Consider the following 251,366-nt stretch of genomic DNA (forward strand, 5'->3'; position numbering starts at 1 on the left):
TTCAAGAGTGGGCTGAGGCCGCTCTTTCTACTCGGGCTTCTTTTCCCCTTTCTACAAGTCGGCAGGGGCCGCTCCTTTCTCTGCTTCACTAGCAGCAATTATTCTGGGCTACTTTCGCCCTTTCCAAGAGTGGGCTGAGGCCGCTCTTTCTACTCGGGCTACCTTGCCCTTTCTACAAGTCGGCTGAGGCCGCTCCTTTCTCTGCTTCTCTAGCAGCAATTATTCTGGGCTACTTTCGCTCCTCTCTCCTGCCTCTCGGCAGCCATTTGAGCATTCCTGCCCCTCTCTACCTGCTTCACACAGAGCAGGGCTTTGGAATTCTGGCGGCGTGGGCATATCGTTCCCAAAGCGTTCCGACGCAGCTCGACGTTCCCGAAGGGGAATGCCTCGGGTTTCGTATGAAACCCTAGTTACTCGAGGGAACGAGACGCTGCGTCGCCTACCACAATTCCGGCATCCCTGCAGCGCTCCTTTTGGCAGAAGCTGCCAGCTGCATTCACCGCATGTGCTTTATAGCTTCCTGGTTCCTGACATCACCCCGTCTGTGACGTCACACGCGCTTCTCTATTGCACTGATTACACACGTGATTCAGAGCGTGGTCACGCTGGAGGCGTTCCCAAAGCATGGCGTTCCGACGCAGCGTCTCGTTCCCTCGAGGAACTAGGGTTTCATACGAAACCCGAGGCATTTCTGTATGGATGAAAAGTAAAAACATGTCTGTAAAGAAAAAAAAGAATACCAAATAAAACAATATTCAGTGTTTCCCCTTTTGTTTCCAGCTTTTGATAATCAAATGAAAGCATAAACATTTATTTATTTTTAATCAAATGAAAAATAAACCCTTTTCATTTTTGGCAAACAAACAGAGGTTTACTGTTAAAATCAATACATGGAAGAAAAATTATATTCAGTTTAAAACGTTTAAATAATAATTGTAGTATTTTTTTCTACAATTAAGTGGTTAATCTTGTTGTAATATTTATTTTTTATCATATATATTGTTTTATGTCAATTATTTAATTAGGAATATATAAACAGCTACATTATACTGTACAAAAGTAATACAAGACTAATATTGTTCTGTTAAACCGTACTTTTATTTTGACAGGTTGCCGTGAAGTTTCTGTGTGTACAGTATGATATGATGCTAGTTTTCTCAAATGAAACGGTAAAAGTGACACTCACAGCAGCTTTGGAGATTGAGTTTATCTGTTCATGTGAGATGCAAAGGCCAAAAATTAGCGGGAGCATCACGCGTGCTTCACTATGCCTGTAGTAAAAAAAAAAAAACGCGTCTCCGCCATTCATACATACAGAGGCAAACGGAACATGCAAGATTCATATTAAAACGGTCTTTTGCATTTCAGTTTTCACAGACACTAGTCCATATCGCGATTTGAATTAAGTGACAGACCAACTTTTGATTTATTAATCCAAAAATCGACGAATTACGTGGCATTTCGCGCTATAGTAAATTCCGTTTTTATGAATGGAGTCCGCTAGACGTAAACGCGTGACCATGTAGTGACAGAAATGACATGCCTTCGTGTAAATAAGATAAATAACATAAGGCAATTTAGTTTGTTTAATAAAAGAACAATGACCTGTTCTATAGGAAAGATAACCTTAAATGACTTCTATTGTGATCTGGCGCTATATCGAAAATAAAATGAACATGACGTTCAAGGGGGGCGGGAGGTGCCGTTGGGGGGGTGGGCCGCCCCCCTAAAATAATGGTAGGGGAAACACTGAATATTCAATATTCATTTGATTTATCTGAAATATTGCATAAGAAATTGCTTAATTTTCATGTTAGAGATTAGTGCAGCACCCAAGGACATGGCCAAAATGCCATTGTAATAATAGAAAACTAACTACAATTATATCCATTGTAGGTTTAAAATTTAATCCAATATATTAAGACATAAAACAGGGTCATTAAAATGTACTAGAATGAGGAATAACCCTTCTAAACCGGGATTATCCATCAGTCTGTGCCAGCATGACTCATTTAAGGAATGTAAGTCACAGCTGCATCTGCTGTAAGTAACCCATGTGTTCTCTGCGTCTAACTCCCTCTCGCTCAACGTTTGATGTTTTATGATTTTGGACAGTCAGTTAAACTATAATCCCATGATGAAAAGGCTTCTGGATGGCATATGGAATGTGAGGTCATAGTACACCAATAAGGGCATCATCATTAGTCTATAATTAGCTCATCTTGAAAAGTCGTGTGGGATTTATTTTTCTCTCTGTGCCTCATGTTGCAACAAGACGTTCAGACAAGCTTTAGGCAATTAACTATGTTTCTATTCATTATGTTCAACATGATAAAGAGCATGTTACACAACTGCTTTCCCAAAGCAACAGATTACGAGCTGCTTATTATGTTTTGCATGCCATGCATCGATATGCTAATAATATACGGCCTGAAAGGTTTCCTTTCCTTCATTTTGTTCCAAACCCATATGACCTTCATTTATCTTCAGAATACAAATTAAGATATTTTTGATGAAATCCGAGAGCTTTCTGAACCTGCATAGACAGCAACGTAGCTATCACGTTCACGGTCTAGGACATTGTTAAAATAGTCCATGTGACATCGGTGGTTCAACCGTAAGTTTATGAAGCTACGCCGGAAATAATTTTTACATGCAAAGAACAAAAATGCAGATGAAAAGTATTCTCATAGCTTCATAACATTATGGTTGAACCACAGATGTCACATGGACTATTTTAACAATGTCCTTAGTACCTTTCTGGGCATTTCTGTCTACACAGGGTCAGAAACCTCTCAGATTTAATAAAAAATGAAGTTGTTGATATATTAACGTTAACTTTAATATCAATTAACATTACAGTTCAAGCGACAAGAAGCTAGGTTTGACAATGTATCTAGTCTGTGATGTTCAGAATAGGCAGAAATGCATGGAGAAGGACCCTCATTACACCATTCCTGTGCTTCCACAAATACACAACATCTGTAAATCCTTAAATGATCCGCCAACCAGAGATACATATATTCCCTTTCATGTGGCCCAACCCTGAAAAAGGATTGTTCATAAAAACCCCTCCGGTTCCTTTGAGAAACTGGAAAACAAGTAGGAAGATTTCCTCACAGGCTTCGAACTGTTTGTTTGAGAAGGTTGCTCTCTTACCTGCTTGTGAAATTCAGGTCCAAAGTGATTCTTCTGCTTTTAAACAGTGTTGTAAACTCCAGTTCAGTGGAGTAGATGTCTCTTTGCTGGAGGTTTGACCATCTTTGGAGTTTCCTTGGAAACTTGCAGCTTTGGTCTGTGGTTTGTTTAGAGTCTGGTGGCAAAGGTGAATGAGCAAGACCTATTATGTAGTCAATGGATACAACAACAAAACCTCATATGAGCGCTATGTAATTATGTGTTTCGGTGTTAAACCGGGGCGCCGTTTCCAATAAGAATACTCAGCGTTTCCATGATTTCTTTTTTGATTTCGATCCAGGCAAATGTGTTCACATGTGCAGCGTGATTGATCTATGCATCTGTAATCCACATTCTGCTCATTTTGTCATTTGAAAAGCTGTAGGAACTGCAAAAACACCATCTAAAGATTGTGAAACACATCACAGATGGATTAACATTCTCGTTCCCGTTCCCCTCCCCAGCCTCCCGCCCATTGTTAAACTGTCAGGGTATGATGATGGCTGCTAGCTAAAGAAAAGCATGTTTTAGATTTATAAGCATGTGTATTCATTCCAACAGCATGTACCTTTGTTTCCAGTAACAATAATGCTTTGTCAATCTATTACAACTATGCAAAAGTGGCCTGATATTCAGAATTTTGAATGCTATCACAAATCTCATTCTTAAATCTCATTACCTTGCCAAATGTGCCCAGTTTGTCTGTCAGCACATTGGCCAATGCAAGCCCCTATGCTCCTTTAGTGCCGCTGACCTGTTTCAGTTCTACAAATGTACTTTACCTTGCAGTACAGGTGATGTAATGTCCACTGAGAGTATGCTTGCAAAACAGGTTCAAATAGTTGAACTGGAATATGATTTTAAATTTTGGCATTTCAGCTAGCAAGCATAATAAAATTGCTCTGTCTGATGGGTTTTACAATGAGGGAAATGTGGTTTAATCATTTTAAGTTCTTCAGAAATAGCTGGTTTTGTTCTTTCAACACCCTAGAAAATATATATACACTACACTAGGGCTATTCATTTAGATTGATTTGAGGGCCGGATTATCTAACTAAAGGATTTGAAAAGGGCCAAGGGGGTGGGGGCCATCCCGATCTCTTTTTAGAGGGGCCTATACAATTAAATTGAAATGCATATTCAGTAAAATGAAGTAATATTTATTTTACTGAATATCTATAAAACACCACCAACAACATTTTTTAAGCCTAATATTAGTGCTGCCTGTCAATCAATTTTTAAAAAATTATCACACATTTTTCTGTAATTAATCATAATTAATCACATATTTATATTGCCATAATTTCAAACTGAACCTCAAAGTAATGTAGAAACAACATAAAGTATATTTTAAGTAAGGGATAATGTACAGGCAGCCGGTAGTTACTGGTGTCTCTAAATGCATTTTCCCTCAGTTTTTACCGGTTAATTATAGCCGTTTAACATTACAGTATAATTGAAAGCCATTATTTTCAACATTTAATCTCTGAAATATTATGCAATTTTTAACTTAAGTGATTTTAAAACAATCTTCAAATAAACTATTAATTAAACTATACAGATTATTATTATATAGGCTACTGGTTATATGACTAAACTATCAGAAAAAGAAAAAATATATATATGTAATTAATATTCTTTTTATTAAAGCCAAGTATGAATCCCATCAAGTTAGTGTTTATATGCATTTTACATTTATTCCAAAATAATAACTCAAGGCATTAACAATTTAAACAATATATTTTATTTGTGAACTTATGTCCAGCAATTTTTTTTAATAGTTAACTTTTAACTATTTTTGAATTTAAACCACAAAAAAAAAAACTTAAGGTGGAAAATTATTTCAACATAACTAATTTTTCCAACATAATGTCTCATTACTTCGACATAACTCGTTATTTCAAAATAATATATCTTGTTATTTCAACATAATAACTCCTTATTTTGAGATATTATGTTGAAATAACAAGTAATATTGAAATACCGATGTCGAATGTAACTTAATATCTCAAAATAATAATTTTTATTTGTATATATTATTTTGAAATAACAACTTGATATCTAGAAATACGTTATGTCGAAACAACAATTTAATATCTCGAAATAACGAGTTATGTTGAAATAACTTATCTTGAAATAACGTTGTCGAAATAACTTAATATCTCGAAATAAGTTATGTTGAAATAATGAGTTATGTCGAAATAACGACTTAATCTCTTAAGATGAGTTATTATGTAGAAATAATGACTTAATATTTAAATTAACGAATAATGTCGAAAAAAGTACTTAATCTCTCTAAATAACGAGTTGTGTCGAAATAGCAAGATATTATGTTGAAATAACTACATATTATGTTAAAATAACAAGTTATGTTGAAATAACGTCTTTATATCTCAAAACAACGAGTTATGTCGGAATAACTTAATATCTCAAAGAAACAAGTTATGTTACAATAAGTTATGTTGAAATAACTTAATATCTCGAAATAACAAGTTATGTCGAAACAAAGAGTTATTATTGTCAAAATTTCTCAAAATAGTGAGTTATGTCAAAATAAAGACTCAATCTCTTCAAATAATGAGTTATGTTGAAATAACAAGATATTATGTTAAAATAACTAGATATATTATGTCAAAATAACAAGATATTATGTCCAAATAATGACTTAATATCTTGAAATAATGAGTTTTTATGAAAATAGAAAAAAGAATTCTGATGTCGAAATAATGAAATAATAAGTTTTCTTCTGATTTGTGAACGTGGAACTCGCAAACGAACACATGAGGCGGGATTTATTGCATAAACCAATTAAAGCCGAACATAACCAGTCATATGCAATCATATCATGATGGAGGCATTGCCTCCTCTCACGTAAAATGATATTCCCTAAATAAAAGAGAAATGTTGTAAATTTTTCTCTCAAATGTCTCTCTCGCTGTGCTCTTTGTATAATGACAACCTTCCCAACATTAGCCAACTATAACATTAACATTATAAAGTGAATGTCTCTGCTTTTTATGGATTTATACTTTATCCGGCGACAGGCGGGGGTCCAGTTTTTGCTTTACATCCAAAAGCTATTTTTTCTCTCCATGCGTCTATTGATTTTCACATATGGATCTAAGCTTGCTGGTATATAAACATTCTATCATGTGTATTAGCAGAACCACATTGCCTTAAAATTGCCCACTAGCAGTAAAAACAGATATGAACCACTCCAACCAAGCTTTTCAGTGATGATCTTTATTATTTTAGCAGTAAAGCGTGATAACACACATTCTTTTTTAATGCGATTTGCTTGGCGCTGTGCTTGTGTTGGATAATATCAATGACAACCCAGTGTTGTACAATTTATGCTGACTGTGTCAGCTGCTCACTCAATCTTCCTCTACATTTCAGATGGACCAGAAAAGACAGTTGGTGATGGATTCGCTGAGGGAAGTCTTGGGGTAAGGAATGCAACGAACACTCGCTTTTTTATCGACTTCAATATCATCTCAAACAAACATTGCAGTGCTGTAGAAACTCAAGCAGCACATATTACAGCCCGAGGGTTGAGATAGATTGCTTATGAGTGTGCATTTCAGTTTTCAACACTCGGTTTGAGGTCTAAAACATCAGGATTCCTTGACTTGAGTTTCTTGGATAGATTGAATAGACTCAGAAAGGAGCTCATAAACTTGTGTATCATAACAGTGTTTCCTATTTCTGCTCTGGAGGTTCTCAACCTCGGAGCCTCATGAGACATGAATGGGAAACACTCAATTAAAAGATTTAAAACATACTTATTAAAGGATTAGTTCACGTCCAGAATAAAAATGTCCTGATAATTTACTCACTCCCGTGTCATCCAAGATGTTCATGTATTTTTTTCTTCAGAAAAGAAATAAAGGTTTTTGAGGAAAACATTTTAGGATTTTTCTCCACATCTTCAGTAACGATCAATGGGTTGAAGGTCCAAATTACAGTTTCAATGCAGCTTCAAAGGGTTCTACACAATCCCAGCCGAAGAATAAGTGTCTTATCTAGCAAAATAATCTGCCATTTTTTACTAAAAAATACTATAAATAATACTATATTCCACTATATGAAGAAAAAACCTGGAATGTTTTCTTTAAAAACTTTTCTTTTCGACTGAAGAAAGAAAGACAGAAGTCATTTCTTAACAAAATGTCAGAAATTTGTCATCCTCTGAGAAAACATTTTCTATTCAGCAGACGTCACAATTTGTAAACATTTTTCAATTCGTAATCAGTAGAGTCAAGTGTTAACCTGCCCTTTTCCAGTGATTGCTATTTCAATCTGCAAGAACATAACATTTTGAAAGTAATACGAATATGCTGAAAATGTTTTGAAAAGAAAATGCTCTCATCATTTACTCACCCCAGTGCCATTTCACTGTGGAACACAAACAAATTTGACTAATTTAGTAATTTCCGTGAGTACAAATCTTGTTTAAACAAATGTTTAAGCATATAATGATATTCTAGGGGACTGTGTCCTTCTAATTTTACAGCAACAGTTTTGACAGGACCCTCTTTAATTCTAACATGACAATGCCTTTGTGAATAAGGCAAGGTTCAAAAGGTAATGATTGATTCAGTCAGTGTGAAAGAACTTGGCTGGTCTGCAGAAAGCAAAGTCCTAATATCAGCTAAACACCTTGACTTTAAATGCAGACCTTGAGCCAAAAACTCATCGTTTTTGGAAGTGTCAACTCCAGAGATGTTCAGCTGGGATTAGGACTTTGCTTTCTGCAGACCACTCAAGTTCTTCCACACTGACTGACTGACTGAATCATTCATTTCTTTTTGAACCTTGCCTTACACACAGAGGCATTGTCATGTTAGAACAGAAAAGGGTCCTGTCAAAACTGTTGCTATCAAATTAGAAGAACACAATCCCCTAGAATAACATTATATGCTTAAACATTAGGATTTGTACCCATGGAAATTACTACAGTAGTCAAACCTGTTCATTAGAACGGGGTGTCCCAATACTTTTGGCAATATAGTGTACATGTCTGACAGCATGAGGGTGAAGAATGATAAAAGAGTTTTCAATTTTTGTGTGGAATATCGCTTTAATCCTACAGATGCACTGTTATTGGGCCTTAGAAAGTCAAAGGTAAATTCAAGTTTCTCTCACATTCAGAAGTTCATCTTGTATATTTAACAACCTTTGAATCACTAGACACAGGTCCTGCTTTCAAACATATGAAGTTTATTATGACAGCAGCATTTTAACATTGTTTGAAGCTGGATTTTGAGTAGCGCGGAAGATAAAGTAGCCGTCTTTGGCTAAGTGGAACATATTTAATAAACAGCACAGGAACAGCACATAGTTCAAGCTGTCACATTGTTTTAAGGTTATGCTTGTTCACATTCATCTTCTCAGCAAACTCGGGCACTGACTCCGTAAAAAAAAAATCAATTCATATTTGCTACAATTGGCAGCCCTAAAGTAATAAAAAACAGATGTTTTGAAAGAACACTTTATAGCTCTTCCATGGCTCTTCCATTAAAAGAATGCATGGTATTAATACTTGTATGGCTTAATATAACATAAATGATGTCTCTTACTTAAAATATGTATAAAAAAATCAATTAAAGATTTACGTTTTTTAACCAAATGTAAACCAAATGTACCATAGATTTATTTTTTTCCTCAAGGAGTCTAAATTACCTCAGATATCGAGTGAAATCTGCACTTAGAAACTCCTTCTGTGGCTGCAGCATCATGATAAGTGTGGCCATGTTTACATCTTGCCAGGATGGCATCTAGCATTTCTTGTCTCTGCCGTTTGTAAGCTCTTTTAGTGGCTGTGGTCTACTAAAAGCCTCAAAGGCATCAGGGCTAAAGTAGAGAGAACAAAGACGCAGGTCTTTAGAAAGTTTTATTCATCTACAGGCATCTTCCCAATCATTTCTCCTCTTCGCTAAGAAAGCAGAGAAGACTTACATTGCTTCTCTTGTTGCCTTTCAGCTGAAAATATCAACCAAAAGCAGCACAATGTGGCATTATATCAGGGTTTTATTTTCTCAGTTGTGTATTCCGAGTTGTGCCGTGGTTAAAATAGCAACAGGTAGCGCCATATGTGACAACTTCACGCCATCGAAATAATGGCGCCCCCCATAGTCAAAAATATGTATAAAAAATGTGGGTTTTCTACTACATATTTCAATAAAAGACATCACTTGTTATATTAAGCAATATAAGTCTTAATACCCGGGGTTCCCTTTAAGACAAACAATGGAAAGGCAATGAACTGAAGGCCTGTGTAGCACTCTCCAGTGCTGCTGGATTCAGAGATGCTGCTATTTCCTTCATAAAAACCCAACAGGCAATTCCATGGAATGAGCGTCTAGGAATTTGCACCAGATCCTTGCCTTCCCTTTCGACTTTTACAAGTCAAATGGAGTCGTGCCCTGCCAACATCTGCTCTGTGGAAGACACTAGTAAATCCACTTTTATATTGGCTCTGTATCTTTCTTTCCAACACATGCAGATACTGCAGTCCACCTCAGCCACTGGAGGAGATGTGTGGGTGAAATAGAGATACTAGAGTTTCAGAATTGTACATGACTTTGTGTGTTTGCAAATGAGCCGGACAAGCTATCAATTCCATTGTTTTTTGTCATTTTGGCCTTTTATATGATTGTTAAAAGAATAGTTCACCCACCTTCAGTGTGTCATTAAAGTCATCCATAAGACTTGTCTGCTATATTGCAAGTCTTGTGAAATCATACAATAGTTTTATGGAAGGAACAAAATGAAATTCAAGTCTTCATCCATCATCATTTCACTTTTCCACTCCAGTGGCTCACCAGGGATCTCTTGGGCTTTTTTTCTCAACCTCGATTTCAGAAGTAGCCCATCTTTTTGCAATTTTCCTCAAGGTCTCTGTGTCAGGTGTTTCTTGACCTTCGTCTTTTCCTTTTTCCAGAGGGTTCCAGGTCAAGGCTTGCTTGGTGATGTTTGATGTAGGCTTCCAGAGAGTGTAGCCTATCCAACACTAGCCTTCAGAACTGATTTTAGAAGACTTGAAATTGTGCAAAAATCATGTGGAGCACTTGCAAATACATATGGTGTGTCCCTTTGAAGCTTAAAACTTAATTCCAACCTGATTCCAAAGTGACCTTATTGTTTCTCATAGTGTGAAGAAAAGTCAAGTAACATTTATTTTTGTGTGAACTTTGCTTTTGACATGAGTTTTGGCATAATAGATAGCTATTGTTTCCTTATCCACTCTCTCCAGACACCAACGCTCACAAACTTCAACCTTCTCAGATTCAGTTCTGGGTGATAGCACAGTTTACTTTTCAAAACCTTCCTTTTCACCCCTTGTTTGCATTGGCTCAGCATCTGAATCTTATTGGCTTCAAAGTCAGTTGCAGAACGAGGCATAACAATCGGTTCCGATATGAGCCACAACCATCGGAGATGCAGGGCGATCTGATTTCACAACATGTGGCATCACCTGTTCTCAAGCATATCGCTCATCCCAGCGTCTCCCACTCAAACATCTGTGGCCAATTTATCATTCTCAGATTAAACAGGGGATTTTTCAGATGCCTGACTGAATCTGCTCTCAAAGCCGTAATGCACTAAATCCTGTTATATCACTCGCAGCATCTCTCATATCTCAGCATGTCATAGAGAGATATGTAATATTACACCCTATTTTTGACCCAGTTTATCGAGGGTGGGTTGGTTAAACTATTAATTAAATGTGTATTTGATTTTCTCAAGGCTTTGGACCTGTGGATCAGATTTTATTGGTACAAGATCTCACACAAGGAAGCTGTTACAAGGAAGTTGGGAATTGTTACAAAATGCTATATGCAACAAAACCATACTAGCATATGCAGTTCCAATCGAAAATATTCAACCCCCTTGACCTGCAAGACATTTTGCTGCAGAGAACAAATTTTGTGAAAACAATTCAACAAAGGGATCAGTTAACTATTAGAGAAAGTTTATTAATACACATTGAGTAATTCTGAGAACATAAGTTGATAAATAAATACAAATTGGCTCTAAACATTCATGTTCAAAATTATTCAACCCCCAAAACTCAAACTTGGTGCAGAATCTTTTATTCCTTAAACCCACCAATAAACGCTGCTTGGAAGTGCTAAGACGCTTCTGTCACCTCTGTACTGCAGTCTTGCCTGAAAAAGCTTTCAGATCACTTATAATCTTTGGTTTTCACATTTTCACTGCTTTCTTTCAAAATTCAACCAAAAAATTCAACCAAATTTTTTCAATAAGAATTTAATTTGAAGACTGAACAGGCCACTCAAGAATATTCTATAACTGATCCCTGAACCAAGCATAAGTAGATTTGGATGAAAACTTTGGGATGATTGTCCTGAAGGAAAGTACATTCATCATCAGCTTCAGTTTTTGCACCAAAGGCATCACAATTCTTGCCAAAATAGCCTGATACTTCAAAGAATCCATGATGTCCTTCATAAAGTCATGATTTCCACTTCCTGCTACAGTAAAACATCTCTGTAACAGGACTAGTTCACCTCAACGTTTGACTATGGAGATGGTGTTCTTCTGCTTATAAGCTTTACATTCTTTAACATACTGCTGATCCATGGGTCCAAAAAGTTCCAGTTTGGTCGAATCACTCGATAAAACATTCTTCCAGAAGTCCACAAGTCTATCCAAATGTATTTTTAACATGTTATGTCGTGTTTTATGTTCTTCTTGGTCAAGAGTGGTATTCTGCAAGATGCCTCAACTTGAAGGCCATACTTGTCTTATACTCTGCATTGAAATGTTTTTCCTCCCTCATCGGGTCATCTTGCAAGTCTTTGGCTGTACATTGCAGGTTTTTCTCAGTTGCGCTGATCAAATGTATTATGATTTTGTGCTTTTTCCTCAAGACCCTCAAAGGTTTTGTGGTACAACACATTTTAAGCTAAGAAATAAGGCTGGCAGCTGTGTCTCTATGAACTTTTAATGTCTTGGAAATCTTCATGTAGCCTTAGACTTTCTAATGTAATAAAACTAATCTTCTTTATAGCTTTTATGAGAGCTCTGTTGACTTTGCCATATTTGCTACTCAACTTCAGCACATACGTGGATTAAATTTATGTATGGGTAACCGTTCAAGCTAATTCTGTTTTCTAAAAGAGTTTCTAAAGGTTTAATTGTGTTTTACGACAATTTTGTTCCCCACCATACAATTAAGTGACTAAAAACAGCAATGTTGAATAGGGGTTGAATAATTATGACACAGCTGTGTTATAAAAAAATCCTGGAAATCAAAAATATTACATTATATATTGAGATTATCACATTTAATATGCCAGTAATCTGTTATAGATGCAAGTCCTGGGTCTCCAGAAAAGCTTGTATTTGTAAAGTACTGTAGTCTCTGGGGGATTGAATAATTTTACAACAGTTAACGCAGGCGATTAATTTTTCCAATTTAACGGCCTAATGGTGCGTTCACACCAGACACGACTTGCGCGGAAAAAACGCGCTATTCGCGCGTAGTTGAACGCTTGAACATTTGAGTTTACTCACGCCATTCGCGCGGTAAAATTCGCGTCATTCGCGCGTGACATTTTCTTCACAACAGACGCGAATTCGCGTCATGGGAGGGGCTTCTGCCACTCGTCAGCGGGAAAGTAGTTGTAAAATAGGTGAATGAGCTCAATTTGCCAGCTTTAGCTTGCTTGTAGTCTCAATATGTATGTATATGTAGGTCAAATTGAGTAAAGAGCATTTTTTAAAACTAACCAGATTGTCCAACCTCTTCACTCACTTTCTTCCTAGCAAGATCCTTTTTATTCCTGTTTCTACAAAAGTCCAAAGATGTATCGTACAGCTCCGAGTAAACACAGACAGCAACGGTGATTTTGTCCTCCATTGTTGTTTCGGATTTCTGCCTCCGTCACTACTAGAGCAAGCTCCTGATTGGTTAACGCGGCGCGGATTTTCGCCAAAGTTCAGATTTTTGAACTCGCGCGAATGGCGCGGCAATCGCTTGAAACGCTCAATGCGCGCCGCTTCATTCGCGCTATTCGCGCGTTTCGCGCCGCAGGATTATGGCGTACGGAATATACATAATACACTGCACTGAGCCGTGTGAGCACCGTGTTATGATACGTGTTAGCGAAAAAATAAATAAATAACTTCACTGCTACACGTGAATCACGCGTGACGTCTGGCTCGACACTTCACTGCCACACGTGATTTACGTGACGTCTGCGTGACGTCTACGTCTCGTCTGCGTCTTAAATTTAATGGATTTAATAGCAAAAAAAATAAATAAATAAGACGTCAGTGAGACGTTCAGTGAGACGAGTGCACGTTGCAGCGTCATGTTTTTGACCCTGGATGAACGCCATACAGGATGGCTATTCGCGTCTTTGCATTGACTTAACATGTAAATCACTCGCGCTTGCCGCTTCATTCGCGTCCGGTGTGAACGCACCTTAAGAAGTGTGACAGCTAGCCCTGTATAAAAATAAAATTTAAAATGCACACCCAGAAAATTCAACTCTAAGCTGAACTGAGCAATGCATCAAACACATAAAAATAAATAAAAGCTGAAGTAAGAAAATAGTTGCTCATGTGTGTCATTTGTAAAACACTGGGCCAGATGAAGGTTTTTTTATTTACGCAAGGCCTCCGCTTTTTATGGCTTGTATCAGCATCACCTGGGGCTTTGGGTGATGTCATCAGGCCTTTTTCTGAGTCTCTTAAAGGCATTAGTTAGAATAACAAATGTAAGTGCATGTTATGGGTTCAAGTTACCGGGTTGTTTCCTCATGTTGGGTCTGGGCAGGAACAGGGCCAGAACAGGAAACAAATGATTCGTTTTTTGGTCAGATATTGTACACGAACTCTGACCTTGCACGGGAAATTAGTATGTAGTGATAGAATGTGTGAATTTTTATGTGTGAAAAAGCTAAAATTGACGCAGTAATAATTTTGCAGTATTGGGTGCAATAAAACTCTACTGAGTAATATTTATCGCTAGAGATTAAATGTCGTCTGTCCAGAAACACAAATTAACTTACAGCATGAATGAAATAAAGATTTTTATTAGAAATTTGTGATGCACAAGAGAATAAAAGAATGATTCGAGCGAATGATTTGAGTGTTATGGCAGAGCACATGCCCTTGGGGACGGCTGTTGTTGACAACAGCCTTTTCATTAGTATTTTCCCAATGTTTAGAGCAGGGAAACGTTTCGATATGATTCCGATTACTCATGGCTTCCAGGCAACTGGAATCTCCTTCATCTAGAGAGAGAGAGCAAGAAACAGTGAAAACATTTCAACAGTCCATTGCTTTCCAAACAAATGAAAGTACATTTCTGCAGAGGAATAACACGCATTTCAGCAGGGCTGCTGAGAGCAACACATTCTGTCTTTCTTGTCTGTGATGTTAAACAAACAGTCCAAAGCTGCATCAATAATACATGCCTGCATCTATTATTGTTTTCTATAATGTTTCAGTTCTTTCCAGTTCTCACAAGATTTTTTTTTCTCAGTTGTTTTGCATTTAAGTATCAACTTTGTTTCAGACATTTCTAATTTAAAGGATGAGTTCACAAAAGAAATTAAGGTTCCCTTCCGGGAACTCTACACTGCGTCCTGAGACACTTTGGGGAACGCCATTGGCGGGCCGCACTCTGAGTCATGTCCAACGTCCAATGAGAAACGGGAGTGACGTCACAGGCGCGGTGACGTCATCGACCAGGAAGTATATAAGCACGTGCGTTTGAAGCTGGCGTCAGCTTTTGTCATTCAGCGAGAGCGCTCTGTGTCTTTGTCTGTCTGGTTATACTGCTGTTTTTTCGTGCCAATTTGCACCACTTTTATTTGAGCAGTATGCCAAAAGGGGGAAAACGATCTTTTAAAGCAAAAAGAGCGGTTGAGCAGCCACATAGAAAGTGTGTCCCTCCCTGCCAACGTTTCATTGTTGGTGGGGATACACACGATCTATGTGTGGTCTGCTTGGGAGCGGAGCATGCTAGGTCAGCCCTTGAGGGGGTTGGCTGCCCGCAGTGCGAGCGAATGCCGCTGCGGTTGCTCTGTTCCCGGAAAGCCCTCTTTGAGGAGGGGGCTTTCACTAGCGTTCCCCGTGGGTCTGGCCCCGCTTCCGCTGAGGCGGAGCGGCAGCTGCACTCATGGGGTTCGCAGGTAGATCTGCTGGAGGGAGTTGAGACGGGTGATCCCCTATCTCTCTCCTCACCCAGCGGATCGTATGACCTCCTCTTGGATGAGGAGCAGGCTCGATGAGCGCTTCCTGCGGGCAAAGCCAGCACCTCCCAAACGGAGCCTTCCTTTTTTCCCCGATCTCCACAAAGAGATCAGGAGATCGTGGGAAAAACCGTATTCCTCGCGTCTCTTCTCCCCCACCTCTGATTACTACGGTAATGTGGGGGGGATGGAGGAATACGGCTACAGGGCGATGCCCCAGGTCGAGCAGACACTAGCGAGCTATCTGTCTCCCGGCCTGGCATCGTCCTTGAAGGCTCCGTCCTTGCCCACCAGGCCACTAAAGATCACGTCTGGTCTAATGGGTAAGGCATATGCGGCAGCAGGTCAGGCTGGTGGTTGCCTACACACCATGTCTGTGCTCCAGGCATACCAGGCCGACCTGCTGAAGGAGTTTAGTGACGGTGAGGAAGTGAGCGTCACAGAGATGCGCAGGACCGCAGACCTGGCGCTCCGCGCCACCAAGGAGACCGCCCGTGCCATTGGGCGGTCTATGGCAGCCTTGGTGGCCGCGGAGAGGCATCTCTGGTTGACCCTGTCCGACATGAAGGAGAAGGACAGGGTCACGCTCCTGGACGCCCCCCTGCAGCCCTTTGGCCTCTTTGGTGACTCTGTTGACACTGTTGTCAGCAGACACCAGGAGGGCCGCAGGCAGGCAGCGGCGTTCCAGCGGTTTCTTCCTCGCCGCGCTTACTCCTCTGGGGCTGCTGGACGGGAGCAGCCCCAGTCGCAAGCTAGCTCCTCGCACCGGGGTGCACAGAAAAGGAGTGTTGCTACCCGCACCCCTCCGGCTAAGCCTAGAGGGCGGGTTCAGCAACACTCCAAGCCGGGGTCCTCTAAGACTAGGCCGGACCTGAGGGTCGTCCTTCAGTCAAAGAGGACCTCAGCTAAACGGCCCTGACGGTTGTGGCTCAGGGCCGATGAGGGCAGCCCCTCTCGAAGACTTAGGTGCTTCACCGCCTCTGAGGAGTACGGTGACCACCTCTCTTCGGGGCCCTCAGGAGATTCGTCAGCTAACCCTGCCGGTGTTACAGGGCGCGGCAGTCTCCCGCGAACATCTTTCTCCGGTCTTTCCGCCCGGAAACGTAGCGGAACCAGAGAGTTCGCCACCCCCACGGGGGTTTCCAGAGCGCTTACTTCAGGTGCATCCTGCCAGTTCGCTGTTACAGGCCACCGAGGTAGCTCTCCAAATAAATCCAGAAACCAGCCTCGAGAGGTTGGTTCCCTTAGTAGAATTTCTGGCAGCGTGGAAACTACTGCCAAATATTTCTATGTGGGTCCTGCGTACTGTAGAGAAAGGCTATCGCATTCAATTCGGCGCCAAGCCGCCACCTTTCAGCGGGGTATTTCCTACTCTGGTAGGCCCCGAGCAGGCTCTGGTATTGGAACAGGAAGTGAATACTCTCCTGAGGAAGGAGGCCATCGAGGTGGTCCCTCCTCAACACAGAGAATCCGGGTTCTACAGCCGGTACTTCATTGTTCCCAAGAAGGATGGGGGCCTGCGGCCCATTTTAGATCTCAGACAGCTAAACCTCTCAGTAAGAAAACTGAAGTTCAAAATGTTGACTGTCAGACAGGTCGTGTCTCAAATCAGGTCCGAGGACTGGTTTGTCACGATAGATCTGAAAGACGCATACTTTCACGTCTCCATCCTTCCTCAACACCGGAAGTTTCTCAGGTTCGCTTTCAGGGGCAAAGCTTACCAATACAGAGTTCTTCCGTTCGGCCTAGCGCTCTCTCCCCGAACTTTCACGAAGTGTGTGGATGCTGCTCTGGCTCCATTGCGACTCCAGGGCATCCGCATACTCAACTACATAGACGACTGGCTCATCCTAGCCAGTTCGGAACAGTTAGCAGCTCAACATCGAGATGTTGTTCTTGCTCACATGAAAGAGCTGGGGTTGAGACTCAATGCCAAGAAAAGTGTGCTGTCTCCATTACAGAGAACCACTTATCTAGGTGTAATCTGGGATTCGACCACCATGCAGGCACGTTTGTCACCTGCTCGGATCGAGTCGATCCTTACTGCAGCAAATGCGGTCAAGCTAGGCCTGCTACTCACTGTCAAACAGTTCCAAGTACTGTTAGGTCTTATGGCAGCTGCATCCAACGTGATACCTCTTGGACTGCTGCACATGAGACCACTGCAGTGGTGGCTCAAAACCAAAGGGTTTTCCCCGAGGGGGAACCCATTCCGCAAGATCAAGGTCACGCGGCGCTGCCTACGTGCCTTAGTCATGTGGAAAAAGCCCTGGTTCCTATTACAAGGTCCAGCGCTGGGAGCTCCTTGCCGCCGCGTCACGCTAGCGACAGATGCATCCCTCACCGGGTGGGGAGCGGTCATGAGTGGCCACTCCGCCCAAGGCCTATGGAACGACCGGCATCACTCTTGGCACATAAATTGCCTAGAAATGTTGGCAGTGTTCCTGGCTCTGAAGCATTTCCTTCCAGACCTGAGAAACCGTCACGTGCTGGTCCGCACAGACAACACGGCGGTGGTCTACTATATAAACCACCAGGGAGGTCTGCGTTCACGCCCCTTATACAAGCTGGCGTGCCAGATCATCCTGTGGTCACAAGGGAAGCTTCTCTCATTGAGAGCAGTTCACATTCCTGGACGTCTCAATGTGGGAGCAGACGTCCTGTCGAGGCAGGGGCTGAGGCCCGGGGAATGGATGCTTCACCCTCAGGTGGTGAAGCAGATATGGAGAGTCTTTGGTCAAGCCCAGGTGGACCTCTTTGCGACTCAGGAGACATCGCAATGTCCCCTTTGGTACTCTCTAGTTCCTCCAGCTCCTCTCGGACTGGATGCCATGGTACAGACGTGGCCGAGGCTTCGTCTGTACGCTTTTCCCCCGATCGCTCTGCTCCCGGGAGTTCTGGAAAGAGTGCGCCGGTACGGAGTAAGGCTGCTGCTAGTAGCCCCGTACTGGCCGGCCCGAGTATGGTTCTCGGATATAATCATGGTCATGGTGTCATGAACGCCGCTTCGGATGCTTACCCTAAGACAGCACTGCTGCTGGCGCTAACGTCTCTCAAGAGAGTCGGGGACCTGCAGGCCCTTTCAGTGGCCCCTTCTTACATTGACTTTGCCCCTGGGTTGGCCAAAGCATTCCTTTACCCACGAGCTGGGTACGTACCCAAGGTCCCATCAGCGACACCACAGCCAATAACGCTCCAAGCGTTTTACCCTCCTCCATTCGTGGAGCACGACCAGAGGAAGTATAACTTAATGTGTCCAGTAAGAGCACTGGACACTTATGTCCACAGAGCTGCCCTGTGGCGTAAATCAGAGCAACTTTTTGTCTGTTACGGCCCCCCTAAGAGGGGGTGCCCGGCTTCCAAGCCTACTATCAGTAAGTGGATCATTGATGCCATCTCTACTGCCTACGAGTCCTCTGGTCTCCCATCCCCGATGGGAGTCAAGGCTCACTCAACTAGAGGCATTGCAGCCTCTAAAGCTCTGATGGCAGGTGTCCCGATCCAGGACATCTGCAGTGCGGCGGGTTGGTCCTCACCTCTAACGTTCGTCAGATTCTACGAACTAGACCTCAGAGTCACTCCTGGCTCAGTCGTCCTTCAGCCCTAGCATTGCTAGGCCTAGAGGTGCTTAGGCGCTTTCCTCTATGGAGGAAAAGGATTTCTACCCTCTCGACCTGGCAGTCCTCCAGGCGAGAGGTGTGATATCCTGCCTCGCGTGCCCGAGGGCTGAGGCCTGTGTTCCTCTTGTCTGGTGGTTGATCACAGACAGAGATGTTTTCTAGTGTCCTGGCGGGTCCACCAGGCACTTCTTGTGTCCCTCTTGTTCTGGCCGTAGCACAGACAAAGGACTACCACTTCTCCTCGTGTGCCCAAGGGCCGAGGAGCCTTTCTCCCCCTGCACTGGTCTTGTGACAGGCAGCGGTTGAGAACCCTAGCCTCGTGTGCCTGAGGGCCGAGGCTCATTTATCCCTCTTGTCTGGTGGTTGATCACAGACAGAGATGTATTCCAGTGTCCTGGCACTTTCACCAGGCACTTCTTGCGTCCCTCTTGTTCTGGCCGTAGCGCAGACAAAGGACTACCACTTCTCCTCGTGTGCCTAAGGGCCGAGGAGCATTTCTCCCCCTGCGCTGGTCTTATGACAGGCAGCGGTTGAGAACCCTAGCCTCGTGTGCCCGAGGGCCGAGGTTTATTTATCCCTCTTGTCTGGTGGTTGATCACAGACAGAGATGAATTCCAGTGCCCTGGCAAGATCACCAGGCACTTCTTGTGTCCCTCTTGGTCTGGCCGTAGCGCAGACAAAGGACTACCACTTCTCCTCGTGTGCCCAAGGGCCGAGGAGCCTTTCTCCCCCTGCACTGGTCTTGTGACAGGCAGCGGTTGAGAACCCTAGCCTCGTGTGCCTGAGGGCCGAGGCTCATTTATCCCTCTTGTCTGGTGGTTGATCACAGACAGAGATGCATTATCACTCGCGTCCTGGCAAGATCACCAGGCGGAGTTTCCATAGTGTCTCATCAGGTAAGTATTACCAGACACTGGATTATGCTAACCTCGTGTGCCCGAGGGCCGAGGTACATTCTCTCCCTCTTGTCTGGTGGGCTCCACAGACAGAGATGTATTATCACTCATGTCCTGGCAAGTTTCCCAGGCTGAAGTGTACCAAGACACAACTTTTCCACCCTTGGCCTAGCAGACAAAAACTGGGCAGGGCCTTGGAAATTATGGGGGCGTTGATACCTCGTTCCCCAAAGTGTCTCAGGACGCAGTGTAGAGTTCCCGGAAGGGAACGTCTCAGGTTACGTATGTAACCCTGGTTCCCTGAGGGAACGAGACACTGCGTCTCGGACCATAATTCCCGCATCCCTGCTGCGCTCGCTTCATTCCTATAAGCCGACGCCAGCTTCAAACGCACGTGCTTATATACTTCCTGGTCGATGACGTCACCGCGCCTGTGACGTCACTCCCGTTTCTCATTGGACGTTGGACATGACTCAGAGTGCGGCCCGCCAATGGCGTTCCCCAAAGTGTCTCAGGACGCAGTGTCTCGTTCCCTCAGGGAACCAGGGTTACATACGTAACCTGAGACGTTCTCCATATAGTGGACTTCAATGGGAGCCAATGGGTTGAAGGTCCAGACTGCAGTTTCAATGTAGCTTCAAAGGGCTCTACACGATCCCAGCCGGAAAACAAGATTATTTCTTCATGCATTACGTAATCACATTGGAAAGGTCACACGTAATAAGTTCTTCATTTGACTTTCTTTGTGCATTCGCTTTGTAAACTGGGTCGGTTCTTCCACCGACATCATGCGAGACCTTTCCAACGTGATGCCGTAATAAAGTCGTAAAGCTAGTGTAAGATGAGCATTTGTGGTTAAAAAGTATCTACATTGTATTTTTTTTTAGAAAATGACCGGTGGTTTCACTAGATAAGACCCTTATTCCTCAGCTGGGATCATTTGAAGCCCTTTGAAGCTGCACTGAAACTGCAGTTTAGGCCTTCAACCTGTTGGCCACCATTGAAGTCCACTATATAAAATAAAATCCTGGAATGTTTTCCTCAAAAACCTTAATTTCTTTTTGACTAAAAAAAGAAAGACATGAACATCATGGATGACATGGGGGTGAATAAATTATCAGGAAATTTTAAATCTGGAGTGAACTAATCTTTAAAAACATCAACCTGGGCTTACTTTAAAAAAAAAAAGAATTTTTACAAAACTAAAAAAAAAAAATATACGTCCAATTCACTGCAGTTTCCTGCTGAAATTAATGCTAGTGGCAGTAAAAAACCAACAACCTTTTATAATTTTTTTACACAAATAATGATTATAATGGCAGTTTCTCGCATTGCATGTTGTGGAGCATGTCTCGTGACTTTGATTTTTTTCCCCCCATTCTACTGCCCGCATCTCAGGTTTTTCAAAGCAAAAACGTGTTCTGTATGAATGTTGATAGAATAAAGTTGATAAAATAGCTTGCATAATTTGCTAAGAAATGTTTTTGATGAAATATCTGATTTGAATGAAAAATCAAAACACACTTGTTGAGACCTTCTCTTGATGAGACTTTATCATCATGCAATTTTTTGTTCCCCTGGTACAGTTGTGTTTGGTGCAATTTGTTGTGAGGATATTTGTCAGTCAAAATATATTTGTATATTTTAGACAGAGAGTCTGACTGTAGCCAGTCCTTAAAAGTGACAATTTCAAAATATTAAAATACTTTAATATTTAATATGTGGAGAAAAACGTAAGTAAACCATTTGTAATGTACACACTGTCTCATGGCGCTATCAAAACATCTGTTTGTTTAAGAATTCCAACTAGCTCGACCTAGTAACAGCTCAACCAATGGTGTGAGTTTGAGGCGGGGCTATCTCTTTGACTGAACAATGACAGCCTGTAGAAGTGTTCAGGGAAACCGTTTGAAAACAGTCAGTATTTTCACAATTAACAGCCCCTTAACAACATTTACACCCCCTTGTTATCCAAGATGTTCATGTCTTTCTTTCTTCAGTCATCAAATGCTTGTCTTGTCTGGTCTCTGTGATGTAGGATGATTTTGAAGTTGAAAATAACCGATTGTTTTGCTAGGTAAGACCCTTCTTCCTTGGCTGAAATCATTTAGAGCCATTTGAAGCTGCATTTAAACTGCATTTTCGACGTACAAAATTGGGGGCACCATACATTTCCATTATATGGAGAGAAATCCTGAAATGTTTTCCTCAAAAAACATAATTTCTTTACGACTGAAGAAAGAAAGACATGAACAACTTGGATGACAAGAGGGTAACTACATTAACTGGCAATTTTTATTCTGGAAGTGAACTAATCTTTTAAAGGTGTCATTGGATGCCGATTTTCCACAAGTTGATATGATTCTTTAGGGTCTTATTGAAAAGTGTATAACATACTTTGATTAAAATTTCTCACTGGTAGTGTAATGCTGTGTTCCAGGCAGGTTTTTGAGCCCGTAAGTCACAACTCCAAACCTTGATTCAAGACTTTGTAGCGTTCCAGGCAAGTTACGCCAACCTGCCTGATCACAAGGAATTATGGTAGCTAGATGTAAACAAACCAGCATGGTGGACTGTACGGGGCTTATGCTTATTTACAATCATTTAAAAAAACATGAGCATAAAACACCCCATTTACCTCAAAAACAGCTCTGTTCACAGCAAGCCATTTCGGCGCATGGCCCTTTTAATGCTGATGAGCTCTGATCACCCCGACCTTTTTTTCCGTGGGGTGACGAGCAGTTTTCTGAGACTGTAAACTTTAGCAGCATTTAATCACAGAACATTATGAAAGGCGATTTGCAAAGATTCAAAAAAATGAAATTTATACTCACTTCTTCTGTAGGTGAAGCTGGATCATGAATTATTTGTGTGAACAAAGACGCATTTAGGAAGATTCCTAAATGTAATCCTCTGCATCTTCAGTGGCTCGGTAAAAGTAATCCTCTGCATCTTCAGTGGCTCGGATGTCGGGAGTAAATGACGACTCTGATATGTTCATTATTACATCCAACAACAGAACACCTCGAATTGTTAAGGAGACATTCTTGTCCACCCCGCATGCAGCATTGAAATTATGGTGGATTGTTTACATATCTCTCAGGGCGGGTCTTTGCAAAAACGCCAGTGTCAGTCAACAGTTGTGGGAGGGGCCTTGGCCTGTGGTCAGTTATCTGAGAATGGCTTGATCTAAGAAAAGGGTTATGATTATAGGGATTTAAATAATAATAAAAAAAAAACACTGGGTGGATTTTTATCATTATATGGTGGTTGTGTACACAGACTGCCAACACACATTTATGTTCATACAACATGTTAAAGTGAATTTTGCATCCGATGACCCCTTTAATTACATTTGGTGACAATAGTGGCATGAAACTTACACACTTCACCTTGGATCAACGTTTCATGCACATTGCTTATTGAATTAGCCATCTCTGGGACATTGATTAAAATATATTACCTCTTTACCTTGTGTTTATTGTGCTTGTTTGACCCAGTCACTCCCAGCATGCTGAAAGAGATACTTTCACAGCTGACTGACTTGACTCAAACAAGGTTTATTTACAGCATTACGTTGTCTTCAGTGGTGCTGAACTCAGTCTGGACAGCACGCGAGAGTTGATTATTCTGGCATTTGACAGCATGCTTCATGTGTGCATGTGTTTGTGTGGATGGATGGGTGATTGAGCATGTGTTTGTGTGTGCTGAGTATGTATTTTTCTTGGCCATTTACCTCACCATTGTGTTAAGGCGAGCAGCTGGGTAACCCCGTCGCCACATTTTGTTACATATTTTTGTTCTTTCAAGCGCCATTGCTCGCACTGCTGAAACAATAAAAATGTTTTTTTGCATCATTAAATTTTATGTGTTTTGTCTTTTGTGTTTCTCCTTGTGTCATCTATCAATGTGTCTGGAAGTAATCTGTTCTGCTTGTGTTTGTAGGTTTGTTACACTTTACAGTACATGGCAAATGTGGCATTTTTCTTTGGAAAGTACCAATTAGTTTTATTTGTGAAAACTTCCCTTGTGAAAAATAAGTGTGCTCTATTTGTATTGAAATAAAAGGCCACTATGACTGTTTCTTAACACATTTAAAGGGATATTTCACCATCAAATGAAATTCTGTCATTAATTATTCACCCTCATATTGTTTTGATCAAATCTGAGAGCTTACTGACCTTGCATAAACAGCAATGCAACTGACACATTCAAGGCCCAAGAATCAAGAACAGTGTTAAAATGGTCTATGTCATCATGAATCAATTCACTAAAATTGTTTAGATTTTCTAATGCTACATTAAAGAATCATTTAGAATGAATCAATTCATTAGAATGATTCAGATTTTCCAATGCTACACATTTAAAATAATTATTTAGAAAGAATTAGTAGAATAATTCAAATATTCCAATGGTCCAAAATAAAGAAATAATTATTTAGAATGAATCAGTTGACTAGAATTATTCTAATCTTCCAATACTACATAATAAATAATTATTTAGAATAAATCAATTCACTTGAATGACTCTACCCCACTTTTTAATGCTACATATAAAAGAAAAAACTTGTTCAGAATGATTCAGTTGATTAGAATGAATCATTTAGAATGAATCAATTAACTAAAGGAATCAGATTTTCCAACGCTACACATTAAAAAAAGTAATGGTTTAGAATGAATCAGTTTACTTGAATGATTCAGACTTTGCAATGCAGCATATTAAAGAACAAATTGTTTCGAATGAATCAATTCACCGGAAAAAAAATCAGATTTTCCAGTGTTACATATAAAAGAAAAAATCATTTAGAATTAATCAATTGACTAGAATGAATCAGATTTTCCAAAGCTACATATAAAATAAAGAATTATTTAGAATGAATCAGAAGGAATCAGATTTTCAAATGCGATATATAAAAGAAATATTTTTTTTAATTAATCAATTGATTAGAATGAATCAGATTTTCCAATGCTACATATAAAAGAAAGAATTGTTTAGAATTAAAGAAACACTCCACTTTTTTTGGAAATAGGCTCATTCTCCAACTCCCCCCGAGTTAATAAGTTGAGTTTTACCGTTTTGAAATCCATTCAGCCGTTCTCCTGTTCTGGCGATATCACTTTTAGCATAGCTTAGCATAGATCATTGAATCCTATTAGACCAATAGCATCACGTTCAAAAATGACCAACGAGTTTCCATATTTGTCCTATTTAAAACTTGACTCTTCTGTAGTTATATCGTGTACTAAGACCGGTGGAAATGCAAAGCTGCGAGTTTCTAGGCTGATAAGATTAGGAACTACACTCCCATTCTGGCGTAATAGTCAAGGAAGTTTGCTGCCGTAATAAGGCTGAAGCAGGAGCAGTAATACCACGCAGCACATGTGCAAATGCTAAACTAGCTGGGAACTCATTTCTGATAATACTCCGCCTGCTTCGGCCATATTACGGCAGCAAACTTCCTTGACTATTACGCCGGAATGGGAGTGTAGTTCCTAATCTTATCAGCCTAGAAACTCGCAGCTTTGCATTTCCACCGGTCTTAGTACACGATATAACTACAGAAGAGTCAAGTTTTAAATAGGACAAATATCGAAACTCGTTGGTCATTTTTGAACGCGATGCTATTGGTCTAATAGGATTCAATGATCTATGCTAAGCTATGCTAAAAGTGATATCGCCAGAACAGGAGAACGGCTGAATGGATTTCAAAATGGTAAAAATCAACTTATTAACTCGGGGGGAGTTGGAGAATGAGCCTATTTCCAAAAAAAGTGGAGTGTTCCTTTAATCGATTGACTATAATGAATCAGTTCACTAGAATGAATCAGATTTTCTAACACTACATATAAAATAATTATTTAGAATGAATCAGTTCACTAGAATGATTCAGATTTTCCAGTGCAACATATAAAGAATAGTTTAGAATGAATAAGTTCACTAGAATGAATCTGACGCTACATTTAAAATAAATAATTCTTTAGAATGAATTACTCATGAATGAACTCATGAATTACTCAAATTACTGGAATTACTCATATTTTACATTGCTACATATAAAAGAAAGAACCGTTTAGAATGAATTAATTCACTAGAATGAATCAGAATTTCCAATGCTACATAAAAAATAAAGAATTGTTTAAAATGAATCAATTCACTAGAATGAATCAGATTTTGCAATGTTACATATAAAAGAATCGTTTAGAATGAATCAGATTTTCCAATGCTACATATAAAAGAAAGAATTGTTTAGAATGAATCAGAATTTCCAACGCTACCCAAAAACTAACTAAATAAATTTTGACGATCTGAACTCTGTATAAAAATACATATCGCCCACTGATCTATAATAGAGAACTGGATTGCTCATGACGTCATAAAAGTGAAGCCACTGCGCCGCCATCTTAGTATTCCCTAGTATTCGCATACATTCTATTGAGTAAATAGGAAATTATAATATTTTATTGAGAAAACATCGCATAACAAGTCAACGTTTTTATATCTGAAGTCTCACTGTACATTTTCACAATGCAAACGTCCTAAGCATGTAAACGGTTATTTGTTTACAGTTGGGAATTCCCTATGCTTATTAAAAATGCACGTTCATAGCCTACATTACAGTCATGTAGGCTACATAAGATAAACAAACATCGGACGATCTTAGTACAGTTATTCACGGTTTATGTCGTTTTGTTGTTTATATTCGTACAGTAGACTAACTGCATGTTTCAACAATACTTAACAGTAACGTTATTCATTTCGAAGCAGGTAACGTTAATGATTTGTTCGTTAAATTAATAATTAATTCAACATACACAGCATTTTACTCAGATGGAAACGGTAATGTTAGTAAATCATTACAGAATTTGCTTATCTGAAGAGTCTGAAATAGATGTTGCTCAATCAGGCACATTAAAAATACACACCATGACTCGGAGAACACCGCTGACTACAAATGGTACGGACTTAAAGACATAAGCTTTATTTCAAAGATTTGAATTTCAATACAACGAGCAATATAGTAACAGAGACTTGTATTGTATTATTTACTGTATAACCAAATCAATTTCAGATACTAATACCAGATATATGGTACTGTGTATTATTTCCTGCATAATTAGGTACATAAAGAAATATATTTAGTGTTGGATCAGTTACGTTACCCGTCTCTGTAAGTGCGCAGCTGACACACCCACCTGAACGATTTCAATATATCGCTTATCCAGCCCGAAAAGACCATAAACATTCCATAAAACATCTTAAGTAAAAATTAATTTACATACACATATCCTAAAAACTGATCCTGTGTGAAAGATACGCTTCAAATTGGGTGATTTTAGGTCAGCAATTTACATGTGACTCAATGGCGCTCTCTGCAGGTAGGGAATAGTAAGATGGCGGATCGAACACTTCCGGCGGCTTCACTGCCTAACGGCAGTTTAGAACGCAATGAGCAATCCAGTCATTATATAGATCAGTGATATCGCCACATACTTACCATGGGAAAGATTTCTATTGCTTTCTATCATAGATTTATTAAGTGGTGTAATGCTGCTATGTGGCAAATGTGCCCCTTGTGGTTTGGCATATTGAGATTTATGTCCTTAGCTTCCTATACATGACCCTTTTTGTCGTTTCTGTTTCCTCTCAGTTTGAGACTTTGAGCGCAGTAATTTAGCCCTTGTGACTTCAGTTTACCTCACAGTCTGAATATGCTGAGCTTTTTCTGTCACAACACGGGTCATTATTCTCTCTCTGGACTCTCTTCCCATGGATGACATTCACTGTAAATGAAGACAAGCGGCATTAATTCAGCTTCTGTTGCAGCTGAAACTCTCAGCAGTGTGGTTGATGAGTGTTGCACCAAGGCCTACTCAAATAAAGTGCACTTTATATCTGAACAGTATAGCTACAATTCCCAGACATTTTCTGAGCCCATAAAGATAAGCATGACTTGGGTTAGTCGTATTTCGTCAGGGTCAGAGTAAGGAACAGTTTCTTCATCAATATTTCTGCTTTTTATTTCAGGCAGTGATGTATAAAAGTGAAGTGCGACAGTATTCAAGAATTTATCCGAACATAAATCTCTCTTTTGTCATCATGAGTGGGACCTCTGAATTCCTCTGATTCTTCACATTTGACTCCATTGGTCCTAAAGACTGCATTGTGTTTTTTACAATGGCTTCCTACAGTGCCCGTTCACTGTATGTGTGTGTGTGTGTGTGTGTGTGTGTGTGTAAGTCACGAGGGCTACTTCTTTGCTGATTAGAGCTGTTCATACAGTACCCCTCACATCCTGTTAGCAAATGCTTGCACACACGACAGGACCGAATACTTACCATCTGTTACTGAAAGTGTCTAGTCTCACTGACTCCTTTTTTTGAGCATAGACTTCAATCAGTGTTGCGGAATCTGTTTTGAAACTGTGTCTTGAGTTAGACTGGGTCATGTTTTTCAAGTTTGTTTTTTTTTACTTTAAAAAAAGCCACATTAATAGAATCATGGTTTTCTTTACACGTTTGCAATAAGATAATTTATTTTTAATATGAACCAATTTTATTATTTTTCTAAACAATGATAATAGTACAGCTTACATTTACACTAAATTTAAATTTGAAAAATAGAGAAAGAATCATTTAGAATTAATTGGAATGGAATCAATTCATTAGAATGAATCAGACGCTATAGATAAAAGAAAGAATTGATTAAAATGAATCAATTCACTGGAATGAATCAGATTTTCCAACGCTACATATAAAAGAAAGAAAAAATTAAAATGAATCAATTCCATGGAATGAATCAGATTTTCAATGTTACGTGTTAAAGAAAGAATTGTTTAGAATGAATCAATTCACTGGAATGAATCAGATTTTCCAACACTACATATAAAAGAAATAATTGTTTAAAATGAATCAATTCCATGGAATAAATCAGATTTTTCAATGCTGCATATTAAAGAAAGAATTGTTTAGAATGAATCAATTCACTGGAATGAATCAGATTTTCCAACACTACATATAAAAAAGAGAATTGTTTAAAATGAATCAATTCCATGAAATGAATCAGATTTTTCAATGCTACATATTAAAGAAAGAATTTTTTAGAATGAATCAATTCACTGGAATGAATCAGATTTTCCAACACTACATATAAAATAAATAATTGTTTAGAATTAATCGATTGACTATAATGAATCAGTTCACTAGAATGAATCAGATTTTCTAACACTACATATAAAATAATTATTTAGAATGAATCAGTTCACTAGAATGATTCAGATTTTCCAGTGCAACATATTATATAAAGAATAGTTTAGAATGAATAAGTTCACTAGAATGAATCTGACGCTACATTCAAAATAAATAATTCTTTAGAATGAATTACTCATGAATGAACTCATGAATTACTCAAATTACTGGAATTACTCATATTTTACAATGCTACATATTAAAGAAAGAATTTTTTAGAATGGATCAATTCACTGGAATTAATCAGATTTTCCAACACTACATATAAAAGAAGTAATTGTTTAAAATGAATCAATTCCATGGAATGAATCAGATTTTTCAATGCTGCATATTAAAGAAAGAATTGTTTAGAATGAATCAATTCACTGCAATGAATCTGATTTTCCAATGCTACATATTAAAGAAAGAATTATTTAGCATGAATCAATTCACCAGAATTAATCAGATTTTCCAATAAAAAAATAATAGTTTAATATGAATCAATTCACTAGAATGAATCAGATTTTCCAACACTACATATTAAAGAAAGAGTTATTTAGAATGAATGATTTCACTAGAATGAATCAGATTTTTATAACGCTACATATAAAAAAAATATTATTTAGCATGAATCAGTTCACTAAAATGATTCAGACTTTCTAACGCTACATATTAATGAAATAATTTTTTTACCATGAATCAAATTTTCCAACGTTACATGTAAAAAAAAAATGTTTAGAATAAAAAAATTACTAGAATGAATCAGATTTTCCAATGCTAAATATAAAAGAATATTTTAGAATGAATCTTTTCACCAGAATAAATCAGATTTTCCAATGCTAAATATAAAAGAATCATTTAGAATGAATCAATTCACTAGAATAAATCAGATTTTCCAACGCTAAATATAAAAGAATCTTTTAGAATGAATCTTTTCACCAGAATAAATCAGATTGTCCAATGCTAAATATAAAAGAATCTTTTAGAATGAATCTTTTCACCAGAATGAATCAGATTTTCCAATTCTAAATATAAAAGAATCTTTTAGAATGAATCAATTCACCAGAATAAATCAGATTTTCCAATGCTAAATATAAAAGAATCTTTTAGAATGAATCTTTTCACCAGAATGAATCAGATTTTCCAATTCTAAATATAAAAGAATCATTTAGAATGAATCTTTTCACCAGAATAAATCAGATTTTCCAATGCTAAATATAAAAGAATCTTTTAGAATGAATCTTTTCACCAGAATGAATCAGATTTTCCAATTCTAAATATAAAAGAATCATTTAGAATGAATCTTTTCACCAGAATAAATCAGATTTTCCAATGCTAAATATAAAAGAATCTTTTAGAATGAATCTTTTCACCAGAATGAATCAGATTTTCCAATGCTAAATATAAAAGAATCTTTTAGAATGAATCTTTTCACCAGAATGAATCAGATTTTCCAATTCTAAATATAAAAGAATCATTTAGAATGAATCAATTCACCAGAATGAATCAGATTTTCCAATGCTAAATATAAAAGAATCATTTAGAATGAATCAATTCACTAGAATAAATCAGATTTTACAACACATTAAAGAAAGCATTATTTAGAAAGAATCAATTCACTAAAATGAATCAGTTTTTCTAACGCTACATATGAAAGAAATAATTATTTAGAATGAATCAGTTCATAGAACGATTGAGATTTTTAACGCTACATATAAAAAAATTGTTTATACTGAATCATTTCACTGGAATGATTTGGAATTTTGCAAAAAGCTTCATGTTAGATTGAGGTTGTTAGGCAAATGTTTGACAGCCAGTCCTAAACTATTCTCAAGCTACTGAGAAATGTCAAGTTTGAGTTAGTTGCTCCCCAACGTGGCTTTTAATTAACTGATAAAGCCTGTTGCAGACTTCACACGTTTGCTTGTTTCGTTTTGATGAGTTTCCATAGAAAAATCAAACCTTAAACAAGTTCACAGTATTGTAATGAATAAAATATGATTTGAGTCACAGCCAGACAAATGCGAACGCAATTGCCAAATCAACACTTATTTGCTGAGCATCTTGTGCAAGTAAAGGACTTCTGGGGGCTTCTTGCAGTGTATTGTCATAATGAGTTTCAATCCCCTTGTGGTCAGGCTTCAAATTTTGTTTTGTATGCCTTAATTGCATTCAGAGAGCACTGAATTAAGCACCGCTGTGGAAAATAACCTCAATAGGCTCCAATGAAATTAACAAAATCAAGTTATGACTGTGGTGAAAGTCAAAACCTCTGATGGGCAGAAATGGAAATCCCCTTTTTGAGTGAACAGTCATGTACAAAGAACTTGTCGATCATTTTGACATTTAGTTTTAGTACCTCTGGGACTAAATGTTCGGTGGCTTCAGAATCTGTTTGTTTAATGTTTTGATGAAGAAATAGATGACTCGTGGTCCCAGCGTAGTATTTTGGATTAGGGTGTGTGCTGGAAAGGGTGACTAGACTCTCAGACACTCAAAGCGACTTGTAGGAAAGCCAAGAGGAACTTTAGGGGGGTCCTGGACGCTGGAATTGCACAATACTAACCCGCCACGGCTCATTTGTCTTCTCAGTTTAATCATATTAATGACATCCTGCACCAAATATGACAACCTGCAGCTTTTATTAGGGTCACGAGTGAGGTCTTGATTTCTTGATGCCCATATTAACAAAGAGTGTGACTTGCACATAAAACAAATCCTTTTCATCGTTGATGGAGTACTGATGTTGGCTGGGAATTCTGCTGTGCAAGACTTTGGCTCGTGATTAAGTGTCTTGTGGGTTAATTTAGATGCGAACCCTCCACGCATTAAAGCCCAACCTCCGCCCTGTTCCTCCAACAATATACTATACCTCTCCTGAGTTCCTCCACACACCCTGTTGTGTCAGTCAATCATCACCACACCCAGACCTCCCAAATGAAACAATGACCTCATGAAAACACATATCTGGGTTTCCTCTTTCCTGCTCAGACAGAATGAATGTGACCTCAGACCTGGAAGACCAGAAATCTGCATGCCATTTATGCATAAACACCCACTGATTTGCTTACAGGAATAAGTGTTATTAATGGATTGGAGCATGTAACTTTACGGTTACTAGGGTGTGCTGTGTGGTTTGTACTGTTTTTGTCCATAAACTGAAAGTCAATGAGGTTGAAAACAAAACTGGACCCCACAGATTTTCATTGGGGATGGAAGACATTTCTGAAAACATTCTCTTTTAAACTGTTAATGATGGGCAAACTATCAGTTTAATTCTTGGTATAGCCTATCGCAGGGTGCGATTTGCCGGAGGGGATGGGGGGGGGGATTTCCCCTCTCTGATCTATGCATCCCTACCTCTGCTGAATAATTTTTTACCCCCGGTGGGGATAAAAAAATCCTGTGAAGGCAATCCTACGTCCCAATCTAAATTAAATTATTCGCCATACGCGTTTTAAAGTCCTGTTCCTAATCACATGATTTGCGATACGTGTTTTAAAGTCCTGTTCTGAATCAAATGATTCAATGAATGAAAACATTTTATGACGTGACACTATCTGGTACTTGTCTAAAAAGACGGGTATGTGCGTTGTTAACAGATTACACTAACAGTTTGGTCAACCTTTGCCCCCAACCATAGGTGTATATGACTTTTTTTCTTTCAGACGAATACAATCTGAGTTATTTAAAAATGTACTGCCTCTTCTAAGCTTTAAAATGGCAGTGAATGGGTGTTGAGATTTTGAAGTCCAATAAAGTGCATCCATCCATCATGAAAAGTGCTCCACATGGCATAATCTAGCGTAATCTTTAACTTTTGCTCACATGTTCTTGAGAGAGTGCCGTTCCAATGGATGTCATAGGACATAGGAGTAGCGAAAGTGCAGAACTACAACACAAGGATTTGTAAAGAAAATTGTTGGAGGATTAAGATATAAGCCAAGAGGAGACTGGTTTTTATTTGTTGTAAACAAAACTTGGTTTTTGCAAGACTAGTATATTCTTAACTGTGCTTACGTTACGCCTACATCCTACGTCATTCCCTGGAATGCCGCTCTCTCGTGAATGTGTGTACAACAGTTAGCGGAAGTTAGTGATTACAGTTTATAAAGAGCATATGGGTTTTCGCAAATGATCTGTTTGTCAGATGAAGACGTTAAGACGTCAAGAATCAGTGGTTCAAATTAAATTTTCCCATGAAACCACAGAAATACAATTCAAACCTTTTGTTGAGTGCTCATTATTTTACAGAGAACTTCTTCTCTAATCTTGGTTTTTATCTTTGCTGGCTTCTAATCTTCTTTATTTAGATCCACAAGCGCACCTGAACCGCAACCTGTAAGTACAATTAATAAGTTAAGTGTACATTTTCAAATGAGTGCCCAAAATATGTTTTTTGTGTTAATATGTGTTGCACTATACCTAGTGCAGCTTTTAGGTTTCCAAATAAAGCACAATGTTACTGTCTCAATTTACAATTAATTCTAAAAAAAATTTGTTTTGTAACCCACTATTTTCTAAGAATGTATCAATTCATGTAGACTGTCGTCATTCTAAATATTTTGTGTAATAATAATGTAGACATATTTTGGTTTACAATATTATTGTTTTGTTAAGTGTTTACAGTTTTGCAGCTAAATGATTGGCTTGCATAAATGTTAAACAAAATGTTTTATGTCATTATTTTAAGAATGAATTAGAGCACGATATTATTGTTTTGGTGCATGCTTTGTCAATGGTAGCACAACAAAACCTGCCCAATTGCTAATGATGTTATTGGGGTCGCTTCAACCTGCAACATCAAAAACAACCGTGGACTTGGCAACACAGATGGTAGAACTCACTAACTTGCTCAAGTGCTCTCTGTGCCAATCACAACAGACTTGGCCAGCTGATCAATTAGAGCAAAGTAGGCTTATGGAAGGGAGAACTGATCAAATGAATCATTTTGAAATCATTGAGAAATAACTCTATGTACACTGCCCTCCAAAAGTTTGTAAACACCCCTGGCAAAGTGTGGTTTTGGACGAAATCAGCATAGTGTGAATCATCTTTGGGCAATCCTTCAGGAGGCTTGGAGTAATTTATCAAGTCAACGTTCAAGTCAGATTATGCAGAGCTGTAATAGCTGCAAATGGTGGATATTTTGATGAATCGATAATGTTTTTGAATTTAATAAACTGTTTATGTAATAAAATGTTTTTGTAGTTTGTGTTGTCCCTTATCAGTGCAAAATTATCACAAATTAAAAAGGGTTCATGCAAATATTGTAGAAAACAATATTTCTAGGGCATTTTCAAACTTTTGGAGGGCAGTGTATAAATGTATGTTCTGAGAAAATTACAAGTTTTTTACTTGAGATGCATTTAAACGTGTTGTAGGGGACTCCAGCACAATATTAGGACATTTTAAAATACAATATGCCATATCTGCTCTTTAAATATGGATATTTTTCTTACAAAAATGCATTGATTCACCTCAAAAGGCATCTATTAACCACATTGGAGCCACGTGGAGCACTTTTTATGATGGATGGATGCACTTTATTGGAGTTCAAAATCTCAACAGCCATTCACTTCCATTATAAAGCTTGGAAGAGCCAGGAATTTTATATATATATATATATATATATATATATATATAAAACTCTGATTGTATTGGAAAGAATAAAGTCATATACACCTAGGATGGCTTGAGGGTGAGTAAATCATCAGGGTAGTTTTCATTTTTGCGTGAACTATCCTTTTAAGTGGTACACTTTCATGAATGCGTTTCAAAGTACACTTTGTATTAATGTCAAATTAATAGTTCTGCTTTAAAGAACATGTAAAATCAATAAAAAATGAGTATAATAAGCATTCTAATAATAAGACTAAATCTAAATTTACTGTACACTCTGACCTAGAGTTATTTTCCCACTATGTAAAACATGTCTTCAATTATATATTGCAACATTTTATGAAACGTCAGACATCTGGAGACAGGGAGTTGTATGTCAAGTGAAAATGATTCATTGTATCCATTATATACCACATAGTGAAGTGCAGAATGTAAACCATTATGTCGTGCATTAGCAAATTATTACACAGTGAATGATTTTAGAGTAAGTTTATTTGAACTATTTTACACGAAATGTGAAATTTTACACGTAAATGCAACATACAAAACGCTGTAACTCATCCAGGAGTAATCATAAGTAACCACTTATGTTGAGTGACTATAACATTAAATATCTGGGGATGATAAATCTGAGGTTTATAATAGGAATATTGTAACACAACTTATTCTTGGAAATATTTACAATGAGAATGTAGTATTTTACAAAATGAATAGCTAGAAATAATGAAATTTACATAATGTTCAAAATCCCATCCCCTAAATTGATATTTTGTTGCTGTTAAATGATATTACTACACACTTTGCAAATCTTGAATGTAAGAACAAACATTACTGCATAAAAAGCTGTGCAAAACCATTCAGGTTACACTTTACATTTGTTTAAGATCCTTAACTGTACCTTTCTAAACTTGAGGCCTGATTATGAACTATATAAAAATAAGACATAAATCGCCTTAAAGTCCTCAGACTGTTTAGTTGAGGGTAAAAATATATTCATAAATCATGTGGATGCATTTTTATGGAAGCATATTTCTGCCACGCAATAAAAATCTAAAAGATAATTGCAACCTTTTATATCACAATTATGATTTTTTTTTTGCAGTACTGTCTTTTTGTCCCTCAGAATTCTGAGTTTACATCTTGCAATTTTGACTTTTTTGGGGGAATTTTTTTCTTTGAATTTCTTAGGATTCTATTTTCTGAATATTCCAACGATTCTGAATTAACATTTAGAATTTTTATTTATTTGGTTTATTTATTCATTCATTGTGTGATGTGAACTCAGATTTCTGAGGAAAAAAAAAAAGCAAGATAAAAGATCTAAATAACCTATTTATATTTTTGACACTGAGTTTAACACTTTATCTTAATCACCATACTACTAAAGAAAGCAATGTGCTCCCATAAATGGTGTACTTCCTTATGCACCAGGCCAAATTAAAGACGCCCACTGCATCAGATTCTCAAAACTTCACTGGCCCACAAAGTGAATATTGTAGGTCATCTGATGGCCATTGTCCCATGCATACAGCACCTTATCTTTGGGATTGTAGTCCACTTGGGTCACAAAGGCGTACTCATTAGTGAATGGCAAACGTGGAGTGGCCTCTGTGTTTGTGTGCGTATCGTACGCATACGAAATCTCGCCCTCTTTCTGGTTGTAGACGTCAATGGTGTACAGCACGCCGCACACGATGAAGCAGTTTCCGTACGAGTTGCGCTTCAGCCCAGTCCTCCATGTCGTCTCTTTCTTCATGGACAGGTCGCTTGGGTCCAGCTTGCTGATGACGATGACTTCATGTTGCGAATAGTCATAATCCAGCGCCGGGTAGATCACCCAGAGGCCGCTCTCGTCTACGGCGAAATCGATGTCGGAATGTCCTCGCCATTTCCAGGGTGTGGTGTCCTCATAGACTGCATCATGAAGCTGAGTCCAAGCTGCCACGAAGCGCATACGCAGGTCATATTTAATGATGTTTTTGGTGAAGGCTCTGTTGTAATAGAAAGCACCGTTGTAGACCACATGACCGGTTCCTATCCAGTTGTATGGAAGCTTGTAGAGGTTACTCCAGCGACCTATTATTGATGAAGATATTCAAAACAGCTTGATTATGATTCAGTTTGTTACTGTTGAATTTGTATAAGCAACACAGGCCATCATGGAGCAATATTCTCAACTCCATAGTAGGGGTGTGCAATATACAGTGCAATAATACATCAATTTACCCTCCATACACCATAATAATGACAAAGCAAAAACCAGATTTGCAAATTTTACAAATTTATTCAAAATAAAACACTGAGATAAGTACATTGCATAAGTATTCATACCCTTAACTCAGTACATAGTTGAAGCACCTTTACAGCCTCAAGTCTTTTTGGGTCTGATGTGACCATCTTTGCACATCTGCATTTGGCAATTATCTGCCATTCTTTGCCTCACCTTTTCACCTCTCAAGCTCTGTCAGCTTGGATGGGGGCTGGCAGACATTTTCTAGAGTCCTAGTTGTTCCAATCATCTTCCATTATGGATAATGGAGGCTACATGCTTCTGTGAACCTTCAATGCAGCAGATTTTTTTTTTAACTCTTCCCTAGATCATTGCCTTAACGCAAGTCTGTCACTGAGCTCTACAGGCAGTTATCTTGACCTCAGGACTTGGTTTTTGCTCTGATATGCATTTTCAGCTGTTAGACCTTTTCTGAGAGGTGTGTGCCTTTCTAAATCATACTCATTCAAATGAATTTGCCACAGTTTAACTCCACTCCAAGTGTAGTAACATCTAGAAGCAATATGAATGCTCCTGAGCTAAATTTCGAGTGTCCCAGAAAAGTGTATGAATACTTATGCAACGAGATCTTTTCAGTTTTTTATTTCTAATAAATTTGCAAAGTTGTTACAAACCTGTTTTGTGCTTTGTCATTATGGTGTATGAGATGTAGATTGATGTGGAAAAAAAGTAATTTAAAGCAGTTTAACATAATGCTGCAACAAAACAAAATGTGAAAAAAATGAAGGGGTATGAATACTTTTGCAAGGCACTGTACATAATCTACGATACTATTTGAATTGAATTTATCGAATACATCGAAAAAAGCAAACAAAAACAAGCCCAGAGAGTGCACGCATACACTAGGTTAAAGTTGACGCTTTCACTGTGTGATTTAGAATTTTAAAATACATTTCGAATTTCCCCAAAATTCAACATGAGGGGCAAATATGGCCTCGTATGACTTTTATATGTTGTTTATAGTTATATCATCTCATATAGTTAATATCACACAGAGTAGTTTTTTTTTCTCCAAATATCAGCACGATTGCAAATGTGATATTGGTTTTATAAGACCGTCTAATAAACATTTTAGACACAACAGTTTTTGTTTTTACTGTATTTCATCAACAAAAAATAGCTTCAAACAAAGCCACAACAGAACTGTTTTGCATTTTGCATTTCTGAGCAACACACAATGGTGTTTCGTTACTGAATCAATCAGCTGTTTGAACAAATCGGTTGAATGAATGACTCAATCATGCAGTGATTTGCCACCACCTACTGGCGATTTTAGGTTATATTTAAAGTATATTTTCACTTTTTTTCCCCCAAATCATTTCAAATATCAGTATTCAATGTTTTTTAAACATCAAAACATACAAAAAAACATAACTATGCATTTATAACTGCAGGTTAACTGCATTCATGACCTGCATTAAATAGTCTGCGTGAATACATCTAAACGCCACTTCAGAGGCAGTTTCTATGCCAATTCTGCATTGCAAACACAATTTTTGCTGATACTCTAATTTCATTTGATTGGTAAGAGCCCTATAGTGTCTCACTATTTAAGACAAAAGATGATGCATACATTTAAGTATGGCCTTATAAAGGTAAATATGCCCATAAAAGGTAAAAATCTATTTAAACTTAGTGGAAAAGGTAATTTCTGTTACTCCTGCAAACTAATCACCGCACAGACTATGATGAATATCAAAAGCTGTCCACGGCAGTCCTAAACCTGCCAAATTACCAGCACAATAACATGCTCAGCAAAATATTATCGAACACCTGGTTTACAAAAAAAATGAGAAATAAAATTAGCTCTGAATGCCATTTTTGCATTGCAGTTCTTCATCATGGAGGTTAATTTGCAGGTCAATTTCGAATGCTGGGTTTTGAAAAATCCAAATCTGCGATCCAGGCTGATTATAGTGCTCTTCTCCATTTTATTATCATTTGATTAATTACTGTTGCCACTATCAATAAAAATCATGATCAATAAATGAAAATAATAAAACGAGATATTTAAAAATAAATACAATTATAATAAATAAAAAATAAAATAAAATGTACATTTTAGCTTGAAAAGTGGATATTTTAGGCATAATCTGTAGTCTATGGAATATGTTAGCCTGTTTTTGCCACTGAATAAAAAATAAAAAAGAGTAATTGTAATCTAGCAATTCTGCCTTTTCTCTAAATTGCATGATACAAACTCGCAGAATTGTAAGATATAAACTCTCAAATCAGTCTTTTTTTCTCAGAATTGCGCGATATAAACTTGCAATTATTTTCAGTTTATATGTCACAATTCTGGCTTAACTCACAATTGTGTTATGAAGTCAGAATTGTGAGACATGAACTCACAATTCTGACCTTTTTCTTGCAAATGCAAGTTTGTATTTTGCAATTCTGACTTTTTTCTTGCAATTGCAAGTTTATATCACAATTTAAACTTGAGACTTGAAAAAAATACTTTTTTCTCAGATTTGAGTTTATAAGTCAGAATTCTGAGAACATCAGTCTTTTTTTACTCTCAAAACTGTACTTTAAAAAGGTCAGAAACGTGAAATACAAACTTGCATTTGCGAGAAAAAAAGTCAAGAGTTTTTATCTCACAATTCTCAGTTTTTATCATGTAATTCTGAGGGAAAAAGTCAGAATTCTGAGAACATATTAGTTTTTTTTTACTCTCAAAAATGGACTTTAAAAAAGTGAAAAATGTGAGATACAAATTTACATTTGCGAGAAAAAAAAGTCAAGAGTTGCGAGTTTTTATCTCACAATTCTGCCTTTATTTCTCGCAATTGTGAGTTTATATACTGTAATGCAATTCTGAGTTTATATCACGTAATTCTGAGGAAAAAAGTCGAAATTCTTAGAACACATCAGTCTTTTTTACTCTCAAAACTGGACTTTATAACTCGCAACTGCAAGTTTATATCACAATTCTAAGAAAAAAGTCAGAATTGTGAGATACAAAGTCGCAATAACATTTTTTTTTATTCAGTGGCGAAAACTGACTTCCCTAGTAGTCTAATAAAAAAAAAAAAAGATAATTCAACATCTCAAATCATGGTACAGTGCTTTTTCAATGCCTTTAGAGCCTTAAACTGGATTGTGCAAGGTTAGTAAACAAGAACCATGCAGAAATGTCTTTGTTTTACTGTTTTTACCTTGTTTGAAATTCTCCAGGTTGCGGAACTCCACCAGATTATTGCCGTAGTAGTAGTTTGTAACATAGATCTTGTTGTCTTTGGCCACTGGGTCTTTCATCCAGGCTCCTTCATTCCGTCCATAACTGTGATGCTTCTCTGGCATCTCCACTGACGCCAGCGTGCCCTCACAGTCTAGAGATTTACCTATTCAGAGAAATAAATATAAATTTCCATACATCTCAACACATGTACAGTACATGCATTAAATATGCAAATAAGGTGTCCAAAAGTCATTGTACCTGCTTTTTGCAAGTGCGTCTTTCCTCCACTGCCTATTGGTTTCTCTGGTGCTGGTGTGGACAGGGTTGTATTCATGATGGGCACTTGACTGGTGGTTGCTAGTGTGGTGCTTGTTGTTGTCACAGCAGCAAGCGTAGTGGTTGTTTTTGGCGGTTCGGTCGGCGTTATTTCAGACTCTTCCAAAACGATCTCGGAGCCCTTTTTGTCCTCGGTTAGGTGCCCAGTGTGGGTTTTGGCTTGGTTTTCTGAAAAGAGCATATAAGGAGAAATCCAGGGAGGGTTTGAAAGGCAGATTACAACTGTTGGCCTGCAGTTTTACCCTGAGCATTTGAGATTCCTCACATCAAAAGAATTATTAATGAGATGTTGCACTCGAAGAAACTTCCTGCATTGTAACCCAGTCTCTGCCTGCGACGCTTGGATTCGACATTCCTACACTGAGCCCATTTCATCTCATGCCATGTACAACAGATCTCCGTAAGACAATGTCAGCGGAGAGACCCTAATCTGAGCCTCCTCTTCCTGCACTGTGGGAGCGTCTGGAACATTAAACATGTGGACATGAGCACAGGACACAAGTACATCAGATATTCATACACACTCCATCACTGCTATCTGTCATTCAAGGACACAGGGCCAGTACTGTAATAGTTTTGGACAGCTCAGCAAATTATGATTGTTTTCTCTTCCCTGCATGTTACCGTTTTATATTTGGTTCTGGAAAGCAATAAGAATGATTTCATCCCAGAGGAAAATTCTTGCTGATACTGCTGATGAAATAAAGAAATACAGAACAGCATTTCACTAAAATAACTCAAGTTTCTTGCTGCCTCTCAAGAGATGCATTTATAACTGGAGAGGAACTTAAAGATTCACTACACTGTAGATTTCATGTCCAGATTCATGAGAAGGGAACCCCCTTTTCCTAACCGTGGGCTATTCTGGTGTTCACAGTTAAGGATTTTAATGAGAAATAAAATTTAAGAGGAATTGGATTATGGAGGAATTTTATAGAGGATATGTTGGAGATCCAGTCTCGCTCACAAGAGGCTCATGAAATATAAACAATAAAACGCTTCTCTGGACTTTCTCTTGTACCTCCTGTAAGGTTTTATAGTCATGAGGTGAAATGGAGCGTCTGAAAGCCTGGGGTCATAACTACAAACTACAGGTGCACACAACCTGTCCTCAAAAACTTTACACAAATATCAATGGTACAAATAAATAAATATTTAAAAAAAAAAAATTCCAAAAATTGCTGCCACACTGTTTTGGGTGGTTGTCTGGGTTTTACTAGGTGGTAAAAAGGTGTTTGGGGTGGTTAATAAGACAATGCAAGGAGGTTTCTAGAATGTTCTAGGGCCAGTTGCATAAATTTAGCTTCTATGTTAAAGGGATAGTTCACCCAAGAATAAAAATTCTGCCAATAATTACTCATTCTCATGTGGTTTCAAACCCATAAGACCTTTGTTCATCTTCAGCACACAAATTAGAAAAAATTTTGATGAAAGCTCAGAAAGGTAGTAAGGACATCGTTAAAATAGTCCATGTGACATCAGTTCTAATTAATCAACCGTAATTTTATGAAAACAAAATGTATTCTCGTAGCTTCGTAATAGGATGGATGATTAATCGAAAAGTAATCCAAACTGACATTCAGAATCTGTAATTTTCCGATGTCGGTTATTTTGTTTTTTGTTATTTTGTTTGTCTTTTGCACGTTAGAAAAAGCAGGTCATATGGGTTTTTGAAAAATATATTTTTTGAAGTTTGTAACGTAGCTATCATTCAATGTAAACAGTCTGAAAAGTTGTTAATCAAAAACGTGCATTATACATAAAGATATTGTCTCTCAAAAGAAAGAGTCAACTCAATCGCCTTAGCGAGTCGTCATATTTCGAATCTTCTGCCTGTTACAGATCTACGTCACTGGGTAGAACATTAGCATAATCCCTACCTGCCCACAAACACTTCTGCTAGTTAGTGTGTTTACATCATGTTGAGAAGACTCTGTGTTCTGTGCTGTGAAAGAAAGTTTGTTTTGTTTTCATTGGAGAAAGATGATGATGTGAAGAATCAGTAGTTAAAATTAAATTTTTCCACGATACCTCAGCAATACAATTCGAACCTTTTGTTTTGTGCTCATCATTTTACAGAGGACTGCTTCTCTAATCTTGGCTTTTGTCTTCTTTGGCTTCTAATAGTCTTTATTTGGACGAACAAGTGTCTCCGAACCACAACCTGTAAGTACGATTTATACGTTAAGTGCTCAAAATATCAAGTTTTTTGTGCTAGTATGTGATGTATACCTAGTTCAGCTTTAGTTTTCCAGGTAAACCACAATATTACTGTCTTACTGAAATAGTTCTGATAATTTGCTGTGAAATTTCTTAAGAATGTGTCGATTAATGTAGACTGTCGTTGTTCTAATTACTTCGTTTCATAATAAAGAATGTAACTTAGACATATTTTGGTTTACAAACTGTGTTGTTTCATCAGTTAGTCACGTTAGTCAACGTATTCCCCATTATTGTTTTGTTATGTGTTTACGGTTTAGCAGCTAAACTTTAGCTGTGGGCACGATTCGTTTGCATAAGGGTTAAACAAAATGTTTTCATGTCATTATTTTAAGAACCGATTGGAGCACTATATTTTTGTTTTATGCAAAGGTATATCAGGGTTGCCAGATTTTTACAACAAAACCTGCCCAATTGCTACTCAAAACTAGCCCAATCGCAAAAAAACGCATTCCAGGGTGTAAAATACACACTTTTTGTCTGTGTTCCCCTGGTATATTGCTAAATATGACGTTATTTGGGTCGCTTCAACCCGCAGACATCAAAAACAACCATGGACTTGGCAAAACAGTGGACCAATCAGAAGACCACAGAGGCGGGGCAAGCGTTGCAAGCTTTTGTTTAGAGTAGCAGGTTGGCATGGCAACTTTTGTATTTGACGTACAGTTAATCGAGATTTTGATTTTAGGTCATATAGTCCAGCCTTACTTCATAAAATTACGGCTGAACCACTGATGTCGCATGGACTATTTTAATGATGTTCTTACTACCTTACTGGGCCTTGAATGTGTCAGTTACATTGCTGTCTAAGCAGGGTCAGAAAGCTCTCAGATTTCATCAAAAATATCTTAATTTGTGTTTTGAAGATGAACGAATGACATTAGGGAGAGTAATTAATGACAGAATTTTCATTTTTGGGTGAACTATCCCTATAAGACGAGTCTGTCTATTTAGCAGTTAGTTGAGTGTGCCTTGTTGCTCGTAAATGTGTGACAAATGAAAACAATTTGTGACCCTGGACAACAAAACTAGTTATTAGGGTCAATTTGAAGTTGATGTTTGGTTTGTTGGGACAGGACAATATTTGGCGAAGATACAACTATTTGAAAATCTGGAATCTGAGGGTGAAAAAAAATATAAATATTGAGAAAATCACCTTTAAAGTTGTCCAAATAAAGTTCTTAGCAATGCATATACAAAAAAATTAAGTTTAATATATTTACTGGAGAAAATTGACAAAATATCTTCATGTAACACAATCTTTACTTAATATTCTATTAATTTTCAGCATTAAAAAGAAAAATCAATAATTTTGACCCATACAGTGTATGGGCTATTGCTACAAATATACCTGTGCTACGACTGGTTTTGTAGTCCAGGGTCACATATGTATTCTAAAATTGGCTCAAAATATCAAACACGTTTGATATCCTCTGACTGTATGGAATCAAAGTCTGAAGCTAAAAAAACGAAGTCTGTGACCATCATACACTACGCGATTTTCCATTAAATCTATCAACTCTGATCTGCAGATTGGTTCTGATTTTCAGCAACTAGCGTCAACTTCTTCATGCAGACTGTAAATCAGAACACAAATATGGGCAAAATTCACTTTAATGTGTTCTGAGTATTTGCCTTAATCTCTATGATGTTCAAGAATATAGAAGTGTTTCACCCATTTTATCACCCACAGTTAAACCAATTGCTTTTGGCTCTACACTGAGGTGGTTTTCAGAAAACATTAATTGAACACAGATGTGATGTGCACGGTTTCCATACCTCTCTCTCCTCTCCCCGCTGAATGTGACTCAGAGTCGTCTGTCTTGGACGCTTTGTAGTATGTGATCCCCCTGATGACTCCCGCCTGGTGCACTAAGGTCTTGGTTTTGCTGGTGGGGTCTGGCTTCGTAGGTTTCGATGCTTTGGCAGGAGCCTCTTTCTTGGGCTTGATAGGTTTCTCTTTAGGCTGTTTGGCTGGAGGTTTGACAGCTGGGGGTTTCTTGTTGGGTGGTTTTATGACCTCCTTGGACTTTTTATTTTCTGTGCCCTGGAATCATACAGTTTTGAATTACAAGGCTGATCTTGTGCATTTGTGTGTGTGTCGTTGTGTTGGAGAAAGTGTGTGTTACCTGCGCTTTACTGTCAGAGGCGGCGTCTTTCTGCAACAGCTGGAGTCCCAGGCTGGAGATCTCTTTCTTGATGCTCACCATGATGTCAGAGTAGTTCTCATAGCGTTTCAGCTGATTGGACAGATTTACTACGCTGTCCCTCACAAAGTCATTCTCCCTGGTAAGGTTTGTCTTTATGGTCTATGAAGAGATAATGTCATACTTTTGTCAGTTCCTTTAAGCATAATTGATGTTTCGCATTCAAGTCTGATCAGTTTAATAGTTACCTCTTCTAGTGTGTTCATCTGAGCCACAACTTTGTTCATGTAGGCATGGACCTTCATCAGATCCATACTGTACAATGTTCCTTCCAGCAGATCCACCATGGAATGAAGCTAGACACAAACACAGAATAATGAAGAATGTTTGATATGAAAACTAATATTAACTGATGCCTATTGGACAATGCACCTGAATTTAGCTTTGGATAAAAGGATTAGACTTCTTGCCATCAGTAGGCAAAATGAACACTATATAATCTTTGATACTCTTTTTTAGCTATCATATATATAACCCTGGACCACAAAATCAGTCATACGGGGCAATTTTCGAAATTGAGATATATATATATATATATATAATCTGAAAGCTAAACACATAAGCTTTCCATTGATGTTTGTAAGGATACGACAATACTTGGCCGAGATACAACTATTTGATAATCTGGAATCTGAGGGTGCAAAAATAAAATATTGAGAAAATCACCTTTAAAGTTGTCCAAATGAAGTTTTTATATTACTAATCAAAACTAAAGTTTTTATGTATTTATGGTGGGAAACTTACAAAACATCTTTATGGAACATGAACTTTACTTAAAAGAAAAGAAAAGAAAAATCTATAATTTTGACCCATACAATGTATTTTTGACCATTGCCACAAAGTAGCTTTGTGCTACTTAAGACTAGTTTTGTTGTCCAGGGTCACATATGTGTGTTTTGGGTTATGCTCTGTGACAGCATCTGCTGCATGCTACTGATTAGCAAAGAAAATAAGTTTGACTTTTTCAGTTCGGAAAACTAAACAAAGAACTGTGTCTGTGTTTTTTGTTGGTTTTTACCAGTTAGGGGCAAAATGGTTTTCTGTTATAATCAACTGCATCTGTGGCGTGCTTTCTGTTGAGAGAAAGCTTATCATGTGCAAATTAAGGGGCTGAACATCTTAAAGGGAACACCAGGTATTAAGACTTCCATGGCTTAACATAACATAAACAATGTCTCTTACTGAAATATGTAGTAGAAAACCCATGAAAAATGCATGTTATTTAAAAATAACCACATTGTTTTATTCATATTGTACTGTTTACTATGGAGGCAGCATTATTTTAATGACGCGAAGTGGTTGCACTTAGTGAGCTACTGGCGCTAACTATTGCTATTTTTACCACAACACAAGTCAGAAAATAAGTGATGTTTTATTAACAAATTTTGGGAGGAGCTCGCACAGATAAGTAACACGGCCAATTCACCATCAGCAATCACACTCCCTATCCAAGCACTGCAAGAGAATCCCTTTAAATAGCCAAGCAGTCTTACCTTCATTATCTCTGGTTTTCAGCATCCCTCCACCTCCCCGTCTCCTCTCCTTCAGCCAGGGGGGGGGGGGGGCGCTATTGGGTTCGGGCCAAATGCCAAGCTCGGACCCCTCTCCCGGACAGCACGCCAAACACGCTTAACTTTTACGCTGTTTATTGTATGTAAGCGCGAACTCGTGAAAATAGTGATACGATCATCACAGCTACTAAAAGAGCTTACAGGTGGCGATGGATATAAGCGTAGGCTTAAACCAAATGCCATACCATTGATTTTCCCCCACAAGGAGTCTAAACGCCCCTGGATATTGAGTGAAATCCACGCTGAGAAACTCCTTTAGTGGCTGCGGTGTCATGATGAGCGTCGGCATGTTTTACATCCTGCCAGGATGGCATCTAGCATTTCTTGTCTCTGCCATTTGTAAGCTCTTTCAGTTGCTGTGGTCTACTAAAAGCCTCAAAGGCATCAGGGCTAAAGTGGAGAGAACAAAGACGCAGGTCTTTAGGAAGTTTTATTCGCCCACAGGCATCTTCCCATTCTTTTCTCCTCTTCTTATCACTAGGAAAGCAGTGAGGACTTACTTCGCTTCTCTTGTTGCCCTTCGACTGAAAATTACAATCAAAAGCTGCACAATGTGGCATCATATCAGTATTTTATTTTCTGAGTTGTGTTGCGGTAAAAATAGCAACAGGTAGCGCCAATAGCTCGCCGAGTGCAATCATTTTTTGTCGTTGAAATAATGGCACCCCCCATATTCCAAAATATGTATAAAACAATGTGGATTTTTTTAAATAATGCAAGCCCTTTATGGGTTTTCTACTACATTTTTCAGTAAGAAACATCATTTAAATTATATTAAGCCATGCAAGTCTTAATACCTGGGGTTCCCTTTCAAAAAAAAATCAAAGTAAAGTTCAAACATCTAAAAAATGTCAAATTAAGACATGAACATCTTTAAAAAGCCTAATTCATGCTTGAGTTTGTGTACACTAACATGTCAAAGTGAGCGTTCAAAATCCAGTCTAAAATCTAGTTATATATTTTACAGATTTGTTGATGTGAACTCATTTTAGTGCTTTCAGGACCTCAATTAATATTCTATTGGCGTCACTTAATTGGATCATTCTTTTCTCTTAAAGTCCAAAGTTCCTGACCTGAGGAACATGGCAGTGTTTACCTTGAGTAGTTCAGGAGCTTGTTTCCTGAGTTTTTCCGTTCTCCATTCATTCTCACATGGGTTGAGTGAGGAGGGAGGAGCCGTGCAGGAACATTTACAATCAGAGCCTGAGCTCACCGTCTCCACGGTGTAAAAATCATCCACTCGTAAGCTTCCGTCACGGAGCCTGCTGCAAGCCTCAATGCTCAACGGCCTCATCACACACTTACAGCGGCAGTCTGAACCCTCAGATACCATCTTGACTGGCTCCGGCTCACCAAAAATCTGAGACAGAGAATGTGTGAAAGACAAAAGAATATATAAGAAAATATATAAAATATGTTTTCGGTGAGTAAAACAGTTAAAATGGTATTATTGTGCATAGGGGTGTCGCGATATACCCGCATTGACGATAATCATGACATTTAAAGTCCCCCTTGAAATCTGCCATATTGGCGGCAAATAACGTAAACAATGCCACTGAACCGAACGAAACTTGCATATTCTGCTGACTATTGCTGCTGAAAATGGTCAATTATTGTCATGTTTTGGGCTGTACTAATCGGTCGGAATGAGAAAAACATTTGGAGTACTATAGACTGCCAAAAGTTATAACAAATCAACGAGAAGAGTGTAAAAAACTGAGAAAAGAACGCATTTGTGGTTGGCCAAACTAAACTAGGATTTCCAGGGCAAGAATCTTGACAACATTTGTGTTTGTTCTTATCATTTCCAGTCAGGTAGGTGAAATATTAGGCTAATATCTTAATTAATACCGCTTGTACGTATCTTTACCACCTATTAACTTTAGTTTGTCAAAAGATTGCACCCTTTCCTGCTTGCTAAGTCCTTCTCTATTTGATTTAGCAGCTTCCACACGTTTTTCCATGGTTTAGACAGCGTAAATAAGTAGAACAATGTATTCAGTAGTACATTAACTGTGCAATCCATGCTGTTGTTTACATCCGAGTATCTCCAATATGGCTGTGCATCCGGGTAACTGACCAAATTGTGACGTAAGTGCAAACCCTCAGTTGTGTAGTGAAAAATCTGATATTGTGAAATCTTATTACAATTTAAAATAACAGTTTTTCTATTGTAATATAATTTCTTTCTTTTTTTTCAGAAATTTCACATTAACATTAAAAAATCAAGAAAGATTTTTTATGATTATCAATGTCAAAAACAGTTGTTCTTCTTTATTAATTTCAGGATTCTTTTATGAATAGAAATGCCAAAAGAAAAGCATTTATTTGCATATACTTTTTAATCAAAGTATGAATTTCTTTAAAAAAAAAATGCTGTCCTTACTACCTTTCTGGGCCTTGAACATGTCAGTTGTGTTGCTGTCCATGCAGAGTCAGAAAGCTTTTAGATTTTGTAAAAATTTTCTTAATTTGTGTTCTGAAGATAAACAAAAGTCTTAGGGGTTTGGAACGACATAAGGGTGAGTAATTTATAACAAAATTTTAATTTTTACAAGAACTATCCCTTTAACACTATAGCAAACTATGCTTTTGGGAAGCACAACCCTTAACATAAAGATCAAACTAAATCCTTCAAGTGCCAGGGGAATGACATGAGGTGCAATTGGGAACAAAACTAGAGTTTAACCCATTCACATCCCTCTTAAATCATCAGTTTAAAGCCTTTCAGCGCTTTAGCCAAGAAAAAAGCTGCTAATTTACCTTGAAGAGCGTAACAGACTTTGCCTGTCGGCCTGAGCCCTGATGCTCTGGAAGCGATCAAACGTTACACTGTGGCCCATGAGGATACCACTGCAGTGAAACTTTACCAGGCCCTATAACATTTGTCCACAATTTGACCTCCCAACCATACCATCACACACCACACACATACTTTTACTTGAAGGATCTGTGTCACTTTACATGCATTTCAAATCTTATCTCCACTTCCAAGTTACACAAAACACATCTAGTATCTGCATTTTATGAATCAAGACCACTACCTTTAGAGAAGACACAGAAAAAGACTCTTCTCTGTCTCTCTCACGCACGCATCTGTTGTCAGTTAGCGCTAGCTTTCACCATGGCACTGGCTTTGAAGACAGCCCGGGGCTTCAGATTCCCATAAATTCAGCCCAGCGATGGGTCCTGAGTGGATTTGCACCTTCTCCCATAAACAACTTGTTTTTTAAAACCACATCCTGCAGCACCTCACAGTTTGACAGAACATCTCTCATTTCTCAATAACAGCCTTGCATGACATCCAGTGGGTTACATGCGAATATCATTTACAGAGTATGCACTTGAGCCATAAAGCAATAATTGGACTGATATGAGGCTTCATAAAAGCCAGGTGTTGTCGAATACAGAGGTTGTCCATATATGGTGCCGTGCTCTCGGCGATGCCGGCCACATGTACTTCAAAAAGCTGCTTTCGTAATACCTACCTGACGCTGACAGCACTAATAAATCCAGCTTCATGCACAGTAGCAGTAAAAGCGAAAAGACTATGTGGAGCAATGGGGGCAGAAACCACAGAATGGACAAATGCGCAATGACGGCATACAATTGAGGAAGAAGCAGTAAATGATGCACAGATGTGCTGCTTTTTTTTTTTCTCGGACTGCCAAAACAACTTGCTGCTGTTCAGTATGAACTGAAGACAGGAAAAAGCTATGAAATGTTATGTACTTGGCTCATGAATATGAATTAGGTGGAATAACACTCTACTGTATCTATTGACAGAAGCTCTGCTTTGTCTTAAAGGAGAACTCCGGTGTGATTTTGACCTAAAGTGTATTGAATCATGATACCAAGTGTGAACGTACCTTGCATATCTCATCTCGGTTTGTGTCCTGCAGTCCGAAATCTGGGGTCAGTTAGCCGATGCTCACAACAGGTTGTCAATGAGAGTCAACAGGGCATCGGAATAGCCATGTAAATAAATCACTGTTTTACGCCATTTACGAGGCACAAAGTAGCTCCACACTTCATTGGTAGACTTCCAAGGACCCTGACATTTAAAACGAGACATTGAGAACTCAGAAAAAGCACCGGTAGTTTATTTACAAGTAGAAATTGGTTTGGAATGACATGAGGGTGAGTAAACAATGACAGAATTATCATTTTTGGATTAACTGTCCCTTTAAAAACACTAAAATCTCAAGGATTGCTTCAGTGCATCAATTTTACTGTGCTTTCTCTTTGACATTAAAGGGATAGTTCATCAAAAAGTGAAAATCCTGTAATTAATTCCTCAAATTTTGGGTGAACTATCTACTAACTAACCACACAAAGACCGTATGAACCCTCATACAAATTAAAACACTATGTTGCCTACTGTATTTGATTGACATTGGGCTCCGCCTCTATCTAACAGTGGCCCGTTTGCTCTCTGACTGTTTGCCCGAAGAGCTCAGGCCCTGTCATCTGTCTGTACTGAGATTTAGAGGTCTCTATAAATGCCCAGCCACGCCGCATGTGGAACTGCTTACAGGCAGTGAAATATTTCAGCATTTCAGAAATTCTTCATTATAAGATCCGCTTCATCTTTAAGACATCCTTTTGTCTGATCTCGCAACTGCCACGTTGTCGGGTACAGCAGGCCTAAAGGCTTCCCAGGGTAAAAAGGACCTTTCGGGTTTTTTCCACTCTCAAAACAGCAAATAAAGACACCACAGTGCTTTCCTAAACACCTGTTTGATGTTATGTGCTGCAACACTGTCCTGAACTATGAGGTCAACATGTGCAAAGGTTGCTAATGAGGTCATTTGAATTTCTTTTTTTTTTTTAAATGTTAACTTATATGAATTCCTGAAATTATAACATATGTGACCCTGGACCACAAAACTAGTCATAAGAGTCTTTTTTTTTTTATTATTGAAATTTATGCATATTTGAATATCTAGAATCTGAGGGTGCAAAAAAAATCTAAATATTTAGAAAATCGCCTTTAAAGTTGTCCAAATGAAGTTCTTAGAAATGCCTATTACTAATCAAATATTAAGTTTTGATATATTTAGAGTAGAAAATGTACAAAATAGCTTAATGGAACATTATCTATACTTAATATTCTAATGATTTTTAGCATAAAAGAAAAATTGATCATTTTGACCCATGCAATGTATTTTTGGCTATTGCTACAAATATACCAGTGTGACTTAAAACTGGATTTGTGGTCCAGGGTCACTTAACACTTTACTTGAAGTCTTTATGTAAAATGCATTATAAAAGTAGTTTTAATGCATTAATTATGTCTTGTACAATCTCATGAATAATTGTAACCACAGTTAAGACATTATAACACATCAATTCATTGTTACACAATGCATTTTAAATTCTGTTATAATTATTCACAACAAGATACAATGTATTACAACACACATTATGATTAATTATATTGCATTATGCCCTTTAATAAGCATTTATAATGCATTATACATAAAGGCTTTAAGAAAAGTGTTACCAAGTTTTCGTTAATTAATTTTATTAGTAATTGTCAAATGAATGAAAAGATATCCGTGGAAAAACGCCCTTGTTAAAATAGAAGCAAATTGTTAAAACACCATCAAAAACACTAAAAGGAGGAATAATACAGAAACCCCACTAAAAGTTAAGTACATTAAGAGTACGTAAAAAGGTGGTAAACCATTTTGCTGACATTATTTAGTTTAGTATTTAATTACACACAAAATAAAGTAAAATAAAAACCAAAGAATTTGTGGGACCTGAAGGAATTGTCCTGTGGATCATTAGTATTAAGAATCAAGTGTATGTAAACTTTTGAATGTAGTCATTTATATAAATTCAACTATTATTTTCTCATGCAGACTATATGTAAACATCTTTTATGTGAAATATCTTATTCAGGTCAGTAATAAATAAAAAATGCGTTTTGTATTTTGGTAAAATAATTAACATTTAGCAGATTCTGCAAGGTGTATGTAAACTTCTGACCTCAACTGTAGCTGTAAATAGCTTTTAAGCTGAAACCATCTGTCAAATAAATAAATGTAGTTCTGAATCTCAATATCAGACTCAATAAAGTTAAAATGCAAAGGCAAAACCAGTTAATTAACTGGACTGATGGATCAAGGGCTTAAAGTCCAAGTCCCTCTGAAAACTTTAATCATGTAGTTCCATGACAACCACACAATAATGCACATGGGGTGCCACACAAAAACTGAGCCACTGTCAGCTTGAAGTGGAAGGATTTAATAAAGCTTTGCTGTTCTTTTGTGTAAGCACAGACTGATAGGGGACATTAAAAAGATTTAGTCTGACAGTAATTTGCCCAACTTCTCAAAAACACATTTCATCCTCTGTTGAAATTATACCAGAATGGCTTTCATTGTTCAAGCAGAGTTAATTAGGTGAAAAGTCCTGTTACACTTGCAAACATATTCACACACACACACACACACACACACACACACACACTGGCCTTTGACAATAAGAGCCCTTGTTAACCATAATGAAAGAGTGTGTTATGGTCATTTTGGTGTGTGTGCATCAGGCATCAAGGCATACTCAGTTCTTTGTATGCTCTCTATAAGCTTTTTAAATATAGGAAATAGCATTCTAACACATGCATATATGCATTATATCTATTTCTGCACCAGGTTTTATCATATAGACTAAGGTCTAATCAACTAAATAAACGGCATTCCAACAGTTACAGGTCATGCAAACAAACACATTTGTTATCTAAACCTGCTACATGAACATTTGGTCTAACTGTAGCAGTGTACCTCACAACTGACCAAACAGGGAATGAGCTGCTATCCTGAGATAAGATAGTTGTTTTTTCCAAAAATACTTGGCAGGAGCAGTTGTCAACATTGGCTGCTTTCCTGAAAAGCCTCTTACCCCAATAACCTCATGACTGGTGAAGCAGTCTGATCTCTCTTTCAATGAGGTGTTGTCCATGGCTGACTCATCTTCTTCCTTTAATCTAAGGCTTTGAAACAACACTAAAGCAAGTTTATGGCTAGAATTCAAGATGATCCCACACTAAAAGAAACATGCGAAACTGTCTAGAGCATTCTGAAATTACAAAGATACATCTCTTTGATGTTCACCAGGGTCACGGTTCATATCAAGAGTTCTTCAGTTATTTTATCTATCTATCTATCTATCTATCTATCTATCTATCTATCTATAGTTGAGGTCAGAAGTATACATACACCTTGCAGAATCTGACATTTACATATAGTCCACAAGAGAAAATAATTTCAAAGGTTTATACACTTGATTCTTAATAGTGTGTTGTTACCTGAATGATCCACAGCTGTCTTTTTTTGTTTAGTGATAGTTGTTTATGAGTCCATTGTTTGTCCTCAACAGTTAAACGGCCCGCTGTTCTTCAGAAAAATCGTTCAAAATTCGTCAGTTTTTCAGCTTTTTTGTGTATTTGAACTCTTTCCAAAAATGACTGTATGATTTTGAGATCCATCTTTTCATACTGAGGACAACTGAGTCAATGACTCAAATGCAACTATAACAGAGGGTTCAAACGCTGACTGATGCTTCAGAAGGAAGCATGATGCATTAAGAGCCGGGGGTGAAAACTTTTGAGCAAAATGAAGATTTTGCCTAAATATCTTTTTTTTTTTCATTAAGTACTGCTTTTCAGAAGCTACAGAAAATAGTTGTATATGAGTCCCTCAGTTCTCCTCAATGTGAAAAGATGGATCTCAAAATCATACAGTCATTGACGAGAAGGGTTCAAATACACAAAAATGCTGAGAAACCAAAGAACGCGCGGGACCTGAACAGCGGGCAGTTTTTCATTGTTCAGGACAAACAAGGGATTAATGAACAAAAATCACACAAAAAAAAAAAAATCAGTTGTGGATCATTCAGGTAACAACCCAGTATTACGTATCAAGTGTATGTAAACTTTTGAACAGGCCAGTTTTTATAAATTCAACTATTATTTTCTCTTGTGGACTAAATAAAGAATAGCATGCATTTTGTATGATCCCTCTTATTTTGGTAAAAAAAATTACATTTTGCAGATTCTGCAAGGTGTGTGTAAACAGTAATAAAAACAGCATTACTGTCAAATAATATTGCATAATGCTGTGATAATACAGCCTTGACGACACTTTTTCATTCAGACTGAGACAAAGTAATGGATCTAGATCTGAAGACTCAGCTAGACTCTCTATCACTCTATTCCAGCAGGACACACACAGACAGACAGACGCATGTCATTAGGACAGATGTGTCAATTAGGCCCAAACTAGCTTAGCAAGCACTTGTGGATTTTGGGGACACACAGCTACATTCCAGCTGAGTCTGTTTATGTCACAGCTCTCTCTGAACCTCTAACTCTTCACGCTCACAGTCTCAGCCCAGCCAAGAGATGCGAGACGTCCTGGCTGAGGAAGTCAAACAGATGGTTCACACTCAAGAGAATCAGACTCTGAATCTCACATACTGTGATTTCATAAAATGCTACCCGATCTTAACACAAGCTTTTCACCCTTTTTTATTCTTTTAAGGTTTTAGAACATGAAAACACTGAATGTTTATATTCTCCTGTAAAAAGGAAGTACACTTATATTTACACAGCATATTTTCAAAGAGAATACGTATTATGGAAATAATAATATACTTAAAGGATTAGTTCACATCCAGAATAAAAATTTCCTGATAATTTACTCAGCCCTCCAAGATGTTCATGTCTTTCTTTTCTTTGTTCGGCCACCACTGCATTTTCACTGCAGCTTTAAAGGGCTCTACATGATCCAAGCCGAGGAATAAGGGTCATATTAGCGAAACGATTGGTGATTTTCTATGCCTTTTAACAACAAATGCTCATCTTGCACTAGCTCGGCCTCTATGCACTATATAATCACACACATGTGACATAGGCGGAAGTACCAGTGTTTACAAAGCGAACGTGCAAAGAAAGTCAAACACCCTTTACAAAATAGGTAAAACAGCAATGTTGGATGATTTTTAAGTTGGAGGAGATTTTTCATCCTATCCTCTCTTTTTTAACCAATGTATGAATGAAGATTCACACTTGACATTTCCAACATGATTATGTAATGTGTGAAGACGCAGATGCACATCGCAAAGCTAGTGCAAGGTGAACATTTGTGGTTAAAAGGTATATCAATTTTAATTTCTTTTAGAAAATGACAACTCGTTTTGCTAGATAAGATGTGTATTTCTTGGCTGGGATTGTGTAGAGCCCTTTAAAAGCTGCATTGAAACTGCTATTTGGACCTTCAACCCGTTGATCCCCACTGAAGTTCACTATATGAAATAAAATCCTAGAATGTTTTCCTGAAAAACCTTTATTTCTTTTTGACTAAAGAAAGAAAGACATGACCATCTTGAATTACATAGAGGTGAGTAAATTATTATTATTTTTTTTTATTCTGGAAGTGAACTAATCCTTTAAATGTGAACTCAAATATAGCGTCAATTTAAGATTTTTGCTTTTATAAGATGAGAGCAACAACAATATCATAAAAACCACCAATGTTCAGTAATGACTTTATAATTTATTACTAATCGTTCAGCATAACCAGTTCTTTTTGTGAAGTAAAACAGCCATTCCTCCACCCAGTATGATATGAACATGAATTCAGGCACCAGAAATAATTTCATCCACTAGTCATTGAACACTGATTCTGACTCATTTTCCAAAACGATTACATGTTTGTGCATTAAAACATCACTTTTATTTATTATCAACAATGCTGTAAACATAGGGACACGTGTTTTGTTTTAATATATTTGTATGATTTGTATTTTGTTTATCATGCATCATGAGTATGATGATTACTAGATTTTATAGTGCATTGTGGGAATTGTGGAACGATTTTGTGACCTCGAAATATCTGACTCACCGGATAGTGTGCTGAGTAACTAGGGAGCTGATTGAGACACACCCATAGTTGATGGTAAATCTAAGTGGATGCTGTTTATAGGGATGTAACGATGCCCAAGTCAGTTGAAGAAATCAATATAAATATGTGACAACTCAAATCAGTTAAGATGTTAAACAAATCACGATACAGTTGGGGGCTGGGAGTTTATGTGAATGTATCTCTGAGGCAAACTAACTGTCTTTAAGTTTAGATGGTATTTTCTTTTTATTTAGTCTCTGTATAATTCATATTAAAGGAGTGTTTATAAGCACAAAGGTAATCAGGAAAATCCTGTATTGCGCTGTTCCATAAGTGCCACCTGCTGGCTATTTATGGTCACATTAATATATAATGGCTTTGAACATGGCTTATCCAATCAGAATGTACCGTCAAATCTATTAGTTTTATCCACCTTATTTTTGCCGTAAGAGTGGGCGTGGCCATTTGTACATTTTATAGATCTGGCTTCTGGTCTCATCTGCATCCAGCTATTTTCAGCTGTACAAAACAGCTTGTTTTGCTGCTTGATATTGTCTTACCATATTATTTTATTGTATTATCTTAATTATGAACATAATGGTTTGTAGTGCAAACAGTTTTACCGTTTACTGCACGTTGTTATTCTTCTTGTTATTTCCCTATATCGGCTAATGAACTGGAAGTCTCGCCCATAGTTGAAGAATAAGGTGGCTGACTAAAAAAAAGGTTCAAAATGTCAAAAAAAAAACAACAACGATAATTTGTTGATTTAGCAGAGAGTGCAGAAAGCACTTAAAAACGAATGCCGAGAAACCAAATGTTTTACGCAAAGCTGCTGCAAATAGCCCAAGTTAATGCTGCCAAATAAACATTAACCAAACTTCATCTGCTGTGGTAGGCCGCCATGAGTTATAATAGTGCTGGATGGACAGTAGCTGCCAACAGAAGGGCCACTAAAAGTCCAGATTTTACTCACCACACAACCAGCGTATTTCCTGAACACAGCGAGGTCAGAGATCAGGTCTTATGTAAAGGTCTATATAAAGGAAAAACTGGCGTTGTTGCCGCATTCTGAGGTTCACTGTCTGGTCTGGATGAAAATATGACAGCCCTTCAGCTATGATGGCCATCATTACCGTGACGGCTCAGTAAAAGATGTGACGCACTAAATGGGACACAGATGTTCCCGGTTACTCCTAGTTTAAATCTTGTGGTAGAAGTGTTACGACACTTTCATAAACAGAACTGATTCAGTCTTTGATTGGCATTGTGTGAGGTAATGTCCCATGAAAATACAACCAATAGAGTTTGATATTAACAAAACACAGCGGCTGACCTTTCCAGACCTCTGTTCTCTTTTAGCATCAACCCTATAATTCTTCATCCCTCCATCTTTCTCTCTCTCTATTCTCCTTATGATCTCTCATGGGTAACTCTGAGATTGTTTATGCATGCCTCTGTATTAAACGTACCTAGCTGGCACCACTTCCACAATCCTCGTTTTTGGCATGTTGTGCTAATAATAGTATATATATATATAGGTTTTGAAACAGAATTTTAAAGATCTATCTATCATCTATGATATCCATCCATCCATCCATCCATCCATCCATCCATCCATCCATCTATCTATCTATCTATCTATCTATCTATCTATCTATCTATCTATCTATCTATCTATCTATCTATCTATCTATCTATCTATCTATCTATCTATCTACATAGTCTATATCTATCTATCTATCTATCTATCTATCTATCTATCTATCTATCTATCTATCTATCTATCTATCTATCTATCGATCTATCTCTATATATATCTACACAGAGATGGGCATAAATACATAGAAATGTATTTAAAATAAAAATACAAAATACTGAGTGGAAAAATGTATCTAAATACAAATACAAAATACTGTGTCAAAAAATGTATTTAAATATATATGGACATATTCTGAATGCAAAACAAAAACATTTAGATGTGTACTACTGATTAGAAATGATCTTCCCTTCCCCTGCCCTCTAGGAAAAACAAAACTACATTTTTTCCCCCCCAAACATCTTTTATTATGTTTTATCACCATTATGACTTCAACTCAGTCACAAGAACTCAATAACACAAAGTTGATAGATTAAAAAAAAACTATCAAAACTGATTGGCTAACAGGCAGCTAACGCTATTTTTCTCCTACACGTGTCAGTGCTTTTTTATTCTTTCATGTTTTCTGAAGGCAAATCTGAATGATGCACCATTTTAACTTTAATCAACAAGGAATTGATCATGATGACACCCTTACCTTAATGCAGAAAACTGAGAAAAGTCGCTGATCCAATGCTGACTGCTGCAGGCAGCTCACGTGCATGAGTGTTAAAGGGATAGTTCACCCAAAAATGAAAATGTGATGTTTATCTGCTTACCCCCAGGGCATCTATGATGTAGGTGACTTTGTTTTTTCACCAGAACACAAACAAAGATTTTTGGCTAAAACTGGTGCAGTCTGTCAGCCATATAATGGGAGTGGATGGGCACCAGACCTTTAAAAGTAAAAAAAACCATGCACAGACAAATTCAAATTACACCCTGTGGCTCGTGACGATACATTGATGTCCTAAGACACGAAACGATGTAAATACAAATTACATTAGATTTTTCCCAAAGGCTTTACAATACAAAATACAAAATAGTATTTTGTATTTCAAATACGTATTTTAAATACATTTATCTAAAATACTGCCCATCCCTGTATCTACATAATCTATCTATCTATCTATCTATCTATCTATCTATCTATCTATCTATCTATCTATCTATCTATCTATCTATCTATCTATCTCTATATATCTACATAATCTATATCTATCTATCTATCTATCTATCTATCTATCTCTATATATCTACATAATCTATATCTATCTATCTATCTATCTATAAAATCCATCTATCCCTCTATATACAATCTATATCTATCTATCTCTCTATCAATCTGTCTATATAATCTATATCTATCTATCCTCTATCTATCTCTATTGATCTATCTATCTTTTATATTTATATTTAATCTATCTATAATCTCTCTATCTACAAAATCTATGTATCTACATAATCTATATCTATATATCCTCTATCTATCTATCAATATATATATATATATATATATATATATATATATATATTGTCACTATTATTAGTTTTATATATAGTGTAATGAAAAAATGCTAAACAGCAGATAAATGCACAAAGAACAAATGTATGTCACTTTTTTCATTTGTGATTTTTTTTAAACAAATTTTTTTTCGGCTTCACTAAATTTTCAGTTAATTATCCCACATTAGTAACAGGTTTTGTTATCACAGCCCTGCCACTGCTGTTTTAACCTCTTCACCTCTTCACACATTTAACCAACAACAAAGATATTCTAAAAATTTCACAACATTACACAATTAGTTAGGGTTACTGAGTTGGTGACTATCATTTACAATGAGTCAAGACCCCCTCTCTCTATGTCTCTCTCTCTCTCTCTCTCTCTCTCTCTCTCTCTCTCTCTCACACACACACACAGACACCCTCACACCCAGCCATAAGAGGGTAGGGCATGTTTCTGCGGGACCGACAGGGCTGCTCTTAAGTGCTACAGCTGTGTAAGCAGACATATATTGTTTTTAACCCCAGCAGAACTCGACTCCAATTACCATACTAGGCATCGAGCCCAAAACACACTCACACACCCTATCAGGGTCAGTTTTGAAACAAAGGTCACAGTTTTCAGAGGAAATGACGGGTGTGCTGTCTGTCCAAAAACGTATTGAAGGACATCTGTCTCTGCTTGTATCAGCAACATCAGATGCACTGTTAACACAGAGTCTAAAACAAGGTCAAAAAGAACAAAATCAGCAGCCTGTTCAGCTACTTCACAATTCAGTATGGTGTTTTATAGTGTATCGTGCATGTAAACTATTAAAGCATGCTGCTTAGCATTGTGGCCAGTTCTCACAGTGTTAGCCCAAAAAAGCTGGACTGGAATTACAGTAAGGTCAGGGGTCTAAAATGCCAATTAAATTATATTGCCATGCCATCTCAAGGATTAAAGATTGGAATGTTCTGGTAGTGCCAGGAGTCATTTAGGCCAGGGCATATGTGCCAAAATATGCTGCCTGCAGCCCAGGGAGGGGAGATTGTGTGAGAAAGCTGATTTGTTAAGTGTTGTTTGACTTATTCTGAGTGATCTGTCTGTGAAACTGACTGTGGAAACCCCCATTCTCCCATATGGGCTTTTCTGTCCAGTTGCACCACTCACATACTCTGATTTGGAACACTGTGAACATGTACAAGTCAAGTGACACAAATCCCAGTGCTGTTCAACTAAATATTTTGGCCAATTAAATTTTAAGGACCAGAATTAACTGTTGTATTTTCACTATATCCACCTTTTTCTTCACATAAAAATGGGCCATTTGTAAATTTTATGTGTCTGGCTTCCGGTCTCATCCACGTCCAGCTATTTTTAGCTGTACAAAACAGCTGGCTTTGCTGTTTGATATTGCAAATTGGTGTGTTTTACCATATTATTTTAGTGTATTATTTTAAATATGAGCACAATGTAGTGCAAACAGTTTTACTGTCTACTGCACACTGTTATTCTTCTCGTTATTTCCCTATAATGGATAATAAACCGAATGTCGCCCATAGGCTTACTTCCGCATTGAAGAAAAAGGAGTATAATATAATACATAGTATACCATTAAAAAGTTTGGGTTTGGTAACATTTTATTTTATTTTGCCCTGTTTTTATGTCATTTATTTGATCAAAATACAGTAAAACAGCAATATTGCTTATTTAAAATAATCATTCTGTTTTTTACATTTACCATTTTATTATATTTTGCAATTTAATTTATTCCTGTGACAGCAAAGCTAACAGTCGTGCTGTTTTTTTATTTTTAATGTCATTTATTTGATCAAAATACAGTAAAACAGCGGTATTTAAAAAAAATAGGTTTTGTTTACTATTTTATCCTATTTTAACATTTAATATATTCCTGTGACACAAAGCTAACAGTCGTGCTGTTTTTTTGTTTTTGTGTCATTTACTTGATCAAAATACAGTAAAACAGCAATATTGTTTATTTAAAATAACCTTTCTGTTTTTCATGTTTACTGTTTTATTATGTTTTAACATTTCATTTATTCCTGTGATGGCAAAGCAAACAGTCATGCTGTTTTTTATGTCATTTGATAAAAATACAGTAAAACAGCGATATTAAAAACAAAACAAAAAACGTTCTGTTTACTATGTTTACTATTTTATCATATTTTAACATTTAAAATATTCCTGTGACGGAAAAGTTAACCGTCGTGCTGTTTTTTTATGTCATTTATTTCATCAAAATACAGTAAAACAGAGATATTAAAAAAAAAAAAAAAAAAAAAAAAAACTTTGTTATGTTTACTATTGTATCATATTTTAACATTTAATTTATTCCTGTGATGCAAAGCTAACAGTCGTGCTGCTTTTTTTTTGTCATTTACTTGATCAAAATACAGTAAAACAGCAATATTGTTTATTTAAAATAACCTTTCTGTTTTTCATGTTTACTATTTTATTATATTTAACATTTAATTTATTCCTGTGATGGCAAAGCAAACAGTCATGCTGTTTTTTTTTTCATGTTTTAGGTCATTTACTTGATCAAAATACAGTAAAACAGCAAAATTGTATATTTAAAATAACCTTTCTGTTTCCTGTGTTTACTATTTTAATATATTTTTATTTTGCTTTTTATTATGCTTTTCTTTTCTTTTTTATGATGCTTTGCTAGAGGTCAGAAGAACTGCAATTATTTAAAAAAAGACAAACGTACAACAAAAAACGTATTGATCTAAAACTTTTTAACGTAAGTGTATAATGATTTGACACAGGTTTCATGTTCCCGGATATTAAGACAAATTAACATTAAACATCTGATCTCGTGGAATTTCACGTTCCATTAACGCTGATTACAGAATACGTCATTACACAATCCCCAGATGAACTTTATTTCAAAATCTCACGAATTCTGCAAATACAGGCACTCCCGTTTATTGCCATTACAAAATCAAGAAAATGCTGTCTGCTCTTAATCATTTGGCTGGAGATTTGAAGTCCAGGCTTCAACTCTTCCAAAAACACCATGCGCAACAACGAATGGCATGCCAATGCTAAACACAAATGAATCTGGTAATCACAAGATAAATGCACTTGTCAAGTAATAGAAACGAGACCGAACCAAAACCAAATGAAATCATACGCTGGTAATCAAGTTTAACTATTGCAAAACCGTATTTAGTATTCCAAACCGTGCGTAAAATGTGTGTTCAAAATAAAAACACATCTTAAACGCATCTTACCTTGCTCATAGCTCTTGCATCTTCGGCCAAAAGAAGCACAAATGTTAAAATACTTGCGTAGATCCACATTTTTTCATTAACTAAACCAAGTTCTTTTTTGCACAGCTTCCACCTGATGATATGATTTGGCGTCTCTGAAAGCACCTGTATCCTCAGCCTGGAATTATGAGTCTAGATCCACCAGAATACAGGTTTACAGCTCCATGATTACAGGTCGGTGCCATGCAGAGTTGTGTATGTTGTGACGCGCAGCTCGAGCTTTGCTCCGCGCAGATCTGTGATGAACACGCGCGCGCACACACCCACCATCAACATCTCCGACACTCTGTCTGTGCCGATGCGAGGCGGGGAACCGCTGGCTGCACTCCTGTGCCACAGTGACATTAATGTTTTGTGGGGCTGTGTAACTTTCCAAGAATATTCAAAAGTGACCGCTGACCACTGTAGTTATATTTCTATAACAATAAAAAATAATATTAGATTGCCTACATAATATTAAAACAGAGGCATTTATTTATCATTAATGTTATTCTTATTATTAAAGATAATCGTATCGGAATTATTAATGTTAGAAAAATCTGTGTATGTAGTCTATAGTCTATAGGCTATTTTCACATGATGCGCAACCTAAAACAACCTTGAGGTTAACTTTTCGCTGTTGTATAGCGCCCTCTTCAGTTAATAACGATTGTGACCATATGTCTAGGGGAGTAAATTGATGGGATAGTTCACCCAAAAATGAAAATTCTGTCAACTAGAAGTTGCTCTAAACTTTTTTTTTTTTTTTTTTTTTTTTGGTTGGGCACAGTCTGACAAAGCCTATAACCACACAGTTGATGATGACCATTGATTTCCATTGTAATTTTTCTGTACTATGGAAGTCAATAAAATACCCTCAACTCTTTGGTCACCAACAATCTTCAAAATATCTTTATTTGAGAGCAGCAGAACAGTGCTTAATTCTGCTTAACAGTGCTTAATTAATTCTGATGATTAAAAATGCAATAATTAATATTCACCTTCCAGTGAATTTTGAACATAAGATTTTTAATGTTTTTTAAAGAAGTCTCTTCTGCTCAATAAGTGTTTATTTGATCCATAGTACAGAAAAAAAAACAGTAAAATATTTGTAATATTTAAAATGACCGTTTTCTATTAGCATATATTTTAAAAAAAAAACCTGAATTTCTAGCATCATTACTCCAGTCACACAATCCTTCAGAAATCATACTAATATTCTGATTTGCTGCTCAAAATGTATTTATTATGTTGAAAACAGCGGAGTAGAATTTTTTCAGGTTTCTTTGAAGAGAAAGTTCAGCAGAACAGCATTTATCTAAAAATAGAAGTCTTATAAATAGAAATCTGCATTATACATGTCTTTATCTTCAATTTAAAGCATCCTTGCTAAATAAAAGTAATAATTTCTATAATTATATATATATATATATATATATATATATATATATATATATATATATATATATATATATATATATATTCGGTTTTTTTTTATTATACCGCCTTTTTTCTGATAAATGCTGATCTTTGGATCTTTCTATTCATCAAAGAATCCTGAAAAAAAAATACTCAACTGTTTTAAATACTGATGATAATAAAATTAATAAAAGCTTTCTTGAACAGCAAATATTTTAATGATTTCTGAAGACTGGAGTAATGATGCTGATTTTGATCACATGAATAAATTACATTTTAAAATATATTCAAATAGAAAGCAGTTATTTTAAACAGTAAATATATTCCACAATAGTACTGTTTTTGCTCTATTTTGACTTTTATTTTTTAAAAAACAATACAAATCTCACTGTTCAAAAACTTTTGACTGGTAGTGTTGTTTCAGTGTGTTCAAAAACAGACCACCTATAATATTCAACAGGTCCATTTTGCTTTACAAATTCACTTCCATAAATTTAGTGGTTTAAATTAGGCAGATTATTCAATATTGCCCATCCAGGAACTACAGGAATAACAATAATACCAATTTCTGTTGTTAGTCGTTCACCAGCAGGTGGAGCAAGCAAGAGTTTGACAAATACGGAGATATTTTAGTTGCATTATTCCTACTGAATAAATTGTGATCCACGAATAAATGAGATTAACAAAAAGTAAACATATTCACAAATAGATAGAATAAGATCCACAAATAAATCTTGGGAGTTTCACAAAAAAAAAAAAAAGATTTGCAAATAAAAAACATAATCACAAATATATTTTTATGTCACAAACACAACTTTGCCTGGAAATAATTTGTGAATTGCGTACTGTGCATTTGTGGATCGCTGAACACATTTGGGAATTTTGAAACATTTCTACCATCAAGATGTGCTGACAATCCACAAATATGTGGACTCCCCACAATCTGCTCAAGCCAATCAGATAACAGCCACACTTCACTAACCAAATGTAGCACATTCTCACTCCAGCCAATCACGTTTTGCTAGAGCAAGTTTACTCATTCATATGCATTAGCTCAAATAGGAAATACAAAGGCCATATTTGTGTTGCAGGTGTGCTGAATATAAATACATATAAATGTAATACAAGAGATATTGGTTAAAACGCTTGATGACAGATATGAATCACACTTACTAGTTTTGATTGTAAACGTTTCTTAACAACACAAAAACGTGTGCCAAAACATGAAATTGCAAAAACATGAAATTGATTAATTTAAATGCAAATTGACTAGACAATAATCTGTTAACTACATTAAAACCTCAAATTGATAAGAACGTCAGGCTGTCTAATAGGTGTCTCGTCTTATAGTAGAATAGTATGTATTGAGGTCTATATATCATCACCACAATTAAATTATGGTTAAGTGATATATACTTAGCAACATATACACTCCTGAACAAAATCTTAAGACCGGGGGAAACATTGCAAGTATTCGCATTTTGCGCTGATGGATCATAACCGGGTAGTAAGTACTGCTTCAGAATGCCAAAAGAAGAAACAGGAGCAAGAGACAAAAAATAGAAAGTAGGCAATTTATTGAAAACGGCATTTAAACTCAAACAGGCTGTTCATCAGTTGATCAAAAGTTTAAGACCATGGCCCAAAAATAAACCCACAACAGAACTAAAAGTGTCAAAAAGGACTCAGTAGTGAGTAGCCCCACCGTTCTTGTTGATCACTTCAAACACTCGCTTCAGCATGCTTGATCTGACTGTTTTCTGGAGGCTGCTGGGAACGTTGCTCCATGTGGTGAAGATGGCTTCACGAAGGACATCCACGTCATTACCCCACAGACGGGGACCCTCAGGCAAGAGGGATGCCCTCTGCAACAGATCCACATAGCCAGCTGCCATTTGACGCCCCTGCACAACCTGAAGCTCCATTTTCCCATTGAAGGAAAAGCATCCCAGATCATGATGGAGCATTCTCCACTGTGCCGCGTAGAAAACATCTCCGATGGGATCTCCTTGTCATGCCAGTAATGTTGGAAGCCTTCAGGACCATCCAGATTAAATTTTTTCTCATCAGAGAATAAAACTTTCTTCAATCTTTCAATGTCCCATGTTTGGTGCTCCCTTGCAAATTCCAAACGGGCAAGTTTGTGGCGTTGGAGGAGAAGTGGCCTTTGAAGACGTTTTTGTTCTTGAAGCCCTTCTCTCGCAGATGACGTCTTATGGTTATTGGGCTGCAGTCAGCATCAGTAAGGGCCTTAATTTGGGTCGAGGATCGACCTGTGTCTTCACGGACAACCCGTCGGATCCTGCGGCTCTGTGCAGGTGAAATTTTTTGGGTCTACCACTTGACTTTTTTGTCCCATAACTCTCAGGATCTTTTAAGAAGTGTAAAATGACTGTCTTACTGCGTCCAAACTCGGAAGAGATGGCAAGCTGCGAGAGGCCTTGCTTGTGCAGCTTAACAATTCTGCCACTTTCAAAGAGAGAAAACCTTTTTGCCTTTGCCATCAGGAGATCATGACAGTGTGACTGCCTGAAGAACAATGACATGAAAGCCATATTTTTGTGCAGATTTTACCTTTCTATGGCTATGGTCTTAAACTTTTGATCAGCCAATGAACAGCCTGTTTGAGTTTAAATGCCGTTTTTAATAAATTGCCTACTTTCTATTTTTTGTATCTTGCTCCTGTTTCTTCTTTTGGCATTCTGAAGCAGTACTTACAACCCTGTTATGATCCACCAGCCCGAAATGCGTAAAATTTGCAATGCTTCCCCCGGTCTTAAGATTTTGTTCAGGAGTGTACATTCTTTATTACTTGACAGCTAAATCAGAGCATTGTCTCTCGACTAGTCGTACCAGTTTTACCTGTCCATACTCTTGTGAATGCTACCAAAATGGGACAGGGGAGTGATTTACATGTCCTATAGTGTCAACCTGCTTAACCACAAGGATGGGCATTCAGAACCTGTTTTTAACTGTTATTTGTGCACAGACAATGAACATGCATTCGCACCAATGCCTTTGGTGTGTTCTTAAAATAAAAGGTCTTTAATGGTTTCGAGGTTCAGCAAAGAAGTCTTTTCTAAAGAACCAAAAACAAAAACGTTTTTGTAAAATGAAAAGTTCTCTTATAGAATTAGCTTTTAAAATCTAAGTTAAAATACTTTATATTTATTCTGATAGGGTACTGTAAAAATAATTCAGAAAAGTCTATTACTGCGCCTGCTTCATCCATATTACGGCAGCAAACTTCTTGACTATTACACCGGAATGGGAGCTTAGTTCCTAATCTTATCGGCCTACAAAATCACAGCTTTACATTTTCTGTCGGTATTAGTACACGATATAACTGCAGAAGAGTCAAGTTTTCAATAGAAAAAAATATCGAAACTTGTTGGTCATTTTTGAACGCGATGCTATTGGTCTAATAGGATTCAATGATCTATGCTAAGCTATGCTAAAAGTGATATTGCCAGAAAAAGAGAACGGCTGAATGGATTTCAAAACGGTAAAAATCAATTTATTAACTCGAGGGGAGTTGGAGAATGAGCCTATTTCCAAAAAAAGTGGAGTGTTTAACGTGTTACATTGACAGCCCTAATGCGAAGATATATTAAACATTAAACATTTAAAAGGTTTAGCCATCACTTTCAGGGAGAGAGAAAAAAAAATAGTTGGATTATTTAATTAAGCAAAAACACAATAATCAATAATCACTACTACACACCATGTCTTGTTTTAAACTATTGTTTAATAATTACAGATAATCAGAGCACATTTAACCATCATAAGGAGCATTAAGTGAGACTGAATTATCCTACACTGTTAGATTAATATGTAAGATGTATAACTCAGATTTTATGTTTATTAAAGCATCAAATAACATGACTTCAACAAAATATTCGATTTTAAAAACGTGCATTTTATTTTTACAGACATTAAAAACGAATAACATTTATTTGACTTTAACTAGGATAACATTACATTCGTTTCTTACCACTGAATTAACCATGATGTGCTTCCCTCTTTTGGTCAGTAAACGAAAACGTCTCGGTTAACATCATGTTTTCAGCAATAATTTCAGAAATAATCAACAAAATTTGGGAGTTCCGTTCAGTTCAATGGAATTGTTTATTAATTGTTCAGCGCTATTTATGGCCGGTTAATAATGACGCGTCGTGAAAACACTGCACGGCATCTTCAAAGCGAAGCGTTTCTGAAATGCCGAATTAAACCGATAAGACACGATGCAGCATCACTTAAAGTGCCCCTATTATGCCATGTTAAAGGTAGTTAATATTGTTGTAATAGTCTCTTAAAACAGGTTTACATGTATGCAAGTTCAAAAAACACTTCAGTTTTCTCAAAAATTAGATTTAATTTTACCCCGTTTCTAAATGATTCGTAAACGACTCGTGTGAAGCAGTTCGAAGAATCAGTCTCTCTAAACCCCTCCTTTCAGTGAGCCCTCACCGCTGTGATTGGTCAGATGGTGCAGTCCTTTTGGATTGGTCTACCGCTTCAGCGCAAAACGAAACGCCCATTGGCATAACTGAATGACAGCTGTGGAGACCTGTTAATGCATAGAAAAGATAGCCTCGATTTTACCCTATCAATTCGAGCCGGAGTCTGACGATGAAACGGTTGAAGTGGCACATCGACAAGAAACTGTTTTGCAAGCACGACTGGAGCAGGACGTTTCTCAGTGGGTGTCATATTATAACTGTGGAAAGTGCTTGCAATTTGCTTTTGTAAGCGAACCGGGCACACCTCTACGTTGTGAACTTCAACACTGTAATGTACAACCCATAACACTGCGTTAAGCCATCGTTTATCATTATCATTACTTAAACTAATAAGGCAGACAGACAGTCAAGCTGCATCAATCACAATTTTTAGACTACATTGCACTCACAGCTGATCAACAGAACTACAGAAACGCAAGTTAGCCGCTTACCAAGACATGTGCGGGGTTGTTACACACCATAACGTACACAAAGACGTATTTTGAACGATCGCTAGAAAATACAATCATCAATTATTAATCATACTTACAGGTAGAAGTTCAGAGGAGCAAGCCGGTCCAAATAAACTGGGCACTGATCCATTTTTTAAATCAAGTGTTTGGTGAATCTCGCGTTGTAACGTTACTCCCCAAGATTGGAAAAACAGTCATCAGTAAAATGACGCGAACACAACACAAGATTGGCATTGGACTGCTGAGGTGTTGAAAAAATTAATGTTAACCACTCATTCTTGGTAGTTTCATCTTTCGGAAGGGCATAAAACAAATTCACTCTCACAGCGCAGGGCGTCTTCTTGACATGATGTAACGTTAATCCATGTGAAAATGGTAGGCCTACTGTTTGTGGGCGGGCAAGTTGTTTGCGAAATTGAACGTGGGCGGACATTACGCAAATGTGTAGCTCGTGACGTGTGGCCGTTACAGAAAAAAGATTCGAATTGCTGACGACTCGTTTAGGCGAATGTGAGCCGACTCTTTTTTTTGTTAGACAAAAACTTCATTTATAGTGCACTGTCGGCGTCACAACTTTGCAGATAGTTTATGTTCACATACAGCTACATGACACACTACATGAAATATCATATTTGAAAAGGCATAATAGGGGCACTTTAAAATACATCACTTTATCTTGCCCAGTTTCTTTCCTGTTCTGTGCACCATTTTAATAGTACTGCCTCTTCATTTTTTAACACTAACGCACACGACTGACTATAAAACATTTACCAAATGTTGTCACAACGCATTGTCAGAACCCCGACGTATGGCCCTATGCAATCGATTATAAGATAAGATAAGGGTATGTACTGTACACAAGGAAAGATGACGGCACTATAAAGGAACACCTGGAACAATCAAAGTCCAAGGGTGGGTGGGTAGTGTTACCATAGAAATGCATAATTCCGAGTCCAGGAACGTGACCAGCACCTAGTAGAACGTTACATGTTGTCGTCATCTCGAAATTACGGTAATTGCAACCTAGCATGAAAGTTGCTTGAAGGCAGATAAAAATCTAAATAACATACAGGAACCACAAACACTCAACATACGTCTAGAGATGACACAGGCGATCTGTAACACCCACATTGTATGTCATTAATTTTAGTGACTGAGCGATTTGTTTGACAAGACTAACAAGTTGTACACCCTTTTACACAATCCTGACAATGCGACCAAGGTTCACAGACATCGCTGGATTCAAAGCTAGACAGTAAATGTGAGTAAATGTGTGGTTTTTGTCTATTTTTTTTAGTAATTCGAAATTCTTAGTCCCTTTTTACTGTTGCTTATGAGTTTGATGGTTACAATGAATCTGATAGGCCTGCTTAAATGAACTTAACGTCTTAATTCAGCCTTGAAAATGGTATGTCATAAAATTCGTCTCTTGATTGTTAATGTATTAGTGTTGTCACGGTACCAAAATTTCAGTATTCGGTACCAATACCAGTGAAAATCCACGGTTCTCGGTACCAATTTCGGTACCAAAGTAAAACGCAATAACATTAATTGAACAACACACTATTTTTTTATTAATAAAGTTAAAGAAAAATAAAATGTGCAAAAACCAATGTCATTCGTTATACTTATCTAAATTTAGTTTCAGCTTTTCCAAGTAATAAACGTATTTCAAGGATTGTAAACATTTTAATAATTAAATAACAACTAAATAAATTACAGGCATTCAAAAATGCACACAAGCTTCATCCAAAAGTTTGTTTCTGCTGCTTCTAAAAACATCTGTACTGTTGTCTGTTTTAGAGTTTGCTGGGGTGTTTCATGATCTTCCTCAATCTGCAGCTGTAAAAAGAAAATATAATACATTTAAGTAAAGCAGTGGGCTAAGTCTGACCAGATGCAACATTAGATCATTGACACCAGCAAAAATATTAATTTTCAGTAAATAACAAACCTCAGCTTTTATAATAAATTTAGATAAGATTACATATATTAAGTTAACTGTCTATCACAGATAGAAACTGCAGTACTGAAAACTCTTTACAATACGATTTCATTTGTTAGACAACATGACCTTACAAAAAAAAAAACAGTAGTTATATGGCAATTCTTCTTCTTAAGGTTAGGCTAATTTCAACATTTACTAATCCATAAAATCGTGTTAAACATGAACAAACATGAATGATCATGTGTTTGTATTGAATAACATTTTGAATTAATATTGTAAAAATATATTGTTCACTTAAGTTTGTTAGATAATGCATGAATTTGATCTTATTGTAAAGTATGACAAAACTAAACTGGAGATCAAACGTGTTTTATTTGACTGTACTTTTATTTCATCCAAACTGCGTTCATATTTAATAATAAAAAGCTTTATAAACCTGCTAGAGTTATCCAGCCAAGAATAAGGACGTTTTCTGACAGACTGATATTAAGGACATAAACATTGTTAACGATACATTTGTACATTCTTTAACACGCATATTTTGGATAAACAGGTCATTTGTGTGTATAAATAGTACATATATCATGTCTTTCTTTTTTCTTTTACCCTAATAAAAATTATGGGAGCGTTAAATAGCTCAAAATCGTTCTAAGGCACAGCATATTAGCGTTAGCCGCTTATGCTAATGATTAACTACATTACAATCCGACATTCAAATTAAAATATGCAATAACTTTCTTAACAGAAGCTCTAAATATGAAATTAAATTGAAACATACCGTACTTGAACTCATTAATTTGATCCTGCAGTCAGCCTTCACTGTGTTTTGTTCAGTTTGATGCGTTTCCTTATTTTGAGAGAACCTAGACGATCTATGATGTTCGCATTCTTCAGCCGAAAATCAAAAATGTTTGGAGCATGCCTGGCTCTTCCTTGTAAAAAAGTGGATTCAGAGCGACCGCATCAGCAGCAGCGCCAAAGAGAGCGCAACTGCGCACTGCGCACCTTTTAGATAGCGCGTCAAGTACCGGGTCGACCGGATAGTCGGTACCACCGGTACTAAAAAAAACCTGGAAACATAACATTTTAATTTTTTTAGTACCGACTTGGTACCGAAGTACCGGGACTTTTGACAACACTATAATGTATATATTTTTTCATTATTCATATTTTTTAAGTTTCATTATTAATATTATAATGTGTAATACAAATGTAACATTAAAGCACTGTTACTGTTAATGCACTTCTGGGCCAAATCCTGACTGATAGCAACCCATTCTTTCATAATCACTTCTTGGAGTTTGTCAGAATTAGTGGGTTTTTGTTTGTCCACCCGCCTCTTGAGGATTGACCACAAGTTCTCAATGGGATTAAGATCTGGGGAGTTTCCAGGCCATGGACCCAAAATTTAAACGTTTTGGTCCCCGAGCCACTTAGTTATCACTTTTGCCTTATGGCACGGTGCTCCATCGTGCTGGAAAATGCATTGTTCTTCACCAAACTGTTGTTGGATTGTTGGAAGAAGTTGCTGTTGGAGGGTGTTTTGGTACCATTCTTTATTCATGGCTGTGTTTTTGGGCAAAATTGTGAGTGAGCCCACTCCCTTGGATGAGAAGCAACCCCACACATGAATGGTCTCAGGATGCTTTACTGTTGGCATGACACAGGACTGATGGTAGCGCTCACCTTTTCTTCTCCGGACAAGCCTTTTTCCAGATGCCCCAAACAATCGGAAAGAGGCTTCATCGGAGAATATGACTTTGCCCCAGTCCTCAGCAGTCCATTCGCCATACTTTTTGCAGAAGATCAATCTGTCCCTGATGTTTCTTTTGGAGAGAAGTGGCTTCTTTGCTGCCCTTCTTGACACCAGGCCATCTTCCAAAAGTCTTGGCCTCACTGTGCGTTCAGATGCGCACACACCTGCCTGCTGCCATTCCTGAGCAAGCTCTGCACTGGTGGACACTCCGATCCCGCAGCCGAATCCTCTTTAGGAGACCATCCTGGCGCTTACTGGACTTTCTTGGACGCCCTGAAGCCTTCTTAACAAGAATTGAACCTCTTTCCTTGAAGTTCTTGATGATCCTATAAATTGTTGATTTAGGTGCAATCTTAGTAGCCACAATATCCTTGCCTGTGAAGCCATTTTTATGCAACGCAATGATGGCTGCACGCGTTTCTTTGCACGTCACCACGGTTAACAATGGAAGAACAATGATTTCAAGCATCACCCTCCTTTTAACATGTCAAGTCTGCCATTCTAACCCAATCAGCCTGACATAATGATCTCCAGCCTTGTGCTCGTCAACATTCTCACCTGAGTTAACAAGACGATTACTGAAATGATCTCAGCAGGTCCTTTAATGACAGCAATGAAATGCGGTGGAAAGTTTTTTTTCGGGATTAAGTTAATTTTCATGGCAAAGAAGGACTATGCAATTCATCTGATCACTCTTCATAACATTCTGGAGTATATGCAAATTGCTATTATAAAAACTTAAGCAGCAACTTTTCCAATTTCCAATATTTATGTAATTCTCAAAACTTTTGGCCACGACTGTAATTTTACGAAGCTACAAGAAAAAACTACTTTATACCACATTTTCGTCTCTACTGGGCACTTGTGGACGTGCCGACCCAGATCAATAGATTTTAATAGCTTTCATACAGCATGCGTCTTTCTCTGCGTGTAAACAAGGCACGGCACATGTTCAACTTCAAAACGCCGGATCTGGGTCAGCGCCACCACACGGATGCGTTGTGGTATTCTCGTAAACGCATGAAATAAAGTCTTTTTTTTTTCTTTGCGCAAAAAAAAATACTCTCGTAGCTTGGTAAAAATTACAGTTGAACCACTGATGTCACATGGACTACTTTGTTGATTATCTTGGTACTTTTCTGGGCCTTGAACATTGTAGTACCCTTGCTGTCTATGGGAGGATTTTATCAAAAATATCTAAATTTGTGTTTTCGGAGAAGAACAAAGATCTTATGAGTTTGGAACAACATGAGGGTGAGTAATTACTGACAATTTTTAGTTTTGGGTGAACTATCCCTTTAAGTACTATGGCAAATGAAGATAATTGACGACACACCTGAACATAATGACACAATAAAACAGAATCAATCATGAGGGAAAACTAGGTCAGGGAGAAACAGTCCATAAGTGTACCACTATTATGCTGCTCGATATTGCAAATATGTGCGTGTTACCATAATCATGAACACTAGTTTGTAACCCAGTCAGTTTTACTGTTTACTGCACTTTGTTACTCTTTTAGTTATTTACCGATAGCAGCTAATAAAACAAAAGTCTGAAACATTCAAAGAAAATAGATTACCTCCTCATTGCGAAATAAGATAAATAGCTGTGGATGAATCAACTGAAAAATGCTGAATTACAAGTCTGACAGAGCTGAACTTACACACCCCTTTTTTAATCCTTTATTCCCATAAATAATGCCTTTTATTTATTATTGCTCTTCATTGTCATGTTTTTTTTTAGGTTTCTGCAAGTCTCATGCAAAAAGGTGCCAGAGGAATCACCTAAACTAGCCCAAAATCAGAGTGTGGAATCTCCTCAGTATTCAAAATGGGGTATTGTAAACGCAAAAAGGTCATCTTTATCGTTCTGTTGAGTGCTGCCATCTTCACTGTGACCATGCTGAAAGTTCCTTATAGTCATTTTAAACATTTGATGAACAATAGCTTGGTGGACAATCTCCTTCATGAAGAACCATGTGCCTGTGCGGAGCGCTGTTTGGCCGCTAGTGACGATGATTGGTTTTCTGAACGCTTCAGAGATGACGTTCATCCTCTGCTCTCCCTCAGTAACAGCGAGCTCTCTGACAGCATCTTTAAATGGTGGCAGGTATTCAGTTCATTGACTTTTTTGTGTTAAAACTGTCTCTCATTTGTTACCTCAGCCTAAAATATACAGTAAGCTTGAGTGTCTGTCTTTCAGAATTTAAGAGAATTTAAGCATTGAGAATGCTTTCAAATTATACAGTAGAGACCAAATGATTGGACACACAGTTATTTGTAGTTTTTTTTACTTTTAAAACTGGATTTTCCAAAAGATGGGCAAAAATCTTACACTAAACCATGAATGAGAAGGTGTGTCCAAACTTTTGGTCTGTACTGTATATATGAGAGATTTGTCATTGATCTTATGTTGTGGTAGCACCCAACAGTTTTAAAATGTCAAGCAATATGAATAACCGGTTCTGGTTTGTTTTGTTGTTGTACTAAATTCCTTTGCCTGACATTTTACTTTGTCCGTGGGGTGTGGCCAATTCCATTTATATGCACAATGTATAGGAGTTAGTTCTTTGAATTCTTGCTTGTCAAAGAAGAGTATTAGATGCCATCTTTCCAGTTATAAAATGTAGATATGTAAGGAAGTGTGTGTGTGTGTGTGTGTGTGTGTGTGTGTGTGTGTGTGTTTGTTTTTGTGACATATCAGGACACAAATTGGTGTAATAACATGGGTATGACATAGGTATTACAAGGAGAGGGTGACTTATGAGGACATTGCCCATGTCCCCACTTTTCAAAAGGCTTATAAATCATACAGAATACGTTTTTTTGAGAATGTAAAGATATGCACAGTCTCCTGTGAGGGCTAGGTTTAGGTGTAGGGAAGGTGTAGGGTGATAGCAAATATCGTTTGTACAGTATAAAAACCATTACGTCTATGGAATGTCCCCACAATTCACAAAAACAAACGTGTGTGTGTGTGTGTGTGTGTGTGTGTGTATACACTACTATTTAGAAGTTTGGAATCTGTAAGATGTTTGTTAGTTACTTTGCTTTCCTATTTTGAAAAATTATGATTCAAAATAAGTAGTGTTCAAAATAAATAATGTTCTGTTTGAATATACACTACTAGTCAAAATTTTATACACTTTATACACTATACCAAAATATTTTTTATTAATAATAAATGTTTTTTTTTTTTTGATCAGCAAATCAGAATATTAGAATGATTTCTGAAGGATCACGTGACTGAAGTAATGAAGCTAAAAATTCAACTTTGAAATCACAAGAATAAATTACATTTTAAAATATATTAAAATAGAAAACAGTTATTTTAAATGGTAAAAAGTAAATGTTACTGTTTTTGCTGTACTTAGGATATTTAATTTTTTTTTTTTTAAATATTACTGTTCAAAAACTTTTGAAAAAGTTAAGGGAGCACTTAAAATCACACATTGGATTTCATTTAAACAAAATCTTCAAATTTAAAATCTTTAATCATTGTGTCATTCGTTGAAAACAAAGTGATGTGACAAGTGAACCTCAGAGAACATTATAAAATAATTTAAAAATGCAGTTCATGAGCCCTTTAATTGACTTGGTGTTATACTGTGATGATTAAGTGTTCCTTATTATGATCAATATTAAAAACGGCTGTGCTGCTTAATATTGTTATGAAAACTGTGATTGTTTTAAAAAAAATTCAAGATTCTTTGATGAATGGAAAGTTCAAAAGAACTGCATTTATTTTAAAGAAATATTTTGCAACATTATAAATGTCTTTACTGTCATTTTCGATCAATTAAATGTCGCCTTGCTAAATATTGTGTGTGTGTGTGTGTGTGTGTGTGTGTGTGTGTGTGTGTGTGTGTGTGTGTGTGTGTGTGTGTGTGTGTGTGTGTATGTGTGTGTGTGTGTGTACCTGGTATTCATCACGTTGTGGGGACCAAATGTCCCCACAAGGATAGGAATACCAGTAGATTTTGACCTTGTGGGGACATTTCTTAGGTCCCCATGAGGAAACAAGCTTATAAATCATGCACAATGAGTTTTTTTGATGAAGTAAAAGTATGCACAATCTCCTGTGAGGGCTAGGTTTAGGTGTAGGGTAGGTGTAGGGCCATAGAAAGTATGGTTTGTACAGTATGAAAACCATTACGCCTATGGAATGTCCCCATAAAACATGTAAACCCAACATGTGTGTGTGTGTGTGTGTGTGTGTGTGTGTGTGTGTGTGTGTGTGTGTGTGTGTGTGTGTGTGTTTGTTTTTGTGACATATCAGGACACAAATTTGTGTAATAACATGGGTATGACATAGGTATTACAAGGAGAGGGTGACTTATGAGGACATTGCCCATGTCCCCACTTTTCAAAAGGCTTATAAATCATACAGAATACCCTTTTTTGAGAATGTAAAGATATGCACAGTCTCCTGTGAGGGCTAGGTTTAGGTGTAGGGAAGGTGTAGGGTGATAGCAAATATCGTTTGTACAGTATAAAAACCATTACGTCTATGGAATGTCCCCACAATTCACAAAAACAAACGTGTGTGTGTGTGTGTGTGTGTGTGTGTGTGTGTGTGTGTTTTAATGTCTTTTAATTAACAGGTTTTTGTTTTGTCATTTTTGTTTGATTATGATTTCATGTTGATGGTAGAAGTGTACTTTTCTGACAACTGACGACATATTTGTTTTTAATCTATCCACAGACTCTACAATCTACTAGGAGCAAAGCTAATTACACCGAAGTGATTCAGAAGCTGTTTTCTGTCATTCCCGGAGAGGATCGATACAGAGATGCCGACTCGTCACGCTGCCGAACCTGTGCTGTGGTGGGGAACTCCGGGAACCTTCTAGGATCCTTCTATGGTCCTCTTATAGACAACCACGATTTTGTAATGAGGTAAACTAATATTTTAGTAATCAAGAAGCTAATTATGATGAAGATTGAAATATTTAAATTCTGCTTTTCACAGGATGAATAAGGCACCAGTTGAAGGCTTTGAGAAAGATGTGGGTTACAAGACAACCCACCGTATCATGTACCCAGAAAGTGCCATCCATCTAGATAGTGACACACACCTGGTGCTGTTGCCCTTCAAACTACTGGATATCCAGTGGGTCACCAGTGCTCTAAGTGATGGATCTATCAAACGGTGAGAGAACGGAAATGGTCACATCTGACCACATATTAACCAGAGAAAAGAAAGGATTTTATTTTTCATATTATATTTATATTATATACAGCTGAGGTCAAAAGTTTACATACACCTTGCGGAATCTGCAAAATGTTAATTATTTGACCAAAATAAGAGGGATCATAAAAAATGCATGTTTTTTTAATTTAGTACTGACCTGAATAAGATATTTACATATAGTCCACAAGAGAAAATAATAGTTGAATTTATAAAAGTTACCCCATTCAAAAGTTTACATACACTTGATTCTTAATACTGTGTTGTTACCTGAATGATCCACAGCTGTGTTTTTTGATTTAGTGGTAGTTGTTCATAAATCCATTGTGTGTCCTGAACAGTTAAACTGTCTGCTGTTCTTCAGAAAAATCCTTCAGGTCCCACAAATTCATTGGTTTTCCAGAATTTATGAGCATTTTAACTCTTTCCAACAATGGCTGTTTTATTTTGAGATCCGTCTCTTCACACTGAGGACAATATGCAACTGTTGAATCCTTCAGTAGTTGCTCCAGAAGGAAAAACAATGCAAGAGCTGGTGGTGAAAAATTTTGAACAGAATGGAGATATATAAATTATTCTTATTTTATTCAAATATAAATATAAAAAAAAAATCAGTTAGTATTGCTCTTAAGAGGCTACAAAGGACACTTATGTTTCTCATATGACAAAATAAGTTAAATTTACCCTGATCTTCAAATTCAAAAGTTTTCACCCCCCAGCTCTTAATGCATTGTGTTTCCTTCTGGAGCATCAGTGAGTGTTTGAACCTTCAGTAACAGTTGAATATGAGTCCCTCAGTTGTCCTCAGTTTGAAAAGATGGATCTCAAAATCATACAGTCATTGGTGGACAGGGTGTAAATACACAAATTGCTGGAAAACCAAAGAATTTGTGGGGCCTGAAGGATTTTTCTGAAGAACAGCGGGCAGTTTAACTGTTTAGGATGAACAAGAGACTCATGAATAACTATCATTAAAAAAGCGGGGTAATTTGATAAATTCAACTATTATTTTCTCTTGTGGGCTATATGTAAATGTCTTTTATGTGAAATATCTTATTTAGGTCAGTACTAAATAAAAACAACAAAAAAACCCATGCATTTTGTATGATCCCTTTTATTTTGGTAAAATTAACATTTTGCAGATTCTCCAACTAAACTTTGTTTAGTCATTCATTTAAGTAAAATATGTTTTTATGTCTTTCTGTTAACCTTTTTTTCTCTTAATGTATTACAGAACACGGTTTAAGGTTATAGACAAGCTACAAGCCAACAAAGACAAAGTAAGACCAGTAACCTTTTAACAATAAAAATTAGAGACATTTGATCTGACAAAATCGGGTGTAGGGAAGCACACCTTCTCTCTACAAACTGCACCAAGGAGACTAATGTTATGATACACAGACTTGGCTTGGGATAATTATACATTACATGTAATGTGAACCTTTTAGCATCACCACAATACTTAATACTTCAAACACTCATGCAGATATTTTTTATATACTTGTTCATCTGAATCAGCTTTAGAATCAAGTTCAGAGTCCCAGATTTTCTCAGCCTCTTCAATCTCATTGTAGTTTCTGAAGTGGCTTATAATCATCTTCTCGTTCATCCAGGCAATGGTTTTGCACCCTGCTTTCATCTATTATGTGCGCGCTACATGGCTGCATCTTAGGCGATCTTATCCATCCACGGGTTTCCTCGTTCTAATGTTCGCCCTGCACATCTGCGATGAGGTAAAGCTTTTAACAGTCACTGATCGTGTGGCTTCACTGTCTGGGGTTTGTGTTCTGTGCACTAATCTCAGCTACTTTTGCTGATGTGTTTTCCTGTGCTTAGGTCAGTGTGTTTGGCTTTGGTGCGAACGGTAAAGGCACTTGGCACCACTATTTCGAAGAAATGCCCAAGAAATTCAAACGCACCGGTCAACACCCTGGAGGGCTTGAACACCAGATCATCTCAGAACTTCACCAAAGGAATTTAATTGATCTATACACAGGGTGGTGAGAAGGACAATGGGTTTAAGTAATGGGATTATTTATTGATAATAATACATGATACTTGTACTGATACTGGCTACCATTCAAGTGTGTTGGCTCTATAATGTACTGATTAAAAGTGACAGACTTTTATGTTAAAAAAAAAAAATTCTATCTCCAATAAATGCTGTTGCATTTATAAATTGAGTGTGTTTGTGTGTGCAAGTAAAATAATATTTACATTAAGCAACATTTGTATATGTTTAAAGCCAGCCACATTCAAGGCAATCATTTTTTTTATCATTGTACATTTTGGTGTTTCACTTGCACATGATCATTAAGAGAACTGCACTATTAAACTAGTTTTGAAGTTTTGACACATTCTTCATTTCTGTTCAATCCTTAAACTGGATCTGCAACCCTTGTCACTTTACAAGAGACATTATTTTGATATCTGCATGACAACAAATGTAAGTTATTTATGAAGATGTGTTTTGGATAATAAATATCTACTATCTTGATATTTAAAATCTCAGTTGATGGAAATGATGGTGGAATTTTCATTTTGATTGAACTATTCACTCAATAAAGGTTCCAAAGGGCGTTTCAGTGAACAGTTACATTTTGAAGAACATTTTAAAAATCTAAAGAACCTTTTTCCACTATAAAGAACCTTTTCTGCATTTGAAAGTTTCCATGGATGTTCAAAGTCGCTCTTAGAACCGTTGATGCCAATAAATAACCTTTATTTTTTAAGTGTATTAAAGGAGCTACTTCTACCTGATGTGTGTGTGTCACCAGGAGAATGTGTTGTTGTGGTCTAGTCCACAACAAATTTCGAGGACAATAAAGTATACTACTACTAAAACAAAAATATATATCTCTGGGATCAGGAGCACAAGATTCAGGACCACCAGACTTTACACAAACATTCTTTTCTCTTCTAACAACCTGTCTACAAATATGCTGGCCCTGAAAATCAACATTTACTTACTGCTTGCTCCATTTCTGCAAATCAATTTTTAAGAATGAATGAGTTGCTTAGGTCTTCGTCAACGACACGCTTGCTCCACCTGCTGGTAAACATAATAACAGCAGAAAGAGCAACTGCTATTCCTGCAGTTCCCGGATGTGCAATGTTGAATATTCTTCCGAATTTAACGCGAAATAAAATAGGGCGCAAATTGACTGTCGAAATATTATAGGTGGTATTTTTAAACCGACTTAATAAGTTCTGAATATGTTCTACAGTTTACAATACAGTTAACAAAAATAAAATAATAAAATATATAATAAATAATAAAAAACTAACAGAAAAATTTTGAATTCAGATTCCCTTTATTTTCCTATTACAGTGCTGGGCAATGATTAATCGTGATTAATCGTATTCAAAATAAAAGTTTTTGTTTATATAAAGCTATTTGTTATACTGTGTATAATTATTATGTGTATATATAAGACACATATACAGTTTATATATATATATATATATATATATATATATATATATATATATATATATATATATATTACTTGTCTAGAAAATCCTTCTTGATTTAAGAATTTTTAGATATTTTGGCTGGAAACAAGACAAAAAGTCTAAGTAAGAAAAGCATTTTTTTGCAGTGTACATATTTCTATTCATATAATTTATGTTATATAAAAATATATTTAATATACAAACATGACATATTTCTCTCTATGTATATACACATGCATGTGTGTGTATTTATATATACATAATAAATATACACAGTACACAAACATATATTATGTACACAAAAACTGTTATTTACCTTATAAAGGATATTAATTATTATTCATAGGAAAAGTTCAAAATATTCACTATCAGCATGATAATAAATGAATGACAATTAATAATAAATGTATACATGTTATTCAAACAAAAAAAATGATTGAATAGAATAAACAAGAAAATTAAAACTAAGAAATAGGATGTCAGCATACATCCATTAATAAATACTATTATGTAACCAAATCTCAGCCTGGTCTCATAACCAGTCCATCTCTCTTAAAATGTCATTTAAAATAACAGGATGAGAAAAACTGAAGACCAAACTGACAGTGCTGTAAATAAGTCACTGATCTATAATATATTCATATAGAGTTAAAGTCAAAAGCTTACACACACCTTGCAGAATCTGCAAAATGTTAATTATTTTATCATTTATTTATTCATTTATTTATTTTATTATTTTTACTTAGTACTTACCTGAATAAAATGTTTTCATATAGTCCACAAGAGAAAATAGTTGGTAATAGTTTACATACGCTTGATTCTTAATACTGTGGTGTTACCTGAATGATCCACCGCTGTTTTTTTTTTTTTTTTTTTTTTTAGTGATAGTTGTTCATGAGTCCCTTGTTCGTGTGTTTCCTGAACAGTTTAACTGTTTTCTTCAGAAAAAATCCTTCAGGTCCCACAAATTCTTTGGTTTTTCAGCATTTTTGTGTATTTGTACCCTTTCCAGCAATGAATGTAAGATTTTGAGATCCATCTTTTCACACTGAGGACAACTGTGTCCACTTATGTGCAACTATTACAGAAGGTTCAAATGTTCACTGATGCTTCAAAAGGAAAAACTATGCATTAGGGGGTTTAAACTTTTGAACAGAATGAAGATTTTTCTTATTTTGTCTGAATATTATATTTTTTTTTTCATTCAGTACTGCCCTTCAGAAGCTACAGAAGATACTAACATGTTTCTCAGAAGTCAAAATAAGTAAAATGTACCCTTACCTGACCTTATCATCATTCAGGTTACAACACAGTATTAAGAATCAAGTGTATGTGAACTTTTAAACGGGGCCATTTTTATAAATTCAACTATTATTTTCTCTTGTGGACTATATGTAAACTTCTTTTATGTGAAATATATGTTTTCCTTCAGTAAGTTCCCTTTCACACAATGTAAACAATGCTCAATATTCTTCTGTTTTCATTGTGGTTAAGTGGTTACGAAGTACGATATTGCAACTGTGAATGTTGTGATAGTGACAAAAATGACTTATTAAAAAATACATCAGTGATTTTGCTGTCAAACCATCTCCCCGCCCCCTTTGGCCACGATGAATACTATTGGCCCAAAGGAAACCGGAAGTAAAGCGCCGTGTTTTCACAGCCAGTTATGCACGTGTTGGAAATATGGTCCGATTCAAGTCGAGGTAATAAAGGAAAAAGGTTACTTTGCACTTTTTCTTTAACTTCTGAACGATACTGACCTTTCGTTATTCTGTGACCTGTCCAGGTATTTGCTCTGTGAAGTTTGCGTCCGTGATCGGAGCGGTCTTCAGCTGTTGGAGGACAGAACCGTCTACAACGCACTCAGAGCTTCCGTAAACCGAATGCACGGCGATTACGGAGCAGCGGTCTGTAACATAGGGTTGACAGGTAAACACTGTACTTGTTACTAGCTTGAGTTCATTAAGATCTCAACGATATAAGAAATAATCAGACTGCTGCTCATTTTACATTACCGTTACCTTGCAATTATGTAGCGTAAGATTTTGTTTGTGTAGCTCAGTTCAGTGTCTCAGTGCAGAAAGGTAAACATTTGTCCAATGTTCATAGTGAAATACCTGAACGCCCACACTGGAGTGGTCCTGATACGCTCCAGGAAAAAATACTATCAACTCATCTGGTCTGCCCTTCCTTTCATCACCTGCCTTGAGAACAAGGGCCAGAAGGTGCAGTGCTTCCTCAACTGCTTACATGTTGGAGGTAAGAGAGGTTCTGTCAAGTTTAGCCCCCATCTGACATCAAAGTCAACACAATGTTTTAACATGTGCTCCTACAGCCATCCATGCCTTACTCTGATCTCTTCCACAGGAACGATTAGAACCTGTCAGAAGTTTCTTGTTAAATATAACAAACAACAGCTCCACAGAATGCTGCTAGACTGCAAAACAGATGGTAAGTTCTTTGTTACATTACAGGCTATTCTTATTTTTGACCCTGGACCCCAAAACCAGTCTTGAGTAGCAATAGCCAAAAATATAGATTTTTATTTTATGCCAAAAATCATTAGAATATTAAATAATGATCATGTTCCATGAATATATTTTGTAAATTTCCAACTGTTATCATAACTTATTTTTTTTTATTAGTAATATTCATTGCTAAGAACTTCATTTGGACAACTTTAAAGGTGATTTTCTCAGTATTTTAATTTTTTTGCACCCTCGGATTCCAGATTTTAAATAGTTGTATCTCAGCCAGACGTTGTCCTATCCTAACAAACCATACATCAATGGAAAGCTTATTTAAAAATATTACTGGTTTTGTGGTCCAGGGTCACATTTACATACAGAAACCCTAAGAGGCAGTGCATTGTTATTATTTTTCTTTTCTTCTGATCTCAACATAAAAAAACTTCTCATGATGACAACATAATTTTTTCTGTGTTATTGTCAAATAGTATATATGTTTTTTTTTTCCACTCTGTCTATTAGGAGCTTTGGCTGTAGACTAAAAACATGAAAATTAAAATACAAGTGTGTAACGGTCAGCAGTTATCCGACATGACAAATAAAAATCACAAACATGCCACTTGAAAATAAAATATGAATAAGCTGTATGAACTAAGATTCAGAACTTGGAACACAAAAATTACTAGGCAAATCTGAGCAAAAACAACTAAAAATAATTGTTTTCTCATGACTACAATTAAAATGCCGAATAATAATAAAATAACAAATAAACAAACAAACAAACATGTAGACCAGTTTGGAGTAGACGTCACAGTTACGTCACCTGCAGCTTGTAGTCATGTGAAAACAATTGTTTTATGTTGACATCACAAGAAAACAAACTTTTAATGTCGAGATTGTGAGAAAATTAAGGTCCAGATTGCAAAATATGAAAACAAACCTGTTTATGTTGAGATAACACAAAAAAACATCTATTTTATGTCAACATAACAAAAAACTTTAGTATCAGAAGAACGATTTTGTTATATCTAGTTCACAAAGCCACTATTTTGTTATGTCGAGATCACATTAATGATTGTTAATGTTTTTTTTTTTAAAGAAGTCCAAAGTACAGCAAAGACAGTCAAATTTAAAAATATTTTTACTATTTAAAATAACTTTTATTTATTTATTTTAATGCATTTTAAAATGTAATTTATTGTGATTTTAATCACTCCAGTCACATGATCCTTCAGAAATCATTGTAATATTCTGATTTGCTGCTTAAAAACATTAATTGTTATAATTATGTTGAAAACAGCTGAGCAGATTTTTTTTTCATGTTTCTTTGATGAATACAAACTTCAGAAGAACAGCATTTATCTGAAATAGAAAACTTTTATAAATGCCCCCCGAAAGCTGTTTATTTCAGATAAATGCTGATCTTTTAATCTTTCTGTTCATCAAAGAACCCTGAAAAAACTACTCAACTGTTTTAAATAATAATAAATGTTGCTTGAGCAGTAAATCAGCATATTAGAATGATTTTTTTTAAGGATCATGTGACACTGAAGAGTAGAGTAATGATGCTGAAAATTAAGCTTTGATCACAGGAATAAAAAAATATTTAAATAGAAAACAGTTATTTTAAATAGTAAAAAAATATTTCACAATATAACTGCTTTTGCTGTAATTTGGATCAAATAAATGCAAGCTTGATGAGCAGAAGAGACTTCTTTAAAAAAAAAATTACTGTCCAAAAACTATTTGGTAGTGCATAATGCATGCAGCCTTTAAGGGCTCCTGTAATTTTAATCACAAGCCATGCATTTCTGAAAGTGCAATACCATAAACCTGTATGAGTTTCTTTCTTCCGCTAAAACCTCTGTTGTGTTCACCAGAAGAAATTCATACAGGTTTGGAATAATTGCAGGGTGAGTAATTAACAGTGTTGGGGGAAATGCATTACAAGTAACTCGAGTTACGTAATAATATAAATTTTTCCAAGTAACTAGTGAAGTAACGCATTACTTTTTAATAGACAAGAAAATATTTAAGTTACTTTTTCAAATAAATAATGCCAGTTACTTTTTTTTCCCATAAATTTAATCAGTTCATTGATTAAAAAGCTCTACTGTCCCCTAGGGGTGTAACGATACACCAAAGGCACGATTCGGTTCACGGTTTTGGAGCCACGGTTCGGTTCGGTTTCTGTTTGCTGTGGGGTTAGGGTTGATGTCATCTTAACAGCAATGCTAAGGAACAATAGATTCACTTAATAACAAGAACAACTAAACTTTTTCTTTATTAACTTTGCCAACCCATTTTAGTACAGTCAGGATACCCGAGTAAGTTAGACATTTAGACATTTACTTGTCCGAGTTAAAAATTTACTTGTCCGGGGCAAAAAAATGCCTTTTTTGCTGTAAATTAATCCATTCTGAAGCAACAGTCTCATCACTACTCTATAAGGTCTTACTTTAATCTGAATATTTGTGATATTTGCCTTAAATTGATTTCTAGGACACTTTTTAACTTTATTTTCCTAACCTTACTAACTGTATGTGTCATCATTCACATCAAATTCTTAAATTTTATCAATACATCAAATTAGAATAATTAGACTCTGTATGGTTGCACAAATTAAATCAGTATCAACAAACTCCATCTTTCTATTGCACAGGAAAAACCGGGCCTGCAATGAAATTGACATTTAACTGTATTTACTTAGACTGTTTAATGAAGATAAGAGGTTCCAAAAAATGCATTTACACAGTAAAATTGCAAATACATAAATAATGTAATAAGATTAATGTTATACTTTTTTTTAAAACATAAATCTAAAATATTGGAAAAATGCAATACCTTTAAATATAAAATCGAACCACCAATAGGTGGCAGTAGTCACTGTCTTAATGAGCGAGTCACGGATTCAACCATAGATGGATTCAACCAGTTCTTTCACTGACTCGATTCATTAAAAAAAATGCTAAATCATTCAGTACTGAAACACCGCTGTGTTGCTCGGAGATTCACGGAGGTTCTGCTGTTGCTTAGAACTATTTTCGTTTGCAAAAATGGTTAATGATGTGTCTAAAATGTAAGTCAGTTAATATTAACTACTAGTTTATTGAACTACTGTTGTATAAAATCAATGTCACTCACGTTTGCAATCGTAATGGTGCTTTTCTACCGCAGTATGTCTGTTCATGCTTGTTTCTTTGTGTAGCTGTTGAGCCTGTGAGTGTTGATTTTCTGTGAGTCAGATAGCCTGCACGAGCTTGATACTGTCCGTTTTCAGTTATCTTAAGTAATAAAATCAGAATTATGCTCACCAAAGTTTCGTTGCTGCGCTAGTTATTGTTTGTAATTGATGTTTTAATCAGGTTACTTGTCCGGTCGGGCAAGTAAAATCCCCTTTCCCTTGCCCTTTCACAAAATCCACTTGTCCAGGACAAGCGTTAATGTCGAGCCCTGAGTAGTAACCCAGTGTGATCGCTCACTCAAGTCACATGACATGACATGCACTTGGAAAATACTAACTTTAGAATATAATATTTAGAACAAAAGCTCATCATTACTAATACAATTTAATAAAATGTGATAAAATAAAGATGTGTTTAAATTGGTTAAATTAGTTAGAGACAAGTGACGTCAACCTCAACAATGGGCAGCAGGGGGCGTGAGAGTACCGCGATACGCCACGAGAGTTTCGCGATACCTATCGTGGTTGGTGTATCGCGATATTTCGGTTCGGTTTGTAATATCGTTACACCCCTACTGTCCCCATGTTGAGAGAAATCAGAAGTAAGATGTTACTTCAGTTCTAGAATAAATGTGAACATTAATTCATCTCACTCACTAAAAACAGATACAGTATTTCTCAAAATGAGTAAAACCAGTGAAATTCAACGCAAACCTGCAATAATTAAATATGTTAAATAATACAAATATCCTTTCTGATTTTAATTCCATTTTATTAACCGATGTCTATGCTGGCAACCTTCGATGATCCAATTCATCCATACTAATAAGCAAAAATTACTCAAGATAATCTAACATTTGTTTTCCTTTTTTATTGCTGAAGAGTTGACATTTTTTTCTTCTGCAGTCTATTGTACAGACGTCAATTTACTTTTCTCTAAGCCTGAGGCTTTTGGTGTAAAAAGGCTTTTACATTTGCCAAAAATATAACTTTTTACATTAACAACAAACAAACAAGCCCTGCCCAGATTTAAAAAGTAATGCGAAAGTAACGTAACGCATTACTTTCCATAAAAAGTAACTAACGTAATTAGTTACTTTTTTAGGGAGTAACTCAATATTGTAATGCATTACTTTTAAAAGTAACTTTGCCCAACACTGGTAATTAATGCAATGTTCAATTTTGGGTGAACTATTCTTTTAATCTTTTAAGATTCACATACAGTATACTGTATACACATTCTTAACCTCTTTTTCTCTCCCCGTCCACAACACAGCCGAGAAACAAGAGATTAGGAAATCGATCCTGAGCTGTTCCCTGACTACCGTCAGAGAGGAAGAAACTGATGAAGATGGAAGTGATGAAGATGATGAGAAAGAGTCTTAAAAAGTTTTGTTAAATGTGTAGTTCTTGAAGGCATCATGTAACCATGCAGTGATCAGGAAGATCTACTGATACTTTATGTTCTTTATAAAACTGATAGTAAAGAGTTGACGTGGAGCCCTAACATTTTTGATAACAAAAGAAACATTTATGTTTTTGTTTTCTGGAGGATTTTGTTACTTGTAAATGAAGTAAGTCGTTCACATTACTGCTATTGCTATGTGAACTTTGGCCATATGCTGTGTCACGTGTATATTTTTTTCTGTACAGATTAAAATATCTACTGCTGCTTCTGTATGTTATTTTTTAAACGTCTGTTTCAAATAAACCAAATATAAACAGCAATAAATGCTTTGATAGCAAAAACAGGACTATCCGTCTATAAAAAGTATGCGAGTGCGAGATTACACCTACATTACATCACATCTTGCAGTCAAGTGCTCCAATCAGACTGGCTGAATACGCGCATGCGCACTTCGTAAACCCAGAGAGCCTTATAACCCTCATCCGGGTGTTTACGGTTCCCGTTTGGCGACCTGTCGCCATATGCCTGATATTATTTAGCTGAACTGAAATTTGGGTTAAAACCCATTTATCCATCCGTTTTCCTCTTTTGGAGAGCGGCTAACGCCTTGTGGGGCGTAACACTTCCCACGCCGAGGAAAAAAGGCGCTTTTCAAGGGGCGAGGCCCCGTTTTTTGGGCACTTGTTTTTTTTGTGTTAGCACACAGCCTTTTTTACTGAGACATTTGGATTGTGTCTCTTTGTTTTTCTCGGTTTGTTTGTGGTCAAGATGTCGCCGTAATGGGGTCTCCGCGTGTGACAGAAATGAATAAGGGCCTTTGTCGCCTGACCTGCATTCGCAACAACCCGTTGTTCTCCCCGTTTACCCCGTTTAATGCTAAAGAGCTCGGAGGCTCTCACACCGGAGTTCGGCCTCAATATGGAGAAAAACCCAAACGCCAACAACAGCAGCAGCACGAAGATCCCGCCCCGTTCCAGCTCTACAGGCCCGACTCCTACAGACTCTAAAGCCAAAACAGGTACAGAATAGGCGTCTAAAACACACAAACACAGCTTGTCATGGTTAACTTTGAGGGAAAAGTGTATGTGTTTTGGGCTTACGGCATGGTTTTGTTTGTGTCTGTCGAGATGACGTAGCCACGGCCAGCGACTGGCCTGTTTTCTGAATAAACAATAGAGGAATTCAAATAACATCAACACATATTGTTATTAAACCGTGTCAGAGATTAACTTTTGTTAAGAGTCAGTATTATATCTGAAATGTGTTTTTTAATGTTTTAATTAGCTTATAAATCCATAATAAACTAACGTTAGATAACCTGTCAAATAATATATAAATAAGTGTATCAGTTAGAAATGAATATATACATCGCCATACATTTATTTGGCCCAAGTTACAGCAAAAACAATAAAATAAAATAAAACATTTACCCTTTAAAAACAGTTTTCTGTTTGAATATGTTTTAAAATGTAATTTATTCCTGTTATCAAAGCTGTATTTTTAGCATCATTACTCCAGTCACATGATCCTTCAGAAATCATTCTAATAGAATTGGATGAAAAAAAACTTTTATTATGTAAAAAAAAAAAAAAAAGTTGAGTAGAATTTCTTCAGGTTTCTTTGCATAGAAAGTTCAGAAGAACAGCATATATCTGAAATAGAAATATTTCTCACCATTATAAATGTCTTTATATAATAAAAGTGTTAATTTCTATAATTTCTTTCCCCCCCCAAAAATTAACTGGCCCCAAGCTTTTGTGTGGTATGGTGTATAATATTACAAAAGCTTTTAATTTCAGATAAATGCTGATCTTCCTATTTATCAAAGAATCCTGAAAAAAAAATGTACTCCACTGTTTTTTATTGATGATAATAATAAAATGTTTCTTGAACAGCAAATCAGCATAGTAGAATGATTTCTGAAGGATCATGTGACACTGAAGACTGGAGTAATGATGCTGAAAATTTAGATTTGATCACAGGAATAAATAAAATGTTATGTAATGTATTATTTCACTATTACTGCTTTTGCTATATTTTGGATCAAATCAATGCAGGCTTAGTGAGCAGAAAATACTTAAAAAAAACAACAACAACTAAATCTTACTGTTCAAAAACTTTTGACTGGTAGCGTATAGAATTCATTAAACATAACTTTCAGAATTCAAAAATACTCACAATGCAATTTAATTTCAATTAAACCTGTTTATTTATTTCTAATTTGATCAGACTGGGTTTACAGATATCAGCCCATGTGTTTATGTAATTTATTCTGGATCCACCTGATATGAACTCACTTTCTGATAACAAACAAATGGGTGGTGTGTGTGTCACTCTTTTATACACAAACCAAAAGCAATTAAATTCTGCTAAACTAGCAACCGAACACAACTCCCCTGAATTTCTTGATCCACCCAAGGGGAAACTATATTTGGGTTTTTTCCCCCTCTTCCTAGTAGCAGATCAGCTGCATGAGGATCATGGTCAGGTTCTATTCTTGTCAGCAGCCTGCCATGTGACCAGAAGAAAAGCTTCAGTGCTATAATGCCCTCTATCTTTTCGATGGACTCCAGAAAGCCTCCAGTATATCAGAATCAAATCACTGTAGAGATAACAACTAAAACAATGTCATCTATGTTGTAGTTTTGGTAGTGTTTTGATGTGGGCTTGTGAACCGTACGGGACGGCGAACTCTGCTGCCGGATGATAAGCTGTCTGTTTACACCCCTCTGCTCTTATCATGCTGTCCTCTCTGAAATACTTTAGGTGCAGCGCGTGACTGGATTGATTAGCCAAGACTGTGCAAATGTTGTCATAAATAATTATAAGTAAACAGGGGTTTCATTCCCAAAAAATTGTCGATATTGCAGTCAAGAAAATGTAATTTTCCTGAAGTTGCAGGGGCAGCCTCTTGTCAAATAAAATGTTATTCATGAGAAGCACAGGTATATTTGTAGCAATAGCCAACAAAACGTTGTATGGGTCAAAATTATCGATTTTTCTTTTATGCCAAAAGTCATTAGGATATTAAGTGAAGATCATGTTCCATGAAGATATTTTGTAAATTTCCTACCGTAAATGTATATCAACTTAATTTTTAATTAGTAATATGCATTTCTAAGAACTTAATTTGGACATTTTTAAAGGTGATTTTTCTCAATATTTTGATCAGAATCCAGATTTTAAAATAGTTGTATCTCGGCTAAATATTGTCCTATACTAACGAACCATACATCAATAGAAAGCGTATGTATTCGTCTGACTGGGTGATGTATAAAAATCAACATTTTTTTTGTGGTCCAGGGTCACATATACTGATGTATTTTGACATTTTCTCTTTTTTGTTCCCTGTTCTTTTAGATGGTAAGAATAATGGGGGCTCAAAGCGCTATAGCCGCAAACGTGAGCCCACTTTTGCCAAGGCTGAGAGCTTTCCGGGCCCACGTCGCTCCCAGCCACATAAAAGCAAGAATTTTGACAAGAGACCCCCTCAGAGAGGTGGCGCAGGGGGCCGACAGTATGGACTCTCTGGTGGTGGGAGAAGAGAAGAGGTACTTTCAAATAAGCCTTTGAATTAAGATTAATTTGTACTTACATGAAAGGCTGTTTGTTTGCCTCCTAAGTTAATTAACTTCTAGCAAATAGCCTGTCATGCAAAGTAAACAGACCTGCTTGGCATGGTTTAACCAGGATTAACTGTTGGATTCTGTCATTAGGTAGCAGAGAACCGCCGGGCAGAGTTTAGCCCGGCTCAATTTGCTGGACCCAAAAAGATAAGTCTGAACCACCTGCTCAACTTCACGTTTGAGCCACGAGGAGGCCATTTTGGCTCCGGAGGTGATGGCCACTCCTGCTGGGGTCGCCGCAACAAGTGGGGTCACAAACACAAGCCCTTCAACAAGGAGCTTTTCTTGCAGGCTAAGTGAGTATTGCTGAACTTTTATATGTATTTATATTAAATCACATTCAACAATACTCCATGTGTTGCGTAAGCTGATAAAATGAGAAAAATGCTAAGCGGATGAATGTACCTTTCTTTTGTACACCAGTTGCCAGTTTGTGGTAATTGATGATCAGGACTATCAAGCCCACTTCACTGATCCGGACACTTTGGTTGACTGGGACTGTGTCCAACAAGTGGTCAGTTGCACAAAATTATTAGTGGTGGCCAAAATTATGACACTAGTATTTTCACAAACTAAAAATTGGTTTTAAGTCTGTTATTTCTATCTTTTGCTGTAGTGTGTCAGTAGGAAATATGAGTTTACATTTCCAAACATTCATTTTGCCATTAATTGTAATAATCCAGTGAGATTTTGGTTTCACAAGGAATCTGACAACAGCCAGTGCTCCACACAGAGATCTGATCTCCTCAAGCAGTCTGTTTAGAATGACATGAAGAAAGCGAACAAAGTCAGACAAATCCAGAAGAATTGAGACAACGTCTCCAATGTGCTTCAAGAGACCTACCTGCAAGGCAACCTGAAAAACTGTGCAAGTGCACCTAGGGAGAAAGCTGCTTTAAACGCAAAGGATAATCACACCAAATGTTGGTTTAATTTAGTTAATAGAAGTTAATTGATAAACTTTTGACAGCATCCTCATTTTACAGCATTTTTCACAAGTGCCTAAAACTTTTAACCGTATTGTAGCTTTGCAGGTAGGTTTCTTGATGTATCTTGAAGACGTTGCCTCTGACGTTGTTCTTCTAGATTTAGTCTGTCTCATTTTGTTCAGTTTCTTCATGTCATTCCAGACAGACTGGATGATGATGAGATCAGATCTTTGTGTGGAGCACTGGCTGTTATCAGAATCCTTGTGCAAACAAAAATCTCATTGGATTATTACGATTAATGGCAAAATGAATGTTTGGAAACTGATATTTCCTACTGACTCACTACAGCAAAAGATAGAAATAACTGACTTTAGCTGGTAAAAATACTAGTGTTCTAATAATTTTGGCCATCACAGTATATCCTGTTGGTTACTTTTCTACAAATCTAAATGTTCATCATGGTGGTTTTTTTCTCATTCCACACAGCGCATCTACAGTCATGAGGTGCCATCATGTCCGATCTGCCTGTATCCCCCTGTGGTGGCCCACATCACGCGCTGCGGCCACATCTATTGTTGGCCGTGCATGCTGCACTACCTCTCTCTGAGCGAGAAGAGTTGGTCCAAGTGCCCCATTTGCTATGAGGCCGTGCACAGCGCTGATCTCAAGAGGTATGTACAGAAAACACCTGATTATAATAATTGTTTGGATTTCAAATTAAAGGGATAATTCACCTAAAAATTAAAGTTCTGTAATTATTTTCTCACCCTCATGTCCTTCCAAATCTGTAATGGTGCGTTCACACCAGACGCAACTTGCGTGAATAAATTGCACTGTTCGCGCGTAGTTGGACGCTTGAACATTTAAGTTTACTCGCTTCATTCGCGCGTGACATTTACTTCACAACAGACGTGAATTCGCGTCATGGGAGGGGCGTCTGCCACTTGTCAGCGGGAAAGCAGTTGTAAAATAGGTGAATGAGCTCAATTTGCCAGCTTTAGCTTGCTTGTAGTCTCAATATGTGTATATATAAGTAGGTCAGATTGAGTAAAGAGCGTTTTTTTTTTTAAAACTTACCAGATTGTCTGACCTCTTCACTCACTTTCTTCCAAGCAAGTTCCTTTTTATTCCTGTTTCTATAAAAGTCCAAAGATGTATCGTACAGCTCCGAGTAACCACAGACAGCAACGGTGATTTTGTCCTCCATTGTTGTTTAGGATTTCTGCCTCCGTCACTACTAGAGTAAGCTCCTGATTGGTTAACGCGGTGCGAATTTTCACCAAAGTTCAGATTTTTGAACTCGCGCGGTAAACTCTTGAAACGCTCAATTCGCGCCGCTTCATTCGCGCTATTCGCGCCTTTCGCGCCGCCTCATTCGCGCATTTCGCGCCGCAGGATGGCTATTCGCGTCTTTGCATTGACTTAACATGCAAATCACTCGCACTTACCGCTTCATTCGCGTCCGGTGTGAACTCAAATTGAGATATTTTTAATGAAATCGCATCCACAGCACAATCACACCCACAACACAACCAAAATACACATTTTGTTTGGGAAAAAGCTTTTAAGAATTAAAATCTTAGATGTTTACTATGATCCTTCTATTATCTGTTGAAATTTACAATGATATTTAAAATATCAGTAAGCTATATATATATATATATATACTTATATATATAACATCATTAATTGGGTACTTTCAATTGGGAGGTGGGTGTCTCGGACCCTAACCCCTAAATTTCAATTTGTAAAAATTCATATTCCATAACATTTAGTTTTTATGTGTACAACTGTTCAGAACTGTGCTAGCTCTAGGTAGGCTCAAAACTATCTAAAGTTGTCACTACCGAAACAGCCACTAAACATTTTTGGCAAGTCTTACAGTCATGACTGAAATATGTCATCATTGTTTTGGTAGTGACAAAAGGGAACACATAATCTATTTCAATGGGAAAATATTTGGGGGAAGTAAACACAATTTTTAGTACAGTTATTTAAATTTTTAGTATGTGTTAGTAGTGTTTTAGTATGCAAGTAAAAATTCTGTAATGGTCGCTATCAAAACATTTGTCACTACCGAAAATTTGCTGTCCCTGCCAAACATGGGATGTTTTGTCAAAAATAAAGTATACTGAATTATCAACTAAGATGTTTTGATAGTTTTTGGTTCAATGTATATTCAAACTAATGAATCTAACCTTTACAAAGTAAAATTGTATTCAAAATACAACAATCTCTCAAATCACTTTAAATATTGTTAAAACTAATTACAGATTTACCTCTGAAAATATATCCCTTCTTATTAAATTATATATTACTGTATTTCGGTAGTGACACATTTGGGAAGAGGACAAATATTTCTGAACTTTCTGAAAGTAAAATATGAGATTTAACTGCACAATTACTAGAAATGTGTACCTTGCATATTATACAGTTTGCATGCATACATTTTTTGGGAAAAAATGTATATATTTTTTTCAAGACATTTCCAACTCTGACTTTGAACCAATTCTGTAGAGTGGCCCATATAGAAGTGCCGTAATTTAGTCAAGGCATTGCAGTTTGTTCATTGTTGTCACTGAAGCCTGTCTTGTCAACTTTCAGTGTGGTTGCAATGGAGACGCGTCAGTACGTGTCTGGTAACGTCATCACTATGCGTCTGATGCGGAGAGAGAAAGGATCGCTGGTGGCTCTTCCCAGCTGTCAGTGGGTGAAGGTGGAAGAGCCCATTCAATTTGGAGGTGAGACATTCTGCTGTTTGCGTGAGACTTTTGTGGTGTTCACTTGAGTACGTCTTATTTGATGCTTTCCCCCGTTTGCCACAGATGTGCATTTGCGTGCATATTCGAAGCTGCTGCTGGCGTCTCAGGAGCAGGTTTTGGGTTTGCTGGCTGAAGAGAGGGCAGCTCTCCAAACTCAGCTCAGCCAAGAGAAAGACGACCCGCAGGCCTGTTTCATACAGAGCGCTTTACTGCTGCTGCAGGTACACAAGCATTCACACTGGCATTTAAAGTTGGGTTAGACACGCTGCTTTGAATCTTTTCCAAGTTACAGATCACTCACACCTAAATCTAGCTAAACAAGTCACACTACTGTTGTGGAGAAGTAGTTTGTATGGGTTGATTTTAAATAGTTCAGACATTGACAGTAAGAGTGCAAAGAGTTTACACTGAATTGCGTAACTGATCTTACGTAATTTATTGTATAATTCATAATTTATGACCTCCCCAAACCATTTACATGCAACAAAGTTGCACTGTTTTATAAAACATACAATGTCTGACATTAAAAAATAGCTGAAAAAATAACTGGAAAAGCTGCATGACTTTGGGTGGCATTGGATCGAAGTTGCTTTGGTTAAAAGTGTCTGCCAAATGCACAAATATAAATGAAAAAGTAGTTGCTGTAAGTTACTTAATTACTTACAGCTATTTCAATAACTTTAAGTTTTGTAACTCAAGTTGATGTAATTTATTACATACGAATGGTGACAATTTGGGTTGACAGCTTGAACAAATAACTTTAATGTTTTAAAAAAGTTCTGCTTTAAAAACCATTTTATAAATATGAAAATATATAATGTGACATTTAAAAAAATGCTACATGACATGGAACCACTGAGCTATGTTACAGTATTAATGCTTTATTTATTTATTTTTATTTACTCCCAAAAACTGTACACTAACATGTAACCCTCATATTTTATCTCTGAATGAACAGGAGCGAGAGGAGCGTCTTTTGAAGGGAGGATGTAAAGATGGTGGTTCTGTTGATGGGGCGGACATGAGGAAACTGTCTCTGTCTGATCACCCCACTCCGGAGGTGATTGTGGTCAAGAGCATCACAAACTCAAAGGTCAGTAGAGACCATGCTTTAGTAATCTTTCACCGCAATAGTGAATTTTTACATATGAAAATAAGTTTTAGTAAAGTACTTTGTGGCAAATTTATAGCTTTGAATTGTATGAGAGAAATGGTGAGATGTTGTGATCTGGTCACCTGATTAAGTAAACAATATTTAACAAATTTTTTCACTGCAATCTGTGTAGTATTTCACTCTCCAGAAACTCCCATCATGTTAATTTTTTTTTTCCCCTGCAGAGACCCTTTAAATGTTTTTGAAGTTGAGAAATGTCATGAACCATATTTATCTGTTAAAATTAATAAAAACATTTTTCTGAAAAATCACTGAACGTTTCTAGTAACACAAGCTCTTGTTTTATTTCATGATATTTTATCCTGTGTTTCACCACAGCCCATCCTGCAGTATGCCTCAGCGTTTGATGATGAGCTTCAGGAGGCTCATGAGGAGCTGGTGGAAGAGATGGCGGCTCAAAGTGTTCCTGAGGTGGCCGAAGAGATGCCTGAAGGAGATATGGAGGAGAAACCTGCTGAAGAGGCTCCTCAAAACAGTCAGGGCGCTCATCATGGCCCATATTACTACTTCTATCAAGGTATGTTTATGTTGGTCTATTTGTAATATTGCTTAAAAAGGCAGTTTATGACTCCTTTATGATTTTGTACGGTTCTCTGAGATCCTCTTTTAATCAATCTTAAATCAAAAACATCCTAATTTAGAAGTAATGGGCTGTTTTCTGTCCTGTTTTGACCCCCTCATCAAAACGCTTGAATAGACATGGTGGATTGTAAACTCTGAAGTAAACATATGCTGCTATGATTTGCTAACAGTTGAGTATTTTTAACAGCCTACATCCTTTACACAAATGCTGATGTGATTTAAGTTAACAGCGCATAAATACTCTGTATCAAGTGATCTATAATAACAGACAAAGCAATAGTGACCATGTAATGAATGTTGTAGTTTTAATCTTTCGGAAATTCCTGCATGTAAAAATGTACAGATAATGTACTCACCCCCTTGTCATCCTTTTTTTTTTTTTTTTGAGGAAACCATTTCTGGATTTTTCTCCCTGGAAGAAGGGTCTTATTTAGCAAAACAATCGGTTGTTTATTTTAAAATTTACAATTTATATACTTTTTAACCTCAAACAATAAAAAAAAAAAAAGTAGTTTGATTTCTGCACAGACCTGCGTTTACCTCTCATTATTTACACTATGTATGAAAATCGGTGGTCAGGACTAAACAGGCAGTGGTGCTTCTGCTGAGGAGGTAGTGTTTAGCCACAGTATTGCGTCATAAAGTGGGACATTTCACAAGCTGTCATTTTGGCAGATTGGCTTTAATATAAGCTGTTTTTGCACTGAGAAAGGTTTCATTTCAACTTACAGGATTTTTTTTATAGCACAATGACCTCTTATATGTCAGGAGATCAAAGACATTTTGATTTCTCCGTTCGTGATACGTTTAAGGCTATTTTCTGGCTGGTTTTTTTTGTTTTGTTTTTTTTCACACAGTTACTTTTTGAGTGGAATTGGAGAGTAAATATGACTCTTATTTTTCTCTTTTGTATCTGTAGCTGAGGATGGTCAGCAGATGTTTCTGCACCCAGTGAACGTGCGCTGTCTGCAGAGAGAGTACGGAAGCCTAGAGAACAGCCCTCAGTCCATCAGCGCTACCGTGGTGGAGATTGATGGACAGACTGTCACCGAGGTACAACCAATCTCTTATTCTCGCACATCCATGTCACAGAATAGCAGTAGCTAACGTCAGGATGGAATACTAGTTTACTGCTTACTGAATACTTTATATTGTAATGTAAGAACAGTGTGGTTTGATGCTATCATGCCTAGTGTTTGAAGTCACATACATTTTCTTTTTTGCTGGTGAACATTTATATCACAATTACAGGATCTGGTTTTGAACGGATTCAGTAATGTCTACCATGAAACTAATTGAGACGCTTTTCATTTGCAGGATATTCGCCGTCGGCATCGTTATCTCTCTCACCTGCCCCTCACCTGTGAGTTCAGCCTGTGTGAACTCAACCTTCAGCCACCCGTTCTCTCCAAAGAGACCCTGGACAGCTTTGCAGGTACGTAAACATTAAAGGGCTAGTTCACCCAAAAATTAAAAATTCTGTCAGTAATTACTTCTTGTCGTTCCAAACGTGTAAGACCTTCGTTCATCTTCAGAACACAAATTAAGATATTTTTGATGGAATCTGAGAGCTTTTTCACCCTGCGTAGACAGTAACACAACTACCACGTTTGAGGCCCAGAAAGGTAGTAGGGACATGAATAAAATAGTCCATCTGTGCTTTATGTTATGAAGCTATGAGAATTTTTTTTTTTTTTTTTGCCAAGTAAACAAAACTACTTCAAAACGAATTCAACAATTTCTTCCACAACCATTCACAAGAGTACCACAACACACAACTTATCTCTGTGGAAACTGGAACTGCTTAATATTTTTCTGAAAACTGTGATACAAGATTCTTTGATAAATACAAAGATCAAAACAAATATTTGAAGCAATACTGTTTTTTTTTTTCTCAATATGTATTTATTTTTTTTGTAACAATTTGTAAATCAATTAAATTGTGATGCATAATGGTATCATAATTGTGGTTTTATTAATTGACTGGAAATTGACAACTGTGAGAGAAATGAGGAAACAGGGTATCCGCGCCTTAAAAAGACTTAGTCTTAAATTCAGTTTCGATAGGTCTTAAATAGTTTTGGCCACATTTCCGCTAAAATATATTCAGCCTTCATTACTTAATTTAGGTCCTGATGGAAAATATCAGGGAAAGCATAACGAAAACGCCGTTGTAACAGCGTCTTTACATCCATTTTGACCGCTCCCAGCACCCATACCGTTAAGTGCATGATTAGACGCACATGCAAAAGAAGGTGCGGCTGGCGTGTTTTTCAGGACGTCACTGGCATGACTGCATTGTCTAACGGACTGAAGATTTTTTTCTCTCCTCCTGCGGTAGTTACTGCGTCTTCAGACAGAATCGAAGGAGCAGAATACAGGTCAAACAAGCTTTTTTTTCTGTATATAATGGTCTCAGTAGTAATAATAATAATAATAATAATAATAATAATAATAATAATAATAATAAATATAGGTCGAGCTAGCTGACCGCCAGCCTTAGATACTTTCAAAATGTTTTTTTCTTGCCCGACCGAACAAACAGCCTGATTAAAACTGAAGTGACAAAAATAACCAGCAAAGCATCGAAAGGCAAGAAAGATTCCTATTTTAATACATTCAACTTAAACAGCAATTGATAATGGATAGTGTATTTCTGGTCTCTTTGTGACATACTTTAATACAAATGAGCGTAACAGCACACATAAAGAAACTCTAAAGTAACACACTGAGGGAACAATTGAAAATGTATAGTTTATTTATAACATGATATAGTTCAGTAATACACCAAGGGAGCTTTTTGCTGAATATTCTCACGATTACAAATGTTACATTAATTTTAGTTTTATAAACTAGTTAGTCAAGTAATGTTAGTTACTTACATTTTAGACAAAGTATTTACTGTTTTGTTCTGTTTCACCAACAACAATAGTTCCAAACAAGGATGACAGCAGAAGTATAGCACATTCTCCAAGCAACGTTTTACCACCAACTTAAATGATTCAGCGTTTTGCTGAACTCGCTTGAAATAACTCGCTCATTCAGTGACTTACCGCCACCTGCTGGTAGTTTAGTATGTTTAAAGTATGCATCCTAGAGGTCTTCACGGATCCAAAAATTCGTACCCGAACCCGAAGAGACCCATAAATGTGCTGGACGGAACCGACCCGGACCCGTATTTTATTTTAAAGTGGGACCCGAACCCGTGAAGACTCGAGAAATACCTTAAATGTACTAGTTGGACCCGAACCCGGCTGGAAAGACAGACCCGACTGTACCCGATCGGCTCATATTGCACAGCAAACTGCTATTAACTATAAAAAAATAGCGAAGGAAAAAAAACTTTTTGGTGTAACTACTGTTAGTAGCGTTGCATACAAACTTCCTTGCCAGTACATTTACACGTTAGGCTGTTCTTCTCTCTCGCCGACAGAAAGACCCTTTTTAATCCACTATTCCAGCTTTAATAGTTTAGGCTACTCGCGGTCACGGTCGGTGACGAATGTGTTTACCCTTTTAAACTACAATAACGATACTTTTTGCAGATTGTAATAAAGACTCGGCGCAATTGTTGTAATTTATTTATTAATTATTATTATTATTATTTTTTAAAAATGCACAGAACAATGAATGCGGTAAACTTTACTGCGTGAGTCTTCAATAACAGTATCTTCTTCAGAAAGATAAAGCAATACAAAACATCTGTTTAGAGCTCCACCTACGGCACCTAGTGGTCATCTTATGAAACTTAAAGGAGGAATTTGCACGTATACTGTAGCACAAGACAGCTTGATAACGTAAATAGCTTCTGAAAAGAGTATATTTTTTCCACCATATTTTCTATCATCACTGTGCTTTCTGAACCGAGCCTGACCAAAAAAAAATAAATATAACAAGATGGTTCTTCCATATTATTCTAAACGTAAGAAAGAATGCAATGTGTACTATGGCAGAGTAACAGTCGCCAGCTCTGGTTGCCATAGAAACATTTCATGCGCGTAAGATTGCACATGCGCATTATTTTAATGCAGTGTAAACATCACAGACAACAGTAATGTGACTGTTCATTTTCGATTTCATATTTTGTTGCTGATGTGAAATAATTGTACAAGGCTATCAGATTTGACGTTTGTTTGCTTTTACTGTTGTACAGTAGGAACTCCTCCCGCGCTCTGCTTCTCGCGGCTGCGGTCACGCCAGACGCTGTTTTTATTTATTTCTTCTTTTTATTTCCCTCTCACACTTTTCTTATCATAATTTTACAAGTTGCAAGTTTGCAAAAGACGTGCAAAGTGGTGACTGACACTGGCAGGTGCGATGTTCTCCGATCGACTCGGGTATTACACACAAGTTAAACATACCCGGGACCCGAAGTAATAGATTTGGACCCGACCCGGCTGACCATTTCAAATATAGACCCGAACCCGCACGGGTCCCGGGTCCTCTGTGAAGAGCTCTAATGCATCCCCACCCCAACATTTCTAATTTGTACATTCATAAATTTATTTAAAACATTAATCTCATAACATATTTTATTGCACTTTTAATTTGTAGTGTAAATTGTGTAATCTGACTGCTAACAGTCATATAGAATGTAATGAATTGCAGTAATTTCAAAGGTGATGCATACATTTCAAAAGTAGAAAAAGGCCTTTATAAAGGTAAATCAAATATGCAGATTTAAGATGTAAAAGCTAATGGAGCACTGATGAAAATATTGCTTTAGAATAAATTGTTTACATCACCAGATATCTCTAAGTGGTACTTTTAAAGGGACATTTGTGTGGAATAGTATCTGCTGATATGAAAAGTTCACTGTATATCGTAGTAATAAATATAATTTATTACAGGCATGAAATTTTGTTTACTTTTTACATTAAACACATTAAATATTACATACATGCATGTAATATAATGTGTATTTCCATTACAGGTTTAGGTCTTAAATTTCATATAAGGTGGTATTAAAAAGGTCTTAAAAAGTCTTAAATTTCACTTGTTCATATCTGCAGATACCCTGGGAAAAATGTATCTGTAAATGGTTGTGTTAGTTCAGTCCTCCAAATAAAATAAATCCTCTTTTTCTGGCAGATGACTTGGAAAAGCGCAAGCGCCTGAGGCAGAAGAAAGTGAGGGATGAAAAGAGAAGGGAGAAGAGAATTGAAATCGAGGAAAACAGGAAACACGGGAAATGTGAGAAGTTTTTTTTCCCTCTTATTGTTTCTGAGCTCAAATTTTTATAAAAAAGTGTCTGATTGTAAAACATTTAGCTTAATTCAGGGTGTTGTAATTGGTTTGATTATTACATTTATTTTGTGTGTACTTTAGATCCAGAGGTGCACATTGGGCTGGAGAACCTCCAGCATTTTCCTGCTTTTGGATCTCCTCCTCAATGCGGCTCGCAGATGCAGCTCCCAGAGTTCCTACTGGGACCCCCGTCTCCTCTGAGCAGCAGCCCTTCAGGTAACACTCACCCCTCTTGCGGTGCCCTTCAGTTGTTAGTCTTTTGTGCTTACATCCTGTTTTTATTTCAGATGGAGTGATGTTTCCTAGTCTGAGTGAGCACAGTCCATCTCTGAGCGTAGCCAGTGTAGAAGAAGACTCTCACTGCATGTCATTCGCTCAGGTTTGCCTAAAGCACTTTCTTTCATGTTTGTTACACCAATATAGTCAACTTTATAGTCTTAATGTGGTGGTAAAATCATCACTAAAATTAAATCAAAGCGAAATTTGAATAGAGTAATAAAAACAATGCTGTCTTGAGAGTTTACCGTATTTATGTGTGCAGATGCTGAAAGATGGAAAAGCCCGTGTGGATGCCGGGCCTAAAGCCACCCCAAAGAAAGGTAAGCATCCTGTCATCACTTAACTTGACCATTACACTTGTTTCTTGTTGGTTCACTAGCTGAACTAACTAGTTTTGTAGTGATTTTTAGTGATGCCAGTGTTTTCCTCCACAGCAGACATGTTCCTGGCCCCTCCTCTGGCAGACAGTGATGGAGAGAGTGATGGCTCTGATCGGGTCCCAGTACCCAGTTTCCAAAACTCCTTCAGTCAGGCCTTTGAACAGGCTTTGTCACAGCTGGACCACGGAAATCAAACCCCAGCGCAGGCTTTACCCATCCCTGGTGAGAAAATGACACATTTTAAAGGGATGGTTCACCAAAATATTTAAATTCTGTCATTATTTACTCACCCTTATATCGTTTCAAACCCGTAACCCCCAATTTCCACCAGATGCGTAACGGCTGCGTTACGGCTCCGGCACGGCGGCGGAGTCAATAGGTTTCCATTAAAATCAATGAGTGTATTTTCACTGAATGCGGTACAGCTGCGTTCCGACTCCGGCAATCCGCAGCCCTCCGGAGCAGATACGCAGAGCTTCTATTTTTGCCGGATGCCGGAGCGCTCCGCAGCACTACAGGGCACAGTACGCAGGACAGGAAGTCGAGTGACGAAACAGAACAGCCAGAAACAAAAAGATCCGTTTAATCTTCAAATTCACTAGTTCGCTTTTGCATATAATGAACAGCGTAAAGTTAAGCGTGTTTGGCATGCTGTCCGGGAGAGGGCTCCGAGCTCGGTAGTCATTCCCGAGCCCGGGGCACTCCCCCTGCCCAGGGAGAGGGGTCCGAGCTCGGCCTTTGGCCCGAACCCAATGGCGCTCCCCCCTTTTCTGCGGAGAAAAAGAAAAAGGGGAGGGTGGGAGGGATGCTGGAATCAGAGATAGCTGAAGGTAGGACTGCTTGGTTATTTAAAGGAACTGTAGTAATTGGATAGGGAGAGTGGCTGGTTAGGTAGTGATTGCTGATGATGAATTGGCCGTGTTAATTATCTGCGCGAGCTCCTCCTGAAATTTGTTAATGAAACATCACATAAAATACACCGCGCTCATATTTCCCTACACTACACCTTGAAAACGTCATAATGGGCTGGAAAACTGTCCATGGTTTGGTAGTTCTGTTTATAGAAACTACTTATCGCGCGATCACACAAGAATTCGCGAGATTACATAGGGCCTCGTGACGTCAGCTGTCAGTCATGACTGCAGCCGTTCCGCAACAAATCCGGACCTGGTGGGTATTGACGGACGACGGAACACGGAGCTGTTACGCAGCGGAGCCGTAACGCAGCCGTTACGCATCTGGTGGAAATTAGGGGTAAGACTTTGGTCATCTTCAGAACACAAATTAAGATTTTTTTGATAATCCAAAAGCTGTCTGACCCTGCATAGACCACAATGCAACTGACACGTATAAGGCCCAAAAAAGTAGTGAGGACATCGATTAAATAGTCCATGTGACGTCAGTGGTTCAAACGTAATGTTATGAAGCTACGAGAATGCTTTGTGTGCACAAAGAGAACAAAAAGATGACTTTATTGAACAACTGATGTCACATTGACTATATTATCCAAGGATAATACAAGGTGCTTGAAGTACTTGAGTTTGTCTTTTATGAAATTGAAGGCCTGGAAAATCTTTTGAACAGGTACTTAAATTGAAGTGCTTGAATTATTAAAACACCATGTATCTATGAAATAAGTGTTTAATTTTTTCAGAAAGAACATATATTTTCACGTAGTTACATTAATTATCCTTTTTTTTTTTTTTTTTTTTTTTTTTTTTTTTAGCCTGTTTCAGTTAATGTCGTAAAACTATCAGAATCAGTTAAACCATTACATCGCGAAAAGATTCCACGAACTGAATGATTTGCTATCTGCACTCCGAGTCCTGAAATAATGGTTTGTGAGCGGACTTTGGAGCAGATTGGCAAATCTTTTGCTTTAGATCGGAACCTAGGATCGCTGATCGCGATTCATGTGATTCAGAGCGGGAGATCTGTGCGGGTTTGTGAATAATTTGATTCAGATCAGGACTTCGCTACATGTATCGCAAATCATTTGATTTCAACCGGAACTTCGCGTATTGTATATCATTTCATTCAGATCGGGACTTTTGGAGCACGTAGCACAAATCATTTGATTTACATTGGGACTTCGGAGTGTTCGTGAATAATTTGACTTAGATTGTAATTTTGCATATTGTGAATCATTTGATTCAGATCTGAACTTGAGCGCAATACATTTGATTTAGATCGGAACTTCGTGTTTCGCGATTCAGGTCGGGAACTTTGAGGGAGTTCGGTGCGGGTTCGCAAATCACTTGATTTTGGGACTTTGCATATCTTAAATAATTTGATTCAGTTCGGTTGGGGTTCATGAATCATTTGATTAAATTTGTGACTTCAGAGCTCCTACCATGAATCATTCGTTTTTAAATGGGATTCTGGGGTAGTTTCACAAATCTTTTTTTCTGATATTTTTCTTAAACAGGAAAACAAACCATAAGTTAGATCTCTAATTGAAGTCCTTGAAAATCAGCAGGGTCAGAAAGCACTGATTACATCAAAAATATCTTGATTTGAATTCTGAAGATGAACGAAGGTCTTATGGGTTTGTAACGACATGAGGGTGACTAATTAATGACAATTTTCATTTTTGTCCTTTAAATGGACCCCATTGACAATTTTACTCATGTTCTATTTCTTTCTATTTTCTAGATGAGAAAGGGGGTAAGAAGAAGAAGAAAAAGCAGAAGCTTCTGTTCAGCACCTCTATGGTTCACACCAAGTAAACACTGAAGTCCACCCTTCTCCCCCGTTTCTACCTTCTGCCTTATTCCTCCCAAATGCTTAGGTTTCATTATGTCCCTCACCAGCAGTTTCTCTCCTTTTTTCATGCACCTGTTAAATGAGACCCTCTTCAGACGTTCAGTGACCTGCAGGAAGTTAAATAGCAGCAGCGATTGTACACACCATAGACTCAGTATTATAAATCACTCCCATAGTTGTCCAGTGTTTCTTGCAGAAAGGACATATTCTGAAATTAAAAACTAGATGAGATACATTTGACATGGCACTGTAGTTTAGTGCCAATGCTCCATTTTTGTCCCATATGTGAATAGAGAAAAATGACATGGTTGTTGGTAATGGGTTGCAGTTCTATATTTCGGGGGGTCCTGAGATAGCAGTCAGCCAGCTGCATAAACGTCCTTCCCTCCATCATATGTGTGATACCTTTATACTTCAACCATGGTGCTTTGAGTCTGGGAATAATATTTAGCAACAAAGTGAAAAACCTATGCTGAGGTATATATGCGTTTTGAGTTCTTCCTGTCAGGCACATGCGCACAAAACTATGCTGATTGTAACACGTTCTTGCTTGTTTGTTTACATGCCACCACATGTTTTTCTTCTTCCAGCTTATTAACGAGTTCTGAGCTCTAGGTGTGGACTTCAGTCTGTATTCAACTCTTACCAGCTGTTATTATCATCTGTCCAGCCTGAGAACTGCCTTTTACAGTCAGACACATTATAATACGTAAAAGAAATCATTGTTCTGCTGAGAATTTAGTGGGTCTTTTAAGCACTTAACGTTTCTAGCCAGGATTCAGAGCTGCTCATGTTCAATAGTGTTCAGATGTCAGAGGCATCAGAAACCAGCCGACTCCACTGCTTGCTATGTATTCGGTGAAGAAAATATGTAAAGACAAAGAAAGGCTATATAAAATGTTGTAGAGGGTTTAATTTTTCTCTATTTTTCTTTCTTTTTTTTTCTGATGAAACCTGTGATTCAGAACCTGCATATATAGATTAAGTTGGAATGAATAAAGAATTCTTATGCACTGGCATTGTGTTTGTCTTATTTTTAAGTGATTTTATTTCACTCTTTACAGGAGACACTGCAGGCAAAAAGTTTTTTTTTCATGCACTTGTCAAGTTTGAGATGTTGGGGGTTTTAGTGTTTCATAGTGTTTTTTCAGACTAGTGGAAAGAAAACATCCAAAAGACAAGTGTTTTTTATAGAACTTTATCTGTTTGTGTCAGTAGATTTCAATTACAATACATATTTTTAATGGCTGTTTTCTTAAAATGAGTTTTTTCTCCTGCACTGAGCCATAAATCTCCACTTCAGTAGCATTTACACACACCAGACTTTACATTTTTATTCTTGTCTATATCCTGAAGATTTCTACTGAGGCATTTGTTCATATGTAATTTGCTTGATTTTATACAAGTTTATTCCCCAAAAATATGTAAAAAAATGTTTTCTGCCTGTTCTAAAGTTTTTTTTTTTTCTGAATTGTGGAGTGACAATATGACATACCCAAAATCCCCTCTGTAAAAACATTTGACTGTCAAAAAGATTAAACAAGAATTTTGAAACTGACTTCATCCAGTGTTTAGATTGTTGTACTAGAAATGTATGCATATTAGCGCATGTTACATTAATTAATACCTCTTTGCATATTTAAACCTTACATTTTAGAAAACTAATGCAATTATCAAAGTAATAAGTCAACTGATTAAGTAAGGTGATAACTATTAGTTAATTTTTTTTTACCTTATTCATCTACAGTGTCTCGCCTTAAAAGACATTAACATTTTTGTGATTATTTACGTAGAAGTATCTTCATTCTTAATATTTTTTTATTTTCTAGATGGCATTGCAATATTATTAATAATTGCTATCGATTTTAAGGAATGTTAAACAAATAGTGTTTTCACGACGCCTCGATCATCAATCGACCATGATTATTGACGGCACTGGATGTAAACAATGCCACTGAACCGAACGAAACTCGCATATTTTGCTGAAAATGCTCAGTTATTGTCCTGTTTTGGGCTGTACTAATCTGTCAGACCAAGAAAAACATTTGGAGTACTATAGACTGCCAAAATGAAGGATAAGACTGCAAAAAAAAAAAAAAAAAAAACTGTCTTGAAGTTTGTCTGAGTTTGTGGTTGGCAACGTTCGTGTTTATTCTTATTTCCGGTCAGGTAGGTGAAATTTTAGGCTAATATCTTTATCAATACTGCTCGTGCTTATTTTTACCACCTATTATTATATTTAGATGGTCAAAACAAAGAACTTATACTGACAAGAAGTGAAAGTCAATAGAACGTTCCATTGCAACAGCGCCGCCCAGTAGCAGCCCTACGCTTCCGCCATTTTGGAGTGAAAGCCACTCGGCAGTCCACTACCTCCATGCTGTCGCTATGGCAAATATCAACTGCTTTGTTTAAAAAAAAAAAAGTACTTTAAAGCTAAAATACACTACCTGAATCATGACAACATTTTTAAATATATATTTTTTTACTCCTTTCCTTTTATTTCTTAAGAATTTTTGTATTATATTAGGCTACTTCTGTTAATTATTAAACCATAACTCGTTTGTTATTAAAATGATTTTTGTATGTTTTGTACGTACCCTAACCTTTGTTATTAATGCAATTAAAAAATATGACAACACAAAATAACGTATATTATCAAAAACAGACTTTGTCTTGCATTTATTTTTCGCAAACTCTTTGCTCTCTAGCATTATAAACTGAATACCAACATATATAAATAATTTAAGGACATGCATCAGAAAATTGGGAATGTTAGACAATAAATATATAACAGGAATATAACAGCTTAACAGTAAACTGTTTTTGCAGTATTATCTTGTATTAATGTCCGTTAAAGCATGACTAAAAACTCCAAAATTATTTAATTATTTAGTTATGAAAGACACAGCAATACATCATGTTCTGTAAGATCATCGATATTTGTAGTGTGACTCGTACAATATAATGTATAAATACAATATATTTCAGACCTATAATAGTAAATAATAATAGTAATAGTAAATGCATTAAGTTGCATAAAATAAAAATACAGCAGGCTGCCTCAAATGTAATGGTTGGATTCCACAGTTGATAACATAAAACATATATAATAATACAATACAACTTTTACTGTAGTAGTCATAATAACATTTACTGATGACTTAATTTGAGAAATTGTCTATTGCACTTCTGAATTGGCTGTGAAAATTTTGGGTGCGTAAGATATGATGAATTCTGATCCGTAAAATAAATCTAACAGTGTAGAGTGACTTTTTGCACTTTTTAAGTTCACACACTACCTCCCTGCAGTCATTGCGTTCTTTTATTTCCACTTTGACTTCTATTTCGTTGTCATTCTGTCTGCTTCTGTGCTGTTGTCCAGTTGGAATTTTCACTCCAGAATGGCGGCCGCGCTACCGAAGCGCCACCTAGTGGCTGTTACCAAAACAGCAACAGAGTTTCGCTTCTTGGCATTCTATACCCTTTGCTCAAAATCAAGGATTAAAATTCTCCGTCGCTACGACGGATTTCCGTTAATTGCAGCGAGTTCACAACGGATTTCCGTCAATTTAATAAAAATGAGGGGAAAAGAAACACGGATGCAGCTTCTAACATAGTGACGCAGCAGAAGTTTAATTTTGGCGCAGGTATTAATAACACTCATTTGAATGTATCTTTTCCACATGCTTTTAAGTCTTGCTTATTTAAAGTGAAGAGAGGCTCACTTGCGCGCTCTTTTAGATCATTGTCTGTGAGCCCACAGACGCAATAGGGAGAGTGACAGATTTTAATAATTCTTAAAGGGATAGTTCACCCAAAAATGAACATTTGATGTTCATCTGCTTACCCCCAGGGCATCCAAGATGTAGGTGACTTTGTTTCCTCAGAAAAACACAAACAAAGATTTTTAACGAAAACCGGTGCAGTCTGCCAGCCATATAATGGATGTGGATGGGCACCAAACCTTTAAAAGTAAAGACAAATCCAAATTACACCCTGCGACTCGTGACAATACATTGATGTCCTAAGACACGAAACGATCATTTTTTTGCGAGAAACTGAACAGTATTTATATCATTTTTTACCTTTGATACACAGCCACGTCCATCTGTCCTGAGCACGAGCTTATCGCCGCAAACGCCGTAAGGGGAAATCAGTGAAAAGTCCCGGATGAGTTTGCGCAAGCAAACGTAATCTTTTAGCTTTAAATCGGTTTGAACAATCAGGATAAGCGCAAGTAATTGCCATTTTGAATAGCCGCTATACCCACAATCTCTGTGCTCTATGTTAACAGTGAGTGTTGTATTCACGCGACAGATCTCTTCCGTGTTTGCGTATTCTTCGCCAGAGCGTGTACACATGTCACGAGCCGGATGCTAAACTCGTGCTCAGGACAGATGGACGTGGCTGTGTATCAAAGGTAAAAAATGATATAAATACTGTTCAGTTTCTCACAAAAACCAATCGTTTCGTGTCTCAGGACATCAATGTATCGTCACGAGCCGTAGGGTGTAATTTGGATTTGTCTGTGCATGTTTTTGTTTACTTTTAAAGGTCTGGTGCCCATCCACTCATACTATTTGGATGGCAGACTGCAGAAGTTTTCGTTAAAAATCTTTGTTTGTGTTCTGCTGAGGAATCAAAGTCACATACATCTTGGATGCCATGGTGATAAGCAGATACACATCAAATTTTCATTTTTGGGTGAACTATCCCTTTAAGTGAGTTTGCAAACGTAATATTGATTTAATACAACAGTTCAATAAACAAGAAGTTAATATTAAGTGACTTACGTTGTCTAACTATAACACTACTGCCTGATTTTACTCTATTTCATCAACAAAATCTAAAAGCAAACACAGCGGTGTTGCATTCATGAATGTAAGTGCGTGACAACTCTATTGAGTCAGTGATTCATAATTAGTGATAAAATCAGTGACTTGCCGCCACCTACTGGTGGATTTAGTTTTATTTTACCGTATAATTTCAGTTATTTAAATCATTTAATATTTTATAATTTAAAACATCAATCTCAACATGAATGTATTATTTTTATTTGCACTAATGCCACCTCTGAGCCTCATTAAATGTCTGAAAATACCAATGCACCTAACAGCCACGTTTGTGTTCTTCTGTGCCACATCTGTAGTACAAATTGTTTTTTAATAATACTAATTTCATATGCTTAGTAACTAATTTGTTTTATTCTGCTTATTATTATATTGCTTTAATTAGAAATTTTAAAAAGCTTATACATTTTTTTTCATATACATTTTTGAATTTGACAATGATTACATAGCATTTTCAAATTTTATTAAAACTATTACAAAGGTAAAAAGAAAATGCCCCTGTAAACTTCACTTTAAGGAGTCGACTATCACCTCATATTAGGAAGGCATTTTTTTAATCAATATTTTTGATTATTGATCAGAAGATGCTCCTAAAAATTTTTAATTAGAAGGAAAATCGCTCCTAATTATAAGAAAAAAAAACTGCTCTTAAACTGGGGGTGTGACACGTATGTCTAGAATTGTGTTTGGCAGAGGAAAAATTTTCAGTCACAAGATTTTTTTTTTTTGCTTAAATCCTTGAAAAATATTGCGCCATTTCCTTCTTACTAAGTCCTTCTCTATATGATTTAGCAGCTTCCACACGTTCTTTTGAGGTTTAAACAGCATAAATTAGCAGAACAACATATTCAGTTGTACATTAACCATGCAGCCAATGCTGACGGAAAAAAAAATCTGTTTTTCTTTGTCCTTCTGTCAGTGAAACATTACTGTGCCATTTCATAAACATTTACATCATATTCTATTCAGTATTCACAGCTGGACTTGCAGTTAAACACAGAAGACTTCAATCTTCTTTCAGTTTGCCAAAATTTTATTGAGCTTTGATTACACATAAAACTACACTTGTACAAAATGGGCAGTTATACAATATGCATTATTGTTTTCTCAGTATTGCTAAACAAAGTCACAGATGCAAATTCACTTATCAATTACTGGCTCAACCCCACCTCCTCCTCTTTCATGTTAGATCAACTGAGACGCTGTAAGGCTACAGGGCAAGAACGGAACTAAAACACTTTGGTTTGGTTAATTCACATTAGGCTTGATAAATGCTTATTATAAATGGAAAACCTTCACAGTACTAGAGAAAAATCCGATAAGATGATTTCATGTGTGACTAAGAGGAGCGCAGAGGTTTACAAGGACGCGAAGAGATGCATTTATGTAAATATGGAGCAGCAACAAAAGGATAAAATGGACAGTGTTCAGGATGGAAGGATAAAAGGAGCAAATGTCATGATTGCCCCAGTTTTACAAGAACACAGCATGTCAGATAAAGCATGAAGCCATTAATCGAGAAATGGCACTGGACGGAAATAATCGAAATAATGACAGAATCAGAAATATCATTGGACGATGTGTATTTAAAGCTCCAGGTACTTTGTCGCCATGGCAACAATTGGAGCACCAGTTGGGACACCGGGGAAGGGGCCACTGGATCCAGCAATGTCGATATGGGAGTAAGGCAGCGGTTTGTCCGAGTCCACTCCATGCTGTGGGACAAACATGTAGATGGTTAATATACATAGTTTTAAAATTTTACATTTCTAAAGGATTAGTTAACTCCTGAATTAAAATTTCCATAATGTTTAAATCACTCTAGTCATCCAAAATGGTTATGTCTTTCTTTCTTCAGTTGAAAAGAAATTGAGTTTTTGAGGATAACATATCAGGATTTTTCTCCATATACTGGACTTCAATGGGGATCAATGAGTTGAAGGTCCAACTTGCAGTTTCAATGCCACTTCAAAGGGCTCTACATGATCCCAGCTGAGGAAAAAGGGTCTTATCTAGTGAAAGCATGGTAATATTCTAAAAAAAAAAAAAAAAGTATATACTTTTTAACCACAAATGCTTGTCTTCACACATTACATAATTCCATTGGAAAGGTCACGTGTGGTTAGTTCTTAAACTGTGTACTTCGCTTCAGAAAGGTAGAGTAGGGTAGAAGAAAAAACTCCATCTCATTTTGTCCTCCAACTTCAAAAATGGTCCAAAATCATTGTTTTACCTTTTTGTAAATGACGCCTGACGGTCTTTGCTTGTTCACTTTGTAAACACTGGGTCGATATTTCCACCTACCTACCTTTTCAACATGATTGATCCATTAATGTGTTAATTAATGCGTTAGATCCAGCTAGTGCAAGACGAGCATTTGCAAATTAAAAATATATACATTTTTATTTTTTGTTTATTTAAAAAATAAAAAATAAAAAAAATTACACACCGTTTCGCTAGATAAGACCTTGGCTGGGATCGTGTAGAGCCCTTTAGGGCTGCCACTAATGACTATTTTTATATTAATTAATTTATCGACTAATGTATCAATTAATCAATTAAACTATACAAATAATTTCCCCACACACAAAAAAATTAATAAAAAATAATCAACTATTTTACTTAAGAACATGTTATTTTTTGATAAAATAAATTAATTGGAGATGTTTTTGATCATTAAATTTTAATGGAACCATTAAAATGGAATTCAGAGAAGTAATGGAAAAGAATTTGGTAAAAAATAAAACTGTAAAACTCAATTAATTAGACAGGCTTTTTGATTAAAAAACAAAAATCAATTTAACTATTAAAACAGAGTATAGAAAATTTTAAACGGAAAAAAATGAATTTGGAATTCCTTATAATTATGATTAGGCGATTATTATTATTATTATTATTATTATATATTTTTTGTGGTAATAAAAATAATAGATAGATATAAGTGATAGATATAAGTGAAAAATAGCCTTCAAAATGACTTATATATATATATATAAAATATAGCAATTAGGCAATAATAAATATCAAATAAAGTATCAAAAGCAAGAAATCATATGGGTCTATTGCACAAAACTGTTGAAATGCATACTGTATTATAAACAATAAAGTTAATGTTCATTGCACATTACTACAAAGGCCTGCAGAGGGCGCCAACGGCCTGACGATTGTTTTTACACTTTACTGCGCGATCTAATCCTTTTTAATATTGACTAAACATTTAAGTCAAATGTCCACTTTATCTTTAATATTTGGCCATATCTTTACCACAGAAATGCTATAGCCACAGTAATTTAATGAATATGTGGACATCAAAACATGTAAACTCAGAGTGAGGGTTTCCACTTTTGTTTTGAAATAGCGATGAACACTTAGCATAATGAGAAAGACCTTGATATATATAGTTTGCACAGGTTTATAAATGATTCACCTTATAAATCTGATGAAATGTTGCGTTTCCATATGAACATTATAATAAACCCAAACTCACAACAATATGTAGATGATAAATGATAACAGTTCCTGTGAACGGAGCTGCTGTGAGATGCACATATGTAACCTACACAAATGTACATAATTGACGCACATATAATAAACCTGCATATTTATTTAACTACATCGCATTGTTTGTAAATGAACAATTATGCTTAATTAGGATTTTTAAGTGGGTTTAATATATAATGCAGCCCTGAAAAACAATCTAATAATGCGATGAAATCAAGGATTTTTAAAAACCAGATAGTCGATTAGAATCAACAAATCGCGACAGCCCTTTTTGAAGCTGCATTGAAACTGCAATTTGGACCCTCAACCCATTGATCCCCATTGAAGTACACTATATGGAGAAAAATCCTGGAATGTTTTCCTCAAAAACCTTAATTTCTTCTCTGAAGAAAGAAAGACATGAACATTTTAAATGACATAATTACCAGGAAATTTTTATTCTGGAGTGAACTAATACTTTAATAAATCCTAAAATGATAATACACCCATTTTGTGTTCGTCTACCTTATCCAGTCCCGAAGCCATAATGAGGAAGGCGGCGGGCGTCTGGTGTCCACGTGGTGTGGCGGATGAGGGCAGGTTATTACACTGCAGGATCTCCTCATACTCAGACTTCCCTTTGTGGAACTCGTAATCCTCCCGACGAATGGTGGACACCTCAAACAGATCTCCCAGCACCTCTCCCGCTGCCACACAAACAGACTTCAGACAAATGAAGCTATGTTTATGAAAGGAAAAACAAACGCTTCTTAGCTGTTCTTACCTTTCTGCCACTGCAGAGCATTTCCTGAGCGTTGAGCAGCACCGTTATCCATTATGATCTATAGTGACATGGAGAAGGTCATAATGGAAACAGTCAAAGTAACACTGACGTGTGATAAACAGTGTTTTTTTGCAGCTCTCAGAAGACGTAGGAGTATGCCAATGAAGTACTCACAGAGTAATGCGGTCCCATGGCTCTGATAGCATGTCCTGTCAGAGTGGCAATAGTGAAGAGCTGAGGAGACACTTCCTGCAGAGCCTAGAGGAATACACAAGAGCTTCAGACCACCAAAAACGATAATGTAGATCTAGACAGGTGGAGCTGGGGGAGGTGGAAGGTTTCAGAGGAACTCCATTGTTTTAGCATCTTAGTTTTTTTTTTTTTAGTTCTGCCAGAGTATATTTTCATATAACAATCTGATTCTGATCTTATAATAAGAAGGTTTAAACGCTCACTAGTGCTTCAGATATATATATATATATATATATATATATATATATATAAAAAAAAAACTTGATTAACAGCTGGGGGTGAAAACTTTTGAACAGAATGAAGATGTGTACATTGTTCTTATTTTGCCTAAATATCATTTTTTTTTTTAAATTTGGTACTGCCTTTCAGAAGCTACAAAAGATTTCCCCGAAGACAAAAGTTCAATTTATTCCGATCTTCAAATTCAAAACGTTTTTCACCCCCAGTTCTTAATGCATCGTTTTTCCTTCTGAAGCATTAAGCCAACATTTGAACCTTCTGTAATAGTTGCATGTGAGTCCCTCAGTTGCCCCCATTGTGACAAGATGAATCTGAAAATCATAGAGTCATTGTTGGAAAGGGTTAAATACACAAAAATGCTGAAGAACCAAATAATTTGTGGGACCTGAAGGATTTTTCTGAAGAACAGCGGGCAGTTTGTTCAGGACAGACAAGGAACTCATTGCCTTGACTTGGCTATTTTAGAGTGTATGTACCTGCTCCCTCATCTCACATAGCAAGTCCACCATGACCATTCTTCCTTCAGCATCAGTGTTTCCAACTCGGATTCGACGACCAGCACGAGACACCACCAACTCGTCCGCTACATAACAATCTGCCAAAAAATAGTTAAGTTAAAAGTGACCCATATTTAGCAAAGGACACTCAAACTGGACAACATATGCGCACAAAATTTCTTACCAGATCCGACACTGTTTCGCACCATTGCCATTGCACCCACAACCTTCAGGTTTTTGGGTTTTAGTTTGGCTAGGATCTAAAAAAAACCCCAAAGATACATTGAAATTAGACTCTAAAATTCTCATAAGTAATATGCCACGGTGCATAGGTAACCAGTACCTGGAAGAAGCCAGCAACAGCTGCAGATCCACATTTATCTCTGTGCATTCCAGCCATGATGCCTCCGGCCTTGATGTCAGCTCCGCCGGTGTCATATGTAATGCCCTGCCACAACATTCAATGTTCATATGTACTGGAAATTCTCCTATCCTAGGTGTACAAATAAAGTTAACCTAAAATTCACCTTGCCAACCACCATGAGGGTCTGTTGAATGGGTCCTTCTCCACAGTACAGCAGCTTGATCACTCGGGCCTGATGGCGCGGCACAGCTGAAGCACAAACATGAGCCTTAATTATATTTTACATATCTATCACATACTAATGATATCCAGAGGCATCAACAACAGCCATGTTTACTTTGATTACTTGTAATGAAAATATTTTGTAAAAAAAAAAAAAAAAAAAAAATGCTGTAAAAATGTACATTATTTTATCTGGTTTATTTTATCTTAAAAAAAATTAAGTAATACTGTAAAATATTATTACAATTTAAAAGAACTATTTTCTGTTTTAATATATTTTAAAATAATTTATTCCTGTGATGCAAAGCAGAATATTCAGCATCATTATTCCAGTCTTCAATGTCACATGATCCTTCAGAAATCATTCATATATGCTGATTTATTATTACTATCAATATTAAAAATAGATGATCTGTATTTTTTGTAATACTGTATATATTTTTTCTGTTTTTGGAAAAATGGCAGCATTGTATCGTTTTTGCCACTGAATAACTCATTTAAAAAGATAACTCTGACTTTTTAATCTCACAATTCAGACTTTTTTGCCTCATAGTTGTGAGTTTACATCGCACAATTCTTTTCAATAATGAGTAAAAAAGTCAGAATTGAGATATAAACTTGCAATTCTCAGAACATATCAGTCTTTTTTTTATATATCTTGCTAGCCTAGAATCTAGACGCGCCCTAGCGGCAGCAAATTACATTTGCTTCCAAGGGCAGTCTAGTTACTCTCCGTTCACTTGAGATTTCTAAAAATCCAAAATCGACCGGGCCAATCACGAGTCGGTGGGTGGGTTTAACATGATGACGACTGACGTGCGACCATAAGTTCTGTCAGACATTCTCTGGTTCAGTGAGAGATAGAGCGATGGCTGCTGCTAGCGAAAAACTTTCTTTCGAATCGGCTTTGGACGCCACTCTGAAAGACTTGAAGTTAATCTTTTCTCTGAGAAAAGAACAAGAAACTGCACTGAGGTCATTCTTACAAAAGAAGGATGTATTTGGTGTTTTGCCAACTGGATACGGCAAAAGTTTGATCTACCAGCTAGCTCCGCTGGTGGGAAAACCCATGGGACTCTGACTACGTCACCTTCTTCGTTGCTCTGATTGGTTGTAGCGCTATCCTATTGTGTGGAGAGGAAGTTTGAAAGACAACCATTTATCCCACCCCTCCGGTTGAGCCCTGTCTATGGAGAGTGCCCAGACCCTACATTTATGTGGGTCTGGCTCGTCAGGCTAATATCTTGCCAGTTTATATCTCTCAATTCTGACTTTGAACTCTAAATTGCATAAGAGCTCCCAATTATGTGCAAAACAAGTTAGAATTGTGTTTGTATCACATAATTGTGAGAAAAAGTCAGAATTGCACATCTATATCACACAATTTTGAGAAGTCACAATTGCGAGTTTGTATCACAATTGGGAGAAAAAAAGTCACAATTGCATGTTTTTGTCACGCAATTGTGAGAAAAGAGTCAGAACTGTGAGTTTGTATCACACAATCGCGAGAAGTCACAACTGTGAGTTTGTATTGGACAAAGAAAAAAAAAAGTTTGAGAAAAAAGTCAGAACTGTGAGTTTGTGTCGAACAATTGTGAGAAAAAAGTCACAATTATGAGTTTGTGTCGCACAGTTGTGAGAAAAAAAAGTCAGAACTGAGTTTGTTGGGACAGTTGTGAGAAAAAAAGTCAGAACTGAGTTTGTTGGGACAGTTGTGAGAAAAAAGTCACAATTATGAGTTTGTGTCGCACAGTTGTGAGAAAAAAAGTCAGAATTGTGAGTTTGTTGGACAGTTGTGAGTAAAAAGTCACAATTATGAGTTTGTGTCGCACAGTTGTGAGAAAAAAAGTCAGAACTGAGTTTGTTGGGACAGTTGTGAGAAAAAAAGTCAGAACTGAGTTTGTTGGGACAGTTGTGAGAAAAAAAAAGTCAGAACTGTGAGTTTGTTGGACAGTTGTGAGAAAAAAGTCACAATTATGAGTTTGTGTCGCACAATTGTGAGAAAAAAGTCAGAACTGTGAGTTTGTTGGACAGTTGTGAGAAAAAGTCACAATTATGAGTTTGTGTCGCACAATTGTGAGAAAAAAGTCAGAACTGTGAGTTTGTTGGACAGTTGTGAGAAAAAGTCACAATTATGAGTTTGTGTCACAATTGTGAGAAAAAAGTCAGAACTGAGTTTGTTGGACAGTTGTGAGTAAAAAGTCACAATTATGAGTTTGTGTCGCACAGTTGTGAGAAAAAAAGTCAGAATTGTGAGTTTGTTGGACAGTTGTGAGTAAAAAGTCACAATTATGAGTTTGTGTCGCACAGTTGTGAGAAAAAAAGTCAGAACTGAGTTTGTTGGGACAGTTGTGAGAAAAAAAGTCAGAACTGAGTTTGTTGGGACAGTTGTGAGAAAAAAAAAGTCAGAACTGTGAGTTTGTTGGACAGTTGTGAGAAAAAAGTCACAATTATGAGTTTGTGTCGCACAATTGTGAGAAAAAAGTCAGAACTGTGAGTTTGTTGGACAGTTGTGAGAAAAAGTCACAATTATGAGTTTGTGTCGCACAATTGTGAGAAAAAAGTCAGAACTGTGAGTTTGTTGGACAGTTGTGAGAAAAAGTCACAATTATGAGTTTGTGTCACAATTGTGAGAAAAAAGTCAGAACTGAGTTTGTTGGACAGTTGTGAGTAAAAAGTCACAATTATGAGTTTGTGTCGCACAGTTGTGAGAAAAAGGTCAGAACTGAGTTTGTTGGACAGTTGTGAGAAAAAAGTCACAATTATGAGTTTGTGTCACACAATTGTGAGAAAAAAAAAGTCAGAACTGTGAGTTTGTTGGACAGTTGTGAGAAAAAAGCCACAATTACGAGTGTCGCATAGTTGTGAGAAAAAGTCAGAATAACGAGTGTCACACAGTTGAGAGAAAAAAATTATGAGTTTGTTGGACAGTTGTGAGAAAAGTCACAATAACAAGTTTGTGTCGCACAGTTTTTAGAAAAAAGTCAGAATTGCGAGTGTCGCACAGTTGTGTGAAAAAATGTGAGAACTGAGATTATCGCATAGTTGTGAAAAAGTCACAACTGCAAGTTTGTGTCGCAACATTGAGAAAAAAGTGAGAACTGAGTTTGTGTCGCCCAATTGTGAGAAAAAAGTCAGAACTGTGAGTTTGTATCACAATTGAGAAAAATGTCTTAATTTTGAGTGTATCGCACAATAGTGAGAAAAAGTCACAATTGCGAGTTTGTTGCACAATTGTGAGAAAGAAATTCATAATTGCGAGTTTGTCTCAGTTGGGAGAAAAAAGTCAGAATTGCGTATTTGTATCACTGAGAATAAATTGTGAGATAAAGTGAGATAAAGTCACAATAAGCTTTTTTTTTTATTCAGCAGTGGAAACAGGCTTTCATAGCATTGAAATGAAAGTTGAAATTAAAATAAAATGTCTTACTGTTAGCACAGCGGTTGACCGCAGCCAAACAGGGATACTCCTTCTCCAGGGTACTCAAATTACTCACGACCGTCACCTAGCAAAGACACTGAGATGAATGAAGCATGTCAATTCTTGAGATGAGCTACAGCTCCAAATGCTCACATAGAGACTCACCGTTACAGGACTATCCTTGAAAACTCCTTGCACATACTCAGCTACACGTGGGGCAGCCATTCGCTCCGGGTCAGAGCCACCGATGTCACGATAGACAAACCTACACCATACACAATGATCTTTTTTTATTGCTTTTTGTACACAATGGATTCTCACAAACACAAGATAATTCTTAAAAATAATAATAATTTTTAATTTTTCCACACAGATTCATACCTGCCGCTCTCCAGAGCAGTGGCCAGCTCAGTAATGGCTTCTCCCTGCGCCTTGTCCTTTGCCCAGATGCCTAGCACAGCCACCTTATGAGGGGTCTTCTTGTGCTCCCTCACCTCTAAAGGCTGAAGACATACAGAAATAACACTGGTTAGTTACGCTGGTACTGACAAGCAGAAATTCAAATGTTTTAATTAAAAAAAAAAAAAAAAAGTAAATTCCAAAAAAGGTAACAAAATGTTTTTCACCGTGTAGAGAACTTGCAGGGCTCCTAGAATAGCCACTAAGGTATTCTTTGCATAGCTGCTGTGTGGAGGACAAACCAGCAGAGGGCGCTGCATGCCAGCTTTTAGAGCCCTATAACAAAATAACATTCAGATCAACACAATAAAACCTCTAGATGACTAAAACTCCTATTTAAAAAAAGTACATCAGGCCAAAGAGACGCAAAGAAAAGACGCAATGTTGTTTTGACAGGATGTCCGTTGATCATTACAAATCACACACATCATGTTTGCATAGGCACCTCTTAATGCCATTAGCAGCAGCATCACTGAACCGCCGGACATCATCGTAGTCCCGATTCACTGGACCGGTGCAAGCAAACACCAATCTGTTTCCAGAGAGACCAGGAACCTTGACCACCACGACCTCTTCGCCAAGGCAACAGTCCACCTGAATGTCAAAGAGTGACAGATGTGTGCAATAAATTCATATAAATATAAACAGCAGTACTGGTCAGATGCATGTGGTGTTGAACTCACTGCGCTGTAGTCCTGTAATGGTGCTTTCAAACACTCCAGCTCATCAGGGAGCTGCTCATAACTTTGGCATATCAAGATAATGCCATCAAAACTGCAAAAGAGAAGAAAAATTCAAATGAAACCTCACAATAGAAACTGGAGAATAGCTATATAGCTAATATATATAACTATAATCACAGATCGGTGATTTTATGGTTGAGTTATAACAACTTCTATGTCTATGCAGAAACATCAAACTTTGTCAGGCCGCCACGGACACACCCTTTAACGATAACTCAAGATCTTCACAATTTAACATCTCTAAGGCCTTTAGATCAGACTGACCAAATATAATGTTGATATCATTAAATCTCTAGGTCGTTTGCTATAAACCTAACCCCCTGCAAGGACTTCAGATAATGCCAACTGTGAACCTGATGATGATGATAAGAACATGATTCATGATGATAACAAAATATTATTATTGCTTGCATTACATCCACATCCTGCTTAAATGTCATCGTTACTTATCTGTTCAATTTGTGTGTGGATATTGCTTTGCAGGTGACTCCTGTTATAAGACATCACTCTTAAGTGCTACATAACTAAGAATCAATTAGGAAAACGGTGCCCAGTTGGCACATGCATTCACAGTAACCCTCAGCCAGTTTGGATTTAAAGTTTACTGCATTGAAAGGGTTAAAATCAACACACAGACACATACACACAATATATACAATTTTGCCATCCAGTTCCATTTGTTAACATTAACTATATTAGTTAACATGAACAATAATTAAACAGCATTTATTAATGTTAATTAATATTAAGCTAAAAAAAGTATTCATATATTGTTTAAAGGTAAATTAGTATCTTTTAACATTAGTTTATGTACTGTGAATTAACATGAACATGTACACAGTTCATGTGGGTGTACAGCAATACACAATAAAGTGCTCAATAAACGCTTCATTCTTTCAAAATATCTTTAAAAATCAAGTTGAGTATTGTAATGGGGCAAGATATATATATATATATATATATATATATATATATATATATAACTCATCTTAAAATGGTAAAATTTTCAGATGTTTTGAACAGATAACAGCAAAGTTTGTTTTGTTGTCAAAGTTTGTCTTGAAATTTTTAATTATTATAATTTTGTATTCAATAAATAACACTGTGAAAATATTGTCTATCAATGATGATAAATCACTCATGCTTAATAGTTGTATTTTTCTTAATCTTTTGCTATGTGACTGAATAGGACAAGTTCATGGTACAGTTCAGTAAAAAATAAATAAAAAACAACAACTGCAAAATACAAACAATGAAAGACTTAGTGACCCTTTATATTTTCTCAAAATATCAGACTCTCAAAGATCAGACATATTTATGTAATTACACTACATATATGTGCATTTCTTCCTCAAAGATGATCTGCAGCATGGGTCACAGCTCTCTCTCCCTCTCACCCCTCCCCCCTGCAATGAGCTTCTCTCACCCTGACTGAACACACACACATAGAGACATTCAGCCAGAGTGACAGCAGGTTTCTGATTTCTTTTTTTAATTTTCTTTAATTCATTGAAGCTTGTATAAAATTTATATTAATAGCACTTGCTCAGAATGATTAGATCTCTGTGTGAAAAAAGTTGTAAAGAGTTTGGATGCTGCACTTTAAAGATACAGAAAAATTACGGTTATGTTTTTTACTACATCTTTAAAAAATCACCACGTCAACACCGTTCAAGATATCCCAAATCCGCTCGCAATTTAACATCTTCAGAATCTTCTCTTCATGTTAAAAAAGTTTGGTGTGAATACCTTGTTGTTCTTAGTAGGAGTGTGAATTTGTTTACAGCCTGATTTTTCCAAAAATCCACATTTAAATCAAAATAGCCAGCTTCCTGTTGGTCTTAGCTAATGAGTTTAATTTAGAAAGCTGTCCAGATTGATGAGAACAATATATGTACAGAGTTTGGTGACTGTAGGAAAAACTAACCCCCCAACTTTTGTCAAAAGATGGCGCTATAGAGTGCCTGTTCCACGCCCATTTATGACCTTTCGCCAGTGTCTAACTATCATTAATATTGATGTGTGTGTTGAGTTTCATGAAATTCTAAGCATGTTATCTGCCTCGAAAAGACAGGAATCTAATTTTAAAGTTTGAGACGTTGCCATGGCAACAGCATTTGATTTATCATCGACCCCTTTACATATTCTCATCGGCCGTGTTTTTACATGATTTTGATGAAGTTTAAAGAAAATCAAGTAAAATTAAGAGGCTGATTTCAAAACATTTTGAAAATGACACGCTTCCTGCTGCCAGTTGGTGGCGCTATAACTTTGACTCATAATAGTCACATTTATGGAATCGGCATCATACAAGGAACAAACTGGTGAAGTTTCATCAGAATCAGGCAATGTGTGCAACAGTTATTAGACACTTCCTCTTTCTCATTTCTCGCCATAACTTTGTCGCCTTGCCAAGGCCAAACCGTTCGAGATATCAAAAATCCCCTCGCAATTTAGCGTCCCCAATGTCTTGAGATCATGCTGACCGAGTTTGGTGACAATCCTATGGAAATCCTGGGAGGAGTACATTAAATTCCAGAGCATGCGCTTTTTACACAGCCCTAAATATCTCACTTCCTGTTGCGTGGAGCCCATGACATAGAGTACAAAAGTTGTTCAGCTTGATGAGTTCTATATGTGTACCGAGTTTCATATGTGTACGTTCAAGTATGTGTGCTATATGGCCCTCAAAATTCCAGGGAGTGCTGTAGAGTCCCCTTGCCACGCCCCGGTACCAGCCTCTGTGGCGTCCTGATGGCCGCAGATTCCGACGTGTGTGCAAATTTTCAAGAGTTTTTGAGCATGTTAAGACCCCCTTAAGTGCCCGGAAGGTTAACAAAAAAAAAAAAAAAAAAGAATCCTTAGGAAAACAAGAGGTCCTTCGCCCTTTTGGGCTCGGGCCCTAATAAACACTAAAACAGTATATAAACAGTATATAAATAATACTTAAATAGACAAAAAATAAAAGTTATTTTAAAACAGTAATAGACATTAAATAGTATATAATTAATACTAAAATAACATTGTCACTGGCCAATTGTTGCTGTTCTTATTTTTTTTTATCTCTATCTCTCTCTCTCTCTGGTTAATTTTATGCAAAGAATTAACATGATTTTATGTTTAAAACTAAAAAAAAAAATGACTTGCCAATGGGGTGAGGGGTGTATGCATGGTTTTACATAATTTCACTAGACAATCATGGCAATATACAGATCTAAATGTGTAGTTCAGTTTACAAAGGGCCACACTTGAGGCAATAAAGACAATAAACTACACTTTTCAGTTATCAGAAAGCAGTCTAAAGTCTAAAGTCTGAGTGTTGTTGATTGTGAAGCAGCCAGTTGAAGTAACAACTGTGATGACCGATTCATTAAAAGCCACAGTTTCTGTAATGGTAATGTTGCCAAGTAGTCTATCAAGCTTGCAAACACACATCAGACTTAGAGTTTGAGACAGAGATTTACTAACTTCTGGTCCTTGCAGTCAGTGGTATACTGGAGAGGCTGGACGCTGGATTGAAGGAAACACAGAGATAAGATTAAAACCTTTACAAAGTGATCTTGCTTAGTTATTACATTCACAGACATGAACGACTCTTCAAGCTTGAAACTAATAATAAGTTGATGTTTAGCTTGACTCACTCCAGCCGCTTTCACGATTTTTGATAATGTTTGATTAACATTTGAGTGCCATTTGGCACCTATGAATAGTTGGGTCCAAAGGACTGAATGGACTGTGGGTACGCTTCCGTTTTCTAACATTTTTTTTTGTTTTGTGGTGCACACTTAAACCGTTAGGATGAACAAATTACTTGCAGTATCAGCAACTACAGTTCCTCACTGCTGACATGGCAAATTGAAACAGTGCTTAAATATTTGTCATTTAAGCAAAGAGGAACTATTTTGCTGAAATTGTCATTGCTTCATGAATTTATGAACTCTTGAATGGGGGCTGCAACAGGGTGATAAGGAGTCTTTAACAATACATCATCATTATCATCATAATAATAAACAAGGTAAAAACGATCAAATTAGACTTAATTACAGTTTCATTCTGCTTTCTAAACACTGATAAGAAATAGTGAGAAATTATTAATCACAACGATTAGTATAATCGTAACCAGTAACAGATTTAAAAACAAATCTCCACAGAACAAGATTTTAATACCGTTACATCTATTTTAACATTGACCCCTCCTGATGGCCAGCACAGCATAACTTAGCTTTTATTATTTAATCATTAAAATTATTGCAGTCGCGCAGAGACTCAGATAATGAAGTGACCGCAGAAAGCTCAATATACCACTCTAAAACAATAATAAAACGTGTTTTACACTTTACAAATCCTAAATAAGCACCCTACCTTACAGACATCGTCACTTATCCTTCTCTCGCTTTGCAGAAGTGGAGTCGTGTTGTCAGCTGACAGATTTCAAAGCCAAGTCACATGACCGCTTAAGTCACGTGATTAACGAAACGTTAGGTGCGTTCGAGATGCACTACACTAGCCTGCAGCCGGCTGGCGAGAGAGCAGCCGCTTGCAGTGGGGGGAGGAGTAAAGAGGCGGCCGTCAGGTCGGACACTTACAGAGGATGAAACTGTATTCCAAACATACAAAATATCGTTTATTCTATACAATCGTTTTGCTTTTTTATTGATCATATCAATGTGAGTTACTTTTATGTAATGCAATATGACGTTTATTATGTGTATCTTGGTATTGTAGTTAGCTATAGGACATTTTTCAAATATAAGCAGTTTATTCAGTGTAGTGAAGCCTCTCACAACATCCATTAAAAAAACGGCCTCTGGTTGACCAGTTTTTTTCCAAACTTTAACTCTTATACAATAAGAATATATTTTTACCATATCGTCTAATCTTCATTTTCATCATTATTGTTTTGTTTGAATATCAGATATTCGATATAAAGATTGATTACATACAGGAAGTATTTTAAGAAAAAACACGCAGCACACCTCGTGCTTATCGTCACATAATCTGACCAACGAGGATAAAGTGTGTCGTCATCAAGGCTTTCGCAGCCGAATTTGAGCAACTGCAGCGCCTGACCTCTGCGGCTGGTCTCGTTTTGCTCTCACGGTACTTTGATGGAACACGTGATCGAAAGGCGGCTGCAGCGCCGATCAAAGTCGGACAAAAGATCTTACCAGAATGCATTGTTTTGTAAGGCCCTGATCACACCGAACGCGTCTTTTCGTTCTAAAAACGCGAGGAGCACAACACTGCCTTTTTTTGGTGACTTTTAAAAAAGAGCAGTGTGCTGCCGTTGTTTTATGTTGCTAGGCAACGACCAAAACAGCTGTCCTGTCAGTCAAATCAAAGGATTATAGCGCCAGCGCTCTAAAATCTTTGGTTTTTGCTGTTAATTAAACTGTCATATTAGCAGAAACCCTAAAAAATACAGCTCCGGGTTACCCACGACAGACACCAAAAGTTTCTCCTCCATTTCTTGCAGTCTCCGGACTTTTTAAGCAACCGTAAACTTTCGTCACCACAACAGAAGGCCCGCCTCTCCATTCATTCGATTGGACAATGGAAAAAACGCGAATGACGTCGGGCGTTTTTCCGCTCAGAGTTGCTTTTTTTTTCAACTTCAAGCGCTCAGAGCGCTTCTGCAAAAACGCAAGGCGCAGCAGGCGGCAAAAAGGCGAGGCGCCCGGGGCGCATAAGCAGCGCGCAGAACGCTCACTGCCAACAGAAAACCATTCAAAAAAGGCGCCTCTCACTGCTAAAACGCGTTCGGTGTGATCGCGGCCTAATGGTGCGTTCACACTACAGCGTTAAATATGCGCTCAGTGCCGCTGGCAACGCTACAACGCCACTGCTTTGGGGTGTGTCAAATTTAGGGTAGAGCATGCCTCTGAAAAACAATGTTCACACCCTATTTACGTTCCATTGTCTTCTTTTAACGGCGGTTCGCAAACTAAACTGTAGCGTATACTAACAACATGCAAAGTACATTTATTTTTGCGTGACTTTTTCAATAATATGTGATTTCAGCTCAGTAATCCACCAGTTTCGGAAACACGCGTCATAGTCTTTCCTTGCCAACTTCTCACACCTATTGGTTGTCGCCGGTGTTCTGAAATATTCGGTGTCTGAGATTTTCTGTGACACTGGGCGGAGCTAGCATGCATATTCATGAGTTTCCCGTTCATGAGTTTCGTCTTAAAGTTGCACTCAAGTATTAGTGCTCCTGATTAAAAAAATACAGCTTTCTGTAACGGAATTTAATTTCAGTTTCGAGCTAATATATGTACATATTTATTGTGCACAGACATTTATTAATTACATAAGAAATCCAGTTTATTGTTAGAATATGCATCATATAGGCTAATCAAGCCAACAACTCTCGTCTTTTTGTCATTTACTTATCGGTTTTACATTTGAGTGCGTTTTAAAAGTTGTACAGAATATACTTATGCATTTGATTTGGCATAATAAAGTTTGATTTGTGATCATGTACAACATTCAACCTTATTATTGCTGGTTCAGCTGTTAAATAAATTAAGATATTTTACTTGCTGATTTTTACTTTATTCACAGATGAAAATTAACTAAAATGTTGCATGGGCTATATTAATTTCCACTTTAAAAAGTTGGCATTTAATACAATCAAGAAATCAAATGATTATCATCCTCCATATATATATGAGGTTACTTTGAAGTAACGTTAGCTTGTACTGTAGAATAGGACTAAAACATTGTGAAATAAAGGCTTGGATTCTGACTTCACCATTAATGAATTCATTTAATATTAAAGTCTGGATGAAGTTATGTGTGCTACCAACTAAGCCAAAAATAAGGAACGACAGAAATATCACAGCGGAAATTTTATTTCGCCATCAAAGATGCATTTACCAGCAATCAACAGTTTTACAGACTCTCAAAGTAAAACATCAGCACAAAACAAAATGACTTAAATATACCACAGCATTTTTTTTTTACAATGGCGTTTTGGTGCCACATGAAAAAAAAAATCTAAGATTACGAGATTAATATGTCGATAATATAGTCGAAATATTATGAGAATAAAGACGAAATATTACGATAATAATGTCAAAATATTACAAGAATAAAGTCAAAATATTATTTAATTTAATAAAAAATGTGGGGAATAAAAGATTGGACGCCACAGACATTTTTGCAGAGCAGGTGAATTTTCACAAAGAATTTTGATAAGAATTGTCAAAGATTTTGAAAGATGAGACGTTTATATTATAAATGTTTTATATTACAAACAACGAATGCAATCGAAGCATACTGTCCCCGTGAGTATGACACAAGGTATTATTTCTTTAAATAATCCCACATACACTGCACAAAAAAAAAAAAAAAAAAAAAAAAAAAAAGGTTTTCTTACTTTTTTGTGTCTTGTTTATTTGCTTACCCCAATGGCAGATTATTTAGCTTTTTCTAAGCAAAAACTTAATTTCGACTTGTTCTTACTAAAAAAAGACAGGTTTTTTACAATTTATTTTAAATTTTGGCTGAAAACAAGACAAAGTCTAAGTAAGAAAAGCATTTTTTGTAGTGTATATATTTGTAGTGTATTAAAAATAGTCAAATAAGAGAGCTAGCGCCCCCCAAAGGAATGTCCATTGGGTGTATGACCTGAATAAGTTGGTCCTGTTCAGTCTGTTAATAAATATCATATATTTTTGATATTAAGCTGTTTTCGCAAGTCAGCAAAACTGGCTCTTCCTCATCCCAGTAAAATGATGCGGCCGCTCGGAGGCAACAATCCGGGCCTTTACATGCGCAAAATAGGCTACCCTCAATATATTATATTTATAACTTTAATTTGTACGATTTAAATTCTCGAAACATTTCGACTTTATTCTCGTAATATTTCGACTTTATTTTTGTAGTAGGGCTTTATTCTCGTAGTATTTCGACTTTATTCTCGTAATATTTAGACTTTATTCTCGTAGTATTTCGACTTTATTCTCGTAGTATTTCGACTTTATTCTCGTAATATTTAGACTTTATTCTCGTAGTATTTCGACTTTATCCTCGTAGTATTTCAACTTTATTCTCGTAGTATTTCGACTTTATTCTCATAATATTTTTGACTTTATTCTCGTAGTATTTCTTTAGTATTTATTTATTTATTTATTTTTTGCGTGGCACTAAAACGCTGTCCTATAAATGCCTATTGGCTCATTAGTTAGAACATGTCCTTAAATTAAATCATAATAAATTATATTAAATCAAACTTACAGCACACAATCTACAAATTAAATCAACAATCTAAAGGAATAAAAAAATCCATCTCATGAACACTTGATTGTGGAACACAACACTATTTATTTTTCACTTATTTATTTAATGCACATACTTCCATTCAAATGTCTTTGCTATTTTTGCACATTGTCTGTCTTGTATACTTGTATCAAGTTCTTTTTATAATATGTATCGTCTTGTCACTGTCATTCTGTAGCACTGTGGAGCTCTGTCACTTAAACAAATTCCTAGTATGTGTAAACATACCTGGCAAGAAAGCTTATTCTGATTCTGATTCTGATTCTGAAAACTTAAGTTAGTTCGACGCTGAAATCAAATTAATTTATGTTAACGAAAACAGTTTATATGGTCCAAGGAGCACAAACATTTATTGTGGCGCTTTAACATGAAACATGAAACTCATGAATATTCATGTTAGCTCCGCCCAGTGTCACAGAAAATCTCAGGCACCGAATATTTCAGAACACCGGCGTTTTGCGCTCGAAATTTGCATAAAGTTGAGGAATGCCCAACCTTTTGACGCTGTCAGCTGCTCTCAACGCTTTCTCCGCGCCGCTTCCAATCACAAAATGCACCACGCGACTGTTAACGCGCAACTTCCATGAGAATGAATTGAAAACGCTCGCTTCGCCCCGCTCGCTACGTGCCTGTGTGAACGCACCGTAAGGCGGCAGCCGATTTCTGGCGGCGCCGCATGAATAGGTGCGTTCGACTTCATGCGGCGCTGCGCAGACCGATCGGCGGCTGACTTGAAGCAGTGCATGCCGGTTAGAAATTTTGTCCGACTTGAACCGGTGCCGACGCCACGTGACGTTCACGTGTGGCATCAAAGTAACGCAAGAGTGTTTCGAGAACAGCCGGCTTGCTCAGCCAGCGCAGCATTTCAGGAGGGACTGCGCTAGACTGTGATGACGTCACAGCTTCTCATGATTGGCCACATTCACCACATGACGATGATCACGCGTTTCGTGCTTCAATCCATATAATTGCATAACAAATCAATTTGCATGCCATTTCGTATATAGTTTACGATCTTTTAACTGCAGTACATTTTTCCCTTAAATTCTTTATATTGGATTTGTGTATAAGTTTATAATTGTATTCAGCTGCATATTTAAGTAATATTTTTTATGGAATAACTAAAATGTCAGACATTTAATGTAATGTGGTCAACATTGGTTGATGCTGAAATCTGTAGTTGCTGCTTCACTTGCATGTGCTGCATTTCTTCCAACAAAAAAGGTATTTCTATAGCTTCCAGTTAATCTGCAATAAAGTAGGCAAACGCCACGTGATCTGCCATGTTTGAGGAAGCAACGAGATCCCCAACGTGTCCGACTTGACGGCTCCGTTTTCAGCTCCTCCCCGACTGCTTTCGGCTAATCTCGCCGATCGGTCTGCGCAGGGCAGCATGAGCTCGAACACACCTTGTAGTTTCGAGCCCTGAAATTAAATAAAATGCAAATTGAGGAATTCATATGTTCATGTAAATCAAACGTGCCTTTTTAATACGCATTTCAATGTTTTGAAACAAGCGAGTAGTTCCTTTAATACGTTCATGTCAGCAAACGGTCCTACAAAATAAACTACAAAATAAAACCGGAAGTCACCAGTGATGAGAATTCCGAATCATTTCTGCGAATCGGTTCTTTCGAGCAGTTAATTTCAAACTAGTTCAAAAACAAAACTTCGTTATTTCTTTATCGTCCCGATAGCCACACACACGACCGTTCCGTTTTATATTAGGTTTTATTACAATTAAACGAAGAGTGTTTTTTTAATTTCCTTGTGTTCCCATCTATATAATGTTCTCTATTATAGATCAGTGGTTCCCATTCAGTTTGTCGCGGACCTAAAGTTATGTTTAGCTCTAAGTCATTTCACTTATAGTAAATAATACTAAAATTATATTACATCGCTTGTTTTGTATGTCATTTTAATGAATGACGGTAAACAAACAGTTTACATTGTTTTTCTCCAAATCATCACTGTTACACCACCAGTCAAAAGTTTTTGAACCGTAATAGTTTTAATGTTTTTTTTTAAGAAATCTCTTCTGCTCACCAAGTTTTCTATTTGAATATATTTTAAAATATAATTTATTCCTGTGATTTCAAAGTTGATTTTTTTAGCATCGTTACAGTCACATGATCCTTCAGAAATCATGCAAATATTCTGATTTGCTGCTCAAAACATTATTATTATTATTATTAGGCCTATTATTATTATTAATGTATAGAAAGTTCAGAAGAACAGCACTGATCTGAACATTATAACATTACAAATGTCTTTATCATCACTTCTGATCAATTTAAAGCATCCTTGCTAAATAAAAGTAGGCTATTAATTTATATTATTTGCCAAAAAATAAATAAACAACATTCCAGACTCTAAGCTTTTGAATAGTGTAATGTATTACAAAAGCGTTTTATTTCGAATAAATGCTGATCTTTGGCTCTTTCTATTCATCCAAGAATCATGAAAAAATGTACTCAACTGTTTAAAATATCGATAATAATAATAATGTTTCTTGAGCAGCAAATCAGAATATTAGAATGATTTCTGAAGGATCATGTGACACTGAAGACTGGAGTAATGATGCTGAAGCTTTCCTCACAGGAAAATAAAATCAAATAGAAAAATAAATTCAAATATAAGTTATTTTAAACAGTAAAATATAAAAAAAAAAAATTACTGTACTTTCGATCAAATAAATGCAGACTTGGTGAGCAGAAGAGGCTTCTTTAAAATATATAAAAAAACTTTTGACTCTCATGAATCGTTCTGTCCAATTCCGCGAATCAGTTCAACCGATGCAATGAAAGATCCGACTCTTTCACGAATCCGAACATCGAGTCACATGACAGCGACGACAGTGAGTGTGAGCCGCTCGTATCAAAGTACAAAGATTGTGTACATTTACTCGGATAACAGTGAGATGTTGCAGTGAGTAACACAGTGAACCTCAGATAGAACATTTTTTATTTTTTTTTTTATTTAGCCTATTTAACTTTTTGTAACGTGCATGATCAAACTTGCTGTTTTTTTGCACCAAGATCAGGTAGGATTACCATACAGTACTGCAGGGAAACTAACCGCTTATCTGCACTGCCCTGCACGATATCTTATTTCTAGCGATAAACCTGTTGTCTTAAGCAATCAGTAATTTGACAGCTGCTGAATTTTTGTCTCATAATCAAAAAACCTGCTGAAGCTGGGGCTGGGCTGCTGTGATGCCTTTATCTGAAATAATGTTGCCTTCAGGTACACCTGCGGAATTCACAAGCATTCGTTAAATCAGAAACATATGGAAGGAGCCTAATTTTAAAAAATAATAATGAAATAATGAAAATTATTAATTTCTATCGCTTTTTATACATAGTATCAACATTGCTCCAACTCCACGTTTGTGGCTTTAAAAAAACTCGAATAAAGTGTGAAAGCTTGAGTCGAATTTAATTTTCGAATTTTGCTTTTTAATGCGTATGTATATACAGCAAAATTAAAATAACTTGCAGTCATTCGTTAGAATTCACTACAGACTTGCTTATCTCTATAGTAAGATTCTAGATGTATTATATACTATCCACGTCAAAGAACAGTGCTTCCGCAATGTTTTAAATCGACATGCCAATGTCACAATTCAGCAACTCGTGTCATTCTCTCACCAAAATATGACTTCGCTTGGTTATGTATGTGTTTGGAACTCTTATTTCCAACTCCACCTGAAGGGGGCGTTATTTCTCCTATCGTTTGTCCATTTCTCCCTTTCACTGCTTTATGTCTTTCCTTGTCTCTCTCTTTTCCTCTGTTTTCTAATAGATGAAATTTCTGGGTATCTCTCAGCTCAGTTTGAGGAGACTCAATGCCGTATTTTCTGTAGGCAGCGTCAGAGGCACCGCAAGCTCAGCCGCTATGAGACTCGTCCAGTTCTGCCACAGAGGAGGCGAAGGGGGCGTCAGAGTCGGGGTGGAGCAGGCAGAAGGTCAGGGGGTCATTGATCTGAAAGCCTTCGACCCCTCAATGCCTTCCACTATGAGAGAGCTCCTAGAAATAGGACAAAAGGGAATGGACTGCGCTAAGAGGTATTACCACACTGTAACACAAACACAGAAACTCAAAGAGAGCGTGTATTTTACAGTCAGCTGTCAAATAATAGACCTGTCATTTTGTCTAAATCTCATTTTTAAAAAATGCAGTTTATACATACAAAGACCTGAATACACCTTTACATTGATGAACATATTTGTAAATAAATATTAATTTGATATTTAACTGTTCCAATATCATAATAAAGAAAGAAAATCTTTAAAAATTTGAGGTCTTGAAACTCCACAGAAAACCTTGTAGTGAGAGCTTCTTTTCCTGCCTATTAAGGCAAGACACTGCAAGTGAATAGGGTAAAAAAAAAAAAAAAAAAAAAAAAAACTAATAGTTATCAAATTACTTACCCAGTTGATTGATTACAATTATAATTGCAAACATTTTTTATATTACAAGTTTTCTAAAATGTTAGGTTTAAATATGTAAATGAGGACTTATTTAGTGAAATATGTGCTAATTTGCAGACATCTCTAATACAAAAATCTAAACACTGGATGAAGTCAGTTTCAAAATTCTTGTTTAATTTTTTTGACATATTAGAGTCAAAAGTTTTTACACGGGATTTTCTCATTTCGTCATGACAATATTTTTGAACAGACAGGAAACACTATATTTTTTACCGTTTTTTGGGGGAATAAAATGTATAAAATCAAGCTAATTATATATGAACAAATCCCTCTGTACAAACCTTTAGGATATAATATGGAATAAAAATGTAATAAAAATGCTCAGCATAGGAGAAAAAACTCATTTCGAGAAAATGACCTTTAAAAATATGCATTGTAATTGAAATCTATTGACACAAATAGATAAAGTGCTATAAAAGAAGCACTTAACAGTGTTTTTTGGATGTTTTCTTTCCACTAGTCAGAAAAAACACTTTACGAAAAACCAAAAAGCCCAAAATCTCAAACTTGACAGGTGCATGAAAAAACAGCGTTTTTGCCTGCAGTGTCTCCCCTTAAAAAAAACATTCTGCGAAGTCATGTGGTGCAACCAACAGGAAGAAACATGCAGGCGGGAAAAAACAGAAAGGACTGCTGCAAGGTCACTCAAAATAACAGATAATTTAACACTTTTCATGACAAGGAAAGGATAGCTCAGGTTGCACCATGTCATGTGGAGCGACTTCCCAAAAATGTAGTATTTATAAGAAAAAACATACATTAGCTCATATAGGCATATTTTTAGTTACTATCAAAGATAAATTATAGGTAGAATGCTTCATGTTATAGAAAACTCCTCTTATTCATCTTATTCATCTTTCTCTCTCTCCCAGGGCTTTGTCCAGCGGTCAGAATGTAGTTGCGCGGTCAGATATCAGGTTGCTCTCCCCAGTGACCAGCCCAGAGAAGGTGGTGTGTGTTGGTATGAATTATAAAGACCACTGCCTAGAGCAAAACGCCCCGATTCCTAAAGAGCCCATCATATTCAGCAAGTTCCCCTCCAGTATCACTGGCCCTTATGATGACATCTTCCTCCCGGAGGAGAGTCAGGTGAGTTTTAAACTGACAGCTGGTGTCACTTTAATCCAAAATTGACACTTTATACTATAGAATAACTACACTATGAGACTGAACTCTTGTAACGTCAGTTGGAGTCACATGCAGATTTTTGTAATACATGTAGTTGTATCCAACATTAAAATAAGCTTATTTTATGTGAAACTGAATACTAAAAATTTTGCAAATGCAATCTATATTTTTACATTTTTACATTGTGCCGGCTCATTTTACAGGAAGTGGACTGGGAGGTAGAACTTGCCTTTGTGATTGGACGGAAAGGAAAGCATATTAAGGTAGTAAAAGAGTCTTTAATATCTCCATCTGCTGACATATGTATATTAAAATAGAAATGTTCTGTTAATTGATTGATAAGATTTACTGTTATAAACATTATGTGTGTAATTTCAGCAGCAATAGCAGAACGCAATCACATTTAAAGGGATAGTTCACACAATAATGAAAATTATGTCATTAATTACTCACCCTTATACTGTTCCAAACCCATAAGACCTTTATTCATCTTCAGATTACTTTGTCAATGTTTTTCACATCTTTCTGGGCCTTAAACGTGGGAGGACCCTTGCTGTCTATGGAGGGTCAGAAAGCTCTCAGATTTCATCACAAATATCTTAACTTGTGTTCCAAAGATGAACGAAAGTCTTACGTCAAAATTACGAGAATAAAGTCAAAGTGTTTCGTGAATAAAGTTGAAATGTTTCAAGAATAAAATCAAAATATTTTAAGAATTAAGTCAAAATTACGAGAATTAATTTGTAGTAATTGCGAGATTTAATGTTATAATATTCTGAGAGTATATTCTAGTCCGGATTGGTAGCACCAGGAGATATTCCAAAGTCTCAGCTGTGAGTTTAATAGTTAAATACAAACAAAATGTCTATTACAATAATGTGTTTTTTACACTCTTTCTTGTGGCGTGACAGATCACTGTATTCGCCTGACATGTGAATTAGTCATCTTTCCGATTACAGTGAGACATTTGTTTCATTAAGTTTTTTATTCCTTCTGATGTTTCTTCTTGTTAACGTTGTGCTATAGACTTCTAATAAAGGGGAAAAATAATTTATCATTTGTATTTCCTGATAAAACTGGCAGAATTTGAAAGCGGAGCAGCGTTATATTAAAAGCAACACAGCACAAAATGATTGCACACTGCAAATAATGAATGGAAGATGTTCAATATAATTTCCAATCATTTACTTTATTGTACCTAGAATAAAAAAAGCTTGTGAATAGTCACTTTAATACCTCAGAAAAGAAAACAATATAACTTAACGAGTTGGAGCCCACTTCAACCCTTAGAACGTTTTATTGTTGTTTTTAATTATTGTTGTTTTTAATACATGTGAGGAATGGAAGATTGGACACCATAGACATTTTTGCGGAGTAGGTGGTGGAATTTTCACAAAGAAAACTAAAGTATAAATTAATTAAACAAATGTTTCTTTGTAATCAAAAAGACGATTGATTCATATGAATACAGCGATCTGTCCCACCACATAAAAACACATTATTGCAAAACACACTGTTTGTATTTTGCTATAAAACAGACAGATTTTGAAAGCTGAGACTTTGTTTTATATTAAAAGTACCAAAAGCACAAAGCTTATTGCTATTATTGGGTGGCTGGCACACTATAAATAGGCCTAATGAATGCAATCAAAGACATGAAATGAAAATATTATTTCTAAGCATACTGTCTCTGCGAGCATAACACATGGTATGATTTCTGCTAATAATTCCACATATATTCAAATAAATTTTGGTGGCTTTATTCTTGAAACATTTCTATATTATTCTCACAATATTACGACTTTAATCTTGTAATTTTAGATTACATTTTTTTTAATGTGGCAGTAAAACGACAGTTTCTTTTTAAATTTTGTCTGAAGAAAAGATTTTTCAGACTATTTTCATATACCAGGTTTTACAGGGTTAAGTCAGTAAAGACTTAAAGTTATAGTTCACAAATGAAAATTCTGTCAATTACTCACACTGTTCTAAACCTAAGATCTTCGTTCGTTGTCAGAAAACAGAAGTAAGATATTTTTGATGAAATCTGCATTGTGGTTAGGGGTGTGAACCTACAGTGGTCTTACGGTTCGGTTCGATTACGATTATCATGTCATCGATTCGGTTCAATACAATATCTCGATGCATTGACGATGCATACTCATTTTTCAATTTTACTTCAAATATATACAATTGTGTTAATAAATACAAACAGTCAGGTATATGAACTGAAACTTTAATCTTACCGTCGCAAAGAAAACACACTTCTTAAATGTATCAAACAAAACTAAAATCTGGGCACAGAACACAACAGCAACATTTAGAATAAATACACAAATGTAAATACCTTGGCTTTGGTTTCGTTGTAGAGTTTGTAACGGGTGAAAATGTTGTGGCTCCTTTAAGAGCAGAGTTCCGTTCTGTGCACAGTCTGCAGCTATATGCCATGAGTACCAGGGTTGGGGTCAATTCAGGAATGAACTCAACAATTCCAATTCAAAGAAGGAAATGGAATTGGAATTGGAATTCAACAACAATTACAGGAAACAGAGTTGGAATTGAATTGGAATTACAGGAAGTGGAATTCAATTTAGGGAAATTCCACTGAATTCCATTTATTGCTGTTTCTGAGCATTTATTTGTGATTACATTTAGAGACATACATTTGAACTTTATTTATGATGCTTTACAAATACCATGTATTAAATAGAGTTGATCAAATGCAAGTAAATAAAAATGAGAACTGTACATTATGAATTAATAATTGAATGACAGTGGTGATAAGTTTGTGGATGTACTATACATTCAATATATGATTACCACATAATATATGTCTCAACTCACAAAAAAAATGAGTCATGTTCATTCATGTATTTCATTCACTTTTTATTGCATTGAATTATCATCATTTCATGAAATTTGGCATGTGAAATGATCATGCTTAACATTCTAAACATACAGTACTTTGTATTTCTTTTATATGTTTGTTGTTTATGTGATTTACAATATTTAATGTACTATAAACTATTAAGCAAATCAAGTCAAATTATTTTATTTAGCAACTCAAGTGGAATTTAGTGGAATTTATTTGAATTCAATTCTGTTTCCTGGCATTCCAATTCAATTCCAATTCCATTTCCTGTCAGCTGCATGCAATTCCAATTCCATTCCAGGAAGTGAATTGGAATTTACCATTCATTCTCAATTCAATTCATGAATGGCCCCAACCCTGATGAGTACCGCATGTGTGCGGGTGCGATGGTTTTACTTCTAATTTCTGTTGCTCATTTAAGTTGTCTTCTTTTAGCCTAATAAGTAACGCTGTTGCCAGGAGAATAAAGCTCAAGATGTGGAATGCGACCCATGTGCGGTTTGATTAATTTTCTGCTGCAACGTGAGTTAGGCGAGCTATCCCGACTCGGCACGTTACTGTCACGGGGGAAGTGAGACGAGAGACGAGCGGATCCATGTGCAAACTTTTATTATGAGGACGAGGCAAAAACATGGTCAAGCAGAGTCATAACGGGTACAAACAGACATAACAGATGGCAGGCACAAGGGAGGTCAATAGAACAGGCGTAAGTCCAATTAGGGGCGAAACAATGTCCGAGAGGGGCGATCCGAGAGAATGGTCCAAAACGATGCGAGCAATAATCCAAAAGGCGGGCGGCAGAGAAATGAGAAACAAAGACCAGGCAGGAAGGGAAAACCCGGGAAACTAGGAAACAACAAAACTACTAACAACATTCCAGGAAGTGTATAGGGAAGTCCGGGGCTTTATAGAGCGCCTGATTGGTCACGGGGCTGACGCAATCAGCGTGGTGGAAGATGGGAGATGCAGTCCAAAACGCAAAGCAACAGTCAGAGAGCACGAAAAGGTGAGAGCGACATCTGGTGGTGAGTAGTCCGCAAAGCACCGACCAGATTCGTGACATAGCCCCCCCCCCCCCCCCCAAGGAGCGGCTTCCAGACGCTCCAACGGAAAAAACAGAAAAAAACGTCCAGGGGAGCAGTGGGGGGGCCAGGAGACTTGAGGCCGAACCGGCTGGGCAAAGACCCTCCAGGACAGAGCCGGAGGCAGAGCAGGAGGATTGGGAGCCCTCCAGGGCGGAGCTGGAGGCGGAGCAGGAGGCTTGGGAGCCCTCCGGGGCGGAGCAGGAGGCTTAGGAACCCTCCAGGATGGAGCAGGAGGCGGAGCAGCCCTCCAGGGTGGAGCACGAGGTGGAACGGCCCTCTGGGGCGGAGCAGGAGGCTCTGGAGCCCTCCAGGCTGGAGCCGGAGGCAGAGCAGGAGGCTTGGGAGCCCTCTGGGGCGGAGTAGGAGGCTTAGGAACCCTCCAGGATGGAGCAGGAGACGGAGCAGCCCTCCAGGGTGGAGCACGAGGCGGAACGGCCCTCCGGGGCGGAGCAGGAGGCGGAGCGGCCCTCCGGGGCGGAGCAGGAGGCTCGGGAGCCCTCCAGGGCGGAGCAGGAGGCTTGGGAGCCCTCCGGGGCGTAGTAGGAAGCTCAGGAAGCCCAGGAACCTTCCAGGGTGGAGCAGGAACCTGCGTGACGGTCGGGGACCTGGGGAAAGCAGAGACAGAGGAGGCTGACAGAATAAGGGGAAAAGCAGAGGGTTTATAGAGGAACGCCGCCTCCATGGGAGGATCTACAGCCCAGGCTGACACCTCTGGAGGCATTGGCGCAGCTTCTTCGACGGAGGGGAGCTCTGGAGCAGGCTTGTGACCAGACGGGAGCTCTGGGGCAGGCTTGAGACCAGACAGAGACTCTGAAGCAGGCTTGAGAACAGACGTATCCTCAGGAGTACAGTGAGCAGCCCACACACACCAAATGGCAACCGCCATTAAAGGAAGGGCAGCAGCGGGAGGTTGTGGTGGGTCCAGTACGCTGGTTATCATGATAGGCCGTGAACTGGGAATGTCTGACGAGATGTGACTTGACTTGTGAAGATCAGCGAGGGCTTGACTAGGCTGAACAGGAACAACAGCTGTGACTTGACTTGGCTGTGTAAAGCAAACAGCTGTGACTTGACTTGACTGTGTAGAGACAACGGCTGTGATTTGACTTGACTGAACAGGAACAACAGCTGTGACTTCACTTGACTGTGCAGAGACAACCGCTGTGATTTGACTTGACTGTGTAGAGACAACAGCTGTGACTTGACTTGACTGTGCAGAGACAACAGCTGTGACTTGACTTGACTGAGCAGGAACAACAGCTGTGACTTGACTTGACTGAACAGGAACAACAGCTGTGACTTGACTTGACTGTGCAGAGACAACAGCTGTGACTTGACTTGACTGTGCAGAGACAACAGCTGTGACTTGACTTGACTGAGCAGGAACAACAGCTGTGACTTGACTTGACTGAACAGGAACAACAGCTGTGACTTGACTTGACTGTGCAGAGACATCCGCTGTGATTTGACTTGACTGTGTAGAGACAACAGCTGTGACTTGACTTGACTGAACAGGAACAACAGCTGTGACTTGACTTGACTGAGCAGGAACAACAGCTGTGACTTGACTTGACTGAACAGGAACAACAGCTGTGACTTGACTTGACTGAACAAGAACAACAGCTGTGACTTGACTTGACTGTGCAGAGACAACAGCTGTGACTTGACTTGACTGTGCAGAGACAACAGCTGTGACTTGACTTGACTGAGCAGGAACAACAGCTGTGACTTGACTTGACTGAACAGGAACAACAGCTGTGACTTGACTTGACTGTGCAGAGACAACCGCTGTGATTTGACTTGACTGTGTAGAGACAACAGCTGTGACTTGACTTGACTGAACAGGAACAACAGCTGTGACTTGACTTGACTGAGCAGGAACAACAGCTGTGACTTGACTTGACTGAACAGGAACAACAGCTGTGACTTGACTTGACTGAACAGGAACAACAGCTGTGACTTGACTTGACTGTGCTGAGACAACAGCTGTGACTCGATTTGACTCGGAAACGATGGCTGTGATTTTGCTCGATTTAGAAATGACAACCTTGACGTTGCTTGACTTGGAAGCTTGACTTGACTCAGGGAACTCAGCAGCAATTTGACTTAACTCATGAAGATCTACTCAGGCTTGGTTTGGCTCGTGGAGCACAGCAGCTGTGTCTTGGCTTGACTCCGCTGCTGGGCTAGACTTGGAAGTTTGACTTGACCCTGGAGCTGGACTTGACTCAGAAGATGCATCAATAGCTTGACTTGGTTCAGCAGCTTGACTTGGCTCACCGAGATCTGCTGTAACCTGGCTGGGTTCACGAAGATCAGCTTTGGCTTGGCTTAGTTCAGGAACAACAGCTGTAACGTGACCTAATTCAGGAACTATAGCTGTAACATGACTTGGTTTGGGAACAATAGCAGTAATGTGACTTGGCTCATGGGAAACAGCAGTGTCTTGGAGTACAATTTTAGCTGTCCGTACAGTTATGAGTGGTAAATCCCATACGTGGGCCATCATGTGAAACGGCTGTGGTATGGCGGCCATCTTGTGAAGCGGTACTGCCATCTTGACAGTACACGGTTCAGGAAAAACAGCTGTAACTTGACTTGAACTAGGAGTGACAGTTTTAACTTGACTTGCCTTAGGAAATGCAGCCGCAACTTGACTTGGCTCTTGTATGGCAGCTGTGACGTGATGGAGCCCCGCTTTAGTCGCCATCTTGCAAACGGGCTCCACCGTCGCCGCCATCTTGTGCACGGGCTCAGCTGACTCCATCATAGCATGGGCACGCTCCGACCCGGCCGCCATCTCACGAGCGATCCAGGCAGCAAACGTGTCAGCGGCATCGTGCTCCGGTAAGACCGCCAATTTGCGAGCACGGTGTGCGACCGTCACTACCGCGTTGCCGCGTTCCTTCTCCACAACCCCCACGGTGCACGGCGATCCCACGCACATCAATGCAAAGTTTAAAAATGCGGCTAAGGATGAGCGCGGAGCCTCACGTCTCAACCTAGCTTTTAGTGGCTCATTAACGCCATTGGAAAACAGTTCAATAACGATACAGTCCGGGAGGGTTGAATAATTAGCAATGGCCAAAAACTCACGGATGTATTGCTCGAGTGAACATTGTCCTTGTTTGATTCTGCATAGGGTTCTGTCGGTGTCCATATCGGAAGAGTGTCCGGGGGTGAAGCTGCTGGATCCTGTTGGGCTGGAATGTTCTGTCACGGGGGAAGTGAGACGAGAGACGAGCGGATCCATGTGCAAACTTTTATTATGAGGACGAGGCAAAAACATGGTCAAGCAGAGTCATAACGGGTACAAACAGACATAACAGATGGCAGGCACAAGGGAGGTCAATAGAACAGGCGTAAGTCCAATCAGGGGCGAAACAATGTCCGAGAGGGGCGATCCGAGAGAATGGTCCAAAACGATGCGAGCAATAATCCAAAAGGCGGGCGGCAGAGAAACGAGAAACAAAGACCAGGCAGGAAGGGAAAACTCGGGAAACTAGGAAACAACAAAACTACTAACAACATTCCAGGAAGTGTATAGGGAAGTCCGGGGCTTTATAGAGCGCCTGATTGGTCACGGGGCTGACGCAATCAGCGTGGTGGAAGATGGGAGATGCAGTCCAAAACGCAAAGCAACAGTCAGAGAGCACGAAAAGGTGAGAGCGACATCTGGTGGTGAGTAGTCCGCAAAGCACCGACCAGATTCGTGACAGTTACAAGTTCCGGCATAATCTTTTCTGAAAAGTGTCTGCATGAGGGAAGCTTATATCACGGCTCCAGTGTATTTAACAGGTGGCGAAACCCGGGGTTTTCCACCACAGAAAAGGGCCGTATATCTTTTGCTATAAAAGCTGCCGCTATTGTCATTTTAAACGCGAAAAACTAAACTGAATACGACTTCAACCGAGAGGTACCACTCAGATCTTATTTAATTGAAACGAGGGAACGAATAGAGTCCTGCACGAGCCCAGCCTGAGACTCTCAGACCCGAGCCCCGTCCTTGTCCGACAATTTATCAGAACAGAGTTCGTGCAGCAATTAAAATAGTTCAGTTTTGGAATCTAATGGCAAAGTGGCTAGATTTTGTTTTGTTTCCTTTTTAAGTTAATTTAGAAATAAGTTTGAAACATTTTATATTTGTTAAATTCAAGCTTTTGCCTTTTTAAAGTAATGACCTAACGAACAAGCGGCTAGCGGCAATGAGTTGAGCATGTTTGATAAATTTAGCCTTCTCAAACACGACTTGCATTAAATAAAATCTATGGACATAAAACACTTGATGCATTTCAAAATATTAATGTAAACATTTAACCTAGATAAATGTGCGCAGTTAAAGCATATCCAATCGTTTGTGCGGAGAGTGAAAGCGAAAGCAGGCTTTGCAGCTGACATGGAAGATCAAACGCGATCACTTGCATTTTTTTCTTAATAACAGTGGAAACCTAAAATACACCATGTTTGTTGATAAAGGTAAGAGTTCTACATCATTCAAAACTGCAAAAGGTCTACTATTATTATTTATGTGCACTCACAATATCAACAAAACGTTATATTTGTGTAAAACGGTGCTAAGCCAGATAGACGCGCTCAGTGCTTTTAGCCAGTCTTTTCAACCAAATAAAAATAATGTTTCAGTCTTTTAAATGAATTACTAACAAAAAAAGACATTTGTTAAATACACACTGATGTTTGTTAGTTTGTTAAATGCACCAGTGTGTAAAGAAAGTGGTAATCCTTTCAGTTGTTTTATTCATATAGAGTACTCCCCTCGTTAGCCCAACCCCCCTTCCCGGAAAATCATACAAGCCCCCTGGGTCGCGTGTTCTGGCACCGGTGTCATGGGAAATCCAGTCCCCACCCGGAATCGGGTCTCCATTAGGACCCAGAGTGATCTTATTGGTTCAATTGACTACTAATGGGTATTATTTTTAGCGCCTGATTACAATTCCTGCAAAATCACATTATATTTTATATAGTTAGAAATACGTTATAATGACCATTAATGTGTTTTAAATTGCATAGTAGAATTATGTTTTTAAAACATAAAAGAACAGCGTTTTACACTAATAGTGAATTATTCTCGTTTTCTGAATATACATTGACAATTAAAACCACCTAAAAATTGATTTACTTGTGCATTATTTATCAGACTTTATAGTGCTATATAGCATTTACATGAGGTTTTTTTTTTCATAAAGAAATTATTGTGGTTAATTACAAATTTATACGTTATTAAACTACTTTTTATAGTATAATTACATAATTGTAATAGATGTATTATATTTATGTTGGTTTTTATGAAAATATAAAACATTTTTGATCAGGTATTACCGTCGGGATCCTATAGGAGACCCGATTCCGGGGCGGACTCGATTTCTCACTACACCGGGACTGAGTCCGTAATAATCGGTTATGGTCTATTACTGAACCGATACTGAATCGTCCTTGTCTGCATCGCGATGCATCGTAAAAACGATTAATTTTTACACCCCTAATTGTCGTACTGTCATGAAAGTGCTTTGAAGACTGACACAGAATAGAAGAAAGTGTTGAATAAAGTAATTATTTTTGTTTTCTTTGCTCACAAACAGTATTCTCGTAGTTTCATAAAATTAACGTTGAACCACTGACATGGACTATTTTAACGATGTCCTTACAAGCTTTCTGGGCCTTAAATGTAGCAGTTGCACTGCTGTTTATGCAGGGTTAGAAAGCTCTCAGATTTAATCAAAAATTAAAATAAAATCTTAATTTGTGTTCAGAAGCTGAACTAAGGTTTTATGGGTTTGGAATTCAGCATCCTAAAAGCAGGACATTTCTTATGCCATCCTTGCTAACATTCCCACAAATACATTTGTCTATTTGTCTCAGGAAGAGGAGGCCCTTTCCTACGTTGCAGGTTTCACTGTAGCGAATGACGTGAGTGCTCGTGATTGGCAGATGAAGCGCAATGGAAAGCAGTGGTTGCTGGGAAAAACATTTGACACGTTTTGTCCACTTGGGCCAGCGCTGGTTACCACCGCAGCAATTAAAGGTACTCAAAATGAAAAATACAAAAATGTGACAAAAATAAGACAGATGTCATTTTAAAGAATTGATTCTAGTGATATTTCTGTTTACAAATCAAATTGGTTATTCTTGTTCAAACAGATGTGCATAACCTGGGTATCCGCTGTCTGGTGAATGGGGCCACTGTTCAGGACAGTAACACCAATCAAATGATCTTTCAAACTGAGAAGCTAATTGCCTGGGTTTCACAGTAAGCAAATAAAAAAAGTCACCTTTTTCTGAATAAATAAGCTTTCCATTAATGTATGGTTTGTTAGGATATGACAATATTTGAGTGAGATACAACTATTTGAAAATTTGAAATCTGAGGGTGCAAAAAATCTAAATATTGAGAAAATCAAAGATTAAGTTTTGATATATTTACAGTAGGAAATTTACAAAATATCTTCATGGAACATGATCTTTACTTAATATCCTAATGATTTTTGGCTAATTTTCACCCATTGCTACAAATATACCTGTGCTACTTAAGACTGGTTTTGTGGTCCAGAGTCACATGTATATAATTTTATATCTAACTTTTCATCTGGACTTCTCAAATTGGTGTTTTTCTGCAGGTTTGTGACACTTTGTCCCGGTGATGTGTTTCTGACCGGAACGCCTCCAGGTGTGGGGGTGTTCAGAAATCCACCTGTGTTTCTAAAGGTGAGCTCTTCTATAGGAAAAAAATCAATGTATATTTCAGCATTGCTGGGTTAGCGTCACAACCCACAATCACTGCACCTGGCAGGCTGTTAGCACCCGCTTAAAGCCTTTCCTGAAACCTTGTTTTGATACGCAGATAAAGTCTGACTGATTCCCTTTTGTTCAAACAGTCAGAAAAGTGTGACTGACACGGACACAATGAGAACAGCTGAAACACAAAACAACACGAGACCAGCTGTAATGGTCTTACTGACGCCGTCGTGATGTCAGTTTTCACACGAAACTGAAGTTTCAAAAGAAAAGAGACATTTAACAAGCACTAGATTTAGTATTTAAGCTTTCTAATTGGCATTGACAGGACTGACAGCCATTCAAAGCTGATATACAGAGGAAAGATGCAATTACGGACTTACCACTTCAGCTGTTCTTCCAGGTTCTACCAGTTGTCCATAGTCACTCACACACTTGTCAAGAAAACCTCTTCATAGTGAATAATTCTTCATATCTAAAACCATCTTCTTCATATCTCTGATGAGATATGATGAACTACAAACAAACACAATCAGTTTTTGACATTAAATTTCCTGCAAAATCCATCTTGATAGTTCTAAATGATAAATAGTAGAGATTTATAAACATGCATTTAGGTAAAAACATGGTTTGGAAGATTTTTTCTGTGCACTCTTCAAACTTTTTAAAAAAAAAAGCTTTACAGCTTTAATAATAATAATAAAAATAATTATAATGATGGTAATTAAAGCAACTCATCAGATCTTGAGAACAGCAGCTGTTTGTTAAATCAAAAACCTTGGTTCTTCGTTCACGCAAACGGTGATCTTCATTCAGCGTGCGGCAGACGTGCCCAGGAGAAAAGCAGCCGCATGTCATTTGCACCAAATATAAGCTTGTTAGAAAATAACTTCCATCAATCCTGTGTGATTATGAATGCAATTTACACAACAAAAAAAGTGTTAGTTCCTTTAGAAACTGTTGCATTTTGACTCATGAGTGGCTTAAAAAATCACATTTAAATGTATCTAGTCTACCGAGTATTACAAACAAACAAGCCCTACTGGGTAAAACACATCTTTAGATAGTTTGAGCTGTTAACAGAAAATCTACCTCCTCAAAAATGATATTACTGTATAAGATATATTAAATCAAAGTCCCAGTATATATAACCAGTTTGTTTTTTGTGTAAAAAAGCAGCCAATTTCCTATAAAATAATTCTCAAGAGTAGAGCAGTAAAAATATGTTATTTGCAGTAGATATTCTTTTAACATTTTGTATTATATTATATTATTGTATTTACTGAAGGTCAGCATATTGTAATGAAGTCATTTTAACGCTGTGTTTCAGAGGGGAGATGTTGTGGAGTGTCAGATTGATGAGATCGGATCGATACGGAACACAGTCGTGTAACTGGAAGGATCTTCTACATTGATTGAAGTGCCACTACTACATTTCAGATGATTTCTTATTGACATTATAAAACATGGATTTATTTTTTAAATGATGAAAATAAACATTATGATCTGGGCCACTTTTAAAAGAAAAACTGTTATAATGCAGCCTTTTGTTCTCATTAACAATGTGTTAGTGAGTGTCCAAATAATGCCCAGGTTTCCAGTAGAGGGCATTACTGACCTATGTACGTTAGCTTTCAGTATTTCTTGTCCTTTTTCTCAGCTTGAGATAAATAGGCTTGGTTCCCAGAAACAAATTTATTTTCATTCGAAATAAGACGACTATTCAATATGCAGGATTCTGATTCTTACATCAGGAAAAATCATTAAAATTAACCAAAACCATAAAAAGTCTTAAAGGCCCAGTTCACCCAAAAATGAAAATTTTAGCCCATGATTTACTCACCCTCAAGCCATCCTAGGAGTATATGACTTTCTTCTTTCAGATTAATACAATTGGAGTTATATTAAAAAATATCCTGGCTTTTCCAAGATTTAAAATGGCATTGAATGGGTGTTGAGATTTTGAAGCCTAAAAAAAGTGCATCCATTCATCATATAAAGTACTCCACATGGCTCCGGGGTATTAATAAAGGCTTCCTGTAGTGAATTTTTCTAAGAAAGATATACATATTTAAAACATTTTAAACAGTTTTCTCTAGCTTGCGCTAACTATTGCACACGCAAGCCATTTTGCATGTGGCGGTGAGAAATGACAAACAAAGAAATTACACAGAAATGAAAAAACAAGTATTTGTAAAGAAAAATGTCAAAGCATTTCGATATAAGCCAAGATAAAATTGGATTTCCTTTGCTAAAGTAGGGAAACTTTGCTTACTTTGCTTCTCTAAACAAATGGTGGTTCTTGTGAGACTAGCATATTCTCAGTGGCACATGCGCTACATATACGCAGGTATATGCAGTATTCATACCCCTTCATTTTTATCTACATACACCATAAAGGCAAAGCAAAACAGGTTTTTAACATCTTGTCAAACTTATTAAGAATAAAAAACCTAAATGATTTCTTTGCATGAGTATTCATACCCTTATCGGGACAGTTGAAATTTAGCTCAGGAGCATTCAGATTGCTTATAGATGTCACTACACATCGAGTGAAGTTAACCTGTGGCAAATTCAGTTGAATCGGTATGATTTGGAAAGGCACACATATTAATAAAAGGTCTAACAGCTGAAAATGCATATCAAAGCAAAAACCAAGCCCTGAGGTCAAAAAACTGCTCATAGATCTCAGAAACAGGACTGCATTGAGAGACACACCTGGGGAAGAGTTTAGAAAAAATTCTGCTGCATTGAAGGTTCACAGAAGCATGCAGTCTCTGTTAACCTGAATGAAAGAAGTTCGAAACAACCATGACCTGACCTTCTTGCCAAACTGAACAATTGATGGAGGTTAGAGTGGTGACCAAGAAGCTGATGGTCAGTCTAGCTGAGCACCATGATCACATATGCAGATGAAAGAAACTTACAGAAGGACAAACATCACTGCAACACACACCGATCTGGGCTTTATGGCGGTGTGGCAAGACTCGATACTCTCCTCAGTGAAGACACATGAAAACACACTTGGAATTAGCAAAAAAAGCACCTAAAAGACCCTCAGATTGTGAAAAACAAGATTCTGTGATCTGATGAACCTCAATTCCAATCATCATGTTTGAAGGAAACCAGGCACTGCTCATAACCCAAAGAGTACCATCCCCAAAGTAAAGTGTGCTGGAAGCAACCTCATGCTTTGGGGTTTTTTTTTTTTGAACGGCAGGGACTAAGGGATTCATCAGAGTAAAAAGAAAGCTCAAAGCACCAAAATATTCAGATAACCTTAAAGAAAACCCAGTACAGAGCATTCAGAACCTCAAACTGGGCAGAAGGTTCACCTTACAACAGGACAATGACCCTAAGCACACAGCAAGAGTGGCTTATAGACAACTGTGAATGGCACAAACAGAGTCTGAGCTTGAACCTAATCAAATATTTCAGGAGAAACCTGAAAATGTCTGCTAGACCCCGTCTAAGCTGACAGAGCTTGAGAGGTGAAGAGGTGAGATGAAGAATGGCAGATAATTGCCAAATGCTGATGTGCAAACCTTGCTGCATCATACACAAAAAGACTTAAGGCTGTAAAGGTGCTTCAGCTAAGTACTTAGTTTAGGTAGTACTATACTTACAAATACTATACTAACCTAATTGCATAAGGTACACTTATACAATTTCCCTTTTCAGTTTTTATTTTAAATAAAGTATAACAATTTAGGTTTTGCTTTTTCACTGTGGTGTATGGAGTGTAGATTGATGTGGAAAAAAGGTCATTTAAAACTGTTTAACATAAGGCAGCAACATAACAAAATGTAATTTTATTACAAAAATGCACCAATTCGCTACAGGAGGCCTTTATTCACCACCTGAGCCAGGTGATAAGACTTTTTTTATGGATGGAAGTGCTTTATTGGACTTATTTTAGACTGTTGAACAAAAACACCCACTCACTTCTATTATAAAGCTTGGAAAAGTCAGGACATTTTTTTAATATAACTCCAGTTGGATTCGTCTGAAAGAAGAAAGTCATATACACCTAGGTTGCCTTAAGGCTGAGTAAATCATGGGCTAACTTTCATTTTTGGAAGAACTAACTCTTTAAAGTTGGTCAAGAGGTGTGGGGACCTTGAGTTTAATCCAATAAATGCAGGAAATGTAACTTTTTTCAAAGTATCTTCAAGTTGTGATGAAAAACAACCATAAAACTTGGATCCATTGATTGGATTTTGAGATGTGGGCGTTGCACTCCAAAACGAATGTGAGATTCCAGTGGGGAATGCTAGAAAAGAGCAGGGTTGAAAGGTATAGTTTACCCAAAAATGAATATTACCCAATGATTTACTCACCCTCAAGCCATCCTAGGTGTATATGACTTCTGTTCTTATAGACAAATACAATCAGAGTTATATTAAAAAATATCTTGGCTCTTCCAGGCATCCATCCATCATAAAAAGTGCTCCACACAGCTCCGGGGGGGTTAATAAAGGCCTTCTGAAGTGAATCGACGAGTTTGTGTAAGAAAAATATCCATATTTAAAACTTTATAAACCATAATCTCTAGCTTCTGCTAACCGTTGTATGCATGTTCAATTCATGATTGGTGTTTTGTTTTGCTCTCTCCTTTGCACTTCTGCATTCGTCACTATGTTCGCTTACATCCTACGTCATCTGCCACTCTCTTGTGAACTCTTGTCAGATTATAAAGTTTTAAATATGGATGTTTTTCTTACACAAATGCATCAATTTACTGCAGAAAGCCTTTAATAACCCTGCAGAGCCATGTGGAGCACTTTTTATGATGGACGGATGCACTTTATTAGACTTCAAAATCTCAACACCCATTCACTGCCATTATAAAGCTTGGAAGAGCCAGGACATTTTTTAATATAACTCTGATTGTATTTGTCTATAAGAAGAGAAGTCATATACACCTAGGATGGCTTGAGGGTGACTAATTCATGGGGTAATTTTCATTTTTGGGTGAACTATCTCTTTAAGCAGACTAAATGATTGGAGAAGTTTGGTGTTTGTCACCAGAGAGAAGTCTGTCGCTTTACTAGAAGATTGAGTTTCGACATTTTGATGAAATGAATCAATAAAGAAAACATGGATGAATTGTTCCCATAAAGATCTATAAGATGCATTCACAAAATAGATTACCTTAAAACATTTAATACACGTAGGAATGAAAGTGATTTTAAAGACAAGCGTTAATCAAGTGAAGCGGCCAACTGTTGTTTCTCAGCCCATCTTGTTTCTTGTTAATCACCCTATTCTTTTCTCATCTCCAGCTTTCACGCTCTTCTAAAGGCATGTGTGATAATTAATAGCTGTGTGTGTGTGGCGAGTCTGTGGGTCGATTGTCTGGGTGGCTCTAGAGAGCTTGTTCAGCAGTTTTACAGTACAAGTCTTTTTGTGTTTCAGGCGAACACGGTCAAGGCCACTCACTCGTGTGTTGCTCAGTATTAAGATACACAAGAATGATTGTTGTGTGTAAATGCACATTTACTCAGGAACTGTTCTCATGTTACATGGACGGATGTTTATATATGAGATTGTCAAACGATGGGTGTATATATAGAGCCACAGTCATTTCCAGTGAGCAATAGCGCAGTGTCTGTGTCTCTGTAGCATCCATCAGCATTATTACCCATCAATACTGCATTTAGTGGAAACCTCCTGAAACAAAACTGGACCACTGCAATCACTGATTCTTGAGACAGAGGAATTGTTTTGGATTGATCTGTTCAGAGATGCTCATTTACATTTTAGCGTAAAAATGTTTTTCTTCTCTTTTTTTCAATGTAAGCTAAATGTTACCCATCATATCAAATGTATTGCATACTCTAATGTCAAATATCTATAATATTTAAAAATCGAGCAGTGAAACAGAATTTAGATTACAAGATGGTTTTCAAAAGCTTGTTTTTTAATCTTGGAGTGTTCAATTGACAATTATCTTTATCATCACATGATCTGAAAACTGAGGCATATTATCTAAAAATTTGTGATTTAGAAGTTTTCCTCTCACAAGTTACCTTTAATATTTAAAAACACTGTAAATCTGACCTGAGCAGGTGAGGAAATAAGAAGGTAAGAATGTGAATTTGACATTGCTTTTAGAATGTTTTTTGATTAAAAAGCTGATTTTAATTTTGTTTTCATAAACATCTTACACAGTGATTGATCTATGGGTTTTTTTTAGTGAAAATTATTATTAATTTTTTTTTTTTATAGACCTTTTTCCTGAGTAAACGATGAGCGCCGCCATTACGAATTCTAACGTCAGATTGAATGCTTTTCTGTTCCGGTTTCCATAGGAACCCATTCAAATAGCGTCCATGTGTTTTTAATGTAGCTACCTTCCGCTGCTTCGTGTCATCTACACACATTAAAGTGAGGCACTGACAAATGACGGTCATTGCGACATTGCCAAGTGATGGCGCTATGGAGCCATGTGCTTTTTAAAAACATTTTAATAGGTTTAACATTAGTTTATTAGCTCGGAATATACTCTAATTTGACTAGAAACAATGCAGACCGGAAATGCAAAGCATTCTTTCAGTTAAGAGACGGACTTACTTCCGTGTTCAGGAAAAAGGTCTATAAACATCACTGTGAATGAACGTGCGTTTATGAACGTGGCTGTGAAACAGCGCCGGCGCTCCGCACACGCACACCACGCACTGCGCATAGGGCACCAAGTGCCTCGAGGGGCACCAAAAAATGTGGGTCGTGAAAAATCATCACAACAGGCTACTAGTATAAATAACAAATAAAATATGTCTAAAGCATGTTGATATACAAAAGCAAGTTCAGGTATAAAACAATGTTAATTTCAACATTAAACTAATATAAAAGTGTTTATATTCACCGCCTGTGTTTTATCCTATTGGTAATTACTGTAAAATAAACGCTAAAACAATTGTGTTTTCTGAGTCTAGCAAGGATGAAGTTGCCGATGGCCATTTCCTCTTTGGACGCGCCTTTAGAGAAAAATTAACCTTTACAGACTACATAATGAAATAGTTTTTGTTTCTGATTTGTTCTATTTCGTTAAGTAATAATTTAAAGCTTTCTATAAATACATGTATCTTGTCTGTGAGTTTTGCTGAGTTTTGCTGAGAAGAACTCCTGTTGAGATGACATGTTTGTTTTCAACGTTTCAAGCACGGTTTGCAACGTTTTGTTGATATTGTAAGTGCACACAAATAAAAGTAGACCCTTTACAGTTCCGAATAATGTATTACTCATACCTTTATGAGCAAAAATGACGGAATATTTTAAATTGTTTCCACTGCAAAAATGCAAGTGATTGCGCTGGCGCCTCCATGTCCTGCAAAGCGGCTCTCCGTACAAACGATTGCATTTGTGCCTAATACCTCACATTTATATTATTTTAACGTTGAAATTAGCATTGTTTTATACTTTAACTCTTTTAGGCCTAGATCTATATTTATTTTAGGCAAGTCGTGATTATCTGAGAAGGCAAAATTGATCAAACACAATATGATCAACTCATTCTCTGCCGCTGCCGCTTGGTCGTTACTTTAAAAATCAAAAACTTATATTTAACGAACAAAAAATGCTCCAAACGTTTTTTTCTAAATTAACTTAATAAAAATGAAACAAAATATAATCACTTTGCGTTACATACAAAACTGGACTATTTTAATGGCTGAAACAATAGTGCAGGGCTCTTATGTGTGTGGCTCACCGTAAATAATACTAATAATTGTAATTATTATCATTATTATTTTAATTTGTAGACTAAATAAATGGGTGCACTTAAGATAGTAAACTGTTTATAATGAATGCTTTATTTTTAAATAACCTTTTACAGCTTTGGAAATATGTTATACTATTCATTCTTAACACGTAGACGAATTTTGGAGATTTTATTATAAGCTTTTCACCCAGAGTTAGATGCATGCTTCACTGTTAATGTTATTATTAAATAAGGCCTCTTATTACATTGCATTCAGTTTGAGAGCAAAGGAATGACAACATAACCTGTAAATTGTTTGTTGTGTATTGCTTTTTACCTTTTCATTTTGTACAAAATTCAGGCGATTTTATATTTTGAAAAATAAGGCAAAGCCGTTTGAACCGCGCTCTTTAATTATTATTTTATTTTAGTGCGTTAAAGTCATAGACTGTAAAATAACAGGGGGGGGGGCATGTGGTATATTGCGCCCCCGCTCTGCATATTTTGCATGTCTCTCTTAGTTAACACACCTGATTCAGCTAACCCGCTTGTTAGAAGTAAGCTCCGTGAATGAACTGTGTTCCGATTGACATGGTCCCTGCACAGTGTTCATTGCTCTCTACTCCCTGAGCAGTGGAAATCCGTTGACGTACTACACTTTCATTCATTCACATAATTTGCGCTGTGCCTCCGCATACAGCCTCTTCACACACTAATAGTTCGAAGCCAGCATATATGTTCCATTTGAAGGTAATTAAAACGTGCGCGACGTGAATTTAATTTGTGTTTATTTACAGATGCATTTATGTCAGACTTCTCTAGTAAGTTTCATGTGTGTATGAAGACGCTGTATGCGGTTGTCATGACTCTGGGTTGCGAGCTTTTTCCTCCTCCTCCGGAGGTCGCTGTTTCCCTTCCTCCCGCACTTCACTCCCCTGATTGTACACACTTGTCTTGTGATCATGACACTCGTTTCACCCACAGCTGTTCACAATTATCATGGACTATAAAGTTTCTCATCTCCTACTCCTCATCCTGGCTGCATTGTCTTCTCATGTCATGTCTTGTTGTGCTCGTGTTTCAGTTCTGTTTATTTTGTAATTCCAGTCGTGTTTGTGCCGTGTTGGCCTTTTGTTTGTGTTCTGTTTAATTAATAAACTCCTCACCTGCATTTGGACCCTGACCTCATCTCTGATCCGTGACAGAATGCAGCCAGCACTTATGGGTCCAGCGGGGAGATTTTTTTTTTGAGGCGGCTGTGCCCGATCCGATGGTGGCCGTTCACGTTCATCTGGCGGCGATGGACGCTTACGAAGCGGTGGCTGCGCAGGAGCGCATCTGCTTTATGGCGGTGGCGCCAAAACGCGCTCACGGGACTTCCAAAGCGGCGGCATCCGCTCACGATGTTCCCGAGGAGGCGGCGATCCCTCACTCTGTTCCTGAAGCGGCGGCGACCGCTCACTCTGTTCCTGATGCGGCGGCGACCGCTCACTCTGTTTCCGAAGCGGCGGTGACCGCTCACCCTGTTCCTGATGCGGCGGCGACCGCTTGTGATGTTCCTGGGGCGGCGGCGATCGTTTGCGATGTTCCCGAGGCGGCGGCGTCGGCTCGCTCTGTTCCCGAGGCGGCGGCGACCCCTCACTCTGTGCCCGATGCGGCGGTGACCGCTCACTCTGTTCCTGAGGCGGCGGTGACCCCTCATTCTGTGCCCGAGGCGGTGGTGACAGCTCACTCTGTTCCTGAGGCGGCGGTGACCACTCACAATGTTTCCGAGGCGGCGGCGACCCCTCACTCTGTTTCCGAAGCGGCAGTGACCGCTCACCCTGTTCCTGAGGCGGCGGCGACCGCTTGCGATGTTCCTGAGGTGGCGGCGACCCCTCACTCTGTTTACGAAGCGGCAGTGACCGCTCACCCTGTTCCTGAGGCGGCGGCGACCGCTTGCGATGTTCCTGAGGTGGCGGCGACCCCTCACTCTGTTTACGAAGCGGCAGTGACCGCTCACCCTGTTCCTGAGGTGGCGGCGACCGCTTGCGATGTTCCCGAGGCGGCGGCGTCGGCCTGCGATGTTCCCGAGGTGGCGGCGACCCCTCACTCTGTGCCCGAGGCGGTGGTGACCCCTCACTCTGTGCCCGAGGCGGTGGTGACCCCTCACTCTGTGCCCGAGGCGGTGGTGACAGCTCACTCTGTTCCTGAGGCGGCGGTGACCCCTCACTCTGTGCCCGAGGCGGCGGTGACCGCTCACTCTGTTCCTGAGGCGGCGGCGACAGCTCACTCCGTGCCCGATGCGGCGGTGACCGCTCACTCTGTTCCTGAGGCGGCGGTGACCCCTCACTCTGTGCCCGAGGCGGCGGCGACCCCTCATTCTGTGCCCGATGCGGCGGTGACTGCTCACTCTGTTCCTGATGCGGAGGCGACCGCTTGCGATGCTCCCGAGGCGGCGGTGACCGCTCACTCTGTTCCCGAAGCGGCGGTGACCGCTCACTCTGTTCCCGAAGCGGCGGTGACCGCTCAGTCTGTGCTCGATGCGGTGGCGTCCGTTCACTCTGCACCCGACGCGGCGGTGACCGCTCGCTCTGTTCCTGATGCAGTGGTGACCGCTCACTCTGTTCTCGACGCGGCGGCGCCCGCTCACTTTGCTCCCGAAGCGCGGCGTCCGCTCACTCTGTGCCTGACGCGGCGGTGACCGCTCACTCTGTGCCAGATGCGGTGGCAACCGCTCATGTTCCTCTGGCGGCGGTGCCCGCTCACGTTTTTTCTGAGTCCGGTCACGCCCTGCCCGAGCTCCCAAGCTCTACACTGGTCTCGCCCAGCCTCCCGGAACCTTCGTCTCCGGGCCTGCTGTCATTACACGGACCTGGCCCGCCATCCCTCCCCCTGGTTCACCATTCCCCCGTTCCTCCTCCCTCCAGATTTTTTTTTCGACCGTTGTGGAACGTCTGGGAGCCGTTCCTTAGAGGAGGGGTACTGTCATGACTCTGGGTTGCGAGCTTTTTCCTCCTCCGGAGGAGGTCGTTGTTTCCCTTCCTCCCGCACTTCACTCCCCTGATTGTACACACCTGTCTTGTGATCATGACACTCGTTTCACCCACAGTTGTTCACAATTATCACGGACTATAAAGTTTCTCATCTCCCACTCCTCATCCTGGCTGCATTGTCTTCTCATGTCATGTCTTCTTGTGCTCGTGTTTCAGTTCTGTTTATTTTGTAATTCCAGTCGTGTTTGTGCCGTGTTGGCCTTTTGTTTGTGTTCTGTTTAATTAAAGGGATAGTTCACCCAAAAATGAAAATTTGATGTTTATCTGCTTACCCCCAATGCATCCAAGATGTAGGTTACTTTGTTTCCTCAGAAAAACACAAACGAAGATTTTTAACGAAAACCGGCGCAGTCTGCCAGCCTTATCATGGACGTGAATGGGCACCAGACCTTTAAAAGTAAACAAAAACATGCACAGACAAATCCAAATTACACCCTGCGACTCGTGATGATACATTGATGTCCTAAGACACGAAACGATCGGTTTTTGTGAGAAACTGAACAGTATTTATATCATTTTTTAACCTTTGATACACAGCCACATCCATCTCTCCTGAGCACGCGTTCGGCATCAGTCACGTCACATGTGCACGCGCTTCTGGTGTAGAATACGCAAACGCCGGAAGCGATCTGTCGCATGTATACGACACTCATTGTTTACACAGAGCACAGAGATTGTGGGTATAGCGGCTATTCAAAATGGTAAATACTTGCGCGTATCCTGATTGTTTAAACCGATTTAAAGCTAAAAGATTACATTAGTTTGTGCAAACTCATCCGGGACTTTTCACTGATTTCCCCTTACGGCGTTTGCGTATTCTACGCTAGAGCGCGTGCTCATGTGACGTGACTGATGCCAAACTCGTGCACATTACAGATGGACGTGGCTGTGTATCAAAGGTAAAAAATGATATAAATACTGTTCAGTTTCTCTCAAAAACCGATCGTTTCGTGTCTTAAGACATCAATGTATCATCACGAGTCGCAGGGTGTAATTTGGATTTGTCTGTGCATGTTTTTGTTTAGTTTTAAAGGTCTGGTGCCCATTCACGTCCATGATAAGGCTGGCAGACTGCACCGGTTTTCGTTAAAAATCTTCGTTTGTGTTTTTCTGAGGAAACAAAGTAACCTACATCTTGGATGCATTGGGGGTAAGCAGATAAACATCAAATTTTCATTTTTGGGTGAACTATCCCTTTAATAAATTCCTCACCTGCATTTGGACCCTGACCTCATCTCTGATCCGTGACAGCGGTGGCGTAGCGCAAATATGTGAATGAATGTTACGAAGTGTAGTACCGCTGGATTAACTTGTGACAAGGTAGAAATGCTTCTCTTTATCAAGAAAAAATTGCCATTAATGCTCAAGTAATTGCATGTAGTACTAGCAATGTTATTTCTACCTGTTTGAAGACACAGTGCACTTTTTGTCATTAAAGTTATTGTTGTGAGATGATCCTGTAATTAATGTAAAAAAAAAATCCATATAAAATTCATTGAAGAAAAGTAGATTTTTGTATGCCTGCTTTGTTACTTATATTTTATTTCTAATGTTTTCAAGGCTCAGAGCACTTTATTTTGTTAAAGTTATTTTGTTGTAAGAAGATCCTGTAATGTTTAAAAATGTATTTTATTATAAAATAAATTTAATTAAAGAAAATATTTCTGTATAGGCCTATGCTTTCATTACAGTTGTTAAAAAAATTAAATCGAAATCTGCAAAAATCGGAATCGGCAGGTCACACTTACTGAAAAATCGGAATCGGCCAAGAAAATTGCAATCGGTGCATCTCTAAAAAAAAGAGTAAATTACTCATGTTATTTTATGATACTTACATATACAACATAAGTGAATATTACAAAAGTTAAGCAAATATGGCATTTAACATAATAGAACATTGCGTTCAGCATACATTTTTATGGTATTTCCTGAATGCAGTCTTTACTGAAACTCATTTAACCTCCTACAGGGAGAGAAAGATTGCAGAAAGACTAAAAACGTAAAAATATGACAACTATATCTGGTTATGGTCGCTATTACAGTGTTTCTCATGTTATCTAACTGCAATTGCAGTATAACTGTTTATTATCTAATGATAAACATGAACTATAACATGCTTCATAAAATACCACTACTGGCCAGTTTTCCGAGAGGTCAACTGATGCGTTAAAATGTAAAAAAAATGCAGTAATTTTTTTAATTTACCAGCGACTGTGCTTGAGAAGTGCTGAAATGAATGGGCTTCAATGGAGGAACTACTGGTTGTTTGGATCTATTGGCCGCTCCATGACACGCTTTACTTCCGCATTCCTCAGTTCCTATAGAAGCCTATGGGAGTGTCGCAACTCTGTTGTTTCTCAACGGCTCTGGTTCCAACAAAGTGGTTTCCGAGCAACACACAAATGTAAACAAAGCTGTTGCTTTGTAGTTTACAACAGCTTAGAACACAGCTCAACCAATCAGAATCAAAGACCAGAACCTGTTTTCTAATTTAATTTTTTTAGATTTTTTTTTTTTTTTTTTTTTACATTTTATATTATAGGTTTTTTCCTTGAAATTTATAATGTACATTAAGTATTGATCTATGAGTTGTTTGTAAAGAATTATCATTTTAATTTACAGCAAATAACATTTGCATTCTAATATTTTTTTTATTAGATTTATTAATAATTACTTTTAAGAAAATTGTAAACAATTTTGGTTTAAGTTTTTTGTAACATTTTATATTATGGATTTACAGAATTTTATAATGAACATTAAGTATTGATCTATGAGTTTTTGTAAAGATTTATAATTTTAATTTACAGTAAATAAGATGTAATTCAAAAGCTGATTATATTTTTTTCTTATATAAATTTTTTTTTGCAGAATAATAATTGCTTTCAAGAGAATTTTTAGACAATTTTAGTTTTTTAAGATATTTATAGACGTTTTACATTATAGACTTCAAATTCAGAATTTTAAAATGACATCAAATACTGATCTATGAGTTTCTCAGGACATGCCATATTTCTGTATATGTCATATTTTAATGTATATTCATTTAAATTTTATTTTCTAGAATAATAATTACTACTATTATAGACAAAAACATTTTTAAAGAATTTTATAATGTCCATTAAGTATTCAGCTATGATTTTTTTTTTTTTTTTTTTACAAATAATTATTTTATTTTACAGTAAATAAGATGTGCATTCTAACGATTCATTTTAAAGTGCAACTGTTGCTATTTCAACAGCAGGACCTTTTTTGTCTCAATAATCAGTGAAATGGTGCTTAGGTGTTCAGTGTTTGTGCTATAGGAAGCAGAATATGCACAGAAAGGAAATGTATGTGAGAATTCATAATGTTTTAGCTACTGTCTTGAATGCATATGTTTGTGTAGGCTGTGTGGGTAAACTATAAATCAAACCATGACAGCAACTCTGCAACTAGGTCAATTATCAGAAATGTATATACTGAACAAAGCCCATTACATATTCATTACAGTCAAACGAAAGAATTATAATAAACAACACAATCCAATGAAACTAACAATAAAAACTCTTTTTGATGCAATTTATCTCCTTATTATAAACAGAACATTAGCTAACCATCTGAATAGTCATTTTCTAACCAGTAAGTAAACCCATTTTTAACAAAAACTAACAGAAAGAGCAACCTCAGCATCACATATATATAAGCATACATATATAAGAAAAAGCAAGTGCGCTAGGCAAACTAGACATATAAACACAAAAAAATATTCATTATTAATGATTTACACAACACTGCAGAACCGAACATCAGTAGTGCTTACTGGTATCATTCCCAGCTGAGGCGGACTTCTCTTCAAATCTTTTATATTTCTCTTTCAGTTATACATGAACTGTTTGAAAAACTGCAAGAGTTTTTCTTTGTAAGCGCACTGAGAGAAAAGAGGACTGACATCTAGATACACATCTTCTCTCTGCCTGTCCTCAATCAACACCTAAAACACAAGAACAGAGAAACACTGTTTAGTCCCCAGAGGCCAAATTAACGGTTCTTTATTACAGCACCTGCTACATATTGCTACATTTTACTGTGCTCAGTTTATCTAGCCTTGCGTTTTTATTTACAGTACATCTTCTTTAAGGCTTTATGTGTGTATGTCTATGTTATATATCAGAATGTATAGAATCACTTACCCCAAGATCAATGAAGGTACGAAGCACCATTCTCACCAAGTCAATAGACGAGCTCTCTACAGAAGATTCACACAAACACATCAAATATACAGCGCTGGAGTGATCACATGACACCAGGACTTCTGTGCTGAAGTATTATTGAATAATGCTGGAATGCAGCAACTCTCATCAAACATCAAGGCTCTAGTTTTCGGCAGAGTAAGACTACCCAGTAAAACATAGATATCCAGTGGGAATAATAATATATTAAAGATAACACATCAGCAGCTGAAGGGAAGCTGTCAGCATCTATATAGGCCATTGGCTAACTATATGATTCACATATTCAAGCACATACAGTCAAGCCTGAAATTATTCATAGCCCTGGCAAATTCTGACTTAAAGTTACTTTTATTCAACCAGAAAGTTTTTTTTTAATTAGAAATGGCACAGACATCTCCCAAAAGATAATAAGACGATGTACAAGAGGCATCATTGTGGAAAAATTATTACTCATCTTTTATTCACATTTGAACAAAAAGTGGCAGGTCCAAAATTATTCATACCCTTCTCAATAATCAATAGAAAAGCCTTTATTGGCTATTACAGCAATCAAACGCTGCCTATAATTGCTGAGCAGCTTTGTGCATGTCTCCACTGGTATTTTTGCCCATTCATCTTTAGCGATGAGCTCCAACTCTTTCAGGTTGGAGGGTCTCCTTGCCATCACCCTGATCTTTAGCTCCCTCCACAGATTCTCAATTGGATTTAAGTCAGGACTCTGGCTGGGCCACTGCAAAACATTAATGTTTTTGTCTGCTAACCATTTCTTCACCACTTTTGCTGTGTGTTTTGGGTCGTTGTCGTGCTGAAATGTCCACTGGTGCCCAAGGCCAAGTTTCTCTGCAGACTGCCTGATGTTGTTGTTGAGAATTTTGATGTATTGCTCCTTTTTCATGGTGCTGTTTACTGTGATTAAGTTCCCTGGTCCACTGGCTGAAAAACACCCCCAAAACATTAGGTTCCCACCACCATGTTTGACAGTGCGGATGGTGTTCTTAGGGTTGAAGACTTCTCCTTCTTTACGCCAAATTAAGGCTACATCATTGTGGCCAAACAATTCATTTTTTGTTTCATTTGACCATAAAACAGAAGACCTGAAGTCTTCTTCTTTGTCCAGATGAGCATTTGCAAAGGCCAAGCAGGCTTTTGTGTGCCTTATCTGGAGAAGTGGTGTCCTCCCTGGTCTGCATCCGTGAAACCCAGTCCGTTGGACTGTCTTCCTTGAGATGTTGCCACCAGCAGAGCCCAGATTCATCAGGATGGCCTTGGTAATGATCCTTGGATTCTTTCATAGATTTTTCACAGTCTTGTATTTTTTAATAATACTTTGCACTGTAGCCACTGGAACTTCAAAACATTTCGATATGGTCCTATAGCCCTTTCCTGACTTGTGAGCAGCCACAATGCGCAGCCGCAGGTCCTCAGTGAGCTCCTTTGTCTTAGCCACAACTGTCCACAAACCAACAGCAGCGAGCTTCTGTTTTTCACCTGTTGAGTTGATTAAAACAGCTGTTCCCAATGAATCAAGGTAATTAGGATGCTTTAGAACAGCTTGGACTATTTGGAATGGTATAGAACTTTGGATTTTCCCATAGACTGTGACAGTTTGCAAAAGGTAAGAATAATTTTGGACATGCCACTTTTTGTTCAAATGTAAATAAAAGCTGAGAAATATTTTTTTCCACAATGATGCCTCTTGTACATCGTCTTATTATCTTTTGGGAGAAGCCTGTATCATTTCCGGACAAAAAAAAAAAAAAAAAACTTGCTGGTTGAATAAATGTAACTTAAGTCAGAATTTGCCAGGGGTATGAATAATTTCGGGCTTGACTGTATGTGAATATAGAATGTGAATGTTTAAAGAGCAGGTCATATGAATGTTCGGAATATATCTTTTTTGGATTTTGTAATGTAGCTATCCTTCAATGTACAAACAAACAGTTATCCTTTAATGAGAGAATTTTCATTTTTGGGTGAACTATCTCTTTAAAGGGTTGAGAAGCATTCTTAGGGGACCAGATGTGCTCATCTACCAACTATCTGTCTGGTTTTTGTCTGATCTGCTTTTTTTGCCTATGCTGATTACTTGTGATCAGATCACTCAAGATGGATGCTCTCCATTTAAAATGGATCTAATCATGGTTCAAAGATGTAAACCCTTGCAAATCCTTTAGCTTCATGGTGGTGAGTGAAAAATTAAAAACGTATTTTTGTCTCCTACCGTAGTGTGCTTTGTCCAGCTGAGCTCGGTTCTTCAAGTGTGCGTGTAGTTGGCTCAAGCAGTCTCCCTCTAAGATAAACAATTTTTAGGTTATAAACACTTAGTTGTTCACACTCGGTGTGAATAGTGACAGCATTGCTGCCAAAGCACACTTGCTCATCACACATGGCAACAGCATTGTTTGGCCAGAGGTCAGAGTTTGTGTGTGAGTGTGTACTAACCTGTGATGGGTGAGGGGAGGTAATGGAGGCTTTCTAGTGCCCAGCACAGAGCTCTCAGCCGGACACTCAGTAAACTACAGAGAAAGAACAGCAGCTCTGGGCACTGAGATGGCTGACTCAACTAGAAAGCAGAGAGAGAGAGAAAAGACAGCAGAAGGGCAGAGGAGAGCGAGAAAACATGCAAAGGTTATTATTAGTTAGGTAACAGATGTTGTTTTGGTTTGTATTTATAGCATTTGTTAAGAAATAAAGAAAATGATTTAAATGAATCTATTCTCATTTGACAATTAATCAATGATGCTTTCCAATGATATATGGTTTGCTAGGATGGGACAATATTTGGCCGAGATACAACAATTTGAAAATCTAGAATCTGAGGGTGCAAAAAAATCAAAATATTAGGAAAATCACCTTTAAAGTTGTCCAAATGAAGTTCTTAGCAATGCATATTACTAATTAAAAATTAAGTTTTGACATATTTATGGTAGGAAATTTACAAAATATTTTCACAGAACAAAATCTTCACTTAATATCCTAATGAGTTTTAGCATAAAATAAAAATTAAAGAAAAAATATAACTTTGACCCATACAGTGTATTTTTGGCGATTGCTACAAATATACCCATGCTACTTAATCAAACAATAACCGTTTCCACAAAAATAATAAGCAGTTCAATTGTTTTCATCAAATCAGCATATTAGAATGATGAAGCCTTTTTTAAAATGTTGTAATGTTTTGTACAATTCGCTAAAATGAAAAAAAATTATTAATATTTTAATAAACATCTGACCATGATACCATTATCATGCTTGGATTTCTATTAAAAAATAACAATTGTGTCAAATATTTCTGGTTTTAATGTAGTATTAAAGGAAATTAATTTATAATTATCTAATATTATATTATATACATGATGTTTTGCACAATTAATTTCTCTTGAGCATTATAATAATTTTGATACATGTTTTAAACTAGTACATCAGTCTGAGATCACATCCAGACAGCTAGGTATTTTCAGCCTGGATTTGGGTGAATCTCATGGAAACAGTTCATCTTGTATATTATTTTTCATATAAAGAAAATTAAGCCTCAAATGATTCTTTCTAATAAATAAATGAATAAATATTAGTGCTGTCAAGCGAAAAATATATTATGTTTATATATTACAAATATTTATATATATATCAATTACAATATATGAATATAAATAAAGAAAAGTTTGGGATCAGTTAGATAATATGTCAAATTAAATAATATGTCAAATAAAAAAAATATGTGGCCCTGGACCACAAAACCAGTCATAAGGTTAAATTTTACAAAACTGAGATGTATACGTCATATGAAAGCTCAGTAAATAAGCTTTCTATTGATGTATGGTTTGTTAGGATAGGACAATATTTGAAAATCTGGAATCTGAGGGTGCAAAAAAATCGAAATACTGAGAAAATCACCTTTAAAGTTCTTCAAATTAAGTTCTTAACAATGCATATTACTAGTCAAAAATTACATTTTGATATATTTATAGTAGGAATTTTACAAAAAATCTTCATGGAACATGATCTTTACTTAATTTCCTAATGATTTTTGGCATAAAAGAGAAATCAATAATTTTGACCCATACAATGTGTTTTTGGCTATTGCTACAAATATATCCCAGCGACTTAAGACTGGTTTTGTGGTCCAGGGTCACATATTACATATTATAAACAAACTAATCACAATTTTCTTTTCTGGAAAAAAAAAAACTGCTAGGGCATTCTGAGTAGTTTCTCATGTGTGATTTTTATACAAAAAAATGGTCTGTTATACAATCTAAGAGGTGAAAATCTTTACTCTACACAAAGCGGCCAGCCATATGATTTGAGGTAGAATTCATATCCAGTTACAGGGCGAATTTATTATTCAAAAGCTTCATGGAAAATTAAAATGAGACCAAAAGTTCAAAAAGAATAAGCTAAAACCTGACGAGAACCTAAACCTGTTTTCGAAATGTTTGGTTCATGTTCTGATGCAACAGAAGACACAATCCACAACAGCTTTTCTCCTGCAAGCTCATGCCATTGACATTCCCTTCCTGTTCTTCTCTTTGTGCTGAATTCAACTCTACAGACACTGAGATACTGAGCAACACGCAGACAGACACCAGACTTCATGAGCAGCATCTGTGAACTGTCTGTCTTAGTTTAGAGTCTGTTTTTTCAGAGTCTGCGTGTGTCTGAGGTTTTGCGTGTGGTTTGTATCTCACTGAAACTCTGGATCCAAGAAGTTCAAAATGTGTGAGTACTCTGAATCTGAATATATGATTATAAACAAATCCAAAAACTTCATGGATATTAACTGTCTATATTTTAGTAAAGCTGTCTGTGGGTTTGTGTACCTTGTAAGACCGTGCGTCTGGTTCCTCACATTCTGAATCGCTGCTCTGGTCGGGATTGTCTGAAACAGCCCATGACCACACACCCTGTCTCTTCATGAAGTCACACACCGGGGTATCCTTCTGTACCTGCATGCAGACACAAACAACGATATCTAAAGACATACAAACAAGCTGCAAAATGATCAGTTTAGGGCTGAAATGACCTTTAACCACAGACAAACAAAAATAGCTTTGACCTCTGTGGGTGTTTGTGAATCAGTCATCTGAAAACTGTGGCGGCACTTGAAAATAAATGGACACAGACCGAACGGTCAGCATGTCAGAGATTAGATTGAGTCTGAGAGCTCGCTAGATGTCTGGCCAGTGGAGTGAAAACTGTATTTTTGGCCACGTCTCTGTGATTTCTCTGTTTGTTTTGATCTTCGCATTGAAAACGTCAGAAAAACTACATCTGTGATGATGTGACAGGCTGAATTATAATCTCTGCATTTATGATTCTATCTCATCTTTTTATATTCATATCTCTATTTAAAGATTAATGCTATCAGCTTATAAGTGTGCTGCTCTGGCTGTAGTTTCCCTTGTGTCAGTGCCAAAAAACTACCAACAGCCTTATCAATGAGACTAAAAATAATCATTATCTGTCATTTTAGGTCATGCACTATGTCAATCCATACGGAAAATTATATAACACTTGGTCTTTTGATCATGGTTTCTTTTTTTAATTCCTTACATCACTCCAGATCTTTTAAAGAATCACTTGTAAGCTTTATTTTTACCCGTTTTTTCACTTTTAATTACTGCTATCATATTTTCAAGTGTGAGTAGTAAAGTAAAAGTGTAAATTTTCTCAGCTACTTTTAGTTTAGTCTTATTCCTGTGTTAAATGTTCTTAGGTTTAATCATATTTAGTCATCCTATCTTGCTTTTGTTTAGTAAAGTTTTAGTTAACTACAAGTCTGTGAATTTTAGTCTAGTTTTAGTCTTTTAGAGACATATTATGCCCCTTTTTATAAGATGTAATATAAGTCTCAGGAGTCCCCAGAATGTTTCTGAAGATTCAGCTCAAAATACCAAACAGATCATTTATTATATCAATTTGAAAATTACTATTTTGAGTGGAAGCAGAAACACACTTTTTTCGTGCATGTACACACTCTTTAAATGCAAATGAGCTGCTGCTTATTTGGATTTGATTATCATGTCTTTTGCACTGAAATCATGCGTTTTAAAGCCATGTCAGTTTATATTAGTTAATATCAGTTTATACATGTTTATATTAGATGTGTGTGGCAGCAGCGTAATAAACAGTAAATAAATCAGTAAATCCACTGCTCTAATATTATAATGAGGAGCAGTAATATTACAATAAGATCCCTAGTGAGAGTTAAATCTGAGCGGCTCGTTTTTTTTTTCACGTTTGCAGAGAAATGCTTACCAAAACAAAGTTACTGAACTGTTTTTTTTTTTTTTGTCATGTTTTCTGGGTTGGTAGATGCACCGGGGACCCAATTATAGCAACCAAACATGGAAAAACTCTGATATTCTCCCTTTAAAATAGTCACATTTTAGTCATTCTGCATCTGGTTAAACTGATAATCAATTATTCTGCTCAAAATCATTTTGATCATGATTGTTGTCATTTAAGAAATGGAATCAGAATTATTGCACTTTCACCTTTAAGCAGAAAACAGTGCTGTATGCATAATACATTTGGATCTTAGTGTAGGGACAGTCGGATGGAAGATCATTGATAAACAACAAGAAAAACAATAAACCCAGAATAGATCCTTGGGGAACACCTGTGGATATACGTAAGGGGGATGACTTATAATTCTGTATTCTGACATATTGTGTGTGACCGGACAAATATGATTCAATCCATTTTAAAGAAGACATATCAGGAAAATCTGACTTTTTCAGTGTTTAAGTGCTATAATTGGGTCCCCAGTGCATCTACCAACCCAGAAAACATGAAAAAGGACAACCCAGTAACCCAGCATTTTCAAGCGTTTTCCAAAAGTTTCTCATCCACACTGAAATGTCAGAAAATGTTGAATTTGAATGTGGAACAGATGATACGTTTTCATGCAATTTCTATGCAAACAGCATCATTTCATTTAGGAAAATATCTCACCATTTACTGACGTGTCCAGATCACATTCACTCCCAATTGTATGTCTGATCTAAAACGCAACTGCTCTCATGATTTGCCGCAAAAAAGCAATCGTGAATATATTTCCTGTCATTTGTACAAAGTAACACATCTGTAGCAACAGTGGGAAAGTAAATAGCACATAACAGGCACAATATGGGTATAAATATAAATATATATTTGTACAATATGTCACCACCTTGGAATTATAAGGTTCTATCTACATTCTGAGCACTTTTGAGATACTGAGCTTCAAACTTTTTGCATTCCATAGACTTCTATAGACAGAACCCTTTTTGTTTTCTAAAAAAGGCCCAAAACGTACACAGCTTACAAAAGAAACATCACATAATGTAAATAAGTTGTCACAGAATAAGAATATGTGAATAACTCATTTTTTACAAAAAATGTGTCAACATGATTTATCCTTTTCAAAAGCCTAAAAAAATAAAAAAACATTTTTAAATTGATCCATTTTGGAGAGCGTTTTCAAAAAGCTCTGTTTTTCTTGACAAAAACACTGAGACTAAGATGCGCTTTCAAATGAAGACATATTAAAGGGATAGTTCACCCAAAAATGAAAATTGGATGTTTGTCTGCTTACCCCCAGGGCATCCAAGATGTAGGTGACTTTGGTTGTTTAGTAGAACACAAACAAAGATTTTTAACTCAAACTGTTGCAGTCTGTTAGTCATTGGTCATTAGTTCACAACATCCGGCACGTGACGCATCAACGTTAATGCTCTCATTACAGTTGAACGCTGCGGTGGATCAGAGATAACTAATATAAATACTGTTCAGTTTTTTGCACAGGCCGATCGTTTTATGTCTTAACACCTCAATGTATCATCACAAGCCGCAGGTTTTAATTTGGTTTTGTCTGTGTATGTTTTTTATACTCTCAAAGATTTGGTGCCCATTGACCTGCCATTATATGACTGACAGACTGCAATGGTTTGAGTAAAAAAAAAATCTTTGTGTTCTACTGAAGAAAAAAAGTCCTACAACTTGGATGCCCTGGGGGTAAGCAGATAAACATCCAATTTTTATTTTTGGGTGAACTATCCCTTTAATGTGGACATTTCAACTAGGGATGCACCGATACGAATCGGCCGATCATGCTTGCGCGTTTTGTCAGTAAAGCCGGTTCTGTAATCAGCGGTAAATGCCATCAGGTGCGTGATTTCACGTTGAGCTGTATATACTACACACAGCCGTTGTTTACCGACGAGTCAGTGAACAAAGGCTGTGTGTAGTATATACGGCTCAACGTGAAATCACGCACCTGATGGCATTTACCGCTGATTACAGAACCGGCTTTACTGACAAAACGCGCAAGTGATCGGCCGATACGGATCGGTGCATCCCTAATTTCAACCAATGGCGCAGCCATTTGGTTTTCGCAAGTGACAACGGTGTACCAGTTCTAACACCATGGTGAAAGTTCTGTCTTTGGCAGCACAGAACACTTTAGAGTCCTAGCCTCAGAGGAGACGAGAACAGTGGATTTATTTATTTATTTATACTGCTACCACACAGATCTATAACAAACAAGGAATTTCTTTGCCAGGTGTTTACCTTCACAGACATAAGCAACTTTTTACTACTCATTTGTGTTTTCAACAAACTTGTGTGTATTCGACAGTTTAAGCATAATAAGACATGAAAGAAAACTTCTAGTACTCGCATGTTGTGTGACAGCTGCTTTGTGTGCGCTCAGAAAGACCTTGTATCAGAAGTTAAACTAATATGGTTTAAAATGTATGATTTCAGTGCGATAGATATGGTAATCAAAACTAAACAGATGTTTTTTTTTCTCCTTTTTTTTTTTTTATCAGAGTATCTGAGGTATAAGCTGTAAAGGCACAGCCCTATTCTGAAAAAGGTAGGGAGCACTCATTTGCATGTCTCATAAAGACATGCTTCCACTTAAAATGGGCATTTTCAAAATAATGTAATAAATTATCTGTGGCATATTTTGAGCTGAATCTTCATAAACACATTCTGGGGACACACGAGTCTCATATTACATATTTTAAAAAGGAGCATAATAGGTCTTCTTTACTGGAGAAAAATGAGAACCTAATAATTTAGACATATTCTAAGTTCTATGATTTACAGTGTCAAACACCTTTCTGAGGTCAAGAAACACTGCTCCAAATTAAATACGTTGCAGTATATGATAGCTGCTCTATGCTTTAGAGTCTTAGGGTTGGCCCATTTCGACTGACAGATTTTAAAAATGATACATGTGATCAAACCAACTGTGATCAGAGGATGCGTGTGTTTGTTTGTTTGTTTGTTAAAGCAGGTGTCTTACCTCCTCCATAACAAGAACCCCGCAGCGCACCATGCTGTCCACCACATCAAGAGCAAAGCCATGAGCGGTTTGACACGGCTGAGAGAAATAGACAGACATACGGATGGACAGACAGACAAATATGAGCAGACAGACAGGAGAGGATATAATTAGTTGTGTAGTGTTTTTGTTCTTGTTGACATTTCACTGCCTTTACAAGTGTTTATTTGCTGATGGAAGTGTAAAATGTGCCAGCAATAATTACACATGCTATTCCCGCAGCTGAAGAACCCTTGAATGGGAAACTAGATTTAAGAGACATCAAGAGAGAATAGAGAGACATCAAGAGAGAAAAGGGAACAGATGGGGAGCTTCTGATCGATAGAAAGCGTGAGAGAAATTTGGAGAATGTATGAAAAATAAAGGAGTTTTTGTCTGACTTACTGAGAAGAAAGACAGCTGTATGAATCACTACTAGCGTCATTGTGATTTTAGACGTCATAGTGTGATGCCCTTGTCTGTGTTTGAGTGAGACTCACCGGTATGAAGCCGGGTGACAGTAGATGTGTGAGTTGGAGGCTTTTCTCTGTCAGCTGCTCCTGGCCCAGAACAACATCAAACTCCAGGTCTCCACCACCTCCACAGCCTACAACCTCACTCAGCATGGCTGAGACAGCACACGCTTTACACAAACACAAACACACACACACACGCCTTCAGGATTAGCACTGTCAATAAACCCTGCTGTGGTGCAAACGTGACTCAAGCCAAACACATCAACACCCTGAAGCGCAGGCCCATTCAAACTGGGCACGTGCCCCCTTACAATATTGAGCCAAGTGGATGTTTTTGTTTGAAATGTTACTTGTGTATTTTGTTAAAGAAAGAGTTCTACAATTACTGTTGGTAAAATAAGTCTTTGTCTTAAACAATCACAGATTCATGCAAATTTGGTGAGTCAAATCAATCTGAATCTTCTGCAGATCTTTAAACTAATAAATTAATCACATTAAATCAAATTAAAATTGACTGGGTAATATTAAAAACTGGGTAAAAATATGTTTTTATTTTATTTTGTGCAGTCTACATTTTAATGATCTCAATATTGATTCTTATAATCCCAAGATTATTTTAAGATTACTTTTGAAAGAAATTAATTTTAATCAGCAAAGGAAGGATTAAATTGATGAAAAATGATAGTAAAGGCTTTGTCATGTTACTAAAGACACAGTATAACAACAAATGTTTGTTATGCAGCAAAACAGCATATTAGAATCATTTCTGAAGGATCATGTGACACTGAAGACTGGAGTAATGATGCTGAAGATTCAGCTTTGCATGACAGGAATAAATTATATTTTTAAAAGTATTAAAATAGAAAACAGTTCATTTCAGTTGTAATAATATTTAATAATATTATCATATATCCTATTATACACTGCCCTCCAAAAGTTTGTAAACACCCCTGGCAAAGTGTGGTTTAGGGCAATCCTTCAGGAGGCTTGGAGTAATATATCAAGCCAATGTTAGAATAAACTGACAGCTTGGATGCCCAGATTATGCAGAGCTGTAATGGCTGCTAATGGTGGATATTTTGATCAATTGAAAATGTAAGTTTTTTTCTATGTATAAACAGTTTATGTAATAAAGTATGTTTTTGTAGTTTGTGTTGTCTCTTATCAGTGCAAAATTATCACAAATTAAAAAGCCAATATTCATGCCAATATTGTCCAAAACCCCACTTTTCAAGGGTGTTTCCAAACTTTTGGAGGGCAGTGTATGTAACAAAATAAATAAAATAAAATAAAATAAAATAATTATTATTATTACTACTAATATTATTAGGGGCCAAGCACTGAAGGTCTTGTCTTGAAATCTCATTAGATTCTCGGTAGATTTTCCTATGTCAGTCATTTTGATTGTTGACTATTTCGAATTTTGTTGTAGAATAATATATTTTACTAATGCTTTAATGTATTGTTATGATTCTTATGATTATTTGTGAAATCTGATACACAGATAGAGGACAGTCTCTTTCTTAACCTCAGCAAATTTGGAGTCTCAAACTTGAACTCTCTAGCACCACCAATAGGCCAAATTTGCAAAAATGTTTCTGCCAATAATGTTTAAACCATGAGGTCTAAAAGAAACAAAACATTTTTTTCATAAAAATTAGATTCATTTCTAGTCAAGGTCTTCCGCAATTTAGAATTTTGCAGAAAATCTACTTATTCAAACTCGTCCTAAACGGTTTGTCCGATTTTCACTAAAATTGGCTCGGATTTTGACCAAATTTGGTACGTGTTATACCAAGCATGACCTGAAGGCATGTGAATAGTTTTGGAATGCCGCCATGTACTTGTCAAAAGATATAAAAATTGACATTTTTGTTAATGATTTCTGAATAGTTTCACCAAAAATCATATGACTGGACCAAACCAAACAATACCCAGTTTTCCTATATCAGCCATTTTTAGTGTGGACCATTTCGAATTTTGTAGTAAAATGCTATATTTTACAAACTCTTTAGCGTATTGTTATGAATCTTATAGAACCACTTGAAAGAAAGTTATGAAATTAGTAACACAGATAGAGGACAGCCTTATCATTAACTACTGCAAATTTGGAGTCCCTATCTCAAACTCTCTAGTGCAACCAACAGGCCAAATTTGCATTAATGTTTCTGCCAAAAACTTTTGTCTAAAAGGTCTGGAAGCAAAATTCTTTTTTTTTTCTGTCTGATTCCTTGGCTCATACCAATTCGAATACATACCAAAATTTGTACAGGTACAAGATCCTAGACAGTTTCTCCAATTTCCACAAAAACTGGCTCAGATCATTTTGGCAAAAAGTTAATAAAACCTTTCTGATATACCAATTTGTTTTCTTCAAGCGTGTTATTGAATTTGCTTGCGCAAAATTGACGTGAGGATAATCTTTGCAATGCTTTAGCGGATTCTGACCAAATTTAATATGTGTTGGTATTATATTTCCAGAGCCAAGTTTACCAAAATTGGCTCAGATAATATTCAGAGCATTCTGGCAAAAAGTTATCAAAACCTTTTTGATATACCGGTAACACTTTACAATAAGGTTCATTAGTTAAACATTAGTTAATGTACTAACTAACATGAACTAACCATGGGCAATACATTTGTTACTGTATTTACTAATCTTCATTAATGTTAGTTAACGAAAATACAGTTGTTCATTGTTTGTTCATGTTAGTTCACACTGCATTAACTAATGTTAACAAGATTTTAATAATGTATTAGTAAATGTTGAAATTAACATTAATGAAGATTAATAAATGCTGTATAAGTGTAGTTCATTATTTGTTCATGTTAACTAATGTGATTAACTAATGTTAAAGGGATGGTTCGGAGTAGAATTGACTTCATTGCTATGCACTCCGAAGCCCATCTAAATACCCCATCCGAAGTTTTTTTTTACCTTAGTCGAACATTTATGGAAATATTAGAGTTTTTCGAATTGCTTGTTACAGGAGTGAATGGTACATGTGATGTATCTTGTAAATTGCACCACTAAACGTGCAAGTAATCTTACCAAACTTGTACAGTAGTGTAAATAGGTTATGTACTCACAAAACGCTGCATCAGAACATTTGTAAGTCCACCATGAGTGTTTTAAAAACACGTTTTAGCCGATCCCTACTAGTCTCAAAAACTACAAGTCGACGTCACTTCCCTGGTTTGAAAAAAGCACGTAAAAGTCCTCCTACAAGTTGACATGCACACAGATGTAGTAGGAGGACTTTTACGTGCTTTTTTCAAACCAGGGAAGTGACGTCGACGTGTCGCCATTTGTAGTTTTTGAGACTAGTAGGGATCGGCTAAAACGTGTTTTTAAAACACTCATGGTGGACTTACAAATGTTCTGATGCAGCGTTTTGTGAGTACATAACCTATTTACACTACTGTACAAGTTTGGTAAGATTACTTGCACGTTTAGTGGTGCTATTTACGAGATACATCACATGTACCATTCACTCCTGTAACAAGCTATTCGAAAAACTCTAATATCTCCATAAATGTTTGACTAAGGTAAAAAAAAACTTTGGATGGGGTATTTACATGGACTTCGGAGTGCATAGCAATGAAGTCAATTCTACTCCGAACCATCCCTTTAACTAAAGAACCTTATTGTAAAGTGTTACTGATATACCAAACTGATTTCGTAAAGTGTGTTATCGAACGTCTCCAACCATGCTCCTGGAGAGCTACCATACTGCAGAGTTTAGCTTCAACTCTAATCAAACACACCTAAACCAGCTAATCAAGGTGTTCAGGGCTACTTAAACCAGGTATGCTGAAGCATGGTAAGAACTTAAGCCGAAGGTAGCTCTCCAGGAGCAGGGATAGAGAACCTTTACTGAGTCTTTACTGAGTAATTAAAGACAACTCCATAGCTCTTAATTTTACCTCTGTTGTACTTGGCCCCTTAATTGCAGCTTGTAGCTATATTTATTTTTGTTTTTGTCATTATACTGTATTTTTGATCAAATAAATGCAGCCTTGGTGAGCATAAAATACTTTTTTCAGCAATATTCAAATATCTTTCTTATTCCAAACTTTTCAACACGAGTTTAAATATGAATATTTTCATATTTGACATTATAACTAAAACATATCCAGAAAGAATCTGATTCAAATTGCAAAATCTATCAATACCAAGCCTTAACATCAGTTCACGATTTGACCTTGCTTGCTAACCAAAAGTGCAAATAGACTAGCATACTAAGTTTTACTTTTCTTAAGTCATCATGTCTTATCTCGCCAGCGCATACTAAATAAGCCAGGGCTCCCACTGATGCCCTCTCATAAAAATGACGACTGCCAACAGCAAGTTTCCTTGCCTCCACCCAATCTTCAACACACTGTGCCCACCTCCTACAGCCTCGTGTATGAAGACGTGCGTGAGCAAATCGCAGTGCTGGCTCAGTATGAGTAGAGAGTCTGGATCGGGCCGCGGAGCGATGATGGGTTCTCCTGTGGGCGGAGCTGCAGCCAGGAGCAGATACGGGCGGAGCAGAGAGAGTGCGTGATGCACCAGCCCAACCAGAGAGCCACCGTAACCCACGTCTGTGTTTCTAAACAACACCTCCTCCAACAGCCAACAGATGTCCCTGCACAGCACGGACACACGCACACCCTGAGAAAAAGGGAGATGATCGTTACAATCATTAGCAATGTCATTAAAGCAAACAAAATGCTTGATGCTTGTATGAATCATCTACAACCAGTGGATGACTAATAAACCAATTAATGTACTATTATAAAAGAGTTCCAGTCTTTTAGTAAATAGAGCTGGTATTGGCTGATATTAAATTATTTTTATTTTAACGTTGTGTAATGTCAAAATTAAAGAACAATCTATAAAAAAAAACTGAAATATTGTTAATCTTCATCGCTCAAAATTTGAAAGAAAATTAGCTGTAGGTATACCACTGTTCTTCTAAGATGTTTGACAACCTCGGCCTTGATCTTAATCCATTTTTCTTCTACTTCCTCCCATAGTTTGGTGAGTGTACTGGGTTCTTAGCCATAACTTTGTCGCCAAGGATTTTCCAGAGATTTTCAGTTGGGTTTAGGACTTCAAGGAACTGCTTTACCCATTTTGCAGTGTGACAGGAGCATTATCTTGCATAAAAATTGCAGGCTGATTGGGAGATGCTTGCAGGGAAGGAACTGCCTTTTGCCGCAGGAGGTTCTGATAAACATTTGCATTCACCCTGCCATCTATCTGTATAAGAGGCCCAACATCTACTGCAGGAAACATCCCCAAACCATGACACTTCCTCCTCCATCTTTCAACTTTACACACTTTTGGATTAGTCTTTCACCAGTTTGGTGCCAAACTTCCATGACTTTCAGTCTGACTTCTCTTAAACATGTAGAGACAGATAATTACCCTGTTCAGCATTGAACTGGCTAATAATTCCAGCTGCAGTGTTGAACCAAGTCCCTGTTGAAAGTCTCTGAGTTATTCTATATTCTCATGCATTTGTCTGTGATCAACCAGCGTTTTTAGGGGATTTGAATGAATCAGTGTCACTGCAATCCTGCAATCTTCGAGAAATCACAGATTTACTAACTTTTTCCCTTTGGCCTTCATCTGAACAACCTCCTATTGCAGGGTTTCAGTCACTTTAAGCCTGGAAGATTTTTGCCCCAATTTTCCACCGATTTACAGTCTGGAGAAGTCAGAGCGAGTCTGCAGATTTGAGTTGACAGATTCCATAGAAAATTGCGTAGTGTATGATGGTCACAGACCATGTTTGATATTTTCAGACGATTTTAGAATGCATATTGTTTTCATTTGTTATGTGTCTACTAGCAACAAGGCACATGTTTCTGCATGGGTTTGTTGTGATCTGAACAGCTTCAAAGTCTGTTAGTGTACAGTCGTGGCCAAAAGTTTTGAGAATGACACAAATATTAGTTTTCACAAAGTTTGCTGCCAAACTGCTTCTATTCAGATCTATTCAGATTTTAAAAGTCATGTAGTGCATTTCAGCCTTTAGAGTGGCCCGTCATCTTGCAGTCTCAGTGAATTGGAGGAATGCTGCCAGTTAAATAGGGTTTGTCATATAATTAAGGAAATTAGCACCAGGTGCCAGAATAATACCAATAACTTGGAGGTATCTGTAAGTGCTCTCTAATTTTGATCATTTTTTTCAAATATCCCATTTAAATTTTGTATACTGTGCCTCAGAATACAATTCTGAAATATGCTTAAGAACTTCATGTTTACATACAGTCCACAAGAAAAACTTGATTTTTAATACTGTGTTGTTACCTAATTGATCCACAGCTGTGTTTTTTGTTTAGTGATAGTCATTTATGAGTCATTCATTTCACTGTTCTCTTCAGGTCCCAAAAATTCTTTGGTTTTCAGCATTTTTGTGTATTTGAACCCTTTCCAACAATGACTTTATGATTTTGAGATCCATCTTTTCACACTGAGGACAACTGAGGGACTATTACAGAAGGTTCAAATGTTCACTGATGCTCCAGAAGGAAACACGATGGACAAAGCTGGGGGTTTTGAATTTTAAAATCAGGGTAATTTTAACTTATTTTGTCTTCTGGGAAACATGCAAGTACCTTATATAGCTACTGAAAGGCAGTACTAAATGAAAAAAAAAAAAGCTGTTTAGGCAAAATAAGAAAAATGTCTTCATTCAAATGTTTTCACCCCTGGCTCTTAATGCATTGTTATTCCTTCTGGAGCATCAGTGAGCGTTTGAACCTTCTGTAATAGTTGCATATGAGTCCCTCAGTTGTCCTCAGTGTGAAAAGATGGATCTCAAAAGCATACAGTCATTGGTGGAAAGGGTTCAAATACACAAACATGCTGAAAAAACAAATAATTTGTGAGACCTAAAGGATTTTTCTGAAGAACAGCAGGCAGTTTAACTGTTCAGGACAAACAAGTGACTCATGAACAACTATCATCCCCTCAATAGTAGACTGTATATGTAAAAGTAAAAGTGATATACAAAAATGTGATGTAAAGCATGAGAGGAGTTTTTAAAACACCTTGCGATGCTTGTGGAGCAGCAAACAGGACACCAGACTGGTAGACATGACGGCCATACTTGCAGTTGAAGCTAAAACAAAACGCGCACACACACATAAAGCTTAGCCTCATACATAGAGTAACAATTATTCAAGTGCAAGAGTTTGATCTTTGGGAGCTTGCGTGTGTCGAACAGACTCACAGTACATCAAATGAAGAGTCAGTGCGATAGTCTGCTGTCTATCAGCGGGAGACAGCTCAGGCATGACAGCGGGAGGGAGGAGCCAGGAAACATCCTTCTGGCTGAAGATAGAGTCCATCCTGATGAAATCAATCACATTTCATTTTATTACAACACACTTTGTCCTAATATACATACAGGGGTTTCATTCTCCAAAACAGCCTCACTTCCTTGATCTCAGCATTAAATTTACATTACAGTCCTAGCAAACCTCCCGTGACTGTGTAACCTGACTGTTCATTGTTATCACTCCCTAACGTGTACAACAAAAGGCTTTACAACAATACATTATTACCAGCTGTCAAAATGCAAATGCCGAGCCCGCAGGGCTGAGTCCTCATGATAAGGCCTCCCGCTGTGGATTTGCCGCTTTAAAATATATAACAACCCCTGAGGCTGTCGGAAGAGAGTGAACAGCGGATGAGAAGCTCTTTGTAGATTTTCCAGGATATTCCAACTCATTACAAGTCGGAGTTGGAATGACTGACTTCTACTGAGAAGCTGAGTTGCTTAAAAAGAGTGCAACGCAGAAACATTTTATGCATGTGGCTCTAGAGGTCTGATTCAGCAGACTAGAATCTCAGTTAGAACTGGCTGAAGAGGACTGGAACGTATCATCCATCATTCTCAAACCAGCATCCTTCTGTCACTGTTTATTCTTCCTGTTGTCTTTCTGTAGTTTTACAAATTTGGCATGTCAGAAAAATAACACAAAGGTGAAGAACCACCTCCAGACCTCAAGGGACCGTCGTCACTGACAAGAAAATCTACAATGAAGGATGCAGAAAGAATGAATGGTTTGAAGTGAAATGCCCGAGCTTTTTCGATTTTGACCATATGGGCGGACAGATGGTACAAGAGCAAATAGGAAGAGATGGATGAAGAGCGGAATGCTGCAGACAGGATACAGGAACAGAGGGATTGAACAGACCTGTCATGCAGTATGGTGGTCAACAGCAGGTCCTGTAGGGGGCGCCCTCCATCCACACGACACTTTCCGCTCTCGCACATCTCCTGAGATAGAGAATATGAGAGAGAAAACTTTTCAGTGCTCATACATAAGCTTCAAAAATGTTGCATTAAGGAGGTGGTTCTCAACTGGTTTTGATTCAAGACCAGAATTTTGGATGTCAAATGGCAGTACTAGATTTATTTACTACACAAAAGTCAACAGATTTGTACTTGCATTTGTAATTGCATTGCTCCAACAATGTAATTTTCACAACAAAAACATGAGATTTGTGCCTCTAATGCAGAAATCTGGCTTGCAAGATTGACTTTCCTGCAGAGTTTAGCTCTAACGCTGATCAATGTCTTCAGAATCATTAGAAAATCACAGGTAGGTGAGTTTGATCAGGGTTGGAGCTAAACTCAGCAGGAAAGTGGATGTCACAAGACAGATTTGCGGATCCCTGCTATAATGCTTTAGTAACACTACACCAAAGGGCATCATATACCATTTTAATTTGATGGAGTCTGACATGTGGCTGCTAATATATGCTCTGAAAGGAGGTCTGAAAAATGCTCAACATACAGTAGTGCATCTGTGCTTTAGGTCTTGCAGTCTAACAGCGGCCATTCACATAGTTATTCATTATCGAACAGTATTAGTAATAAACAAAGAAAAGTCACACTGCTCTTGGATGGACAACTTTAGCAGCTTTAAAGGGGTCATGGCATGAGAAATCAAATTTGCCTTGATCTTTTGGCATATAAAACGTGTTTGTACCACTGAAACATCCTGCGAGTTTTATAGCTTAAAACTTCCTTCTCATTATAAATGAAGCATTTATTTAATCAAGCTCCAAAAATGGCTCGTTTGGATCTGAGGTGTGAGGTGACGACATCCAGGCACAAACATTTGCATAAACACTGCCTCCAGAGCAAGACATCAACGAATAGTCATCATCTTACCATATGCCCCACTCACTGGCGTTCAGTAGCTTAACGGCTAATCACTTGAATACACTGCGTTGGATCAAATTCAAATAAAATTATAATCACTGCCGCTATCTTGTCTGCACTCGATACAGATGTGCAGTCACTTTGTGAGTCTGTCGTCAATTGGACAAATTAAGTGAAAAAACATTTGCTTTGACGCATTTGGTTTAAAAAAATTACAGCTTATGTTCGCCTTTATACAGATATCAGAAGGGTCTCAGCATAAGGAACAAGTACAAGTGGATAGTTTATTTTTAATGCCAACCCGGATAATGTCAAATCGATTGATTGGACTTCTGAACAATTTGTTTGTTTTGTAATCAAGGCACAGCGTCATGGAGAGTTCACATAGAAACATTTGTTGAAAGATATTGATGTGGTACTAGATCTGACTGCAGCTGCATCACAAACAGTAAGTATAACAAAAAAATAACAAAATAACAAACAAATCCATGCCATGACCCCTTTAATAAACCCTCAATAAAAAAGACTGAATTCTCTGTTTAAAAAAAATCAAATTAGTATTATATTTATGTGAATGACTATGCCAGTAATTTCAGTATATTTATTTTGCCTATTATTTTAATCTTTGTCCTATTTAATATGTTCCATTGCTTGTAATTTTGCCCCATGATTTTTTATCACTGAATGTTAATTTTTTAACAACTTACTGAAGCGATGTTTACTTGCACTCCCGTTCAAAGGTTTAGGGTGGATGAGATTTTTTGAATGTTTACAAGAAGAAAATGATTCAAAATTCAATGTTTAAATCCTTTTTGACCACACACCGTACGATAACTGTAGCACCTCGCTGTAATTTGCATGCATATTTATTAAATGAGTCATTATGGCCGCAGCCACAGGTATGCAATACAGTTTTAAAATTGTATTATATACATGCAAATGCAAACCAAGCAGCTTTATGTTCCTCCACTGTAAATAAATCAGCATCCAAATCCATGGGTTGTATCACTGTGGTGCCATGTAAATTCATTTTTACCAACGTACACATGAGAAACAATTTCCATCCAAATAGAACTTATATGTGACCCTGGATCAGTTATAAGGGTATTTTTCTCAGTATTTACATTTCTTTGCTCTCATATTCCAGATATTCAAATAGTTATCAAATATTGTACTGTCCTATCCTAACAAACCATACATCAATGGAAATCTTATTCAGTTTCAGATGATGTATATAAAATTGACCCTTACTGACCCTTTTGTGGTCCAGGGTCCAAACAAACAGCGATATTGTGAAATCATTATTACTCCAGTGATACATGATTCTTCAGAAACTATTCTAATAGGCTGATTTTCTGCTCAAGAAACATTTATTATTTGTATCATCATCAGCTTATTATTATCACTTATATTTATTTTATTTTGTAGAAACAGTGGTGCATTTTTTCAGGATTGTTTGAATAACAAAGTCCAAAGGAACAGCATTTATCTTGTGTCTTTTGTATTAAAAATAAATAACCAAGCCCAAACATTTAAACAGTAGTCTAGGTATTTAAATAAAAATCTGTTTTCCATTGTTTAATGTAATTTGTAATAAATTATATTGATATTTAACAATTTTAAAGGAGATTTCAGTAACTAATTAGCTAATTACAGCAAGAGAAATTGTAGGTATTGAAATCAACTACTGAAATTGTGGTATTGCGAAAAACCCTAATATTAGCCTTATTACCAAGCACTGGTATGAATATGCAAATTACACATTATTCTCTTATTTTTTATTTACTAGCCAATTTGTTTTGCTACACTTAATATGCCAAATTATATGGCTTGATGCATTGTATTTTTGCATTCATTATTTCCCCTGCTTTCTGCGACCCTATCAGAAGAGTCCGGCCACCCACCAGGAGAGAATCACCGCATTAAGGTTCTGCATTTGTATGAAATAATTATTTTTTATTTGTTTGAGAGTGTGTATGGATGAGCGAGTGTGTGTAATTCCTTGTGTGTGAGTCATACCTTCAGAGAGAAAGCCTGTGCAAAATGGATCCTAACACTTCCTCTGTGATCACCCTTCAGCAGGGAGACAGCAAACCGCAGAGCAGACATCACGCCGGCCTCCAGACCACACAAACAAATGAAAAAACACTCACTCAAACGCTGCCCCTCACACACAAGCTGATCAAATGACTTGGATCTAATTCGAGAAAACTATTCTGATCTTCACAACGCTCTAATGGTGAAGAGCCATTAGAGGAGAAATTAGTGGTTGTAATCACTATAATAACTGCGGTCTATTTGAGATGGATGCATGCAATAATATGCATTTCTCTTTATCTCTCTTTTTTCTCTAAATGTGAGTTGACACATTCTAGCTGAGTCTTGCTCAGTTAGAAAACCCATCTCCAAGCTGCATATTAAAATCATCAAATCAAAATGAAAAAAAAAAAAACACATCATCTGATTTTAATGATCTGAATATTGCTGCTTATTACTATGTAATGAATCAGTTCACCTCAGGAATTACTAATACAAAACTAGACAACTGCAATTCCTGTGCAAGACTTCTGAGTGCTCCATAGTGCACTGCTGTACAGTTGCTAGGGTGTTCTGGGTTGTTGTTTTGAAAATCACTTACAGTATCTCACAAAAGTGAGTACACCCCTCACATTTCAGCAACCATTTTAGTATTTCTTCTCAAGGTGAAAGGACCATACAAAGTTGTGTATCTTGAATTAGAGCAGTTAAAATTAGGTGCTTTAAGTACAATTCTCTCATACTGACCACTGGATGTTCAACATGGCACCTCATCATCTCATGGCAAAGAACTCTCTGAGGATTTGAGAATTGGAATTGTTGCTCTCCACAAAGATGACCAAGGCTATTAGAGGTTCAGTAACACTCTGAAACCGAGTTACACTACAGAGGTCAGGGTCATACAGAGGTTTTCCAAGATGTGTTCCGTTTGGAAAAGGCCTCGCAAGGGTCGATCAACGAAGTTGAGCACTCGTTCTGTGCGTCAGGTGCAGAACCTGGCTTCAAAAAACAGATGTATGAGTGCTGCCAGCATTGCTTTAAAGGTTGCAGAAGTAGAAGGTCAGCTTGTCAGTGCTCAGACCATACGCAGCAGACTGCAACAAGTCTGTTTGCATGGGCGTTGTCCTAGAAGGAAGCTTCTTCTAAAGCTGGCTCACAAGAAAGCCCGCAAACAGTTTGCTGAAGACAACCAAGAGCATGAGTTACTAGAACAATGTCCTGTGGTCTGATAAGACTAAGATAAACTTAAATTAGAATAATATTAGTCATAAATGCTTAGTATAATGTTAATTCACTGTTTTCAGTAATAAGAACAGAAATAGTTTAAGTACTCATTTATTAGGCAGTTCTCCTTTAAGAATAATTTCCCATAATGCTGTTGTAGAACTGAGAGCGTGAGAGAGAAGAAGTGAATGATTGAGGAGTATAAAGAGCGAGTCATCACTGCAAAAGTTACCCAAGTTGATTATTGACAAGTTCAAAGGTAAAATTAGCCTGTGGTAAGACTTTTGGAATCAGTTTGAAACCGTTATTCACAAGAATGATGCGTTGAGCAAAACTGAGATGTTTAATTACTTAAAGACGTATTTAACCGGCGCTGATTCAAAAGCAATAGCGGGACTGATGTTGACCGAGTGTGCCGCACAAGTCCTGAAAAGTGAAGCCAAAGTGCCAGACACTGTCTTCAAATGACCAAATGATGCTTTGGCTTCACTTTTCTATAGTGGAAGGAAGTGGAGATGCATTGTCCATCTTTTTTTACACTCTACGATGTTGACAGACACTAATTATGATGGCGTGATATATCTGTTGCAGAATCAGTTGGAAGAAAAGACCTGCTTATTAAGACGCTCATGATCAAACTGCTGAATCTCTGCCCAGAAAAGAAATCAAATGATGTCACTGCTCCGAGACAACTTTATGATGAATGTGAAGTACATATCTGCAGCTTAGAATCACTGGGTGTCGCATCAGAAGCATATGGCAGCTTGTTGTGCCCTGTTCTGCTTCAGATGATTCCAGATGACATTACTCTCCAGTGTAGTCAACAGAGAACAACCAGTGATGAATGGAAAGTCTCAGAAGTTATGGAATTCCTGCAGAAAGAGATTCTGAGCAGAGAAAGAACCATGCAGCTGATTAAATCATGTAATTACAGAGACAAAAGAGACAAAAAAGTTCTGGGGGCTGTTCACTGTGCCTGAAAGCCTTCTGGGAAATAGTCTCTCTCTGTATCACCATGAAGCAGAGAGACAGTCCTGAGGAAGAGGAGGCTCTTCACAAGTTTGAATAGACAACTCAGTACAAATATGGAAGATATGAAGTTGAACTGCCATGGCGACCTGACAAGCCGGAACGTGATTGCATTTAGAGCAGATATCAAAAAGGCTTTCTTGCAAATCTCCTTGCTGAGAAGGACAGAGATGCGGTACGATTCCTCTGGCTCGCTGCAACGCTCAGTGAAGACAGAGGTGAGATGCAGCATGTGCTACAGATGACAAGGGTGGTGTCCGGAGTATCCGCCAGCCCATTTCACCTTGCAGCTACAGTAAGAAAACATTTGAAGAAATTTGAAGCACAACTCCCTGAGGTCGTGAAGATAATAAAGGAATCACTTTATGTCGATGACTTCATCTTAATTGCAATTGATGTTGTGAATGCCTTCTCCAATACTGCTAATGCCAATCGGATTATGTCTAGAGCTGGCATGGACCTTTGCAAATGGACAACAAACTGTCCAGAGTTGAAGGAGAAATAGAAAACAACAACGAATGAACTTGCACCGGAGACAGAGATACCAGGAGCTGTACGGAAGGTGCTAGGCTTAGTGTGGAGGACGATTTCGTCTTTGACCTGACTGCATTGTTGGATGCTATAGCAAAATGAGAGAACACCAAAAGGAGCATTCTGAAACTCTATGCTCGCATATTCGAAAAGGCTTTCTAACCCTTTTCACTGTGCATGTGAAATGCCTTTTTCAAGAGATGTGGATACGAGGCGTCGGATGGGATGAGGAGCTGCCTGTAGATCTTGCACACCACATAGTCATCCCCCGCTGGCATGGAGTAAAATCTGAGTACAAGCACGACGCACAACAACTTCAAGTGTTCTGTGACGCAAGCAAGAAAGCTTATAGTACAGTCACATACCTGCTGCGAGAGGCAGAAGGAGGAACAAAGACCTCATGACTTGTTGCTTCAAAGTACAGAGTAGCCCCGCTGAAGAAAATGTCCCTGCTGCGTCTTGAAGTGATGCGAGCAGTGATTGGAGCAAGACTAGGAAACAACTTGGATACGACGTGCTAAAGCCTCTGAATATGGAGTTCCGACAAGTTCACCTGTGGATGTGTTCACCTTTAACCTAACCCTAACCCTAAAGCAAAGACAATCCAGCAGATCTCCTGACCAGAGGTCAGACTGTAGCTAGCCTGAAGGAAAGTAAACTACAGTGGAAAGGACTTTCTGACTATAGAGAGGAGAGTGATGAAGATCAGAGTGATGAAGACGCAAATATTGAGCTAAAACAAGTTCAGCAGATCACTGTGCAACTCAGCAGCTGCAGCGACCAAAGTGGAATGGAACCTGTGCTAGATTTACTGAAGTACAGTAAACTGAAGAAGGTATTGTGGGTCACTGCTTGGATTAAAGAGGTCTGTGCACAATGCAAGTTCAAGCTCCAAGAGACGAGGTGAGCTGACTGCTGAAGAAATGCTTGACGCTGAGAGGTACTGGACCAAAGTGACAAGTTTTTTTGCTTTAGTCATGAGATTAGTTTGCTCAAAGCTGGTAAAACACTAAACTCAGATTCCAAAATCACAGATTTGAAACCTTTTCTTGATGCTGACAAATTGCTCTGTGTTGGTGGCAGACTGCAACAATCCGACTTCAGTTGCAGAGAGAAACATCCGTGGATTCTACATAGCAAAGGCAGATATTGTGAGCTACTAGTTCAGTAAAACCATGAAGTTATCTTGCATTCTGATCTTACAAAGGAAGAAACACAAAATAACTGTCAATCTCCCTCGGTGTGGGGCTCTATGCAAGATCTCACCTTGTGGAGTTTCAATGATCATGAGAACGGTGAGGAACCAGCCCAGAACTACACAGGAGGATCTTGTCAATGATCTCAAGGCAGCTGGGACCATAGTCACCAAGAAAACAATTGGTAACACACTATGACATGAAGGACTGAAATTCTGAAGCATGCAGGTGGTTGCTGAAGTTGCTAAAAAGCTCTGGGTTGTTGTTAGGACACTGCTAGGTGGTCACTAAGGTGTTCTGGGTAGTTGCTAAAAAGTTCTGGGTGTTCTGTATGGTTGCTAGGATAATGTCGCTGGCATTGTTTGCTAGGAAGTTGTTAGGTGGTCACAAGGGTGTTCTGGCAGTTTCCAGGGTGTTGTCATGGTGTTCTGTGTGGTTGCTAAGACAATGCTAAGTGGTTTCTGAAGTAAGGATTGCTAGGTGGTCATTAGGGTGTTTTGGGTGGTTGCTAATGAGTTCTGGGTGGTCAGGGTGTTCTGTATTGTTGCTAGGATAATGTGACTGCCGTTGTTTGCTAGGAAGTTGCTAGGTGGTCACAAGGGTGTTCTGGCAGTTTCCAGGGTGTTTTGAATGGTTGCTAAGATAATGCTAGGTAGGCGTTACAGTGTTCTGGGTGATCGCTAAGATGTTTTGGGTGGCTGCCATGGTGTTTTGTGTGGTTGCTAAGACAATGCTAAGTGGTTGCTGAAGTAAGGATAATGCTGGGTGTTTGCTAAAACATTGCTAGGTGGTTACTAGGGTGTTTTGGGTGGTTGCTAAAAAGTTTTGTGTGGTCCCTCGGGTAATTTGTACAGCTGCTAGTTGGGATGATGTGCTTTGGGTAGTTGCTAGGATAATGCTAGATAAGCTAAGGTGGTGGCTAGGGTGTTCTGGGTGGTTGCTGGGGTGTTCTGTGAGGTTGCTAGGATAATTTTGTGTTCTAGAATGTTGCTAAGTGTTTGCTAAAAAGTTCTGGGGGGGCTGTTAAGATATTGCTAGGTGGTAAAATAATTACTAAGATAATTCTGGGTATTTACTAAGGAGTTCTGGGTGGTCACTAGTGTTCTGTATGGTTGCTAGGTAATGTTTGGTACGACATTAGGATGTTCTGGGCAGTTGCTAGGTGTTTTGAAAGGTTGCTAGGATAATGCAAGGCTGCTGCTAATTCTCTGTGGTTGCTAAGCTGTTTTGGGTGGCTGTCATGGTGTTCTTTAATTGCTAAGGCAATGTTAAGTGGTTGCTAAAGTGTTCTGTGTAGTTGCTACTGTGTTTTAGTCGCTAGAGTGTTCTGTGTGGTTGCTAGGGCATTGCTAAGTGGTTGCTAGGGTGTTCTCTCTATGAGGTTTGTTGCAATTATGATGAGATAGAGTTTTTTTTTTATTGTTTCATTGTATGCCAGATGAAAATAGTCAGATCACTTCAAAAAGCAACAGAACACCTTTCCAAAATGAGCTGCACGCAAAATAGTGCAGACTGGGTTACATCACAAAGTTAATACTTGAGTTAAGAGTTTGACAAAGTGTGTGATCATTGTGTTTATGACCACCATTATTGTGTTTGCCTTTGTCAGGTGAATGTGAATGTACTTGTGTTTGTAATTTGTTTATTGGTTTGTTTAATAGCCCCGTGCGCTGATGGTGTTTGTCTGATAGGGGTCATTACAGAATGGAGTGCGTGTTGTTAATACTAAGGTCGTCACCTGTGGATGTGAAAAGTAGCGCGGCAGGCAATCGTAGGAAATGCCCACCGGCACGACGCTAACATCAGGCACTAGACCGTCACCGATGGCCTGATGTAAACGCGCCATCCACTGCCCGCCGTGACCTCCGGACGCACAGATGCCCACGCTGAGAGCGGCCCCCTCTTGTAACAGCTCGCCAACAAACTGTGGAGTGGAACAAAAGAGGAGAAATAATGGATAAAAATGTCTGTCGGAAAATAGAGAGGCTGGACAGTTTTATGATGAAGAAGAGATATGAAGCAGAAAAGATGAACTGCAATATCTGCAAAATCAGTCCAATAAAAATCTAATTGAAAGCCTGTATGTTCAAGGCAAGCGTCTGTGTGTGAGAGGAGAGACAGATGTGCTACAGCAAGATACATAGTGGCAAGATGACACTTCTATAGAATCAAATGATACTTTTTCATGTTTGGACAAATTGTTATGATGATTCATTTATTCACGTTTGCATACTTCTAAAGTGTAATTAATTTTCACTAAATAGTTAGCATTTAGTTCGTTGTCTCTGTAGTCATGTCGTTCCAAATGCTTAAAGGGATAATTCACCCAAAAATGAAAATAATTACTCACCCTAATGTTGTTACAAACCCGTAAGACCTTTTTCGGAAACACAAATTAAGATATTTTTGATTAAATTCAGGAGCTTTCTGATCCTGCATAGACAGCAACGCAACTGACAATTTCAAGGGCCAGAAAGGTAAGAACATTGATAAAATAGTCCATCTGACATTAGTGGTTTTCTGAAGCTATGAGAATAAGTTTTTTGCACAAAGAAAACAAAAATAACTTCTGTGTCAGTCCTCGACACACTTCCATGAGAGTAACACGACACGTGTGTGGTCCTGCTGATGCAGGAGCTGGCATTCTGACGCACAAAAGAAAATTCTTATAGCTTCATAAAATCACGACTGAACAACAGATGTCACATAGACTATTTTAACAATGTCCTTACTATCATTCTGGGCCTTAAGATGAATGAAGGTCTTACAGGTTTGAAATGACGTGAGAGAGAGTAATTAATGACAGAAATTTTGGGTGAACTATCCCTTTTAGGAGTTAATGTTCATCTTTGAAACACAAATGAAATATTTTTAATGAAACAAACCTGAGAGATTTCTGTCCATTCAACCACAATTTGATGTCTAAATGCATTTAATGCACAGGAACCAATCAGATAGGAAGTGCATCTGAGCTCCCATATTTGATGTATTCTATGTACTGTATGTGCAATAATCAGTGTTTACATACACCTTGCAGAATCAGCAAAATGTTAATTATTTTACCAAAAATAAGAGGGATTATACAAAATGCATGTTATTTTTAATTTAGTACTGACTTGAATAAGATATTTCACATAAAATACATGGTTGAATTTATAAAAATTACCCTGTACAAAAGTTTACATACACTTGATTTGTAATACTGTGCTGTTACCTGAATGATCCACAGCTGTGTTTTTTTTGTTTTTGTTGTTGTTGTTTAGTGATAGTTGGTGAGTCCCTTGTTTGTCCTGAACAGTTAAACTGCCTGCTGTTCTTCAGAAATATCATTCTAGTCCCGCAAATTCTTTGGTTTTTCAGCATTTTGTGTATTTGAACCGTTCCAACAATGAATGTATGATTTTTGAGATCCATCTTCCATCTGTGGACAACTGAGGGATACTATTGCAGAACTATTACAGAAGGTTCAAATGCTCACTAATGCTCCAGAAGAAAAAATTATGCATTAAGGAGTGCAAACATCTGAACAGAATGAAGATGTGTACATTTTTCTTATTTCACGTAAATATCATATTATTATTTTCATTTAGGACAGCCCTTCAGAAGCTACTTACATGTTTCCCAGAAGACAAAATCAGCTAAATTTACCCTGATCTTCAAAATTCAAAAAGTTTTCACCCCCACCGGCTCTTAATGCATTGAGTTTCCTTCTGAAGCATTAGTGAGCATTTGAACCTTCTGTAATAGTTGAAAAGATGTATGATTTTGAGATCCGTTGATTTTTGGAAAGGGCTCAAATACACAAAAATGCTGAAAAACCAAATAATTTTTCTGAGGAACGGCGGGTAGTTTAACTGTTCAGGACAAACAGGGACTCATGAACAACTACACTAAACAAAAATACACAGCTATGGATCATTCAGGTAACAACACAGTATTAAAAATCAAGCAAATGTAAACTCTTTAATGTGGTATTTTTTTAAATTCAGCTATTATTTTCTTTTGTGGACTAATGTGTAAACGTCTTTTATGTGAAATATCTTATTTAGGTCAGTACTAAATAAAAAAATAACATCCATTTTATATGATCCCTCTTATTTTGGTAAAATAATTAACATTTTGCAGATTCTAAACTTTTGACCTCAATCGTATATGAATAAAAACCTAAATTAAATCAGTTTATTATATAACGCAATCGTTACTTTTGAAAGGACTTTGATTAATTTATTGTATTACTTTTACAATGACTCTATGAACTTTTTAAAAGTATTAACATTTTGGTCGAATAGACTTTAAATGTCGAGACAGCAACCTCTCAGGTCTCATTAAAATTAAAAAATTTTGATTTGAAGCTAAAAAAAAAGTCTTATGGGTTTGGAACGAGATGAGAGTGAGTGATGACAATTCTCAATTTTGGGTGAATCAACGCTCTACAACATTTCTCCTTTTGTGATTCATGCAAGAAAATACGTCATATGAGTTCTGAATTATATAAGTGTGAGTAAATTACAAAATTATAATTCTGAGTGAACTTTCTCTTTAACTCTCTCTGTCACACACACTGAGTCAGATCTCTCCAAAATCCATCTTGAGAAGCCTGATAAGCTCATATGCTATTCCAGGCAAGACAGATTATTTCCTCTGTTCATTTACGCCAGTCAGAAGTCGCACATATCTAATCAAAGCCCTTCATATTAATACTAATATCAGCTCTTCATGCAATCAAGATTCTAATCCAGATTATGCCAAATCCTGTTTAAAACCGCTCTTACAATCACAACGTGAATTCTTGTAAATATATATATATATATATATATATATATAAAACATATACTGTTATATAAATAGCAATATAACAGTACTATTTTGACAGTAAATCTGGAGGCTGAGGAGATTTATTATCCACCTCCAGGCAACAGTGAGGCAGAGTAATGGGTTCAGCGACTCATGCAACCTCCCAATGAAACATCTGCAGTCCGCAGGTGCCCCATCGTCATGGGAACCGCTGCGCCCATCAAGGGCAGGTTACTAATGCAGCCTCACCCACCCTAAAATGCAGGTGACTGTCCGTCTCGAGACTAAAACCTGTATCGATGGGATTCAAAAGTGCTGTGTCTGTGCAAACGTCTTAAGTAGGGTCCGGCAGCTCAGCGCCTGAAGCGACAGTCTGTTTCACTTGTCTTATCGTGTGCTGAATCTTAGCAATTCAAGCAGAACAGCACACTCAGCCTTTGTGGGGGGCTTACAGAGGTCATGACTGGAGAATAGAGGCTGTCCATCTCAGCGGCTCGCTCTGAGCCACTGCCTTCTGGGAGGAAGACGACACCCAATCTCTGAAGGATGGACCTGAGAAGACAAAACGGCCTCAATTAACAGTGACTAATGAGACATTCCTTTAGGTTATTCATCCACAAACAACAACATAGATGAGACTTTCAGTCTGTTCTGTAGTAAGAGCACTGCCAAGGGATTCAATCATTTTTAATACAAGATACTTAAAAATAGTTTCACAACTGCAATTTTTTCTTGCTTGGTAATCACTAGAATGCACCGTAAAAACCTGCAAGGCTAATGACTATATTTATTTTGTGGAAATATTACCATCATAAAGTATTTTAAGTCACTATTCAAGCAAGTGTTACTTTATGTTTCTTTGTACACTACTGTTTAAAGCTTAGGAGTCAACATGGAGTAAAAACTGTATATAAACAGTAATAATAACTGTATTCTATTTGAATATATTTTAAAATGTAATCTATTCCTGTAATGCCAAGCTGAATTTTCAGCATCATTACTCCAGTCTTCAGTGTCAAATTATCCTTCAAAAATCATTCTAATATGCTGATTTGCTGCTTAAAAAAACATAAATTATCAATATTGAAAACTGTGACATTGCATAATATTTTTGTGGAAATGATGATGCAAATTTTTTGATGAATAGAAAGTTGAAAAGAATAGCATTTATATGAAATAGGAATATTTAGTGACAATATAAATGTCTTTATTGTTACGTTCAATCAATTTGTTATGTCTATGCTGAATAAAAATATTAATTTCTATCTTTCAAAAAACCCAAACTTTCATACAGCAGTTTTTCATCTATGTAAGTGAACTAATCCTGCAAACTAAACATATTATTCATTGAAAGATTTGTTAAAGACTTGCACAAATGTGTTGGCTTTTCAGGCTTTTTTGTGTGTGTGTTTGAACACTTTCCAACAATGACTGTATGATTTTGAGATCCATCTTTTCACACTGAGGACAACTGAGAAACTCATGTGCGACTATTACAGAAGGTTCAAACACTCACTGATGCTTCAGAAGGAAACACAATGCATTAAAGGAACACTCCACTTTTTTTGGAAATAGGCTCATTCTCCAACTCCCCCCCGAGTTAATAAGTTGATTTTTACCGTTTTGAAATCCATTCAGCCGTTCTCCTGTTCTGGCGACATCACTTTTAGCATAGCTTAGCATAAATCATTGAATCCTATTAGACCAGTAGCATCGCGTTCAAAAATGACCAACGAGTTTCGATATTTGTCCTATTTAAAACTTGACTCTTCTGCAGTTATATCGTGTACTAAGACCAGCGGAAATGTAAAGCTGCGGTTTTCTAGGCCGATAAGATTAGGAACTACACTCCCATTCCGGCGTAATAGTCAAGGAAGTTTGCTGCCGTAACATGACCGAAGCAGGCGCAGTAATACCACACAGCACATGTGCAAATGTTTACTTCCGTCAACATATCCAACGTGCATGCAGCATAGGCAGCGTTCCTCGCCATGGAGACATTTTTGAGAGACGATTTAGAAGATATTTACTTTGGTGCAGATCCTGAACCGTATCAATTTGAACCAGAATTCACTGAAGCTAAGGTTTTGGAACGCGAAAGACAAGAAAGTGTGTCTGAACTGCCTGGGACAGAAGGGATGAGGAGAGCAGATTCGAGCTGGTGGGGCTTGCCAACTGAAAGTGAGTGCCTGTGTTGTCGCGAGTGGGACCAGGTATTGCCATCGATGGCAAGGGTGGATCTACCTGATGAGGAAGTTGCATGTCGCAACATCCGAGGACTTGGATGCAATGCTGCATCCTGCAGTAGTAGACTTTTTTTCCGGTTTGATCAAATAAACTAGAAAAAACGTCACACGCCGAGTGGACCTAATGGCCAGCTGTCGCAAGAGTAAGTTATTCCTGCAACCACTACAATATATAATATAAAGATTTTAAATGCATACTGTCAGTTTGCATTTTCAGGCTTATATTCATGATGTACACTTTTAGTCAAAACTGACTTTAAACACCACCGACTGTTCGCAATAACTTTCTTTTGCAATCATACATGGAATTTGGTCATAGCAAATACTAGGCCAACTGTTCGCCCAAAACTACTCTTCAGGGGTTGCATTTCACAGGTAACGTTAGCCAACAATATCATGTTTCACTTACAGCCGTGGGCGATGCTCCTTGTTGTCCTGTCTGTAACGTTAGTTTGAAGATTGTTGGGATCGCCGTGTCCTTTAGACGCCGTGCTGTAGTACCGGTAAAATTATCCAAATAGTCATCTGGTTCAAAATCCTCGGAGCAAACAAGCCATTTCTTGATCGTTGCTAACGGTGTTTTGAGATCCATGTTCAGAGCAGCCAGCCATTGATTCATTAGTCGGAATTGCTTTTTTTTTCGTGGGAATTCTATGAAACATGGTAGTAGAGTACGTCTTCGACTTACTATCACAGCCCCTTACAATGCACATAACCATAGCAAATCACACAAAGGTAAATCCAGCCACTAACAATTTACCAGCTGCAACTCTGACAGCTGCAACAACCGGAATTACACAAACTTAGCACCGGTCACATTGGAAGTTACCTAGCTGGGATCTAATTTCAGGCGCTGTGTGATATTAATGCGCCTGCTTCGGCCATGTTACGGCAGCAAACTTCCTTGACTATTACGCCGGAATGGGAGTGTAGTTCCTAATCTTATCGGCCTAGAAAACCGCAGCTTTACATTTCCGCTGGTCTTAGTACACGATATAACTGCAGAAGAGTCAAGTTTTAAATAGGACAAATATCGAAACTCGTTGGTCATTTTTGAACGCGATGCTACTGGTCTAATAGGATTCAATGATTTATGCTAAGCTATGCTAAAAGTGATATCGCCAGAACAGGAGAACGGCTGAATGGATTTCAAAACGGTAAAAATCAACTTATTAACTCGGGGGGAGTTGGAGAATGAGCCTATTTCCAAAAAAAGTGGAGTGTTCCTTTAAGAGCCGGGGGTGAAAACTTTTGAACAGAATGAAGTGTACAGTCGTGGCCAAAAGTTTTGAGAATGACACAAATATTAGTTTTCACAAAGTTTGCTGCTAAACTGCTTTTAGATCTTTGTTTCAGTTGTTTCTGTGATGTACTGAAATATAATTACAAGCACTTCATACGTTTCAAAGGTTTTTATCGACAATTACATGACATTTATGCAAAGAGTCAGTATTTGCAGTGTTGGCCCTTCTTTTTCAGGACCTCTGCAATTCGACTGGGCATGCTCTCAATCAACTTCTGGGCCAAATCCTGACGGATAGCAACCCATTCTTTCATAATCACTTCTTGGAGTTTGTCAGAATTAGTGGGGTTTTGTTTGTCCACCCGCCTCTTGAGGATTGACCACAAGTTCTCAATGGGATTAAGATCTGGGGAGTTTCCAGGCCATGGACCCAAAATTTCAACGTTTTGGTCCCCGAGCCACTTAGTTATCACTTTTGCCTTATGGCACGGTGCTCCATCGTGCTGGAAAATGCATTGTTCTTCACCAAACTGTTGTTGGATTGTTGGAAGAAGTTGCTGTTGGAGGGTGTTTTGGGACCATTCTTTATTCATGGCTGTGTTTTTGGGCAAAACTGTGAGTGAGCCCACTCCCTTGGATGAGAAGCAACCCCACACATGAATGGTCTCAGGATGCTTTACTGTTGGCATGACACAGGACTGATGGTAGCGCTCACCTTTTCTTCTCCGGACAAGCCTTTTTCCAGATGCCCCAAACAATCGGAAAGAGGCTTCATCAGAGAATATGACTTTGCCCCAGTCCTCAGCAGTCCATTCTCCATCCTTTTTGCAGAAGATCAATCTGTCCCTGATGTTTTTTTTTTGGAGAGAAGTGGCTTCTTTGCTGCCCTTCTTGACACCAGGCCATCTTCCAAAAGTCTTGGCCTCACTGTGTGTTCAGATGCGCTCACACCTGCCTGCTGCCATTCCTGAGCAAGCTCTGCACTGGTGGCACTCCGATCCCGCAGCTGAATCCTCTTTAGGAGACGATCCTGGCACTTGCTGGACTTTCTTGGATGCCCTGAAGTCTTCTTAACAAGAATTGAACCTTATTCCTTGAAGTTCTTGATGATCCTATAAATTGTTGATTTAGGTGCAATCTTAGTAGCCACAATATCCTTGCCTGTGAAGCCATTTTTATGCAACGCAACGATGGCTGCACGCGTTTCTCTGCACGTCACCACGGTTAACAATGGAAGTACAATGATTTCAAGCATCACCCTCCTTTTAACATGTCAAGTCTGCCATTCTAACCCAATCAGCCTGACATAATGATCTCCAGCCTTGTGCTCGTCAACATTCTCACCTGAGTTAACAAGACGATTACTGAAATGATCTCAGCAAGTCCTTTAATGACAGCAATGAAATGCGGTGGAAAGTTTTTTTCAGGATTAAGTTCATTTTCATGGCAAAGAAGGACTATGCAATTCATCTGATCACTCTTCATAACATTCTGGAGTATATGCAAATTGCTATTATAAAAACTTAAGCAGCAACTTTTCCAATTTCCAATATTTAGGTAATTCTCAAAACTTTTGCCCACGACTGTAGAATGAATCTGTTATGCAATATTATACTGACATGCTAATGTTATCTTTTTTTGTTTAATGTCTGAATTCCATTATGCATGTACATCTCCTGTTTTGTTTAATACACAAAAGGCAGGACAAGCACATATTTCATGATGAGATTCTTTCTAACAGCTACAACAAAAGTGTCATACAGCGATGTTGTTAAATACCAGCTAGGTTTTAATGCACGACCTTTATAATTATGTCGCTGGCTGATCGGAGGTAATTGAGTCAGCTGTTTAGTTGAAAAGGCCTTTGCTGGTGCCTGAAATTGTGTTTACGATAAACTGATTCATCCACGTAACATGAGAATTTACCACTATTCTGCTACTGTATTGTTAAGACTTAATGCAGTATAATTGACACCGTCAATAGATCTGGGGAAGTAACTTGGCACTGTGAAACAAGAGTGGGAATCACAACAAAATCAACAAGTCTTTATCCACTTCCTCTCACACTTTCTGGTTCCTTAATTCCATTAACAAAAAAACTGTTAGTGTGGTTCATTAAGTAAGCCAATAACAGCACCAAATTATTCATTGATTGAGTGTGCTGTTAGACCAATTCAAACCAACAAGTCTTTTTATTAGTTCACTACTTTTATTAGTTATTCGGTTCAGTCAGGTTCAATTCAGACGACAAGCTTACAACACAGCTAAAATAAAATGTAGCAGCAGCACTAACACTGAATAACACAACTGCAGGAAACACTGTCAGAGTGGTTTAGTATGATGATTAGGGTTGGGAATCGAAAATCGATTCCGATTCTGGAATCGGATACTTAAGATAAAGAATCGGATACTTGTTATAATATTAAAATTTCGATTCCTCGTTTCGATTCCTGGTTGCATTTTTTCCATCTAGTGATCTGCCAGGACCTTCCGCGCGTGCAATCTGCCAGGACTTTACGTGGTAATGTAAACATCAGTCGAAAAGATGGATCACGGTAAGCGTTTAAAAGTGTGTCTACGCTTTGTAAAAACCGAAGACAAATCTACCGCTGCACGCAAACTTCATCTTAGAGATCTGCAAGGGACGGATTTTAGTCCTGCGCCCGCCCACTCCAGAAGGAATATATGTTATTTCGTCCCGCAAAAGCCCACATAAAAGTCACTTATACCCCCGCGGGAAGACAGGTATCTACTTTATCTCTTGGCTGCATGAAACAAACGAACGAACTCGCGCGTGCCTAATGTATTCATTCTTGTATATCGGAGTCGTACATTAGGCACACATAAGTCCGCTGTTGATTCACAAACTATTCATGCTTTCGGTGCTCTGATCCATAGTATTTTTGCGTGAAATTTCAAAATATTTGCATAGTTTTCAAAATGAATGTCCTGTGAGTTTTTTATAATGAATGCTTACCCATAGAGGTGGATCTTGTAAGGGTCAGTGGTGTTTAAGCACATATGAGCACCAGCATAAACAGATTTACAATGTATTTACTGTATTTTTCATTTATATGTTTATTTTATAATAAATACAAACAGTAGATATTCAGTCACTTAAGAAAGAGTACTCTGAAGTTGTGAAGAATGTCTGAATTAAATAATTTAGGTGCTTTAAATCTGTATATGTGTATTCATGTTAAAAAGTTAGAGCAGAGGATTTTCTTTTAAATTCAAAAGTATAGCTTTAATTTAAAGTTTGTTTGATTTTTTTTTATAACATGCAGGAGAAAAATAAAAAGGCAAAACTAACATTTAGGTTAATAAAAAAGGTTAAAAAATAAACACCTTTAGAGGAAATGTCAGGCATAGGGGGGCCTTGCAAAACTGACCCGAGAAGAAGGGGGCCCTGATATAAAAAAGGTTGAGAACCCCTGTAATAAAATAATATGTTGCAAGCTAGCACTGAAAATAAACATGTTTAATATATTAATGTTTGACTTTTGTGTTTGTTGTTGTTTTTTTTTACTAAATTGGAATCGAAACTGGGAATCGAAAAGAATCGGAATCGATAAGTGGAATCGGAATCGGAATCGGAATCGAAATCGATAAAATTCAAACGATACCCACCCCTAATGATGATCCATCCATATTAGTGGAAAAGTGCACAATTGAGAAGTGTGTTGTTTACATCAGTGGTTTTCAACCAGAGGCTCAGGACCCACTATGCAGTCTCAGCATATTTCCAAAAGGGCCAAAAGATGACATAGAAGTTTTTAAAAATAATAATAATTCATATATTAAAATAATCTAACTATATAATACCCATGACCCTACATAGGATGAGGTTTGGAAAATAGATGGAACGAATCACACATACACTGTAAAATAAAATTCCATGACTTTTAAGGACTTTTCAAGCAGTTTTTTAGGAACTTCAATCAGAGATCTCATTTATGGTTTGATGTTTTCTATTGTTTAAGAAAAGAAAAATCAGACATGAAAGATTAGCAAAACCGGAATCAAATGATTCGCACTCTTAGGTTAGGAAAAGGAAAGGAAAAGATTTGCGAACCCAAATGATTTACAATCCACACTCCGAACCATCATTTCAGATCAGGACTCGGAGCACAATTTGCAAATCATTCAATTAGTCATGTTGTCTAAACAGTCTTAGATTATTTCATTCAGTGTTTCAGCATAAAGACTATTACTTTTATATAGCACTGTTTTCTAGAACATTAAATACATCCTGGCATCGTGAGACATTTAGATGCAATGAAATGACACATACTTCATAATGTTTCACTTGATGTAGTTAGGGATTACAGTTTGAAAAAAAAGTCTAACTAGTAAATTATATGCAAGTTTTGTCACAGTAACACAGACTTATTCATGTAAATGACTCCTCTTGCTGAATTTGCATCTCATTGCGTTTTTCTTCTGATCGAGGTAAAAATCTTAATCTTAATCTTAGTCTTAATCCTCACAGTGTGTCTTCTTCCAGAAACAAACAGTGAGCCAGATAAACTTGAAGGAAACTTGCTGCTTTGTTACAGCGAGGTAGGCATTTACCACTTTGCTACATAATATATTTGAAGTGATAGTTCACCCAAAATGAAGAATACCACATGATTTATTCACCCTCAAGCAATCCTAGGTGTATACGACCTTCTTCTTTCACACAAATACAATTGGAGTTATAAGATGTCCCGGTTCTTCCAAGTTTTATAGTGTCAGTAAATAGGTGTCGAGATTTTGAAGCCCAAAAAAGCATCAATCCATCATAAAATATGCTCCACATGTCTCAGAGGGGTTAATAAAGACCTTCTAAAGTGAATCGATGTGTTTGTGCAAGAAAAATATCCATATTCGAAACTTTATAAATCATAATCTCTAGCTTCCGCTAACATCGTATGCACGTTCACGAGAGTGCCGTTCCAGCGGATGGTGTAGCATGTAGACGCAGCATAAGCTCTGGTGAGAATATGCTAGTGTCACGAGAACTAAGTTTTGTTTACAGCAAAGAAAAAACCTTTTGGCTTATATCAAAACCTACCAACATTTTTCTTTACAATCCTCGTTTTGTGCTTCCAATAGACCTTTCTCACAACTTCCGTATTTTGCGCCGGAAATACGTAATTGCTGTGTAAACCTATTTCCGCCCCGGTATGCCGGTAACCAGTTAAACAACGTGAAAAACGCTTAACGTGGCTTAATGTATGTAAAAAACGACCAGGAAACCCCAAGTTTCTGTCAGACCTTACGTGGAACAAACATTAACTACTATCAAAAGAACGAGCCCTTATTCCACAGATAAAGTGAATAATATCACGTTAAGCGTTTTCTCCCCCATAGAAGCCCATTATAAGGAAACAGCGTAACGTGGTTTACGTACCTCAACAGCGACCAGGGAAAACCAAACTTATGTTAAATTTCCCTTATAATAAATACTTGCTGCTGTCAAAAGAACGAGCTCTCATTCAGCATATAAAGTGATCGCCCCCCATAGAAGTCCATTATAACAAACCATGTTAAGCTTTTTCCTTAATGGAGTTCTATAGGGAGAAAAGCGTGATATTATTCACTTTATATGCTCAATAAGAGCTCATTCTTTTGACAGCAGAAAGTGTTTATTATAAGTAAAATTTTAAGCTACGTTAAGCTTTTTTTTTTTGTATAATGGACTTCTATGGGGGGCGATCACTTTATATGCTGAATGAGAGCTCGTTCTTTTGAGAACAGAAAGTGTTTATTATAAGTGAAATTTAACAGAAGTTTGGTCTTCCCTGGTCGCTGTTAAGGTAAGTTAAACCAAGCTGTTTCCTTATAATGGGCTTCTATGGGGGAGAAAACGCTTAACGTGATATTATGCACTTTATCTGTGGAATAAGGGCTCGTTCTTTTGATAGTAGTTAGTGTTTGTTCCAAGTAAGGTATGACAGAAATTTGGGGTTTCCTGGTCGTTTTTTACGTACGTTAAGCCACGTTAAGCGTGTATAAACGCGGATAAACTCTTAGTGGAAAAATGTATATCCTTTATCCAATTTGTTCCTCTTTGTGACGGAGTTTTCCTACACGACTCTTATGAGGTCGGCAAAAGTTATCTTTGGCAAACCAGCGAGGGAAGTTGTGTAGACGCTCTCCATTTTAATTTTAAATTACCCAGCTTTCTGCTGTGTTGACATTACACAGGAAGTCTGCATACCCTGCGATTGCGTATTTCCGGTTTCTGTGAAAAAGGTCTATTCATGACCGGTTTCGTTTTGCTCTCTTCTGTTTCCATTTTCGTCACTTCTCATCGAAGCTTATGCTACCCCTACCTCCTACATCATCAGCTGGAACACTACTTTGTGTATGTGTATATGACACATTTACACAATTGCGGTTTATAAAGTTTTAATATAGATTTTTAAACAAATGCATCAATTCACTTTAAAAGGCCTTTATTATTATAGAATTTTTTTGATGGATGGATGCACTTTTTTGGGCTTCAAAATCTCAACACCCATTCACTGCCATTATAAAACTTGGAAGAGCTAGGACATCTTTTAAAAAAACTCAGATTGTAAGAAGAAAGTCATATACACCTTAAATGGCTTGAGGGTGAGTAAATCATGCTGTCATTTTCCTTTTTAAGTGAAATATCCCTTTAAGGTTCAACTCTTCTTTTTTCCCCAGTGAGAAAATGGAAAAAAAGTGAATTGTTCAAGTGATTTACACTACAAATTTTGTATTCATATATGCTCCACATCCAGTGACACTCAATCAAGCATTGCACCATACGTTTGATGCATATCATAAATATATTAACAATTACTGACATACCAATTTGTATAAACAGCTATTAAGTAATTATTGATGTAGCCTTGTAAACAAAGCACAAACTTCCCCGTGGCCTTGAGTCTAAGTCTTCCGTTACCTGCAGGAGGAAACTATTTACCCCCACTAATCCCTCGCAGCGGTCGACTGCCGTTTCCAGCCCTCAGTGCCATGATTCTTTAAGAATTGTACGTTTCATTACTTACCAAACCATTACACACTGTTAAATGCGTACAGGTGCTTCTGTTGGCAGTATAACAGACTGAATAAGTGCACTGTGCTTTACAAACTGCTACGGAACCAATGAACAAGAACATTCTTTGTAACAAAACCAGCGCTGTGATGTAAATTTACACTGGTAAAGGGCAGGAAAGGATGTGAACTGTGGAGGTATGTGCTAAGAAGGTTTCTAAGCAAACTACGCCTACAGAGTGCTTTTGTGGTTTCTGTGTGTGTGTATATATATATATACCTTAGCCAGGTTTGACGGATGCGGGCTGGGTAAATGGTGTAGGGAACCCTCAGGTTGTGGCAGAAAAGAGTCAGACAAATGAGAATTTGATCGATGCTGCTCTGCCGAACACACACATAGACCAGTGGAGATTTCTACAACACACACACACAGACAAAATGAGAGGACACTTCAGTGCAGTTTGAAATACAGTTCAACGGTAAGTGCACACTTGAAAATGAACCTGTAAATGAACTGTTTTTGTACTTCAGAAAATGAGAACACTGAGATTGTGTTTCCAGACCCTTTGTACTGACTGTGTTAATATCCCCAAACTTCTGGAGCCTCTTAATTCTAACCAAGTACTTTACCCATAATATTCTATCAATAAAACAATCATAAATGATGTATACCTATTGTCTACACTCCAAAAACAGTTGTTCACAGGAAGTGTTTTACAGACACAATGAAGAATAGTACAAATTACAGTAAATATAAAAACAATAGTTGATATCGGATGGCCCTGATTCCTTATGACCTTCATGAAATGTCTACAACATATGTTGGTTAAAATTCCTTAATGGTCATGTATAACAACACCCTTTTTACCTTATCAAAAACAGTTCTGCACACAGTTTCGGTGCATGTCTCTTTAAATGATAATGAGCTTCTGCTCACTCCAACCCAAAAACCCAAAAATTAAAACGTTGTCATCATTTACTCAACCTCAAGTTCTAAACTTGTATTAGTTTCTTTCTTTTGTTGAGCACAAAAGAAAATATTTTGAAGAATGTTGTGTGTGCGTATTTATAAAGTGCTGGGTAGTAACTGATTACATGCAATCTGGATTACGTAATCAGATTCCAAATATTAAGCACTTGTAATTAGTATATTACATTTTATAATTAAATCATAATCAAATTATTTACTTTTTTATGGATTGCTTTTATGTTATTTACACAGTAATTTATTGATTCTTCTCAATTTTTCTTTTTTCCTCTTTTAATTTTTTTCTCTTTAAACATCCTACTGTGCATCATTTAGCTATTCATCTGTTTTTGTTTTCAATTTGGATGTAAGCCGTTTTCTGGTCATGTGTGGGACTTCCAGTTCATAAGCAGTCGTAGGGAAATAACAAGAACAATAACAAAATGCAGTAAGAGGTGAAACTGCTTGCACTGTGTTCCTAATTAAGATAATACATTAAAATAATAGTAGGTAAGACATAACAGTTTGCAAAACCAAGCAGCAAAACGACCTGTTTTGTACAGCTAAAAACAGCTTGACTCAGATGAGACCGGAAGCCAGACACATTCAATTTACAAAAGGCAGCTCCCGCTCTTACGGGATATATAAGGTGGATAGAATGGTGTTATTTGTTTTGTTTTGTTTAGAAATAGTTGTTCATGAATCTCTTGTTTTGTCCTGAACATGTAAACTGCCCGATGTTCTTTAGAAAAATCCTTCAGCTCTCAGAAATTATTTGGTTTTCCAGCATCTTTTGTGTATTTGAACCCATTCCAAAAATGACTGTATGATTTTGAGATCCATCTTTTCACACTGAGAGACTCCAACACAACTATTACAAAAGGTTCAAACAGTCACTGATGCTCTGGAAGGAAAAACGATGCATTAAGAGCCTGGAGGTGAAAACTTTTTGAATTTAAAGATCAGGGTAAATTAAACTTATTTTGTCTTCTGGGAAACATGTAAGAGTCTTTTCTGTAGCTTCTGAAGGGCAGGAGTAAATGAAAAAAGGACTCTTAATGCATTGTTGTTCCTTCTGGAGCATCAGGGAGCATTTGTACTTTTTGTAAGCTGCATATCCCTCAGTTGTCCTCAGTGTGAAAAGATGCATCTCAAAATCACAGTCATTGTTCAAAAAGGTTCATATACACAAAAGATGCTGGAAAACCTATAATTTGTTGGACCTGAGGAAACTATATTTAAACATCTTTTACATAAAATATGTTATTCAGGTCAGTACTAAATAAAAAAATATAAAAGAAACAATGCTAATAGTAAATAGGATTTTTAACTATATATACTGAATTATTTCCAATAGTCTGTGCTATTCAGGTGGGCGGTGAGTATCTGATCTGCAGGTGAGCTGAATATTTTCTGGACTGAGGCCAAAGAGATGATTTCTGGTTGTGATGTGGGATGGATGTTTAATTGGTTATGAAATCAGAAAGCAGCCGAGGTCTAATCGGTTGTGTGATGTTTTGTTTCATATTGCACTTGCCCCAATCGAACGCCACAAAAAAGCTTTTCAAAGTCTGCTTTTACTTCCATATAAAGGGTTATGTGTGACCAAAGGCCTGAGGTGAAAAACCTGACTGCAATAAAAATAAATGTGTAAACAGGATAAATGGAGCAATAGGTTCAGAGAAGGAGAAAGAAAGAGGCACACACAAAAAGAGCATTTTGATATAGAGAGCAGCCTTCAGCTTCATATATTTAAATCGCAATATCATACAGAATCGAGAATAATCGAGTTTGGTTCAGAAAAATGCTGCAAATGTAAAAACAAAGAAGAAACTTGACAGTGGTGAAAGAAGAAAAGCAGGCTTATGAGATATAGGAAGAATAGAAGAATGAAAGCATGCACTGCACTAAGCACAGGGTGGCTACAGGGAGGTAAAACAGATATGATATGAGATATGAGAGAATATGGTGAAGAAATAAAGGCTTACCAGTTGTGTGGCGCGATGTAAAGCTGCCAGCTGGTTGAGGTTGACCTGCACACTGCAAAACATTAAACTGAAGACCTTCAGGAGCATCCAGCTCACCAGCCTGAAAGAGAGTTATGTGGGAAATTAGCTGAAAAGTCAAAATACCTATAAGCAGGTGGACAGTTGACACGACATGTCAAGCAGAAGTAACATTTTAAGCGCTTTATAATTATCTAGTGCAGTTACGCAGCTCTCATGACCTCATATTAATTGAGAAGCTATGTGGGATATTTGTGCTTTGTCACACTGCAGAGCAGCTCAAGTGAACAAAAAGCTCAAGTTGATTAAAATGGTGAAAAATACTAATTTGTACAAGTTTTCTTATTCGATTAGTGACCAAGCGATGCATGAGGTGAACTATTTCTTTACATTTCCTTGAACTTTTCAAAATCCTAAAACTTCAATTTCAGGTTTGAATGGAATTTTAAATCTCTGATTTTCCAAGTGGACTTTTCAACCCTACCAAGGTAAAGCTGAACATTCTATTATTTAAGTTTACAAAAATCTGCCTCAAGCATTAAACGGTTCTGGCTGAATCAACTGCAGAAGTATGAACAGGTGATTTGCTTTCAGAATGAGAACTGCATTCAGACCTGAGAAGGCAGGGGGAGATGAAGGTCTGTGTGAGAGCCAGAAGTCTGTCTAAATGACTTCTGAACTCAGGCGTCACCAGCTCCATCGCCTTGGTCTCATTTGGGGAACATGCCGTCACCAAAGCCTGCCTCACTCTGGATAAAAACACACCAAGTCACAGGACAACAGACCACAGAGTAAACAAAGGGGATATTGTGTGATGGATCATCACATAAACACCACGCAAACACACCAAAGCTGCTTATGCCTCCAGAGTGAAAAACAGACCAATGCTGTTTGGGGCTTTAAAAGGTTATTTAAATGTTAAGGCCCAAATTGAGTTAGGAGAATGGACAGAGGGTGTGGTAACCAAGTTCAACCAAGTTGAAAAGTAAAGAGAAAAATGAATATGTCATATGTGGCATATGGTTGACCGCAAAATTAAAATGCCATTCCAGTAGTGATGGCTTACAATTGGCTTACAATCAACAGTGCTCTGCTGAACTGCTTTTGAACAAAAGAATGTTTCCAGTTCTAGTCTAATGACCTTATACAAGGCTTCATTAAAGTATTAGTTTCCTTACAAAATAAATATGCCCTGGTAATTCACTCACCCCCATGTTATCCAAGATGTTCATGTCTTTCTTTCTTCGAAAAGAACTTAAGGTGTTTGAGGAAAACATTCCAGGATTTTTCTCCACATAGTGGACTTCAATGGGAATCAATGGGTTGAAGGTCCTAATTACAGTTTCAGTGCAGTTTCAAATGGCTCTACACAATCCCAGCCAAGGAATTAGGGTCTTATTTAGCGAAACAATGTGTAATTTAAAAAAAAAGTTTAAATTTAGATACTTTTTTAACCACAAATGCTTGTCTTGCACTAGCTGGACTTTACTCATTACATAATCATGTTGGAAAGGTCACGTGTGGTTAGTTCTTCGTCTGTGTACTTTGGTTTAAAAAGGTAGGGTATGGTGAAATATTCCACCTCATTTTCTCCTAAAACTTCAAAACTGTTCGACATTGTTGTTCTACCTTTATTCATAAAGGGTGATTAACTTTCTTTGCACGTTCGCTTTGTAAACACTGGGTCAGTACTTCCACCTACATAATGCGTGATCTTTTCAATTTAATTACGTAATGCGTGAAGTCAAGCTAGTGCAAGATGAACATTTGTGGGTAAAAAGCATATACATTTTTATTTTTTAGAAAATTACCAATGGTTTTACTAAATAAGACATTTGTTCCTTGGCTGGGATCGTGTAGAGCCCTTTGAAGCTGCATTGAATTTGCAATTTGGACCTTAAACCCCTTGATCCCCATTATAGCCCACTATATGGAGAAAAATCCTGGAATGTTTTCCTTAAAACCCTTAATTTCTTTTCAACTGAAGAAAGAAAGACATGAATATTCTGGATGACATGGGGATAAGTAAATAATCAGGAAATGTATTCTTTGGTCAGTTCTTCGTACGTTGCTTGATACATCCGAGATGAATTGACACATCTAAGATGAGATCATCGTGCTAATTACGATGTGGCTAATTTGGTTCTTCGAGCACACCTGTTGTTGATGATTAGTATGTCTGGATTGAGTTGTCTAGGATTACTGTGCGTCTGTGCATTGGTTTAAAAGGCAATATGTATCGATAGTAGAAACACTGATCACAACCCCTTCGATTGGTTGACGAAATAGCAAAAGAGCGAGCTCATTTTTTTTTTCTCAAGCGGAGCAAGAGCTGTTATTAGAGGGTTATGGAGAATTTCAGGCTTTAATACAGACACCGGGAAACACAGCAAATGCTGCAAAAGCCAGGAGAGAGGGCTGGCAAAAAGTAGTGAACAAATTAAATGCATTAGTGATGCCCATGTTACATGTTCTTTCCTTGATATGCTATTTTATTTATATTTTTATTTTTATATACACTACCGTTCAATAGTTTGGGGTCAGTAAGACTTGTAATAGTCTTTAAAGAAGTCTCTTATGCTCATCAAGGCTGCATTTATTTGATTAAAAATACAGAAAAAAAACAGTAATATTGCAAATTGTTTTTACAATATAAAATAATGTTTTTTATTTGAACATACTTTAAAATAGAATTTATTCCTGTGATGAAAAGCTGAATTTTTATCAGCTGTTACTCCAGTCTTAAGTGTCACATGATCCTTCAGAAATCATTCTAATATGCTGATTTATTCTTAGAATGATCAATGTCGGATAATATCAACAGCTGTGCTGCCAAATATTTTTTGGAACCTGTGATTTTTTTCCAGGATTCTTTCAAGAATTTAAAAAGTACAGTGTTTATTCAAAATATATTTTTTATAACAATGTAAATTATTTGTTATTAACTTTTAATAAATTTTTAATTATTAACTTAATACATCCTTGGTGAATAAAAGTCTTAATTTCTTAAAAAAAAAAAAAAATTTACTGACCCCAAACTTTTGAACAGTAGTGTGTATATATATATATATATATATATATATATATATATGAGTGTGTGTGTGTGTGTAGCTGTGGTCAACCAATCATAACCCGCCAGGAGCGTAGTTTAAGCTTACGGACCTGTTACTATGACAGCAAGTCCGAGATGCGCATCGAAGAAGGAAACAATCCAAGATCAGGACAAATCCACAACAATCAAATCCAGCTAACTGAGTTAGCGACGTACGGAGAACGGACCCCTGGAGTGAACTAATCCTTTAACACAAATCTTTCAAGCAACCAACCAGCTAGTCCAAGACTTTTCAAACTAGGGTCCAGCTCTTATTTGAGTTCCTAGGAAAAGAGTGTTTACAAAATGTATTTTGTATTTACTGTTATATTTTCTAACACACATATTTATATGTTTCAACTTTAGTTTAAAGGAATAGTTCACCCAAAAATGAAAATAGTATGTTTATTTGCTTACCCCCGGGGCATCCAAGATGTAGGTGACTTTGTTTCTTCAATAGAACACAAACAAAGTTTGAAGTCATATAATGGAAGTCAATGGGCACCAAATCTTTGAGAGTAAAAAAAAACATACACAGACAAAACCAAATTAAACCCTGCGACTTGTGATGATACATTGAGGTGTTAAGACACAAAACGTTCTATCTGTGCAAGAAACTGAACAGTATTTATATCATTATTAGTGGTGGGCCGTTATCGGCGTTAACGTGCTGCGTTAACGTGAGACTTTTATCGGGCGATAAAAAAAATATCGCCGTTAATCTATTCTCAAAATTGGGTTGGGAGCTGGGTCTAAACTACGCAAGCTATGATGACTTTCACCTTGATAGTTTAACGCGGATGTATACCAAAGACTATAGAATATGGTCGCGCGTTTATGTCTCCTCCGCCAAAACACAGACGGGATCGCGTTGTCCTCCATTCATAAAAACCGAATCTACTATAGCGAAATGCCACGTAAATTCGTTGTTTTTTGGATTCATAAATCAAATATGGTCTGTCACTTAATTCAAATCGCGATATGGACTAGTGTCTGTGAAAACTGAAATGCAAAAAGACCGTTTTAATATGAATCCGGTATGTTCCATTTGCCTAGCTGTATGTATGAAATTCATACTATGAATGGTGGAGACGCGCTTTTACTACACGCATACTGAAACACACGTGATGCTCCCGGTAATTTTTGGCATTTGCATCTCACATGAACAGATAAACTCAATCTCCAAAACTGCTGTGAGTGTCACTTTTACCGTTTCATTTGAGAAAACTCGCATCATGTCATACTGTATACACAGAAACTTCACGGCAACCTGTCAAAATAAAAGTACGGTGTAACATGTTTAGTCATTATTTGGGTAGCACACATATTCTGAATGCCTTCAGCAGAATTCAAATTAGCCATTTTAATCTAGATTAATCTAGATTAATTCCAAGATTTAATCTAGATTAATCTAGATTTAAAAAATTAATCTATGCCCACCCCTAATCATTATATAACTCAACATTTGTTCGCACAAGGAAACATAATCTTTTAGTTTTTAATCGTTTGCTAGAATCTGGATAAGCACAAGTAATTACCACACGCCGGCTGTTGTGAATGCGCTCAGGACAGTTGAATGTTGCTATGGATCATAGATAAATAATGATATAAATACTGTTCAGTTTTTTGCACAGGCCGATCGTTTTGTGTCTTAACACCTCAATGTATCGTCACAAGCCGCAGGGTTTAATTTGGTTTTGTCTGTGTATGTTTTTTTTTACTCTCAAAGACTGCCCATTGACTGCCATTATATGACTGACAGACTGCAATGGTTTGAGTTAAAAATCTTTTTTTGTGTTCCACTGAAGAAACAAAGTTACCTACATCTTGGATGCCCTGGGGGTAAGCAGATAAACATTCAATTTTCATTTTGGGGTGAACAATCCCTTTAATTACTTAATTTACTTAAGCTACTTATTAAATATTTAAATAATTTGCTTTCATTTTAGTGCACTAATAACAAAGTGCTTATAATATGAAATTTAACGTTGGATGCAACATGTATTTATAATATGTTTGCTATTTTTCATCACATAGTACAAGCTTGTCTTTATGCTGAATTTATGTTTTATATTTCACTCAAAAATATGAATCATATGCTTATTTGTAATCTTTGGCATGCATTTGATTTTATTTAAATAATCTTATTTAAAAAAATGTATTTATTCAAACTCTTTAGAAGCAGCATCTGTCAATTATGAAAATGTTATTTAATTACTCAAGAAGTATGAAAGCATTGTTTATTTTTACTTGTGATGCATATTTGACAGTCATAAATAAAACATTAAGTTTATTATTTTGTTTTAAAACTGTCATCTAAATGAATGAAAAAAAATTATGCAATTAAAAAATGCATAAAAATAAATGAAATAAAATAAAGCCCAAAAAAGTCATATTTCATCATATTTGAGATTCCCTGTTATCTAAAAACTTCAAAACTCCTGTACTGGCCAGCATTGACAATATGCAGGTTTGCACATCTCTGCATGCAATCTAATGTAATGTCAGATTAAGTGGCTACCAATCTTCTATATTAACCGAAGAGAGAGAAATCTGAATTTAATCTCAATGGGAGCCTCACAGGAGTGCCTCTCAATCCTAAAATGCATCTCTCTCTGCTCTCTCCCTCTCTCTACACGTGGCATGTCATCTAATCAGTGAAGAGTGCTCAAGCGAACCGCACCTCTCGCTGCCGTGGACTCTGTGCCGTCTGTCTCCAGCAGGGCTGGGGTGAACTTCACAACCCAATACAAACAGCAAACAGCACACCCTTCTTACTAACCAGCCACGGTACCTGAAATCACACACAAAACAATCATATACGCCCACTCTCTTTTACCCGCTTAGCAAAATAAAAAGGAGCCCTTGTGTAAATAGATACTGTCTCACTCGCCTTGGGACAATGAAAACAATCACTGACCAATCAGCAATAGGTGAATACAGCATATTCTCAGAATAATCAGGCAAAATGTTAATTAGCTCAGCCAATGAAAGGGCAGGCTCTGATCTGGGACTATTAATTCAAGGCGAATTAAACGCTTCAGCAGGATTTGCAGTGCTTGGCTTCTGACACTTTCTAAAGTGGGAGGTGATTGAGAAGATAAACTGGGCGCTCACCGAGTCTGCCTCCTTGTGTTTTGATGCAGAAGAGACGAATCCCATTTATTTGCTTTAATAAGGTGCTTTCTTGGAAGTTAGAAACACTTCTTCGTAAGAGTCTGCTTTCTTTTTAAGGAAACAATGACTGCATCACCACACGTCAGGATCTATCAGCAATGGCCACAAGAGAGTCGTCTGCTTTTAAACGTTTTAACATTTTCAGTAGCTCTTTCAAAATAATCTAGGTTTTCCAGTAACAAGCCTTTTTTTTCTCCAACCAACAGCTTTGTAGCAAGACAAAACGCTCCACTGCTGGTTTGATTATGTCATATTACATTTTGCGCAATTTTAGAGACTATAATTGAACACAATCTCCTGAAGTCTCTCAAGCATTAGGAAATCCAATTTATCTTGATGAATCTTCTGCTGTTCATCACAGTATTCTACTCAGTTACAGTATATAGAATATACTGTAAACTAGGCCTTTTTTTTGTGTGTAGTGCAGGGTCAGAAATGAACTTTTCCATTAAGGGGCAATATCTGCCCCCTAGACTTGATTTCCAGGGGCATTTATTTTTACATTCGTAAGGGCTATTTTGTATAATCCCCTTATTATAATCACAATACTATGTTGTCTTCAATGTCAAATATTTAAATTTAGCCAATTACTTTAATCAAAACAGTTGTCAATAACAATAGACTTTTTAAAATTGTATCTAAATTATACAAGTAAAAACAAAAGCTCACAGGACTGCAATAAATCATTGTTGTAGATTATTGCTCGGTATATTGTAATAATGATTATTAATATTGAGAAACAACATAAAACGTTTTTGTCATTAGCCTATACTCACAAGTTATGCAAAAACTCCTGTTTTAATCACTGAAGCTACGAAATGAATCTTTTATTTATACCACATCTGCACTGTGTTGTTTACGATGAGGGAATTCGCAAGCGTGCACACTCATCAACAGCTCCAACATTTTTAACAGGTTTTTTTTTTTTATCAGCCTCTGATTGGCCAATGCATTCCTAAGTAAAACAGAAACGTGTTTGATTGGTTATAATGTTCAACGCTGCACAAAACACCACCTAAAAGCAATCTGATGTAGTGTGAGATCATCTAAATATAATTTAGTCAATTGACACTTTTCATTCGTTTTCAGTTTTAATTTTAATCGCAGTGATTAATGGTGCAGAGGCATTTTTTGCCTCTTCATCTTGAATTCATGGGCTTTTTTTTTTCATTTTCATGGCATATTTTCCATAAATCTTTATTAATTTCTGACCCTGGTTTGGTGTAATTTATTTAAGAAATCTAAAGAAGTCTTTTAGGTCAATAAAAAGATTTAAGTAACCAGACAAAATTAAACAAAATTTTCACTAGTAATCAATGTATCAGTATGTCACAATAATATAGTGTGATATATGAACATACTGATGATAATCATTTATGTTAGTCATACACTGAATTCCAAAAGTTTGGGATTAAAATGTTTTTCTTTTCCTGATTTATTAGAAAAAGTGTCTTACCAAGGCTGCAATTATTTAATCAAATTAAAGCAAAAACAGTAATAATGTGAAATGTTAATGTTAAAATAACTGCTTTCTTTTTTATATATGTGACCCTGGACCACAAAACCAGTCATAAGGTTAAATTTTACCAAACTGAGATATATACACCATATGAAAGCTCAATAAATAAGCTTTCTATTGATGTATGGTTTGTTATGATAGGACAATATTTGGCCGAGATACATCTATTTGAAAATCTGGAATCTGAGGATGCAAAAATAAAAAATAAAAATACTGAGAAAATCACCTTTAAAGTTGTCCAAATTAAGTTCTTAACAATGCATATTACTAATCAAAAATTACATTTTGATATATTTTTAGTAGAAATTTTTACAAAAAATCTTCATGGAACATGATCTTTACTTAATTTCCTAATGATTTTTGGCATAAAAGAAAAATCAATAATTTTGACCCATACAATGTATTTTTGGCTATTGCTACAAATATACCCCAGCGACTTAAGACTGGTTTTGTGGTCCAGGGTCACATATATATTTTAAAATGTAATTAATTTCTGTAATACAAAACAAATCTTTTAGCATCATTACTCCAGTCCTCAGTGTCACATGATCCTTCAAATATCATTCTAAGATGCTGATTTGCTGCTCAAGAAACTCAATTATTATTATTATCAATGTTAAAAACATTGCTGTTTAATATTTTTGTGGAAAATGATTTTTTCAGAATTCTTTGACGCATAGAAAGTTGTAACATTATAAATGCCATTAATGTAACTTTTGATCAATGCATCTTTTCTGAATAAAAGTATTAATTTCTCAATGAATCTTATGTATGTTAAATCTTATCTTTTATAAGTATATAATGCTATGTTTAAGGGGTATTTCACCCAATAATGAAAATTCTGTCATTAATAGAAAAGTTCACTTCCATAACAAAAATACATATAATTTACTTAGCCACTTGTCATCCGAGATGTTCATTTCTTTCTTTCTTTAGTCGTAAAGAAATTATGTTTTTTGAGGAAAACATTTTAGGAATGTTCTCCTTATAGTGGACTTCTATGGTGCCTGCAAGTTTGAACTTCCAAAATGCAGTATAAATGCAGCTTCAAAGGGCTCTAAATGATCCCAGCCAATGAAGAAGAGTCGTATCTAGCAAAATTATTGATTATTCTGTAAAAAAAAAAAGAAACACATTTTATATACTTTTTAACCTTAAATGCTCGTCTTGTCTAGCTCTGCGATGTGCATGCATACTCGGTGTACTCCGGTTTAATACATTTAGGGTAGGTCGATAAACTCCCCAATTTTGAAATTGCCCAACATTGTGGTTTTATCCCTTTTTTTTTTTGTAAAAGGCGTTTGACATCCTTTGCACAATCACTTTGTAAACACTGTGTTGGTACTTCGGCAGCGATGTAGGATGTAGGATTTTGAAGTTGGAGAAGAAAATGAGATGGGAGTTTTTCAAGCATTTGAGGTTAAAAAGTATATAAATTGTATTTTTTTTTTAGAAAATAACTGATAGTTCCGCTAGGTAAGACCCTTCTTCCTCGACTGGGATCGTTTAGAGCCCTCTGAAGCTGCATTTAAACTGCATTTTGGAAGTTTAAACTCATGGGCACCATAGAAGTCCACAATATGGAGAACATTCCCAGAATGTTTTCCTCAAGAAACATAATTTCTTTACGACTGAAGAAAGACATGAACATCTAGGATGACAAGGGGGTGAGTACATTACCTGTAAATTTTTGTTCTGGAAGTGAACTTCTCCTTTAATTACTCACCCTCATGTCGTTTCAAACCCGTAAGACCTTCGTTCTTCTTCAGAACACAAATGAATATAGTTTTAAAGAAATCTGAGAGCTTTCTGACCCTGCGCAGACAGCAACGCAACTGACACGTTTAAGGCCCCAAAAGGTAGTAAGGACATCTTTAAATTGCTCATGTGACATCAGTGGTTTAACCATAATGTTATGAAGCTACGAGAATACTTTTTGTGTGCAAAGAAAACAAAAATGACTATTCAACAATTTCTTTTCCTCCGTGTCAGAACGCTGTCTCCTGCATCAGCAGCATTACACGCAGAGAAGAAGAAATTGTTGAATAAAGTTATTTTTGTTTACTTTCTAAGGTTGAACCACTGATTTCACATAGACTATATTAACTATATACTACCCTTCTGGGTCTTGAATATACGAGTTGCTGTCTGTGCAGGGTCCGAAAGCTCTTGGATTTCATCAAAAATATCTTGAACGAAGGTCTTACGGGTTTGAAACGACACGAGGGTGAGTAATTTAAGTATCTTACTGACCCCAACCTTTGAACAACACTGTATAAATGAAGACATTAAAACTACTTAAGCCTTACAAAGTTTCAAAGAAGTTAGTTACTTTTTGTTGGTAGCTTATAGTAAAGCCAAGCACTTTCTCAAAACAGTTTGACTGTAGCTGAACTAGTTTAAATGACTAGGCTTGTGCTTGGAAAGCTGCAGTTTCAAAGTATCTTCCCAGTATTGGGGTGTGTGTGCGTGGCCGATGTGACACAAAAGTGCACAAAAAGGGTACCCTTTCACAAAAGGGTTGCGGAAACCATGATTGATTGTGGGTCTGCGATGTAAAAAAATGAAGAGAAAGTTATTCTAGGGCTCTTTATTTTGCGACTGAAGTGCATGTGCCAGGCGTGCGAGTCAGAAACGCAAACAGTAATTACACTCGAGCAGTTTGAAGCCGGAGTTGAGAGATGCATTGTTATTTTAATGGGCCGGATGGGGAGGGCTTGAGTCGAGTGAAGGATGTGCACTTACCCGGTGTGTGTCTCGTTCACACACGTCAGGTTCTGAAAGCCCAGAGGAGGAGTGTTACGCAGCAACTTCAGACCCTGAGAATGGCAAGAGGATATTTGATCAAACTTGATGGAGAGCTCACTAACCAGCCTCCATCACAGTTCAGAGAGTCTGCTCTGCTGTCCTATATAGACTGAGATAATGACACACTTTAGGGAAGCCTTTTAGTGTTCAAAATAGCACCCTATTAGCTCCACTATAAATCACAGTCTGAAAGATGTTCAAGAATTGTGCCTAAATAAAATACTTCAGAAATAAAATGTTTCTCAAAAACTGTTTAAAACGCTAGTTTATGATTGTTTTTGCCTCATTTTACTTGACAGAGATTGAGAAAGTAACAAATTCACTCGGGGTATGTTACAAGCCAGATGTAAAACATGATCACTTGCATATTTAAAATAAATTATCATTAAATTAAGTAAATGTCAGTTGTATAAAGAAAAGCCGACAAAAAGGTGTCTTTTAATCTCAGTGACAGGGACAGTTTAAGCGAGCTATACCTTACAATTAGTCTTTTCAAGTGTGTGTATCAGCTCTCAACAATTCATCACTAGAAAGTGTCTAGAACAGACGTATTTGAGAGGCTGTGAATATACGAGTTTGGAGTGGAGTAATAATATGCTTTTTTGTGCTGCCATTTAGTTTAACCATAACTAACAAAATCACATCCCTCGCAGCACCAGCCCTCTTCAAAGTCTCGAACAAACTAATTACTTCTGAAATTAAGATTAATTGACTTTTTCAATGAAACTGAAATGAATAACTGGTGTATTATCTTTTTTGTGTAGCAGCATAGGAACTACTTAGTTCCTCAAAAGTGAAAATTACCAACATTTTCAAAATAAACTCAAATTTAGGTGCCTATTTCCAAAACTACTGTTCAAAAGTTTGGTGTCAGAAAGATTTTTAGTTTTTATGAAAACAATTAATATTTCAAATGAATACCGTTCTTTTGAACTTTCTGTTCATCAAAGAATCCTAAAATCCCCAAAGCATAACTGTTTTCAACATTGATGATAAGAAAACTTTCTTGAGCAGCAAATCAGCATATTAGAATAATTTCTAAAGGATCATGAGACGCTGAAGACTGAGTAATGATGCTGAAAATTCAGCTTACCTAGTGAAAAACGAAAGATTATGGAAGCCCGTTCCCGCCACGCAATTCTGACTCTTTTTTTTTTTTCGCGATTGCAGGTTTACATCTCGCAGTTTCACCTTTTTCTCAGAATTGCATAATACAAACTGGCAATTCTGACTTTTTTTCTCAGAATTGCGTGATATAAACTTGCAATTGCAAATTATTAAGTCAGAATTGCGAGATATAAAGTCAGAGTTGTGGGGTATAAACTTGGAAATTGACTTTTTCCTCAGAATTGCATGTTTATATCTCGCAATTCAGGCTTTTTTCTCGGAATTTCAAGCTTATATCTCACAATTTTTTCTGTTTTTCTCAGATTTGCAAGTTTACAGCATATTTCACAATTTAGACTTTTTTTCTCAGAATTTGCATGTTTATATTTTCACAATTGTGCCTTTTTTCTCAGAATTGCAAGTAGATATCTCACAATTCTGTGGAAAAAGTCAGAACTGCAAGATTGTGCCACGCAATTCTGAGAAAAAAAAAGTCAGAACAGTGAGAAAAGGTTGCAATTACCTTTTTGTTTTTTATTCAGTTGCAAGAATTGGGCTTCCATAAAAGATATATTGAAGTATATTTAATTGTGCTAAAGTGGAACTACTAAGTAAACTTTAGGTAAACTTTAAACATCTTGCATTTAAAGACCGATATTACACAGAGATCAATACAATCCTCATCAATAGTGACATTAAAACAAATAGTAATAGTCGCGAGCGACGTGCCAGTAAATGTGCTAATAGATTTGAACTATACTTAGTATGAAATAAATGCATTTTAAATACTTTTTAATTACTTTTTTACTAGGGTTTGCATCACAATAAGAATTTGCACTTTAAAATGTATTAATGTGAAAACAGATAAATGAAATAGATAAATGCACCCGTGGTGAACAAAAGAGACATTTTAAAAGAATTTAAAAAACACTTACTGACCCCAAACTTTTGAACAGTAGTTTATATTTCAATATGGTGAGTTAAGTATGAAAAAGTATTAGTGTTTCTACTGCAGATTTTTTTTTTTTTTTTTTTACTTCCTATACTTTTTTACTTTCTATAGAAATAAGTTAAATGACTACCTCTGGCTAATCATCTGCTTTTGTGCTCCCCAGAAAGACACCACTCTGAGTAAATAACTATTCCTTTAAGCCACTGACTGTCAATAATTATCTCAAAAAGCATAGTGGTTGCTACACCCCTGAATCTGTTCCGTTTTATTTGACATAGCTGTTAAATAAAGTCCATGCATGCATTTTAATTGACTTTTAATACAGACACCAAATGGCTCAAATGTGATTTATCTGGCTGGCAGGCTGGTCTGAAATGGTTTAGATTAATAGATTCGTTCAGGAGGGGTTCGATCCAATAACCCTCTGATTACTGCTCCATTAGCCCTGCTCTCCCAGCTCTCAGCACGATGTGCCCACTGGGACCAGTGCTGCTGGAAACAAGCTTAGTCATCTGCAGTTTTCTAAAAAGCCCTTCATAGCACGGGGGGGGGGGGGGGGAACTATGCTCTTGAGTGTTCATTATTTTTCTCTCCACTCCTAATCCCTTTTTTCGTGCTATTCCTACCGTAAGTAACATGTTCGCTTGCGCTCTGAAATCCCTTTGATCGTCCCTCATGATATGGGTTTGTGAAAGCAGTGTCTGAGGTTTTCAGGTGAGCCTAAATCTGTGTACTTCCCCGTCTGCCTCTGGCTGTTTGTCCTTTTATTATCTTCAAATAATCCTTTCATCCCTCTCGTTTTCTCACCAGACTCTCCGGGGTGCATTGGTGACAGCACTGTCCAACTAGCGGCCTGAACCTGCCCAGGAAAGGAGCCACGCTTTTCAACTTCCTCTTGATTTTCACACCCCACGACAGCTACCAAAAGAGAAAAACACACACACACACACACACACACACACACACACACACACACTGGTTTACATGTTTTATGGGGACATTCCATAGGCGTAATGTTTTTATACTGTACAAACCGTACTTTCTATGGCCCTACACCTACCCTACACCTAAACCTAGCCCTCACAGGAGATTGTGCACACTTTTACTTCATCAAAAAAACTCATTGTGCATGATTTATAAGCCTGTTTCCTCATGGGGACCTGAGAAATGTCCCCACAAGGTCAAAATCCACTGGTATTCCTATCCTTGTGGGGACATGTGGTCCCCACAACGTGATGAATACCAGGTACACACACACACACACACACACACACACACACACACACACACACACACACACACACACACACACACACACACACACACACACACACACACACACACACACACACATATACACATATAAAAGGGTTTGCCGGGACACAAAGAAAGGAATAAACCGAGGATTCAAAACCAGCGCTGGGCGTGATAAAAGCGTCAGCACTTTTTCCACATATTTCAAGCTGAGATAAGAAACAATGCTCCAGCCAATAGCGCCAGGATGCGACATGTTCCAATTTCATCGCTTCTATCGCCGCTCCATTTGTTTCACATTTTCCAACATCAAAGCAGGACGGATCAATGTTTGAATGCAAACTGCACAGGGAGGGGAAGAATGTGAAGTCTATTCATGAGTGGTTACTACAACGCTGTCGCAATTGATGGCACAATTGAATCGCAATCAATTTGGGCCTTTGTGACAATCCCCTGAAAGATTTCTACTGAAGATGACATCAATTTAAAATGATACTAATCATAACATTTTAGCACAGACGGATAAGAGACGTGGCTGGAGACAGTAGGACTGATTTATCATCATTCAAAGCCGTTTCAACGACGGACGCTATTACAAAGTCTCTAATCATCATCTGCGTGGGAAATATCACTTACAGCAATCAATTATTAAATAAGACTGCATAATGGATACGGGGCTTCAGCACCCAGGTTAATTCTTTTAATCTCCTTTTCGACGGAAAATTATTTCTGCTGGTAATGTTTCATTAGTCCGGGCTTACAGACACAGTGTGTCTGTCTTTGGAGTAATAAAAGCACGGGAATATAGTCTGACATTCGGAGGAGCTGCATTAGGCTGTAATGTTTTTATTAAAATTCGCCACAGCTCATATTTCAAATCTGATAACAATCAAACGCTTTGGTTTTAGGAGTAAAAGAGGAATATTCAAAAAATAATAAAACACAAATTATGCATGAAATCATTCAAAGTAGCTCACTAAATATTTAAATGATTAAGTGAAATAGGGGTTTGTTCACACTGCAAACTTGCAAGGACTATTCAGACTGAGATGCATTAACAAATATCTAATTTCACTTACATTTTAAACCATCTACGAAGGTGGTTTAGCACATGCTTTAAAATTCATGTGTTTTTCTTGTTCTGTGGCCTGTCTATGAAAGACCAATTCCACAAAAACTTTTTCTCACAATTCTGACTTTTTTTCTCGGAATTGCAAGAAATAAAGTCAAAATGGCGAGACAATCTCGGAATTCCAAGAAATAAAGATCTCTCTCGCAAATACAAGTACATCACAATTCTGACTTTTTCTCACAATTTTGACTTTTTGTCTGAACCGTGTGATATAAACTCGGAATTGTGAGAAATACAGGAATTGCAAGATTTTTTACATTTTTTTGTATATTGCAATTATGACTTTTTTTACTCAAAATTGTATTATACAAACTCGGAATTGCAAGAAATAAAGTCAGAATGGTGCGACAAACTAGGAATTGCGAGAAATAGTCCAAATTTCAAGATTTTTCTTGCAAATGTAAGTTTGTAACTTGCAATCCTGACTTTTTTCGTCAAAATCACAAGACATAAACTCAGAATTGCAAGAAATAAAGTCAAAATTGTGAGACAAACTCGAAATTGTGAGAAATAAAGTCCAAATTTCAAGATTTTTCTTGCAAATGTAAGTTTGTAACTCTCAATTCTGACTCTTTTCGTCAAAATCGTGAGATATAAACGCGGAATTGCAAGAAATAAGGTCAGAATTTCAATTTGTAGTTTGAGTTTGTAACTCGCCATTCAGACCTTTTTTTTCTCAAAATTGCATGATACAAACTGGGAATTGCAAGAAATAAAGTCAGAATTGTGAGACAAACTCGGAATTGCGAGAAATAAAGTCCAAATTTTTTACGATTTTTCTTGCAAATGTAAGTTTGTAACTCTGACTTTTTTCATCAAAATCGCGAGACATAAACTCGGAATTGCAAGGAATAATCAAAATTGTGAGACATTAAGTCGGAATTGCAAGATATAAAGTCAGAATTTCAAGATTTTTTTGCAAATGTGAGTTTGTAAGTCGCAATTCTGACTTTTTCTTCAAAAACGCGAGAAATAAACTCGGAATTGCGAGAAATATGAGAGTTGCAAGATTTTTCTCACAAATGTGAGTTGATATCTTGCAATTATGTTTTTTTAATTGCATTTTACAAAATCAGAATCGCAAGAAAAGTCAAAATTGTGAAAAAAACGTACCGCCTTTAGAATAGTGAGATATAAACAATTACAACAATTACAGCAATTGCAAGTTATAAAATCAGATATGTTCTCAGAATTGCGAGTTTATATCTGACAATTCTGAATTAGTGACTTACAATTGCATGTTATAAAGTCAAAATTGCAGTCAGTCTTTAAAACTCGCAATTGTAAGTTTATCTCACAATTCTGGAAAAAAAAGTAAAAACTGCAAGAAAAGTCAGAATTGTGAGAGATAATCTCAGAATTGTGAGAAATAAAGTCAGAATTGCAAGAATTTTCTCACAAATGCAAGTTTGTAGCTTACTTTTTCTGACTTTTTTCTTGCAATTTTGACTTTTTTCTTAGAATTGTGCGATATAAACTCACAATTGCAAGTTATGAAGTCAGAAAAAGTGCATATAAACTCTTTTGACTCTTCAGAATTGTGAGTTATAAATTCCAATTCTGACTTAATGACTCATAATTGCATGTTATAAAGTCAGAATAAGCTCAATATATAAAACTTGCAGTTCAAGACAAAAAAAAACAGCCTTTTTACCCCTCAGAACAGAGTTTTTATGCTGCAATTCTGACTTTATTACTTGCAACTGCAAGTTTATATGTCACAAGTGTGGAAGAAAAGTCAGAATTGTGAGATGAAAAGTCGCAATTACTTTTTTTTTTTTTTAATTCAGTGGTGAAAACAGGCTTCCATACCTGTCTGAAAACAAAGCCTAAATAGAGATTTCTAAACAGGCACCACAGGGAGTACTTAATCATGTTCTAAGCTGACCTTTTGCCACATCTTTGGCTAAAGGTGAAGCATATAATTATTCAATTTAAAACTACTTTCTGACTGGTGATGCAAGAAATGTATATACAGCATTTTCCATTAATTACCTAGACTCTGGAGGTCTATTCCTTCCTGTCACAGCTACATAATGCACTGAACATATTTTTTTCCTTCCTCATAACAACATAAAAGATCTCTAATGTAGTGTTTTGTGCAACTGCTTTAGGAAAGCATCTTTCAATCAATCTAAAATCAAAATTGCAATTTGGTTTATTGTGCTTATCAAATTGCAAAGACTGTGATTTAAATAAATAATGCACTGAAGGATTCAGAGAGACGTGTGGCATGCAAGTAGCACATGATCCAATGGTTTTATTGTTTTAACTATATCTTTCTATTCTCCATGTACTGTGAGTTTAACATACATTTGGCAACATGTGCCAGTTAAGCTTTTTGTCATATTCGCATAATTGTTCGTGGATAGATGATTCCAGCTATTAACATAATTATTATTATCAGAACAGAAAAAATCAGGGCAGGTTCTATGCATTTTGGTGATTGGAATTTGAGATGCATTCAAAAGTGGAGGCAGATGAATGTGGGCTTGCAGTCGATTGTAAGAACTGCACAGGGTTTAATAGGGTTAGATGATTAGAGATGTCCTGCATACTTCATCAGAGAAAAATCTGTTGTCCAGTTATGACATGTTGATTAAACGTTACAAGATCAGTTAAAAAAAGAAGGAAGAAACATATGCACAGTTAAATTGTTTACAAAACCTTTTGAGTTCAATTCAACTATTGTTGGTATTGTTACTATTACTATTGGTGTTGTTAATGGCCAGGGTAGAATGATCAGTCTCAATAAAACTAATTATTCCCTAACTCACTGTCAATAATGCATCCATGTAAATTCAATTACAAACAAGAGCAGCAAGTTGACTATAGACTCTAGTCTTGCAATGTTCAAGAAAGTGAAAACAAATTTCAACATCAAGTTGGTCTGGTTTCAAACGGAAGACTAAGACCTGATCATCTTCCTTGCCTGAACCAGATCAGTATTTTAAGTTCTGTGAGTGGAAACAGACAAACACATGGATGCATGATCTAATTAAAATACCCTTAAAGGGGTCCTATTATGCTCTTTTACAAAGTCTTTATTTTGTTTTGGGGTGCACAAGAACATGCTCTCATGCTTATTTCATTCACATACCAGGGGAACTGAACCGTGCAGCCGAGCAGCTCTCACGGCAGTCCACCCACCCTGGAGAATGACGACTCCACCGCGAGACAGTCCAGCTGATTTGGAGCCATTTCGGCGAGGCCCAGATAGATCTGTTTGCCTCCCCCGAATCCTCCCATTGCCAGCTGTTTTACTCCCTCAGTGAGGCTCCCCTCGGCAGGGATGCACTGGCACACAGCTGGCCTCCGGGGCCCAAGTACGCCTTTCCCCCAGTGAGCCTCCTTGCACAGACACTGTGCAAGATCAGGGAGAACGAGGAGCAGGTTCTGCTGGTAGCGCCACACTGGCCCACCCGGACCTGGTTTCCAGATCTCATTTCCCTCGCGGCAGCCCCTCCCTGGAAGATCCCCTTGAGGAAAGACCTTCTTTCTCAGGGGATGGGCACAATTTGGCACCCGCGCCCCGACCTTTGGAACCTACATGTCTGGCTCCTGGATGGGACGCGTCAGACCTCTCCGGCCTTCCACAGGCCGTGATAGAAACGATCACTTAGTCCAGAGCTCCCTCTTCTAGGCAGTCTTATGCACTGAGGTGGGGTCTGTTCGTCGACTGGTGCTCCTCTCAATGAAAGGACCCACAGAGATGTCCGATTGCAGTAGTGCTTTCCTTCCTGCAAGAGAAGTTGGAGCGCAAGCTGTCCCCTTCGACTCTCAAAGTGTACGTTGCTGCCATCGCGGAGTATCACGATGCAGTGGATGGAACATCCCTTGGTAAGCATCAACTGGTCGTGAGGTTCCTTAGAGATGCGAGAAGGATTAATCCTCCCAGACCGCACCTCGTACCCTCTTGGGATCTCTCCGTCGCCCTTCAGGGCCTACGGGAAGCCCCATTTGAGCCACTCGCATCAGTCAAGCTAAAATTCCTGTCACTTAAGACAGCGCTCCTGACCGCGTTGGCTCATTGGGTGGTAGATGCCATCTCCCTGTCATACCAAAACCAGGGAGAGCCATGCCCCTTAGGTGTTCGTGCCCACTCCACACGGAGTGTTGCCTCTTCCTATGAGTAGGCTCATGGCACCTCACTAGCAGATATATGTAGAGCTGCGGGCTGGGCGACACCTAATACCTTTGCTAGGTTCTACAACCTTCGCGTAGAGGCCGTGTCCTCCCGTGTCTTAACATAGACTTCAGGTGTGCGGGAGAATGGCTGGTGTCGGCTTGCTGTGCCATTCCTACGGGATCCGTGCGCTATATCCCTCAGTTGTTCCCTCCGGTGAACCCTGGGTCCTCTATGCCCCGCAGTCAGGCCTAGATGCAGAGTAGTCCCTGACTGCTCCTGTCGGGTCTCCTTCGCCCCGCAGGTTGTGGCAATATGTCTCACTATTTTTCCAGCGGTCAGCCAGAAGGCCGCTGTTTCCCACGTATATCCCTAAAATATTATGGATATATTGAATTTACTTTCATTCCACATGTTAAAGATCACATGTGCTCCGCACCCCCAACCTCTGCTTCAGTACAACCGGCATCCCTATGGGGCCCCCTCTATCGGCCTTCAGGGTGTTGGGAAGGTTATGCTCATATCCGTCTGCTGACATGTCCGCTTGTCAGCACGTGGGTTTGTGCGTAACGCGGCATCAGGGTCGTGGCCTGTTCCATGGGTATGTTCCCATAAGTAACGTCATAGTGAAACGACTCAAGGGGAACGTCTGGGTTACGTAGGGAACCCTCATTTCCTGAAGCAGGGAACGGAGACGTTACATCCCCTGCCACGACCCTGGCGTCGCGCTGACGCCGAGCTATGGCTCGGCTCCTAAGCGAAAACTTGAATGACTGCCTGCATGCCGCCATCTTGTATACCCATATGTACAGGGAGTGGCTTGGCATGCAAATGCCACTCGCCAATTTTCATTGGCCTTTTGAATAGGGCTCAGAGATGATTGGACTCTCAAGCGAGTTCCCATATGTAACGTCTCCGCTCCCTCCTTCAGGGAACGAGGGTTACCTATGTAACCCAGACGTTACCTACTTAATCTACCTTCACTCTTTTCATGTTGTGCGAGGAAGATGAGTTTGTGCCAGAGGTTGCCTTAGATTTTAACATTGGCCGTCGATATAGGCTTATGCATTTATTTTGAAAAGAACAAATGAGCAGACGAGACTGCCTAACTTGTCATGTTCAACACCACACCCCACAGTGACAGTGATTTTAAAATATATTCTCATTTTTATGACTAATATCGATACGTAAATACCAGTCGATCTTTTGGTCTATGCTGTTTTCAGTTGAATGAATGAACAGTAGCTACATAGTACGCCTCCCATCCAAAAAATTGAAATAGATAAGCTTTGTGTTGCTTTTGATATGAAACAAAGTCTCAGATTTGAAATTTTGTCCATTTCATTAGGACAGAATTTTAGGAATTAGGAAATTCAAGCAATAAATACCATTTTGGCGCTCTTTAATGTGGCATGATAGATCTGCTTATTATCCTAATGATTTTTGGCATACAAGGAAAATTGATCATTTTGACATAATATGTATTTTTGGCTATAACTACAAACATACCCATGCGACTTAAGACTGGTTTTGTGGTCCAGGGTCACATATGTGTAGTTTGGTCCTGTCATCCCTGTAACTCCGCTCAGTCATGTGACGTCTATCCTGTTACTATTGTTAATTTCCTAAACATTGTAAAAAATTATATCTGATACAGCCTTCCATTTTTTCCATTGTAACTTTAACTATATTTTATTTTGGACAAAGCATTTTTTAATATATCTTTTGTAAAAAAAAAAAAAAAAAAAAAAAGTCAGCCTCCAAAATTACGACGTTCTTGGTCATCTGAATCCAAAATGTCAAACAATCCCTGTGAAAAGAAGGACTAAAATGCTGCTCATATAAGTGAAAACTATCACATAATTCTAATTAAAACTACATGGCACAGTACCATTTCTTGCCATTTTAATGTTTAAAAAAACATTTTAAAAACATTTTATTTTTAATTTTTAAGTGGAAAAGGATTTTGTAGAATGACCCTTATACAAGAAGTCTGCATCGTTCTGCACTTGCTTGCATTACCTAGAATTGTCATGGCTCTGTGCAGAAAATATTCTCTTCAATATAATAGCCTGAGAAAAAAAGAAAAAACAGGAAAACTGCTCATTTAACCCTTCCTCAGAAAACTATTTGCATTTCCAAGTAATTCAATAATTTAGTAGAGCACCATCCGGTTATTACCTCAAGGTACAATGCAACAACTACATCTAATCTGTCAAGTTTTCAACCTCACTCCTGACCAGGTGAGTACATCTATGTCTTGCATCAATTATATAAAAAAATGATATAACGAGCTCACAAAGGTTTCACATGATTGACTCCTGACAGCGTGTGTGCGAGTGTGTGAGCGTTTTGGCCGTGTGCGTGCATTCATTAACAGAAGCCAGAGTTACCTTATGCTTACCTGGTGCTGTGCTTTGAATCTGATTATGATAATCACCATCATTACAAACACAGATAACATTTTTCAATCTGATACAGCAACGCTAATGAACCAATCAAAAATGGAATACATTTGAGGTCATTTTCATCAGCGTTTGATGGGACGCAGCTTCTGTGGGAATTTATCAAAGAGCTTTTTGACTTTGTTCACACCGCGTCCAATTTCAGCTTGTTTTTCGAACAATTTGCAAGTGATGAAATCTGATCTTTATGTTCAGACAGTGACGACACCATCTACAACAGTTGCCATGGAAATGACATGGCCTGGACAGATTTTAGATGACAGTTCACCAATTTTAGTCACATTTCGAGTCCATTTATTGCGTTCATATAACTAACTACTAATAAGATTTGAATTGGACATAGAAAAAAGCTTTTTCTCCCTACCTGAACAAAGCTTTGTCGTCTTTGACGTTCTTTTCCCCATCAACAAATGAGAATCAGCAAAGACGCATGCCACATTCTTACGTTTCCCACTCTATTACACAGTAGCTCATTATTTGTCTTATGAATCCAACCTGCCCTAGAAAAATAGGACTACTTGACGATCAAAGACCTAATCAGGAGCCCTCAAGTGGACTTACTCTGAGATAATCTACATACGAGTACTGTTCAGGTGAAATGAAAGTCAGCAGCTCTTAGGGGGTAAACCAACACAGCCAACAACAGCTGGGAGAAGATGGAATGGCGTTTAGACTAATCGTCTGCAGCTGGTCTGAGTTATGAATTCAATTATTGTCTAGAAAGTAGGTAGATTTGGAGAGAGATGGGATGAGTGAAAATATGACAGTGAGAGAGGTCCTTGGGCCTTGGATGAACAAAGTGTTGACAGATTTTATGACGTCTATATAGCACATACGGTATAATTTGGACTGGGGAATATTGACAGCTCAAGTTCAGGTCAGTATGATTTTTGTTTTGAAAGAAATGAATGCTCTTATTCAGCAAGGATGTATTAAATGGTTAGAAAGTGTCAGTAATTTCAAATAAAAGCTTTGTTCTCTTTGAAACCTTTGAAAAATGTAACAAAATGTTGACAAAAATATTAAGCGGTACAACTGTTTTCAACAGTGGTGCTTGAAAGTTTGTTTAGCCCTTAGAATTTTCTATATTTCTGCATAAATATGACCCCAAACATCATCAGAAATTAAACAAAAAGAACCCAATCAAACAAATGAGACAAAAATATTTTCTTTGTCATTTATTTATTAGGAAAAATTATCCAGTGTTACATATCTGTGTGTAAGTGGCAAAAGTATGTGAACCTTTGCTTTCAGTTAAGGATGCACCAAAATGAAAATTCTTGGCCGAAGCCGAACAAAATTACACACTGGGCTGGAGTTTTTCTTTTGGGTGGTTGTTCTGCACGCTTAATAAACAAACTCCAGTTGGTCCAAAATGCATTAGCAAGAGTTCTGACTAGAACCAGAAAGTATGACCATACTACCCGGTTCTGTCAACACTGCACTGGCTCCCTATAAAACATCGTATAGATTTTAAAATCTTGCTAATTACTTATAAAGCCCTCAATCGTTTAGCTCCTCAGTACTTGAGCGAGCTCCTATCACATTATAGTCCCTCACGTCTGGCAATTTCTTCAAAATTCTGGCAATTTGATAATACCTAGAATATCAAAATCAACTGCCGGCGGCAGATCATTTTCTTATCTAGCGCCTAAACTCTGGAACAATCTACCTAACACTGTTCGGGAGGCAGACACAATCTGTCAGTTTAAATCTAGATTAAAGACACATCTCTTTAACCTGGCTTACACATAAAAACATTAACACATTCCTATAATTCAAATCTGTTGAAGGATTGTTAGGCTGCATTAATTAGGTCAACCGGAACCGAAAACACTTCCCATAACACCTGATGCACTCGCTGCATCGTAAAAAGAATGGCATCTACGCTAATATTAGTCTGTTTCATTCTTATTCCGAGGTCACCGTAGCCACCAGATCCAGCCTGTATCGGGATCAGATGGTCACTGCAGTCCCCTGGATCCAGTCCGCACCCAGCTCAGATCATGGATCACCACCTGGAGATGACTTCTATAGCCCTGAATGTCAACCAGATGAGCTCCAGAGACGGATCATCAACAAAGACCTCGCCAACCTAGACGGCCATCGGCGCTACACCACAGGAACCTGATGAGTTCTCTACAATCGGACATTGTTACAAACTGCTGGTTTGGTCTGGCCAGAGGAGAACTGGTCCCCCGACTGAGCCTGGTTTCTCCCAAGGTTTTTTTCTCCATTTCTGTCACCTGTGGAGTTTTGGTTCCTTGCCGCTGTCGCCTCTGGCTTGCTTAGTTGGGGACACTTTCCAGCGATATCGTATACTATTTGAACTGAACTGGACGATGATATCACTGAATTTAAATACTGTTTAAATACTGTGCAGTTGCTTTGACACAATCTGTATTGTTAAAAGTGCTGTATAAATAAAGGTGACTTGACTTGACTTAAGTTTGTAAAATAATATTCCTTGGCCATTTTTAAGAGCCCCTTCTTGAAGCAGGCATGTGTTTATAATGTACAAATATATAAATGCAGTTTATAAATGCAGCCTTGCTGAGCAAAGAAAAATGTTATTATAAATGTAATAAAGGTTGTATCAGCGATTTCTAGCCTAAAACATGAAGAAAGCTCAGCTGAATTTGACACTTTATGTTTCAGGCTAGAAATCGCTGATACAACCTTTAATACAGCTGTTGAAATGATTGAGTGTTACTTCTTTCTTTTCTTTTACAGAATGACAGTAAAATTACAATACTAGCATTTATAAATGTTGATTTTTTTTTTGGGCGGAAAACCGCAAGAAGACTTCAGTACTACTTTTTGCTGACAGCAGCAGATTTATGTATGATTCTCATCACACAGATTGTCCTCACGCTTTGGACTTTGAACCCTGGCTGACAAACTTGTGCTGCACTGTTAAAATAAATACAATTTGTGCATGTATTAGACAACATAACGTTCTGTAGTTTATTTAGTTATTTCAATCATCATACAGTAACCAGCAACAACCAGCCCTTTCTCCTCTCATGGACGACATGCGATGTGGTTCTAAATAATCTCTTGTTGTCGGTGCTTGTAATGATTCCACACTGCTAACATGTTTGTTGTATTAGTGCGCGCTAGGGCTGGATCAGAATGGTCCGTGTACTTTTTCGTTCATTTATTATTCAATTTCGGAATGAAAGATGAAATTTAAAAAAGGGTGCAGCTTGGTTTTTTGTTTAAAAGAAAAAAAGCAGAAATGGCTGTATTTTGTTTTCCAAATGTATTGTTGTCATCAAATAATAGTAATAGAAAATTGGACGCATTTCCGATCATTTTTTAATTTGTAATATTTATTTGTACATTTATTGTATTTCATTTGACTGATCATATCTTTACCCGGAAGTAAATTACACCGTCGAGCGGGTATCAATTATTATTGTCTAATATCACTAAAAATACTACTAAGATCCATATTACTATCACACGAGCCAATGGCAATTAAATGCACGGATGCATAGTCAGATAATGAATACAACTGTTCACGAACAGAAGATTGTATTTGACTCATGCTTAGGGTTGGGAATCAAAAATCGATTCCGATTCTGGAATCGGATACTTAAGATAAAGAATCGGATACTTGTTATAATATTAAAATTTCGATTCCTCGTTTCGATTCCTGGTTGCATTTTTTCCATCTAGTGATCTGCCAGGACCTTCCGCACGTGCAATCTGCCAGGACTTTACGTGGTAATGTAAACATCAGTCGAAAAGATGGATCACGGTAAGCGTTTAAAAGTGTGTCTACGCTTTGTAAAAACCGAAGACAAATCTACCGCTGCACGCAAACTTCATCTTAGAGATCTGCAAGGGACGGATTTTAGTCCTGCGCCCGCCCACTCCAAAAGGAATATATGTTATTTCGTCCCGCAAAAGCCCACATAAAAGTCACTTATACCCCCGCGGGAAGACAGGTATCTACTTTATCTCTTGGCTGCATGAAACAAACCCTCCCGGCAATGTAAAGGCAAAGATGACCAGAGTAATAGTAACGAACTCGCGCATACCTAATGTATTCATTCTTGTATATCGGAGTCGTACATTAGGCACGCATAAGTCCGCTGTTGATTCACAAACTATTCATGCTTTCGGTGCTCTGATCCATAGTATTTTTGCGTGAAATTTCAAAATATTTGCATAGTTTTCAAAATGAATGTCCTGTGAGTTTTTTATAATGAATGCTTACCCATAGAGGTGGATCTTGTAAGGGTCAGTGGTGTTTAAGCACATATGAGCACCAGCATAAACAGATTTACAATGTATTTACTGTATTTTTCATTTATATGTTTATTTTATAATAAATACAAACAGTAGATATTCAGTCACTTAAGAAAGAGTACTCTGAAGTTGTGAAGAATGTCTGAATTAAATAATTTAGGTGCTTTAAATCTGTATATGTGTATTCATGTTAAAAAGTTAGAGCAGAGGATTTTCTTTTAAATTCAAAAGTATAGCTTTAATTTAAAGTTTGTTTGATTTTTTTTTTTTATAACATGCAGGAGAAAAATAAAAAGGCAAAACTAACGTTTAGGTTAATAAAAAAGGTTAAAAAATAAACACCTTTAGAGGAAATGTCAGGCATAGGGGGGCCTTGCAAAACTGACCCGAGAAGAAGGGGGCCCTGATATAAAAAAGGTTGAGAACCCCTGTAATAAAATAATATGTTGCAAGCTAGCACTGAAAATAAACATGTTTAATATATTAATGTTTGACTTTTGTGTTTGTTGTTGTTTTTTTTTACTAAATTGGAATCGAAACTGGGAATCGAAAAGAATCGGAATCGATAAGTGGAATCGGAATCGGAATCGAAATCGATAAAATTCAAACGATACCCACCCCTACTCATGCTGCATACGCAATGACAATTATGCCTACTGTAAATATAGATTTACAACTACGATTAGAGTTGTTTGCATAAAATGCACCGTGAACATTCACACGTTTGCCTAGCTGTGATAGTCTACAATTTATCTTCATTAATACTATTTTCTCAATTCTGCTCATATATTTTCATTTACCTTACATCAATTGCTCGATCAATATTATCATCACATATTTTACATTTGTAACTGTAGGTACCACAAACAATTTAATATAGCTAAGTTTGTGTATTTTTACAGGTAGTAAAATACTGTGTGCTGCTTATAAACACCAGAGAGATAATGATTCATGAAAAAGATGGTCTTTACTCATCTCACTTGCACAAAATAAATGTAGTAATAGAAAGTACAGAAACGCACAAAATACACTGAAATACACTGAGAATTATATGCATTTAAAAATTTTGTTGAAATCATCCCCCCGGATCTTCTGCATCCACTCAGCCCTTACGCAGCGTCAACGGGGAATGCGACGAAACGATGAAGTGCTGAGTCTCCTCTCTTGAATCCTAAAAACACTCAATGTGAAAAAATATCTCTGTGGTAATGGAACTCGGTCGCTGTTGTCTCTCGCTCTCGCTGTCAGATCACCGGAAGTTTTCACGTGATGCGCGGGTTGGATTTTTTTTTCAACCCGCGGGTCCCGCAATTATGAAATTCTATTTGAACGCATTCGTTTACTTGGACTGAAAGGTTTACAGGTTCACTGGTTTAAGGAAGTTCTGATCATAAAAATCGGCTCCTTTTTATTTGTAAGGTATTGTTTTCGTTATTATGTACTGTTTAAAATGACTTCGGTGCGGGAGACGCAGCGGGCGCACACGCATCAGGTGCAATAACCAAATACATTTCAAAGCAAGCCGGTGCCACAGTCCTGACTGCATCATTGCTGTCTTTATTGTGTGTTTTTAGCGAATATTTACATTAATTCACATATGACTGGATGTGGTCATGATTTTGGCTAATGCAGGAAAATGCGCATCAGAGGAAATTTAAATACGCATAGCACCAGGCCTGCAGAGCTGAATGTGCGCTCGCGCAACACAGTCTCACTCCCAAGTCGTCACATATTGACGTTTGGCCAGGACCCCTTGGCGTCGCATTTTGACGCACAGGGTACCCCTTCAGCGTCATTTTTGGACGTGCAGGGTCCTCCACTACTTTAAATAAGAAACCCTTGGCGTCAATAAGCTGACGCGAAAGGCACTGTGAATTTTATCGTCATGATTAAATGATCTATTGGGTAATAATATTGCCATTATTGCATATGTATTGGGGTGTGATTTTTCAATGCAAACAGTCACAACAGACACATTTACGAGCACGTAACCCAACCCCTGCCTCTAAACCTAACCACTTGTCAATAAAACACAGTTTCATGGAGGTCATGTCCTCTTCTCGGAGGCTGACCCGTTTTGGCCCTTTAAACAACATGTAATGAATCTGATCCATGATTTTGTCGTCACAGAGATATTTTTTCACATTGAGTGTTTTTAGGATTCAAGAGAGGAGACTCAGCACTTCACCGTTTCGTCGCATTCCCCGTTGAGGCTGCGTACGGGCTGAGTGGATGCAGAAGATCCGGGGGGATGATTTCAACAAAATTTTTAAATGCATATAATTCTCAGTGTATTTCAGTGTATTTTGTGCGTTTCTGTACTTTCTATTACTGCATTTATTTTGTGCAAGTGAGATGAGTAAAGAAAGACCATCTTTTTCATGAATCATTATCTCTCTGGTGTTTATAAGCAGCACACAGTATTTTACTACCTGTAAAAATACACAAACTTAGCTATATTAAATTGTTTGTGGTACCTACAGTTACAAATGTAAAATATGTGATGATAATATTGATCGAGCAATTGATGTAAGGTAAATGAAAATATATGAGCAGAATTGAGAAAATAGTATTAATGAAGATAAATTGTAGACTATCACAGCTAGGCAAACGTGTGAATGTTCACGGTGCATTTTATGCAAACAACTCTAATCGTAGTTGTAAATCTATATTTACAGTAGGCATAATTGTCATTGCGTATGCAGCATGAGTTAAATACAATCTTCTGTTCGTGAACAGTTGTATTCATTATCTGACTATGCATCCGTGCATTTAATTGCCATTGGCTCGTGTGATAGTAATATGGATCTTAGTAGCATTTTTAGTGATACTAGACAATAATAATTGATACCCGCACGACGGTGTAATTTACTTCCGGGTAAAGATATGATCAGTCAAATGAAATACAATAAATGTACAAATAAATATTACAAATTAAAAAATGATCGGAAATGCGTCCAATTTTCTATTACTATTATTTGATGACAACAATACATTTGGAAAACAAAATACAGCCATTTCTGCTTTTTTTCTTTTAAACAAAAAACCAAGCTGCACCCTTTTTTAAATTTCATCTTTCATTCCGAAATTGAATAATGAATTAACGAAAAAGTACACGGACCCAGAATACTTCATTATTCGAATATTTGTTTGGTGGGTTGGCATTCGATTTTGAATTTTGAGATTTTAATATTCTTTCTTCTTTTTTCAAACACCTTGCATCCCCCGCAAAACAGTTCTTATTTGCATTTGAATATGAATCGCCCTTGAATCGCTGATGTGCTGATGCAGTCCGAGTGCAATGACAAAGAGGTAGAAGAAAATGGAGAATATTTAAGAGACACTACTAAAATACAGTTGAGCCCACTTGCATGGAGAAAGCAAAACAGTGACCCTTAACTGGCATTTGCAACCAAACACCTCCTTTGTGTTCCGGCCACTTCAACTCCATCAGAGCGCATTTTCTCAAAAGCTGGCTACGTCGTAAATAAGAACAGAAGTTCCCTTTTACTTGAAAATGTGGACAAACTCATCTTCCTCGCACACAATGAAAAGAGTATAGGTAGACACAGTAGGTAGCTTCACTAGCTTGCAACCGGAGTGTGATTTATTTGAAAGTTTGACTTTGTAAAGAAATAGTTTGTTTATTGAAATGTAAGCTGTCTAGCCAGCCTAACATTACCTTGTTCTATTTAGCCTATAACAGTTTGTTTTATTCTATATAAGGGAATTCATTTAATTTTATTTAAACTGTTTGTTAATTAAAATGTATGATGATGGTATTGAAAGTATGCTACCGTGTTCTTTATTTATTAAAGTTCATTGAACTTAATTTATTTTTCGTTCTTCTTTTATTTAAATAGCCTGCCCTTTAAGGCGTCAGTAATTACTGTGCTGCTAATTTCTGATTTGAGAGTAATTTGTTTGTTAGAAAACTGTTAGGCTACCTTATTAAAAGTATTGCTCCTAACAGACCTTGTGTGTTTTGTATCTCTAGCGCAGTGTCCATTCTCTGAGCATATAAGCTCTGCCCGCATGAGGTGCGCCGCTTCCGGCTCACGCTGTTCTGTAGTTTATTAATTTTAAACATGCTGCGCGTCCATATTGCACCAAAATGCGACCCTGCACTCCCTTGGGTCCGCAGCAACACACCCGCCACGCATGAAGTTAATTGGATTAGCGGTTCTTGACAATAAAAATGCAGACAGACAAACATACACACAGAGATTCCTGCCTATATTAGAGAGAAGAATATGTTCTGCCCCTCCTTCCGAAGCTTCACAAATTTGGTGTTGATTACTACCAAACCTTTGAAGTTCAAAAAACGGTATTCGGAACAGCCCTAGTGCTTGTCTCTATTTGATCGTGTCACGTCATTGTTTGGTATAATTTATTCGGCCTTTTCACTTATTAATTGCTATTTTTGCTATTTTCAGCCAAATAATTTGTTGCCAAACATTTGGTGCATCCCTACTTTCAGTATCTGGTGTGACCCCCCATTAAGGTCTGGACTTTGACTCGGCCATTCCGAAACATTAACTTTGCTTTTCTTTAGCCATTCTTTGGTAGAAAGATTTGTGTGCTTGGGGTTGTTGTCTTGCTTCATGACTTACTGTCTCTTGAGATTCAGTTCTCGGACAGATGTCCTAACATTTTCCTTCAGAATTTGCTGGTATAATTCAGAATTCATTGTTCCATCAATGATGGCAAGCCGTCCTGGCACAGAGCAAGAAAAACAGTCCCAAACCATGATACAACCACCACCATGTTTCACAGATGGGATAAAGTTCTTATGCTGGAATGCATTGTTTTTCTTTCTCCAAACATAATGCTTCTCATTTAAACTAAAAAGTTCTATTTTGGTCTCATTCGTCCACAAAACATTTTACCAAAAGCCTTCTGGCTTGTCCACATGATCTCTAGCAAACTGCAATGTTCTTTTTGGAGAGCAGTGGCTTTCTCCTTGCAGCTCTGCCATGCACACCATGGTTCTTCAGTGTTCTCCCGATTGTGGATTCATGAACATTAAAGGAACACTCCACTTTTTTTGGAAATGGGCTCATTCTCCAGCTCCCCCCGAGTAAATAAGTTGAGTTTTACCGTCTTGAAATCCTTTCAGCCGTTCTCCTGTTCTGGCGATATCACTTTTAGCATAGCTTAGCATAGATCATTAAATCCTATTAGACCAACAGCATCGCGTTCAAAAATCACCAACGAGTTTCGGTATTTGTCCTATTTCAAACTTGACTCTTCTGTAGTTATATCGTGTACTAAGACCGGCAAAAAATGTAAAGCTGTGATTTTCTAGGCTGATAAGATTAGGAACTACACTTTCATTACGGTGTAATAGTCAAGGAAGTTTGCTGCCATAATATGGACGCAGCAGGCGCAGTAATATCACGCAGAACATGTGCAAATGCTAACCTAGCTGGGAACTAATTTCAGGCGCTGCGTGATATTACTCCGCCTGCGTCCATATTACGGCAGCAAACTTCCTTGACTATTACACCGGAATGGGAGTGTAGTTCCTAATCTTACCGGCCTAGAAAATCACAGCTTTACATTTTCCGCCGGTCTTAGTACACGATATAACTACAGAAGAGTCAAGTTTTAAATAGGACAAATACCGAAACTCGTTGGTCATTTTTGAACGCGATGCTATTGGTCTCATAGGATTTAATGATCTATGCTAAGCTATGCTAAAAGTGATATCGCCAGAACAGAAGAAAGGCTGAATGGATTTCAAAACGGTAAAACTCAACTTATTAACTCGGGGGGAGTTGGAGAATGAGCCTGTTTCCGAAAAAAGTGGAGTGTTCCTTTAACATCAGCCAATGTGAGCAAGGCCTTTAGTTGCTTAAAAGTACCCTGCCATCCTTTTATTACACATCTTGCTTTCAGTGTTAATTTTGGCAGCAAATTTTGATCTAGTCTGAGTCATAGTCTTTTTTAAATCTGTATAGGTTTGATATTAAGGTTTTATCGTGGTAGACACAAATTTAACTGCTGTGACACGCAACATGCCTTTATATTAAATTAAATGAAACCACTTCTCATGAAGAAACAAGAACATGGTTTTTACTTTCAATTAAATGCCAATGGTTTTATAAGCTACTTGTTTACCACATTCTTTATTCTTTCAAGCAGATATGTTTACTTCTATAAATAAATCTAGATTAATCTTTATTAGGGCTACTAAACTGATTAAGTGTGACACAAAAGAGTATTTGTGCACTATGTGAGAGGTGCTGCTTCGGGTATGGGCGCTCAGAAAACTGGAACAAAATGAGTTCACTCTTGTATCTTCAAATATATCCATGTCTGCTCTTCTCTTACTCCCAGATACTGACATTTTTAAAAGTTTAATGAGACGTGCAGCAAACCTATGCTACCTTATGTCCCACCAGATAGATCAATAGGCTATACTGTATTACAGTTCAAATGTATGCATCTAACCTCTTAACCACACAGGAGATCCATTCTGAAAAAATCTCTTTCCAAATCATCCTTCCCTAACACTTTCATCTAATTTTTATTAGTTGACGAAAGCATCAATAGATTTTCATCATAATTTTTGTCATTCAAAACAAGTTTTTGTTTTATTATCATCTGGTTTTCGTCTGCAAAAAAAAAATGTTCATCAACGAACTAAACATTGCTTGCTTTTAGAGTGATCTTTGTTGGTAAACCACTACTATGGACCATAAAATGGTCTTGAATTTCCTCTATTTGTGCACAATCTGTCTGACTGTGGATTTGTGGTTTTGCGACCTTTTCCAGCCTGATGAGCAACAACACCTCCTTTTCTATGTGCCAAGATTTCTACAAACAAGACAAAACTTCTACAAACATGATCAACCTTTGAGAGATTCTCTAAATGAAACAGGGCAGGCAATAACACCTTATAAACACACCTCTAAAGAGAAGGACTCTCTAATTTCACCTTCAAATGAACTGCTAATCCTAGAGATTCACATACTGCAACTTACAGATGTGCAATATTGGATAATTTTCCCGAATAAATAAATGACCAAGAAAATATTTGATCTCATTTGTTTAATTGGTTCTCTTTCAATACTTTCAGAACTTGTGCGAAAATCTGATTACGTTTTAGGTCATATTTATGCAGAAATATAGAAAAATCTAAAGGGTTCCCAAATTTTCAAGCAGCACTGTAATAAGAATGTTTTTTGAGCAACAAATCAGCGTATAAGAATGATGTCTGAAGGATCATGTGACACTGAGGACTGGAGCAATGATGCTGAAAATGCAGCTTTGCATCACAGGAATAAATTAAATCTTAAAAAAATGCTGAAATAGAACAGTTATTTTAAATTGTAATAATATTTCACAATATTTGTTTTTACTTTAATGTTGATCAAATAAATGCTGCCATAGTGAGCATTACATATATATTCTTTAGTGTTGACACTAAAGTACAGAAATTACTGGCATGGTCTGAAGGAGAGGAAAAAAAAATTAGGGATATAAAGTGTACAAAGATTTAGTTGAATGTAAGTTAAGAGTTACCTAGCCTGAAGCTACTTTTAATCTAAACTTTCTGCAATTTCTTTTAACATACATTCAGTTCTAACCCCATATATAACAGCAAGATGTGTCATATAAAATGAAAAGTCTTACCGCAGGGCGTTTGGGCTGGAAACTGGACGGATTTCCGCTGACTGGGTCCATGATTCTTCCAAATTGCTGTCCTACTGTGAGAAGAAATCCTGAGGAAAGAAAAATTACAGATTAACCACACACTGTTTATCAGGAGATACATTTTAGTATCTCTAACATGTCAAGTGAAACAAAAACAAAGATAAACATGATGCAACAAGAGGCAATTCACAGCTTTAAATGAGAAATAACAAATGCAAATAGAACTTTTTGATATTTTAAGATTTCATTCAAGCTGTGGTCACAGTAAGAGCTGTGAAAAAACAGCATATGGGTTTGGATTGACAAGTGAGAATAAATAATAACAATTTTCACTTCTTTGATCTGAAAAAGATCTAAGCTTAACATCAGTTATGCTGTTATATGTGACCCTGGACCACAAAACCAGTCTTAAGTAGCACGGGTATATTTGTAGCAATAGCCAAAAATACATTGTATGGGTCAAAATTATTGATTTTTCTTTTATGCCAAAAATCATTAGCATATTAAGTAAAGATCATGTTCCATGAAGATATTTTGTAAATTTTCTACCATAAATATATAAAAACTTGATTGTTGATTAGTAATATGCATTGCTAAGAACTTCATTTGGACAACTTTTAAGGCGATTTTCTCAATATTTAGATTTTTTTGCACCCTCAGATTCCAGATTTTCAAATAGTTGTATCTCAGACAAACATTGTCCTATTTTAACAAACAATATATCAATGGAAAGCTTATTTACTCCGCTTTCATGTGACGTAAGAATCTCAATTTCGACAAATTTACACTTAAGACTGGTTTTGTGGTCCAGGGACACATATAGTATTGATGACATCTACTGCTGACCAAACATAAAACACAGCAAATCTTTTTATTTACCCCACAGCATTTATTTCATGACAGTGTATCCTTCAAGAAAAATTGGAGAACACATGTTGAAAGTTTTCAAGCAGTATAAATGTGTAATGTGTCTGCATTAATATTGAAAACCAATGAGCTTCCTCCCTCCAATAACAGTACAAGCATAAACAAGACCAGGCCTAAAATCTCATTCTCTCCAGCACCCTCAAAACCTTCATTATCCCTATCTCTCTATTAAGCAGAGTATGTCCTGGCAGAATATTCTGGTCCTCTCACTGTTCATCAAACTTTGCCCCTATAGCTACAATTATTTCATGTCCGGCCATCTCCATATTTCCAGGAAGTCCTGTTTTCATTTCTGCAGTACAGAAATAAATACAACTATGCATGTTTAATTTTGTGCATTTTTGCACTATGAAACTCATTTTTGGCCAGTATGTTTTCCAAACCTGTATGACTATTTTTCTAAGGAACATAAAAGATAGCACTTTCAGAAATGTTTCCATATGAAAGCCAATGGTGACCGAAATGGTTTGGTTCCCTTTAAAATCAATACGTTTATAACTAACTAGCAACCTGAATCATAACAAATCCACTTTAATGACAAACATTTGAAGGTAACGACCACACCATTGAGTACTAAAGTTTATTACCACAAGTAGGCATTAAGTATGTTCAAGGGACCTTGCATCTGCATACTAAAGTATGTTTCTGGCCTTGTTTTTGCTCTCATTATTCAAATTTCATTAAAATCTGAGCCAAGGGAAAAACAACAATGCCAAAGGTTCTGGCAGAAAATGAAGAGACTACCTTCAGGTATTTGACTTTAAAAATATGCACTGATATGTACAAAACAGTTTGTGAGTCATTGCTGTTATGCAGTACCTTTTGAACTCAATGACTCGGTAAAACTTCACTTTCATGAATATGGCTGCTCACTTGCGTTTTTTCACATTCCATTTACTTAGTAGCAGTCATTTCACAACTAATGAGCACTTTGTATGCAGCACAAATACATTTACTAAGTAGTTTTGTTTCATGATTCAATATATGCTGTGTATTTTAGACCATTCCTTGGGGAAATTGCAGACTATATGAATATGTCTGTCACTGTCTTTATTTGCTAACTCTTCCGAACACTAGGCGTTTCGCAATACCAAGTTTGCCAATTTGCTAAGTTTGGACTTGGCAAATTCGACTCAGGAGAACAAACACAGTCCAATCATTAGGAAAATGGATCAGAAGCATACTTTACAATGTCACTCAGCTCTTCTTGGCAATCTAGTGGAACGATGTATATTTTTAATAAGTAGCTAGATAAGACAGTTTGGGATATTTTACTCATAAATTGAAAAAAATATATATATTATAAACCCCCATAATCTTAATAACCTTTTCATTAAATGTCAGTTTTAATAAACATTATACATTATAAACATTATACATTATAAAAGTATACAGAGAGAGAATTTATACATAATAGGAAATAAGTAAACAATTTGGTTAAAAGTACAAAGGCAGCGCTCTAATACAACTTAAAAGGGAACCCTGGGTATTAAGACTTGTATAGCTTATTATAACGTGAATAATGTAATTTACTGAAATATGTAGTAGAAAACCCATGAAAGATTTTCTTGTATATATATAGGGCTGGGCCGATAAACGATATCATATCGAATCGCGATAAAATTTATGTTAATAACGATGATAAGCTCTAGACATTTTTTGCTCGATATGGATTAATCTAAGAGCCAATCACACAGCAGAAATATGACGCAACAGCCAATCAGCGTGCAGCGTGCATGTGCACATCAAAGTACAAAGTTCATTTATTACCGCACTTTGCGAAGCAAACTTAACACCAGGATGACAAAAAAAAAAAAAAAAGAGAGAGTGGAAGCAGCGACGAAAGTGAAACTAACCTCGAGTTATTATCCAAAGAGGTTGAAACTGTCAACAAAAAAGGTAGCACGAATTCCGTTATATAAGTGGTTTGACTATCTGAAAAGTGACTCTCAGCTCAGCTGAGAGTTTGGCGCGATTGTTAAAACTGAAACCGAAAGCAAAAAACGCACACGCATTCAAAAGCAATTTTAATCCCCCTTGTTTAGAGAGTGACTCCCCAATGCACACAAATTAGGCTACATTACATATCTAAGCTGTTATTAGTATGTAGGCTATGATAGGTTGTGTATGTCTATAGCTCTGTATCATTCTTGAAATATTCGCTCTCTATTTGCAATTAGAATAATGAGAGAGTAGCCTACTTTGATTATGGCTGAATTGTCTGCACTTAATACGATTAAGAAAGAACTGTTTCGTAATTTTTTGTTATTCATACTGTAGATTGTTTCAAAATGCAGTGGTTGCCTCTAATTTAAATAGCTCAACCTATAATAGAGAAAATAAACAATTATGTTAATAATAATAAATAATAAATAAATAAATAATTGTTACAAATTATGTTTTTACAATAATTTTATGTTTACATTTTTTACTCTCATTTACCATACTCTGTCACAACTTTTATTTTTTAAATTTATTTTAGTAAGTTGTTTTAATTTTTAAGGCCAAATCTGTAATCTGTTTTTGTTAATAAACTATACTTTAAAATGTAATTTAATGAACCCTTTAATTTTTGTGGCTTTAGTCATTGTTGAGATACTATTTTAAAGCTGGCAACATCAACAGATTATATCGAAATATATATCGTTATCGTTCAATATGGGAAAAAATTATCGAGAATACATTTTTGCCATATCGCCCAGCCCTATATATATATATAAAAAAAAATCATACATTATACATATTTTGGACTATGGGGGCACCATTATTTCGATGGCGTAAAATGTTTGTACTCGGTGAGCTTCTGGTGATACCTGTTGCTATTTTTACCACAACACAATTCGGAATATAAAATACTGACACGATGCCACTTTGTGTGGCTTTTAGTTGTAATTTTCAGTCAAAGGGCAACAACAGAAGTGATGTAAGATTTCATTGCTTTCACAGCGATAAGAATAAAACTTCCTAAAGACCTGCGTCTTTGTTCTCTCTACTTTAGCCCTGATGCCTTTGGGGCATTTAGTAGACCACCGCTACAGAAAAAGCTTACAAATGGCAGAGACAAGAAACACTAGATGCCATTCTGGCAGGATGTAAACATGCCGACGCTTGTCATGACACCGCAGCCACTGAAGGAGTTTCAGCACAGATTTTACTCGATATCCTGAGGCGTTTAGACTCCTCGCGGGGAAAATCGATGGTACGGCATTTGGTTTAAGCCTATACTTATATCCATCGCCCCTTAGGTTGCAAAAATGTGGAAAATTTCCAGTAAATTTCAGAAACATTCCAGAAATTTTGGAAAGTTTCCAGGATTTTTTGGAATCTTCTTGGGATTTTTGGAAAGATTCCAGAAATTTATCAGAAATGTTTCACCCCTTTGGAACCTTAATTACCACCTTTCAGTAGCTGTGGTCATCATATCAGTATTTTTTTTAGTTGTGTTGCGGTAAAAATAGCAACAGGTAGCGCCAGTAGCTCATGTCACTGAAATAATGGCACCCCCCATAGTCCAAAATATGCATAAAACGATGTGTATTTTTCAAATAACGTAAATCTGTCATAGATTTTCTACCGCTTATTTCAGTAAGATACATCATTTATAAAGCCATACAAGTCTTAAATGGTTAGTTCACCCAAAAATTAAGATTCTGTCATTAATTACTCACTCTCATTTCGTTCCAAACCTATAAGACCTTCTTTCATCTTCAGAACACAATTTAAGATATTTTTGATGAAATCTAAGAGGTTTCTGACCCTCCCATTGACAGCAAGGGTCCTAACACATCCAAGGCCCAAAAAAGTACCAAGATGATTGACAAAGTCAGTGGTTCAACTGTAATTTTACAAAGCTACGAGAATACGTTTTTGAGCAAAGAAAACAAAAATAACAACTATATTCCACATTTTCGCCTCTACTGCGTCACTTGTGGACATTCACGAGAGTACGGTGACACATCTTTCTCCACGTGTAAACAAAGCACGCATGTGTTCAACGTCATAACACATGCATCAAGGTTCTCTCGTGAACATTCTCGAGAAAGTTTGTGAGTCATTGCGGTTATGCAGTACCTTTTGAACTCAATGACTCAGTAAAACTTGACTTTTATGAATATGCCCTGCTCACTTGTGTTTTTCACATTCCATTTATTTAGTAATTTCACTACTAATGAGCACTTTGTATGCAGCACAAATACATTTACTAAGTAGTTTTCATGATTTAATATATGCTGTATTCTACAGTAGTCAACATTTGAAGTGGATCAAAAAAAGTTCATCAATTTATCCTAAGACAAGAACAGGTATTGTTTTGGTTTAAGGACAACTTTAATGAAAGGTTTTGATCCACTTCAAAAGTCGACTACTGTAGGTCATTCCTTGGGGAATTTGCAGACTATATGAATATGTCTGTCACGTTCTTTATCTGCTACTCTTCTGAACATTAGGCATTTCTCAATACCAAGTTTGCCAATTTGCTAAGTTGTTCACGAGGGTACGACACGTCTTTCTCTGCGTGTAAACAAGGCATGATGCATGTGTTCAACGTCATAATGCTGGATCTGGGTCAGCACCGCCACATGCATGCGTGAACGCAGGTCCACAAGTGACGAAAAGTATTCTCGTAGCGTCGTAAAATTATAGTTAAACCACTTTGTTGATCATCTTGGTACTTTTCTGGGCCTTGAACGTAGTAGGACCCATGCTGTTTATGGGAGGGTCAGAGAGCTCATCAGAAATATCTTAAATTGTGTTCCGAAGATGAAAGATGGTTATACGGGTTTGAACTAACACAAGGGTAAGGGTAAGTAATTAATGACAGAATTTTCAGTTTTGGTGTGAACTAACCCTTTAATACCCGGAGTTCCCTTTAAAGTTAAATAGAAATATAAAGTTTTGCGACTTTAGAACTTTGCCCTCATCCAAAAATATTTGCTTGGGAACAAATAACAATTTATCAGACTAAAGACTGTCTGTCAGATATACCCAAATTATATCTTATGTTTAACAATTACAGAAATATCAGAGCCAGGAAAGAATATGTGTGAAATTTGCTGCTGCATGTAATGTTTCTGAAACATAAAACTGATTTGAAGTTTCAATAACTAATATTTTAAAAAATATGTGGGGGTTTTCCACCACCACTGCTATTGCAAAAAGCATTCTGGGAAACTTGTCTGTCTCTTGGCTACATTCTGGGAAACTTGTCTGTCTCTTGGCTGCATTCTGGGAAACTTGGTAAGATGTGGACTTTGAATTGGAACAGTATCTGGATATGATGTTTCACAAGAATAAAAGTACAGACAAGAACGCAACAAGAACTCTAAATAAAACTATATCAACTAAACAGCTGTTGGATTTAAAGGGACGGTTCGCCTGAAAATTAAAATTCTGGCATTAAATACTCACCCTTATGTCATTCCAAACCTGTAAGACCTTCATTTATTTTCTGAACACAAATTAAGGCATTTTTGATGAAATCTGAGAGCTTTCTAACCCTGCATAGACAGCAAGGATCCTATGATGTTCCAGGCCAAATCGACAAAATAGTCCATGTGACATCAGTGGTTTAACTGTAATTTTATGCTACAAGAATACTTTTTGTGCTAAAAAAAAAACAACTTTATTCAACAATTCTTTTCCCCTGAGTTATCGTCTTGCACATGCTTTCCTCTGCTTGTAAACCAGGCGCAGTGCATGTGTGCTTTACGTCAGCAGCGCCAAATTAATTGACTTTCTTTATCTCATGCAACACAAAAGATGAGACTGTCAGTCACTATTCACTTTCATCACATTTCCCCTCCAAACAATGAATGTGTGCTCATGCTGTTTAAAGGCAGTGCATGTACACCCGCATTTTCTGTCTGTCCCCCAAGATCTGAACTTACCTCAATTGGTACTATGTTTCTCTGGTCTAAAACCTAACAATTACAAAATCAGATCTTTATTTTTAAATGAGATTATCTCTACGCCCCATATAATTTTTTATTGGAACAATATCTTTCAGAATGTTAATTGGACTCGAGTTTGGTCTTTACCTCAAAAATTCTTCCTTACAAATAAGGTTAAAGAAATCTCATATTAATTAATTCATTTTTATCCTACAAAAGAATTCCTGCAAAAATGTAAAATTGATATTGACTTAAAATGCTCTTTCTGTCAATCATCCACTGAAACAATCTTTCATTTATTTTGTTCCTGCAAATATATATACCCAGTACTTTTGGAATAATGTAAAGGCTTTCATTGCTGATAATATTTTAAAAACATTTTCCTTATCTTATAAACATGTGATTTTGGGCTATTTCATTAATGATCACTCCTCAAAGGATGTTGGTTTTATTATAAATAGAAATTATAAATTTATTTTTTTCTGTAAATTTCACATAAAAGCAAATTCGCAAAAAGCAAACCTCTTTTTATGGTCCTTAAAAAGGAGATTAAAATGTATGTAGATATACTGTTAAAATAATAATAAAAAAGCTATCAAGACAGTTAATATATGCTTCTCCTGTAACATTTTCTTGTGAACTTGTACCCTCTTTGACTGTGTATGTATATTTATTTTATTTATTGAATTTTCACTAGCCATTACTCCAGCCTTCAGTGTTACATGTTCCTTCAGAAATCATTCTAATTCAATCTAAATATTTCAAATTGTAATAATATTTCAAAATCTTATTGTTTTTACTGTATTTTGATCTAATAAATGCAGCCTTGCTTAGCATAAGAGACTTAACATAACTATTCCAAACTTTTGGCCAACAATGGAAAGATTATTATATATTTTTCTATTCTATTACATTACATTACATTATTATATTATATTATTTGTGACCCTGTACCACAAAACTAGTCTTAAATAACATGGGAATATTCGTAGCAATAGCCAAAAATATTTTGTATGGGTCAAAATTATAAATGTTTAAAAATCATTAGGATATTAAGTAAAGATCATGTTCCATAAAGATATTTTGTAATTTTCCTACTGTAAATATATCATTTTATTCAATAACTTTTAGTAATTTGCATTGCTAATCAACGGAAAGCATATTTACTCAGCATTCAGATGCTGTATATTATGTTATATGAGTTATAAGATAAAGAGAGATTTAAAATAATGTGTATTCTTTGCCTTAAGTTTTTTTTTTTTACCAGTGTCTGTATTATTTTTCTTTTTTCTTTGCTTTTATTGAACTTTAATGAGAGCAAGCATATTATGCAAACAAGTACATTACATGTCAGAGATAATGCAGATATATGAAAGAAATAAATGAAAAATACGGAAAAAAATAAATACAAAGAGAAAGGCTTTTTACGTTATTATATTATATTATATTATATTATATGTGACCCTGGACCACAAAACTAGTCTCAAGTAGCAATAGCCAAAAATATATTGTATGGGTCAAAATGATTGTTTTTTCTTTTATGCCAAAAATCATTAGGTTATTAAGTAAAGAGCATGTTCCATGAAGATATTTAGTACATTTTCTACTGTAAATATATCAAAACTTACTTTTTGTTTAGTTATATGCATTGGTAAGAACTTAATTTGGACAACTTTAAAGGTAATTTTCTCAGTATTTTATTTATTTATTTTGCACCCTCAGATTCCAGATTTTCAAACAGTACCTCGGCCAAATATTGTCCTAACAAACTATATATTAATGGAAATATTTTTACGCTTTTTTATTCAGCTTTCAGCTTATTTAATTTTTATTCAGATGTATGTTATATTATATTATAGGAGATACAGGATGCCTTAGTTGTTTTTACTTTTACCAGTGTCTGCATTATTTTTCTTTTTTTATTGAACTTTATTTTATTTTTTATTCTTTTCTTGTTTCCTATTGTTAAGGCATGTAAAATGCTTTTTGTCTTGTTGTAGATTATGTATTGCATGTCACTTGTTGTTAATAAAGCATTTAAAAAAAAAAAAAAACAATGAACGTGAAGAGTGACCGAGAAGAAGCCCCACAGAAGAAAGTCATACAGATTTGGAAAAACATGAGGGCGAATAAATGATGACAGAATAACAACATAAGTGTCACTATAGGTGACTGTCATCACTAGAAATGAACTAGTTAACGAGATACAGAAGACAAACAAGGTGGAAAATGATACTGTAATATGATTTTCATCTTAAAAATATTTTATAGAAAAAAGAAATAAGACATTTGAAAACGTACTTCATGACTATAATGACCCGCGTATTTCTATTTTACCACACAAGTGTCCTGACTCACCGACCCCGCATCACTCACGAGACTGAAGATGATGAGCCGCGAGCATCTGAAGCGAGTGAGTCAGCTGTGTTCACGCGCACAGGTCATCGTCGCGCACGCGCAAAGTCAAAACACCCCGCGCGACAGCAGCACGTGTAGCTCCCTTCTTTTTCATCTAGGCTATGACTCACTGTAGAAAACTACCTTGATGATAATATTATTTATACAGTGAATAATATAATATAGGTGATCTATTCACTCAGCCCCAGCAGTTCCATAAATGGAAGTTTTTAGAAAGACATTCAGGGCACGTTGCTTACAAAAGCTGTCTGCTTCTTTGACGGACAAAAGGAGAACAGCTCAAGGGTACGAACTCCTTTAAAACGTTGCGATCTATTATGCAGATTTAGGACTAAGAGAAAAAAATAATCACTTCCCAATCGACCCGCGCTCATGTAATAATATAAAAAGGCCTGAGCATTAATATGGAAAACGAGGCTATATCGGCCGTTGCTTGCTAAAGTCTACCATATTCGGCTAAATCAACATATGTTTCACCATCTCCATATTAAAAGTGTTAAGCCACAAAATAGAATCAATATTTCGATCAAGTGAAGAAAGAAAGGCCAACATGTATCACTCACCTTCAGCAATTAAAGTTGATGCTACTTGTGCAGCTCATCCGTTCATCGCCCCCTACAGATAAGGACATAACTGTCAAAAGTTTTTGAACAGTAAGATTTTTATGTTTTTTAAAGAAGTATCTTCTGCTCACCAAGCCTGCATTTATTTGATACAAAGTACAGCAAAAAAGTAAAATTAAAGTCAAATGATCCTTCAGAAATCATTCTAATATGTTGATTTGCTGTTCAAGACACATTTTTTATTATCATCAACATTTAAAACAGTTGAGTATATTTTTTCAAAGTCCAAAGATCAGCATTTACCTGAAATAAAAAGCTTTTGTAACATTATGCACTATACCATTCAAAAGCTTGGTGAGATTTTTATTTCAGATAAACGCTGTTCTACTGAACCTTCTATTAATTTATTCAGCTGTTTTCAACATAATAATAATAATAATAATAATAATAATAATAATACATGTTTTTTTGAGCAGCAAATCAGAATATTATAATGATTTCTGAAGGATCATGTGACTGGATTAATGATGCTAAAATTCAGCTTTGAAATCACAGGAATAAATTACATTTTTAAAATATATTCACATAGAAAACATTTACACATTTATTCATTTTAAATGGTAAACATATTTCTAAATTGTACTGTTTTTGCTGTACTTTGGATCAAATAAATGCAGGCTTGGTGAGCAGAAGAGACTTCTTAAAAAAAAAAAATCTTACTGTTCAAAAACTTTTGACTGGTAGTGTAGATATATAGATTGCAGACTTTGTCCCTCCCTGCTGTACTGTCTTCTTTTTGATTGTGTTCAATGTTTCTATTTATTCTATTTTTGACATTTTTGATTTGTCCTGCCTCTTGTCTTATTTATTTGTACACGCTGGTTCAGATGTCCGCATGTTGAATAAGTCATCGTGTTTGCCTACCTTTCCGGGAAACTGTAAAAAGTTCCATGTTTGTTCAAAGGACATCTCGAAGCCCAGGTCTCCATCTTATAACCTTTGTTCTGGCTGGGAAATGTCTGCAAGGTTACCATCACTTCATCCCGCAACAAGCCAGCTGGTAATTTCATTATAATACTTTTAAAATGAAATCATTTTGAAAGGTTTTAGAATATGTTTGATTTCATGTCACAGAGCTGCTCATCCAAAAATCACCACATCTTTCTCTTCTTTTGATACAGTGCCATCCTTTGGCATAAGATAATGTCACCTGATAGATAAAAGGCCAGCTGCCTAGGTAATAAGAGATGCTCGCTGATTGCATTAGCAAACAGTGTTTCATTTCAGTCCAAAAGCACAAACTCAATCGGAGTGGATTTGTTATTACAGGCAAAACCATGAATAAGTTGATGTAAGGGATTAGACCCAACCATTTTTCAAAAAGACTTTAAGTGCTTACGATTTCTTGACATAACATAATTGAAATAGGATTTACATGAATCATACAGATTTTAAAAGAATCTTGGCAATTATAAAACAAAAAACAGACAAGGGTTACATAACAGCTTAGAAAACAATACAGATTTGTCAAAAACGAATAATAGCAGATTATAAAAATGTACTGAATCGTATTATGCAAAAGAATTACACTGAATGTGTTTCTAAAGTACATCCCCTTGTTTGTCCTTCATAATGCATTCATACTCATTTCCTTCACTCGGACAGCTAAACCAAACCTATATAGCAATTTGCTTTGAATGGTGCTTATAGAGCAAAAGGTATTTGTGGTTCAAAAGACAAAAGCACTCCACAGCGACTGAAGAGGCTTGGAAATAGCTGAAGTGTTGTGAGTAGCTCTGTGTAAGTGTGTCTATAGCCTGCATGTATGTTTATATAGGTGCCATTGACAATTAACATTCATTGGAAAAGGAAATTGTGTGAAGTCAATGTCAGACATTGTCCGAGAGGTTTATTTTTTGCACGGTGCAGGTACTTGTGCCTCTTGCGCATCGTAGGATGTGTGTTTTTCACACTGTTGTCTATGTGTATGTGTGTGTGTGTGTGTGTGTGTGTGTGTGTGTGTGTGTGTGTGTGTGTGTGCATTATGTAGGTGTAAAAGTGGGTGCTTACAAATGAGATCTGACCCTGTCTGTTGAAAATAACAATATGTTCTCTCTTTTGTCTCTTTTCCTATTTTTTTTTTCTGCTCACCCTTAGACCTCTTAGTGATTTTTGCTTTTTATGTATAGAAAAGCACTTTGTATTCGGCAGTTGTTCCAACCTCTCCAAAAACATTCATCATCGCCCACATTCGTACATATACACATTCATGACCAAAAAAAAAAAAAAAGGTCTGGGTGCTGTTGACTATGTTATGGCATCTTTTTTACATTTTATTATTCAATTATTAATAATTTACCATACACCTGTGGAAGCCCTGAATACATTTTTTTTTTTTTTTTTTAAAAAAGGTTATTGTGACTTTTTATCTCACAATTTGGACTTTTTTCTTAGAATTGTCTGATATAAACTCTTGAAATTTGTACTTTTTTTCTCGCAAATATCTCACAATTCTGAGAAAAAAGTCAGAATTATGAGAAAAAAAGTCAGAATTAGATACAAAATCTGCATTTCCCACTTTTTTACTCACAAATGTGAGTTTATATTTCACAGTTTTTCCTCAGAATTGCCTAATATAAACTCACAATTGCTAGAAATGAAGTCAGAATTGCGAGAAGGTCAGAATAAAGTAAACCTTTTTCTCACAAATACAAGTTTATGAAAGAGAAATAAATTCATAATCACAAGAGTTGCATGATATAAACTCAAAATTGTGAGAAATAAAGTCAGAATTGCGAGATAAAAACTTGAAATTCTGACTTTTTCTTACAAATTAGTTTTTATCTCAAAATTCAGACTTTTTTCTTAGAACTGCTCGCAATTGTGAGAAACAAATTCATAACTGCGAGATAATAACTCACAATTCTGACTTTTAATTGCGAGAAATAAAGTCAGAATTGTGAGATACAAAACTTGCAATTCTGACTTTTTTTCTCACAAATTAGTTTATATCTTGCAATTAGCTTTTTTCTTGCCATTCTGATTTTTTTAATCAGAATTTTATGATACAAACTTGCAATTGCAAGAAGTCAGAATTGCGAGATATTTCAACTCACAAATCTGACCTTTTTCTCTCAAAATTGCAAGATATAAACTCTCATTTGTGAGAAAAAAGTCAATTTCAAGTTTTAATCTCACAATTCGCACTTTTTGCCTCAGATTTGCGTGATATAAACTCACAATACAACTTGCAATTTTGACTTTTTTCTCAGAATTGTGAGAGAAAAACTTTCGGACTTTTTTCTCACAAATGTAAGTTTATATCTCACAATTCTGACTTTTTTCTCAGAATTGCAGAAAGATAAACTCACCAATGCTAGAAACGAAGTCGTAATAATAAAGTCAAAATTCTCACAAATGCAAGTTTTTATCTAACAAT

The 251,366-nt window shown here is 37.1% G+C and overlaps 7 protein-coding genes across 14 annotated transcripts; 4 read left to right on the top strand and 3 right to left on the bottom strand.

The window, feature by feature from the left end:
* Positions 1 to 35,249: 35,249 nt before the first annotated feature.
* olfml2a (olfactomedin-like 2A) lies at positions 35,250 to 63,191 on the bottom strand. Its single transcript, XM_073819179.1, has 8 exons — positions 62,880 to 63,191; positions 47,680 to 47,943; positions 45,201 to 45,308; positions 44,935 to 45,114; positions 44,585 to 44,852; positions 40,508 to 40,753; positions 40,227 to 40,412; positions 35,250 to 36,851 (listed from the first exon to the last, which is right to left on the bottom strand). The coding sequence occupies exons 1-8, from the start codon at positions 62,946 to 62,948 to the stop codon at positions 36,247 to 36,249; spliced, it is 1,926 nt and encodes a 641-aa protein (XP_073675280.1). The 5' UTR covers positions 62,949 to 63,191; the 3' UTR covers positions 35,250 to 36,246.
* A 7,064-nt stretch (positions 63,192 to 70,255) lies between these two features.
* LOC141287361 (CMP-N-acetylneuraminate-beta-galactosamide-alpha-2,3-sialyltransferase 2-like) lies at positions 70,256 to 80,541 on the top strand. Of its 3 annotated transcripts, none has more exons than XM_073819493.1 (8): positions 70,256 to 70,552; positions 74,742 to 74,852; positions 74,945 to 75,107; positions 77,703 to 77,896; positions 77,970 to 78,149; positions 79,423 to 79,468; positions 79,802 to 79,921; positions 80,025 to 80,541. In XM_073819493.1, coding segments are annotated over exons 1-8 (984 nt in total). In that variant the 5' UTR covers positions 70,256 to 70,550; the 3' UTR covers positions 80,193 to 80,541. The 3 variants fall into 3 exon arrangements, with proteins under 3 accessions (XP_073675594.1, XP_073675595.1, XP_073675593.1); XM_073819494.1 differs by having other exon boundaries at positions 74,742 to 74,833; XM_073819492.1 differs by having other exon boundaries at positions 74,742 to 75,107.
* A 2,740-nt stretch (positions 80,542 to 83,281) lies between these two features.
* On the top strand, positions 83,282 to 88,979 carry pop5 (POP5 homolog, ribonuclease P/MRP subunit). Its single transcript, XM_073819738.1, has 5 exons — positions 83,282 to 83,350; positions 83,434 to 83,576; positions 83,757 to 83,906; positions 84,015 to 84,098; positions 88,576 to 88,979. Exons 1-5 carry the CDS (start codon positions 83,331 to 83,333, stop codon positions 88,683 to 88,685), a joined length of 507 nt encoding a protein of 168 aa, XP_073675839.1. The 5' UTR covers positions 83,282 to 83,330; the 3' UTR covers positions 88,686 to 88,979.
* Positions 88,980 to 89,210: 231 nt separating this feature from the next.
* rnf10 (ring finger protein 10) lies at positions 89,211 to 107,469 on the top strand. 2 transcript variants are annotated; one of them, XM_073818797.1, is made up of 17 exons: positions 89,211 to 89,725; positions 92,068 to 92,258; positions 92,424 to 92,629; positions 92,757 to 92,847; positions 93,749 to 93,933; positions 95,867 to 96,003; positions 96,088 to 96,245; positions 96,983 to 97,117; positions 97,517 to 97,715; positions 98,700 to 98,833; positions 99,098 to 99,215; positions 102,872 to 102,973; positions 103,109 to 103,243; positions 103,315 to 103,406; positions 103,569 to 103,626; positions 103,741 to 103,908; positions 106,342 to 107,469. In XM_073818797.1, exons 1-17 carry the CDS (start codon positions 89,581 to 89,583, stop codon positions 106,413 to 106,415), a joined length of 2,328 nt encoding a protein of 775 aa, XP_073674898.1. In that variant the 5' UTR covers positions 89,211 to 89,580; the 3' UTR covers positions 106,416 to 107,469. The 2 variants fall into 2 exon arrangements, with proteins under 2 accessions (XP_073674898.1, XP_073674899.1); XM_073818798.1 differs by having other exon boundaries at positions 103,744 to 103,908.
* A 4,846-nt stretch (positions 107,470 to 112,315) lies between these two features.
* LOC141286948 (putative aminopeptidase W07G4.4) lies at positions 112,316 to 126,236 on the bottom strand. The gene is made up of 16 exons (XM_073819081.1): positions 126,130 to 126,236; positions 125,236 to 125,277; positions 121,708 to 121,798; positions 121,470 to 121,618; positions 121,192 to 121,300; positions 120,947 to 121,068; positions 120,731 to 120,830; positions 120,575 to 120,650; positions 117,086 to 117,171; positions 116,902 to 117,006; positions 116,743 to 116,818; positions 116,538 to 116,656; positions 115,744 to 115,827; positions 115,570 to 115,627; positions 115,311 to 115,492; positions 112,316 to 113,020 (listed from the first exon to the last, which is right to left on the bottom strand). The coding sequence occupies exons 1-16, from the start codon at positions 126,138 to 126,140 to the stop codon at positions 112,892 to 112,894; spliced, it is 1,539 nt and encodes a 512-aa protein (XP_073675182.1). The 5' UTR covers positions 126,141 to 126,236; the 3' UTR covers positions 112,316 to 112,891.
* A 6,651-nt stretch (positions 126,237 to 132,887) lies between these two features.
* Positions 132,888 to 148,842, top strand: fahd2a (fumarylacetoacetate hydrolase domain containing 2A). Of its 5 annotated transcripts, none has more exons than XM_073819505.1 (8): positions 132,888 to 132,981; positions 133,858 to 134,120; positions 135,419 to 135,635; positions 135,878 to 135,937; positions 145,509 to 145,671; positions 145,788 to 145,896; positions 146,264 to 146,351; positions 147,712 to 148,842. In XM_073819505.1, the coding sequence occupies exons 2-8, from the start codon at positions 133,858 to 133,860 to the stop codon at positions 147,772 to 147,774; spliced, it is 963 nt and encodes a 320-aa protein (XP_073675606.1). In that variant the 5' UTR covers positions 132,888 to 132,981; the 3' UTR covers positions 147,775 to 148,842. The 5 variants fall into 5 exon arrangements, with proteins under 5 accessions (XP_073675606.1, XP_073675604.1, XP_073675605.1 ...); XM_073819503.1 differs by having other exon boundaries at positions 132,913 to 133,096; XM_073819504.1 differs by having other exon boundaries at positions 132,913 to 133,096; positions 133,882 to 134,120.
* Positions 148,843 to 160,686: 11,844 nt separating this feature from the next.
* On the bottom strand, positions 160,687 to 243,113 carry gpat2 (glycerol-3-phosphate acyltransferase 2, mitochondrial). The gene is made up of 23 exons (XM_073819794.1): positions 242,999 to 243,113; positions 238,111 to 238,199; positions 222,925 to 222,981; positions 218,040 to 218,150; positions 215,111 to 215,184; positions 210,353 to 210,463; positions 205,193 to 205,327; positions 204,561 to 204,660; positions 201,886 to 202,019; positions 191,555 to 191,654; positions 188,047 to 188,232; positions 182,311 to 182,409; positions 179,318 to 179,400; positions 178,348 to 178,466; positions 178,166 to 178,236; positions 175,511 to 175,775; positions 171,143 to 171,285; positions 170,625 to 170,702; positions 166,150 to 166,275; positions 163,772 to 163,892; positions 163,551 to 163,619; positions 161,288 to 161,343; positions 160,687 to 161,088 (listed from the first exon to the last, which is right to left on the bottom strand). The coding sequence occupies exons 1-23, from the start codon at positions 243,111 to 243,113 to the stop codon at positions 160,972 to 160,974; spliced, it is 2,559 nt and encodes an 852-aa protein (XP_073675895.1). The 3' UTR covers positions 160,687 to 160,971.
* Between the last annotated feature and the right edge of the window lie 8,253 nt (positions 243,114 to 251,366).

The sequence above is a fragment of the Garra rufa genome, chromosome 15 (genome assembly GCF_049309525.1).
Source record: "Garra rufa chromosome 15, GarRuf1.0, whole genome shotgun sequence".
NCBI classification, from domain to species: Eukaryota; Metazoa; Chordata; class Actinopteri; order Cypriniformes; family Cyprinidae; genus Garra; species Garra rufa.

Coding starts and splice junctions, on each gene's coding strand:
- olfml2a (XM_073819179.1), bottom strand. CDS start 62,948: ATGTGGATCTACGCAAGTATTTTAACATTTGTGCTTCTTTTGGCCGAA. Junction 45,115..45,200: donor AGATGAACACACTAGAAGAG/GTAACTATTAAA, acceptor ATCTCTTCATAG/ACCATAAAGACAAACCTTAC. Junction 40,413..40,507: donor GACGCACTTGCAAAAAGCAG/GTACAATGACTT, acceptor TTCTCTGAATAG/GTAAATCTCTAGACTGTGAG.
- LOC141287361 (XM_073819492.1), top strand. CDS start 74,829: ATGGGGTATTGTAAACGCAAAAAGGTCATCTTTATCGTTCTGTTGAGT. Junction 77,897..77,969: donor AACCACGATTTTGTAATGAG/GTAAACTAATAT, acceptor TGCTTTTCACAG/GATGAATAAGGCACCAGTTG. Junction 79,922..80,024: donor CCCTGCACATCTGCGATGAG/GTAAAGCTTTTA, acceptor TCCTGTGCTTAG/GTCAGTGTGTTTGGCTTTGG.
- pop5 (XM_073819738.1), top strand. CDS start 83,331: ATGGTCCGATTCAAGTCGAG. Junction 83,351..83,433: donor ATGGTCCGATTCAAGTCGAG/GTAATAAAGGAA, acceptor TGACCTGTCCAG/GTATTTGCTCTGTGAAGTTT. Junction 83,907..84,014: donor CAACTGCTTACATGTTGGAG/GTAAGAGAGGTT, acceptor TCTCTTCCACAG/GAACGATTAGAACCTGTCAG.
- rnf10 (XM_073818797.1), top strand. CDS start 89,581: ATGCTAAAGAGCTCGGAGGCTCTCACACCGGAGTTCGGCCTCAATATG. Junction 97,118..97,516: donor AGAGCATCACAAACTCAAAG/GTCAGTAGAGAC, acceptor GTTTCACCACAG/CCCATCCTGCAGTATGCCTC. Junction 103,627..103,740: donor TAAAGCCACCCCAAAGAAAG/GTAAGCATCCTG, acceptor TTTCCTCCACAG/CAGACATGTTCCTGGCCCCT.
- LOC141286948 (XM_073819081.1), bottom strand. Junction 121,799..125,235: donor ACTGACTGCAAGGACCAGAA/GTTAGTAAATCT, acceptor TCTCTTTTGCAG/TTTTGATGGCATTATCTTGA. Junction 121,619..121,707: donor CATTACAGGACTACAGCGCA/GTGAGTTCAACA, acceptor TTTGACATTCAG/GTGGACTGTTGCCTTGGCGA.
- fahd2a (XM_073819503.1), top strand. CDS start 133,061: ATGATCAAACTTGCTGTTTTTTTGCACCAAGATCAG. Junction 133,097..133,857: donor TTTTTTTGCACCAAGATCAG/GTAGGATTACCA, acceptor GTTTTCTAATAG/ATGAAATTTCTGGGTATCTC. Junction 134,121..135,418: donor GGAATGGACTGCGCTAAGAG/GTATTACCACAC, acceptor TCTCTCTCCCAG/GGCTTTGTCCAGCGGTCAGA.
- gpat2 (XM_073819794.1), bottom strand. CDS start 243,113: ATGACTCACAAACTTTCTCGAGAATGTTCACGAGAGAACCTTGATGCA. Junction 188,233..191,554: donor ATTCTCCAGTCATGACCTCT/GTAAGCCCCCCA, acceptor TCCACTCCACAG/TTTGTTGGCGAGCTGTTACA. Junction 161,344..163,550: donor GCTGGACAAAGCACACTACG/GTAGGAGACAAA, acceptor AATCTTCTGTAG/AGAGCTCGTCTATTGACTTG.